Here is a 268,723-nt window from a genome sequence, read left to right on the forward strand (position 1 = left end):
CCCTATCCCCCACCAAGGAGCTGGTCATTAGTTCTTTTTAAAAAATGAGTGAATTTTCTAGACATCCCTGAAAAATCTGTGCCATATTGTTTATAGCCTTGAGGTTTCTGTGTCACAAGCAATGCGTCAACTATTAAAGCACCTCATGAAGTTGGTTCTTGTTGTGGATATGCTTTCCTTGCACGGTCAGACTGAGCATGGAAATCCCCTGAAATAGACTTTCCTTCCCTGAAATGTAGGCTTTCCTCCTCAGCCCATTTGTGGAGTTAAAGCCACTCAAGAGCAACCCCCTCGAGGCAAACCAGGCAGTAACTATGGGCTTATTCCCAGGGAAAGTAGATTCAGAAACCAACCTTTAAAGGCCATCGGGATTTGAGATGGGATAGACTAACCAAGATGAATTCAACTAGTACTTAACTACCCACAGAAATGTGTGTGCTGCTGAGTTACCTGGTGTGTGGCATACCCTTCTTAAAGAAACTTGTCCTCGTGTTGTTTTCATTTCAAAGAGAGATGTGCTTATGGCTGACGGACAAGATATTGTCTTTGGAGAGATGTCATTCTTAGAGTCATGGTTTTCTGGCTCAGGGTCAGGTTTTGATCCATTTGTTTCTCTCTTTGAAAGAGCATGACAAAAAGAGAGGGCAGCCAGGGCAAGCATACACATTTTAAAATATATTCCAAAGCATTTTTATGCTATTCATTAGTATGGGGTGCTTCACCCACATTTCACAGGTGGTATCTGGCTTTACCGAGAGTGTTCTGTCAGATTATAGCTATATTGTCATTTGCTGGGCACTTCACATCTTGAAATTAGGCTGAGTGGCCTATAATCCTCTCACGTCATACCTAGTAACCTTCTTTGGCAGTCAGGTAACACACTTGTTTTCTGTGTGTTTGCTAAAGGTTTTGAGATTGCTTTGTACTATTTTAAACAATGGTATCTTGATATTCTTTAGACTTTGTTCCAGTGCTTGGTGCAATTCATGCTGCATTTAATCAGTGGTGCCTGCAAGATCATCTTTGTTCCTTTACAATGTAAGTTAATTCCCAATAACAATACTTAAAATAATAGCTCACTTGCAAACTCAGAAAAGAACAATCTCTTTGAAAAAATCAGGATAAGTGAGAACGAACAGAAGTTTACTTCTTGATTTACAAATGGACAAATAAAATTTGATGTATAATTACTTATTTAATCTCTAACTGAATGTAGACACTAATTTTCTAGTGAGAGTATATTCATGTTAATAGAAAAGTTAAAAAATATATTACAGATGTTTAGGAATTTGTTGATTGACCAGTGTTGTTCTTTTAACCAGTGGCTCAAAAGTAATGACATAATAAGCATGTTGCACAGCATTACATATGTAGGACTTTTAACACTGGCTGAGGAGAGCTTAAAGTGGAGAAGGAAGATGTTGTTCTTGCCTTCTGACTGACAGTAGGCTCTACTGCAGATAATTCGAGGACTTCCACAAATACTATTGGTATGGTCTTAATGGGAAGCTACACTGAAGCAGAAATTCAATTCAGTTTGGATTTATATTGTATTTTCTCTCCCTTCTGGACATGAATACTGGAATCTGGCACCATCCGAGAGGACAAACTGTCTGAAGGACTCCAGATGGATGTATAGGGATCAAACAGATAAAATATAGGTTGCAGAAACAATTCACTAAAAATTAGTTATTTGAACTACAGCCACGTCAAGCCTTTCCCCTTCTTATAGGCAACCATAAATCCATGAAGATTAAACTATCCTTCCCTTCTCAAGTTTTGCCAAGAAGTTACACAAAACTTCCTGATCAGCATTTTTCTTGATGCTTTTTGCAAATCTTGGTGTTATAACTCATTTTTATTTAAGCCTGGAATAGTGCCAGAAGAGTTGTATCTCAGTCATTTCAGGAAGCAATTTCTGACACTTGCCCAGTCCAAAAGGAAATAAAACTTCAAAAAAAATTTATTTGCAATGTCCAGATATCTCCTTGGGACTGCAGTCTTTGCAAAGGAGAGTACAGAGGCTGCTTCCTCCGGGTGCCTCCAGGAGGACACACCACCAGGGAAGGGGTGGAGCTGAGGTGGCACTGTCACCCCCAGCATTAACCCAGGTGTGGCTGGCCTTCAAGGGAGGGAATAAGGCTTTACTAAAGATAGTGAAGTCCAGCTTCTGCTCTGCTCCTCTGCACCTCCGCTTGAATCCTTTGATACCCTTAAAATCAAAGGAAACTGATGAAAAGTCTGCCTAGAAGTTTCTAAAACCCTAATTGCACATAGAGTACTGAGAGCTGGGAATGCCCCTGGTATAATCTTTTCTGATTCAATACAGCTGCAATCAGAGGTTGCTGGTACCTGGAGGAAGGGCAGTGGGTGCAGTACAGCACACGCTCATGCATCTCAGTGAGCTGTGTGACCACAATACAACAGCACGGTGTGTTTGGGATACACCCTTGGAAACAGAGTGTGGAAAAGGCTCTTCTTTGTTGAGGAGTCCTAGGCAAGCAGCTCTGCAGATTTTTGTAGGTAACATTTTCTAGCTCTTACGTTTTATGACTGATGCTTAGGCACAGTAGAAGCGGCCAGGGTGTGAAAAGAACAAACAGTTCAATGTCAAGAGCAAATCATGTGGCTGCGAGTCAGCCTGCTTGCTTGCCGCACTCTAAGTGCAGCCAGGCTACGGCTGGAAATTCCCACTCGGGACATAAAATTAGAAGCTGTTTTGCACTGAATATAGTGGAGGTGTGGAGGGGGACAGCCACCCACTACAGCAAGGAAACCCTCATGTTCTTGAGAGAGTTTCAAGAAGGTGGAAAATCAGATTTTGTGGTGAAGGTGAAATGGCAAAGGTACCTGGAGACTTCAGTGCAGTCCATCAGAGATCTGGAGGCAGATAGTGACCAAGCCACCCCGCTGTGCTGCCCACGCCTGCCTCCAGGCTTCCTCTGGCAGCAGCCCTATCCCATCCGTCAGCCGGGTCCCACTGCCTGTGCCTGCTGCCCCCAGGCAGCCACCGGTGCACAGAGGCTGCTCACAGCAGGGCTGGGAACTTGCTGCCAAAGCCTGTTTTACACAGCCACATTCTGGCAGAAGAAAGTCAAAGAGCTTTAGGGATGTTTATTTTTGCTTCTTCTTGCTTATTTTTGGCAAAGGTATAAGCTGCACTGGCTTTAGCAGAGGACTGATGAAATGTAGCCTCCCCTTCTTGACGTTATGCTGTTCTCAGGGCAGCAGGACTCAGTTCTGCTTTCTCTCCCTGTTTAACAGTTAATGATCTGGAAAAAAAAACAAGGGGTAAGGTGACATTGGCAGCGCTGCAGTTCCCAGGGGAGATGGGCTCTCTGCTGGAGCTTGTGCCCTCTCTGGCTGTCGGGGGCCGGTAAGTAAAATAAAGCTGCTGGTGCTCCCAAGTAGCAGCCACTTCTCATCACATCTTTTATCCTTGAGACTGGGATGGGAAGGCAATACTGGGAACTGCAGAATATCTTCTTTGAAAGCTGTTCTGAACAAGGTTTGACTTAATTTACCATTCTGGACTTTCAGAAGGTATATCATTTTCTCTCAGAAAATGCATGTTCAAGAGATATAAACAGCCAGCTGCTGTTCTAAAATTGTCACCTCATCATAACTGCTCAGGTATCAAGAATGTCAGCAGTACAGCAGGTCGATGAGGGCAAGGGACTTTACCTCCCACCCTGGATAAAACCACCATGATCACAGTAATGCTATTCTGATTCTCTAGTTTATAGCAGAGAAAAGAATCAGAGGTGATAAGAAAGCATATTTCAGTTTTATACTCTCAAAAATGTTTCAAGTACATTCATATTTTTCAGTTGGGAGAATTGCTGGAAGATTAAAAGTTTTATTTCTTCCATGAATCCAAGTAAATGTGGAGCATTGATTTAAAAATAAATAAGCATTGATTCCTTTAGTCACTGTCACTTTAACACTCACAGTGGCAGTACTGCTTGAGAAGGTGAACAATGTACTTTGCTGGCTTTTAAGTCACACAGCAGAGAAGAAAAAGCTCTTCCTGCTCAAATTCTTGATGGTACACTGCAAAATGATATGATAATTACATCATGTTGAGCACACCTTCACAAAGTCAGCAGCTCAGTTTTGCTTAGCTTGCAGCATGCCATGGGCATTTAGGGATGCTTTTCCATTTGCTGGTGAGATGGAATCTTTTACACATCAATGTGGCTTTGGGACTGTAGTCTGGAGCTAATCAGGAGGGAGATATCTGCATGGTATTTTCTGTTAGACCTTCTCCTTCTGCTCCTTCACATGTGTCAATACTAGTATTTCAGGTTTGGTATGAGTCTCTTTGGTTATCCATTTGTTTCTGAGAAGAGTTCTACTTCATTTTTTTACAGAAGGATGATTAAGAAATGCAGTCTCCAGGCTTCAAAAACATAAAAATGTTGTTGTTTCAGGTGCTTCACTTCAGAAAGGTGAAACCACAGCAATTCAGACTTCTCGATTTCCCTGTGTCCCATCATGTGAGACACCTTGAGTCAAGTTATTTGATCTGGAAGGGCAAAACACTTGCACAACTGGTCACTTGTGGGAGGATGAGATGAGGAGGCCCAGGCTTTAGGAAAGAAACTGTCCTCTCTGAGCTGGCTGTGGAGGAGGCAGGGAGTAACTGTTGCTTAAAACGCAGCTCCAAAATGCAGGAACTTGTTCTAGTTTCACCTTTCATGCTCCTTAGGACGTGCCTACAGAGCACAGCCTATTCTGCTATGACCTGTCAGGTAGATAAAGTGGTACAAGCTCATTAAAGTGGGTACAGTATAAAGAAAGCAAGGTTTGTAAAGAAAAGGAGTAGCCCTTGTTACAGCAACCAGTGTACTGGAAAATAAATAGAGAAGATTTCAGGTACTTGGGCCTTTTTCCAGATTGTCTGCTCCTTACACAACCACAGGTACAAACATGGTTACTACAACACTCTAGATGTGCTGTAGTTACATAGCTGTTCCCTGTTGGAAAAGGAAATACACAGGTAACGAGCCCTGCAGTGGGTGGTTGTATTAAAAAAAATCCCAAACCCCTAAAAAACCTCAACCAAATGAAAAAGCCCCACAAGCAAAAAACCCCCAAAGTAAACCACTTTAACTAAACCAACTGAACGCTTCCCAGCTCACTTCAGCTTTAAATCAGGATTTAGAGTAAAGCTTATCCTGCCACCTATTACCAAAATACGACTCTGCAAACAAGTCCAAGTTTTCCACATCTACTTCTGCAGAGCAGAAAAAAGCATAAGCTTTCCCATTGTACTATAAAGCTGGTAATTCCTTTTGCTGACCAGTCAAGTTACACAAGACATGTACACCTGGATGCTTGGTGATAACTGGGATCTGAAGGTTCTGTCAGTGCTCTTGGCTGCAATGACATGAGGTCAGGGCAGGCTGGAAAGTCCAAGTAATCACTCTGAAAATTGATGAGTTCCATCCAGTTGTGAATAATATGTCCATATATTTGTTTTCCTGATGCTTCTTGTATATTCAGTGTTTTATACAGTGTCTGGATTTCATGCTACCTAGAATGTCCATATTGCCAGTTCATTGACATGCCATAGGAATTACAAGGGACGAACCTGGAAGGATTTTGACCACTGGCTAGAATGTTACTGGCATTCAGAGAGGAATATGTTTTAGTAACACAATTATTTGTGAAACAGCTGAAAAACCTCATTATCCAACTGATTGTCTGCAGCTTGATGATGAAGGAGCCCATTGAAATGCGCGAGGTGATTTGTGCTTTGCAAACACCATTGATTTAGTCTGGCTGCCAAATTTGGGAATTAATGCTGTAGCGATTTGTGCATGTTTCATGTTTTCATAGCCGTCAATCTGGAGATGTAGATCCGAAATCAAAAACAAGCCCTTGAATTTGGGAGGACTGGGGGGGAATACAGAACTCCACGGAGCAATGATGAAAGACTAAAATGCTAGATGCCATTCAGCCGTGCTTGTTAAGGCAGACTCTACCTTTGTTCTCGGAGGCTATTTTTTAGACTTTTAAAAAATTTATTTCTTTTACTTTCTTCCAACAGACTGGCAAGGAAATATTTCAGAACTACAATAGCCTTGCAGTGGTATTGACTTTGAATTGAATCTCGTTTCTCTATGCATTTGAAATAACAAGGAGGCCATTAACTATGAGGTTTGTATTGGGCTAAGAAAACTGACTAAGAAGTGGTTACAGAGAATGAAAAAAACATCTCCTAAGCAAGAGAATGCTTCAGATGTTGAGGAAGTCTTGGCTTTTAAAGTGGCTGAATAGACAATAGTTCTTTTAGGACACTCAACTGAAATGTTGCTTATTTGATCTGCAAGAAGATGGAAGATATCTCAGCACAAAATGCTGAGCCGTTAGGAGATTTGGATAAGGAAGGAATAATTTCTGTTCTGAGAGTAAGGGAATACTGCAGCTGAGATTTTTATTCTACGAAGATATATAAAGGGCTAGCAGCAGAACGTTGTGGTACTGCATTGGCAAGATGACAAGATTTGAAAGTGGCAGATTTTAAATAAATAGGTGGAAATGCAATTACTTAAAATAAATTAGGTTTTGTCTCTTTTTATTTCCTATTTTTCTCACTTTCTTTCATTATTGCTGTTAAGAACTAATTACACTACGATTTATATTGCAATCTGTAAGAATAATTGGTCTTGTTTTAAAGCACATCCTATAAAAGGACCATCTTACAAGGCATTGACAGGAGAATGCTAAATCCATTCTTGTTTGGTGTGCAATATATCTCTGATAAGACACAGTACTGATTTCAAGAATGAGTTTCTGTGGTTTTGATTACTTATGCAGAATAACATCCTGCTGAAATTTGGGATCATACTAGAAATCAAAGACAGGACTGCATCCTTAATGCCTGGGTTTATGTGGAATAAAACAACTTCAACCTTTAACTGCCCTTTAATATTTTTAATATAACATTTCCTATAAGAGAATGAAAGTTAAGAGTGAGGATATGGATACACACAAAAAATTGCTTTTGCTTTAAAGGTTAATTTCCCTCTACCTTCCTCTTGAGCACAAAAACTACTCATGGAGCAAGATTTTGGGTTTGTTTAAAAGGGGGGAGGGGTAGGCAAAGCAGCTCATGGTCAAGTATTAACCAGAGTAATGTCAGAAACTACTTATCCACGCTGAAGAGAGGCTGTAGGCATAAATTTGTTTAATGTCCCCTGCCTTTGGCTGCAGGGCAGAAGGGAGGTTCCTCATCTTGGAGAGTTTCTGGTGAGCAGGCAGCCCCTGAGCAGGCTGAGAAAACTCTGCAGCTTCTACCTCTGTGAGAAAAGGCCTGAAAACAAATGAGCACCCATTTAACTCCAAGCAATGCCATGGTGGATAAAACCAACTTACAGGCTCAAGGATATGATGGGAAATAATTTCGCTGCTTGAGCCAATGTGAGGGTCCTAGATAATAAACAGAGAAACTGGAGTTTCTCATTTATGAATGCAAATTCAATAGAGCTGGCATTGCTGGAACTTGGTGGGAATTTTCTGGTGATTGAAATCTTTAAATCACAGGTAAAAATCTCTTAAGAAAGGTTTAGTGGACAGGAGGGGATAACAAATGGTGCACTAAGACCAAAAATAACCAAAGGATATGAATATTTTACTAGTGACAAATAACAAAGAAATTATCTCATAGACTGATTTTCCATCAGTGAAAAGTGCAAAAGGGAGCAGGAGCTTGTGAGAGAAAAAAACCCCTACTTTTTATGAGGAACAGGTGACTGGCTCTTTCAGTTACTCTCTATAATTTATAGGAGGAAAAGGAAAATTGTGGGTTTTGTGGGAGACATTAATCCAAATGCCATATGCTGGCAACCTCATGCTGCCAGCACTGAAACATCTTCAGAATCACTAAATAACATTCTTAATTTTGTTTCTTAAAAATGATTGCTTCAGATATCAAGAAAACTGCAGATTTTGCCTCAGCAGAGGAGGAGAAGCAGAGTAGTAAAAATTAGTGGTACAATAAATATTCATAACAAATATTCATTCAAAAAATGTTCATAACTCGATTATATTTGTTCAAGGAAAACAAAATGCAAATTAGTAGTTTTAGCTGATACAATTTCATGAAGTGTAAAACAATTCTCAGCTAAGTCATTTGGGGGAAAAAATGTAAATTGTAACTGTAAAACGTCTAAGAATATTTTCCAGGCTGCCTAATAAGGGTACATTTGTTTCAAGAAAAACAACAACATCCTGGCTGAAAGGGAACTGTTAAAACAATAACACTCCTCTCTGTGAATATAAAACAGGAATGGGGAAGCTGAGAGTAACAAATACAGGACATAAATTTCTAACTGGAAAAGCTGATACATCTCTTTTCATAGGATAAGATACTAATTACATGGAATAAGGTAAGATATTAAACACTTAAGCCCAAGGCTTTCCTAAGAAAAAAAAATCCACCTTCTCTTCTCAGCCCAGCTCTGCTCCTGGTCACCTACTGATGCTGTTAGCAAAAGAAAATCTTTGTCACTAACAGCAGAGAAAGGACTTAGAGATATTTATAGATACAAAACAGAGACATCATAGCTATCTCATATGACTATATATCTTCTCTCTGGTAATAAATTGGGAGCTTGCTAAATGGAAGCTAAACACTTGAAAATGTGTAGCTTTCCTCCAGGAAACGTAGTGGACTGAGAGGCTGTTGGGGTGAGTGTTGTCGTGGCCACCAGAGAAGCCTTGAGGAAGGAGGGGAGGAAAACTACACAGCTCAGAGCCATTAGGATTTCAGTGGGCACTCCCAACCACGAGTCTGTTGGATCTTAGTCACAGGAAAAATAGCAGAGAGCTTGATGGGGGACTGAACTGATAACAATTTGAAAACAATATAATGGGTGTCAACAGATTGATGGAAAGCATTTTCCTATCAAACTTGAGAGGTTTGTAATGTTGTTTTAAGAGGTGGCTGATATATATTATAATGTTGCCACTGTATATTTAGAGTTGTAGAATAATTTTTTTTTTCTTGGATGGTATTTGACACTTGTATAGAAATTGGGAGTGTTACAAAAGCAGTATAGGACACTAACATAAGTAAAGCCTCCTCCAGGAGAATAGTAATAAAAATTATTTACTTCAAGTGCAGTCTCTGAGTACTGGCCTTTTCTTTGTAATGTTTCATCAAACTCCTGGAAGGCAATCTCCACCCTGAGGGCTGACCAAGCTTTCTGAAGTAGTGACATGAACAGAGAGGTAAGTCACTACTGAAAAGGGTCAGTTTGAAAATTATGCCTTTGGTGTCCCTGTGCAGCTGGTCTTCCTCAGTTAGGCAGAGAAAACAAGACCTTCCCAGCTACCAGTAAAGACTAATATATTGAAAATAGAAAAAATATATCAGATGTTTTAAAAGTGGCATATGGGTAGGGGCTTGACAATATTAGCCTTGTAGAGACAGATCTCTCCAAGGACTATTCATGAATAATGAAAATCATTTTCAGGTCTCATCTTTGGAGAGTCCATAATTTTTCAGAACTATTTCTTGCCAATGTTCTTTAGTGGTAATTATAGAAAAAGGTTAGTGCTTGCAGTAGATCTTAGAAAAAAAGACTTAAAAATTGAATAGATCAATAGAATAATTAAGTGGTATTTTGTCTTCTTGTGCCCCACCCATACACTGTCCTAATACTTAAGGCAATTTCTGGCTGTAAGAACTGCAGCTTGAGATGAGCTAAATACTCATGTATTTAATAAGATAGAAGAGTGTTCCAAAATGGCTTTAAGGTATTAATTCAACAGCACACTCACTCTGGTTATACTAGACCACATGGAAATCTGATGTCTGTTTAGTGAGTTTGCTCATGAGAGTCAGACCCAATGGTTTAGAAAATGTCTATGCTTTCAGAGTAAAGAATGCCAGGAGAAGGAAATATAGGACAAGTCTATAGGGAAGAGTACTCATTACTACATTCACTGATGTCTCTTCTTAATAACAGCATGACCAGTCCATTTACACCAAGCAGAATGAGTTCTGAAAGGTTTTCTCCACCATCTCAGGTCTATCAATGAACTCCGTATTTGTTGGCCAAATTCAATGGGAAATCTTGGGTTTGAATGGAACAAATGAAATGGCAATGAAGAGTAAGAGTCAGAAATGCTCTACATGAAAAGTGCTAAGGATGTATAGAGAAAAGCAATAGTTCCTCTATGCCATAGCTTGTCTTAGGAACTCCCTTTTAAAGAAGAAAGGCAAATAATTATCTTCTTTATTTTCAGTTATGTTGCTAGTTCAGTGCAAGTTCATCTGAAGTCTGTTTTTCACCAGGTTCAAAGTATGTTAGATCTAGTCCTTATCCTTCTGTGCTCCAATTTACTCTTGCTGCGGCAATGAAACTGGAGCAACATACCTCCCCTTCATCAGGCTGTTTGTAAATGTAACTGTATTTGAAGAACAAATACATTAGATTATTTTGCTGACTTGCATGCTAAAACTATTTCCTCCTTTGGTATTCTATGTGTCTCCCCCCATCTTTTGAGGCATGCTACAAATTCCTCACCACCATTCTTCCCTCCTTGGCATGTACTCAAAAAGGCGAATTTGATTTTAGAGAAAAACATGCTGTGTGGGAGAAATACACTTGGCACCTGCAATGTCTCAGTATATATTTTGGGTACAAAAAAGGAGTAATTTCCTTTAAGAGTAGTAGTGTGTTTCACCAAGTTCCTCCCCCAAGGGAGATACCTGGAGGTATAATCTCCTCTCCCTTTGGCTGAAGATCAGGACAGCCTCTTTGCTTGCTCTGTGAGGGAGTCTTTCTTGGCAGGATGTGCTATGGTCCTGCTGGGCTCCCCTCAGGTGAGATGATCTTGTGGCATAGATGTGCAGCACTGTTGGCTACAGGACAGAGTGAATGGCTTTTTGGCTTTGTAAGTGATTCTGTCAGACAGATACTTTAAGTCACAAATCAAAGAGTCATGAGCAGAGCTGGGTTTTTGTCCTACCCTGATAATGTTTAGGCATGTTCTCCATGGCAAGCCTTGGGATATGTTATCTCTCTGATTGCACAGTCAGTGTTTCACACAGCCCTTGGGGCTTTTATAAGTTCCTCACACTCTTCATGTGCATGCTGTTATGGTGCTCTGAGAACCTTGTGATTAAGATTCAGGAGTGGGATGCAGAATGAAGAAACATGAATTCTTCCCAAGTCCTTGGAAGCCAACACTTCTGGAGAGGCATCAGGTCTGCCTTCAAATATTCCCAAAGACAGCCTTTGCCCTGGTGTACTCGGCCATCCTCTCAGGGACAGCTTTTCCCCTAAATATCTTCTCTGACATGTGTAACCAAGCAGGTGGAGTCCAGCACTCTCCCACCTTCACTTGTCTGAAGCAGGCAAGCTGGTGTCCACAGGAGCAGGCAGATTGGCTCAGAGATGATGCTTCTTTCTGGAGGGCCTTTTGAGGTATTTTGTGCTCTCTCTGGGCCAGGCTGTATTGACAAAGTCCACACCATCAGCATGATTGTGAAGCACAGGGGGCAGACACAAATACAACCCTAAATGGAAGAAGACCTGGGATAAAGCATAGCTTACAGCTCAGTTCAACAATGCGGACATCCCTCTGCCTGTCACATTTCTGACTGAGGCTGCAATTGATGATTTTGTTGCTTGTCTGTTTAAATACTGTGAAGTTAGATGTTTAATTCTATAAAAGAAATGACATAGTTTTACATGCTGAAAAAAAAAAAAAAGAAAAAAAAAAGAAAAAAAAGCACTGCACAAACTTTGTGACACAAATTTCCCATGGCTTTTCTGCCAAAGTTATATGACTACAATATCCTTTTAAAGTAGTATCATATTCCCTGTCTAAGTGATGCCATTTTCCTTCGTGGCTTATCCTGTTCACTCCTCTGGGGGGTAAGTATTAATTTTCATCACAAAACAAAATTCTATGCTTTGTGTATTAAAAGAAAGTAACGTAATGGTCCCTCCTTCCAACTCCAGTTGCAGTGACCATCTGGAGACCTCCCCATTCAACTTTGGATGAACTTCAGTTGAAGTATGAGAGCCACTTTGGCTCCATACAAGCTGTTCCAAGCCTCATTGTTGCTATTAGCAGTTTGTCTTAGTGACAAGGCTGCATTTTGCCTATTGAAGGTTCAGTTTTAGTGATTCAGCGTGTTTCCATTGTCCACAATTGAGAGTAGATCATTCAGGCTCTTATGTTTCCAGTGCTGTGGATACAATAGCTTATTATCCTGGGGTGGCTTTTTTGTTGGGAGTTTTATTGGGGTTTTGGATAAATGCATAATAGATGCAAGCTCTTTTCAGGGGCAAGTTCTTTTCTTGATACCCATGCACAGTGTTTATTGCAATGGGACTCTATGTGATTTTAGCCTTCAAAGCAAGCCAGTCATGAAATAGAGTGAGGGCTGTAACCCCAAGTTTTTGTTGAGAAAGGCTGCAGCTCCTCAGCCTGTATCTAGCTTTGTCAATAGGTGATTTCATCTACATGTCAGAGCACAGGTGAGACTTACAGAGGCCACACAGGAGAAGCTGGATTTTATTGTCCTCTAAGTCCATTGGCAGCAGTGGCTTGGAAAATGATTGCAATGAGGGTAAAGTTATGGTGATAAGGAAGTTACTTGAAGGACACATTCTTTGTTTCTGATGACATGAAGCTGGGAATTACAGTCAAAACAGTGGAGAGTTGGACTCTTACAGGAAAAACTGGAAAACTCAGATAATCTGAGTAGCAGTGATGAGAAGGAGTGCAAGGTCACGAGCCTAGAGGCTTAATAATGAGCTCCCAGCTCATATGGGAATTGGTTATTCACTGACAGCAATGGGAGCAGAGAAAGCCCCGAGTGCACTGGTTAATCATAAATTGGCTCTGAGCTATGCTGTGGTGTATCGTGGCTGAGTAAAGGACTAATGTGATTCCAGAGTGTTCTGGAGCAGTATTTTTCAGGAGTAGCAGGGAAATATTAATGCTGTTATGCTCATAAACCTGCACCTGGAATTGCCTTTACAATACTTGGCACCTGTGTTGGACGACATGGATTCAGCTGGAGCAGGTGCAGCAAATGGCTACAGGGATTAGCACAGGGCACTCTAATATATAGGAGTAAACTGTTCTAGCAGAATAAAGGCTAAGGAAGAATGTAACTGTGCTCTATAAATACAAGAACAAATTAAACACATCAAGTGAGAAGGCATGTTTAAACAAAAAAAACCAATATTGCCTTAAGTAAAGAGGTGTGTGTGGCTTGGCTGTGATTTAAGTTTCTAAACAAAAGGTTCTTGAATATTAATAGGAGAAAGAAACCAAAAATACTTGTTAGATTTTAATAATGGAGATGACTATGAAGTTGTTATCTAAATAGAGAAATCAAGCCCACATGGTCCCTTTTGCAGTGTGTTCCTAGCCTTCCTGAAGTACATTGTTAATAACATGTTTTGATCTTTGTTAAACATGTATTTGGTGTGTCTGTGTCAGATATTGTATTTGACAGAGTAGCACCAACCTTAGCACTAAAAACTGGTGTATGCAAGTCTTAAATACTCTGGTCTTGGACTAAATCAAGCTGCCTCTCTGTTCAGAGAGGTACAATTTGTAAAAGGTACTCACCTTTGAAGATTTCAACTTAGGAACATGAAGTTAGGCCCCCTCCTTCACCAGAATACTTCTGATGAGCTTTGTGGGTCCTTTCCAACTCAGAATATTCTGAGACTGTGTGCTTCCTCATCCCCATGTCCTTTATCTCTTCAGTCTTCCTCTCCCAAGACTGGGCACTTGAATGAGTTATCAGCTTTTATGACACTTGATCCTTTCACTCTTTTGTGTGCTTTCTACCTCCTGATGTTTCTCAGCTTGCCTAGACGATGTTTCTGTGCCTCTCAGTGTCAATTCCCAAGCTTAAACAGCTCCTGGGTGCACAACGAAGTGCCTACTGCTTTTCCTCCATAAACTGCAGTGCAAGAGCTGGTTTCCCCTTTGGGAGTGGTGCTAGCAGCTACAACCCAGCAGTTGTCCCAGGTCATGGTACAGTGGAAGCAGGTGCCCAGTTTCTGCCAGCCAGTACTGACCACCTACTGCCTCTGCTCCTGCTCCCCTGTCTCACACCCTCCTGCAGCAGCCTTTCAGTCTGTCCTCTGCCCTTTCCTCTCCACCATAATGCACCTGAGGATCCTGAAAGGGGCTTCTAGCCCCATTGTGCCTCAGGTGTCTGAACTAGCACACATGGCAGTACCCTGTGCACCATGTATCACTATCAGTGCAGCAAGCCAGGACACACAAATCCTTTCACCACTGCTTGTCACACACAGTGACATACAAGAACAGCCTCTTCAGCTGAAAAAGATTAAATTTCCAGCTCTTTGAAGTCCATTTCATCACATATTGTGCTGCAGACTTGGCTTGTGACCCTACAGCACTTTCACCTTACTGTGTGGGTATCGGACCATAGCCCAGGCTGTAAAATGGCACAGAACGTGGCAAAGTGCCCTGGCTGCATTCCTGCTGCTTTCCCAGAGTGTGCTGCACCCCTGAGCTAAAGACACCTTCTACTGCTGTTCAACAGCAAATACATGAGGATGCCTCTGCTGAGTGGGAAAAAAACCTTTCTTCTGCTTACAAAGAAAGGTTAGCTTGGAATCGCTTAATAGCATCTGGACATTAGTCAATCAAAGGTGTGGCGAGCTAATTAAGATTGTGGTTTTCATTCGTTGCCTCTCTCTAACATTCCTGTAACTGGATATCTTTTTTATTTGAGAGAATGGAAAAATAACACACTTAGATAAACCTTTTTTGCTCCTCTGGCTTTTTTGCTTTTTTCTGTGCTCTCTCTGATGGCATTGTGGGCATCAATTTAACATGAAGTACGACTGCCATCTAACTCCAGCTGAGATTTTTAGGCATGCTGTGCACACCTCTTTCTCCCTTTTCAGCTGCCCATCTGTATGCAGTGGTACTGCTCTCAGTATTCTGGGAGGCAGAGCAGAGGGGGAGGCCTGTGGGATTCCCCAGGTAGGATACAAAGCCCATTCTCTATTGCAGCTTTCCACAGATTAGTTCCTGGGTGAATCATAAAACTCATGGAGAAATGACTAGCACTTTGGAAGTTATAATGAATTTGTAGTTACTATTTAAGTGCATGATACCTGAAAACTGGATATGCAGGAACAGAGAAGGAGCAGCACTCAGGTTAAATTTTACTTTGAATTTCTCCTTTTTATGAGTGCTCTTAAAGAGGGTGAGGGAAAAACTCGTATGTGGAAACCACATAAAGTGCAGTATCAGATGGCAATTGTATTTAAAAACATCTTATGCAAAAGCTCTTAACCAATTTCATCTCAAAAAAAAGCTTTTCCACTATATAATGTCCTACAGGTTCTCATTATCTGAAGTAAAAACAATTCGCACCAAAAGTCCGATTGCTTGTTTGCTAAAGCTCTAGCTTTTGTTTCTTTCAGGAAACACTGGAATTATCTGGGCTCAATGTGTGCTAAGGTTACACCTACCTCCCACTGTGACTGTGCTGCAATGCCATGAAACTTCCAACTCTTATTATTTCAGGGAATTGTTTTTCAAGACAGCTGTACAAAATGTTTGCATAGGCAGGGGGGTGGGTTTTCCTTTTTTCTTTTGTTGTTTTTTTTTACCTCCAGACCTTCCTGCTCCTTGGAATTCCTGTGCTTCTGTAACAAGAGGTTTTGAGAGTCTAATTATCTGGCATCGCAATTTTTCTGTTTGTTACTCTGGAGCCGTGACTTGGCACTGGGAGCAACTGCACAAAGCTCTACTCACAACCACAATACCTATAGGTAGGCTGGGGTGTTAACCTCCTTTGGGAACTGCTGGGGGCTCCAGAGTCAACGACCAGTTTTTCTAATATGAAGACAACAAAAGTGTCTTAGCTATTCTCCTGCAGTGTAAAGAACCTTGCTTACATCCTCCAGCAGCTTGACTAAACTGATTCCTAAGTTCTTACCTCTGGTTCGATGAAATTCCAGCTTTAGAAAGGGGAGGGCAGAAAGAGCATAAAGGCATATGGTCCCCAAAAATGCAAACCAGCTAGGAGTGGGAAGAGGACAGAAACCGTGTCGGGGCTGCTGTGAATCTGATAGCCTAAAAATTTAAGTATCTAACCAGGAGTTTGTTTTTTAAGTCTCTACAATTGTTAATTCAACTGCTAACATACAGTTATAAATGCAGAATGGGTATCTGGTTGGTTGGCTGGTACCTCTCCTATTGTGTATTTCCCCACACAGTCATTCTACACTCAGGAATCTGCCAGCAGCAGAGTCTGAAGGACCGGTGTCAAAGCAGGTCATCGCTGTGATATTCCGAATGCTCCTTTAGAGAGTTCTGCAGCCTGGAATTGGAGCCCCAGCAGATACAGAGACCCTCCACCTACCCCTCCTCTAACTGTTTGGGAATCATGGAGTAGGGAAACTACAAGAAAACATGCCTTGATCTACTTTTCCCACCAGATCTCTCTTTACATCAAGGAAGTTTTAAGAGGAAGATTGCCAAGCATAAGCAGTGATTTTCTGGTCAGAAGTCAGTCCAGAATTAATTTCCAATGGAAAGCACAGTTCTCAGCTTGTTCTCTTCTGCAACACTCCAAGGTGCTTCATGTCTCTTCAGCTAGGATTTTATCTCAAACTCTGGGCGAAAGACACTGACCTTTACCTTCTCAAACAGCAAGGGGCAGGTCTGGGTTTAGGGTATGCACATCAAAGAGCAGCTATTCTAAGTATATATCCAGGTACAGCAACTTGGATAACCTCACTGAGAGCTCTGGTCAGCAAGCTGCTGTAAGACACACCTGCATGATTACAGCACACCTAAATTACTGAACAAGACATCAGAGAAAATATTTTATTAGGATTTTCAACTCATCATCACCCACTAATAGAAAAAGCAACTTCCCTAAAGACTGTTCTATGGAAAAAGTTAGATAAAGTGAGGCTGCAAATAGGCTGTACCTTGATTTTTAATATTTAAAAATATAATTTAGTGGGGTTTTTAGTTGTGTACCATTTTAATTATGTGGGAAAGGTATTGAAAAAGCTCACTTCGGCATATGGAAAATTCACCAATTCAGCTGCAATTTTTAGAAATAAAGTTTTTCTTTTTTATATGTGTGACAATATAGTATATGACAAGAAGTAGTTCAGGAAGATTCAGATTACGTTTCCATAGGAGATTCCACCACAGTAATTTTCCTCCCTCTACACATTTTACATCTCTGCATGCTGTAGACTATTATTGGATCTGATGCAAAACATCTACAAACTTCATCCTTCACATTTTAACTACCAAAAAATGGAAACTGCAACAGTTCAAACAGGTTAGTAATTGTTTAGTAAGTCTACAAGATGATGGTTTGGAAATTGCTTGAATTACTATGGTGTTGAATGACTGTCCATGAAGGAACAGCTGGCATTATTCTTACGGGGAGTCAGACTGAATAAGATCTCTCAGTATTCAAGTGTTGATTATAAAGACCAGTAACAAAAGAAGAAGAAAATAACTACTCAAGAACTACTACTACACATCTTTCCCCAGAAGGTATCTGTAATTCATAATTCTTACATGAATATAACCAGAGTAATCCATATGATTCCTAAACCCAAAGGTTATTTTCACCTTCTGCACAAGTTAGCTACAAGTACGGAATATTTTTATTTTTTAAAATAAACTAACATTTCCACATCTTGAATTTTTATAAAACAGGGATCTAAATGCAGGTGTGATTTAGCTCTCTCACGATGACCTTAATAAGCATCACATAACAGATGTGTAGATGTGGCATTAGGGATATGACTGAGTGGTGAACTTCTTAGAGCTGGTTGGACTTGATGATCTTAAAAGTCTTTTCTAATCTAAAGGATTCTGCTGTTCTATGTTACTCCCTTGTTTCCTTTTGTATTTAACTCTTGGTGAACAGATCCTTGATACCTTTGTTCCAACAGAGCTTGTCTGGTTGCTGTCATTACAAAAGTCTACACTCCAGAAGGAAACCAAGCCCTGTGGCAGCCATGAAGTTTCCACACAAAAGTTCAGGTCAGTTATTTAATTGGTCAGATACCTTACACACTCTTTGGGGATTAAAAAAATCAGCTTCACAGGCATAGCATACACAATTTCAACTTGGTGTTTTTAGTATCAGTAAGAAATAGCTCTTAATAACATGGTAATGCTTACTTAATGATTCACTTTGCCCTAATTACACTGTAACAAGCTGTTGGGATTCCATCATGCATTACTGCATAATGTCTTCTTAAAACAGATTATTACTTCTGCAAAAGACAATTAACTGTAGAAATTAATTTCTTGACCATCCCCATGGCTTTCTTGCTCTGACTAGCAAGTCCCAGGCTATGAAAAAGAAGCAGATTTCTGATGCTGAAAGACACCATTGTCATGCCTCTTTACTTCTTCTAGTTCAATCACTGGGAATTGGACTTGTTTTTCAAACCATTTGGCTACAGTGAGAAGCTGCTTCTCCTGGAATGAACGTCCAATGAACTGAAGCCCAACTGGCAAGCCTCTCTCTGAAAGAGCTGTAGGAACATTTATGGCTGGCAGTCCTGAAAGAAGAAGAAATACACATGCAAAGACTTACTATTATACCTTAGAGTAATTTTTCTATCAACTCTAAGAGAACAAGAAAAAAACTACGTAGAGAAAAAAGATGGGCTAAAATAATTTGATTCAATGAACTGAATGCTAGATGATCACAAGAAATTAGAGAGATTTAAGATGTCAGCATCCTCAGAAAAAGATAATCAGCTCTCCTTAGACAGAAATCTCTTTCTCTGGAAGAGATTCACCTTACCTGCAGCTTACACTCAGCTCCAAGGTGTCCTATTTTAAAATCTAGTCTTACCTTTTCGAGCATTTAATAAACCCCTGTAAGATTTATGACATGAGGGTGAAATATTTTGATTCTAAAGAGAAGGTGAAATACCTAAAGGGACTGGACATTTTACTAGGACAAAATTACTAGGCAGGGGAAAGCATAGTTCAGTTCCTGCCCCTACTCACCAGCCATGTTTGCAGCCTGTGTCAGGATGTCATCTTGAGCACTGCGGGTCCTGTTGTCCTCTTGGATGAATTCTGTGTATGGTGCTGCATCACTCAGAGTGGTGGGAGTGAGTAAAACATCAACACCACTCCTGAAAACCTTCACAAAGTCATTGGCAATGAGACGTCTCACTTTCTGTGCCTTGACAAAGTACTTCTCATAGTTCCTAGAAAGGAATAGGGACATAAAGGCCTGACACTTTAATTCGCCAAAAAAAACAAAAAAAACCCCAAAAAAAACCAAAACAAAAAAAAAAACAAAAACAAAAACAAAACAAACAAAAAAAAAAAAACAAACAAAAAACAAAAAAAAAAAAAACAAAAAAAAAAAAAAAAAAAAAAAAAAAAACAACAACAAAAAACAAAAAACAAAAAAAACAAAAAAAAAAAACAACACTTTATTTCTTAGTTACTGTGGAAAAGACAAGCCCAGTAACTCTTTTGGATAAAATTTTGACTCACACTGGAAGTTTAGTCACCACACATATGTTTATGCTCTCATAGCAGAGGAGCTGTCAGAGAAGGAAGAGACGAGGGCATGCAGCTGAAGAAAAGTGAAGGGAAAACAAAACCCTCCTTTACAATAATTAACTAAAAATCAAAACAACACTTTTATGACCATTTGGAAACTGAATAGTGTTCTGAATTTCACAGAACCATGACAAATGCTATGTTGGAAGGGACCCATCAATATAATGGAGTCCAACTCCTGGCCCTGTGCAGGACACCTCAAGAACCACACAACGTGCCTGAGAGCACAATTCAGAATGGCTTGGTGCTGTGACCACTTCCCTGGAGAGTCTGTTCTAGTGTTCAACCACCCTCTGGGTGAATGCTGGTGTTTAACCTAATTTCCCTGTAGGGCAGCACAGCAAAGTCTAGAAAATACAGAACTACACTAGGTCTGAAAAACAGAATTAACCATTTAGGATTCAATCTAGCAAGATATTTGAAGCATATGGAAAAAGTCCCATCATCTGTGCAGAATTCCAAATAGATTCCAATAGTATGTGGTTGTACTATACTTTTCTGTAGAATACTATAATAACCTTATCTTTAACCTTTTTTCTCCCCTCATGTAAAAATGTGGTATATGGATTTCTGTCTTTACACAGCTCTGAAGCAAAAACACATTAGTCAACTTTATGTCCGTTGTTCCTTTTAACTTCACATGCAGAACCAGTCAATATGGAATCTTAAATTCAGAGAAGTTCAGTTTCAAAAGTAACTGTCATCTAAACCCTCAGCTATTTGAGAAAGAAGAAAAAAGTTAAGGGAAAGAGAAATGGAGTGGTGTATTACCAACTGCTACACACCAGAATGTTTACAGATAAAACAACTGCAACTGCCTAAACCCCACCTTGTTAGAGTAATCTAACAATTTAAGATTCCAAAAAACAGCGATGAAAATGGTTATAATCAATGAACAGCAAATTCAAGGTAGTAAGTTATATAATGGGAATTAGACCTTTTCCTACAATTGCTTTGGAAATCAACCTAGCCGTTAACTTCTGACAGTACCTAAGAGCCACATCTTCATATCATTTAAATATCTTCAGGGATGGGGAGTTCACCACTTCCTGTGACAGCCTGTTCCAACGCTTGACAACCCTTACCGTGAAGACATTTTTCCTAATACCCAATGTAAATCTCACAGGATGCAACATAAGGCTGTTTCCTCTTCTCCTATCATTCGTAACCTGGGAGAAGACACTGACTCCCAGCTCACCGCAACCTCTTTTCAGGTGGTTAAAGTGAGAGTGATAAGGTCTCTCCTTTTGTCCAGGCTAAACATCCCCATCTCCTTCAGCCACTCCTCCTAAGACTTGTGCTCCAGACCCTTCATCACCTCTGTTGTGCTTTTCTGGACACACTCTGGGCCCAAAACTTAACACAGGATTCAAGGCGTGGCCTCACCAGTGCCAGTACAGGGGGACAATCCCTGCCCTGCTCCTGCTGGCCACACTGTTGCTGATACAGGCCAGGATGCCGCTGGCCTTCCTGGCCACCGGGGCACAGCTGGATCATGTTCTGTTGACCAGCACCCCCAGGTCCTTTTCCCCTGGGCAGCTTTCCAGCCACTCTGCCCCAGCCTGTGGTGCTGCCTGGGGTTGTTGTGACACAAGGGCAGGACCTGGCCCTGTAGAACCTCATACAATCAATCGTCCTCAGCTCAGCCTGCCCAGATCCCTCTGCAGAGCCTTCCTGCCCTCCTGTAGATCAACACTACCACTGAAATTGGGGCTATCTGCAAACTTGCTGAGGAAGGACTCGATCCCCTTGTCCATGTTGTCTCTAAAGACGTTAAACTTCTTGAATGATCACCTAGTCATTTTAAAATTCTGAAAAGTAAGACAAAAATAAGCTGTAAAAAGCAACATTTGCAGGAGACACACATGGGTTCTCTCTATCACTTATTTTAAGAATTCTTTCTGAACCCTGTGCTCTGTTCTTCCAGAGTAATTTACTGTGGAACAGGAACACAACTCTCCTGCTCCATCCCAGTGGAAGCTGGCTGTGTATTCCTTTGCAGAAGAATTAACTATGCCGATTTTGAAGCAGCCTTAGGAAAGCTGATCTGGACAGTTGTAAGCAGAGGGAGCACACTTGGCAGGAATATCGGCATTCCATAAAAGCTGGTTGCTACAGACTGACTGATAACATTCCTGTCTCTGAGAGCAATTAGAAGTCACATCTGATGAATACTCTTGCTGACAGAGCTCTTTCAAAGCAAGTGCACTACAAAGACTGATTACATGCCTAATATTTTTGTTAGTATCGGAACAAATTCAGACAGAGAAAAACAGCACTTTTACTAACATAAATTAGGACTGCTGGGTAAGGATTGAAAACTAAAAATGTAAAATTGATCCATGCACAGCTTCTCTATGTGAGTTGGATAAAATCCTGGCTTCTGTAAGGGCTTCAGTTCAGTGCTTCTGCCAGTGCTTCTCTTTCCCTGTACATTGAGGCAGAGAGCTGCAGTTAATTTAATTGCTGTCGTCTCTTTCTCTAGAAGACCTTGCTACAATGTACCAGCATTTTTTTCTATGCAGTTTTAATGAGATTAACAGCTATAGAACTTCTAACACTAGGACAGTAATGACTTCAGTATGATTTCAATGTCATACCATAGGGTAGATTTCTGCCTAATTTTACTAATGGATGCCAATAATGCTCTGGTAGGGGAAAAAATACCACTAACTTGTTTTACTTATTTAATTTAGGAGGCTCACTGGTAAGACTCAGGGAAAACATTTTCATTCATTATTAACAGTTCACTAGGTATTATAGAGCTAGAGCAATAATAAAAATACAAACAGCTACTAGTGAAAGGGCAATTTCATGTTCATGTCATGACGAACAACTAATCACCATTTGCTCAAAAATTCATTAACCTGGTAAAGCTGAATTTCAAGATGTTCTGCTTACTGTTTCAACAAGAAGTAGTTTCCTGAGAGAATCCTTCCTCTTACAACATCATTGAAGCCTTCTCGCCGTGTTGCAGCATACATACTTTCCGTGGAATCCTTCATGTCAGAACGATGGCCTGGAAAGAAAAGGCATTCTGAGTAATAATGCTTCTTGTAATCCTTAAGATCTAATAACGTCATACTAGTACAATAGGTCACTGTTTACTGTAGTCTGACATGCTACTATTCTGGAAAAACAACAAAACACATTCCTGTTTTATTATGGAAATACTAAACTAGATTCTGAGCCCAGACCTTATATGCCTAGTAATGGAAGATATAATGTATTTACACATTTTTATCTGCACAAGGTTTTAACTATATTCCATCTTGAAGAAATAACATCAAGCATCCAACCACGAAAAGAAAAGCTACGAAAACAAACACTTTTACATGGCATCCAGCAACATTTCTACTGTCTGAGAGAAAGTTTTTTTCAAAGGCCTTACCATATTCCAGTCCATCAAATCTGGCCATATTTGATGCCACTTCTGCTGTGCATAGCACATGGTAGCAGACAATTGAGTAACGAGTGTGTGGTAAGCTCACTTCAACCACTTTAGCACCTGCATTCTTGAACAGGTCAGCAGCCTTTGACCAGAGAGCCAGAATTTCACTAGACAGCCCTGGTGCATGATATTCCTTAGAGGAAAAACAAGAGGAGTTATTTTACACACTGGTTTACTTCTAAGAGCAACCAAAACACAAACACTCCTTGCTAAAAATACACTGAAACCATTATCTTACCACTATATGGTTTAAAGTGCTTATTACAGCTTTTTGCATCTACTAAATCCAATACAATCAAGGAGTATTAAATTAACAGGATTCAGTCTTCTTAAGACCATTACATTAATCTCAGTAGGATCAACATATGTATCACAGCTCATGGAATTCCAGCAGTTTGTTCTGAAGGTGTAGTTGGCCAGTTACCTCCTTATTTATCTATTAAGACTGTACTGCACTGCTCTGCAGTCATGGGTAGAAATTCTTCAGGTCTAAATCCTAAAACTAAGGCTGCTGCAAGAAGGAAAGATAAAAAGAAATGGCCACAGCGTTATTAGCGGCAACTGGTACACGCTGGTGAAACAAATAGAACCACCCACCAAAGAAGAACTACAATCAAGGGGTTGGGAGAAGACACAGATTACCTACATTTCTATTTCACAGCCAAATTATTGGTATTCTATTAAAATTCCCTATTTTTGAAGATACTTGCTTTAGTTCTAACCCATAATATCAGGGTCATAATACTGTCTGATTTCTGAGTAGCTAGGACCATGTTTAATGTATGCATGTATCTACTTAGAATAACCTGTAGCACTAGAAAAAAATGTCCAAAGGATTGAAAAAATTAACCAATATCACCATTGTAGATTTATCAAGATTAAAACAGTATGCAGCTGATCAATTTTCTAGGTATGTAATTTTCCATTTCAGATTGTGAATAATTGATCAGTGGACGTCTCTGCTTACCAAATTAAAACTTTTGGTATGCCTGTTCTAGCTTAGGTTCCAATACTGAGAATCCAATTAATAAATGTTATTTACATTGTCTCTTTGAAGGAAGAGCCTTTATTAAATTAAAAATAGGCTGAAGTCCCAAACTGTGTTCCTAAATTTCAAGTACTCTTATAGCTACAAACATGATTGAATTACACACATCAGATGCCAAATTACAGATGTCTTTCAGATCTTACTAGAACTCTGCAAATCACAGCTCCTTGTGCCATTCAATCGCCTTTAAAATTCTGCTCTATATTAACACAGTGCCATTAAGGCAAGTATCTCAAAGCTCTGCACAAACCAGTACCAAGCTCAATGTGTGGGAAGGTACCAAGAGCAACTTGGTTGAGGTTACAGAGTGCACTAATGAAAGAGCAACAGAGAGAACCAAGAACTGAAGCTCCCCATTTCTCCTGAAGTTCCTGACAGTGCTCCCCACCATGATGACAACACGTTTGAGATATTGCATTAGTGTGTGCTTACTCCAAATTGCCTGGACAGGTAACAGAACACACACATCCTGCTCTTTTCCAGAAGCTGTTTTTACGGTCTTCACTGTTTCAAATCACAGGAGACTGGGAAGTGGTAGGCAAGACAGAAGTATTTTTTTGTTATGTGTCTTTTATTTGCTCTTCCTGTCCATAACTGTTAACGGAATTTAAATGTTACCTTTGGAATTCCTATTGAAAGCTTGCTGACATCAGTCAAATTAGGTAGTTCAAAAGGCTTAAAGTCATCCTGAATTGTGGTAGAGTCCTTAGGATCATGTCCAGCAAGTGAACCTGAAACATGACACAACACATGAAGACCAGGAAAATGTACACTGGTTAGTCAGAATTCAGTTTGCTTTGCGGAAATGTTGTAAACAGAGATGTATGACATAGTAATACCTAACAAAACTGCTGCATCATCCACACATCTGGTGAGGATTCCTGGCACGTCCATGGAGTTCACTAGAGGAATGAGACCATGGCGAGAGATCAGTCCATATGTTGGCTTTAAACCTACAACACCACAGTGAGCAGCAGGGTTTCGGGTAGATCCTCCTGTGTCTGACCCTAAGGCTCTATGGTTTCAAAAGGATCATCATTAGTAAGATAATTCAAAACATTTCCAAATCATAAGAATGTGTGGCTTTAAGATGCATGGATTTAAAACTCTGTGAATTCTTTGAGATCAGAAGTCATAATCACACAGCCTAAATTCCAGTCTGTTCTATGTCTATTTTTCATTTGTTCTCTAAATTTTCTTAGGATCTCTAAATTTGCCATCAGGAGAGTCCAGCTTTCTTCACAAAGCAGAGGCAGATAGGTAGAATTCAGACCACCTGAAAATGGCCCCGAATATCTTCTTCTGCCTTCTTTGTCCCAATACTGCGGTCTGTTCCAATACTATGAACTCCAACTGATACATCTCATGTGATTTAAGGAACAATTTTCAACATTGGTATCTTATTTATTGGGTAGCCAATGCACCATGAATCAGCATTTTTCGGGATGAAAATGAAGAGTGACACTTCTTGCCCCTAACAAGAGGGCATACTTTAGAAAGATGTTTTTCCTGTGCCCAAATCTACAAAGACTGAACAAAACTCTCAGTTTACAGTATCTTAGGTACAATTTAAACACAGCATATTATGATGATGATGAATTCCTTTTTTCTTATTCACAGGTGAAACCTTCTTCTTTCTAAATTGAAATTTTTATTTCAAAAATTGTATTGAAATGAAACATGCTATTCTCTTGTTTTTAATAAATTTAACTCAAGCAGCATTAACAAGAAAAAGCAGTTTTCATTCAAATCTTTGCCAAAACCAATTTAAACTTTAGAAACAGGTATCATTTTTATTGAAGTGAGTATATGGCTTTTCCCATAGCCATTTGTTTCTGAAATGGCTGAACCAATTCAACTGACTTTTCTGAAGTGGAATTTTTTTCAAAGCCTTTGTGTTGATGTAAAACATCCTCAATTTTATAGCATTTTTGGACATCCAAATCTCAAATTGAAAATGTAAAGATTGGAAGCATTCCTGGTGCTTGAAAGACACTAATAGGATGGATATACAATAGGTTATATGCAATTAAATAGCTGGACAATTCTCCGTGATCTGACAAAGTGCTGTGCAGTGCAAAATGGAAGTCCAGCAACATAAGAAAAGGTGCCAGACCCTCTCAGGGTCAGCCCTTTCTGGCTCAAGATGAGGACCAGCAGTCCTTAGGAATGCATGGAGTTCAATTTCAACAGTATTAAAATGCTGAATAGGTTACATCCCAGTAAAGGGTAAGGAGATGAAGAGATATATAATTTTAAAAAGTAATTTAAGAAGTTGTTAAAATATTCTTGCTAATGTTGATTACAACAAAATAGATGCTTGTAATGTAGTCTGTACAAGGATAAAGTAACTGAAGAGCATTTTTAAACACCTTCCAATTAAAAGCACAACTGAAATAATCTTCTATAAAACGTGCTCCAACATGTAGCTCTAAAACTTGTATAAAAATTTAAGGTGTAAAAGTTTGTGATCAGCTTTAACAATCAGATGGAGAAGACAGTACAGACAACTGATTTGCTAAATATATTCTGCTATTCCATACAGTTAATAATTACTATTAAAAAAAAATCACCTTGTTTAAATTCCTTTAGGAAAAAACTCCAAACAACCATAAACACACACTTGCCTAAAAAAAAGCCCCAACACTAAAACTGTCTTCTAACTTAAAAAGAAGGAAGTCTGTAAGTATCTATGCAGTAAGTACTCTGTACTCTTTTGTTAAATAAGGGATCTGAAAGCTTTTATGTCCCAAATTCCATATACTATTACATAACTATGTTATAAAAACAAAGGAGTGGAGGAAACATTATTATACTGTTACAAATTAAGGGATCTCTTAATATCCTGAATTACATTTTCAGTGTGTATTTGTGTAATGCAATTAGCGAGGAAGAGGATGTATCGCAAACTCTGTTAAACTTTTTAAGAGATTATGTGGGAATAAGGGTAAAACTGTCACTCCTTTACCACCATCATAATTTCATTTCACACAGTGCAAAGTGGTCATACCACTGAATGAGTGGTCATACCACCAAAGCGGTCATACCACTGAAATGAGTAAATCTAAATCTGCCCGCATGGATTACTTCTGGCTTCATGACATGCTGCGAATAACCTGGGGATGCTGAAATAAATTTTTGCATGCCAGTGCCAATAACCCTCCTACTTCATACAAGCTTATGAGAAAATTATAAAATTAAAACATTCCAGCAGATTTTGAGACATTTAGGGAAAGTAAAAGCCTCTTACGCAAAACAGGTGAAAGATGACACAGCAGCCGCACTGCCTCCTGAGCTGCCTCCTGTTATTACCCAGTCAGACTCTTCTTCAGAATGGGATTTTGGGACAGACTTTTCCTTGTACTGTTTTGAGTAACTCCAAGGATTTCTGACTGGTCCAAATACTCCGTCCGTACTCCCAGATCTAAGATAGTCAGGACAAATGCAGACAGAAGTGACAAGTGACACACTGTATTCACCAATGTAATTTTTAAAAGCCAATTCCTCACCATCCTTGCAAATTTAATTTCAACTCAAGAAGACTGGTGTAAGTAAATCCTTATGCAGTCAACTTCTACAACATTACATAAAACTGTAAAATTTATAGCTGTTCATCAGTTTCTGACACCGATTCTGAACTGGTGCCTCTTTCTAACCTCTGTTACCACCACTGAAACAAACAGAGTCACAAAGACACAAAACTGATTTAAGCTATGTAAAAGTACAGGAGCACATCTCTTTCAAAACCAAGGTACTCTGTTTTTCCAGCACTGCATTTGATGCAAGATCACACCTGTGAAGAAAAACATGATGCTAGAGGTGGAGAAAAAGCTCCACAATACCAGGAACACCCATTTATCTGAAATGCCACACTATTATTCACCCTGTAGCCCGCTGCAGAGGCCACAGTTCACTGGTTCAGAATGCCAGACTGGCATCTCAGAAACTGGTTTCAGTCAGCTTATGTCACCTAAATGTGAGCTGCCACCCACAAGCAGGGGCAGGGCATACTTTCCTCTTCCTCAGGCCCTCTAGCCCACGCTGCCCCTGACTCCAAGGTGCCAGTGTTACCAGCTAAATCATCGGACAGAACAGGCAGCTGACAGCAGTTGAAAATCAACCTTATTGAGACATCATTACTTTAGAGCTGGATCTGCTCCTTGATCAAGAGATCATGCAAGCACACAGACCAGAATGAGACGCAAGTATTGGGATAAACTCTTTAGGAGAATCCTGTGCTTTAATGAACTTAGACCAGCTCTAATACTGCATTATCAGGTTTTTCCAAAGCTTTTTGCCTGCTCTTCCTCTGAGGAATACCTTTTTTACACAAAAATTACTTCATTCAAAACAATACTGTTGAAGCATTTTCACCCCATCCATGTGAATTTCCAGTCAAACCTTGGACTTTGGTTTAAGTATAATAAAACCAAAACATAGCATTTACTGTTTTTCACAGGTAACTAAAGTCCCAGAGATTCCCTTCCAAACCTAGTAATTCCCATCCCTAAACAGGAACTGTTTGCTGTCCTCTGCTACACCTTGGCTGCCTTCACAGATTTGTGGAAGAATCAATTTGTAGGAGCATTTTTCCATGTGCTCCTGACAAAAAGTCACCAACATTAGCTTAGGCAAATTAAAAGCTTTGCTCTTGATTACCCTGTGTGCAGCAAGTAAGGGAGTACCCATATAAATTACCCCAGTGACCTACTGGCAGAGGCAGTCACTGCCATTGGGGGCATGATAACAATTACCTAAGGGCAAAAAGCCACCAGCAAGGAGAGAGGAAAAGGCAGCAATTAACTGTATTGTAACCAATTCTATTAACACACTACTGAATCTACAAGAAGGCCACTTGTCCTTGGCCTTCTGCAAAAGCTAGACCACTTCCTGCTTCTCAAGCACAGCTACATTTGAACATTATGTTCACAAAACTCAGCGTCTGTATCATTTACACAACATGATAAATGTTCATGCAGTTCTGTGTACCCTTCCAGTAAGTATTCATTATTGTCTCACCTCACAGAAACAGGAGTTAAGGATTAGAGGTAGACTGGAACAGATGCTGTGTATGCTATTTTATGTAAAATCAACACATCAAAAATAATAAACATCACTCACCCCATTGCAAATTCATCTAGGTTTGTTTTACCTAAAAGCACAGCTCCATGATCCAGTAATTTCTGAACTACTGTAGCATTGTAAGGAGAAATATAACCTGAAAACAATCAGAACAATTAAGAGCAATAGGTGAGATACAAATTATTTTTACAAGTAGCTACTCTGAACATTTTGAAGTTGTCATTACCACTCAGGCCTTACATAACCTAGGATGAGAACTATGACAGTGGCACAAGACCTCAGGTAGTGACCAATTCACCTTGTGAATGATGACAGAGGCTTCTCCACTCCCACTTTCATCAGGAACAAGGACATCACTCCTTCATTGCAATCAATCACAAGAGGTTTGAGAATGTGCTAAGGAAAAGCATCTCAGGTAATATAACAATTTTTACAATCGTGATGTAATATTTTGTTTCTTCTGCTATTAAAAAAACCCAATCAAATTAGAGGTCTGCTAATTTATTTCTGCTATCTTCCACAAGGATTAATATAAAGTTTTACTTTGTGCAGAATAAAACAGATATAACAAATGTTTCCTACTTTTGCTTTTACTATAAAAACATTACAATGCCTTGAAAACGTTCTAGACTTGTTAATAGAAACAATGAGTTTAAGAAGTTTTTAAAACATGCCTTAAAAGCATTATAGAACGTGACTGTACGTTGTGATTGTTGACGTCTACCTTTCCTACAGCCATATGAAAAATCTATTCAAGGCAACAATTATAAACAGAGCAGCAACAACAAGATAGGACTGTCTTTGGATTTCACTAGGCAGAACAGTATTGACTGCTCTCCTCTAGATCTAAAAGCCATGTGAAGGAAAATGCGAATTTTGGAACCATTTTATTGTAGTATATGCGTTTTTATTATAACTGCTGTTAAATGCAGACAAATATAAATAAAGAGATAATGTTCTTAGAAAGAGAAAAAAGATCCATCTGTAATACCAGATGAACTTGGCTAGTGAAATTGGATAAATGTATTTCCCCAAATGACTCCAGCTCATTTTTTGAAAATACTTGGATTTCTAGGGAACTCCAATCCAAAAACCCTCAAAAGAGCAAAAGATCTGATTTTACGTTAAAAACTTTACTGTACCTTTTAGCATATTTGATGCACATGTTGTCTCAATGCCAGCTGTATTAAAGTTGTCTTTTACAGCAATAGGAATTCCATCTAGAATGCCCAGTGGCTGACCTGCATTAGGAATGATTGTGAAACAGCAAAGATTAAAACAGAGTGTTATATATATATTTAATGGTCTCTTCAATTACTGTTTTACATGTCCCTTTGGGTGGTTTTTGGAAGTAAGATTGCTTTCCACTTAGCATTTGATGGTTGTCTGTTCCATTTTCAAGAACCATCTTCCATTCCAACTCAAGCATTGAGCACTCTGCCCAAATCAGACCTGTCCTCAGAGAGCAGAGCTCGGTGAACATGTCTAACCCCTCCAGACAGGCAGCTGCTTTCATCTAGGCTGGCTATCCCAAAGGAGTGCACACCCCTTCCAATGTGACCACACAGTGCTTATTTCAGCCATAGGTGCTGCTAAATCCACTCCACCACTAGCTGGGAGCCACAAACTCTGCCTACCTGACATACACACTAGATATGACCTGAATAATTACTGAAGCAGAGAAAATTCTTCCCAAGTAATTGATTATCCAGCATCAAAAAACCCCAAACCAACAAATAACACAAAAAAACCTAAAAGGCCTACATCAGGAAGGAAAACAACCTGGCTGACAATTTTATTAAGCTGCCAGGGGACAAGTGTCACCCAGGAAGGAAAACACATACTCTATTAGACGAAAATTTATCTTTCCTGCCTTTCTTGAAACACAGGAAAATGAGGATGGCCCTCTTCTAAATGCTGCAGATAACAGGACTGAAAGCTGTTCTGTTCTTCAATTAATAACTGCAATTAGTGAAACTGCTTTAATTTGCTTTCTTAATTAAAAACTCGACAGGCTGTGCCAGCTGTTTACCTATTCCAGTCTGGAGTCCTGTGAATGACCCCTGCATTTGCCTATTCATGGTCCCTGTTGGCGGCACATTCCAAAGTAGCTGCTGAGGGAAAGAAGCAGACACCAATAGCAAGTGCCGTCCAAGAGTCATAGAGCCTATTTAACCTGCAGTGCCTCGTTTGGTCCAGGTTTTCCCTCTGATTTTTGGACTAAATATTCTCCTGAGTGCCAAGTGTACATCCAGGAAATCTCAATCGTGAGCCTCATCCCCCAGCAGTCAAACAAGCCAAGACACCCCCTTTAAAAAGTAAAGATGCTTCGTCTAAACACGGACGGCTCCTCCACAGCAGCTTTTAAAGGACTAGCATTACTTACAAACCAAATACCTCTTTTATATCTTTCCTCTGATTCTTCAGCCTGCTTCAAAGCGGTCTCCTCCGCCACGGTAATGTACGCGTTCAGAAACTTGGTGCTTTTGATGAGGGCCAGGCATCGCTGGCAGAGCTCCGTAGGAGTGACCCGTCCTTCCTTCAACGCCGCCGACACCTGAGAGCAAAGCCCGTCCTTCAGGGCAGTGGGGTGACAGAGGCCGCGCCGGGGCGGTGCGGGAGGACAGCGCCATTCCCGCTGAGGGAAGGAGCCCACGGGAAGCGCTCTCCCGGGCCGGCCTGGGGACCCCGGTCACCTTGCGAGCCCGCCCCGCTCCTCGGGACCCGCAGCCCGCTCCTGGGCAGGCGGACAGACCGCACTCACCTGTCGGAGCGAGGCGCGCAGCATGGCTCTCTCTGCCCGCCGCCGAATCCTCACGCCCGCCGAGCGCTCCACGCGCTTCCCCCGGCGCAGCGGCCGCGCGCCGCCATCTTGCCGCAACACCCCGCGGCTCCATTGGCAGGGCGGCCAAGAAGGCGGCCGCCCATTGGCTGCGGGGGCCGCCGGGGCTGAGCGCCGAGGCCGCGGGAGCGCCCCGGCCCCATCCCGGTCTTTATCCCGGTCCTGGTCCTTATCCCGATCGCCATCCCGCGGCTCGACCAGGCTGCCCCGGCCCCGGCCATGCTGTCGCGGGGAGCGGCGGGCGGGCGGGCGCTGCGCTGGGCGAGCGGGCGGGCACCGGCCCGGGGGCTCCGCGCCTCTCCGCGGGCGCAGGTGGCCATGCCCAGCTGGGTCATAGACCGGTACGGCAGCAACGACGTGCTGCGCTTCACCCGGGACATGGTGTTCCCCGTCATACACTTCCCGAACGAGGTCATCATTAAGGTTCACGCTGCGAGCCTGAACCCCATCGACCTCAGCATGAGAAGTAAGTGCCGAGCCCGAGCAGCCGCGGGATGGCGGGGGCTGTGCCGGGGCTGCGGCCCGAGCCGTGCCAGGGCAGACACTGCCGTGACAGGGTCCGGGGCTGCCTCAACACACCCGTGTCCCCGAGCCCTGTGCAAAACCGCCGCCTCTTGGAAACTTGAGTGTTTCCAGGTTCTCAGGGAAGAACGATACAAAAAGGTTTTTTTCCCAAGTTATTACAAAAAGCCACTGACGAGAGAGAGTGCGTGTGTGTTGCGAGGATGAGCTTTTCACTGAGGGATTGTGGTGCTAATCTCTTGACCGAGAGACAAGCAGCAGCATTCCCCTAAGTGATGCTGGATTTTCCCGTGTCCGTGAGGTGAATGGGGCTGGAGCTCCAAGTGGCTGCCAAGTCGGCACGTGCCACCCAAAGCAAACCGTGTTGTTCATCCTGCCCATCCTGAATTGGCATCTGGGGACGTGCTGTCATCCCGCCAGGAAATCTGTCTCTTTCACTGCCTGGCTCTTTGTATTTGACGTATTTAATAATTTTTTTTCCCTAGTTTCTGCGTTTGAAACAAGAAGGAAGTTGTGGTAGTAGAATACCTTATACTTCCTGTGTAGGATAGCTTGCATATCAAATCAAATTCAGTAGAACAAGCAAATATATCTGCAGGAAGCCCGCTGACAGAGCTGTAATCTGTGTTTCGGGTCTCTAATAAATGAATTTTAAAAAATCTTTGAAAATAGTTGGGGGCTTGGTGGTGGGGCATTTCCTATCCGAGGATTCCTGTTAAGACACTTTCTATCATGATAGCGCCCCTAGGCAGACGTGTCCAAACACTTGAATGGGCATACATGCCCAAATGCAGGCTGGTTTTAGGCTGAGCACTGTTACTAGATGGGTAATTCTGAGACTTTACAGCATTTGTCTGTTGCTTATTGAATAGAAGTCCAGGTTATTAATCTTAAGAGATATGCCTTATTATTTGTTACACTTGCTCTTTATTTCTAAAAATCTGTAAAAGTATGAAATACTGCAGATTTTTTGCATGGTTCAGTTGTAACAGAAATGAGTCATGTTATGTATAGACAATGCTTTGTAACTGGAATTGCACAATTAATAAATGAACACTCTGTGTGGTGTGTTGTGGTTGATTCCATGTTTTGCAGGTGGTTATGGTGCAACCGCGTTAAATATGAAGCGGGATCCCCTGAAACTCAAAGCTGGCGAGACTGAATTTCCTCTGACACTTGGTCGAGATGTCTCTGGTGTTGTTATGGAATGTGGACTGGGTGTGTCTTATTTCAAACCTGGAGATGAGGTGATACCAGCAATCTCTCTCTTTTTTTTTTCTTTCTTTTTTTTTTTTTTTTTTTCTTTTTCCGAAAGGTATAGTTAAAATATACTATGAGATGTTCAGAATTCATTCTCCTCTAAATTATTTTTTTAATGCTGTTCCATTCTTGATGAGGCCTGTGGCAGTAAATTCCTAGAATGCTTTCTTTCCTTCATTTTTTCTCTGAAAAACATGGTTTTTCAGATACTTGCTTCTGCAAGTTAATTTCCCTTCTGGGTTTTAGTTTTGGTCCATTTCAGCAGTAGCAAGAATGGAATTTGTTTGTTTATAAGTGCACACTGAAAGTGCTGTTTTGTTTTTAATTGAAGGTAGAATTCTAACGAGAAGGGATTTGTTTTTATTTTTCTTGAGCTACTTGGAGTAGGAACTTTGGCTTAACCCAAAGAAGCCCCTCATGGGTGCCCACACAAATTCTGATACTGTTTGCTTTCACCTTCACCACTTGCTTTCACATTTCACCAGTTTTAGCAAATCCTGATTCTGCACTATCCTCACCCCTCTAATCTGGGCTTTTCTGGCATGGGAGTAGTTGGGCGGGGGGCGGGGGGGGGGGATGTCAAAAATTATGTCTTATACACAACGTAATAGTACAATTTATTTACATAGCCCTCCAGTCCTTCATTTAGTCAGTTTTGTGATTGTTTTTGGTGTAAAATAAGCTAAAACTGGTTTCTGATATACAGTGAAGGCATTCCGTGAATTAGAAAAAAGATTTCTTTAACAAAGGGAACTTCTGTGTACATACAATTGTGTGCAAAGTTACAAAAATGGATAGTTGTTTTCTGTTTGGTTTTAGGTGTGGGCAGCAATTCCCCCGTGGAAACAAGGCACTTTGTCAGAGTTCGTGGTAGCTAGTGGAAACGAGGTAAACTTTCAAAATTGTGGCTAACAAAACCTCAAAATTGTAAAGACTGGCATTTTTCTTCTTCAGTATCTATCTTTATTTCTTAGTGCTTGGATTGATTTGTACTCCAGCTACTTTTGAAGATGGCTGAAAATGTGCAGTATGCAATCTGCAATTCAGTAAAGCTTTTTCAAATATTTCAGTGTCACATAGGAGCTGCTGTGTTACTTAGATATGATTTTATTTCAGGTATCTTTTAAGCCAAAGTGTCTCAGTCACACAGAAGCTGCTGCCTTACCATATGTTGGTCTCACTGCGTGGTCTGCAATTAACCAAGTGGGAGGACTGAACCAAAGTAATTGTAGTGGGAAAAGGTAAGTAAACAGTTCTGGTGCTAAAACTAAAGTTCTTCATTTTTATATTGATGAGCTGCTTCTAAGAGACGTTCAGCAGTAAAAAAGGTTGTTATGGCATGACATTCGTAAAGATCAGCTGTCTGAGGGTGATGGATTTTGCCTACACAGCTGCTGAGAGAGGCTTCTTTAGAGGAAGGCTCAGATGAGGTCTCTCTATAGAGGTAAAAAATACCCAGAGCAGTTGTGGATGCCCACACATCCAGAAGTGGAAATATTTAAGGTAGGATTGGGTGGAGCTCTGGGCAACCTGCTCCAGTGAAGGGTGTCCCTGTCCACAGTAGGGCATTTAGAACTAGATGATCTTTGAGGTCCCATCCAACCCAGGCTGTTCTATGATTCTAGCATAATCCAATGTAAATAAAATCTATAGGCTATATAGAGAATTAGAGGATGTTATCTCCAGAGATTTATGAAGACTTTGCCTTTCTGCCTGTTAAGATAGTTGGCCAAACATAATATCATCTCAGGTATACTGGCAACTCATGAAAAACTCTCTCAGGGACAGAGATGTGGTTCACTCACTTCTTGCATGCATGGGCCATTTAGAACAGACTGGTTTTCCAACTTTTTGGAGAAAAATGCACAGGTGACTGACTCTTATTTGACCTGCAGGCCAGAACTTTGATGGGGTCAGGAATGCAGACAAGAAAAGGAAAATGTGCAAGAGGAGCAGCCAATCAAATAGAAAAATTGATTTTGTTTATCAGTCTGTTAATCTAACAATGGCAGATGAGGAAAAATGCAGTGAAAGATTGGAGCAAATACCATTTTTCTCCTGATAATTGAAATTTTCAGTGATTGTGACCTTTGGATGTTGGAGTAAATAGATAGCGAGATCTTCAGAATGGGAATAAGGGCAAAAGTAAAACTATGGCAGTTGAAAAATAGTAGTTAAAATTACTATGCTGCATCCCAGGTTTAGGTCATAAAGTAATTATTGGGTAGCAGGAGTCTGGATGCTTGACCTTATCTTGGCTGATACTTTGTAATGCAACACATTGCAAAGGACACTAGATCTACTGAAATTCTTCACCCACATCTCTAGAAGATGATTGAGTGGGTGGTTGTTCATGTGTCACAGTGAACTTCAGCATAAAAATATTGAGTAATTGTTTTTTTTAAAGATAAACAATGTTTTGAGAAAAAGAAGTTGCAAAATTTAAAAGAGTTTCAGAGACGTCATTAAAATTAATTTCTAGCTAGTAATAAAATTCCAGATAAGATCACCTTTTTATTTTTCAGTATTTAGAATTTTTATTATCTTCACTTTCACATGTAATGTGAATAATAATGTAAATAGAATTAACCAAAAGATCCATTAGCCTTATTTAAATTGTCTTTCCAATCTTCAGATAAGTGTTTAAATTGTTAACAGTAAAATTCAAACTGCATTAGTAATGAGTCTTTACATTTAGTATTTACTTTCATGTTCCAAATAAAATTTTAATTACTCTGTCAGCAAAAAACTCATTTTAATGTATTTAAAAATTTTACGTGTCCTATCCATAAATTTTGAACTGTAAAACCAGCAACAAATGACTTACGTGATCGTACCTTTTTTCCCCTGAAATATTACTTGTAGGAAAGTGTTTAAAATGCATTGAAGGAGCTGTGCAAAATTATATTCCATGAACTCTCAGGGCAATAATTTAAAAATACAAGAATTTATACAGTGTTTCCTAATTTCTTTAAGTCATACATTTGGTTAGAAGTTACCTACATATGTGATTTTATGTCAGTCTTTTTGTCTCCTGTAGTTGTATGTAAATAGCTATGTAGAAGGGTGTATGTGCACACAAAAATGTCTTATTTTGGCAGAGCAGCTGTATTCCTTGATGAAAGCTACTTCACTGGTGCTTTAATGCATTAAGACATCTTAAAAGCAGTGAGATTTTTCCATTGGTGTGTATTGTTCTCTTTGCCTCTTTTAAGGCGTTAGCGTGGGCTAACCAGAAATACTTGCTGTTAGTGCAGTGTCTGGCTGTACAGTGATCTGTCAGATTATCTGCTCCATCTGCACATACTTTCACAGGTTACGTTTTTACAAGTTTCCTGAAGTGTGCTCTCATTGTTTGGGAACCTTCCTGCAATTCCAGTCGTTTTTCCATAGCTTTTATTCTATACCGCTCTAATTAATGTCAATATTCTCATAGAAGCTTATATGTTCTTGCTATCCTAAATGTTAAAAATGACTCTGTTGTGTTGAAGCTCTCTGTGGATATGTGGAGCTTCTCCTATATGCCACTGACCTCTTTCAGTAGAAAGGGGATGTTCGTTCAACAGTGATTGTTAAATATCGCTTTTTATCTTCACAAAATGCATGACAAAAACAAACCTGACAGTTTGAGAAGTTATTCAAAGTGCTAACATTGCTATTAAGTAAAAGTCTTTATGTAAATACAGAGGCAGTATCTTAGATGTTCATGTGTGCTGGGTTCTTTTAATGTAAGCTACCAAATGTACACTCCTGGTTTATATGGTGAAATTTTGAATGATATAATACCCCAAGAAAATATTTTTTTCAATGTCTGTGTGTTATTTCATCATTTTATCTGTTGAGAAGTACAAATTGAGTGTAGGTTGTAAAACTTCTTGATAGGGTAAACACTGCTTGATCCAGGAATAAATTTCTTAAGGACGTTTTGTTGGCACAATCAAACGAAATATAATTTTATATCCAAATAAAGTTGATATATTTAGTCAATAAATACATTAATTTTATAGCTATATAAAATTGATGCAGTTATTCAATTTTTATCTTGCATGTAACTCAGTCTCTGAAACTTTTTAATTGTTTATAATTCGGAGAAAATATTAGTCCTTGATCTGTACACCCACTCCCCACCCTCTGTGTGTTCTGGTGGGGGACACAAGCAACTGAAATAGGTCCTGCCTCTCTGATGGTTGTTTCTGACCACACCATAGTTCCAGGCAGGCCCAAGGGAGATGGACTAAACTTCCAAATCTCATGATGTGCTTATCTGGAGAGATCTGCTCCCTATGATCATTTGAGCTGCTGGAGCCCCGTGGGGGGCTTGGTGAATGTTGTCCCTCTGTCAGAAGGGAGGAAAGCCTGGGGTACAAATGTTCTTTTTGTTCTTTTGAAAGAATTGGATCTCTGTCCAGGTTGGAGGATTTGTTAGTTTGTTCCCTGGTACTTGTATATTAGTTTACTCCTGAGCTCACCCTTGCAGTGAAAACCAGTAGTTTCTATGATGTGTTTTCTCCTGGCCGTGTTTTCCTGAGGCAGTGCAAAACAAAACTGTTCCTGCTTTGGCACTTGCCCCCATCTGTCATTCAGTACTGTCCTAACAGGTCCTGCATCTTCAAACACTCCCCCTCTTACCTGTGTGTCTTGCTTTTGTCGGTGCTGTAACAATGCTGAGCTGCTGCACATGGATCTCCTGTGCAGATGTAGTTTGTCTCAGAAACAAAGAGCTTTCTTGAAGTCACAATGTGTGGAGAGAGTTCTAATAATTGGAAGGCATGGTAGAAAATAGCCCATGTAAGATAGGAACAAACCAAATCTGGAAAGTTTTTTTACCTGAAGGAATCTTGAGGGCTTTTATTGAAGGAAAAAAAAAAAAAGTCCTAGCCAAACTGCTCCCCAAACTGAAAATGTTACCTAAATCCTTTTAGCAAATTGTACATTTTAAGATGACAGCTTTCCCCCAAATATGTAGCAGAAGAAATGCCCTTTAACTAAGGAGTGAAATTGTAAAGGCGGTTTGAAAGGGTTTTTTTGAAAGGATTTCATTTTGACTGTCCTTTTTAAGGATAAAAATGGGTTTAACCCAATATCTTGAGTGTAGTATTCCAGAGCCTTTTCAAGTATACTAAAGTCAAAATATGCATGTTGCTCTGGGCATCTGTCGTTAGAAGCCTGGTTCTGAGGATAAGTACATTTTGGCAGATTTAAAAGCTGCAGGCTTTGTGGTATTGTGGTTTCATATTCTTAATCTGAATTTTGCAGCTTGGATCAGTGAGATGGGAGGGAACAGGATCTGATCACTTACAAAAGGAGCATTTTAAAAAGGATAGTGTGACCAAAGCCAAGTCTCTAAAGCTACTTCAGAGAACTTTTGTAAACTGAGACTCCAGATTGTATACTACAGTTTTGTACTGTAAAAAGCTATTTCCTTCAACACCTTTTACTGTGAGATTTAAAGCAGGAATTTCACCAGCTTCTGAAGATTCTGTGATTTTTCTGGCGAACAGAAGCTCCGAGAAACATGATGTTCCCCAGACCTATGCCAGAACTTCATCTTGGATCTTCTTTTTGTCCTAGAATTAGCAAATGGATCCAAAGTCAAAGCACTGTTTGCAACTTGAGCTGGAAGGTTTTCTTACTAATTCACTTTCTGATGTTTAGTTATTTAATAAAATATTTGGATGAAAATTTTGAACAGTGATTAGACTTCTAGCAGTAAGGTCCTCACACAAGTAAACTTGTATTAATTTTTTTTAAATTTAGGGCTATCAGTTAAAATGAACTCGCAATTGCTAATAATTTGGCAGTATACTCTGTCATTTTCTTGCTTGTGTGCCAGTTTCCACAAGCTGGCATTTACAAGGTCTTGTTGAGATGTACTGGAAGGAACTAGAAAAATTCTACTGCTTTTTTTCTTAAGAAAAAGACACCTATCTTAATTTAATAGAAGTTAGAATTGTAAATGGTGGCGATACTTCATTGTATTTTTTGTCTTTTAGATAAACATTATGCAATATGGGAAAATTATGTTCTATATGTTCTGCAGTTCACAGTCTCCTTAAATAATGTGATACTAAACTACTTTTTCTCTTAGATAAGAACGATTTGTGTAAAATGTTGGTGAATAGGATATTTTTCTTTAGAAGATATGACAGTGGAGTCTGGGAGACAGAAAAGACTCTTAATTGATTTTGTCCCAAACTAAACAATTATGTTTGGGAAAGTGAGGAGAGATGCAGGATTTTTGAATGGTATAAACGCTATACTACCTGACAGCTCCACTGCCTGCATTTAGTGGAAAGCACATATGAGGAAGTCTCTTCGGCTGTGCTGAGATAATGGTTTTGGCACAGGACACATGATCAGTAATGTTAAGTCACATTTTTGGCTATCTGAGCAGTTAACCAGTCTTGAATAACATTGTATAACAAAGCCAACTTTTTGCTAAAAATAATTCAACATCAGAGATTTGTAAGAAACATTGGAATACATAGTTACTCCAGAGTTTATTAAAAGAACTATTAAATATATTTTAATTTTCTCTTACAGAATATTAATATTAGGAGCTTCAGGAGGAGTTGGTACATTTGCTGTACAGGTAATATTATCCAGCATGCCCAGGATGAATCTTCAAGCATTTCAGTATGAAAAAAAGCCAGAAGGGAACTGAGAGAAGGAATAGAGAAATAGCAAGCTACTGATCAGTCTGTCTGATCGAGATGATTGATATTTCCAAAAGTAAAGTATTTTCAGATTTGTTGCTTTCCATTTATTATGTTGTATTATTTTAAAATAGGAAGCAGGAACTTTCAGAGAACGGAGTTGTGTGTAAGATTGCATTTCACAATTTGGGAGCAGAAAGTCTCTGATTGGTGTAACTTGAAATATATAGCCTATTGTTGTCTTTCATTCAGCTCTGCACTCTAAATATGAACAGAACTTAGTGTATGAGTAGGAAAACTGATGGAGAACATCACCTACCACAACTGCTGTAGTTGGTCAAATGATGTGAGAGGCCATCAGGCTTTTGTGTGCAGTAAAGCACAGAGGCTTAGATTTACATTCCCTCACTGTCTTTGCCCTGCTGCCCTTTTGTCTGTCTGTTCCAGTAGCTGTAAACTTTTGAAAGTCAACATGCTCTTCTGTTGATTCATTAGTTGTGGAACATCTTTTTTCATGCTCTCAGTTAATTTGAGGGTTTTGATTCGCATTAGTGTCATCTCATGCTGAAACATCTTTCTCTCAAGATTATAAAAAATTACAGAATTTGGGTGATTGCATCACCATGTTACTAGGCCATAAGCACAGTGGTTTTGAAGAGGTTTGCAGCAGACTTTTTCATGGTACACTTATTTGGCTGATCCATGATAAAGCAGGTGACTTTCAGTATGAAAGGCTGACCAATTGATTGATCCGATTTTAACGTATCAATCCTGGATAAACTACATAAATTAATCTGGAATCAAGGTAAAAAGTGTTACTGTGAATGAAAAAATGAGATGCAAAAAGAGATAAATAATGAGCAAAAATCCTTTACTTTGTTATAGCTTTTGGAGTAGAAGATAACCTGATACTGTCGCTGTGGTAAATCAGAGATTACATCCTTCTTTTTCTGTTACTAATACTTAACCTATTTGCAGTAATATGAAATATTTAAAGAGCATGTTTAATAATATTTAATAGTACATCTGGTGCCAGTTTGGTAGATTGGCAACTCTGACAGTACCTCTTGGTGTACGTTTAGCTGGTAGATTCAGATGGCAAACTGAGAGCCTTGTTTTTTGTGAGACCTGGTATCTTTCAGTGGCATTAAAAATCCACCACACTCTTTCCTTCACACCAACTCCTCCTTCCCCGCAACCACCTTAAATATTGATAAATTCTAGCCATTTTTTTTGTCTGTGGGATTTGTGACAAATTATCCTGCATTGGAACAGTCTCCTCACTCCCTATTAAAGGTGCTAATTTGTTATATAAATATAATGAGACTTTGGTTTTTTCAGTTGTTCTCAATATTTCACTAAGTTTTAATCTTTGGACTTCTTTTTTTTATATACTTGTTTTTAGCTAATGAAGGCCTGGGATGCTCATGTGACAGCAGTTTGTTCTCATGATGCCAGCACACTGGTGAAAAAGCTTGGAGCAGATGATGTGATTGATTATAAATCTGGAAATCTGGAAGAGCAGCTTAAGACATTACCCTTGTGAGTGTTTGTGTTGCTTAGACCTTCTGCCCTTTGATTGCTTGACTCCATCAGAACTCCTTAAATTTTTCCCCGTTTCTAAAGCATTATTTTGTAAAGCAGAGTCACCTTTTTGAATGCAGTTTGTGAGTATGCTCAGCACAGATTTCATTGTAAGACTAAATCCATTAATTGGGAGACAAGCTCACTTCCATGTGCTTCTCTTCAATGACTGTGATATGAACAGTTTTGTAGCTTCCATCCAAGCATTTTGGAGAATATACAATGGATGAATAAATTGAAATAAGTCTCTGAAATCCTGAGTGAAGCTGGTAAATATAAAATTGATCTTGTAGAGGAAAGAACTATATAATGAAGAAACAGTGACTTGCCACTGTGCAACTCAACTGGGAGTAAATTTCTCTTCTGTAACATTGGATACAGCTGCCTCTGAAAAACAATCACATTTATCTTGTCACAGCAGCTATGTTTAAAGTAGCCTGGGATTTTTCTCTAGAATGGAAGTATTTCTGGCTTTTGTAATCTTTCCATCTGTTTAAACGTAGTCTACTGTGACTTGTATTTGAATATGGTATTTACACTGCTCTTTTTAGCTAGATGGAGATAACTTTCTGGGTGGGAAAATGGAAGCTGCTCGATCTGTGGGAGAATTTTACTGGTAACTGTGCTAAGAAGCCATGTGCCCTTTAACTGGAGTGTGATTGTCAGCAGGCTTGAGGGCAGTTGTGAGGGCAGTGATACTGTCTGTACAGCAGGATAGACTTTGCAGTTGGTGCAAAATTTGCCTTTGTGCAACACTTCAAATGCTAAACACCCATTCTAGCAAGTGACCCCTTTCTAAGAGACATCAACAACAGTGTCCTAGGGTGCAGTTTAATGATGCAACTAGGCTGCTCAGTCAGCTCTACTGAGTGGGATGTTCCTACTTCCCTCCACTTTGCAGTTGTACTGACTCTTCAGAACCCACAGTCTTTCCAGGAGCATTAGTTTTCATGATCTTCTCTTGTTGGCAGCTGTTACATTAACTGAACTTTAAACATGAAATCACACCCTTGGAAGACAGGCAGGAAAACTGTCATTCCACTGAGATAAGTACTTTTCTATTTAATTTGCATAAAGTATTTTCCCTCATATTTGTAATTATTTAGATTAGAGATATGTGTATATACATATCAGTTGCAATCTGGAGATTGCTGGAAATTTACAGATGAAAATGAGAATGAGTTGTGCATTTAATAGCACAGGTGCATAGCTCTCTATTGCCCTATTCAGCCTTTACAGGCTCACATGCTGGTGTAATGAGAAGGAACACTGAAGCTGTGGCTTTTTACCGGAGGCTGCATATATCCATTCTATGGGGAGAAGGTTTTAGATCCTTTGCATTGTTAGGTTCAATGTTAAATAGGTAGATGTGAAGAAAAGAGCTGTCAGGAGAGGTAAAATGGCCCCCTAAATAAAAAAGGAGGTAAAAAAAATCTTGGAGAAGTGAAGCTGAGGACTGGGTCACAGAAAAGATGTGAGGAAATAAGTATTGGTAGAATAATTTGTTTATGTAATTTTAGCCGCTGGAACTGACTTTTGTGTACAGCAACATGAGTATGAGTACAGCATGTACAAGAGCTGTTCCTGGTTGAGGGCATGAGTCCAGACTAGTTTTTACATGTACATACCCTATTGTTCAGTGCTAGACCTCAAGACTGTTCCAGTAGTCTCTGTGGGAGGGCTGAAGAGATAGAGCTCTAGAAGGCTTTAAGCAAGTACAGAATGTAGTTGTGCATCTAAGTTTGCCTTTTGGAGTTTAAGTGTACTTTTTAAATAGCCTGTGTCTGCTGCACAGTGAATGGGCAATAACCTGTAAATTTAAATCCCATTGTACATTAAGATGGGACTTCGCTGAAGTCTTGGAATTTTCTTGCTGCTGTCTTGCAGGCTGATTATTTTTGCATTGTAGTGACATGTAAAAATGTGAACTATAGCTGATTTCTGCTATTAATTAGCTTAATTATGGTGAAATTATTTTTCCTGTATCATGATTTTAAACCTGTTCTTTATTTGCCTGCAAGGTTTGATTTTATCCTAGATAATGTTGGTGGATCCACTGAGAAATGGGCACTAGATCTCTTGAAGAAATGGTCAGGAGCAACGTATGTTACCTTAGTGACACCTTTCCTGATCAATATGGACAAACTTGGAGTGGCTGATGGCATGTTGCAAACAGGAGTCACTGTTGGTTCCAAAACTCTAAAGGTATTTGACAAAATATTTCATATTTTGTAGTACTTTAGTGACTATTTCTGTGGCTTGGATATCAGTCACAGAGCTCATAGTGAGGCAGCTGTTGCATTGTCCTCATATGTTGTTAACTATACTATTCTTTCTTTCTTTCTTGCACTGAAAAGAAATGTGTTGGGTTGGTGCTGCTGGGTGTATATAGTGGTTTGGGGAGCTTTGAAGTTTGATACCTTATTGTGCTTTCCATTGTGGCCTTTTCCATATGGCCTCCCTAGTGAGTCCTGCTGACAGCCAGGGTTTCATAGTAAACACAGCAAATCCCTGCCTCACTGAAGTGAGGGCAGTTTTGTTACTTGCTTTAGGCCAGTCAGGCTTTCTCTCAAAACATTGTTCCATGACTGATTCTCTTTATCCTGTTCCAGCACCAGAGAGTAGTAAGTGTGGTTGAGGGTGGCTAGAAAGTCTTTCATCTCTTTCACATTCGTGTGTCTGGATGGTGATACTGATTTTTCTAGTTTACATAAGTGGATCTTAAAACATTCTGCCAGTGGCCAGACCAGTGGGGCTTTTTAGAACTTTTCTTTTTCTTTCCTATGCTTGTGTACTTGCTCTCCAAATGAATGCTTTTGAGGCAGTTGCTATGGTATTCCTGCAAAGGTTTGGCTGAATGGGATTTTTAGTCCTGCAGCAGTATTTTCACAAGAAAGCCAAAAGACAAAATGAAAAGACAAAAAGAAATAATGTAATGTTATTTCTCAGTGTGCATGTTTCCATGATGAAGAGGATTCTATGCCGTATATAAAAATGATCTCTCTTTGGCAAATGATGGCTTTTATTCTTGTAATGACTTATTCAGAGGAGATGTTCTTGACTTGTGTGTGTGAGACATTCCCAAAATGCTCTTCATATGAGCTGCCATCTGTTGTTGGACAGTGATGACTTTGGCAGATATTATGGTGGAAAATTAAGTCACTGATACTGAAGTGGAGGGTTCTAAATGTCCCAGTGCTGGGTTTATTTCCCCCCTTTTCTGAGTGTACATGAACACATAACACCATTTCTCTCTTATGTAACAAATAATGCTATTTCTAGTTGCAGAGACAAGGTAATTGTTTCTCTCTACTAGCTGACTTGTGCAATTGGACACAAAAGTCACCCTGATCCTATTGTGGTAACACAACATCCTGGTCTGTACATTTAATCCACATGCTTAGGTGCCATTTTTTTCAGACACTAGCATATAATTTCCATGTCTTTTCCTTAAGTTACTTCTTCAGAGATTTTGTCATTAATTTTAGTTCCCATTTCAGTTTGCTCTCATGATATTTTAACAGATTTGTGATCTTTCTTGCAGCATCTCCTTAAAGGAGTCCATTATCGGTGGGCATTTTTTATGCCGAGTGGCCCCAGTTTGGATGAAATAGCAGAACTGGTTGATTCTGGAAAGGTATGTCAGAAATAGTTACTTGGATGTTTGTGCTGAAAGAGATGTTGCTTCAAAAATAGTGAAGTTGACTATTGGTAAATAAAACGTTACGAGAGTCATGGTAAGGAAAACTAGTTAAAAATCAACTTGTTCCAGTTTCTAACTTCTGCCTTTTACATGGAATTTAGGAGTTCATAATGTTTAAGATTGTTCTACCTTCTCCCTCTTGAGCATACATTTTAAAAAACACAAAGCTTACGAAGTTACAAGAAGTAATGTCCAGTGATTGTTTATTTTTGCCAGTGGGAATCATTTAATATGAACTCTATGAAAACTGTGTTTTAAGAGGTCTCACTCGCTTCATTTGGGCAGAATAAACACGGCTGTGTATCTACATATGCAAAATTGCTTAGCCTGGATGGTTGGGCGTCCTGCCCATAGTGTGTGCAGGAGTAGAATATTCTGGTTATTACATGTAATAGATGGTCTCCATTGGCAGAGTGGTGACAAGAATCTTGTGTTTCGTTATTTCAGTGCTGCAGAGTATGATGTTGGTGCTAATTCAGCACAGGAACTTGAAATAATGTGAGCATTCATAAACTTCAGGAGAATCTTAGTGGACTTGGGGGGGAAAAGCCAAGATAGGTTACAGTCTGCTTTTGTGATCTTTTCAGGTTTATGAGCTTGTTACAAAATATATTGTGGGAGTGAACAGTTGATTTCCTATATTTTGGATTGTGTGGTGATATAGGCCCCAGCAGTGTCCTCTTTTGGAATTTTGGCAGTATGAAATTATCCAAGAGCAGAGAATATGGACAACTGCTGCTAATCTTTGTGTGTGGTAGATAAGCAGAAGAGTAAACAGTCTGTCATGATTGTTGGTAATTCTAGTATGTGAACTGCCATCTTGTGCTCAAAATTTGTGCTTATCAGTAAAATTTAGATCTCTCAAAGTCTGAGCATTGATCCCCCTTTTTTGGTATGCAATATGATCCAGAGTTTGGAAAAGAGTAAATAAACTGCTGTTGTACTGAAGAGCTGGTTGCTTCTGTTTTGCCACTTCATTGCTGCTGATAAGACTAAAAAGTTCTCTGCTTTGCATTATGTCCAGTGCTATAGGCATGATACTGTGGTCAAGAAAGAAGCTGTAAAGGTCCTCATCCAGTGATTTTATTCAGTCACACTGCTAAATTATAAGTGTCTAAGAAAAAGAAATGCCCTTGTCTTTGTTCTTATCATTTGTCCTGTTCTCAGCCAGTTGCAATTTGTTTTGTGTTCTGCTTCTACCTTGTATGCAAAACAAATGCAGAATATGCTCATGAAAGCCTCTTGGGAAACAGCTGTTTATGCAATAGAGATAGGGCTTAATCAGTGTTCTTTGCTTAATAACCTGGACAGGTGAATTGCAATGCCACTTAAAATGTACGTCATACATACATGAATGTCCTGATGTACTTCTGGTTGTAAGATGATCATGAGGACAAAGATGTTTGCTTGGTCTTTTATTCTCTGCAAAAACAGGTCCTCACGTCAGACTGTTTGTCTGCAGAGTCATTATTCTAGCAGCATTTTACTCTATTTTGTGCAATGTTGTAAACATCTGAGCTGTCATCAGGGTTTTATAAGATTCAGTTGTGTTCCATTTAGACAGATATTAATAAGACTATGACCTTTCTTGTTTAGACACAAGAGTTCTCCTAAAAGGACAGACCATCCATTCAGAAGAGTAGGTGTTTGTGAAAAAAGGCAGGAGAGATTCACTGGAGAAATTGTACCACAATTTCCTATAAGTAAGTGAAAATAATTGTTTATATTTGGATAGGAAAGAATAAAGGAGAAATAAAAAAATCATGAAGCAATGAAGTGTATCAAGAAGCTTGGGGAAGCCAGCAAATTGAGCTTGTGTAGTTGAACTTGTTACCTCTGAGTGAGTATTTTTGAGTAACACAGGGGTTTTTTCAATTTTAGTCTTTTCTGTTAAAGACATCTTATTTTTGTGATTGTATGAAGTGAGTAAGAGAGCAATTAGAAAGCTCCTGAAAATGAGAGGCTTTTTTTCAGGAATAAATGATATGGAGGGATTAAGTGTAAAAAATTAAAAAGAGATGATGGTTTAAAGAGATGTTACAGTAAGTGAAGCATTGAAGAGCGTACCTCCGAAACATTTACAGATCATTTTGATTTGACAGTGTTTCTCCTTACAGTCCTTCTGCAGCAACAGAGATTTATTTCTGATGGGTTCATCATCTTCCTTTGTGAAAGCAAAAGAATTCTCAATCCTTCAGTGAATGAAGAATAAGCAATTTTGTTTAAAGTTATTTGGTTTTCACCTGGATGGTCTTTGCAGCAAGAAATGGAGATTTGCAAAATGTCAGCTCTTGAGGAGGAGGAGTTCTTTTAACAGCCATTTTTTAATGGGGAAGCAAAGAAGAGGATTTGATGAGTTGGTAGTACAAGGAAAGAGAATAATTCTCCTTGTGTAATTTACCTGGACATCAGTCAGTTCTGGGAACTGGAAAACCATTTTCACTTTGTGAGCTGTTTTCTCTGCCTTGCAGCTGGGCATCTCACAAAGAGACTGTTGCAAGACTGAGGGGCTGGGAGGCTGCTGCAACAGTTGTGGCCATGGAGAAAACCCAGTATTTCCTTGACAAATTTTGAGACACTGGCTAATTTCTAAACTGCTGGAGAATTGCTGTTGTGGTTTGAATTGCAGCAGTTAATTTTTACCCAGTAAGAACTGGTTTAATGTGAGCTCCACCAAATGAGTTGACAAAGCCCATGTCAGAAGTTGCTGTAGCTCTTTTCATGGTAGAATGTTCCTGGTGAATTACAATTCTCATCTAAAGACAACTGAAATCGAGAGAACCTTTAATTCAGGACACAGATGTGCTGGCACACTGTTCAGTGAAGCATCATCACTGAAAGGCTCATTAGAAATTAATTTGATGTATTTGTGGTCAGTGTTGTGGATTTAACATTGACAATTTTGGGTTTTGCTGCCTGCTCACCATTTTCCTCTTAAGGAGGTGTCATATAGTCCTTGCTGAAAATAGGCCAAATTCATATAAGTACTTAAGATGGTAGAAGCCTACCTGAGCAGTTACTGTGCATTTATAAGGCCTGGTGGAGGAAAGCAGGCTCAGAAGACTCCTTAGTGTCATAAGCAGGAGCACTGAATGTGTTGTGTGTTCCTGCAGGACCATAATAGGATGTGGGTTAACATGCAGCCCAACAGAAATGTGACATTTTAATTTTAATTCCATGCTATTTAAATGCAGTACAAGTGTGTGTGCAGTGTTTCTGGTGACTTAAAATTCTTCCCTTCAGAGCAGTGTTGCATCAGATGGGCTGATGGGTGAAAGTTGTTTTTGCAGAAGGAAGGCTAAAGGGCAAACAGAGTCTCCAATAATGGAATGAATACATCATTCTCTCTGAGGTTTGCTTTTTAGATAGATGTTCCAGCACAGGAAGAACAACTGCATGCCTATATTAATGTAATTTGTGAGTAGTGTTGATTATGCATTTTGCTGAAGGCACTAGTTGCTTTGGACTTAGCGCCTGCTGTTATGGTTTAGAGGGCAGGATGCTGACTCTTCTTTGGCCCTGCCACTGTCTTCTCCTGCAATGCTGAACAAATCACATAACCTTTTGCTACTGTAATTTCTTGGTCTACTAATGAGGGCTAATGCCCTTTATTCACCTTTGGTGATTTGCTCTGAGACACCTTGTTAAAATGAGGAATTGAACTGTTTTCTTTACCTGGTCTTTCCAATTCAGGAAGTAAATAACACAAATGGATATGGCCATCCACTTTGACATGTCTGAGACTTGTTTGGATGGCCCTGATTTAAGATGGCTTACACCTAGGGCTAATGTAGGTCATCACAGCTTCTGGACTCTGTATCCTAACCTGTGTGTATTGATTTGCTTCCAATTCATCTTGTTACAGTTCTGCAAATAACTTTTTCCCTGGCCCTTATTGCGCTATTGTTGCATTTCTCTCAGCTGTATGAATGTAACACTGAGTCCTTGAATGCTCTCCAAACATGGCATCTATACATGTGGCATTTTCTACAGTAATTCCAGACTTCATGGCTGTGCTAAGGCATCCTAAGATACCTGAGAATTCGTCCTTGCATGGTGCCTGCTTTAAAAAGGCACGAGGGTGCCTAAGTATAGGGGTTTCTACACTTAAATGTCTCAATTAACTAGATCAGTCCTTCCCACTCACTTTAGTCAGTCACACTTGTTCCAATGACCATCTTTTCTTCATGCTAAATTGCAAAGCTTGCACCTTTTTTTTTTTTTTTTTTCCTTTTAATTTTGTGTTTTTCTGTTGCAATGCATTTACTTGCCAGGTTGGTTGGCTAGAGCACAGAGATGTTGACCAAGGAGGGGTTGCCAAAAGCTCTGTTCAGCCCTTTCTCTTCCAGAAAGAAGCTCTATCTGCATTTTGTCACAGCCACCAAAAAAAAAAAGCCACTGTGATTTTTATTAAATCATACCTGCTCCTGTTCATCCAGGACATGGTAGCTTGCTTATGCTCTTGATGAAAGTGCTGTGTAGTTACATCAGTGTCCGTGAAGGGCACTAATGGAAATTTTGCATACTGTGAGGAAATAGAGTTTCAATATGTAAATTCACTTACACCACAATGAGGTCAGGAAAAAAATTCATCATCATCTACCAGGCATTTAATCAGATGTGTTCCCTTAACCTGATGTAATTGTAAATTGTGTAGAAAGTCAGTCCTGGTGTTTTGAGCTCTAGCCTCATGGTGTAGGAGGGAATCGTGCCTTGTGCAGGGGTAAAGTGAGTTTAGCAAAGTAAACTGTGAGTTTAGTTTGCTGAGACTCTGAGACTTGGAAGATGTGGATCATGCAAGACTAATCTTCTAATCTCTATATATGATATGCTTTCATATGTAAATATGTATTTATATTTAACTGTACCAAAGTTGGTTTTGTCTTATGTATATGGTGGCATTGACTCAGATTGCTTTAATTACCAGCGTAAATATCAGGACAACTACCAAGAATGTGCCTTACCAGGGATTCCAGAAGAGATTAATTGCGCCTTCCTTTAGTTAACAGTTTTTCAGCATGGTCCAGTACATAACTAAACCCAGGATCTTCCTTATTTCTACTGGTTTAAGCTTGGGCTAGGCTTAAATCAGTTCTGGGCTTGTCCCTGCTCTTTGTTGTGTTCTGTAGAAGCTGTTCTGCTAGGGCTAGGGCTAAACAAGTGAGTTTTTGAAGCCTCTTCTACACTCTGAACTGTACCCTGATAGCCTGCTTAACTGGGATTTGTCTGCTAGCATTTTAATAATTGTACATTATACCCATGAGTTCCTGTGGGCTGCTGTTAAGAGATTTGATATGAAAGAACATACTTTGGCTTAATAACCAAACAAATAAGACCTGATAATGCAGTTGTTGGTAAGATGGCTGTGAGATTAGACCCTGGGACACTTGCCTTCCATTCCCATATCTTAACCACTGCAGCAACATTTTTGTTATCGGTGTATTGTTGGATCAGTTTTACTTCTGTTAGGTATTCTGTTAGGTATATCAAGTACCTGATGTCCTTTAATGTGCTCATGGATGAAAGTGCATATTCTCTGAAATACAAGTTAATAAAAAAACACAGCAAGGAAAGTTTTTTACAAAACATTCAAAGATGGGGCTCTGAGGACTCTGGTCTAGTAGAAGGTGTCCCTGCCTATGGCAGGAGGAGTTGGACTCAATGGCTTTTAAAGGTCCTTTCCAACCCAAACCATCCAACGATTCTGTGCTGGTGCTGTGCAGTTGCAAAGCTACCTGTACAAGATGTGACCAGAGCCAGTTGTTGCAGAAGGTAAGAACTTCAATCTTTGTCTTCTAGGCTGACTCTAGAACTTGCTGTTGGCAAGCTATTTGAGGCTCAGCACACATTGTTCCATGCCATTTTAAGGGGAAGAGAGAATGAAGAAAGGAGTGACATTAAGATCCAAGGAGCATGGAACATGAGTACAGCAGGGAAGATGCTCAGCTAAAGTAGGAGTGTCCCAAAACATCATCTTTTTTCTCCATGGGATGACAATAAAGTAACAAATGGATAACCAATTGTTTAGTTTCAGAATAAGAACTGTTCTTTTTAATGATTTCTCTTCACGATTGTTGTCGACATTGATGAGAGACTCACTAAAGGCCAAAGGAGACTATCAAGCTCTGCATTTGTGCTCATGGACAGCATTCAGGCCCAGTGGTAATTTCTGGAGGAAAACAGCCTTTGTCTTTAAACTGAGCTAGTCAAAACAGCAGGCAGGTCTTTTCCATTATAACAAGCCTTCAGGAGGATTTTGGTGTCTAGTGGATCACATCCAAGCTTTTGTCCTGTGCATGTGCAAGTTCCATTCCTGGAGGGTGGTGTATGGGAGCCTGAGTAGCCTCGCCAAGGCATAGGAAGGGGATGTGCTGTGGGAGGCAGCAGCTGGGAGGGAGGCACTCTCCCAAGCAAGGCTGCCCGGCAGCTCCGACACGGTCATCCTTTGTAGACTTGGAAGAGAGCCAGTGCACTGTCACTGTCCTTTGAGCGAGGGCACACTTTTGTCCTTCTGCGCTCTGAACTAGGCTTGCGCTCAGTTCGTCGGTCTCCTGAGAATTTCAAGGCTCTCGCTCTCCCTCCAGTGGCAGGAAAAAGCTCCACATTTACTGGAGTGACTTTTTGGTACCATGAGGGTCAAAGCCGACTCCATTTCTTTCATGTTTTCTCAGTTGTCCCCTCCTGATAAACTAAAACTGTGTTCTTGCTACCGCAGAAAGTGGGACCTCCAATAGTAAGCCAGAATTTGCAGGAGTGTGTTCCTCCTGATCAGTCAACTCCTGCCAGTGCTGTTCACTGCTTACTGCATTCAGAGCTGGAGTGGCTGGGACACCACCTCTGTGCTGTACGGAGGATAGCCTTAATCAGCATCAGCAATTACTCTTTTTATTTTTCCAAACACATGAGTTCATTTCAAGAGACCTGAGATTCATTTCTATAGTATGTCCTGCATTGGAGAGAATGAAGAGGAAGAAAATACCTTTCAGGCCCAATCTGTTTTCAGATAAACATTTCAATGTGGGTATGTGTAGTCCTTTCTCTCCCAGACTTTAGTTTAATCCCTTTTCCCTGAACAAATAGGTGTCCTCTGGCAAGGAACTGATGCGTGGCTGTAAATAGGCAGTGTTTTTATTATCCAGTTAATCTCCATTTATTATCACACATTCAACAAACAGCAGACGCTCCCCTACTTGTTTGTCTGTTCACAGGAAGAAATTTTATCTTAGTCAGTGGATTATGGTAAAGGCTGAGTGAATCACTGTGCTGCAACACGGTCAGCCCTTTCAGGGTTATTCAAACAATGGGGCTGTCCAGCCAGCCAGATAAAATGTTTAATGCTCTAGATTGCCAGGATCATCAATTCGGTATTCATGTCTCTCTATAGCACTGCCTAAAGCCAGCATTTAAATGAAGCTAGAGGTTACATCAATGTAGCACATGAGCTTTGAGCGTGTGGTGGCTGCAATGCTCACGGTGTTTTGAACTGTGAGGCTGAATTCAGGGCTCTTCTGAATCACTGTGTCACCACTTTTCAAATGCAATGCTTTGAATTCTACCCAACAGGCTGAGGATGTAACATACCTCACTCTCTTAGGATTATAAGGTGCAGCCAACAGTAAGAGACTACAGAGGGTTAGCAGAACACTGAAGTGACTTGTTCATGTTTTCTCAGTTGCTGCATGTGTCTGAAATTAACTTCTGCCTTTCCTTGGAATCCCTTGCACTTCACATCCCCTGTGCTGATGCTCTGCTTTCTTCCCTGAATACTTTTCCTCTCCTCCTAGCCTTGTCAGGGTCATGCACCAGCAGGCTGGATTTCTGTATCTTTTTTCCCTCTTAATTGAAGCACAGCTTTGTACACAACTGCCACTAACAATAAGTACTGTAAAAGTGCTTGGCTCAACAAGGTTCCTGAACTGTTTTCCCAAGCATCTGCTATGAAAGCAAGGGTTGGTCTTCCTCAAAACAATCAGTACTGATCAGCAGCACGTTCCTCCTGCTGATGGTCACTGCAGCTGCAGCTGCACTCAGATGCTCACTTTACCCCAAACGTTGTCTAATTCAGTGTTTTTGCTGTCTTGAGTCCACATCCATGACTTTTCTGATGTCCAAGACAACATTTCCATTCTGTGCTGAATGCTGACCAGACATGAGTTTGTCTTGAACATGATAATTTATACCCAACATTTCTTCCACAGTTGGGGTATCTTTGTGGCTCCTCTGCTGCATGTTGCTACTGACTTTGCTAGAGGTTGGTTTACAGATATTGTCCAGGCAGAACAAGGGAAATAAATTACTAAGCTTTGTACCTTGCTGAATGGCAACTTTGAGGCACTTGGTGACTATATTTATTTGCACAGTTGCTCTCGAAGTGATTTGTCTTCAAATTCTGATGTGTTCTTTGGAGGGGGTTCATTTATTCCTTATTTCCTGCCATGTGAAGCTTCACACTATGCCTAAGCTTGACAAAATAAAAAGGAAAATCTAGTGATATTAGGTGATACGGTGGTGCAAATTAGAGTACTGATGTCTTGGATTACTGTTACCATACAAGCAAAGCCAGTAGTTATTTAAATGCAAGGAGTGGATGTCAAGGTAAGGCGCAGTGTATAAATGAAGAGTAAATTAGGAGATCTAAGAAAAGGACCTCCTTGAACATGGATTACCTATCAAAGAGCATTTGTTATGCTCTTGGGGAGGGTGCTGGGTGGTCAGCACTGCTGCTAGGAAAGTGTGTGTGTGTGTGTGTGTGTGTGTGTGTGTGTGTGTGTGAAAACCTTTCCTTGGTAGTGCTGCACACGCACCTTCTAAGCAGCACATCTGAAAGCAAAACCCTTTGTCTCGTGGTAAAAGCAAGGCAGCTTTCTGAAAGACAGCACCATTCCAAAGCTGGCACATGGTGTCCTTATTGCTGCTGTATTCCTTTTCTATCCAGCACGATGCACGTCCTGCCAGCACAGAGAAATTACCAGTTCTGGCTTATTCAACAATAGAGGGTACATGCTCACTCTTTAAGGAAAACGCTGTTTTCCTTATAGGAAGATATTTTTTCCCACACAAGTGAAAAGGATCTTCTTCTAGCACTGTAAACAGTGTGTTTGGATCTTTGGTACTTCAGATCTTCATCACTGCAAGTGCTAGCTGTAGATTCAGCCACTGGTCATGTTTTCCTCTGATAAGAGGATTAGGATCAGTGCATCAGTGCAAGGGCATGCACTGGGCTAGTGTTACAGGATCCAAGGTAAAGGACCAACCTCAGGGTAGGCAGCTCTTTGGTAGGAGGTGTGGGACATACTTTTGTAGGAAAGTCTTATTTTGGCATTTGGAATGCTGACTCAGAACTTGCCAGCAGAAAAGAACCTCTTCCCTTGGACCAGCAGTGACAAATATTTTTCAGAAGAGCTGAAATCTCTTCTGCTTCTGTTGGTACACTATGACAGCTAAAAAAAATGCTTGCAAGGGTTTCAGGCTCCTTAGTTCATAATGGGAAGAGCGAATAAGTAGTTTCACTGTTGTTGTTAGAAATGAGTCTAAAACGATCCAGAAGGCCACTCTACAAAATTAATGTCAAAATAGCAGTTGATGCAGGCTGGGCTTAATAATGATTTATGCCTCCTGGAATACACAATGGCCAAGTTTTCAAGTGTAGTTAAATGATTCAGCAACAAACATTGGTGGACTGTTTTTTTGTACTTCATTTGTGGTCTTTTAACAGTACTGAGCCATGTAATGATGCAGACAGGCATCAGATTTACAAGTATCTTTAAAATATCTGACATGGTGAGAATTCCTGAGTTTAACAAGAAAACCAGTAGAGAAATATGAGGGGAAAAAATGTTCTTTCTGTCAGCATAATACAGTGGACAACAAAAAGTTAAACCCCAGTGTCTGTTCTTGAAAGGATGTAGAAGTTGGAGCTTTACATGGTGACATTAGTGGTGGAGGTCCCAGGTAAGGGCTCTAAACTGTGCTAGTAGAGGTGTTTCAAACTCAGGCAAAGAGCAACAGAAAGCCACCTTCTGGATGCAGAGGTATGCCTGAAAGATTTTAAAAGCTTGTGGCTTTTAACATGGCAATTTCTGTCCTAAATACCTTAAAGAAACTTCCCCCCTTTCTTCATACAGTTTTGAAGTGCGAGGGTGACACATGACTTTATTCCTAACATAGTGACGTTTTTTCTTTATTCTGTAGATTCAACCAGTTATTGATGAAGTCTTCTCATTTTCTGAAGTTCCAAAGGCTTTTCTGAAATTGGAAGGAGGACATGCACGTGGAAAAACAGTGATCAATGTAATTAGTAGACAATAAAGTATCTCTAATCATTATTCTACCTGCAGTCAGTCCTTGAATGTGAATTGGTATGTAGCAAGTGTTTTTTCTTTAAAGGCTCACACAGGATGCATAACTTATAAATCTTGTTTTGGAAAAGCCTCTGATTCCTTCATAGACTCCTGTTAATAAGCAGACAAGACATACTCATGTCCCTTAGGCATTTCTATTTGAAAACCATGTTAAAAATGTAGTTGTGACTTTTGCAGAACACTCCTCATTGTTAGGATAAGAGGAACAGTCTGCAGCATTTTCCTTTTTTATATCTTGGAGCTTTTATTTTTCAGATGTAAGTCCTGAAATGGTGAGGCACATTCTTATCTACTTGTCTATATGAAACCTGTGCTGTTTTCCTTTGGCTCTCCTAGTCATATTTACCTTCACTAATATAGATTATTACTCAAGCTATTTCATTCTCAGAACTAAATGGTCACATCACTGTCTCAAGACTGATACTTAGATCTTGTTACGGCAACTCTCTCATGACATAGTTAATCTAAATGGAAGCAGGGACAAAATCAATCTGTAACTGATAATTATTCTAAATGCCCAACTCCTGGCCCAGACTCAGCTGACTGCATTGTTTATGAAGGTAGGATAGACACAATTTTGTGTCCCTGTTCCTGCTGTGTCTCATCAGTGCTGCTGAAGCACTGGAGGATGTGTTTGTGTCTGGTGGGCTGTTTTTCAACTTCCCATTTTGCCAGAGATGGGGTAACTTCTCCTGCAATTATGCAGGTGGATTGAAGGAAACTGGCAACCTCTTAAGTGAGAGCTGTCCATTTACTGCAGTGCAGCTGTGGTGGTGCACAAACCATGTCATGCAACGCTTCCACCAGGGAACAGAAGTGGCATCTGTGTGCATGGCGGCCCCGTGCACAAATGCACTGAACACGTACTTGTGCAGAAGAATCACCCATTCCTCAGAGACTGCAGCTGTTCCACACCATGTACTCACTCCTCAGGGGCTGGCTGTCGCAGAGGAATTTTGGACAGAGATGGGCAAAAGATGAAAGCAAAACTGAACATAAAATGTCACCCTTCTACCTTTAAAAATAATTACAATAAAAAGTTACCTAACTTAAATTTATTTGTAAAATGCTATATAATATATAGCAAGAGCACATCAGTATGACAAAGTACCACTGTTTGGAACCAGTAACAACATATTTTCTATTAAAGACTAAAAGCAGCACATTTCAGAGCAACAAAACTTCAGTGCGCCTTTACAAAAGGAAGAAAATCAGTAAGGCACTTCCTCGAAGGTGCTAATAGTAAAAGCACCAGTATCCTTTGAGGCAATACAACAGTAATGAAAACGTTAATTTTAAACAGACTTACTATGCAAGACAAAGGCCTGGATGCTCCTTAGAGCAGCTTATAGTAACACTGGTCTAAGCCAGAACAAAGCACAGCAGCATAGTACCAGAGTTTGTATTTTATCATTTTGCCAACATTATTAAGGAAAACTAACATGACCAGGTTCAAAGCAGGGCAGCAGACGGACCTCCTGCAGTCATCAGAACATCCTACTTGTCACAAGCTTGTTACTAAACCAGTAAAACTTAATTGGAATGGGCATAGCCCTTGTGGCTGGGCACCTATCCAGGCTTGGCTGTGCCCCTTCCTGGAGGAATCTGACACTTCTGTCCAACAGGGAGCCAGGATCCCACCACAAACATTGCTCTCCAACATCTCCAGAAATACTGGGGAGCTGGGCACCCTCCACGGTAAGCCCAACAGGCAGTGGCTGGAAAACTCAGGAACCACAGCACTTATAGGCTGTTGCAGTCATCTTTAGTAATACTTTCCCTAAGAATTCTTGTTTCCTATACAATTTCAGAGTTCAGTAACACTCTACTTACTGAAACGGTTTTAAAAGTTACATGTGTCTTGGCAAAGAAGAAAAATACCCACAACTCAAGAAGTTAGGCAGCCTAGAAAATGGGCAAATTCTTCACATTCAATGTACCCGTTTAACCTGGCCCTCTCTTTTTCTAACAAAATATCTGCTACTTTACACTCTATACATGAGGAAATCTAGAATTTTTTCTTAATTTAGGACTTACTATATGAGCATACTAACTATACTTGAAGCCACATGTTAAAACGTCTTTGGATGTGCTGTAATAGCAGCCTTTACATTTTCAGTAAACATAAGTTTGTTCCAGTGAACCAAATATATTAATTTCCCATAGTGAATATTTCTCTATACTACAGCCCATAGGTCCAAGTTGTATACCCACATACACACTGCATTCCTGTCCTTTATAAAATAAGTTACTGATTATTCTGGTTAACTACTCACTGACATGATTGTAACTCTGTGGGGTCTCTCCCATATTCAGTTGTTCCCTTCTAGCCTGAGGCATACTCCCACTCTCTATCCAACACTGAATTGTAAGGATTTAAAAACAAAAAACAAACAAGAAAAAACAAAAAAAGGTTTTGAAATACTCCAGCTTTCATAGGGAAAATAATATTGGAGAGGGAGGAGAAATCATTCTGTTGCTTGTTCTTTTTAAAATTGTGAAGAAAAGACAAAACTCTCATCATTCATCCTGTATCCTTCAGAGATGGCAGTGCCAATTCCAGTGTCCAGAATAGTGGCCAATTTAAACATCATCCTCTCTTCATTGGGTTTATACAACCAGCGGTTCCCAACACTGCGTTAACTTTTCTTCATTGACTGTGTTGACAACAACATGGTCACAATCATACTGTGTGCCTCCTGTAGAGAGAAATGTCAGAGGGGAGGTTATCTTTGAAATAAGAGACAAATACTCTAGGTTTCAGAAAAGCTCTAGTAAGGGCTGGTGTAGACAGTTTCTCTTTGACCCATGGCTCTGAGAAGGCAAATGTATTTTCATCACTGCCTGCTTCTGGAATTTATTTTTGAAACACTTCTTGAATTAACTGGGATGAGTCTGCCTTATTCTCTCCACCCCTTTAGCAATTCAGTTTCTTAGCTTTTTTAGCCTGGATGAATAAGGAAAGAAACACTGCAGTACAAGCAGGTGCAGCTCCTCGAAGACTGTCACTTCTCAAAAGTCATGCTTGACTATTCAGTTTTCCTGAAACAGTTGTCAATTGTCACTTGGCTCTAAAAATTAAGATGTTTAGATGATGAAGTAAGTCCTGCTGCTAAAAGACAATACACACGTGACCATGTCAGGGACAAGGTCTGGCACACATTTACTCCTTGCCATTATCCTTTATTTTGACCAGATGAATCACAAGTCATCATGCACAATGTACCACCCAAAGTTCAGCTGTTTCCACTGGCAGCTGAACATACCTGAATGCAAAATAGAAACATTTCTTAGAAGAGTTTAATCTACTTATGCAATGCAATGCCAAACATGTTCTCATAGAAGAGCACCATTAATATTCTGACTTAAGAAACTGGGAAGCAAAGACACATTTGACTGGAGCTGAAAGTCAGAATTTATTTTTTTCCCTCAGATCTAGTATGTACTGCAGAAATGTAGGACGTGCATTTCTTGTAGTACAACACACCTGCAAAGCAGGTGGTATTCCCACTGGGAGTAGCCATCTTTGCCAACCATTTATACAAAGCACCAGGACACTCCCACAGACACTGTCTTTTTGTTCTGCACCCCAGTTGCCTCACCCTCCCTGACTGAGCAAAAGCCTGGCAGCTGAAAGCTTATGATGAGTGTAACATACTGAGCTATGTAGCTTACATTATTTTTTGAAGCTCCGTTATCACTGTGAGTGCAAACTTTGTTTTTAAGTGGTGTCTGATAGAATGCAAACATATTAAAATGGGCAAAGGTGGGATTTTTTTTTCAGTGGATAGAGAGACTATTTACTTTGATATAGCATAGTACTCTGAACAAGGCTTTATGCTATGCCCGTTTATCCACAAGGTGGCATTGGCAATTGCACAGTTATGCAACTGCATTAATTTGCTGAGGAATTCTTTAACTGGACAATTTGTGGTCCAGAATGGATCAGCAGAGTTGGCAGAAACAGGCAATTTTCCTACTAGGCCTTCTCAAATAAAAGCTAAATCTATCTACTGTTTTGTATTTACTGTACAGATTTACTCTGTTTTAAAGCTAAGAGTGCATTTGTACTTCCACCACTGGACCTATCCATTGTAAAGTTCTTCAGAATACATAATTGCTTTTAACATGATGAACTGAAGAAAAGGCAATGCAGTAGTATTTCTCCTTGTTTGGTGCAACTTAGAATGGACTTTAGAAAAAGGTACGCAGTCATGGTGATTAAAGATTCTCCTTGATCTGGAGTGGTTTTGCCAAGTTTGTAATTAAAGAGAATTTGTGACTATTCCTGCCACAGTTGTATTATGATCAGACATCAGATAACCCCGATGGCTCAGTGCCAATAGTCCTGCCCGGCTAAGGCGGGTGATTGTGCCACTCTGCTCTGTGCTCCCTTGAGTGAGCAGCCTCACCTCAAGTTCTGTGTGTATTTTTGAGCACCACAATATAAGAAAGATATAAAGCTATTAGAGGGCATCCAGAGGAGGGCAACACAGATGGTGAAGGGTCTTGAAGGGAAGCTGTATGAGGAGTGGCTGAGGTCTGTTCAGCCTGGAGGAGACTGAGGGGAGATCTCACTGCAGCCTACAACTTCCTCATGAGGGGAAGAAGGGTAGACACTGATCTCTTCTCTGTGGTGACCAGTGACAGGACCTGAGGGAATGGCACAAAGCAGGGAGTTTTAGGTTGGATATTAGGAAAAGGTTCTTCCCACAGAGGGTGTTTGAACACTGGGAAAGGCTCCTATGGAAAGTGGTCACAGCACCAAGCCTGACAGAGTCCAAGAAGCTTTTGGACAATGCCCTCGGGCTCATGGTGTGACTGTTGGGGTGTCCTATGCAGGGCCTAAAGTTGGGCTTTGATGATCCTTATAGGTACCTTGCAGCTCAGGATGTTCTGTGATTCTAAGGGTTCAGTCCTGTTTAGTTCTAAAGTGCTGACTGTGCTGTTTTTCTGATTGGTTTGGGTTTTTTTGGGGGTAGTGGTGATTGTAATTGAAATAACTAATGTCATAGCATCAATTAAAAATCAATTTTAAAACAGTTTAAAATTAATAGAACAGCTATAGAAAATGTTTACTCCCTTCACCCAAAAAAAGCAATTGTGTAAGAACATTTGATTATGCTAATTCTGCTAATCATTCAATTTGTTAGTTTTTTAGACCTATGAAGCTCTGAAAACAAAGTTCAGAAACAGTATTTACACAAATCAAATTACTATGACAAAAGTGACTCCAAAATATACATCAAGTGCTCACAGACCCCAGGCTGCTATGGCAGAATTTCATGCTTGCCATATAGGCATAGCCATTAATAAACAAAAGAACTCCACCTTTTTGCATCTAATCACATCACTATACAAGCCTGCCTTTGCTTTCCTAATATCCTTTGGCTATTGCATCTACAACTACTATTTAAGAAAATTTACACTTGTAGAAATTAAAGTTAATGAGAAGTTAGGTTCTTGCTTCACCATTTTAAATAATCATATTCACATTGCCCAAAAATTAACTGAGGCTATCTACAGTGAGTGGACACTAAGAATACAAGATAAGCAAGTACTGTGAGTTACTAAATTGTATGTAGGAGAAATGAAATGAAGTCTTAGGGCCTGTATAATTCAGGAGGTCAAACTAGCTGATCGGGTCTTTTTTGCTTCTAGATTAAAGCAACTAAAGCAGCATCCTTAATTTATAGGGACGTTTAGTGTGTATCCCACTGCAAATACCATGTAATTAAGACCCAATGTAATGAGATAGCATTTGCTTACCTTTGATATCTAAAACCAGCTTGGGTTTCATCTTGCTGTAAATTCTGCCATCGGGACTAATATGCCAATATTGTTTGTCTTCATTCCGCTCAAATGACAGACCGAGTTTAGAGCCAGGAGTTATAAGATTTCCAACAATTGTCAAGCAGCAATCCTCTGCCATCTGTGTCATCAGAAAGGCAACAGCAATTATTCAAAATGGCCTTACTTCTACTGTCCACTGTTTGTTTTTGTCAAATAGGAGAGATAACATCAGGTGAGAACAGAATTTAGGAATTACTTTCCCTCAAGGAATCTATTTTTTGCCCCAAACTCATCTTTCTTTTGTTCCTGTTTCTGCTGACACTTTCCGCTACATGGGAACATTAAAATAACTGTGCTGTATCAGATCAAAAAGAACAATTACCACCTGTCTCTAGCAGTGGCCAATAACTGAAGATTACATTGATACCATGGAAGACTACATTGACTGTACTCATATATGCAGTATGTTCTGGTTATCTCTTCCAGGCTACAGCAATTGCCAGCCCAGAGACTCTTCCATGCATCCTGGTATCTTTATTGCTCATTTTCTGTCCCATGTGTGAGTTTATTAGTCACTACCCACCAAGATCCGTGTAATCCTTTTATGTGAACACCGTTGTGTATTGTAACCCTTCCATACTGTGGCAAGCAGTTCCAAATCATAACTACCACTATTTAAAAATATATATAAATTAAAAATAATTTGATAGGCGACTAGTTTTATTTGATGCTCTCCTCATCCCTTGATTATTTTAAATGATGTGTTGGCCATGCTATGTTTTTAGAGACTTTTCAAGCACATCATCCCTCAAAGTGTACCCTTTCTGGGCTAAAAAGTCTTTGCTATTTTGTCTCTATCTTGCATGGAGGCTCTCCATTTCCTCTGAACTTTATTTTTTTCCCCACTCATTTCTAGTTTTGCAGTAACCTTTTCATATATAGGACATATCAAGTCCTGCACAGTATCAAGTGCATGAATTTCACAGGATATCACAGTAATATTTGCTTCTTTGTTCAACACTCTTTCTAGTCACTTGTATTACTTGATTCCAAACATCTGCAAATGTCTTCTTGGTTTAAAAAAAAAACAAGCTGGCAAAAACTAAGCTTATTTCAAAAGAGATTCAGGCTGTATTACTAAGTAGCAGTTAATTTTTCTAGATAAACAGTGATTTTCAGTAGATCATCATAAACTGCATCTTTTAACTACTGAATGCATGTCTGCAGCAGACTGAACACTCATCTGTCATTATTAAAATTAATTATTTTTACAAGTACTTTTGAAAGCACTATTTCTTGAAAAAGTCGTACTTCTGATCACAGTCTAGAATTAAAGAAAGTTGATTTAGTTGTGAAATTCTCACTTGTATCAGAAGCGTTCTTTAGTGGAACTAGGAAAACTCCGAGCTTAGATATTAGATCTACTAGAACCACAGAACTTCACTCATCTCCATGAAACTCACAAAGAGTAAGGAGACCTGCATTTATGTCTGTTTCTGAAAAAAGAGCAGAATGACTTCCATATCTCGCTTTCTGGTTATCCGACATACTTAAAACAGCCCTTCCTTGAAAACCCCAGGCACAGCTCAAGTTCACATCTCAGCCACTGAGATGACCCAAGATTATAGGAAGATGCAGGTTCTTCCAGTGACCTATGTCTGCCTCTGTGCAGCTAACTACCCACCCAGGAGCTCAGTTTTCTTTATAGTAAGTGATAACCCCCAACTTTTGGGTTGTGCAAAATGGATTTACTGCCATTCACCAGAAAGAGCTTTCTAAGAGGTAAGTCACTCAAGATCAATGTTGCCAGCTTACACTCTGCACTAAGCTACCTGATTGCTATACAGCACAAGCTGTGTATTTTCTGTGCACAGAAAAATTGCTTTATGAGATACAGAAAAAGGGGCAAAAACCAAAAGCATTTATCCATAGCCATATAATACCACACTGTCTCAATATGAAAACATTCAGTGGCCTGTTTGAGAAGCACCATCAAAAGAGAAGTCTTTTGTATGTCATATTAAAGCTTTTAGCTTACTTTGCATCATTTTGCTGTCTGCATAAATCCCTTTTACAATTGCATGTGTCCTGTAAACATGTCCGAACAATGCCTTAGCTTATTAACAGTAAGATTCTTCCCTCCAGCATAAATGACATAGTTATAAATGGCTCCTTTGAAGTTATACAATCCTATAGAAGAAGTTCACATGATTCTTTGCAGTCAAGCTGTTGAACAGTATTAAAGTAACTTAATTTTCTTTTGGCTGGCATCCCTACCTAAGACTGTTCATGCTTAGACATTATATGAACTGTGCATACTTCTGCTCACCTCAATGACAATTTGCACATGTTTTATGGACTGTGAGAAAAAAGTAAGGCTTCGTTTGAAAACTTGTACAGAGGAAAGGAAAAAGGATGGATTTGACAAATACAGGGATAACCAGAAAACAAACAAAAAACCCCCCAACAAAATAAAAACAAAAAACCATCCCACCCCTAAATGGCTCAAAGGAGTGGGATTTTATCTTCAAACTTGCCTAAATGCAGAAGAAGATGTTGTCCTAGGGTGACTTTAGGATGTTTGTATTCCTAATTGTCGATTTACTCCCAAATTTGCCCTAAACCAGTACAAATACCAGGCTACATTACACTAACTGTCCCACTGCAAGGTATGCATAGTTCATAATATTATCTGGAAGAGTCTGTACTTTAAAGGTCTCCTCTGCTTTGATACTTTTGCAATACTTTCTCTCAAAATCTCAATTACAACAACAAAGTATCATACAACTAGTTTGTGTCACCTGAAAATGCTAGAGTTGATTAATACAGAACAAAACCCACAAAAACCAACTCCCTACAGAAAGATTACATTATAGTTGAAACAGATTAAACCTATAAAATAAATTAAGATGCTGCAGTAGGAATTAAATCCATAAAGCCCTACTACTGGAGAGGAAAAGAGAAAATGCACATTGAACCCAAACCTTACCCGACACCGTATGAATCCATCTTGATAAACCCAGATTTGATCATCTGAGTCTGTGTCTTCTGCAACCTGTATTCTGAGAAGATTCAGATTATCTAGGTTTCCATCAGCTGACATGAATTTTCCTGTTTCCTTGTTTCGAAGCCTGAAGTACACACGTTTCTGCACAAAACAAAAGAACCCTTTAACCACAGTCTCAGCAGAGAACACATACTGCTCTGAGTTAACTTCAGAGCTGTCACTTTTAGTGCTGAACTCCAAACATCCCTCTTTCTTTCTGAAAGCTTAACTTTTTTATTTAAGAATTTAATTCAGAAGCCCATAAACATCTGGACAAAACAAGCTGTGAGAACTCACCACTCTGCATGGAGAGTTTTAGGCTTTCCTATGCACTGAAATTAGCATACAGTGGAAAGCTACAATTTTTTAATTCAGAGCAGAACTAACTTCCCTCTGGCAATTCCTTCTGTAGATGCCCTTAGCTTTCATTAAGGGTGCACTTGTGTGGCCTATTACACGTGAACACTTCTGTTCAGACAAGCTCTCAGCAGGGCAGTCAAAATGCATTATTCCTAATTCTGCTTAAGGCTATACAAAGACAAAGCTATGACAGCAAGCAAATGCAGTTGGTTACAGGTACAAGTAACTTATGAATTAGAAAAAGCTGTTTCTCCAATGAAATATGGCTCAGCAAGAACCTCAGATGGTAAAGCTCCCAGGGCTGCTGCACCACTGGACAAGATCATATGGTCTTTATTTAGAGAACAAAAAGCATGACAAGAATAAATTTTGCATTAGATTCACAAATTATCCTGCCAAATAATACGCAGGGAAGAACTTCCCCTCTAAAATCAACACAAAATCACTACTAACTGAAGTACCTTTTTTTTAACCAATTTTCTTGTTGTTCAACAAATAATGCAGGTAGTAGAGACAGCAGGCCAGCAACCAGTCTGGGTGCCAGTTATGAAACAACTTAAAATCATTTATATATAGCAGTTACAGCCATTATTTATTAATCCTTAATTAATCCTTACATGCTGTCTTCTGTACTTTGGTTTAAAGGATGCTTAATGAACAGTTTAAGCAGTGTAACTGCAAAGCCATGTAGCATATTCAAACAGCTTTTATTACATGCAAAACTCTGGAGGGATTTCTTTACACAATTGCCAATGCTGAAGTTTGTCACATGCCTGTGACAAGGCTGCTTTCAACTGCATAATATCTCCCCAACCCCAATGCAAGATATAAATTAGCGCTTGATGAGCTCATGTCAAAGCCCACTCACCTGCAGTAAAGGTCTCAGAGAACCTATCTGACAAAAGCCACTGGCTTTATACCAGTCTGGAATTTCTTTTGGTGTTAACAACATCTGACGTCCCCTGTAATTACTGTGTTCATAAATTATCCATCTATGAGGAGAAAAAATAAGACAATGTTTTAACTGCCAAATTCTGCTTTGGAATCAATAAATGTTTTTAAGAGAAATCTGTCCCACAACGTAGTAGTGTTTAGCTTTGGAAAGCCAATGTTACAAAGACCTTCTTTGTAACAGACTTTAAAAAATAATAACATCCTGATTTAGATCAGCCACACTGAGATGAGTACACAGGAATTCAAATTTTAGAATCCTATTATTTAAAAATTACAAGCTGAATGAAGCAAAGCATTTTCTTGGGAGAACCCAACTTTTAAATATCTTTTGTTTTCAAGAGGCACTGACTCCTCAAGGACCTAGATCTATATGCTGTAAATGCTACATTGCTGCAGGTGTAGAACCAGCTGGTTTGTGTATCTGAATTTGGACAGGCCTGGTTCACTGGAGAAAGTATTACACTAATATGAATGCAGAAACACACACTACTATGGATGCAGACTGGAACAAGCAAATACTGGAAACTGCAACAGGGTGAAGTTCTCTTGGGTATTTTGATAGAGGTTTCATTTTATAACATCTCTCTTCTTTCCAAATACCTGCAAGGGGGTGGGGAAGAGACAGAGCAAGAGTGCACATAGGAAAAATTTGTTGAGCATTCCCTAACATGCATCCAACTACCCTTAAAATCATACATTGAGTATAATTTGTTGGAACCCAACTTCTGATTCTCCCTTATTGGCACAGCCAGTGAATTATGTCTGGGCTTCAAAATAGGCTGCCATACAGTGCAATTTCTAGAGTTTTCTCACAGTGATGTGCTGGGACTGTCCAGTAGCCATGGAGGTTTGAGTAAATGAACACTCAATATGCCTTGTTTTCAGGTTATCTCCTTCCTCTGATTGATTTGTCATCAGACTTCTCCATCCAGAAGCATACTCACTTTAAATTTGTTGCTTTTTCACTGCCTAATACACATCAATCCCCAGGTATGAAATTAAAATAATTATAAATGGAGGTCTGATAGCAAAGGAAGGAAAAGGAAGAGATGAAACCCTCTCCAATAACGAGGCAGCAGGGGCAAGGAAATTGTAAACCCTGTATTTTGACACATTTCAGCAGCTGATACTGCTATAATGAAATCAGAATTTTCATTATTTCTAGCAATCCATAAAAACCCCCCATGTATATACATTGGACAGGAAACACACACAATTCACAATTCCATTACCTGGATCATGATATTGGCAAAGAAGTAGCTTGATGTTTGACTTCATGTTATGGAAAGTGAGAATCAACTATATTGTGGTTATGGTGAAAGCTCCTGAAACCTGGGGAGGCTCCAGAATACTAACGTGCCTTTTCTTAGAATCTTTGTTTCAAAGTTCAGTTCAATGTGCTACGGAAACCCTTTGAGCAGCTTATCCAAATGGGAAAATGGTTTGCTCTACAGATTTGCTAATTAGCTATCCACTTGAGGGCAGTCTTAAGCTACCCAACAGCATCCCTCTAGCAGACACCTTTGGAAATAAACATCTTCAAAAGAACACATTTAAATGCAAAGCAACATGAATCTATCATTAAAAACAAAAAAAACCCCAAACTACAAAACCCAGCAAAACTGGGGGCAAGTATCTTAGAGGTAGAGGTTAACAGGGGAAAAACCAAAAAGAGAATTTAACAGATCTGCTGGAATCCTAGAATATAGGACAGTAGTTTTAAAAATGCTTCAAAACAGCTTTTAAACTTCATCACAGACTACTTTTTACATGATCTTCAAGGATACATTGAGAGACCACAACTGCTTAAAAACAGCTGCCAAATCTAACTGCTAGATTCTCATCCAAGTCCTGAAGTAAAAGGGACTATTACTACTAACACCAAAAGAGGTGAGATCATGGTTTGATTGTACCTCTGTGTCCACAGCAGAGGTTAAAGGATGACCATGAAGACTTATTAAAAAACATTTTGAACTTACGACATAGATCACAATCCAATATTTATTTTTTTTACGACTGAGACCTAAACCAAGAGCACAGAAGTTGGTTTTAAGGATGCTATCCAAGCTGATTTTTATAACATGACATAAGAGAAGACATGAGTTTCCTTGAGAGCTTTATTCAAATTCATTTCATCTCCTAGCACAGGACATGAGTCAGTGATAACATATTGTTGAGACAGGATATGAAAAAGCTCTGTAAGATGAAATAGCATTAATGCACTACACATGGTATGATATTCTAATTTTACATTCTGTTGTTCCATTACACCTGTAAAGTTGAGTAAGTACTTCATTCTAAAGAATCAAAAGTGATTTTAAACTTACATGCCACCAAGGACTTGAACTGAAGCTATTCGAGGATTGTATCCCAGGAACTGAAGATTTAAGATTTCTGTACTGAATTCGATTTTCTTTCCTTGGAAGCCCGTCTTTTCAAAAAGAGCTATGCAGGGCTCAGACAGCTCCTGCAAAAGGAAGATAAGTGCTTTTATAGGATGTTGGAACTCCAGATGGTGACTGTGAAGATCAGTACCCCTTTTATATCAGAGGTTTCTTCTTGATTGTCTAAGATCAAAAACCCTGAATGTTTCTGCTCTTCAATTCTCTACTTCAACTTGAAAAGTCATAAAAAACCCTTATACAAAATACACAAGAGATCTTCTTGCATGGAATGTAGAACTTCCTTATCTTCAGGCACAAAGACCTCTGTGGCTGATTCTTGCACAATACCTTAAGTATATTTTAGAATACATTTTAATCAATGCCATATCTTTCTTCCATTGCGCTAATCCCCACTCGTGGGAATTTTCATACAAAGAGCTGAATAGACAGTAAGATAATATTGATTTTTACAGCTTCAAATGATGACAACCTTGTCAGCACTGCTTATCACTTACTGCATTAATTTTTAACTTTTACAGTAGGTTACAGCAATTTCAATCTTTGACTAGACAAAAGACTCAAGATTCATACTACTGAGCTAAAATTCATGACAAGTGAAAACTGTAACATTGGAATCCTCCAAATTGCTGTGGGGAGATGATTCTTCTCTGTCAAAATGCTTCTAGTGTCAGAGGGATTCTGCCCACATATGAAGCTCTCTGCAACACTGAATCCAATTTGAATGTCTTCTAGAAAAGGAACCTTGGACTCTTTTTTGTGGGGCAAGGCATCTGTGGTGGACTGAAAATAACCTGTCATAATGAAGGCCTTCCTGTGGAAGTTGGGAGGTAGGGTTTGAAATTCCCCAGGGTAAAGTCAATTAAGCCTAAGTGTCCTGGTGTTACAGTGTACACTCATAGACAGAAATGACACTGCCACTCCCTTTCTCACAAATCTTCCAGCCAGCGACTGCATAAAACCAATGCTGCAGCCAGAAGAGCTCCTTCCTTCTGGCATGTGTTCAGTGCACTCACACATCAACTGGATTGGGAACACCTGACATGACGCAAAGTCTCGACAGACTCCCATCCAGCCTCAGGCATGGAAACAGGCCCTCCAAGGCACAGCTGGCTCCAGGCATGTGTGGCAGCTCATATATGCATGCTTCCATGTGAATTTATTAGGCAAGACCTCCCGTCTACCAATTTCTAAACTATGCTTAAATTCCTCTTTAATCTTCCTTTAGATGTTTACGGGCTCAGATTACAGCGTTGCACGAGTGTCACCATTACCTGTGCAGCAGTCCAGCTTGTCACACAGCAGCTGGGCTGTGCTTCCTGATGGCACACATGCTGCTGGGCTGTGGAAAATGCCAGAAGAGGCCTTTTCACTTTACTCCAAAATCAGAGTATGCTCAGCCCCACCATGAAAGGCAACACCAATTAGATTTTCATGCATCACCATGGGTACAGAGCCCAACAGGACCACTCACACTGTGATGATGTCCCAGTGCCTCTGAACTCTAAGCCATTTTACAAACTGGCACCTGTCCTCTAAGACATGCAATTTCTCAGGTAACAGCCTTTCAGCATCATGAAATGCTTTAGAAATAATCTTCTTTCAAAGAAAACAAACAGAAAAGGAAATCCTCCAATTGTCTGCCTCACCTGACACTGGGCATTTTTTTTTGATTCAGCAGCAACATTGTATATAAACAGTGAGAAATGCAAGGTCAGCTCATGAATTTTCTGTCAGTACTTCCCATGTACTGCACTGTACCAAGCTGGTGTTCCTGCATATCTACATTTAGTTATTACACAGAGCTTCTGATTAAAAAGTAATTTCAGATGACTGTTCAAGTATAAATCACATTCACAGCTGTTTTTTATAATATGCTCAGGAAGAAGAACATGTGTCAAATTCAAGGAGAAATGCTATTTTCTATCTGCAGCACAACCATGTGGAGCATGCAAAGAAAGCACAACCAAGATATAGTGGAATCTAACCTCCAAAACCCTTGAGCTTATAAACAGCCCTTAATATAGTTTCATAAGTTCCCTGATTCAAAAAAGCCCTTTTAGCTTTCACTTACAAAAGTATCAAATATCCTTTTAATTTCCTTTTTTTATGGTCCCTTATAAAATGATCCCTCCAAACGGGAGTTTAACTAGATAAATGCAGTAACATGACAGTAAAATAGTAAAGGTGCTTCTTATGTAGAAATGTAATGAAAAATCCTGAGGAAAGCTATAGAAATGGCAGATGGTGGGAATTAAGGAGTTAAGACTGGCACTGCCAAAATAAGTCTGACGGGTGAAACCAAGAGCTAAATAATAAGGTTCAAACTTTTGGAAAATCATGAAAAAAACCAAACAATATAAGTAGTTAGACAGAAGTCATCATTCTTTCTATTCTGGTTTGCTAATGAACTAATGAGCAAAGTGACCCATTCTCCTCCTCTTCACAGCTAGGGAGCCTCTGAAGAAGGAAGCAGCAGCAGCACATGATTTGCAGACAGATGCAGTTCTGTGCTGCTGCCTGAAGTGTGATAAAATATAGGGCTAGAACAAGTTTCACAAGTGTAAAGCACTTAAAGAAGCACAGAACTGGCATTTCTGTTTTAACACAATAGTCTTTGTCACAAATAGTAAATCTTTTAAAAGTAAGCTGATCTCTCCAGCTTGAAACAAGCATTTTAAGCCCAGGAACTACTGACATGTACAGAAAAACTTATTTTAATTCATGGTGATTACACACCAAGCTTGGCTAGAAAGAATTCTATTGTTTTTAGTAGGATCTATCTACTAGACAGCCAAAGAGTTCAGAAGGCAGACATACTTGCTGCAGTTGTTTGTTTACGGAGTACATCGGAATTCTCCAGAGTCATGAAAGAGGATGACACATTTTAGCTTTCCTTCATCAACTGCTACACCACTGACAGGTTACCAAAATTACAGTGGAGTGCAATAAAGTTACCAAATTCAAAGAAGAGATTTAATTGTGAACTCCTCCTTTTTTAAAATGAGTACTATCTCCTCATGTTGCCGTAAGTTCCTGGAATCTTGACCAAATTACTTTGATCTTAAAAGATACTTGCAGATTCCGTAAGTGATCCATCATAATGATTGGTTATAAGCTTGAGCAAACTCATTCCTGGCCACTGATGAGTTACAAGATATGTAAATGTTGTTTAGTTTGTATCCACCACACACAACAACGCTGCCTGATTTTGCTAAATAGCATTGGGTGTTGCTTTACCTTATCTAGCAGGGTGCATTATTTTGTGATTAACTCAAATTCCATTGTCCTGATGATAACAGCAGTGTCTTATAATTACATGTATTTCATGCAAAGTTGGTTAATTAAGCCTGCTTTTTAAATATGCATCAAAAACAAGGTCCAAGGTACAGATATTTCTTCACACTGTTCCACCACTTTCTCAACCCATTCTAAGTTGTCTCTCATACCGGGCAATAGACTTGACTCTTTACAGAAGTTCTTTTATAAGTTGTTATTAAGAACAGGCATCCCAGGCAGTTGCTTCTGTAACATCTTCTCCTTTACAAAACAGCACAGAAGCCAAGAAAACCTGACTAACTGTAGCTAGGACATTTAACTGCTATTGCACATAAAAAAAATCCAAACCCAAACAAACAAACAACTCCCACCTCAAACCCTCTTCTGTTGCATGTGTGCCCTAGAATTTTTACTGTTGCAAAAAATGGGGAGTCATCACTGTCCTTATCTTTACAATATTTCTAATAGGTTTTACTTACAATATTTATGATCTGTAAAGATTTTAAAACTGTTTGGGTTGAACAACCCATTGCTGTCAGATTGGGATAGATTCCTTCTTCCAACACATACTGGTTACCGGCAAATTCCTCCTGGTCATACACTATGCAGCTGCAGAAAAAAGGAGAAGAAGTTTCCTCTTAAGACATATGTGCTAGTAAAATGCAGATGCATTATTTATAATGTTTTGTCCTGAAAGATTGATGTGTAAATGGCAAAGCATTGTTCTCTGTAAGTCCCCATATATGAAACCACCTCGTGTTAGAAAGCTGGTTGCTTTTCTAAAACTTCTACCATTTTAGTAATTTTGCAGTATTCATTCAATATAACTTACCTGCCATCTAAAATTTTTGAAGACTTCACAGCAAATGAATCAATACATCTTGTGTTTTTTTCAAATATTTGGCAGTTACCCTTGAATTCAGGCTCTGAAAATAACTGGACCTTTAAAAAGTTATAAACATATTTAGGAAGTTTATTATTCTACCTTCAGTTACATCTCTACCATTAATTCTATAATTAGATAAAAAAATACTCAAAACATCCAGACTTCCTTGGTTACCTATGTTTGTCACCTCTTCAGTGTTACAATCCTTGCTCAAGAAAGCAAGGTAACAATTCCAAAAATTACTTCTGGCTGTAAACCACATAGTGACATACAAAATAATTAGAACAACACCAGCAAGTCTAACTCCTTGCTCTATCTGCTGTGTAAGATGTTTAAATTCCCACAGAATGACCAGAGTAGGCACATATTTATTAAAGAGTTATAAAAAGTTTTCTTTTATATTATCAATTGCTTAATCTCCAAAATGCATACACTTCACAGTAAATGAAAACTCTCTGCCTATCAGAACACTAATGGTGCATAATCCTGGCAAAGGACTCAGACAGCATGCCAGGAAGCATGGTATATATTCCCAGGGTAGATGGGCTTTATGAGCGCATTACAGCTATAGACAGCCTCATGTTGGTTCTGTGTCTGCTCAAAGGATTAGAGAGGATACATCCCCCAGAGTCTTTTGCCCTTATTATTAAAAAGAAAAAAAAAATTCTAAACAGCAAACTTGCTAATTTGGCTAGAGGATAATTAGCCATGATCACACAGAAGTCATTCACATTACAACATGCCTACCAGCTTTATTCATTCTTAATAGAGATAGGAGTGTGGGCAGGTACAGCATTCTCCAAAGAGGAACACGCTGACGATGGATGCAGCCTGTCAAAACCACTTCTTTGTTTCCTTAGGATAAGGTCTTCCTTAGGATAGGGTCTTAATAGGCACATAATGTAAAGATGCAAATAATTTTTCATGCACACAGCTGAAAATAAGCAGCCTTGAGATTTTTATTCCCTATAGTTTATGCATTATCCCTAATGCAGGAGATTCCAGTGAAGCGTGCTTCTAATCAGGAGTAGCAAACCAGGACAGCTAAGAATTGTCTCTTTAGTTTTTAGGGCTGTGATATACTCACCACTTTGACTGAAATAAAAATAAAAATAACTTTGTACAGGGACAAACCTGAAAAGGTTCAGAATTAAGAAGCATGAATAAAGCTGCCCATTAGCCTCACTGTCAAACTACACATTAGTACTTGCAGAAAGGAGACAATGCAATGTAGAAATATATTAACTCACTGAACAGACAAGTTCTCCCTGCCATTTCCTTCCCTTATGTTATTGACAAAGATGGCATTAACTTTTAAGCACAAGTCAGCAGTATTTGTGAGTGAACAACTCCCTTCAAGTGCAACCACCACTAGCAAAACTCTTAACCAAAGAAACACGTTCGAAAGAAATTAAGTCAGTTGTATCAAGAACATCTCTGTTTGTAGAGCCCTCAACTCAGTAAGAGACTGCAAGTCCTGCACCTCTGCATAGAGGGCTGTGGGCTCCAGCTCCTAAGAACAATCACTGATACCCCAAAACACCTCACTTGCTGAACCAAGACATTGCCAGTGCCCTAAGGAAGTTCTGATGCAATTGTGTATTTAATCCCACCTTCCTAGTGTCTTAATGTGCCTCACTCAAGAGGTTTGTAAAGTAGCCTTCCTCCACCAGCAGTTCTCACTCCTTGTCTGACTAGTTAGCCATCTATGCAAATACCTGAGTGTTCCAGTGGACAAAGAGCCACTTCTTTATTTACATGTTACAGACACTACACACTATGTTTCATGTGCTTAAAGAAGTATCTTACCTTGACTTTACCCCTTTCGCTTCCAACAATATCCTGTAAAAGTTTTGAGGGGGAAAAAGGGAAAAAATATTTTTAACAGTGATAAAATAACATACAAAATTTACTATTAATTATTGTTTAAATAATGTAAATAAACTGAATTTGATAGAAAAAGTAGAGTTCCAAATACTCCCAAGCAACTTGCAAAACAAGTATAAAATTAGCTCCTTACCATAACAATGGGTTGAACTGAAGATATTTTGCAATTTTTTCCTCCCCACGCCTCAATGCTGGGATACAGCCCTTTAGCCAGTATATACTGCTCTCCTGTAAACTCAGCATTCTCATAAGCCACCCATCTAAAAGAGAAAGAGGAGGAGAGTGGTTGGTAGAAGTCACACTACTTTTCCAAAATACAGATGTGTATATTCATTACTGTCATAATGTAAGTACAAATAAAAAGTTTCTGAAGTGCCAAATTGTGATGTTGTTAAAACCCTAAACAAACCAGTGCATCTGATAGCGCAAATCCCATGCAGATTTTACTACCTTCTTGCACTATGTTGATACAAATCAGAGTGAATTAGCTAAAGCAAGCCACAAGTTCAGACACATCATCTGCCACATATCCTAAAAGTTATCTCCAGTAAGAATATTTCAAAATATTTTACAATTCTAATCACTGTACCAAGGTCAAGTTCTCTTTAAAAAAAAAAAAAAAACAAAAAAAAACACCACAAACCAAACACACCAGAGAGAGATCAGAATATAGCTTTTTCAAAAAAACTAACTTTCAGAGTAATCTGGGTAGTAAATGTAGTAATACTGCCTTTTAATGTTGCCTGTAGCTATGGCTCAGTTGTTTTTAAGGAAATACACACCCCAACATGATGTTGAGCTGCAACAACAGGCATATATGCTAAGCAGAGGAGACTGATCCCTGCTAGGAATCAGAGAGAGCAAGCAGAATATCCTTAAAAGTTAAGCATTAAAACCACCACAAATTTGACCAGATCAATGTATTTAAATGCAAAGCTGTTATTGTAACTACTCAGTTGGATCTCATGCTTGACTTAGGCCACAAACTCAGGTCTGCATCAAGTCTTCTGTCCCAGTCAGAATAATACGCCTCTTTAAAAGATTTTCAACTTTTGAGATGATACACACTTGAAGTATTGGAAAAGCAACCAAATCATTTCATACACCTCTCTGATGTCCAATTACTCTTGCAGTACTTTAGGCCCAATCTTAAATACGTGCTAGCAGTTAGTCTTGCTAAGCATAGTCTACTACATTCAATAAATCTTCTGTTACAGTGTTCTTCTAGCCCTGGTTCCATACTGGAAGTCCAAACAGAGCACTTCCTGCATCTATGCTACCTTTGATTTTGTGATAAGCTGCAGAACTTGTCTTGCCTTTCACTGCTATACTTCCCAAACTTTTCCGTATTTATGCTCTGACTTTTTTTCCTGTTTGGTTGTTTTTTGAGTGCCCATATGAGAACAGACCACAGCAGCACCAGCATTTAGTTCATTATATCTATGCAAGAATCAGGACATCTTGCTGATTCTACAAGAAAAACTTCTACTCAGAGTCAACCAGCTTTTACTTTTAGCCACTGTGGCACATAACAACTGTATGCTAGGTTATGCCAAAATCCACTTTCAGTAGGCTCAGAAACTTACTGAGTTTCTACATGAACAAAAATTTCATATCATAAAGCAGTAAAATGATTCAGATCTTAAAACTTGCAAGGGAAGACACCTTTCAACATCAAAATTTCCCATTAATTTTCTATGTGTCTTGATCAGTTGGATCCTACTAAGCTGCAGTTTTATTCCAAGTACAAATGCCAGAGTCTCTGCAGATAGAAGAAGTGGGATAATCTCAAACTGAAACAAAAGTGCATCAACATGTATGTGCCAAGAGTATGAACTTTGTTTTACTTGTCCATGGCAAACACTCAAACAGTGATTCACATTTATCACTATTCACATCTCTTGGTTTGCCTCAGATATAATCAATTATTCCAACTTGTTACGTACTAATTACTTACAGCATATTTCAAGGCCCATTTCAAAATCACCTCAGAGTAATTAATCAAAGAGACATTGGTATGTACAATAAATTGAGCAGAGAATTCAAATGTCTCAGGTGTGTCTATACCTGTACACCACATATACCAAAAGCAGTGAAATGAGGTTTCTTTCAGCAGGCATTCATTAGATTTTTCAATGCACAAATGCCAGGATACAGCTGTAGTGCATGGTAGTTTTACTTGATTCAGATCTATGGAAACTGGTGTTTCTGATATAAAGTAAACTGTAAGACACATCAGCAACCTCCTGAGAATCCCTGGATAGCAGTTGTTTAGTTTCCCCCATCTGAAAACAAGCCTGAATGCAGAAGTAATCAACGAATCTCACTTGCACATGTTTACATTTAAATAATGGGATTTAAATAATTAAGTGCCACTTTTCCATGCAAGTCAGCCCATGCAGTTAGACAGTTCCTAGAGTCAGGGCTTAATGGTGAAATACTTGTGCTTCTCCACTTCATTCAGAAGCCCATATAAGCTGCTGAAAGTAATAATAACATCATCAAGGACAGGCAGCTGAATTCAGTACCAGCTAAACCTGTCAAACCTCAAGATTATCCCTAGGAAGGAGCACTGCCTTAATCCAACTTCTGACTTAACAGAAAGGCCTGGAGAGCAAGACATTGTCTGCACAGCTGAGCAAGAGAGCCACATTCCAGCTGCCAGGCACAACAAAAACTGAAGTGCTGCTTTGCAGCATGGCAGCAACCATCCTGCCCCACAGGGAGCAAGCTCTCCCAGCACAACAGATTTTGTAACCCGTAGACGTACAAACTGCTTTAGTGAGGCTGAGCAACAGCTCCATCCCAGGGTGCTGGAGACCTTTACTCCTGGGCACCATCCATGCCCCTGAAACCAGAAATAGCACAAAGTTTTGATTATATATTGTTAGTACTATTACACAGAGAATCTTTCTCCAAAAAAGAATGACATATAGGAAGTGCAGCTCCAACAGGGTCTGAAAGTACAGCCAAGAAAATAATCCAGACACGGGCAACTCATCAAAAATCACATTTGCCCTCAGTTAGCTCAGGACTCACCTTGTCTAACTTTAGGAGGGAGGTCAGAAAGTTAACTGGCACTTGCAGATTTGTACCATAATTAACAGATAAGATGAGGTAATAAAATTCTATTTATAGGAAAGTGAGAAAATGGGTGCATCGTGCTCCTTTGTGACTGTGATTCTTAGTATGCCAGGGACCTGCAAGATTCAATTTTGTGACTCCTTGAAAGGATTTTTTTCTGAATATCAGTTCAGATATATAGAGAAGTTAAACCTTTGTTTAAAGTGTTCTCCAATGGGGTAACCAGGGGTACTTGTCCTTTTCACCTCCCAGCTGTACCTTTTGTCTCCAGTTTTACTCATGTTACCTCCCTGAGTGCATCCAGGTTAAATTTACTACCTTCTGGTTTCTGTATATGACCCACTCATGACCTAATTATTTCCTTAATATCACTCACTATCCATAAGTACTCTAGAAGCAACCCAATCTACGTTGTGGATTAATTACTTGAAAACTAGGGGAAAACCAGGCTGATAACATGACCACAATAAACAGATGACTACATAAAATAAACAAACCTGGGAAAATTCTTCCAGCTAGTTCAAAAGAAATCAACTAAAAGACAAGAGCTTCTTCCGGAGTTCTGGCAAAAGTTTGGTGTGTTTATGGATAAAGAAAAGGCACATTTCAAACATGCAGTTCCTGTGATTTTGATCACTATTAAATAAAAGCTTCAAGAAGGTTTTAAGCAGAAGGGAAATCAAAATGGTACAACACTTGATTTTAGTACTTGCTGGAACTTGTAAAGGGTGTTACCTGTTGCTAGTAAATAGTTTCATTTTCTGCCACTTCAAATTCTGCCAGTTTGGAAGTAAAGCTCAAACACTACTTAAAAGAAGAAAGGCCCCTCCTATTTTCAGGCAGTCTGGATTGCTTTCTTCCACTCTAACAGCAGAAAAATAATTTTTGAATTTTATGTTTGGCCAGTTCCAAAAAATGCTCAAGGGCAAAGCATTTTCATTTTTAAAGAAGTATTTTTCGTTTTTCAAGAAGTCAATCCTCATCTCCCTTAGGACATATTTTTCAGGATGTCTTTACAATGGATTTAGGAAAGACATGAAAATATGGCTTGGAAACATGTTTAGAAACATTTAGAAGTTTTAATGCAGCTAGGGCTAAACTACCCCAAAATGGAATAGTCACTCCCCAAATGCAGAGTTGGGCTGTATCGAGCAATACAGTTTAGAGCTGCAGTTGAGCTCAGAACTTGTTCAGAAGTATCTGTGCACTGCAGTGTCAGGCCTTCTTTTCTTTGATATACCCTTTAAATTACAGAGCAATCAAATTAATTATGTGGGAAATACAGATCATCTGTTATCTTACTGCTCTGCTTACCTCAGATACCTGTAGTTAATAAATTGCAATGAAAGGTTGAGGGCTTCTTACATTTTTGACTTATTTCAATTAAGCATTTTCAATATGATGCCAGGAAGGTTACTTTGAAATATTATGGCAAGCTTTTATTGAATCTGTCACAGTTCACTATGTCATCAGCTGCATTACAGTCTAAACAGCTCAGGAAATTGCTCAATGGATTATTCATGGCTCTATGACAGATTCCTTGGAAGGAAAGATATAAAAAAATCTTCTACCTGAACAGACTGTTAACACTTCAAATAAGCACTGTATTGCCAAACATGACTTCACACAGATCATTCAAACTTTCTGACACATAAACATATAGTAAGATCACCACAAACCCCCCAAACACTCACCACCTCTCTGGAAACAGAGGGGTTGTACAAGACCCTTAAGAGCTGAGTGCTAACCACCTGTTATGAGCAATACATCTGAATTTTTTTAAAGCTTATTGCTACAAATTACATCTTTTGGAGTCTACAAAGTGAGATTACAGGAGCAGTAGTAGAGTCTGTGGGACAAGTTTTGTTCATAAAGACTTCCAGCCATCTTTGCCATTAGAGTACTAAAGTCACTCTTAATTACTAGAATACTCAAACTCACGTATGATTCCTATCTCAGATGCAACAGACACATTTACTAGAACAACTACATCAAGGGCATGACAGGTAACCCACAATTTGTTTCCCAGCCTTCAGAGGCGACTCTTTCCCATTAATCTCTCTTGCATATTACAGAAGACAAAAAAGCACAGCAGTTTCAAAGGTCATCAGGCAGAAAAAACTCCTGCTGTCACACCATATTCATATACAAATTAAAAGCATTCCTCTGGAATGCACCGAGCTTGATTCTGCAACCTTTATCCAGACAAAACTTGCAGAGATATAGCACAGATAACACACAGAAGGATTTAGGGTGTGGCAGGGTAAGGCAGAGCTTCCAGCAAGTCACCTGCATGCATACCAGGCAGGGAGACAAACTGTACATCTCGTGCTTTTTTGGCTCTGCTACTTTAGTTAATTTTGTGTGTTTGCAGCCATGATTGCTAATACTTGTCTGCATTTCCAAAATACTTTGACATGGTCTGCAAGGCTGTGAAACTCAATCTGCTGTTGATGGACTTGACTAATCAAACAGCAAAGTCTATCAGCTGATCAACTGCATGTGATAGCACTCGTGGCACTAAGAGTTGGTTTGTTAATGGCCACAGCTAATACAGACTTTTGGGAGCCATATGTTAAAAAAAAATGCAAACAAACAATAAAAAACAGCACCACAGCACTAAACCACTGTTAACCTATAGGATTCACTGCAAAAGCAATGTTAATTTTCAGAACAGTTACTCTCCCTAGTATCAGAAGGTATTAGTGAGCATAGTAAAAATTACCTCTATTGAAAACACAAGTGAGAGAAAGGAATCTACCTCTGGTCAAATGCAAGAAGCCTGGAAATTAGCTTCAAAACTGGAAATTATTTCCATAACAATTCTGCTGTTGAAATGCTTCAAACAAATACAGCCACAAGAACAAGCTATTTCTTCCTCTCTTGATGAAATCTCATCTCATTCCGTACTTTGTGTATCAGAAAGTCAATGCTTCCTGAGACCACCTTATCTTATTGTAAGAAGAGAGATGATTTACTCTACATATTCACCAAAACTTTACTTTTCACATTCTGTGGTCAAGGGCAGAAAATTCTATCTGAAGACTCCACATAGAAGTCAGAGTCCTGAAAGACATCTGCAACTATCAATTTCTATAAAGACCAGCATATCCAAAATGAAAGAGTGAATAAAAATATCACTTACACGCCACTTAGCACATTTATAGACTGTGTCCTCAGCCCATATCCAGTCTCTTTCAAATCAGAAATGATACCCAGCACGTTGATATTGGAACCCTTTGATCCAAAATCTTTTTCACTGTACATTATCATATGGGAACTTGTGAAGTCCTGTTAAAACAAAGAGAAGCACCATAAGGAAAGTGCCACATGACATTTCAGGGCACTCAGGAGATGCCTACTACGTGTCCTTGTAACTTACACCAACAATTGGTCGCAGGGATTGCACCTCCTCATCGTAGCCACCCCAGTCTGTCCAATCCCGATACGCTCCTTCTTCCAGCAAGTACTGATGGCCTTCGAACCCAGCCTTCTCGTAAGCAACCCAACTGAACAACAACAACAACAGAGTCTGCATGTGAAAATGGACAAGTGCCACTCCATGTTTTCATGAAGCAGATACAGGTATGAGATAATTATTCTTTTGCTGTGAATATTTTCAACTTTGTGTATGCTTCAACCCAGAAATTACAAAAACCAAATAAACGTGGACTGGATTTGTCCACTGCAACTTCCAGCCTATGGAGTTACTACTTCAGTTATAAATACTGCTTTTCCACACTTACACTCCACCCAGTACTTTCATGGATCCCACTGATGTAAGTGGAAGTCTTGTCTTGTCTTCTGATTCCTTCTCATCAAGCATAAAGATCTCTGATTCTATTTCCACATGTCTTCCTTCAAACAAAGGCTTCTCATAAACAATTACCTGGAGTAGAAATGAGGTAAAAGAAAAATTGCAGGAAGGATGATGAATTCTGACAACAACAGTTTCTTTTGCATGGGCATATACAGGGAGAATGATAAAAAAATGGCAAAATGATGAAACCAACTACTGGGATCTCTCTCTCCTCTACAAGAGGCCTTTCCACTAGAGATGCAACATGAGAGCTTGAGCATTCATTACCCATCTGCATTATTTGGACTGCTGTTAATACTGTCATATATGCATGTGATAGATGCAGAAATGTGACAGAAGTTGCATTTTCACGGTGTGGTCACGTACAAAAGGACAACCCAGTAATCCATCAGTAGTTGGTATCCAATCAAAGCATACTTATCTACCCATGTGTAGTTCATGTGCTTAAAATAGCTTTGGACAATCAATACACACTGACGTTTACCTTTGGCTCCCCACTGAATTCAACTTTGCGACCACCCTGTTAAAATAAAAATAAAAATAAAAAATTAAGCTGTTCATGAGACAACTTATAGATGTCTCTAAGAGTCATTGATTCTTTACAAAAAGGCAGGACTAAAGTGAAATATTCCTTAAAGAGTGCAAGTGAAAATGAAAAGCAGATTAATGGCAGAGATGGATGGCAGAGTAATCAAATGTTGTAAGTTCAAGAATTTTATAGACTAAAAATTTTGGGTTTTTAAACAAGTAAGATTTTTGTAAGTCTTGAAAAATCTAGCCATCTTAATACATTATTTATAACACATAAACATAGGTTTTTTAACTGGTAAGTAATAACAGTAGTTTACCATTTTCAAGGGTCTCATGGACCTGATGTAGGCTTCCTTCTTCTCCCAGAATAATAAATTAGGATATTCACCAGGCTCCAACATTAAAGGAACTCCCTGGAAACCAGGTTCTTCATAAAGAAGCCATCTAAAAGTAGTGGGAGTGGAGGAACAAAAGCAAGACATAAAACCCCAGAACATTTCTGAACAGTAAAGAACAAAACAATATACTTACTTTAGGAACAAGATCATTATATTGTTAACAAAACTTTGTTTCTTTACCACCAAAACTGCCAGCTACAAGCTGGCATACTGATAAACTTCTGTGCTCCAAAGCAACCACTAATAGCACATGCCTTTTGTTTGACCAAACCCAAAAACCCAAATCAAAACAGTGAACAGTAAGAATTTGACTCTGCTTTATCTGAAAACAACCATATTTAGCCTGAAATATCAAGATTTAAGGTTATTCTGTTATTTTTAAAAATGTTTTTAAAGTGCAGAACCTATTTAAAAGAACTTTTAAAATCCCTACTAAACCTTACTTGTATTTGATGCAAAATCTGCTCAATAATAAAATTCTAACCTTATGTTGTTTACTAATACATAGAAAAACCTGAGAACTCCTTAGAAATCTTCCTCATGGTTTGTGTCTGCTAATAATAAATCTACTTCGAGAGATGTAACTTTGAGAATTCTTGATAGGGGCAGCAAAAGTAGATTTTCAAAGCTTTTTAAAAAAAAATCTTAGCCAGTCATCACTTGCTGGAAACAAAGAATCATACCGCTGATCTCTGCATAAGAATGTCAGAATATTTCTTCAATTTAAATGTGCTGATCTCAAGAGAAGTGCAGTGTGGAGAAGTATCAAACACACAAACAGCAACACTTTTTGCAGCCAACCCTTTAATTGTGTAAGAACCATAATGTATAAATCTGGTGATATCAAAGAGATTAAAATAATCCATCACTCTTTCACGCATTAAAGAGAGAGTCCAAGCTAATATAAACTGGCACAAACTGGTATAGTTTCATTGCAAACACATGGCTCTAAGACACAAGCAAGGTGCTTTAGTTTTATTACTGTCTGTGGCTAATGTTTGATATATTGTGTGCCCTGTATTTGCACCACTCAGTAAGCCCTTGGCTTGTGGCTGGTCACGTGTGGTATTTTCAAGGGTTCAGTACTGGGGTAAATTCTGCCTAATACCTTAATATCAATGATTTGGATGAGGGGATTTGAGTGCTCCCTCAGCTGTTTTGCAGATGACAAGAAGTTGAGTGGGAGTGTTGATCTGCTGAAGGGTAAGAAAACTCTACAGAGGGAACTGGATCAATGGGCTGATCAATGGGACAAGGTTCAACACAGGAAAGTGCCAGGTTACAACATCCCCAAGCAGTGCTCCAGGACTGGGAAAAGTGACTAAAAAGCTGCTTGGCAGAAAAAGACCTGGTGGTGCTGGTCAGCAGCAGTTACACATAAGCCAGTGTGTGCCCAGGTGGCCAAGAAGGCCAATGGCATCCTGGCCTGTATCAGCAACAGTGTGGCCAGCAGGAGCAGGGCAGGGATTGTCCCCCTGTACTCAGCACTGATGATGCCACACCTCAGAGCCTATGTTTCAGGATCAGTTTTGGGCCCCTCACTACACAAAGGACATTGAGAGGCTGGATCATGTCTAGAAGAGGACAGTGGAGCTGGTGAAAGGTCTGGAGCACAAGTCTAACAAGAGTGGCTGAGGGCACTGGAAGTGTTTAGTCTGGAAAGAATGAGACTCCAGGGAGACCTCATTGCTCTTTACAAGTGCCTTGAAAGGAGGTTGTAGCCAGGTAGTGGCTGGACAAGAGGAAGTGGCCTCAAGCTGCACCTCTGGAGGTTAAGACTGGATATTAGGAAAAAATCATTCACTGAAAGAGTTGTCAATCACTGGAACAGGCTGCTCAGGGGAGTGGCGGAGTCACAATCCCTGTAGGTATTTAAATTATGTGCGGAGGTGGTGTTTAGGGATATGGTTTAGGTGGTGGACTTGGCAGTGTTGGGTTAATGGTTGGACTGGATGGTCTTATACGGCCTTTTCCAGCCTAAAGGATTCTATGACTAACTTCATTGCAAGAGCTGACACACATGGAAGAACAACGAGAGAGTACAGTCAGAAGATAAAGGTGCATTGACTCATTTTTGTTGGCAGCTTTTAACAAACAGCAATTAAGCATGAACACTGGGAAACTTTAAGATGATACAACCACACCCACATGGCAAGGTGACTCAGAATCAGAGCCTCCCTCACCTGCCAATACAGTGAACTATGTCATGCCTATAAATTAGAGGCAAAAAAACCCCTAACCCTGCAACATGCAAAAAAGCAGCAGCCATCTGCTGAATTTCTCATGGAAGCAACCTTTTTCTATCTAATGAACAGAAAAGAAAGACAGTTGAAAAATAATATATTTCACTTCCTAGTGAAAATATTAGTCTGCTTTCCTTCAGGGATACAAATGCAAGAGAGATATATTAAGACAGCAAGAGTTAACATGGATTTAGCGAAACACTACTGTAACACTAATGCAAAATAAAGACAGCTCAGATGTGCACAGGCTCTGTCTCCTTTAAAAAAAAATTGGTAATTTTACTGGTCACAGATAGCTTTTAAGTAAGACAGAAATAAAATGGAGACAAAAATGAAGTGAATTAACAACCAACCTCAAATAACATATCTGATATCATTACTCTTGCGAGACATGTAATTTGGATTGAGGTTGCAGTCCACCAGAAATAACTTCCTGTCAGAGAACCAACTACTTGGACATCTTCAAACTTGCCTATATATATATATCAAAATGCTTCATATTTTTTTTACACAAATCAAGGTGTAAATATTTACTCAGATAAAATACCCTTCACCTAACAATGAAAATGTCCATATATCATGTGGTAGGTTTGAAATATCTTTACAGTGGTACGTAACACCTGCCTTAGCTGGGCAGTTTTTGATAGTTAGGCTATTTGCAACAAGGCAAGTGCTATCAGTGCCCAAACATAAGAGCTAATTACCAAGGTCTGTACACCCTGTAAGAAGTTCTGCAGAATGATTGGAAATGGCTCTAGTCTCACTTTTTCTGAAATACTCCAGTCTCGTTTTTTCTTTGCATACTTTTCCCAGTACTACTTCGAAGCATGTTTTCCATAACAATATACATGTTTGTTTATTAAGCCATGAAAACAAATATTGGTACAGCACCTGGATTGCTCCTTAGAGATCTCCTTTTTCATAAAATCATTTCTCTTGGTTCACAATATTACCCTCCTAACTCAGATGGTCAGATATTTTCAGGTGACGTAACATATTTGTATTAAACATCACCATAAAATCCCAGATCAAAATGCACTGTGAAATGCAAGAATGTCAAATATGGACTCTCTAAAGCACTAAGTCTTAGTTTATAACAGAAGGACTTCAAAATTTTTTTTCTTTTAGTAGGATGATTTTAAGTTTAGAAGAAAGCAAGTGGGAAATGTGGTCTTATTATAGCAGTTCATTCCCCACCCTCACTTATGGTAAGTTTGCCTGAACAAGAAAAAGCAAGAGAGGCAAATTCTTATTCCTCGGCTACAAATACGCACGGGTTATTCAGTATTTACTACACACAAGCAAGAAAAAAATCTAGCTCTAACAAAACATTCTAGGTCAGACTCCCCAAGAGTGAAGCATTGCAGTGATGTACTAACACTACTGTCAACAAATACTGCCAAAATATAGGACTAGAATAAATACAGCCTGCTCGCAAGTCTGACAGGTGTAACCAATGGCTTAAACCAAATTCCTTTAATTGCACTACACATTCATACAGAGCTACATACTTACATGCCCCAATGCACTTTAATAGAACAAGTCTTCTGAGTGGTTCCAAACACCCCTGTTTCTTCAGTGTCATCAAAAAAGGAAGTCACGATTCCTAACCCTTCAGGCTCTGTATACAAATCAATTCGGGAAACCCTATAATCCTGAAAAACGAAGATCCCCATAATCACTTGATCTGTGCTGTGAGTTCTGTAATTACTGTACATAACTAAATCAGTTTTGAAACACTGTTTATTTTAAATTGTTTTCCCCCTTGTCAATTACTACTGTTATTAGATGCCTATAATAAAAGTATAGCAAAACCAGTTTGCCTGTGTCTGTTTGAACCAAGACAGTCAGTCAGTCAATCTCTAATCAGCATTTACATTGTTTACTTTCTGCCATCTAGGCAGGAATGCATCTTCTTTCATCAGTTAACATCTCCTCTAGCAAATTAAATCCCAAGATAACACCAAACAAGCCATCCTTGAAGAGAACTGCAACTTAAACAAGAATTGTAGTTACAAGCAATATATATTCCTCCTTTTTCCTTTCCTAGTCAAATAACTTTATACCTTGTGCTTGTTTTGGCAACCTGCAACTGTAACTGCTTAATGGTAGGTTAAAAGTGCATGTAGAAAGGCTGTTCCATCACGTGTGAAACTCTCTGGTAAGTTTGCCAGGCAAACCAAAGTTTGGTGTTCGACACCAAGTACTGAAGTTTGTATTGAGCGCAAATTTGGTTTGTATTGGGAAAAAACCCGAAAAAGCCATATTTTGAAAATAACTAATTATTGATGGTTTTCTGGGATGCTTTTCCTGAGACTGACCAGACTACAAAGCATATGCTGCATGTAGCATTTTGGTGGCTATCCTAATAAAACCCACCAAGCTCTGTTCCTACCCTATCCTTCCTCTTGATGTTACCACAATCCCCATTGCACAAAAGCCCCTACGTGCATTTTGTGATTAAACCTGAAATTCAACATGGAAGATTGTTTCATGCACTTGTAGCTCATATTACACTTGTGTCCTAATAAACCAATCACGCTCTATCAGTATAAAACATCACTATACATTAAGATTTATTTTTAAAAATTACTTATATTACTTGCCTTAACAACATGTCTTATTGAACCAATCACTGCAGGGTTTTGAGACTTGCAGTCACTTTGCTCTTCAGAAGTACCTGCACCCCAAATATCTGTGAGTTCCAACTCTCCTTCTTCCAATGGAATAGAGGGGCCTTCAAAATTTGGTTTCTCATAGAGTATCCAGCTTAAAATAAATTTTAGAAAAGCTAATTTTTATGGTGCTTTTTCAAATGTGATTTGCAAAAAACATGTTCCCACTTAAAAAACTTTTCATACACAGTACTGTTTCCAAACCCTCGCCATTTCCCCAATACACCTTATTCACCCAACACTGCTGATGCAAGCCCATTTTCAGTCTCTGTGATACCTTTAAAAACAATGATAAAAACAAAGATGTCTACTGCTGAATTGTACTTTCCCAAAAAAACCTCATCCACCTTTTAAAATTGATAATTTACAGCAGCAAAGACTATTGTCTCTGAATATCAGACTTCGTATGAGATACTAATCAGAACCAATTTGTACATCAGAAAACAATGACACTGCAGACTGCTGCATCATGTATAAACAGACAAGTTGCTTGGATCCTGTGAACAACAGCCTGGAGTTCAACAGGAGCTGGTGTAGATGTGCCAGAGGATGGTAAGACTGCTCAGAAGACAAGAACAACTTCATTTTTAATGGCAGACAGGAATATATAACTAAATAAGAACTTTTTCCATCTGCAAATACAAACCCTTCACTCAGGCTCTCAAAGGAAGGAGGAAAAACCCCAAACCCAGTCCCTCTAGACCACGCGGGAAAAGACAACCTGGTTTACAAAGATCAAAAGGGTTTTGTTCCAGTTTTCTGAAGCTAAACAGCAATCAGTTTGCTTCCCAGTACCTCCTACTGCAGCTAGCCCTTGTGTCTGCACCTTACTATCAGATAATGACTTTTGAGAACCTGCTATTTGACTGCATTATAGCCTGGCCACAGCATAACTTGCCATGCTAACCACGCTACTAATGGCCCTACTGTTGATGCTATGAATAAAGTAGGAGATGAACTTGTTTTGAATTACTCTTGGGCAATATAGCTTTTAGAGCAAAATCCCTCCTTCTGTCAGAGAAACAGTCAATTATCTCTACAGCACCATCTTATTCCTTTGGTCAGGAAATAATCATGTAAGACCTGGCTTTAAACTTACTTGCTAGCCTTATAGGCCAATCCAAATACTATGCAAGAATCCCTAATGACGAGAGGAGTTGAAGGGCAAAATAGCTGGACAGAATCTGTCATTTCATCCCACACCTATGCCTGGTGAAATCTCGCACCCTGTCAGATGGTAACACTCACTCAATTAGTCAGCAAAATAGGTTTTCCAGCTCAGAGCTTCCTGTTGTGGAGGTAAAATGCCCTATTTCTTGCTCACAGCTGTCCATGCTACATTGCCACTTACAAGGCAGACTTACTGTGAAGGACATGCCAGTTCTGTTTCAAAACATTTTTGAGTAAAAATCTTTACACAAAGAGTAAAAATTGATCTCTTACCATCCTCTGATGACTTTAACTAAAATTGTTGGTGACAGAACCCAAGAACTGCAATCTGGAACATCATGGAAAACTTCAATGCCAGCTTTCTGACAGTCTGAGTCACAGTATATCATCAGCTGTGTTAAAAAAAACACAACAAAACAGAAAAACACACCAGTAACATATAGATCTATCTTCCTAAGCTTTAAATATAGAAAGGAACAGTAAAACTATTAATATTGATCTTACCTTGCCAGGTCTGGGATTGATTTTACTTTGTCCATTTCTTGGAAGTGTCTAATAGACAGTGAGAAGAGAAGAATCACAAAAAAAACCAAAAAAAAAAAACCCATAAAATCAAAAACATTTTCAGTAAAGATACTTGGCTATAAAAAAATGGGCTAGTAGAACAAAATAAAAACTAGTCTGAATAATAAAAACTAGTAATCTTTCAACTATGCCTACTTACCTCTTCAATCTCTACTTCCCCTTGCAGAGCACCATCTTTGTCACAAGTGTATAAATTTATATACTTTTATAAACTGTGAATTATCATCTTGCTGAAGTCGATTAACCTCAGATTTGAAATGCTTTTAAATTGTCCTGATCAGCTTCCTATATATTCAAGGAGTTCAGTAGGAAGAGGCTACTTTAAAAGCTGCCACTGATAAAGTACATGCTGTACAATGATAAAGATGAGTTTATATGTCTAAAGATGTCAAGCCATAAAGCATGATGTATTTTGAAGGAATAGATGAAAATACTGAGGATGCATGATGATACATGTATGAGCTAACCAGCATAATCAATTTTGTGATGAACACCTTGTAACAGGTTTTTTCAAAGAGCATGAGACTGTGTACTAAGTGACAAACTAAAAATATTCAGAACAAATAAAACACACTGAGGTATACAAAATCTAAAACAATGCTCAAGTCAGCAATAAATTGTATGATATAGAATATACAGCAAAATTGTGGTTACATCATGTCATCTTCAAACAAACAAAGCAAGCATTGAAATTATGTCTTTGGTTTCCTAGCAAGGACAGGAGTGCTCATTCAGGGACAGGGTCCTGCTCTTCTAGGAATTATTCATACAAACAAAAAGACCAAAACAGATCCTGCCCCTAAATAGGTAACCAGCAACACGTGCAAGGAATTAAAGAGAACACAGCAGTTAACATGCAGAGCAAGCAGTGGTCGCAAAACAGTTCTTAACCACCACCAGGTTTTTGTAGGCATCATCAAGGCATGTGGAAGCACGACTGGTTTTTTAGCCTGCGCTTCAATTCCAGTTACAACTTGTTCTGTGTTTTGAGGAATGCCAAAGTCATTGTTTCGGGCTGCCCTTATTCTTTCCTTCACATTACCCACTTGCCATTGCATCATCATTTTCTTAGTCAGTGGAAGATGCACAGCAGGTACACCTCACAGAAACATTTTTGATTCTTAACTTGAGGAAAACAATTCAGTCAGCAACAGTGCCACAGAAATCCAGAAACCCTTTAAAGCCTAAAGGGATTCTCTCGAGTGCAGTCTTAGGTATGTACACACTCCACTGCTATTCAGGCCTCCACACTCCACTGCAAAATTAAAACCCACTCAAGAACAACAGTTTAAGTAGCAAAAAACCAAACTAAGAAGTACTAGACATTTAGCTTTAAATTCGAGGTTTCAAATCCAAGCAGGACCATCAGAGTAAGAAAGCCTCTCTAACTGGTAACATAAATCTACACTACTGTAAACAACTCCTCTAACCTTCATCTCCACTCTAATTAAGAAAACTTCCCGTAAGAGAAGAATCTACATTCTCAAAACTGCAAGGTACCATGGTATCATGTCTCCTGCAAGGTGACAAAGAAAGGAGCTAATTTTACTACCTCACTCCTTTTACAGAACAGTAGATAACCATTAGCTTCAGAAAGTATTTCTCTAACTTCTTACATGCTGCTTCCATTCTACAGGTCACATTCATGTGGCTATTAAACTTTAAAAAATATATTTCTCCCCATGATTCTTAGATTTCCTGACTATAGTTTTCCTCTCAGGTCACAATAAGGGCTTACATTAACAGAAACAGCAAATACTACAGGACATAGGTTCATCATTTTAAAAACAGAAATTACAAACCTATTCCATATTAAAGTTGCTTTGAGGGGAAAACATAGATCAGTCTTCAGTCATGAAGAACAGACGCTTGTAATCAAACCAAGGGACAGCCCTTCACTGTAGCAGCACTTTCAATAATCACTACTATGAAGTTCTTAAAGTATTCTTAAAGAATATATATTTTTCTGCTAATGTAAGAGAATACAACAGAGGGCTAAAATAAAAAAATTGCTCTGTTGCTTAATTAACTGTACAATGACTGAATGTCTTGTTGGAAGAGAAGAGATTACTTCAACAGAAGTCTTCTGAAGTTCACAGAAAGCATTCTACTAGTTTGCAATAAAAAAATAACGTTAGCGTAAGATTTGTTTCAATATAACACAAAGTCGAGTATGAAGACATAGTAAAAAAATGCTTTCCATTCATATTTGCAAAAAGTCTCAAAATAAAGACCCCTTAATTGTGTTGATAGATGTCACCTCATTTTCATTTTCAGATAAAACTGGTACCATATCTAAGTTCACCTCAATATATTTGTAATCTATATATATCCCAAAGAGGGGGAAACAAAACAATTTATGCACATTGTCTATCAAAAACATAAAAGCTGGATAACTTTGCAGGCAGCTTTTTAAAAACACAGTACTTACATCCACATCTAATAAACCAGGGGGGACATTTGATTCATATCTGCTTGTCCCTAACCAGCTCGAAAAATTTTTCTCAGGGTTGCCATAGTTGGACATTTGCAAACTTAGTTCTTTTTTTGCACTATCAGCTTGCAGGTACTTCTCCACAAAACTTGGAAACTTCATATCTGAAAGAGACTGAATTGCAAAATCAAAGTTAACAGTCATTCAGCAGGTAAACAAACATTGTTTCATTTCCTGAATGATCTTTATTACCTCAGATTTTTGAGGCATGATGAATGGCCCAGAAACATCCTGTTGTAAAGGAGGCATCCCTGAGGAGTCAGTTGCAAAAGCTGTTGTGTTATTTACTGAAGTGACAGAAGGGTTAAAAAACTTTTCTTTAGAAGACAGCAAGCTTGAGAAGAGGGAGCTTTTTTCAAGCCGTGATCTCTTAATTTCACCATCTGTACAATCAATGTTCTCTTTTCCATTTATTTCATGAGTAAAGGCAGGTTCCTCTCTACACGACTGCAGAGCTTTGAATATGATACTTTGCTCTGTCGATGCACGCTTGGGCCTGACTCTGGCTATTGTTTCCAGGCTTTGCATTTTCATTTGTTGTGCTGGTAACAGATCCTGTGTTTTTTCCCTCCTCAGCCCCAAACCAAAAGTAAATATACTAGGATCAAATACTTTCTCTAAGTTGTCTTCATGAATGGGAGGCATTGCAAAGTGGGGTGCTGGAGACTTTGGAAGCTTTGACCTTTTCTTCTTCTGGGGTAAACAAACTGAGCTGTCTAAGTTTTTTATTGTTTCAGCAAACTTCTTCATGTCAGATGGGGAATCAAAAATGCTGTCGTCTTCAGCAGATCCGTTACAGGTTTTGCCTGGGCTCTTTTGTGTATTGGTGTTGTCGTCTGATTCCAATATACTGTCTTGATTGCTGTCATCACACTGCAGTGCTGCAAAATTCAAATCTCCTGGCTTTACCTTTTTATCTCCATTTTCCATCATCTTAAATTCTGATCTGGAAACCTGATGAGAAGGTAGAGGATATTTATCATTGTTGCAAGGTGATAAAGCCTCTGTGTTTGGTAGCACTTTTTCTTCATTTCTGTGGAATTCTGAGCTTGTGTAATTTCTCTGGTAGAAAGGATCTTGAGCATTTTCACTTTTAACAGGTGAGTGCAAAGACAGTTTAAAAGGTGAACTTTCTTTCCTTGCTGTGGTTAATTCTGCTTCTGGTTGCTTCAGAGAGACACTACCAGTGTCACTTTTGCTGCTTTGGTTAAAAAGGGATATGGCAGCTTTTACTTTAAGTTCTGTTGTCTTCCCAATATCCTCATAAGGGGCAAAGCTCTCTTCATTTTTGCCTTTTAACTCTGCAGTGCTTTCTTTCTCCAGTGTGCCATTCTCAAATAACTTCTGGCGACTGCTTTGCCTATTTAATGTTTTATCAGGCTGTTCATTTTCTTTAGGTTGTTTTCCAAATTTCAGCTTTGCTCTGCCAACGAATGTGTTTGGTACAGCACTATTTTTTGAAGCAGGGATGTCAGCAGGCCTCTGGCTCTGGTTAGCGCATTTGTTTTCAAACAAGGAAATTTTGTTGGCAATGTTGCTGTTAGTTTTATTAACTGGTTTTTCAACAGTGTCCTGCTCATTTTCTAAACTCTCTTGATTAGTTTTAAAATTCAGCTCTATGCTCTTCGGTTTGGCTGGACTACAGGAGGCAAAGTGACACAAAGTGATATCTTTAATTAATCTTGAACAGGCTTGTAACAATTTTCAAAACAATAAAATGCAGAATTATAAACCACAGACTTAGTTTAGATTTTGATATCTCAAAAGGAATCAACTAAAGAGGAATAACTATATGGATTAAAAATAAGACTAAATAAGGAGTATATATTTCAAACATGTACTTAGCTCTTTAAGGTTAGTAAAACAAACACAGTAGCCTACAGCATCTGCAACTGAGGCAGAGAACTCAACTATTATAACTGACAGACATTAAAATTTAGTAGTGAATAGGCAGAATAAATTATAAACATGCAATTCCCTACAGAGTTTAGAAAACAAATCCCAATTCATTAAGGTGATAATGAGTTGGTTAACATTTGTGTATTCTCTCCAATGAGTTTTGAAGACATCTGCCCAGACTCTTTGCAAGCCTTTACACCTACACTGCAGAAGGAACCTCAAACTGAGCAAAAGAACTCTTCCACTCTCATGAGTGCTTGCAGAAAATGTCAGCTATCCCCAAGCACTGCATCACCACCTTGGCTAAGCAAACACCACTAGTGAGAACTGTTCCACTTCCTTCAGGTAAACTTAGCTAACAATTTAAATTGTGTAAACTAAGTCTAATAATTTTGCAAGAATTGAATTTGGAAACAGAAATCTTTTCTATCAGAGTGGACAGAGAGGCATATACAAGTACATGCATACAGTACTCCTATGCTATGGCAGAAGGCTGATGATGCACAGCTGAGTGTTTCAAGCTCTTTTCTCTGAATACCTACAACCAGGAAAAATTACTTGTCCATGTAAATTGCTACTGCATACTGTACAGTATGAACAGCTGTGAAGATGCAAGACAGATGGCTTCAAAATTTATCAGTCAGATCTAAGGAGTGTCAAGGAGCCCACCATTCCCTCAAAGACAGTCCTGTTCTCCAAAGAGGAATCTGGGGACACTCAGCCGTAGGAGGACAGGTAGAAACTGCCCTACATGAAAACTGACAAAAGCGGGAGATAAAAAGAAAACAGCTTGCAGCAATCTCCAGGGTCCCAAATGCTCTACCAATCAATGGATGATTTAGGTATTTAAGTGTTTTCTTCTTTTTTTTTTTAACCTACATAAACTGTGTTCACTAAGTTCTCAGGCAGCTCTTTAGCCCAAGAAAGAGGTGTGAGATACAGGAACAATCCAAAAAGTGAGATCCTTTCTCCTCTTCCTCAAGTGATCCAACACAAGTAAGAAATTAAATCCTTCTAATGCAAGACTCTCCATTGTACAAGCTTTATTTCTTGGGAATACCATGAGAAACAAACTTACTGAAATAACAGGAGGATTCAAAAGTAGTTACCTATGAATCTATATAGAGAGCAACTGTTAAAAATCATAGAATCACAGACTATTAAGAGGCTGCAATGGATCTTAAAAGACCATCTAGTCCCAACTCCCCTACTATGGGCAGGGACACCTCCCACTAGACCAGGTTGCTCAAAGCCTTATCCAGCTTGGCTTTGAACACTGCCAGGGTTGGGGCATCCTCAACCTCCCCAGGCAACCTTCTGTAGTCTCACCACCTCACAGTAAAAAGTTTCTTCCTAAAATCTAACATAAATTTCCTGTCTCTCAGTTTGTACCCAGTACTCCTTGTCCTATCACTACAGTTCCTGGCAAAGAGTGCCTTTTAAGCTTCCCTATAGACCACTCCCCTTCAGATACTGGAAGGTTTTTTGAAGTCTCCATGCAACTTTCTCTTCTCTGAGAAGCCCCAACTCCCCCAGCCTGTCTCCATACCAAAGGTGCTCCAGTCCTCTTATCAACCTTGTGGCCTCCATGTCCTTCTTATCATCATGCCATTTCAGAGAAGACTTCCTAACACTGCCCCCTGCAACTACCAGCCTACTCAAGCTGGTTCACAATTGGAAGGCTCTTATGCATGATCAATAAAAGAGGAAATAGCAAACTTAAAATCCTCTGGCAATACTTTGGATAAGTGCTAATAAAACACACTTGGAAAACTTACGGAAAAACAGAAAAACAAAATGTTCCCGAAAGAGGGAAGGTATGAAGGGAACCATCATACAGCAAAAATTAAATATATAAAGGCACTACTCCTCATCTGAACTACAACTGTTTTTCCCTAAACTTTTAAAAGTTAAATTATTCTATGAATTTTCTCTTTGTAAAGCAAATATGAGTTGCAAGGGACCTCTAAAGATCAGCTAGCCCAAGTCCCTACCCAAAACAGGGACAGCTTCAGAGTCAGATCAAGTTCCTGAAGGCTTTGTCTGACCAAGTTTTGAATAACTTCAAGGGTCAAGATTTTACCTTCCTAGTGAAGCACTGCAGCAGGGCAGCCACTGTTGGTGTAAATTATTTTTGCCTTATCCTATTAAAACTTGACTATTACAACTTGCAGCTGTGGCTGTTGTCCCTTCACTCCACGGCTCAGGGATAAATCTGGCTCTGCCTTCTCTACAGATAGTGAGAGATGACTGAGGTCTACCTGTATCCTTCTCGTCTCTCAGTTGAGGAAACCAAGCTGCTTCAGCTTCTTCTCATAGATTATTTTCTCCAGAGCCACCACCTTCTTTAATGGCTCACTCATTCCCATTTGGGAACATCTCTCTTAGATCAGAAGAGAGTTGGAAGGGGAGGAAGGGCTACAACTCAACAGAGTGACCCAGATGTAGATTCATGAGCACCAAGTATCTTGTCTTTTGACCTGCTGGCTATGCTCCTGCCTATGGAGCACAGTACAGGCTTAGCCTTCACCTGGCACAATGATGCACTACTGACACGTGCTGAATTTCCTGCTCACCAGGACCTTTCATATCCTTTTCTGATCAGAAAAAAAAATGTACTTTTCTTTTACCTTTACATTCAAGAGGTAACACTAATGGCCCAATTATCTTAACAAATTCATTCCCATACCACCCTTTTGTCAGCCTGTTGCACTACTACATGCATTTATTTCAACATAACACGTACCTTCCCCATAAAATCTGTGTCTCTCTGTATGCCCTGACACAAGCAAGTTTAATGGCTAACAGTGACACTTATCAGCCACACTTAAAACCTATTTTAAATTAAAAGCTCACCCCTCAAAGGTATAGTTTCAAGCTTTGCAAATTTATGCCGAAACAACCACTTCAACACTTTCTGCAGTACTTCTGCACAGCAGCAGCAGCCAAACAGCTGAGTCCAAAGAGCACGAGAAAGCTCAGCCCTGCATCTCTACTCACTACAGCTGGCCTCCTCTAATCTTTTCTTTACACATTTTTCCACACTAAGAAACACTGATTTTAAATACAGACAAAAGATGCACTTTATTGCAAGAACTGAGTTTCTAAGCTTGTTTAAAGAGATGTTGTTTGAGTATCCTTTAAGTGTCTCATCTCGTATGGGGGAAAAAGACACAACAGTACAAATGCTTTCTTACAAACAGTCCACTGTGGCTGATTCTTACTACCCATTCCTGATCTGCAATGCCAGGAACAAGCAGGCACAAGACAAATACCAATGTCCTTTTCTTTGGCTACACCTTGCAGCTAAACTGTGGAAGCAAGCAGTCAAACCTCTCCCAACAGGCAAAAATGGAAGGTGAGCCACACGTCAAGAATGCAACTGGTGTCAAAAAACCACTGATGCCAAAATTCCAGATTAAGGTGAACAAAGAAAAAGGCATGTGAAAAGAAAAGAATTCAGCAAGTGTTCTTAAATGTAAAGGCAACTATGAAACCATGTCTGAACATAAAGTATGACAACTAAAGCCAAGTTTTCCGCTAAGCCCATCAAAGTAACTACTGCCTAAGGTTTTATTTGCCAATTAAGATTTACCATCAACCTCATTTTAGTCTCAAATCTGATAGGTTTCCCTTTCAAAAGCTAGAAGCAAAGTATCCTGTGACTTTCAAATTACCCAGTACACAGACATAAATGGAGAAAAGAGAGAAAAATGCTATCTTTATTTACAGGAAACCTGCATTTCTGTAAGTGACTGGAGAAACTGACCTGTTTTGAAATTGTTTCTAAAGAAACTTGATTCCCAGAATTGGCACAATGTCATTAGTAAGCGTCATCTTACTGAGAGTCATGCATTTTTAAGGGAGAACTACTTGTATTATATAAAATCCATATTACAAGGGGCCAAGGAATCTCTAAGTAAATAGGTATTTTTCAACCAGAAAGGAATTCATGTGAACTATCTAACAATAGCTTCTTAACCTTTGAAAATGAAAAAGTTACCTGTTCAAGGCTATAACTAGAGAACAAAAATACACCGCCTTCTAGTAATGGCACCTTTTTTCCTTTTCCATTTTACAGCACTTAATCCACATCCAGGTTTAGAGTTCATATGTTCTAATGAATTACTACATAAATTATACTAGATCACCTGAGCATGTAACTCTGGCTAAAGAAATGCAGCTCCCAGATGCATCAGAAACCTTGCAGGCAACATGGCAGTCCCCACCCAGGGCTAAAGTTCCTGTAGCAGCAGATAAGGCCAAGACACAGTGTCACACACCCCACAAAATGGGATGAAATAGAACAGGCTGTTTATTAACTAAAATTTGGTCTTTCAGACAGAACACTTGTCTTTTACTTTACGAGTACAATAAAAGATAATCCACTGTACAGCAAGCCCAAGAGATACCCGGGAAAAAATGAAATCCAGCTATGCAGGTGTTTTTAACTTCACCCTCACTAATGACAGTGACACATAGAAGAAAATACGAAAGCTACCTCTCCTTTGAAGTTGAGAAGACACAAACTTAAGAGTTTAAGATCTGTCATCCATACTGCCAGATGGCAAAGCATCACCAAGTCCAAAAATGCCACAGTTTAACTTTCAGTACTAAGCTTTTCATGCTTAAGTTACAAATTAACAACCTAGATGTAGAGTAATACAAATTGTGCAAAGGAAATTGCTCCTGTGCTTCTCAGATGTGGGAAGCATAACTGGGAACAGAGGTGTCTCAAACCACCTCGTTGAACTTCCACATCCCTCTACCACAAGGACAATTATGAACGCCCAATGTACCTCAGGTAGACCTACAGGATCCAGTGTACCCCAATATCTACAACTGAACATGCCAGAACAGGGAGTGCAACAGCACACAATACACAGCTGTGACAACCAAACAACAGAAATGAATAATACAAACAAATCGGTCCCTGTGGATGAGAATACAATAGTATCCAAGTAATCAATCACTGATCTCATACTAGTGATAGCAGGGAACTTTATAAATACAGCCACTTCTTTATAAGCCTAAGGAAAGCTCTGATCACCTGTTTGACAGAGTTTCTTCAAGTAAAATCAAAATCTGGAAACTAATATATGCATAATTCTCCAAATACCTGATGTTATTCACATGCATCAAAATTTAAATGATTTATCCTGCACCTATTTAAGAAAGCAATCGCATGTATTCAAATCTCTGGAGTGTGATCTATCATACAATTTGAACAATCAAGTCCTTCATTTCATCCTATATTTCTTAGCAGAACTTAGGCTGTCTCATAAAAAACTTGAAACACATTTCTTATTCAAAGATTTTCACACACAAAATCTTCAATTACATTCGGTTACAGAGAGAAAAATCACATTAAGGTCAATGACAGATGAATTAATCTGATCCACAACGATGATGACTGAGCAGTTTTTATATACGTTAAATAATTCCATATAATGGAATTGACAAAGACATTCCCTATCCATTTAAAAAATTAAAAACCTGATTATTTTTCTAATACATATAGACTACACTGGTTGTTAAGTGGTAGCTTTAATTATGAGGGGTTTTTTTTAAAGCCAGTTCTTAACTGAAAACAATTTAAACAGATAACAGATGCACAGCTAGTATTTCCATAGAATTCTAAACACAGATACAAGCAAAATTACAGCTACAAAGACAAGGTAAACTAGTTTGTTACTTACAGGCTAATCTTTGTCGTGACTGTTCTGGAAGCATCTAAACTCTTCAGCTTTGAGGTGTCTAAATCAGAATTTGTCTGTCTCTCAGCTGACAGACACAGGTCTCCATTTTTAATCCCATCAGTATGCAAGAAAGCTCTTCCATCTGGACCATTACCATGCTTTACTGCCTTGGTATCATTTCTGCCTTCAGTGAACACCAAGGCATTGTCTTCTGTCTTAGCAGCCAAAGAAGCTTTGGGAGACTCCAAACTGTCTTCCCCAAAAGCCACAGGTATAGCTCCCTTTTCCACTGAAGTTCTTTTTGTTACTGGGTTACTCTCTGGTGATGCTAAAGGTTGCCTTTTTGAAGAGTAATCTTTCACCTGACCCTTCAAACCAGTAGGGGAAACGGGTACAGAATCCGACTGATTCTTTTTATATGACCTTCTCCTCGCAGAGGTTGTGTTTGAGATCTGCTGCTTGCCCTTGTCAGATTCAGCTTTAGATGCCCCTTTGTGAGCAGATCCAACTTTTAGGTCCTGATTACTTGAGGAAGAGGAATTTCTTTCAGGAGTCTGTTGAAGAGACCTCACTTTTCGTTCAGAGTTTATTATCTTGTCTGAAAACACCTCAGAATGGGCATCATCCTCAAAAACAGATTCTTCTTTTGTAGTATTCTCAGTCTGGTTTCTCTCTCCATTTGGAATGTCACTAGATGATTGAGACTTTCTCCGTTTTCCAGATCTTTTACTAGCAGATTTTTTATCCATTGTGTCCAAATCACTACAATTTTCTTCTGATTTAAGAGTCAGGGGTTCATTAAGGAGTTCTTCTGTTTTTCTTAGATAGATATCAACTGTTAACACTCTAGCAGAATATGCGTGTTCACTCGCTGCAGATTCCAACTCGTATGGCAAATCCTTTGGTTTTGCATGCCCAGGCTCCTCTGACACCCACGTGTTCACAAGCTGCTTGTGACTTAAGATACTCTTCTCCAAGTCTTCACTAGACAAACTTCTCAAGCTCTGTATGAAATCTGGAGTTGTGGAATTATTTATATCTGTGACAGATTCTTTCTCCAATCCCAGTGTTTCCACATTCAGGTTGCTCTCACAGAAAGAGTTTTTAATGGTTTCACTGCTGCCGCTCCAATCTGCTGACCACTCACTGTCAGAAGAGACTCCCCTACTACTCCATTCTGAGATTGTGTCGTGATACAGCGGTCTTACTTCCCCACTGAAGTTATATTCCTGTGCCTCAGAGAGGGCACTTATGTTTCTCACTTGTTTCTGTACTTGAGGAGCTTCGTGTCCTTCTTTGAAGTGCCTACAGTACACTGCCTGCGCCCCGTGAGGAGAACCCGACCTCTCACCCTTATGATGTGAAGTGTGTTCTAGTGAACTTTTGACATTTTTCCTCTTCCCTGTACCAAACAAATTTCCAAGTCTTTCCAAAACAGGTTTCTTTTTATTTTCTTCTCTGGAAGAATCCGGAAGGTGTGAGGTGGACTACAAAAGCAAACAAACAAATATTTGGTTAATGTCAAAATTGTTTCTATAGTACATCTGTTTGTTTTAGGATCACCTATAAATTAAAAGGACACTGAATAGAAACAAAAGAGTTTACTGAACAATACCACAATACCAGCTCTCAAAAAAAGAACAACATATCCCTTGAAAAACAATTAGGACTCCATGATGCTTCTGTATGTTTTTACCTGTTTTTGTTTACAAGCGTGCTCATCTTGCCTTATAATGGCAGCTTGATACGTCCCAAATCTCAAACCTTTGCACAATTAGTTAATGCCACCCAAAGCGTTACAGAAAAGCATCCAGGGTCAAAATTGACAAAGACCCTCATCAAAAATTTCCTTACAAAAACAAGAGTGAGAAGTTTAACTTTCTCTCCATACTGGCTGAGTCAGTGTTCACACTTGAGCAGGCAGAGAACAGTTTCAAAGGTGTAAGTTATCTTACAATACATACATTTCCCATTAATGAAGTTCAGTCAACACTTGGCTTGTGTTTTGGGCTAAAAAACCCCCAGAATAAAAAAGCTACTGCATCACTCAGTGAGCATTACTGGGTCAAACACTGCCCTGGATTACTCTTGGTGAAGTTCTGCCTTACAACTTCTAATTAACATGGTAAACAGGAAACACGCAACAGCATCGCCGAGTACACATGCATATTTGCATTTTAATACATTAGCCCTTTTTTACATGCCGGTACGATGAATACTTGTTTTGAGACGTCTATTTCAAAACACCGCGAGTATTTTCTACCCCGGCGCAGGAGACCTCTCGAGGAGAGCGGGTTCCCTCGGCAGCACGGACCCTGCTCCGGCAGTTTCCAATTCATTCCTTGCCGCAGACACCCATTTCGCCTGCCAGTGCCCAGCGCGCTGCCGGGGCCCGGCGTCCCCCCGGCGCCCAGGGCGGGCCGGCGCTGCAGCCCCCGCGCCCCCCGATCCCTTTCCCGCAGTGGGGCTGCGGAGAACCGGCCCGGCACCGCCTCCCCGGAGGAGTCACGGCCCCCGTCCCGCGCGTTACCGGGAGGGTGAAGCCGCCCGAGGTGCCGCTGTCCTCCCCCGTCCCGGAACGGGATAAAGCAGGAGGAAGGTGCCGAGGCGGGCTCTACCGCATCCTCGCCTCACTGCCCACCGCGCCGAGCGCCCCGCACTCACCGGGCCGGGCTGGGCTGGGCTGGGCCGGGCTCGGCGGCCCCCGCTGGAAGGCTCCTCACTCAGCCGCCGCTACCCGCGCTGCTGCCCCGGCGCCGGCCGTCTGTGCGCTCCGCCTCGGCCCGCCCCGAGCCGCCGCCCCGCCGCGGGCAGCGCTCTGCCCGGCCGGGCCGCCCAGGGAGGGAGGGAGGGGAGGTGGCAGCGCCGGACCGGCCCCCAGCGAGGGCCGCGGGGCAGCGGGAAGCGCGGGCGCCCCCGGCCACGGGCGAGGCCGTCGTGGGGGCGGCGGGCGCGAGTGGGCGCCGCGCCCCGTACGTGCCCCGGCAGCCCGCGCTGCGGCCGCCGCCTTGTTATTGAGGGCAAAACGCCGCCCCGGGCAAAACCGACGCCCTTTGATGTTGAGGGAAAAGCAGCGAGGGCTGGAGGAGGGCGGTTCGCGCCGCCGCCGCCCCGGCGAGGTGCAGTGCGGGCTGCCCGGCGGGAGCCCGGCCGGGACAGGGGCAGCGCACGGCAGGGACCCGGCTCGTCCCCGCACGGCTCGACGGCTGAGGGGCGTGGGGAGCGGCCGTGACCCCGCCGCCCCCCGCTCGGAGGCGCCAGGAGCGGGCGTGACTTTCCCCCGAGCCCGGGAGGTGTGCGGGGCCGGCACCGCCCGGGGGGGCTCAGAGCCCTGCGGGGAGATGAACCCGCATCTTCCACCGCGCCCCGGCCGGCGAGGCCGGCTGCCGTCTGTGCCTGCCCCGCCGGGCCCCGCGGGCCGGGGACAGGCTGGAAGGGGCCGGGGACAGGCTGGAAGGGGCCGGGGCTCCCCCGGCCGGACCGGCGTGAGAACGACTCCGCGGCCGAATGGTGCCGGCGCCCTTCCCGGGCGCTCAATTAGTATTTAATGCTTAATGAATGTTCAACTAGTCCTCTTCTAATTAACGCTTAATGGCTTATATGAAGTGGAACAGCTTCAACAGGAAGGACCACGCAAGGCTCACCCCGGAGCGTCCGAGGGCCCGGCGCGGGGGCGAGGGGGACACCAGGTCAACCCGCCTGCAGCTGCCGCGGTGCCCGGCCTGCGGTGTGTCTGGCCCCTTGGCTATTGAAGAAAATAACGACCTTTTTTTATGGAGTCACTTCCTCCCCCAGCTGGGAAAGTGTTAAGTTAGTTATTTTTTCTTAATCAACAGCCTACACAGAGTTGGCTCAGGAGCCACGCAGAACCTGCCTTAATGCCATTGGATGTGCAGCAGCAAGGCTTGCCAAAGCAAAGGCAAAGTACCAAAACCCATGAAAAACACAGCCTAAACTGGGCAAGAAGTAGAGTTGACTTACATTGCAACCTAACAGAAATCCGTGGAACCCTTGTCTTCGCCCATCTCCCTTAACCAATGTCACTCAGCTGATAAGCAGCTGTACCACCAACCAAGACCTGTGTCCCCACACAGTGATCCTCCACCAGTGGCCTGCAAATAGGCAAGTCTATGGTCATTACCTTAAGATCAAGTTTTTGTATTGTTGGGGTTTAGGTTTTATTAGACAATGAAATAATTTACAAATGAGAAAGCTGATGCCTATCTTTTCCCCCTCCCTTTGAGGACTTTTTTCAACCAGTTGAACCAAAACAATTAAGTAAAGAACAATATTAAGAGCTGCATTAAGTACACACAGCTCAGACAAGTAAAGTGTTTTAGTGATAACAAAATCAACTATAAATTTCCCTATCAGATGCAAGAACCATGAATAATGCAGCCCAATTATTAATTTCTTATTCTATGTATGTATTGCCAGTACTAACTAATTATAGGGAAAGGATAAGATGACAATAATGAACATTGCTAGCTAAAATAAGCAAAAATATAAAATTTTTACACTTAATGCAAGCCCATAAGGAATGATACTGATTTCTCTGAAAATTCATAGTAACTGCAAGTGTGAGGAGGATGATTATATTGCTCATGATAAAAACTGTTGGAATACCAAAACAGGGGAAATTTAACTTTATTATGGTGTCAACCAGCATATTAATATTTGGATGGAAAGAGCTGTCAGTCTTCTAAAGTAGTTGGGACTACATTATCAACCTGACCGTCACTATTACACTTGCTGTCAAGTTTTTAGTTTGCAAGATTACGCATGGAAAAATTAGTTATTTGAACTGAGGATCTGGATTTCTCTCTTCCCAGCCACTGATTTTCATAAAGTCCATGGGAACTTAATTATCACTGAGACGTCTCCCTCTTTCAAATGTAGTTTAAACTATAACCAACAAGTTCAAAAGGTGTTGAATGGAAGTGAGGAGGGACAGCCAGCCAGTCCAGCCACATAAGCCTTGTTTCCTCAGGGAACAAGGCTAAAGATTTTTCCTTGATCCTGAAATAGCTGCCCTATGTAAACTGTTTTAAAGTAATTTCTTCATACAAAGTACCTTAATTATATACAGGTCTTTCAAAACACATAAAAGACCAGGTACTTGCCCTGAAGAGCTTGTATTTTAAGTCAGATAAATGTAGGTGAGCCAGTACTGCCACTGCAAGAGGGCACAGAGACCGAGCTTCTCAAGGGACTCCCAAGTGGGACCCAGCCTGCCAGCGCACAGCACAAGAATGCTTGACTTCCAGGGCACTGCGCGGAGATGTTTGATTTCAGAAGGCAAGAAGTAGCCTTGCTCTGCAGATCGAGCTTCTTCAATGTGCTTACGCTGAAGCATTCCTACTCTTAAAACATTAGCTGCTTGAGAAATACCTGATCAAAGGCATTGGCAACTGAAAAATCTAGAGGACCTGCCTATCCATTCCTTGGGCAGTGTGGAGGAAGCCATTTCAAGCACTCTGCATGAACCTTGAAAGCCGTGTTCTAATCTGGAAGCAAAATGCCGCTGCCTTCTTAACCAAGAAATGTAAATCTTGTTTGTATTTATATTCATACCTGTTCATGCTAGCATTAAAATATTTCCTCTGTTTCTGGCTGGGTTTTTTTTTCTCATTAGCTAATGTAAGTTGCCAGAGCCAAACCCCTAATTTAACCATGCAATTAAACATGTGCTTTGCTGGTCTCCAGTGAAAAGAGAATATAAGCTACTATGATCTGTTGAATCAAAACTTCAGGATGTGTCTTGAGGGATCAGTTGGATGTTATTTTCTTAGATGAGTTCACCTCAGTCAGCTGAACCTAAATGAAAACACTTCTTAGAGCACACATTAGAGAAAAAAGCAGTATTTTTACTCGTCATTAGAAAACTTTGTGGTAACTAATAGATGGTAATACCTAGTGTGGACAGTTCTTTAATTTAAACATTTATTTTCCAGCATATGTTCATCTTCAGAGGGAAAAAAAAGCAACAAAGCATTTAGTGAAGAGTAAATTCAAGCTTTTTCATTCATTAGAGGGTCATAAATAACTGGATTGCAAGTAACATAGAAAGTTCTGAGACCCTTCTATCTTCAATAATTCTGATAGTGCAGGACCCTTACAAATTCATGCTGGAAAGCCAGTATTATCAAGTATCTTTAAATCATACTATTTTAATTCACCCAACCATGAGAAACAGAAAGCCTTGAAGTTCTAGCAGTCACATGACATCCTAAAAAGTGCTTTATCCAAAAACATTTAAATAAATAAACTATTACTCTTCAGGCTTTGACATTCTGCAGAGACTGACACTCAAATATCCCACACTAACAGTGCCGGGCTTTGTGAGGCTGAAAATTGCTCTGGAGTACTACTGGCTCAACGTGCTGTGAAAATATTAGTAGAAAAACTGGAAGGAACAATGTACAAATCAAAGCTGAGAGAGAGAAAAGTCTGAGAAGCACAAGACCCACTCGAGTCCTCCAGGGAGAAGTTTTCATACCACTCTCCTACAGGTGAGTGCCACAGCTACTGGCAGAGAGAGAGGAGTGAGTTGCAGATAGAACTAAAGGCTTGGTGCTTATGTTCTTCTTTTAAAAGCACGGGGGAAAAATATACTTAACAAAACATTTGACCTGAGTCAATTATTGTTATGATTCACTGAGAAAAATGCAGTTAAGTTTAATTTAACTTGTATTTTAAGTTAACCTAAATGATCTCTAAACTTAACTAGTTTAACCGATCTTGCTGTCAATCAAATGGATTTGAATTACTTCAATTCACTATACTTGTTGTTCACTGTTTATGCTGACAAAGACATGAAGGGGGGTTGCTATTAGGAAAATATGTCTTATATTATTTTAACTCCCAAACTGTCTTCTTCTGAATACCAAGAGTTTAGTATATACTCTTTAAACTTTTTTAGTATTACTTTTAAGTATACTAGAAGTATTTTAGTATACTTTAAGTATACTAAAATACATACCTATAAGTATATATGTTCCAGGTTGACAGTGGCCTCTTCAGAGCTAGAGACAAAAACACACTTTAAATTTAACAAGTCCACTCTAGCATGGAATTCACTCCCTGCCTCTTCCAGCTCTCTGCCTGCTAATGCAGATAGAGGATATAAACAGCAATTACTGGATTTTAAACAATGTCATCTTTACCTGAGCAATTTGTGCAGAGAATGCATTGATTTAGATTTAGGAACTTACCTGAATAAGCAAGGGGCTTGCTAATAAGCTAATAAGCAAGAAGTGAGACTTGAGCAGAGCAAAGTGAAACAAACGTAAGTTTTCTTAATAATCATATTTTTACACATACTGTACTTTCTAGTAAGGATATTTTAGTGACACATTTCATATCTTCAAGAGAACAGGACCTGTCTGCTTCCAATTTACCTTTTCACTGTAAAAGTAAATTTTTAGTTCAAATGTACATTGAAAATTGACTATTTTGCAACAGCATATAGATTAATGAGACTAACAAGCCTGCATGTTTAATGGATTTTTTAGAAAGGAAATAATCAGCTCAAGAATTGTAGATGTATACATAAAATATTTTATCCCATATTATTTCTTAGGTGACAAACAGTGAGATTTAGATATTGAATGTATTAGAAAAGAACAGCAAAACTGAAAGGAACAAATCACACAAAATCAAATGAATGGAAATCTTTCAAAAAAGCTCAGGAAAGACAAAGAAGCATTGATAAAATGAAACAGATCCTTACATGAGTATTTAGGAGAGGAGGGAGATAAATAAGAACAGGCATGTCAGAAAAGGCATGTCTGCTCCCATCTCCTCTTCCCCAGAGCTAGTTATTTCCATAAACTAAAATCCTTCCCCCCTCCCCTTCTGTCAAGAGGAGCATCTGTCAGTTAAAAAACGCTCCATAAAACTAATGGAGATCAGTTGATTTTATGATTTAAAACAAACCCCTGTGTATTAACATGAAGATTTCTGGTGGGGCTCAAGAAGGGAATAAAAGAGAGTGTTGTTTGCCTTACCATGATGATGATAATTCTTTCTGCTGTTTACAGAAGAATAAACAAACTATCGTGTGTGAGATGCAGTCCTGTGCCACTAACCAAACCCTTTTTCTTAGCAATCCTCCCACGCTTTAACCCCTTCTTTCTTCTGACAGCACTCACATAAAAAACAAGCAAAAAAAAAAGGAAGTAATATCTGACTTGAGCCTTTCCAACTGATAAGTCATTTGGCAGACAAATTAGAACTATGGAAGGGGCTCAATTAGAGGATAGAGAAAGAACTGCAGAAGGGTGGCAGCAAGTCCTTCAGTAAGCAGCTCTACAGAAGCAGAGAACATGTTGCAAAGAACTACAAAGTTAGTGTTGGGCAAACGCCTTACGTGTATTAATTAACGTGCAATAGCAGAGAGCAGATATGCAACAGCAGGAGAAAATATACCACACACGTTGGTTCTCACAAACCTGGTTACTGTTTTCTGATCCAAATTAGGGATGGCCAAAGAAAAAAAAATCACCTGTGCCTTTATGCAGAGCCTGATCTATATTGGTATCCTTGGTTCTTCACCTTCCTAAGTTGGTGTATTAAATCTGTATTTTTCAATTTGGTGGTAAAATGGTACTAAAAAAGGGCTTGAAAAAGCAGAAAATAACTAGCACCAAAAGCAGGAGCAGGGATTATTCGACAACAAATAACTGAGAGAATATTTAAACTCTCTTGAACCTGAAAGACATCCAGAAAAATAATTATATGCAAAAAAATAGAATTAACATAAATGATTGCACTTGCAACTCTTCATGTTTCAGTACAAGAGAAAGTGAGGAAGTTTGATATGAGTTAGCCTCACATCTTTGCTCTCAGGATTTTGAATTTTGCTGCTGGGTCAGAGCTTTATCATTAGATAATCTTGATGTAAAGACCTAAGACCTCAAAACTACCTCTTTCAAAGTAAAGAATGAAAATAAACATATGTATGCTTTGTTCTAAGAGATAGAAACTTGAAAGCATTTTTTCTGTTAAGCCATAAAGGATAAATGGCAAAAGCATTTTGGAGAGGAAGACAGTGGCTTGGAGTTACTTTTAAGTCCCCCCTAATCAGAAGCCACAACTAACAAATGTAAACCCTTTCCTTTTTTCATTTCTGAATGCAATTCACAATGATAAAGAATCTATTACATAAGTGGTTCTGATTTAGCAGGTCTCTTTCTTCTACTCTTGTGGGTCTCTCTTCTGTTTTGTGAGAGCATAGTATCCTGTCACTAACTCTAAATGGTATATACTGGTTAGTATAGATTTATCATAAATTGTCTAATTTGAGATCTACAGCTTACTGCAACACTTACTCCTTTTAAGTGAAGTATTTGTGTATAGTTACCAGAGACAAGAAATAAGATTATTTTTCTGCAAACCTAAGAGTATCTGTACAACAGACTGAGCAATCAGTCTCTGGAAATCAGCTCTTTCTCAAGCACCATCAATCTTCATCTCTTCCCTATTTTCAAACAAAATTGTTGCTGTCAATAGGAGCTCAGCAGTCTGGAAAGTCTTTGGCACTTGAAAAAGACTTGCAGCATTACATTAAATAATTAGAGGGCAAAAAGGAAATAATCCCACAGAGTCACATATCAGTCTTTGCCAAACAAGGCACTGATGTGGCTACTCTGTGCTGGTTAACTGAGCTGGCTTTTCCTGGGCATCTCTACATGACACTGCAGGTGGCCTCACCTTGAGTCCTGCATACACTTTTGGGTGCCACAATGTAACAAGGATATTAAGCTGTTAGAAAGCTTCCAAAGGAAGGTTACAAAGATGGTGAAGGATCTTGAGGAGAAGCCATATGAGGAGTGGCTGAGGTTGCTTGGCTTGTTCAGCCTGGAGGAGACTGAGGGCAGACCCCATTGCAGTCTGCAACTTCCTCGTGAGGAGAAGAAGAGGGGTAGACACTGATCTCTTCTCTCTGGTGACCAGTGACAGGGCCTGAGGGAATGGTTGGAGATGTGTCAGGGGAGGTTTAGGTTTGGTATCAGGAAAAGCTTCTTCACCCAGAGGATGGCTGGGCACAGGAACAGGGAAGTGGTCACAGCACCAGTCTGACTGAGTTTCAAGAAGTGTTGGGACGACACTCTTGGGCACAAGGTGGGACTATGGGGTGTCCTGTGCAGGGCCAGGAGTTGGACTTTGCCCTTCCAACTCAGGATAGTCTATGATTTTATGTAGCTCAAGAGTAAGGCAGAATTTCTAATACACTCCTGTGCCCAGTGTTTCTTTTTATCTGGCTCGAAGTGGTCAGCAGAGGAAGGTTATATATTGTTGCACAGTACTAGGTAGGAAACCATTAGGTAGGAACTCCATTAGGTCTCACCTGCAGTTTTAATTCAGTCTAGGGAACAGATGCCCAGGAGTTAGTTAAACTAACTAAAGCACCTAAGTGTCCTTCAGCATCTCTAGCTCTAGATACCTAAAAGTAACTCGTTATGTAACTTGAAATTTATAAAACTGGCAATCTTTTCTTGGGTAGCAGATAGTATGAATCTATAAATGGAAAACTAAAAGCATTTTGCTAGCAACACAGGGACTTTCCCAGGTCAGGCTATCACAGGACAAGAGGCAGAAAGCCATCCTTGTGAGCACTGTGTTACTAAGGTGAGGCTGTTAAGGTGTGAAAGAATAAAGACAGTAAATGAACTGCAAATTGGACTGCTAATTTGATCAAAGCCAAATTTCATAAACAACAAAGTGAACTACATGTTTAACATGCTGGCTTTGGAAAGCTGATGTGATCGTCCTGTGACAGAAAAAAATTACTGTATGGTTCTGACTCTGCAAACCATTTAGCAGATAAAAAATGACAATATTTAATCAAACTGTATTTAAATATAAAATTAATGTAGTCTCTCTTCTCCACAGAAGCTCTCATTAAACAGATTTAAATCATCTGATGTAAATCCTATTACACAATATACCAGAGTATCATTTGGTACCTTTCAACTGAAATGTGTCTCAAGTCTGCTCTCCAATATCAAGGTGCCCAACATAGCAGCTGTACTGGAAAATTTAAGTGTGATAGCCTGTGGGCTTCAAATAGCCCTTTTATGAAATGTATAAAGTGTTTACATTTCTTGATAACTTCTTTGATGTACAGATTTTCCATCATGTACAAATGAAGAGTTTTAAGTACAAGGAACTATTATTACTAAAATACCTTAGCCTGACTTCATAAACATTGGCTGGATACCTCATCTTACATCCGAATTACAGTATTATAACTTAGTGTTTATTCCAAATAACAGTGTTCACCTAAGGGTTCCAGAATTCACTAAAATTATTTCTTATAATAATTATTGCAGAGAACTGCCTCAATATTGGTTAGAATAAACTTTATAAAACCAGTATGAAGAAAATGGGAATGATTCCAAAACCACTGGTTCCCTACAGTGTTGTGGGCAAAAATATAAATCAAATTAAATAATCCTTCAAACTATTTGCTTATAATCCCACAATTACTTCCATATCGCAATATTCTCCATTAAGCAAGAGAAACTTCTAAGAGGAAATGTTCTCATGAAATGCATTTTTATTCTTAGGTTTGTTTATTTTAGGCTCCAAACAGAACTAATTAATGCAGAAAGCATTATAATAGACAATATGTCTGTCTAGAAAACAGACACATTATTACTTCTGAAGAAAAAAGGGAGATACATGTTTTCCTGCTATTACAGATGAATTACTACAGTCATGCTGCATTATACTACTGTGCACTCAAACTGCTAAATGTTACATACCAAAGAGATACAACTACAATAGCATTTAAATCATACTACTATTATTGGTGGATAATTGGATGAAATTCTAATTCCTACTTGGTATTAAAAAAACCCACATCATTGCCTCTAAAAATATATTTTGTTGATTAACAATAATGCAAGAGAGAATTAGATCAAACAGGATAAAATTGTACAGTTCAGAAATACCCAGATTTCCAGGAAATATCAAGAAATACACAGTTATCAATTCTGCACTTGAATTCCTCAAGTTGTCAGTTTGAATATAGACCAATCTAACATACTCTACAACTGGCTTTGGTGTTTGTGGCTTAGAACAATGGATTTGACAATGGTACTTTTAAAGTTAACCCTTAAAAGCATCATGACTAACCACAGTTTCAGCTACAACAGTTCTAGTGTTGGGTTCAAACTATTTTAGATACTTTCTAAATAAATTCTAGCAAAACCACTCCATTAGCAACTCCTGGAGTCCCTTTTGCATAAACTCCATCCATTATTTGTTGGTGCTTTGGAATGCAGAAGGGAGGTGGTTGTCAAACCATTAAAGCCTGGTAGACAGCAAGCGTTTCCTGTATGCAGAAGACAGGCATGAGTCTTCTCTCCTGTTCCTAATCTACCGCTTCCCTCCCACGCCTTCTTGGCACCTGTTCGGAAAGCCTGGGAATACAGTTCTCTCCTACTCTGTATGGTTTTTCTATAGCTACTACCCTTTTCCTCTGCAGGTGACTCCATCATCTTTCTCTTCTGCAGCTCAGGCTTTCCCAGCTGGCCACACGGTGAACCTGACAAGGCTCTTCAGTTTTCCAGTTGCGCACAAAGCTCTGAACAGCAGCCAGCCACAAGCAGGGGGAGCTTCTCTTTTGCTTGGCAGACACTTGGGAAAAAACCCTCACAAACTGTCTACACACTCCTGTGTTTGGAAAGTGAGAGTCTTTTTCATGTCCAAGAGTCAGAAATTTATCTAATAAAAACTGTCTGACACACCAGATAAAAAACATACCCTTGGTGTTTCCAGAAGCAAACCCATCAAAACTCCCCCAGAGAAGAGGGAGGGGAAATATCCAGAATTATCTCTGATGAGCCTTTTAAAATCACAAATTTCTCCAGAGGAAATACAAAAAAACTAATCAGATCTTGATGTTCTTTTTATCTGAACTCTGGTTGCTAAACATTTATGGTGTAGTTTGTCTGATTTTTCAAACTTTTCATAAGCTAAACTTTTAAATCTCTATTTTCCTCTGAGACAATTATTTCCCAGCAAAAATATCCTAGAAAGGAAATCGGTAAAAAAAAAAAAAAAAAAAAAAAAAAAAAAAAAAAAAAAAAAAAAAAAAAAAGGGGAGGAGAATTGCAAAGATAGGAGAGGAAAAGAAGATAAATATTCATTTGCACGTCATAAGATATGACTCAGAGGAAATTATGATGTCAAAGTTCCATCATAAAAAAGCAAAGTTAGTAGTAGAAAACATTACACTCTATTTAAATCTTTAGATACTATTTGTAACCACAAACTGTAACAAACTGAAAACTTACCTGGTGAATGTTACCCACTTTGATTTTGAAAATTATATGAACAAGACTAGTTTGTAGGAATGGTAGATTTCTTTTACAATCTCTAAATCTTATTCAAACAGTAGTTTAGGCAGTTTGCTTTTTTAAGTGGATCATGCTTTGCTTTTGCAGATCTTGACCAATGGAAGGTCGAGCGCTTGTTTTAAAGAAGTAAATGAAGAAGCATTCCAGTTTATTCACTCTAATTCAGTTCTTGAGACAATAAAACTAGAAAGATGAAGTTTTTCATGACTACCATCTTCAAACCCATTATTACACTGCAGCTGGCAATGCAATAAATTACACATATATGTATGTATATACACATTCCTAATTGTCATATTCATTATATAGCTTAAAAAGTGGCAAAAGCCTGGTCAGGAGGAATGGACTATTAGCAAAAGCTTTGTGTTGCAACCTCCTCAGATCTGAGGGTGCCCAGGTGTACTGTGAGACACCTGGTCACGTAGCATGGCAAAATGGAAAGAGGGCCACACCCAAGGAGAGAGCAGAGCTGGCTGCCAAGGTCCTGAAAACCATTCCAACATATTGCACAAGTGTGGAAACAGTACAAGAAAAGCATTCTGCAGTACAGCTCTCCACACTGCACAGAAGCCCAGCGTGGAGGTCAGAAAAAAAGCCCTGGTGATTCAAAGAGCAATTTCACAGGACTGTACTCACCAAGGTAAAGAGAAGGGAGGAGTAATACCCTTGGGAAGAAAGCAGTAAAGTGCCGGGTGTCATTCTAAGGAAAAGTTACATACTAGCATAAGTAACACCTGTGAAATGTTGAAATGCTATGTAGCTGCATGTTTGGCACGATGATACACAGAGGTGGGGCAGATAAAGGATGGTCACTGATAATACCAGACTGCCTGGTGCACACTCCCATGTCACCATTACCAGAGTCATTATGTACCGTCAATGCTTGATCATTGATGACAGACCTCCTAAATAATTTGCAATGCATGAACCCTTCATTGCCTTCCCTGGGCAATACCACACTGAGTATGTGGCTGTCCACATTATCTCACTGGTGCAAAGCACAGACGTGTGCTGGTTTGATAGACCTTTTATTTTGTCCCTGCTTGGGAGACTGTGGTTAATTCAGCAGCCCAGCCTTGAAGACCTCGGCACTATCACATTCCATGACCACTGCTCACATGATTTTAGGCCATCATTAATCTAATTTCTCTAAAAGAAACACATTTTCATCACTGCTTTCACTAAATTTGTTTATAATATTACATGGAGCATGCAATAACTCAGATGAAATTCAAGTCCAAACAGAGCTGAATATGAATACTATTCAGGATTCAGATCCAATGTAGAGTTGAACATAAACTTTTTATACTTCACCTGCATCAATGTGAATGTATTGAATTGCTCAGAAGGAGAGTTATCCAAGTGACAGCTGTCTGAAGTTGCCAGCCAAGAATAAACACATGCACGTTGTCTGACACAAGTTCAAGTTTGTTCGGATGTTTTTAACTGTATGTATAAAACCCCAACAATCTCCTCAATAAACTTTGTGAGTACTTGAAAGATGTCTCTCAGATTAAGAATTTACTGGTATCCCTGCCTTCAAATATATTTTAAAGGGGTGAAGGGAGCCTTCTTGACTCAGTACATCCACTGCCATCTTGAATGCCAAAGTATTAGACTACAACACATATTCCTCCTGCACTAATATTCCAGGACCTATGTTCCTTCTATGAAAATGATACCTAACTCCATGCCATCTTCCCTCCCATGCTTTTGCCCTTTTCTAAGCCCCATGTCTGTTGTCAGATGTGGTCTTGTACACCTACAATCAACCACAGCTTAGATTGTCTCCTATTAATCTCACCAAAAAGCAGCAGAAATATAAGAGAAAAGGATGTTCCAAGGTCTCTCTGAACCAGCCACAAGAAAGGCACATAACCTAATCTAGATGTTATTTTTAGGAAATAAGAGAGTTGGTGCCTCAAGTAATGTTGGAAACAGCAAAATGAAAACCTTTGTAAGTTAATACTGAAATGAATTTGTGGTTCAAATGGGGATAAGAGGAATAATAAGCTGGGAATATGGAAAAAAAATTAACCGACAAGGAAATTGCCATGATGCCATCAGTCTAGTCAGCAGCACAGTATTTTATTAAGCAGAGAAGTAATTTTGTTGAGCAATACTCAGAGAGGTTTTGTCATGGATAGCTGAGAACCTCTCTTGTGCTGTAATTAGCCATAGATTTCCAGACTTTTCGGAAGTCAAAAGGATGAGCATGTCTTCAGTGGGCTAAAGCCAAATCACAATAATCAGATAGTTTTATAGTGGATGTGATGCCCAAGCTTTTTGACATTGGGACTTCTCAGAATTTTGGTTCTCTGCCTGCACAGTAAGTATGGCACTGCATGTATAACTAGTTGCTTGATTCTTCTGTCTTCACTATTAGCACATATGGCTGAATTGAGGACACCTGTTATCTTCTTCTGTTAAAGAATCATATCTTTGTATCCAGAACATTTCTGCTACAGTGTTATGAATGCTTGCTGTGTCCTGGGAAACCTGGGCTGAATGACGTTTGACCAAAGGTTCCTATCATTATGGATACTCTAAACTAAGGAATCCTTAATTCTGTTGTGTGTATCAGACAGATCAATCATGTTAGAAAGGCAATTCTACTATGAATCACTTACACTTTTAGGGATGCAAACATCAGAATTTTAGTTCTTTAAGCAGAGACATAAAATAAACCTGACTTACAGCAGAATCCTATAAAAGCACAAACCTTTTATCATGTAACTGAAAGCATTTAAGTGACAGCAACTGTTTATTTAGTATTCTGAACACTCCTACTTCCATTTTTGGGTTAGCTTTCTTTCCTATATGCTGTGAATTTAACCTATAAATAACTAATTGTTCTTGCTTTGGGGTTTTACCTTTCTTTTGTGCCATCTTTTTGATCTCTCCTCTCTAGTATCCCTCTTGTCCCCTCTTCCTACCTCCTATCGAGTCCTTAACAGAGAACAGACACAGGTAAAGCAATGGATGTGCAATTATCACAGCCCAAAAGCAAATGGGTTTGATGTACACATATTCATACCACATTTCTCTTTATCTTTTTCCGCAAAAAGAGACACGTTATCTAGTTTCTATCAGCACAATAAGCCTTACCAATGCTGACTTACAACTACAGCTGGCTGCCCAAGTGTCCTGATTCAGCATTCCTACAGGTACAATAGCACTAGTGCACTATTAAAAGTAAATTGCTACTTCTATATTTTTAAATGTTAATGTTGAGACAGGTCTATGCTAAAGGACAGTACCGTATGTTATTAAAACCAAAAGAATTAACAAAAGCTTAGTTCAGTCCTCCACTCTTACTCAGTGCAGTTCTTTAGGAAGAGCTCACCTACATGTGGGTTCTTGCTAGCAGGTGGTATTACACAAAGACTATCTGGACATGCTGGGGTTAATTTTGTTTTGTTTCCATGATCCTGAGCACCCCTTTCAGTTAAATATGCTTATGGTAGTCAACACCACCATTATGTCTCTGTAGAACTTGCTCTTAAATATTCTCTCTGCAGAAAAAGCTTTGATAGAAGTTATATTCAAATCATTCCCCCTGTGCTTTGTGGGTTTTAAGATTTGCCATGCCATTTCAGTTTACTGGTTTAAGACACTTTTCATCAAACGTTGTGGACAAGTAATTTAATATACAGTGGCTTCTTGGAACACAAGTGTTTGTGGGAGACATCGCTGTGACTTAAATTATCAGCATTTAAATTCTGTCCCAGTTCTACATTTCCTGGCTTCCATAATGATTTCAGTACTCTCTAAACTCTGTTGTTTTCTTAATGTTTATGGTGATGTTGTGTTTTTAATTATGAATTGCATATTTATCAACTAAATAAATCTGAAAAAATACTTATGTATTAAATATCTCATACTATTGCAAAACAGAGCATGACTCAGAGCTAAACATCTTAAAAATGTCTAAAAGTTCAAGGGACAGAGCAAATTAAATATTTGTTAGGTGTATAAATGTTTTGTCAACCCTATAAGAAGTGCTGGTATGGCCAGGGCAAAATGAAGCATTCTTTTTCCCTTCCCACATTTCTCCACCCTACTCAACTGGTTTGGTTTGAGAATTTGATTACTTCTCCCCTATGAATTTCAAGGTAAAGACTTCAGTGTTCTTCTTCTATTAACACCACTTTCTTGCCCAAATCACATCATGGTTGCAGCCAAAGAATAGGAATAGATTGTGTTGAAAGGATAAAAGGAAAAAAAAAACCTGACTTAGTTAAACCAGTATAGCATTCTCATGTTTTCCTATACATTTTAAACCATAATAATGTGATGGTCAGCACAACAGCATCCTATTTAAAGCCATACAGACAATGAATAATGTAGCTGCTCTGAATGTCGTAAAAGAATTCTCATGTGATCCATGCTTCACCACATCTGTTCTTTTTCCATTCTATGTACTGTTTTCTTCAACTGATATAAATACATCAGGACAGCAATCCCAAAGCCATGGTTTATGATTAAAATCCCCCCAAAATCCTTCAGTTCATATCTATATTTACATATACACCCATACATACATATATATCTGCATATGATTATAAATAAAAATGTAAATAAAATTACTATACTTATTTTAGCTTATAAAATATTTATTACTGTATTTTTTATTTGATTTAAATAAATGAAATGTATTTATTCAGATGTCCCATAAATTAGTGAACCAGAGGCACATCAGATGTAGCTAACTCTCATAAACCTGTCTATATCAGGAACTTAAAAGTTATTCTTTAAATTTAAAACATGGGAAGTCATTCTCTCCTCTGTAGGGATGATAATGGAGAGCAACATGATTAAATGCCTTAGCAGAGTGAGCACAAATATGAGTAACTGAAAAGGGAGTAAGTGAATGCCAGCTTTATGTAGAGATTTTCAAGGGATTTTGAATCTGTGTCTTATTAGCAAGGGGGAATTCCTAGTAGAAAAAAACAAAAAGGAAGAAAAGAAAGAAAAAAGTAAAGGAAAATGATTCAGCTGCTTAAGCCTGGGAAGGAGGTGGAAAGTTGACATTATTTCAGGGAAATAAGTTACACTTGGGGAAGGATGGTGTCTGGAACCACCACTTGGTAGCAAATGACTCGTCTGCACTGAACCACACTCTCAGTGAGGTGTAAAACCACCCTGAGTGACCCTTGCCATATTTCCCACACAAGGAATAAAAGTAATTTTACAAGGTAAGGAATGCAACAGTTATACCAAAGAAGAGAAAAAGAAGGAAAAAAAAAATAAAAGAAAATAAAAAGTTGAGCATAAGTGCTCTGCATATTAGGCAGATAGAAACTCTGGCAAGAATCCAGACATGCAGCACAGCACTGAGCAGGCTTTTTTCCTGTCTTCTTCCAGGTAATACAATAAAAATTTGTCCTGCTGCAACATTTAACGAGCTGGAAAGACATAACCTATTCCAAACAGCTGAGGGAGGACCTATCTAGATTGTAAAACAAAACAAATCCAAGGAGAAACCCAGCCCCCTGCCTCACCTAGGCCCCTCTTAGATGACTGCCTTCCTATAACACCCCTTCACCTCAAAAGAAAAAGATGCTTCAGTGTCATACAATTTCCCCTCCTTTTCTCCCTTCAGTCTTTGCACAAGGCAGATTTGTGCTCTCCTGAAATTGTGGGGGTTTTTCTCCTTTGAGAAAACCAAACCAGCAAATATTTTCAGCCCCTGTGTGACTCATTTTGTAGGACTTTGGCTACCAGGTTTTGTTTAGCTTTCTGATTCCAAGCTGGAGAAAAAGGCCTTCTCTTCTTTTGGTCTCAGTCTGGGAGGAGATTGGTTAACCACTGAAAGGCCTTATCTATTAAAAAATTGGGGTGAACCTTAAGGCAACCACTTGTTATCCTCTAGACAGGTTCCTCTCAACTATCCATGAACGGATAATTTTGTTGTCTGTTACTTTGGAAAGTGACTCATCCATTTTTTCACTTACTTGGTATGGAAGTTTATTAACTGACAGTATAAAATGCTTTGTTTGTACCATTTAATCATCACTCTTGAAGGTAATCTAGTAACCCCATGGATCTCAAACAGACTTTAGATTTTGTTATTTTTTGAGACAATAAACCACTGTAAGAAGAAGCAGTATGATGAGCTAGGCTGAATGTCTTGCTAACATTTCTCTGAGCAAGGCAGACAGAAATTAAAGAAGCAGATGAGGAATCCTAACATGAAAATATCTTAGACCTTGATGAACTATCATCTTGAAAGATGAGTTAAAAGAGCATGAGGAATTAGGGATCTGCATATCTGCTGTCTCAGGAATATGGCAAAGGCAGTGATAGAATAAACTCATTTAATCCAGTAATTTGACACAGAATCAAAATGGGCTTCCACAGCCACGCCTGGGTGCTACAAGTACTCCACCCGGTTTCCTTCGATGAATATTCATGTCATAGAACTGAATCTTTGTGTGAAAGGCAGTGGCTGTGTTCAGGTAGCAAGTAGGTGTGAGAACTCTTATCTAGATGGGGAATCCTGAGAAACCTTTAGACAGGTTACAAATCTGAAAATATGACTAATCAACACCTCAATATAAGAGCAGAGACAGCATTACAGCACACAGATGCAATTTAGGAAAAAAAAATGTTGAAGCTTAAGTATCTTGCACGGAATTTAAAGTCTAGATTTTTGTAATCATTAGTCCTAATGCACAGGAAATATATAAATAATGAAGCATTAAGAACTCTATTTTCATTCCCTCATTTTACTATCAGCAGAAGCCAATCTAAATTTGAAATTGTTCTCTAGGGGAAGAAATGCCTTTCAGTGTAACTATACAGAAACCTATCAGCTTAACACCTGTTCGTCTTTATCTACATAATTGAAGGTCATTTGAGTTTGCCATAGCACAGTTAGGACCCCTTCACCCTTGGTATCAGTATTTTGTTACTGCTGAAGCTGCATGACTGCAAAATACACATTTTATCTGAGATTTGGTTCTCAAATTGAATTATTATTTATCCAAAGAGAATGAAATTAATCAATCATTCAGGAAGTTGTTTCTACATTCACAGTGAGAACACTGGCCACATTATTTTACTAATAAGTCTAAAATACATAAAAAACAGATAATAAAATCCTGGCCACAGCTATCTACTTCATGCAGTGTAGGCTATATGACAGCTCAAGCAATCCTCAGTGTGAATCCATACAGACATTCTAAACATAAACAGGAATCTAAGAAAGCTATTTTCTCTTCACTTGCAAACAAACTCAAGGATACCAAATGCTCCTGTTTAGCTTTAACTAGCAAAACTGGAAAATGTAACCAGTGATGTAATGCATTATTCGGGAAAAGGAACAAGCTGAGTTTTAGAATCTAGAAATAGTGTATCTTGTGGATCTGACATCTAGAAATTATTTGTCAGGGCTTTTTAATATTTAATAATGAGTTATCAAATGTCTATCTGCCAAAATACCAAAAGAGAAACAGCTAATCTTTGATTCCATTAAACAAATGTTTTGCACATTAGATAGCACAGGACTAGAAAAGTCAAGAATCACGCAGAATCACAGAATATTCTGAGTTAGAAGGAACCCACAAGGACTATCAAGTCCAACTTTTAAGTGAATAGCCTATAAGGAGATCAAACCCCAAAATGAAACATATACTCAAATTTGTATGATTTTTAATTTCTCATAGATCCAGTTACCTCCAGTGACTTAATAAACGTACACAATTTGTATTTTGATAAGAGCACTCTGAAATCTCTCTTTCACTGTTATATAACTGACATTTTCGGTTGTTCCAATCAGAAGCTTACAATAAACAAAATTATAGATTCCAGATGGCCTTGCAAAGGGAAAGAAAATGGAAATCTGTACAGAACCAGAAGTACATCTGAATCAACGTCAGAAGTATTTGATGAGGAAGAAATATTGTTATAGAAGGATGCCTGTCTTTTCCTAAGAAAATGATGTAGTGAAAGGAAGTATTTTTGCCTTAAAATCTGGGCAACACAACATTTACTCATTAAGTAATACTACCAAGCGAGTGATCTTACACATTTTTTAATATACTGCTGTTTTACCATCACTACTTATGGAAGTCACACAAAAACAAAGAGAAGCAAATTTGCACTGTACCTCAAGAACAGTTACTGTGAAGTACAGGAAGAGGCAAGATGAAGATTTGTTAAACAATCCTGGAAGAAGATGAAAAGGGAAAACCAGGGTATACTATGATAGCATTTTATTATAGACTAGCTTTTTGGGTGGAGAGAAGTCATGTTTTTTGATCATGCAAGGGAAGCATCCAAAAGGACAGAACCTGATGGCTTTAATTACTTCTGGAAATTAATTTTTTTCTGTCGGAAAAAAAAAATACAAGAAGGAGACAGTCCAGCAAGTTCTTGGAATATGCTAGGGACAGCTTTTTCTTTAGAAGGTAAAGAAAACCATTAAGGGAGTGGCTGTTTTAGATCTTCTGCTGACTAGTAGAGTATGAACTGGCTGAGAGTGAAGGCAATCTAGGCGAAAGGGAACTCCATCACTCGACCATAATCACTACCATAAAAAAGGAAAGAAGCAAAATCAAATTACTTTTTCTTCCCCAGAAAACAAAACCAAAATTTCATGAGCTCCAGAGACTCCAGAGATAAGCAAGGTTTTGTAGGAAGACTGTTTAATTAATGAAAGAATGTAGGAGAGCTTGTCTTAGTCATTGCTGGAGTCAGTTCTTAATTACCCAAGGTAAAGGGAATAATATGAATTAGGCAAAAACAGAGGATAAAACAAATTAGTCTGGGTACATTATTCTGCAAGACTCTACTCAGTACATTTACCTTTGAAAGGCTTATGATCAGATTTCCATAGAAAGAACAGCAACAGAGAGGAGCCTGATGCAAACAGCTCTGCTGTTTGTTTTCTAATGCACAGTTTTCCACCACTCTCCCACAAGAAATGCTGAGGGAAGGCAGGGCTTCCTTAAATCCCAATCCCCATAAACCATCTGTCATTGGCAGGTGACTGTGTTATTACACGCATTAGGAGATTATCCCAATACAAAAGAAAATGCTGAATTCACACACACACATACATACCCCGGGCAATTTCCTTGATTTTTATGATTTATCTAACAATCAGACTTTTGTGTTATATATCGAAGTATAAAATTATGTGCCTAGTCTCACTCACTTTCAGAAGCTTCATTTAAAAGGTTGTAAATGTTATTAGCAGAAATGGATTGATTCCAAGTTAGAGAAATGACACCCCAACAATTTAATTTAGCTGTAAGTATGAACAAATTATTCCAAAAGAAGAACTAAGTGCTAACTCAGAGCTTTCTAAGCAACAGCTAAACCCTCCCATTCTTTCCACTGAAAAATATCAAGCATCTACTTGTTTTTCTAGAAGTCCTTGCAAGAAGCTAATATACAAGACAGCAATAGGGTGAAGAGCAATTTTTTCTATTGGAAAGGCAATGTCCCAGCTAGCTCTAGTACAATGGAATGTCATCCCAACACAGTAATGTGCCATTCTGCTGTTCTGTGAAGAACTAAGATCTTTTTGCAGGATGTTTCAACAGCATCAATAGAACTAAGATTCTGAATGAGACCAAAGGGGTATTTGGGGTATGTGTTATTTGTGTATTCAGCTAAAGACCAATGAGTCTTTTGCAAATGCAGAAATTAGTAGATGAAATTTGCTGGCTTGAAAAGACTGAAAAATAAATGTGCTTGTTTTAAAGACAGAATATTTTAAGCCTTCATCAAATATATTCATATGAATATTAGTTCCACAACCAAGAAGAAAGCAACTTTTTCAATTACTGGCCTGCTGAGTACTTTTGTTAATGTGGAAAAATAGTATTTCTCTCTCCATGGAAAGATTACAATAAAGACAAGAATGGCATTGCACAACTTTGTCTGCAATCTGAAATTAAGTTCTCACATTAGAACAGGAGTGATTAGCATTTTCCCTAGCTTGCTTCCATACAGTAATACTGCTGCCAAGCAAATGAGTAACACTGCATGAGCTAAATGAACACTACAAACAAACACACAGCCATTCCTCCTTCTCTGGGAAAAAAAAAACTTAGAAAAAACAGAACGGGTTAAGTAAGGAACTGTAGAAACGTAGGTGCTGCTCCTTTATTATTTTGGCTTACATATTTTTTATGAACAAAAGGAAAAAGCCATATGGTTTGTGGGAGCATGTGGAAGATCTCCTCGAGCCATTTTCTTTTTTGTCTCTTCATGCCAGCTATAGTCATTACGTACCTTCCTTATTTCCGTACCTGTTATTAATTTAAAAATTTTCCAGTACTTCAAACACAGGTCTTTTAAAGGAAGATTACCATTATATAAACACACATATTTAGTTTTCTCCTACCTTTCTGAGTGCTGCTGGTAACGAGGCAGTAGACATTGATATCGCTGGGAGAGCGTAAGAGTGGGGGCAGACTACTGATGGTGTTTGGTTCTCCTGGACAGTGCAGCAGCGTCTGCCTGATACATCATAGTACCTGCAAGGAGAGGAAACACTGTTCAGTTCATGCATCTTAGCAAAAAAAAGCCCAAGTGAGTATTTGCTGTATTTCTGACAAAACACTAGGATATTTTCTCCTGTTGCAGTGCTTCCAGGACTCTGGTACTTCCAAAGTTTACTTCTTTATTTTAGCTAAAGTACTTGCTCCTCTTCTTAGACATTAATTCATCCCACCTGCTTTAGCTCTCTGAAACTAGCCTGTCAGCTTTTTCCTGATAATAAAACAACCAAAATCCAAATACAATACTCAGCAGCATAACCACATCAGAGCCACAAGGCAAAAAAAATTAGTCTTATCTCCTGTCCCTCCACCTCTTCAGAGACAGCAGATTACAACATTTGGGGTTTATAGTTCCACATTACATCACATGTTCCCTTCACTTTCCTTCTGGGAACCATCTCAGTAAAGAATCACTGGAATTTTCAGAACAGATCACTTATTGGGAAGAGGCTGTCACAATAAAAATGTATACAGTCTTTAAAGTAATATATTCATTTTAAGCAAGTCAGTCCTAAAACTTAAGGAACCTAATTTTGCTTACATTTATTCTGCAGTGTCAGTTTTCAAATTCTGAATCCAAAGAATGTCAAAAAGTTCACTTAGTCTCTTCTCAAGAGAAAAATAAAATAGTGAAAACTGACCAAGTTACAAAATCTCTTCCATCTCACTCTCTGAAAAATCAAAGTAGCAAGAATCCAGAATTCTCTGAAGTTATAGATTTAATAAGGTTGATAAACTTACAGTTTATATAATTTTGTCCTTTAAATGATACAACAATTGGTTAAAATTCAGCTTTTAAAAAATGGTATGTATTTTGATATTTTTATTTCAAAATCTGACTGAATTTTTCATAGGATCATAAGACAATTCAGATTGGAAGGGTCTCTAGGAGGTCTCTGGTCCAACGTCCTGCCTGAAGCAGGGTCAGCTATGGGAACACATCAGGTTGTTCAGGGCTTTACCCAACCAACTCTTGAAAATATGCAAGGGCAGAGGCATCACAACCTCTCTGGACAACAGTGAAAATGTTTTCTCTTACATCTAATCTGAATCGCTCTTTTATCAACTTTTTGCTGTTGTCTTGTCTTCCCACCATGTACTACTGTGAGAAGTCTGGGTTCGTCTCCATCGCCACCCAAAGCTGCCTCCTCTCCAAAACTGAGCAAGCCCCAGCTCTCCATCCTCTCTTAACAGGGAACCTCACAGGCAACCACCATACTGGTGGCCATCCAGTGAACTCACCCCAGTTTGAAACACTGAGAGATCTCTAGGTGGAAAAAATATCCTCATCAAATATTTTGCTTTTACAGGAAAAAAAAGTCTCAAAATGTCTTGGTTTGTTTTGTCCTTAAAATATGCATATTATCCATTTTGGCTGGAACAAAACTACCTTTTTCCCACAGGCTCCTTTTCCAGACTCATCATATTGTCCCAAATCCAGCTCTGTTTGTACAGCTTTATTTGCAAATTCAGTTTTATAACTGACTTTCATATAGAGTTTTCAAAGAGTGAATAAGTGAGCAGAAAAGCCTCAGGCATACTTATAAAGTTGTTCAGTTTATTGCATAATTGTGGTGAAAATGTTTTGACTTTTTAACACATATCCCAATAAGCAAGTGCAATTATTTTGTTTATTTACCTATTTCTAAGGAAGAAACTGCATCACTCTTAATAGCTGGTTACTTTCCCCAGGACATAGCTGACTTTGAGCTGTCCATCTTGATTTTCATGTTCTGCCTCCACCGATAGAGCTTGCTTTTGGGGTGGCTCCACACATATTGCATGTGAGAGAATCCAAAAGTCACATGAAAAAGCTGCTCAGGTAGTGCTGGATGGAAGATCCTGTGGCACCCTACCCTCTCTACTGCTGCAGGGAGTTACAGTAGGCTGGGGACTGTCAACTCCCTGACTCAGAGCAATGGAACAAGTGACATGATATGGGCAGAAGACCAGGAAGGTGTTTGGGTGAAGTCTGGATAAGAAGTCAGGGTGAGGAGGAGGAAAATAATGGCACACCAAGGGAAATGGATGGAAGAGCTGTTAACTGTTGAGGTGACACTGACACTCTGCAAAAGGCCATCATTCGCCATGGTGCTGCTGGGCTGATGACAAGCATCTGCACCCCAAGTGATACACAACGAACATGTATCAGAAAATAACACATCATTGATCCCAAATGCCAAAAGGAAGCTAGAAGAAGCTCTGGAAGCAAACATTTTCTAGGTAGGAAGACAGGATATTTCACAGGATATCCTTTGTCCTGCTGCAGAAGGGGGCTGTGCTGGTCCCCAGGCAAGCCAGCAACATCTACCCGGGAGGCACCTGCTGGCTCCCTTCCAGCAATGAAGGCTGGTCCTCCTTGGGGACATCCTCACACCTTTCCCCACATGCCCACTCCTGCTGGCCATCAGTCCCTGAGACATCATTAGGCCTCAGGGCACTGGCATGTCCACGGTGTGGTAGCCAGAAAGCTGCTGCTTTCAGAATATAGTGAAGCAGCACTCATTCTTTCAGGCACCTTTTTTTTAAAGGACACAATTTCACACCAAAAACTGGAGCTGACAGAAGCAGCCTGGGAGGTTTCAACCCAAAGATGTTTCACTGGAAAACAGCCAGCTCCAGATTTCCAAACAGGTGAGAAAAGGTACTCTGAATTTCCTCACAGTTTGAGGTCTATCCTCCCAACAATCTGCTGACGAGGTGAGCTCACCAGAGCCTCCAAGTTTTCCTTTATGGCACCGGGCAGTTTTCCAGGGAAACACTGCAGTACGCTTCCTGCCTGAGGGCATGGGCACGCACACAAGCTCCTGAGGGCAAGACAGGGTGTGAAGGCACAGGGCTGCACCACTTCTGCCTCAACTGCCCAGCCAAATTCTCTTTCCAGCACAGATGCAGAGCAGCTCACCCCAATGCATGGCAGAGAAACTCACTGTGGGGCAGGCGGGAGGACAGTCACCATAGAGAAATTGAGGCACTGTCAACCCACACCCTTGCTTTTCTCACCCAGGCGTGTTTGTGTAACCATACCCACTTGCTCAGAGCCCAGAGGCTCCAGGGGGAGAAGGCACTTGCAACACGCTGAGCATGTTATGAAACCCTCCCAGACATTTTGCTCAGCAGTAACTACAACAGCCCCATGTTACCCATGCTGTTTCCAGCACAAATCCAAACCATACCCCATACCTGCTATCATGAAGAAAATTAACGGTGTGCCAGCCAAAACCAGCACACATATTTTCATAGAGCTATTAGTTACAGAAATAACTAATTTTACAGTGAAGTAAAGGAAGAGCAAGAAGGAGGCCTTGGAAACTATCAAGCTTTTGGAGGAAGCATGAAAAGGAGGAAGGAGAAGTTCTGTAGGTAGGTACCTCTTCTCTTTACCTGATTTACAGTAGAACTACTGACTGAAAAGGAAACCATCAGATGGGAACTGACTTGGCCTTTATGCTACAGGCCACACAGTTTGGCCCCATCACTCTTACCTGTCCATGTCTTAATTCTTAGTAGCAACACAATGTTATCTTATTAATTCTCTTAACATACTGACTTGAAATATGACAGTTACAAATTACTTTGAAGAGAACTAGCCTGTAGACAAAAATATATAAAGACAATGTAGGACCAACGAGCAAACAACTCACTAACAAAAAGAAAAGAGTGCGTTGCCATATATTTTAATCTAACAGTGCTTACAAAACTAGCATCCTTATAAATTTTAGACATGGCTTCCCTCATAATCCATCATATTCAGCCCTGAGATCCATCTCCCATCTGCTGTTTTTCAGAACAGTCTTCAGTTTGCAATGAGTAGATAGTTCTTGCCTATTAATTCCCACTTTTCAATCAACACAGTATGAGATCATTTTTTTAAGAGAGAGCATGCATGAGCAAGAGCAACTTGATTACAACAGAAAGATATTTTGTTTGTTTATTCAGATTCTCTACCCCGTCTCCCCCCTCCCACATCACATCAGAACTAGAATTTTTCCCTGGGAGCAGCAGATACCAATCTGATCAGCCAAATGACTGACTAAAGATTTACTGCAAAACACAGAACAATATGAAGAGCAGTAAGAGACTTTTCTCTGGCTCATTCACCACCTCAGTGCTCATAACTATGATAGATGCACCTATGCTGACAAATAATTTACCTCCCTGGTTCATTCCCTGGTCCTGGTGCCCTTGTCAGCCGTACCACGCATGCATCGCCGTGTGCTTGGACTCTCTTCTGAAGGAGACCGACTACTTCTCTCCGTGGAAAAGCCAAGGCACAGCTCTGTGGAGGGACTGCCCTGAGGATGTCACAGCAAGGATGGGACTAGACCAATAGAGGCTCCTGCCCTCCACCATCCTAACCAGCCTCTTGTCCTCAGATAGCCTCTGTGTGCCCCACACCCCCCAGCATGCAGCATACTTTTGGCATAATGCTATGAAAACACCAGTCTTGCAGGCAGCAAAGCAACCTTCACATTACTTCAGACACTTTGAACTGAAGCCACAAAAATATAATTACGATCTTAGAGCCATGGGGGCATCAGACCTGGGTCAAATGTTAGGCAGCACAAACACAAACAGTTCACTCCAGAGGCGAAAGAGGTGTGGATACATCTATAAGGATCACTCCTTCAGGCAGATCCTTTAGCAGTGCAGACTATTTTAAACATGGGTTTTTTAATTGTGCATTATTTGAGTTGCTGTCGTTACCGCCTTAATATATTTTGAGCATTTCAAATAGTCTGCTCTGGGCTGAAGTTTTCCATACTGCTTGTTATTCTTTCTCTCATCTTTTCCACAGAACCAGTATGTGGACTCCCTGAACAGTGCAGCAAGCTACCTACCACATTTGTATCACCTCTTCCCACTACTTCAGCAGTCCCATTTCTGTGTCCCTGGTTATAGAAGAGAAGAGCCAACTTCAGCTCTTATACAAAGTGGTTGCTACACTGGGACACCTCTTGTGCACACCCACCTACTCACACAGAGTTTCAAGGGGTGGAAATCTGGAGCAGACACACAGGACTTTGAAGTGATGTATGCGTGGGGGACATGTACTGCAAGTTCTTCTGTTGTAGGAGTGACTGGATATGTGTGTGTGATTTTTATAGGGAAACTGAGCATTTCAAACTTCTCCCAGACCTTGGAACTGATGAATGGCTCTGAGCTCCTCCTTGGGTATGGCACTGAGAAGTGGTGGGGAAGCACACACCCTCTTGTGCCAGCACCCTGCCATCTAATGGCCAGGCTTCAGATTCACAGGTTATTCAAGTTTTACTTTTCTGCCTCCACCATTCTAGATCCTAGAGATAGAAAAGTCTGTTTAAACTACCTTAGGTTACATCTTGTCAGCACAGAAGTATTCCTACTGGCTTACTTCGAGGTGTTTTGTCATACATGTTAATAATAGAGTTAATACCTCACCTAAAAGTACCCTTTGTTATAGTTACTCCACTCTGCCTTACTAATTCAGCCTAAATAATTCCTTCCTTTGTTTCGCAAATTCACACCATTTAAATACTTGCAGGCTTCAGCTGTATCTCTCACTCACAACCATTATTTAGCATCATCGTCCCTTTTGTAAAGGAATTCCCATGCTCTTCTCTCTGTTTCCTTCTGACAAGACCTCTCCAGCAAAGATGTGTCCAGAGCTGGACACAATGTCCCTGTTCGACTCACACAAAAAACCACGACGAGCAGGTCTGCTGCCTCGTTGCTTTGTTCCACGATACATTTGTTCACACAAAGACTGCACAGAGCTTTTCTGAGCCACTCTAATACCACAAACTTGTTGTACTTGTTGTCCACTTCCATTCCTACATATATTTGTTTTTTCTTTGTACCGTCTTCCCAGTGCAATATATTAATTTCAGGTTATTAAATGTATTTGTTTGCATTTGGCAGTTTGTTGAAGCTCTGAGCAATTGCCCATGAGATGAAATGGCTCCAAGCTTCTGTCTTTCCTGCACTTCAAACAGCATGCAGCTGGAAATTCTACAGTCATTAGGCCTTCAAAACATGTTTTTCTGAGTGCTAACACACAGCGCTGCTCTGCAGCCAAATCTTTAATACAGTGAATCCAAGCAGCTTCTGGTTTCTTGTTCCAAGTGATCTTCTTCCACTTTACAAAATCAAAAAGCCCCTGTGGCATAGAAATTACTGCAATTATTAATTATGTTTAAAGTTAACTTCTTTATCATCTCTATTAACTAGGAAAAAAAAAACCCAATAAAGACATTTCAGAAAGATGGATTATAAAATCCAACAAGAAAACTGAATTATAAAGTTATCTACTAGATAATCTGGAAATTTAGTGAACAATGAAGTTAGCTGCCCAGAAACCCCGCCATTATATAACTAGTTAAAATATTAATGAATAGTAGCATAGAGCTTGATCTATACCAGACTTGTGCCAGATGCTCATAACCCTTTTACTGTTTTGACTCCTGATGTTCTCAGGAATTAACTGTAATAGACTTAATTTTGTATCATGTTAAGTATCTTTGTATCTTAAGTATCTTCGTATCTTAAGTATCTTCACAGCAACTCACTTTTTCCCTTTTTATATCTACAAATGAGGTTATTATCATTCTAACATATTAACGTTACTAAGAGGAGATGCATCATAAATTTCAGTTAATGCCTACCACAAACAATCACTTCTCTCTAGTTGTATTTCTAGCCGTTATCTGCATAAGAAAAATCACAATCTAACAACAAACAAAAATTTGGTTTGGTACAAAATAACCAGAACCTGTATTGATACGCTTTCTAAAACCTTATTTCAAAGGAGGAATACATTTTGTTGTTTCATCACTTGAAGACTATTCAAATTACTGAAGCTCTTTTTTAATTCTTTAATTTGAAGACCAATAACATCAGTTACTGCGTTTTGTGAAACTGAACTCCCTGTGCTGATAGTCATGCTTAAAAAAATCCCAAAACTTAGTACAATATTAATATAAGAAGTACTCCTTTAAGCATTTTTTCCCTCTTTTTAAAAATTCATCAGAAAAGCTCATTATTATCATCCAGCCACTGGGTGGCACCTCTACATAGGTGCCAGATGTGCCCCAACAAATCCATGATGCCTTCAATAATCACTCCATACCGTGGGAGCACAGCCAAGTGTTGACATTACATCAGCCTCATGTACACAGCCATGTTTAGGAGATAGCTAAAGTTACTAAAAATTTGCTTTGTAAAATATTCCTGGAATTTTCTGCTGTAATTTTTCAACTCCTAACTTCTGGGAAAAATGAATCTGTATAGAGAAACCTGTCAGGGGAAACCTGATTCCTTGAATATGTGTAAGCATGGGCAACTTTTGATAGCATATGAGATTGTTTTGACAGATGTACCAGAGCAAATATATAATGAACTTTGTTGCTTTGTAGTAATATAAAACAAATCATGTCTAATATTACAGTAGTATCCAGCAAGCCCAAGCAAAGTTAAATTCCATTTTTGGTGGGCAACGGACTAATAAGATGCTTGCCCCTAGGTCAATTGTAACTACTCTGCACTGGACTATCACAATGAGTGAAAAGCTCATCTTGATATTTATACTCTGGCCTGGCTTTAAAGCATTGTATAAACAATAATCATCACACTGAGTTACCTAACACAGGTAATATCTCATTTTATATAGCAAGAAGCTCAAAGAACCAGATGAAGCTGTTTGACTGAGGAGACAAAAAGCCAGCATCACTCATTTCTTTAAACACATGATGCTTGTCTTCCTTTGTTCATATTGACTCACCATGACTTGAGGAACAGAAACATCCCATTACTGCATCATTTTCCTGCTTTCTGTAGCTACACTGGGAGATACAGAACGGTGTTTACAAATCCTGGGACATGAAAATGCTTTTGAACATACAGACTCACACTTGCAGCATTTCCCCACCTGCTCTTTTATGTGAGTTTTAGCATTTTAGTTCAAAGTGATAGTTGAAAAAAAGTCAGCAAAGTTTGTGCTCTTAAGAGTTTGTTGTGAGCATCTAGTAATCTGCTTTGGACTAAAGTTCCATGTCAGTGGAAACAAAGTGGAACTTAGAATAAGTCCAATTCATCTGGACAATTCTAAATACAGTGCAATTCCAGCAACAAGTAGGAAAGTCTTTAATTCTTGGGAAGAACGTTTCTGCCCACAAGAAGGGATAAAACAGGTTTGCATACAGCAAAATAAGCCTCTCAAGTTCCCACTGTCCACAGGCAGGAAAGGCCGTGCAGGGTGGGTACAGAGGCAGCAGGGAGGGAGGGATGCACTGTTACACACACCTGAGTGCCAGGTCTTGTGCTGGGGACACCACTTGTCACATGGAAATGAATGACCACAGCTCCAGCTGCAGCTGGGCACCGCAGCTCACAGGAACGTCCCGTCCAGCACAAGGTCCCAGAAGATTACATGGTCTTTCAGCAGCCTCATGCTCTCCCCTACTCCAGCCTCTCCTGCACCAATTGGGCCAGTGAGGACACCCTGTGCAGGTCCCTAAGCCCAGCATGAGGGTGAGCCCCTGACAGCACAGCCTGAGAGTGAAGAAAGGGCCAAATGAATGAGATGCAACCAGGACTTGTGTGGTTTGGCTGGTGCTGCATAAACTCATCCATTTATCTACGCATTGAAATCTTCATAAACCACACCCTACAATTTCAGCAAAGGAACTCACCTAAAATGAGTTGATTTCATGAGCTAAATTAGCCCACTGTCTAGAACAAAGACAAGCATCTAGTGTGGTACCAGCCATTCCACATTTGCATCAATTATGCTGAGCCCAACTGAAACTCAGACTTTTGACAACAAGGCACTGAGCCACCTTTTGCCCACAAAGTAACAGAGAGGCTTACATTCAATGGAGATTTGTGATTACAAATTGCATTAATGTAGATTTATTATGTCACTTCTGAATATCAACATCCTAAATACCTAGATAACCTACAGTTACAAACATGCTGCAGAAAAAAGTGATTTTTTTTTAAGTGGTACTAGAAAGGCACCAATTAAGAATGTAGACTTAGCTTTGTAAATTCAGCTTTGAAAACTGGCCATTAAAATTTTACTGAGTTTTAAGAATAAAGGAAGAACAATTTACTAAAATGATTAAACAACTTCTTTTTGATGTCAGGAATGGAAAACTGAATTGAAATGACAAATTCAGTAAGAAGTAGCTGGAAAACATAGAGTTATATTTAGATAAGTCAGTTTGGGTAATATGAGGTGTTTTGTTGCTTCCAGACTTAATAATGGACTTTATAATTTCAGGCTTTAAGTAATTATAACTTTATTGCAAAAGTTATCACTATGGATTTTCCCATTTGCCTGAAAACACACATCTGCAGAGATTTTAATACAAATCCTAGATTAATTACTTTCATTTAAATTCCATGTATATTTCAATATGGAGTATCTGAGTGAAGCATCATTTCTTCTGAGATGACAATACTGAATCACAATTTATGAGAGTGTTTAATGGGCCAGGTCCATGACTCTCATGTATTACAGCAAACAACCTTCATCTTTTATGTGTATATACAGTTACATTTATGAAAACAATTTTAAAATGCTTTAACACAGACATCTTTTTAGATACAACTTGTAAAAATCTATTCTCATACTTCATATGGCTTTTCTAGTCATGTGTCCAGCAGAAGAAGTAGTTCAGGGAAATCTTGAAAAGTATTAGATCTTCCAACAAGATAAGAATAAAACTTACAGCAATTGCAGTCACAGATGCATCATAGAAAGTGATTTTTGTCACAAATTCTAGCACAGCACCAATGTAAGATACTATTTCACAGCACATTCCACAGCCCTACACATTATCATCAGAGGTCTTTGCTCTCACACTCCTTTAAATGCCATTAATACAGTCATTTAAATTTTCAAAAATTACACATCAAAATAAACTCATGGATGTGGATGGGTTTTCTACATACCTCCAGAGAGGTCAGGCTTTCTGCCAGCTCAAACAGACATCACACCATGGATTTACACTAAGAAGTGCTTCTTTGAAGTCATATTGGCTTCTGCAGAAGGACTAGCTTACCGAGTAAATAGCAGCAGAATTCAGGATTCCTTCTGGATACAAGCTCACTGAAGGCAGCCTACCTGCATCTCTGCATCTTTACAGAGCCAGAAGACCATGGGCTTCACCTTCAGAGTTCGTTTTGCTTCACCTTTTGAGGAATGAGTTGTCTCCTGACAGTATTTTTGCCTCTTGTCAAATCCATTTACCACTCTCCTGTTTCACCTTCTTCTCTTTTCCATAGCTACCAAAAGTGATCTTGCAGCCAGTGAGAGAAGAAAAAAGAAATGATGCAAAAATCAGAAGAGGGGGGGGAAATGAAAATGGGAGGCTCCTGGGAAAGGAGGTGCAGACAAACTAGGGAGAATATTTTTTTAACTGGGACACTGACAACCCAGTTAATTTTGTGTAAGGCTTTGTTATTTAAAATGATGAGCATTTTGTTACAATTCAGTACACTTACTTAATGTTGCCTCCACTCTGTTCATTAACAGCTCACTTCTGGATTACTAATCTACAAGGCCTTCAACTATTGGTTTTGAACAGCTCATCTTCCAGCCTCAGTGCTTGATCATCCTAGAATGCTTAGGTACCTCCCGAGCTGGAAACACCTTCATGTTAATTATATTAAATGTCTGAGCTGGAGCCTGCCAAGCAGTTCTGAACACAGTAAACCAGGCACAGACTTTGTGATGAGTAAAAACAATGTGCTCCTATAATGGAATCATTACATGCAAGGAAAAATCCTCAGAAAAAAACCTAAAAAAGGTCTTAACTTTGAGGAAGCTGGTTACAGCAAACTATTTCTATCTCTGGCACTGATCTGTGGCCACACCTCTAAAAAAGAAATAAGTTTATCTTGTCTCTTAGATTTAACAAACAGACAGAGCAGAGGTGGATAATCTCAATGCACATGCACTTCTTCATGAAAACAAGTTTGATTTGTCCACCACAAGCATTAACTTTCAGTCACACCTACTCTTCTGTTTGGGTCAAGTCTATAATTAATGAAAGCTCCCTCTCCATGTGACAAGCAAATTTTTATATCATCCCCCTTATCTTTGATTAAAGATGCCATCTATAAAAGTATAAGATTACTGTGGCAGTGTTTGAAGCTGATTTAAGAATAAAAACTTGAGAGAGTGAACTCGCTCCTAATAGCCTGCAGCTACAGCATCGCATATTCTTATGTGTGCCTGACCTGGTCTGTACCGAGCAGGAGTCGCTTCCATGGTGTTCTCTGAAGGAAGGAATTTTCATTGCAGTAAATGCCATGCTTCAGCTCTTTGTCATCCAGAAATGAATTGTTTCAGTGCAGCACTCAGTGACAAATCGCATTGTTCACGTGTGTGTGGATACTATCTAAGGGATTCTGATGCTTTACGGGCTCTCAGTGTGCAACCTGCTAAAAGCTTCATGTTTTAAAATGTCCACGTCACCATTTAAAAACAAACAAAACCCCAAAAGCTCCACATACAAAGTTTTCTGGTGTTCTTTTGGAGCCAAAGGTGTTTGTACCATCCCAGTATCTTGAGCAGCTCACTCTGGCTCTGGGTCTTACGCAAGGCAGTAATTGGCAGTTGAGTACAAAAAGTAATTAAGTAAACATCTCGAATCACAAAAAATAATTCTACTACCATTTCAATTGCATTTTAATTTTAAAACAGTTCACACAGTAAACTTTATCCTAAAGCATCATGTGGTAGAAATGTATTATGAGCCTTGGACTTTTCACATGAAATGCAAGTCCTTCCAGAGCCAGTTCAAAGACTGACTTAAGTCATCTAGGATGTCCTATTTACAATAGCTGACTACAGAGTCATCTGCCTGCAACTCTGTAGTTACCTGCTAAAACCTTCTATTTTAATTTCTGCATTTGCCTACTTTCAACCCTCTGAGGGCTAGAACCAGTTTAACAAGCCATTTATCTCATCATTTGTGACCCAGATGGGGCAACTCATTCACAAGGGACAAGAAATCAGAATCTCCCACAGATAAAGCCTCAGGATCTGGGGGCAAAACATTTTTAATAACAGTTTGAGACAGCAAAGTATTTTGTCTTGGTGATTTTTTCAAAGTATAATGTAAACCCCTCTTTTCTTAACAATATTCCTGCAGCTAAAGGAGCCACAAATTCCTGTCCAAAACCCTAAGTAATCTCCAAAAGGGAGCATGAGTAAACAACTGAGGTAATCAATGCTCTCTTACTAGAAACAGTTATGCAAGGGAAAAGAAAGGGAAAGGCAAGGGAAAAGTTGTAGTGTTTTCACCGTATTACATACACAGTGAAACAAGGGACAATTTCAAAATCTTTGAACCCAGTCTCCATACCCAGACCTTCAAGCATTCTAAAAGCCTCCTCTAGGCTGCTGTATGCAGTAAATGCACACTTGAAGATGCAGTCAACCTGTCAGCAGACCTCTAGGACTGCAAAGTTCCTTCCTGCAAAGACACAGACCCTGAAATCTCTGTCAACAGATACTCATTAACCATAATGCAGAACTGTACTTTTTCTGTCTTCAAATGAGATAATACCGAGTTCAAGAAGTCAAGGAACAGGAAGAGGTAACTAAGATGACAAATAATTCCTAAATACTTGATGCTTATTTTTGAGATAGATAATTTCATTAGTTTAAACGTTATAAAATAGCAAATGATAGATGCAAAAATAAAATGGCATGCTTTTGCAGAAGCATCATAAAGAAATTAACTTCCTGAAAGACCTCAGCTGATCTGTTTGCATCAGAAGGCAGCACTGTAGCCTGGTCCGTAAGTCCATTAATGATAAATCTTTAACATAAAATAAATGAAACACACCATTTCCTATTCATGTTTCCATTAATTAATAGAAAAAAAAAAGCCCAAAAAACAGGAGCTACAGAAACAAGAGGACACTGAAGTCTTGGTTTCCCTAAGGAGAACTAGTTCAACATCATTTTATTAACTCACCCTCTCATTAATTAAAACATGTAATAACATTTTTAGGAACTTCAGAACAACAATGGCTGTACCTGGAAGCAAGACCCCATATCCTTCTCAGGCAATGGTCTATGAGGTAAGTTCAGTTGTTCAAAATAACTTACGCAAGTATTCCCAATACTCCTCTTCCTTAAGGATGTGTCAGAAGAGTAATAAAAATGGATGCAATCAACATGAGCTTTACTAATTTCATCACAAAAATCTAGAATTCAACCTGTATTTTACATACCCATCTCATTATAGGTGTGAAACCAGCTCATTCATTAAAAGTTTATTTTCATACCACATAAGTCTGTATAATATAAGTATTACCCCAAATCTGTTTTTGTCCTCCCAGTATTGATCAGAACTCACAAAACAGGTTAAAATGAGATGTCAGTCTCCTAAAATTTCCAGCTAAGCTATGACCAAATGCCTCCCTTTGTTAATTGGCAAAAAACCCAAATTAATAAAAGCAGTTGTGGTAGAAAATAAAAAAATGGAAATCCTCTAGAAGATAAATAGAAGAAGGGGCAAACCAAACTGCTTATGTTATACTCCTCTTTTCTTTTGCTTGATGCTATGTCCTTAGTCATTGTTTTTTAATGCTCCACTAGGGAAATACTCAAATAGTTGGCTCAAAGGTAAGTTTTGCTATAGAAACTTTGGCAGGCAGTTAGTAAACTATTTTTGTTAAAAGGCTCTTCTCACCCCTAGTAAAAAGGCACACTGTTTTCATTGAAGAAAAGCCTCAGTGCCCCCTTGACTTTGTAAGCCACACGCAGCAGCAGTTCTGCACTGCACTCTGTACACAGGGACAAGAAAGCAGAGTTGCCCTTGAAAGTCTGGGCAGACTGAACCACAGACTGCAACACCAGAAGATGCAAGAGGACTGGAGGGCTCTGTTTTACAGCTAACTTTTTGAACTAGAACTGGCTGTCCTCCTCAACCCTCACCTTCATTATTAAATTGTGATTTGGGCTAGATTAAAGGACGGTAGAGCAGCATAAAAAGAAGGGTGCAAAACTAACCAAAATAAATACATTTGGGACAGATTATTGAGCAGATGTAAATAATGAGACTGTTCCAGCATATGAGACATAAAGAAATTAGAGTTGAAGAAGTAAAACACTTCTGAAAGTATAAGAGATGAAGGAGTGTGAGGACTTCTTCAACAATTAACAGAAGAAGGACTCCTCAAGCCATTTTTTAAATCATGCATTTCTTCTTCTTGGAGGAAATTGTCCTAGGGTGACTTTATGATGTTTGTATCCCCAATCATCTACAGAAATGGAAAGAAGTTTCAGGAAAAATTAATTTGTATAAACATTAAAAAATTGTCTGCAGTGATTCAAGCTTTTGCAATTTGTTGTTTTCTGTCGCAGTTGTTCTATGTAGGCGCCATGTAAAAATTCAAACTCAAATATTAACACAATGTAATCAACAGGTAAACTGCATTAAAGTCCCCCTCCCCCCCCCCCCAAAAAAAAAAAAAAAAAAAAAAAAAAAAAAAAAAAAAAAGTGAAATCTAGTACTATTTGCACTGCAATTGTGCTGAGAATCTTTTGAGTCTCATTGTGGTAAGCACTGCACCAAACACTGAGTATGTCCAGTAAGAGGGAAGGAAGGAGACACAATTACACTGAAATGTCTGCAATTATCCTAACAATTTCAGCTCAGTAGCTGCTTCATCAGATTTCTCACCACCAAGACCCAGCATCTGCCAGGGAAAATTGGTGGCAGGAGGTACCAGCACCACATAACAGCTGGTGTGAATGCCAAAGCCACTGAGAGGACATGAGCACACTCCTGGGAGTCATCCGAGATGGACACAACATCTGCACCTCTATGGTCTTCCAAATCAAGATCACGGGAAAATAGTGACAGTCACATAAACTTGGCATTTCTACTAACCTCCGAGGTAACAGTGTGATATCACTGATGTATCAGCGATAACAATTCACTACTACCTCAGTTATGCAGGACAGCAGAGAATGTCACATTGCGGTAAGATATGATCAGCAATTTGTTGGACATGGATTCATCTCCAAATTCATGCTTACATGGATTAAGAAATACAAACAGGGAAGTTCAACAACAAGTATTCAAAAATAAAGCCTACAAGGAAGAAAGAAAACTTATACAATAAAAAGTTAGACAGTGAAATAAGGTTAGATGTGCAAATCGGTATTTCATTTAAATATTAAAAAGACACTATTTACTTTATTTTATAAACAAAGTGGGGAAAATTTTTCTCTAATTATGTGATAACGCACACTGGGCAATAACAGCTTTCCTGTCTTTCCTAGGCAATATTATTAAGCTCTGAAGTCTAGGATTTGTTTTCCCTTGCTCTAAGCTTACTAACTACAAATGTTTTAATTGGTAAAAATTATCCAGGACTTTTCCAAAACTAAGCTGCAGCTCTGACTTCATGTGCACCCCAGGCAGTTCATTTCAAGAGCTTTCAAAATACAAAGCAATTTTTAAATTTCTTTTAAAAAAGATCAGCCTTACAGTTCCTATATTAATTTGGTGATTCCTACATTAGAGATCCTGTGTGGGTTTTAAATATATATAAACAAATATTGTTCATCAGCTTTATATAAGAAAATATTAATTTTTTTGGCAACCTGGATTATTTCGTAGTGACTTTTCTGATCTTCCAAGTCACAGCTGGTTTTTGCTTTCCTTTGTCTTCCAGACTATGTACATGCATAAAACTCACCACATGTTTAACTATCAAGGCTCTTCCACCAATTTTTCTGACCACAAGGCAATATAACAAATATTTCAGTGAATTACAAATCATTAACTATGAATAAGCACCTAAGGGTGTGCACTGGGTCTGGCTGGAATGGAGTTAATTTTCTTCACAACATCTCATAATATGCTCTCTTTTACATCAAAACAGACAAAAAAACCCCACATCAAAGTTTCTCAACAGTGCTTGTACAGCATCAAGGTTTTATCAATTTCTCATTCATTCTCCTCAGCCAAGTGGGCTGGGAGGGAACAGCTGACCCAAACTGATCAAAGGGAAGGCTCCACAGCATGTAACATCATGCTCAGCAATAAAAACTGTTTTTGTGATGGGGGATGTTTTTCCAAAGTAGCTGCTGCTCAGACACTGGCTGGACACTGGTCTGCTGGTGGAATTATTGAGGGACTGTGCATCAGTTGAGATTGGTTTTCTTCTCCTTTGCTTATTAAGATACCCTTGTCTTGACCCATGAGTTTTTCTTGCTTTTGGTCTCCCAATTCTTTTCCCCATCCCACTGATGGGGAGGAATGAGCAAAGTGGGTGGGCGCTTAATCACTGGCCAAGGTCAACCCATCACCAAGTAAAACCCTTTTCATGGGGCTGGGATTTGGATTCCTCCACAATAAGATGTCCTCAGGAGATTACATATGTTCCAAGGCCTATTTATGAAATTCATACCATTTTTTGGTTACCATGCAAAAATGTACACTGCTCTGATTTTACTTTCCTATGCCATCACGTTGGACTATTTATTTCACTTAAAGCAAAAATGTTTTAATTCAATCCTGTGTGACTGTTCTAAACAAAAACAAAAAACCCAAACAAACAAACAAAAAACCAAACAAAAACCAACCAACCAAACAAAAAACCCCACCAGAGTTAAATCAGTACTGGCCATAAATACACTCCAGTAGAAGCATATATACTTGATGAGCTTTTTGTGGCAGTACCTATGCATTTGATATTCTTCATATGTAGCTTAATGCTCTTTGCATTGAGGTCATAAAGGACAAAACACACCCAAAATTTCCATTTTTTCATGAGCATGTGATCCCAGGCTGCCATATGTATAAATCAAGTGGTTGCAGAAGGTGCTTGTGCACTACATATCATCAGGAAAGCTAAGTAACACATTAAAAAAATCCCATTCTTCTAGTTGTGGTTGTCCACAGGCACACACATGAATAATAATAACAAAGGAATAATCAGTTAACTCAGAAGTGGGAAGGAAAGGAAGACTTCATGGAGTGTTTTGCTGAATATACCACAAATTCAGGTGGCCTCAGAAAATGTGTAGTATTTCATGAATGTGGAACTGTAAAACTGTCCTTTGGACTTCTTAAATAAGATAAATACAGTTTCTGACCATGCTAGAGTGCTATTTCCCCAGCAGCCTAGGTCAGTTGAACAAACCCATCACCCAGAGGACACTTCTTTATAGGCACAGAGCTTGCTCCCAAGGCTGTCTGGTGGACTACCAACAATACTTGACAGGCTGTTTGATGTGGTGGCATCATGCCAGTCCATCACATCTTAGACCTTAACTCTGAAATCTTCAGTGGAGTGCTCATCTATAATCATTTCATCTTGAAGGATGAGCTGGAGACACAATCTCCAACACCTGTGAACTCAATTACTGTCTTCCAAACATTTTCTTGCCATGGGGACTGCTCCTGGGTAGATGTGGCGCAGAAGAGTCTCTAATTGGGCCACCCTTCCCCCCCACAAATGCCTTGAATCTCTAGACCATCTCAGAAACCATCTTTTCCTTCCAGAACCGACTCATATTCCCAAAGACTGAGAATATTTACACCCAAACACATCCTCCTAAATTCCTGTGAATGGTGAGGAGTCATAGAGAAAGGCAACACCCTTCCTCTGCACAGAGGTAGCTTTGGGGCCAAAGGCAGCAGGGTCATGACAGGAACTGAATGGCATCAGCAACACCATTTCAAGTTGTGGAGCATTAGTCAGTGTTGCCTGCTGCTCACATACCCTGGATTCTCTGCCAAATATAACCTGGCATTCTGGCTTGTGCCAGCAATGGTACTGAACACCACAGTGATAATAAGGATTACATAACAAGATACCACAGGGAGGGTAGTGCCAAAATTGTTTCCCTATTGTCTCTTGATTGTGATTTGACCCTGGGAGAGATGCAGAAGGCACTGGCAGTGCCACAGCACCTGTTCTTCCCCCTGGCACTTTGGAAGCAGGTCACCAACATTCAAAGCTGCATGAGCACCAGTGGAAAATATTCCTGTTGGCAATTTTGGGAGGTGCTCACTACTCCTCCAGATGCCCCCTGTGACTGCCTCGTTTGTTCATGTGCCCTTCTTCAGCTTTGTGAAGTTGGTGACAAAGGACCTAAACAAATGCACCCCAGCTTTTTAGAAGTATTGGAAACTAAAGTTAAAAACTCCACAAGAAGAAGAAACTTGCACTCGGGCTGAGGAGTGTTTGAAACATGGGAAGAAATCTGGCCCTTTGTTCCTCTGATAGGAAGCACAAGTGGCAAGAGCAAATCTGTGGATGGTTGTGCATATTGCTAGATTAGAAAGTCCTTGTGTTTGAGCACAGTAACCGCACACACATGTATCCCTGAACACAAATGAGGACCACTGCTCAAAAGCAAAACAGACTATTTAGAATACACATGCAGAGAAAAAGGTTCTGCCAAACCCCTCTTCTGAGGAGCTGTTATGGTAGTTATTTCTCTATTTTTGACCAAGCTCTAACACCTCCCGTAAAAACATGACACTGAAGTTCAGAAGAGGGCATACTCAAAAGACTCTCCAATTTTTCACATTCACAGGCTAAAATTACAAGGAAGAGAGGCAAGTGAGGGCAACCCAGGGAAGATATAAAATATATAAATCAAGTAAGTCTGTCCACATTTCAGTATCCAGTTAGACAGTATTTATTGTCACGACCTTACTCTCAATAGCCTTTATTTCACAGTTGTTTCCCCTGACACTCCTAATGTGACTAGAGAGGTAAAGGCAACTGCATGGGCTCTTCCCACAAACTGAGTACAAAGCCACTTGGAAGAGGGATTCAGAAGTCTTTTCACAAGTAAGAATGACTCAAACACTAGATGGACTATTATGCACATTGAGGGAAAAAAAAAAAAAAAAAAAAAAAAAAAAAAAAAAAAAAAAAAAAGCACCAGCTAGCAAAATCTCCCCTTGGAGAAGCACCCTGATTTCTTTTGAGTGTAAAAAAAAGGAAGCAGGTGTATCTCACATACATCATGGCCTGCTGCTGCCAACACCTGGCTGCTCACACTTGCTTAATTAGATGACATAAACACTTATTTTGTCATCAGCTGCAAAATTTATTTATAATCATCTGCACATGTAATGGACATCCAGCTAGTAAGAGAGCTCAGTCAGTAAATCAAAATGCACATGTTAGAATGAAAACAATTATTATGTCTTGTATATAAAATTATTTCATATTTTTAAAATCTATATAAAATCTACTCTACACACCTAGGCTGCAATACAGCCTGCATATCAGTGAGTTCTCTGGAAGTAAATAAAAATGTATTTCAGAATTATGAGAGAAACAGATGAGATGGTGGGATAGTCTGGGGAATAATGTGTCTCCAAAAAGAACCGAGGGAACAGCATATTGGAAAAAATGTAAATAGTAATGAGAGAGAAACCCTTCTGTTGCGGTTGCAGAGTCTCGACCAGGAAATGAATGGTAAACTCTTGTCAACTCCTACTTCATGTGAAACAAAGTCAGAACCGATACATCTCACTGTGGGAGGAAATGAATACATAATAGCACATTGCTTTGGCAGCTGTTCCACCGTAATGACAGGAGAGTTCCACTTCAACTGGAAAAGTCTATCCAGTCGAATACTGGGTGAGAAAGAACTCTACGGAACATAATAAAGAACAGTGGGAATAGAAGATTTCTGGACTTTGATGAGCCTTAACCAATAATCAAAATGTGGAGTCTTTAGAGCATAAAGGACTTGCTTTACGCTGGATGCAGGAGAAGCACTATTGCAGAAAACAAGCAGGGAGGGAGAAAGCACTGTTTAGAAGAATTACACAAGGAAATATGCCAAAGGTTGTCAAGTAACTCAGATCTAACTTAGAAGAGATTAGACATGTCCAAACAGGTATACAGAGCTTTTTTTTTTTTTTTCTTTTAAAACCAAGCAAAGTCAAGCAAAACTAAACTGTAGAGTATGGCAAGTTAATCACAACAGCAGTGATATTAAGGGATCACCCTGATTATATTTAGCAAAATCATAAAAAAATAATTAAAACAATTCCAAGGAAAACAAGTGACAAATAAACCTTTGAAGGCAAATCAGATAAAGTAAACAGGCATCCAACAGTGAGAAGTGATTAAAATACCTTTCCAACAGTAATTAAATATCTCTCATGGCCTAACTGTATTTTGTACTTTTAGAAGAAACTTGACAGAATATTAAAACATCAATACTCATCACAAAAATCTTGATTACATCAGGCAACACTACAATGTCATCAAAAATACTCTTCTCAATATTTGAACTTGCTAGAGCACATGTAGACATAGAAATTGAGAATTTAAAGTTGCCAAGTTTTTGTTGGACACTTCCTGTTCAGTTCCTCCCCGGCAGCCAAAGCAAGCACCCCTGGAACAAGCAATCCTCCCTCGAATACCTCTGGGTGAGCCCTGAACTATTATTACTGCCTCCAATGCTGCCCCACTGGTTTGGCAGCTAGTGGGACATTCTTCTAGTGCCAGCAGCCTGCCAGCAGCTCCTGCCAGGCTCACACACAGCTTCTAAGCACTGTACTCTGCAGTGGGGAGAAATGAGCTATAAGCCCATTAAATCTAGGTTCGTTTAGGATGCAGAGGATTCATAAAAATACTGAGGACTAAAACACTACACTGTTTCATAATGTTTATACTTGAGGTCTCTTTTTGATAATGTTTTTGTATTAAAGTCTCCCTACTACACAGTGGTTAGTACTTACAGGGGGGAAAAAAGGGACTTTTCACATAACAAGACAGACTAGTTTACCATCTGACTAGATTTACTTCTGACAAAAACTTAAATTATGAAGTATATGCTGATTTTCTAATTTTTTATTTCTTTATAAGATATTTCTAGCACCCTGGCACACATGTATAAGTTTTATGGCATAAGACCCCTATTTGTTTTAAACTTCAGTTTATAAAAATTAAAGCATCTTCTAAACCATCCTTTGGTCCAAAGATAGTATGTTTGCGCTAAAAAATACTTGTTGAAAGTCAAGATGAGAAGTTCATTATCTTAACAGAAAAAGCTGCATTTAGGCCTCAGAAATTTTTTTGTTAATTTTTTTTTTTGTTTGGTTTATTAAGTATAATGAACGACTAGACAGTACTCTACTGTTGTAACTCTACTCATTTTTGTCCTTTCGTATTAAATTACAATGAAGACGTGAGGTCTCTCCCACAGATTCTAGCTTACTCATAAATTTAATTCATATGGGACACTGAAAACCCTGTGTTGAAATGATTAGCTCCACCTTAACTCAAAGGCTGTATAGTAAAGTTTTCTACTCATCCCAAGAGAGGAAGATATCATCTAGATCTTATTGAAGAACTGGTTAGTTCAATTACCAGTCGCTCCAAGCCACAGATACGTGGCCTAAGATAGTGCTAACAATGAGACAGACTCATATGAGTAATAGTTCAGCTCTGCCTGCCTTTGGATTTCTATTCTTCCATCAGACAGGTCAGAAACCTCCATAATTCAGGTTTGTTAGAACTTTAAATACAAGCATTTTCCTGAAAACATCAGGAAATTTCACCCTAAATACAGAAGAGCCCTGGCTACACCCCACTTGTGACAGGAAACGTGACAGGAATGGCCATTGAGATGTTCATCAGGAACCAGAGAGTCCACTTCATATGAGCACACTTATTACCTGCAGGACTGTCACTTATATTGTATTTAAAATACTCCCCTGTGGAATGTTCATAGGCCTCTCAGCCTCTTTTTTAATTCTTCACCTCACACACACCCATTAAATTACACAAGGACTAAGAAGCCTGATAAGTTCCGCTCTGAAATTGCAAATGATATGTACTCATTCAGAGCTTTTGAAAGATGCCAACTTTATTTTGGTCTTTTGTGCTGTTATTTACTATTTGCATAGGCAAAATCAGACTCTATTATTCTAGACATTTGATAAACACACAACCCAAGCCACCACAGCCTGGGAGAGATTACTCAGTAAACCAACAACACAGACAAAAGGTGTGAGAAAAGATTTCTTACTGCCTAAACTGAAAACAGTCAAGGGTACCTCCCACTGAATAAGTTAAGGAATCCAGCCACAAATCAGAAGAATCTCACAAAGTTAACTCAGAATACATCTACAAGGTGGGGTGAGGCAGACGTCTGTGCTCAATGTGTCCAAGTCCAGATCTGCCAGCTAAAAAGCAGCTGTGGTTTACAAGCCATGTCACTGTGTTAGTTGGGTGCTGTGTCTGCACATTCATCCTCCCAGGCTGACTGAGTTTATTATCAGTGCCGTGAAAAACAATCCATCAGCCCAATCAATCAATCAATCAATCAATCTGCCCCTCTGCAGAAGGTGACTGTATTAAGCTGTTTTTAATAATGGTAGACAAACCCAGCTATGTTGCTTCCAAATAGAAAGTACCTCACTCCCAGACAACTTTAATCCAGGGAGGTGAGACCCCACCTGCAATGCTGCATCCAGCTCTGGGGTCTCCAGCATAGGAATGACCTATGGACTGTTTGAGCAAGTCCAGAGAAGGGACACCAAGCTGATGAGGAGGATGGAGCACCTCTCCTCTGAGGAAAGGCTGAGAGAATTTGGATTGTTTAGCCTGGAAAAAAGAAGGCTTCAGAGTGATCTAATTGCAGCCTGCCAGACTCAACAATTTTTTCCTCGTCACCAAGTGCACAAATCTTCAAAGAGAAGGAACATAACCTTTCCATTTCCAATAGAGAGAATATAAGATCAATATCTTATAATTTCCATGCCTATTTTCTCCCCTACTCCTTCAGCTTTTGCACATAGCTAAAGGAGGTCACAAAGATGCTTCAACAGGGAACAACAGGGAAGCTCCAGCACATATCTACAGGTGTTTTCCCTGTACCACAGAGAATGAATTATTTGTCCTTTTTATATACTCTAAAACAGTATAACTATGGGTGAATCATCAAAACACTCTCCTTGAAGACAGAGATGGCACTATAATGCTATAGAATCTTATTAATAATCATATGGTTTTATTTTATGCCAAATGTGTTTATACTATACCAAAATCCTAAATATACATTTTGTCACCAGGATTACTGGTTACGCACTAAATAATTCTTAAGTGGCACAGGATTCCCAGCCAAAGTAGGAAAATGTGTCAGGACTGATAATCACAGAGCACCTCCCTGGCTGTTATGGAATGTCCACCATGAAATCACACTGGTGGTTTTCAAGGAATTAAAATTATGGAAACCAAATCAAACAGACCAGTAAAACCTTCTAAAAGTCAAAGAAGAAGAAACCATAGGCACTGCCCCAGAAATCCACAGGTTCACAGTGACACTTGGAATTACCTTGCACCTCTCAGTGCCACCTTAGTCTTCGTATTATTTTACAATCAAACATTATCAGCAGCATGCCCTTGTGACAGTGGGGGCTACCTATACATCTCCTGTACATGAAAAGTGTACAAAATTATGTGAGCACAGAGAAGGACTACCAAGATGCTTATATGCTGGGATATGAGCTACAAGAAATACCTGGAAGTGTAGAAACTGGCTGCTTAACAGGAGTCTCTCTTTGGAGGTGCACAGGGAAAGACTGAGAGGCGAGGGGTACAAGTTGCAGCATGAGAAATGCTGCTAGCCTTCTACCAGGAGAAAAAAGAAAACCTCCTCATTTCTTAAAATGCAGCCTCTTCTTACAAGTCCACTGATTTTAGAGGTTCTCTCCCACCTTCCTAGTATTAATTAGAAGTCATCCACATGAGCCCTGAGAGACTGCATTGTGGCACCTGCTCCTGGCCATAAAGAAGGAACAAATGGTTTCCACTAGGCCATGCAACTTCAATGTTTTCTGCTCAGATGTTTATAGTCTGTGAACTTGGGCACTGATCCTTCTGGATTTGAATGGCATCGGACACTATTCCTGACCTACAGCCTTGCCTAAACAGCAGCATCACAGATGTGGCACCAGCAACAGTTCAAACTACTCTAGAGACAATAAAAAAGTAGCTTACAAAGAAAAAAGACCAACTATAAAAAAGCTGGTTAAAGGATGCACAGGGGCCCCTCTGTCTGCCCATATTTCTTAGAGTACTTATGGAGTGATTAAACTGTACAAGGAGCACTGTAATAAGGTATCCTTACTAAAGTTTTTATATTTTCTTTTGTCAAAATGTTGGAGACTGTGAAACCTTCTTAAGAAAAGTTTTTTGATATTTGATCTTTGCATACTTTCAAGTCTAATCAACAGGAAAGGAGATTTAATCTGAAACAGAGAGCAGCCCACAAGCTCTAAGTCATGTCCAGGTGTTAGAAAGACAAATTACTGGTTGGTGGAATTGCCTTGTTAACCTTTAGGGCCTGACAGGTGTCAGTGAGCCCACACCTAGAGGGAGGTTAACAAAGCTGGGGAGAAGGATGTGCCACTGACAGCAGACACAAAGAATGCACAATTTATGGGCCACAAGGACAGTGGGCAGAATCCCCAAGAAAAGGAAGAAACTTACAAACCTTACCCAGCAACTGTGCAGAATCAGCTCTGACTGGGTAAAAGGTAATTCTGCTGGGGGAGATCCCGACACAGATCATTGACCCAAAAACCCATTGGCCCAAAAGAAAAGAAACACCACGGCAGTGATCAGCATGAGAAGTGAGAGAATCCTTAACCACTAGAAGATAGAACACTAATTAATACAAGAACTATAAAACTTGTAGCCCATTAATTAAGGCTTCTGTTTGCTAAAATGTATAGTGAAACATTTTGGTAGTGCTGGCTTTGTGGGTTTGACACCTAGCACCCCTTTCTGCACAGAACTGTAAATAAATCAAATACCTTGACTATGTGTGTGGATTGGCCCCTTGCACACAGAGTAAAAGAACCTATTTTGGGACAACAAAAATAGTTGTGCTTCTGGCATTGGGCTCTACCTGAAACTCAGGATTTGGGTAATTCATCAAACAAGTCTGGTTTACAAATTTTTCATAGCTCAGGACATTTTTAAATTTTAGTTTGGTTGACTTTATAACTGTGAAGTCTAAATGAATATAGGATTCAGGTACCAAAAAGAAATTTTATCCAACTAATATTTTTTTAAATTTTTATTTAATAATTTCCAAGTACAGTTCCAGAATAATACAGAAGATGGCATCTTATTTTCTTTAAATAAATACTGTGATTTTTGCTTTTTTTTTTTCAGAGAGCACTAAAGGAGGCCAATCTCTTATACTGATCAGTCCTTGCCTCTCTTTCCCTTCTTGTCTCGAGGGAGCACTGAATGATGAAATATTTGATGACAGATTGTGTGAGCTCATAGAATGTGGCTGCATGAACAAGCACATGTGTGAAGATAAGAAGTACAGTGGAAAGTTTGTTGGTGTGACAAACACAGGAATTGTATATACAAAGACACACTGCTATCAGATACATTACCCACATGCAAACCACTGATGCCTTCTGTCTGTTTTGAAAGCTGAAAAAGGGAGTTTTTCTTTTTCCCTTGCACAGGAACCTCTGGTGACAGAACAGGTCTTCAGGTTTTTATTCTATTTTTAAATGCAAGCTGCTAGAGGAAGAACTGCCCAGTATTAACAGTTCCCCATCTTTCCTATCACAAGATTATATTTCCAGCAGAATTTAACTTTCCTAAGCATTTCTATTTTGGCCATAGGTGTAGTAGTGTTCTCTCACCTTTCTCCTGCTTCCCCTGTTCTCTTTCTCAAGCCATCCGGGAAAGGTTTGTTTCCCATGCTTTTCTCAGCCGTCCGAAGAAAATGCAGAAGTAGGGATCAATCCCAGTTCACTAAAGAAACTTGGAAAGTCTTAACCACAATGAAATGAATAACAGAATACACTAACAGAAATTATGCAAAAATGAGTCTCTCAAACCAGACTGCTTGTGAACAAAGAAGGTGCCTTAAAGCTGCACATGAAAAACTAGAACATAGTTTTTGAAGCTCACAGCCCTTTGACTTTGCACCGTAGCATCTCCTACATGGACGTATCAGCCTACAGACTCCCCTATATTGGGTAACATTGATGGAATTCAGATGCCCAAATTTAGATGTTGAAGATGTCACCTGCAGGCAGCTTTTAAAGTCAACGAGAAAAAACTTGCACTTCTAAGATGCGATTCATTTAGCCTGGTTTAGACACTCACCTTCAAGTGAGATGCATTGCACAGCAGACATGACTATTTGCCCTCCTTGATTATAAAGTAAAGAACTATTTCAGATGCAGATATCTGAAATTAGAGGATATGGATGTCATCTTGTATACGAAGCAAATGAAACTAATTGTATTGACATACTACTTCCTATCTACAAATGTCCCGCCTCTTCCCTGAGATCACCACAGGTACAATAAAGTATCACTCTTTGTTCCATGCAAGCAGGAACTACTAGAGTGTGAAGCATAAACTGCATGATATAAATCTTGAGAGGATGGAAAGGGAGGGAAAGATGGGACAGACTTGTAGGAGCAAGGACCAAGACAAGGAGAAAAGGAAGAGACAAAAGATAGATGTGTTGAGAAAGAGTAGAGACTGAAAACTGCTGTTTTCTCATTCAGACAAGTGGTACTCACTGAACGGGCATGCATTCAGCATTTAACATTGTTTTTAGCACTCCATACATTACTAAATGTCAACTGTACGTACATGCATTCAATAAGAATGTGCACCTTCCTGGGTGGTTTCTACAATGGTGTTTTATAATAGTGATTTCCCAAAACACCTTTCCATTTTTATTTGTCACTATTTCCAGGTGTGGATCTGACACACTGAAACCAGAGGTGCCAAGACTGGCATCTAGTTTGAGTAGGATAGAACCTGCTTTTTCACAACAGTCCTTGTTTTAACTGGCATTTAAATATTCAGTACAGAACTCCCATCACCTGAATGGAACTCAGCACTACTATGGATCAGATTCACCTGAATACAGTAAGGTACACCACCTCTTCAAATAAACATCCAACAGAGCCAGAAGCACCAAAACATAAGGAAAAAATCCTTGACTGTGAATGGCATGAGTCCCCTAACTCGGTCCTTTATTTTTTAAGGTTTTTTTTTCTCTAATTTAAGTGAAAAAGCATGAGCAAAGAAAGTCAGCAATTCTTGTGCAGCACGGCAGTTAGGAATGAGGTGCCACTCTTCTCTACCAGGATCTACCTTTCACACCCTGACATCCAAGCAGGTTGACCAGGAAGGCACCAGCAGTCTTACTGGTTCATATTTTTCAGACTGTCATTTGATTTTGAAAAGGACAAAATGAAAAAGAGAGTGTTCTTCACCCTAGTGTTTACACATTAGCCACCAAACCCATGAAATCAGCAACACAGAAGCAGCAGCTGATGTTAAATACATGCAGGAGAGACAAACTACTACTTTCATGGCATAGATGTCATTACATTTTCACAGGACAGTATTTTTTACTTCTTAAAAATGCAAAAAAGAGCAAATTGATGTTTTAGCGTGTCATCCCTCTTATTTTAGTATTTTTCTAGAGAAATATTTTTTTCTAAGGACCTTTCCTCATTAGGTCACATTTAGGTCAAATAAGGTAGAGAAAAAAAACTCAGAAAAAAAAGTTCTGCTTAATTCTTTGATCATGATATCTTAAAATGTCTTCACTCCTCTATATATATTTTAAAAAAATACTAAGTCTTTATTCCTAATGTGTAATGCTTACATTACAGATTACCAAGAATTATACATGAAACTGAATGACCCTTTTCCATTCCCACCTCCCACTAAATGCAACTAGGAACACTTGCAGAAATCCATATTCTGTCTTACAAAAGAACATAGGTGAATTTTTCCTTTTTCTTTTTTTCAACCAGGCAATGCACAAATGTGAAGCTACCCATATAAAGTACATTGAATTGAGAGTTCATACTTTACAAAACATCAAACCATATAATAGTCTTCTACATTTTATTCTTGTCAATCAATTGAGCTACTAATGGTCTGTATTATTACACACATTGTTTTTCACAGGATGAAGCATTCGTTTTTCATCTTTTTCCAAAATATGAGGTTACATGTGGGCTGTGAAGCATAGCTCCTTCACCTCTTCTAACACAGAAGTCACAAACAGGTAACTTAGAGTAAGAACATGCAAGTAGGGAAGAGATACAGGAGCTTGGTCTCACTGACGCTTTCTGCACTAAAAACATGTTTGTTCACATTCAACATATCTTGTGGATGTGCATGTTCCCTCCCAAGATAAGGTATAATTCCACAGTCTAACTTTACTTGGATGCAGCCTAATGCTGTTTCTCTTTCCTTATTTTTATGCTATTACCAAACTCTCAATAATTTTTATTTCTTTGCCAAATCGCTGTAGAATAACTGTTACACAGGTTTCTTCACCTTCACATGTTGATGAAGGTGAGCTGAATTCATTTCATCAGGGGAGAGGAAAGTAATAAAAACAAGGGGTGTTGCTGGTGGTAGTGTTTCTAACATGCTCAGTATCAAATATCTGTGTTTCTTGAAACCAAGGAAGTAATAACCAGCAAAATACCCTCCTTTTTCATGGCGATTACACTGACATATCTTGAGCAAGAATATAGCTACCGTCATTTATATGGTAGCCAACTCATAACTGGACCAAGTAACTTGTCTGGTCTTGACCATGAAATACAAAAAGTTCCAGATTCATAGGGTAGCATATATTTTGAGAAACACTGCTAAACAAACACACCCCAAAGATAAACAGGTTTTTAGGTCCTCCTGCAGTCAACTTCCTGCTACAAAGTTCAATTCCAAGCCATCCTCTTAATTTTTAAAGTTGCCATTGGGTGGAGATCATTCAGTGTCCAAACCATGACAGCTTTATAAGGACTTGACCTCCAAGGGAGCAAGTAAAAATTGGTTTCACAATATGATTCAGTTACCTATATCATGGTGATAACTGTAATTCTTTTTCTTTTTTTTTTTTTTTTTTTTTTTCTTTCAGTGCACCTTCTTCTGTTTAGAGGATCAAACTTGTAGCTGTTATCTGAGGGAAAGAGATTCTACAAGATTTTAGTGGAAAAAGTAATCAGAGGAGTTCATCTGGCTGCCCTGATACCCATGAATGCAGGCAGTACAACATAAATTCCATAGAGACGGGAGAATGGACTCTTGTAACTTTAAGTTTAAGGGAGCTGGGATGCTTGTTTGGCTTTTATTGCAAGATTTTTTTTATATCCTGCTGGGTACTGCCCTTCCAGATAAATAACTAACAGCAAGGATAAGTATTGGCTACCTGGAAAACAACACAATACAAACGAAACAGCTGCTGATGAGATAGTGTTTAAACTGGACTACCATACAAATAGGTGTCTTCAAACTGACAGCTGTCATGCTCGCCATGTGCCAAACCATAGCTAAAGCCATGGCCACTAATTAGGCATCTCGTATCTTCAAAGTCATCCCTATTAACAGGACGCTCTATCTGTCCTACACAGTATTCTTGAGACCAAGCATTACAGCCTACCATGCAGATAATAAAAATAAAATACTTCAAACCATGTCTTTTGATAAGCGCTATCATAATCTTCAACATATTTTAAGAAACGCATTTATTGATTTTGTCTCTAAACTAAAAGCTTAGTTCATTCCATTTTTTTTTTTTTAAGACAAGGGTGGTAGAAAGCTACACAAACAAGAGAAGTTTGTGCTCTCTGAAGATGACCAAGTACAGGAAAAGATGTTGACATACATGTGTATTTTCATGTGCTGAAGCACAAACCCAGCCTGTCATCAATAGCAGAAGGATTGGTTCCCTGACCAAAGCCCAAAACCCCCAGTGTTTTGTAACAGGACTTACAGCCCTGTCCTTTCAAGAGACTTGCAATTATTAGATTTCTCTTGTAATTTATGCACAGAACTCAAAAACAAACTTATGCAGTAAAAACATCCTGGTATCTGGAAGAAAAAGGAACCCACACCTAGACTAAAGACCTAGGCGACCATTCATCTGCCCACATCTAGATATTCTATTCAGTTTTGGGCCCCTCAATACAAAACATACTGATAAAAAGAGCACAGAGTCCCAAGATATCGAGGGGCTGGAGATTTTGCCCTGAGGAGTGGCTGGGCAAGCAGGTTCAGCCCAGGGAAGAGACAACCACAGAGAGAACCCATTGCCTGCCTGTCAGTATGCATGAGAGGGTCACCAAGAGCCACGGGGCTCTTCAGTAGTGCATGGCAGACACAGCACAAGCTATGAATTGAAATATGTTCCAGCTTTCTACCAGAAGAAACTATTTCACACAAGGCACTAATAACACAGCTTGGCCAAAGTTGTTGTGCCCTCTCTCTTCCTGGAAGATTTCAAAACTTTAGTGGACAGTCCTGAGCAACTGGGATCTAAACCCAGGGTCAGCTTTGTTTGGGGCTCCTTTCCACCCTGAGCTACATAAACTGTGATCCCCTCCTGTTTTATCTGGTCCTTGGAAGGCAAAAGAGGGATCTGCTCCTGTCTGAGGTCACCTGCAATATTGCCTTGATCTTGGCCACTCAATAACATTCTGACATACATCATTTCCTGCTTTAAAAGTTCTGAAAAGCAGATTTCATTTTCTCTTTCCTAAAAATATGTACACATAAGGGTTTTTTTTTTCCTTTTATAGAAGAGGTTGGTGTTTAAAGCCTTCAAATAATACATTTCAATACCAAACACAAACATCATTAGACTATACTTTAGTCAAGTCCTAACTTCTACATGATGTCTGTTTTTCAGCAAGTACTAACATTTTCATACAGAACCACCTTCTGAAACTTAGATTTCTCAGTTTCAACCAAACATCTGAGATCAGTAGCTTACAACTTTTTTTTTTTTTTTTTTTTTTACATGTAGACAGCACTGACAGCTTCTCGCTGCCCGGCTTATGATGTTCAGATCTGAGCAGTATTAACCAAACCCTTTCCTGATGTAGCCTCAAATTCACCATATGCTACTGTGAATTGACCTTCACGTCAGAGGTTTCAATGCTCGGCAACCCCACGGTCCCACTGAGGTTCCTTGTGCGGTGGCCACAGGCTCTGAACAGCCCTCGGGGAATGCCTGTGTCCCCAGGAAGGCAGCATCACTAGATACTTATTACTCTTGGGAGACTTAGAATCACATTGGGGAGCACCAGGTATGGGGAGCACTGTAGCAGAGTGTTATCAAGCCCTTCTCTTTCATCTTCCTCCTCTACTAGGTCCAGAAAGAGCGAGGACAGAACAAGCCCACTGCTGCAGAAGAGCAAAAGCCGCTCGCACACGCCGGCCGCCCTTAGAGGCTGGTTAGGGCAGGAAGCCTCCCCCTGCTCCGGGCACCCCGGGGCTGACTGTTACTCATTCACACGGGCGCTGCTGTTTGTCAACACGGCTCGGGCGCCGCTCCGCCAGCAGGCTGCGGCCAACGCGGGACGGGACGGGACGGGAAGGCGGCTGCGGGACACGCTCTTCCCTCCTCGTCACCAAACCCCCGGTGTCCAGCCGTGCCCGGCCCGCCGGTGCCCCCCACCCCGCCGCCCGCCCGCCCGCCCGGGTGTGGCGCTTACCGCGGGCCCGGGGACTCGAGGGGCGAGGCGGGCGGCGGGGTCCAGGCGGGCGCGCCCTCCCGGGGATGCTGCTCCTTCTTCTTGGGGCGCCAGTGGGGGAACGCGGGGCGCCGCTTGGGCGCGGCGGCGGCGGAGGGGCGGCGGCGGGGAGCGGCGGCCGCCCCCTCGGGCTCCGAGTCCTCGGACTCGCTGCGGCCGAAGAGGCGCTGGAAGCGGCCGCGCCGCGCCATGCCGGGCTCCGCGGGGCCGTGCGCGCCCAGCTCCCGCCGGCAGCGGCAGCGCGGGGAGTGCGGCGCTCTCGGGCTCTCCGCGGGCATGGACGGGGCGGCGGTGGCAGCCGCCCGCCCCGGTGTATGCGTTTAATAAGGCGATTCCCTCCCTCCTTCCCTCCCTCCCTGCCCACCGCCGGCCGCGTCGGTCCCTCCCCGCGGAGCGAGCCGCGCCGCGCCGCGGCAGGCGGGATCCCCGCCGCTCACAGGAAGGGAGCGGCCCACGTGTGAGCCGTGCCCAGGGTGCGCATTAGGGGCCATTATCTTGTTGTTGTTTTCTGCCAAGCCTGAGGTGTGCCCCGCGCCCCGGACACCCGTGCGAGGCGCGGGGAAAGGCTGCGCATCCTCCCGCGGCCGCCCCCCAGCCCCTCCTCGTTTAAGGCGAAAAACACGAATAAAGAAAGTCAGCTGTACAGCGGAGGGGTTCGGGAGCCAGCACAGCCCAAACCTTGCAGCGCTGTTTTTTGTCTCGGTGCCCGCCACATTAATTAATTAACTGCTTATCCCTGTCCCTGGGAATAAATTGGCTGTGACCTCCCTGCCGGCTCGTTATCCCGCTGGGGAGGACGAGGAAGGCATTCCGCAGGGAGGCAGAGCCGCTCCCGCGGGAAGGCTCAGGGACACGGATGTTATAATTCTCTGCTAAATTTCTAAGATAACATAATAAAAGTGTTAGAAGTTTCTATTCTGGGAAAACTTTAAGTCCTGCGTTATGCAATCATCATAATCAGCCAATAACTGACAAACACTGCACGAGGGGATGGATATAAATTAATGATGGTTTTTTATGGCAGGAGGAAAAGGATGTGAGCAAGGCAGGAGAACACAAAATACACAGGAGTTGGCTGAGCAGCTGAGTCTTACCTATGCTACTGTTTTATCCCAAGCAATATGTAGACTTCTTTGGGGGGCAGATTCAGTTCTTTTGACTTGACTAATTTATTTGGTTAGTGATTAGCTAAACAGACTAACCTGAAAAGAACGTTATTTTTCCCAAAATTAAGTATGTGTCATGCCAAAACTGGGCAGAACTGGAAAGAAAGATAGTTGTACTCTAAGGAACTGCATAAGGGGTTGAGGAAAAAAGTCAATTTCAGTAAAGCAAGCTACATAAGCATGAAGTTTTTAGAATTCAAAACACTTGAGATGGGAGGGGACCTCTGAAGGTTGTCTAGTGCAGCCCCCTGCTCAGAGTCAACAAGAGCAGGCTATTCAGGAGCATATCCATTTGGATTTTAATTATTTCCAAGGACAGAGACAGGAGACCTGATGGCAGGTGGATGCCTTCCTTGACAGATGGATAGGAACAAAGCAGAAAGTCCTGTCTGCTATATCTGGATTGGACATTGAGTAGACACTGTAAAGATTCAAATAGCTATACCTCTTCTCTTACTTTAGTCTAAAATTATTCCTTTCTATTTCCTTGACTAGAGAACCACAACTGACATAACCATGAAATTTTCTAACATTCACCATTGAAGAAACCAGATAAATACATTACTAAGTCTGTGTGCTACATTTCCATTTAGGTGTCGGTTATAATTGGGATTGTGCTGTGCCAGAGCAAAGGTAAATTAATTGGTGTTTGTGAACCACTTCACCTAAACAGCACTGGAGAGAAAGGAGTCCTGACCACTGCAGTCGTGATGTGTCTTCTCCCTGCCACTCCACCCATTAGATACCCTGAATTGATGGCAGACCAGGCAGATGAGGGTATGTTCAGCAGACCTGTGCTACTTCACTCCACACCAGGTGTGTTTGGCCTGAAAACATACAGTTTAAATGACATAAGAGAGAAAAGGGAGAAATGCAAGACACATGTTTTTTCAAATCCTCTTAGATTATTTTGGCAGGGTCTGAATTAGCATTAGTACCATAGAGTACCTAGAAAATGTGCAGAGTTCCATATCTCTCTGGAGAGACACATATAAGAAATGTGCATTCCACATAAGCCTTGAGGTATCCAGCATTTGTGCTTCAGTGCTAATATATCCTAAAAAATCCTGATACACAAAATTAAGTGAAGGGGTTTGGTTGCTTTGGTTGTTTTTCAAACTTTGGGCAAAATTAAAGTCTGGTTGTTACGTATGGCAGTGTCAGAACAATGTGTGATTTTGATCCAAATAGATCTGTTGAGGCCCTGTACTTTTAGTTGTACCTGTCTTATGTAGAAGGTTTGGATTCTTAAGTCAGGAAAGGCATTTTTAAGGTCATTAGTTAAGATAGACATTCATAAAAATTAGCCAGTCATTCGGGAAACCTTAAATGATGGCCATGTTTATGTCAGCAGCCAGTTTATGTCAGTTTAATCCAGGCACATGCAACAGAACAAGTCAGTCTAGCTTTATCTGAACCAACACAATTTTGCAACAGTTCATAGTACTTCATACCTTAGAAAGGTATTATGCAACAAATTATCCTTCTCCTGCTTGGTATCATTCCACCACGGTGAAAAAGAAGATGATTGAGTATCTAGATTAGACTTTGCCATACTCAATAGTCTTGCTTGGCTGCAAACTGTATGTGAGATATTAAAAAGAACCAAAAAATCCCCTAAACCCAAAACATGCTTATATTGGAGTTACAAAGATAATCTGATAAATACAGACTCAAAATTTTTGAGGTTGTTATTAAAATCAGCTAACATAGAGATTAAGGTAATACTGTTTATTCAGATAATTGATTCTCCCTTTTTATTGTTACAAAACAGAAACAATCTCTGTTCTAATATAAAACTATTTCAATATATGGCACAATAGCTCTAAAACAAACAAACAAACAAACAAACAAACAAACAAACAAACCAAGCTCCAATCTAAAGCCCATACACAAATTACAGGAAAATAGGAGTGGATTATCATCAACTTTGTTATCAAATATTTTTCTTCTTTTCCTATACAACATTTCCTTCAGAAATGTTGCATACATGCAAACATTTGAGATTCAGGTAATTCACTGTCAGAATATATGAAGACTGTTTTGGATTTACACATTTTGGAGTTGCTGGTAAAAGAGCAGTAAAGTACACAGGGGCCAAAATCCTCCCTGTGTCACACATAAAACATGTAGGTCCGAAATGATGTTCCTGAAATCCCACATTCATTTGACACCTAACCCTGTGGGCACTTAAATTCCAGGGTTGCCTCCCTGTTTGTCTTGAAAGTGCCCCAGGTACTTCGGGATTCACTTCCACACATGCTCAGAGTTGCCTCAGTCTTCACAGGACTGAGAGTCAGGTGCCTGCTTTTTGCCTAAGCCTGACAAGGAGCTAAAAACTAGGTATTGCTTGGCCTGAATCTCTGCTGGGACTTCCTGTGCTTGCGTATTTGGATCTTATTTAACTCCTGCAGTAACAGCAGGCTCCATACAAAATGCCATATTAGTTTCCATTGTTTTCCAGAAGTTCCAGGTATGGTGTAGAAATTGTGATAGAAATAGTAGCCTTAATTTGGTAATATCCTACCTACAAGGATACGTTCTATCTCACATATCACTACTTTTTTGTTTGTTTTCTGGCCCAACAAGAGACTAGAGGTTCTGTGGCCCCACCTGAAAAGAGGAATGAGTCCCATTCCATATCTTGAAAAAAGGAATAAATTAATGACCTCAGTAAATTATCAGACATGGCGGGATGTGAGTGATCACCCCTGGGGTTTAAAGACAGACTGGAAAATGCAACTAAATATTAGGACCAGGAAAAGCCAAGGCTAGGAACTAAATTAGTTCAGGAACATGGCAGCCAGAATTGTAGCAAGAGCAATATGTAGGAAGCCAGGGAAGCAAAGAGATCCTTAAAACAAATAGCAGGGCAAACCCCTTAAAGGTAAGCAATTCCATGTCACAGGGACAGACTTTTGGAAAAATGGCAATAGCTTGACTGAGAGTAGGACTAAGAAATCTGGAAGCAAGAGAGAGTGATGTGAGCTTCAACCAAGAAGTAAATTTGGAAGCCAAGCATTTCTGAGATTGCCTTATGTACCTGGTTGGTGGAGAAAAACATCAGTCAGGCTCAAAGGGCAATCATTACTGGCATGCCACTTGCCATGATTTACCTTGGCCTGTCTGGCGGCCGCATGGCTGGATTGCCTGGGGGGACACACAGGGGAGCACATAGGCACTGGAGCTCAAGGAGATGGAAGCACCTCAGGCTCTGAGGACATTTTGGAGTGGGGGTGAATTTACATAATCTCATGCTCTGAATTTGATCTTGTACACACTCTGTGATTACTTCAGGCAGTAATTTAGATTTACGTGTTGGATGCTTTTGGTCTTATTTTAAGTTGCCTGGTTCCCATCATTGTTCAGTTTGGGATATTTGGTATTTAGGTTCACCTGTGAGCTATTACCTCTCTTAAAAGCATGTAATGCCCATCTCTTAGGTGCTAGTTATTGATCAGATAAGTCAAAAACGGATGTGACTTACCAGGGCCAAGATTTAACCTTCACTTTTCTTATAGCTTTAGCTTAATTTGTAACCCACTTATTCATGATTAGTTCTGCTAAACCCTTTGCTACTCTAAGATTTTTATTCTGTAAACTGAGTATTCCACAGCACATAGGTTTGTAATGGGAAATCAGCATGTTTAATTAATCAATTCAATATTAGCATGGTTTCTTATTATTATTTTTTTTTTGCTGTAGAATGCCAAAAACTTATCTGAACTTTTGAGTTGCTTATATATTCACATAGATGAAAAGTGTCATATAGACCTCCCTGCTACCCACACACCTCCTGTCAGCTACTAAAAGAAGAGTCCTACAATCCATCTTTAGGTCTTTAAAGAATCTTTTGCATTAGAATCCTACAGCTCAAGGGAAGGAAACAAAGTAAGTCATGTGTACAATCCATGGGGTTGTAAAACTTCAGTGCTCACCCATTAGAAGTGTCTCACAGCATGTCAAGGTATGGCATGTGGTTATTGACTTTAACACGGAATTTTATAGTGCTAACCAGAGCCATGGTAGGTTTTATTAACATACAAGTGAACTACTTCTGCATCAGTTACTACCTCCACATAATACTCCCATCGTGATGCTAACAGTGAGAGTGCCCTGTTTGGTTTCAATGCCAGCTAGGTTCAGCCCATAAGTCCAGGCAGATAGCCAAATAGATTTCAGTTATGAAATGTTCAGGAGTTCCCAGTTGAATATTCCTCTTATTCTTGCTAATACATCCATGTCAGTAGTTTTCATTCCTTCTCCAGTCAGTTCAGAGGGGAAAGAAAAATCTTACAGAAAAAATATTTTTTTCAGGGCTTTTCTTCTCTATTGCCTGCCAAGTGCTTTTCTCATTCTGTTAATAAGTATCCAATGTCACTTTAATGATAACTATCTTTCACTGAAGTGCAGTGTCAGTACAAAGCCAAGATAACACCTACAAATCACTTTATTCTTGCTCTAAGTATCCAAGTATTTTGTTCTTTTGCCCACCTGTAAAAGATGAATATTTCCTCTGTGCATTTTTCAGCTTACAGTTTCTTGAAAGCTTTCAGTCTTTGGACTTACCAGTTTGCATAAAGAGTTAAAATAAAGACTTTGAGCCTGGTCTCAATCTGAGCAGTAATATCTGTAAAACACTTCATGTGTGCTATGTCAAGGTTGATTCAGTATGGTGTTTATTTTGCATCTGAAGTTTTTCAATCAGTATTTTTTTCCCTCCTTAAAGCTATAAGAGGGGAAGATAAAATGGCTGTGAGAAAACAGGCTATATAACTAGTCTGGAAAAAACGATGTGGATGCTACTCAGAGGAGAGAACATTCCACATTTTGGCTACCTTTTTTTCTTTCCCATCTAAGTGGGAGAGTAGGAGGGAGGTGGGACATGCTGCCTGTCATGGGAGCAGAATGCCACTGATTGGCACCATCATTGATGCCACTGGGTGCATCAGGGGCTCCAGCCTCTCCTTTGATTAAAAGGAAAAGAAAAAGTATGTGAATTTTAACACTCAATTCTCCTGTAGTCGCAATTTTAAGGTGTACTAGTAAGACCATAAATTAATTCAATTAGAAAAAACACCACAAATTAACATAACAATGAGGCATTAGGATTATAATACTGGTAAATTGTTCATTTACTGCTTAATATCAATATGTGCTTATGTTTTCCTGAGTAGATATAGCTTGACTGAAGTGTATATATTTTCAGACTAATATTTTATGGCTTTGTTTCTCTTGCTTTCCAGTTTTTCACTGGTTAGTTTGTATAGTACTGCTACACTTTCATGCTTCTTTCATTGGCCAAAAACAAAGCTATAGGTCATGTCCTCTGGTCTAAATTTTTTTTTATTATTATCTAGGTTGAAAATAATTTGTCACCTTAAATAATAATTTTTAATTTGTTTGACTAAATCAGCAATGCCATTCTATTCTATTTTCATCATATTCTCATGAAGATCTATCAGCCAGCATGGCTTAAGTTAGGATGGATCTTTCTTTTTTTAATTTTTAAGAAGGAAGGCAGAAACTACCAGGAAATTTAAAACTAATTATTTCATAGACATTCTAGGTATATTACTAAATCAATAGCCCTGAAAACTAGATACATAATTACCAGTTATGTATTATTGCTCATTCTGACTAACAAATGAGCTAGGAAATGGACAAGCATGAGGGAAGGGAGGTCCCTCTATCTTCAGCAATTTACAGTCTAGAGCCAATGTGCTAAAGAATGAAATGTAAGCACAGATGATTAAATTGCTATGGGATATGACCATCTTGTGACAAATCCAACAGCTATCCAGTCTTCTGTAACCTAGTTAGATGCTAAAGAATCTGCAATTAAATATTAGGCTAACCAAATGTAATTAAAAGCATAACTGTTCTTATGTATCTGCAGATAATACAGGACCATTACTAGGAAATTGAAACTGTCTGTTCATAGTTATGTGTACCAGTCACTTCTTCCTCCTGTACATTACACAGGGTCTATAATACAGATCCTGTGAACGCCATCAGCCTCTGTGCAGCCATCAGCTCTCTCCTCTTTCCAGATGAATATAAACCTTGCACTGTCCCATGAAAAGTTATCCAAAGAGGAGGTGTTGAAATGGCCTGATGAAACAAACCTGTAAGTTATTGTAAGTCCTGGGGAGGAGAAGCACAAAGTAGTAGAACTATTCATCAGCATTTGCTTTTCCCAGGATAATCAGCTGTGATTACAGAGAATAAAGATGTAATATCTAAAACAAACACAAAGACTGACTGTGAGAATGTGGGTCAGTGGATTTCTACCATTAATAAACAATAATTAGGGAGTTATCTCTCAGCTGTTCCACAAAAAGATAGATGAAGGAGAATGCGTAAGCTAAGCTAAGTCTTTATAAACATGCCCTTCCCAATAAGTTATCAAGGAAATTACATTATTATGTGCTCAGGAAAAAAGGACAAACAGAAAGAGTAAGAATAATCAATATGAGATGAAACAAGGAATTGACTTCCTTAAACTTGTCTAATAAGATTATTCTTATTTAAAAGAGTTCCTTCTCTGGGGGCCAGAGTGCCCACCTGCAGGTCAGACCTGCTGTCAGAAAGCTGATTGCTTGTTCTGGGCCCTGGTGCAGTACACCACAGAAGGACCAACAGTGTCTTTGGATTATTGCTATCTGTTACTGCCTTTTCACTATTACTGTGTACTTACCCATCTGGACACAAGAGTTGCTGCCAGAAGAGAACTTGAACAGATCAAAGGCAACTGTTTGTACTCTGAGCTGTGGTAAAGAGCCAAGGTGGTGTTCCCCTTTGACCCTACCAGTTAAAGACATGGGCTTAATAGGAGAGGATGTATTATGCAGATCAAAGCTAGTGTAGCTGGTATCACAGGGAGAGCATTTGGCTCCTATGTCCATGGATTATTTTCTGGGAGTAAAGACTGGTGGGAAGTGATGGCACCAGCATAAGAAAGAAAGGCAAGAGCACCTTTCCCAATATTCTTGCTGTTGAGAAAGATTTCTAAGCAGGTTCATCAAAGTATGTAGATCAAAGCCTAAAAAGAAGTGGGAAAACAGGTTCAATTTAAGATGCTAAGGGAAGCAAGGAAGGTACATACTTCAGGAGAGTGGACTTTAGTTTGATCAAAGAATAGGTCAGCAGGAATCTTTGGGGAGCCAAGAAAGAAAAAAAAAGAGTTGGTCTTCAAATCAAATCTCCTTGAAGCCCTAGAATTGTGATTGCACAAGAAGATGGGCAGATGCAGTGGGAAGCCAGATTGGCTGAAGAGAAAAGTTCTAGCTGAGCTCAGATATAGAAAGGAGGTTACCAGGAAATCTAGCAGCATCACTCAGGCATTCAGGAGTCCAATTAGGAAAGCCACACAGCTGGGGTCAAAACCACCAAGGAAGACAGATGATAACAAGAAGAGCTTCTACAGATAAGCAGCCCTGAAAGAAAGGTGGAGAAAAATGTAAACTCGCTAAATAGCGCAGGCAAGATGCAAAGGATGTAGTGACAAATTGCATAGAAAAGACTGGAGTACTGAATGCCTTGATTGCCTTGTTTTTTATTGCCAAGGTCAGGTCTCTGAGTCTAGCAGCAAATTGTGAGGACTGAGGCACTACTCATCCTACAGGAAGATCAAATTAGGAATAATTTAAGTATTTCTGGACATAGGACCAGGCAAGATGCATCCACAGAAGTTGAGACAGCCAATGTGTTTATGAGGCTCTTCTTTGTCATCTTTGAAAGGCTGTGCCAATTGGGGGAACTCCCCAAATGCTGGGAAAAGACAAGTATCATATCAGTATTTTTAAAAAGTCAAGAAGGAAGGTCTACATCACGGTCAGCTCCTGGGAAAATGAAGGGACAAGTCCTCCACATTTTAGACACATGAAGGACAGAACAATGACTGGGATTAGCCAGCAGAAATTTATCAAAGTTGTATCATCCTTGACCAATCTGATTGCCTTCTATGATGAAATGGCTGGCTCTGTGGATGAAAGGAGAGTAAAAGATGTAGCTTATCTGAAGCAAGACTTTCAACACTGTCTTTTGTAGTGTACTGGTAGCTAAACCAGAGGACATGTGGACTGGATGAGTACATTGCAATGATAGTGAAAAACTGGCTGGACTGCTGGGATCAGAGAGCAGTGGTTAATAATTCAATGTGTATTGGGTTTTTGTGGCAAGGTTTTGGTAGCAGGGGGTCTACAGTGTTCTTCTATGGGAACATGCTGTAAACTTCCCCCATGTCCTACAAAGCCAACACCAGCCAGCTCCAAGATGGACCCACCACTGGCCAAGACCAAGCCCATCAGCAATGGTGATAACAGATTTAAGAAGGGGAAAAAAAACCACTGCAAAAAGAGCAGCAGAGAGAGGAGTCAGAATACATGGAAACAACAGCCCTGCAGATACCAAGGTCAGTGGAGAAGAAGGGGGAAGAGGTGCTCCAGGTGCCAGAGCAGAGATTCCCCCACAGCCCCTGATGCAGACCATGGTGAGGCAGCTGTGCCCCTGGAGATGTGCAGCAGCCCATGGAGATCCATGGTGGAACAGATATCCCCACCTGCAGCCTGTGGAGGAGCCTATGCCAGGAGAGATTGTGGCCCTTTGGTAAGCCTACATTGGAGCAGGGTCCTGCAAGGCCTGTGGTCCCATGGAGAGAAATCCATGCTGGAGCAGGAAGACTGGCAGGACTTGTTACCCTGTAGCAGAACCATGCTGAAGTAACCTGTTCCTGAAGGACTGCACCCCATGGAAGGGACCCACACAGGAGCAATGCATGGTAACTAGTGAGTGATCTCTTCCTGTCCTTATGTTGACCCATGAGGCTTTCTTTACATTCTCTCTCCTTTGTCCAGCTGAGCAGGGGAGTGATAGGGTGGCTTTAGTGGGAACCTGGCAGCCAGCCACAGTCAACCCATCACAAAGCCATGTAACCCATTTATCATTGAACTGGACAAGGTGCTGGAACACACATTTGTTTGGGTTTTGGGTGATACAAACTGGGCAGGGTGCAGTGATTGATATGTTGGAGGCCTGAGCTGTTATTCACAGGAATCTCAGCAAACAAGAGGATGCAAGAATCATGGAGTTCAAGAGATGCAAATGCAAACTCCTGTGTGGGCAAGGAAATCAAACATACACGGGGCTACATTAGACACTGTGTGGCCAGCAGATGAAAGGAAGTGATTTCCAACAACCCTCCACTCCTTCAGCACTGATGAGGCCACTGGTAATTATACTTCTAATGGAATGAGATAGACTTTAGGATTTTTACTTTTTTTCACCATCAACTCGAACACCCATTCTCCTATTTTACGTGCATGATATTCATACTTTTTTTCCCTGAGAAATCAGTGACTTAATAGTTAAGTCATATAATAAATGTTGTACAAATACAACCAAGAGGAAAAGAAAAGCATAAAAGCTTGCATCCAATATTGATTTTAAATTAACTAAAAGGTCTTTGTAAAATTAAATCTCCATAACACACTTTACTAGTGGAGGAACAAAGATATATCAGAGTCAGAACTGGATTTATTGACATCTTAGTACTACAAAATTATCAAAGTGAATTTGGAATCACTGAGAAAAATTCTTTCCCTGGGTAAAACAACTGAAGGTTATCCAGCCATATGAAACCCCCTGTTTGTCTGCAATAGAGAAATCCTGTGTTTTATTTCAAATCAGCACTATTTCTTTTCAGAAATCTATAGAAAAAACTGTAGTCTATGTCAAATGTAGTAAGACAAGTGTGTTTACTGAGAATAGGAAATTACTTGATGACTTGGATGGGCAGGGAATATGGGCTGCTGTCTCTGTGTCACACTTGGCGCTGTGTTTATCCATGAACCCATATGATATTTGGTACTTTATTACAAGAGTAAGTCAAGTTTCATAATACAGCCATTAGACTGGGTTGTAATGAGTCTAACTCAGATGCTTGGAATTATACAGTGTAACACAGAAAAGGAATGAAGTCCTTATTGAAATGATTTTAATATAGATCTGTACAGCAAGAAGTCTTCTTACTGAGCTATAAAAGATTACTTATCGACAAACAGCATTTAATTCTGGTTTCAGTTTTGGGAGTTCCCAAATGCTGGGTGACACATGCGTGCTTAGTGTCTTCTCGTACTGAGGGCTGGACTGCCCATGTCTCAGCAGCTGACATTTCAATGGTATTAACAAGGTAGGTTATTAACAAGGTTATTGGTGAAACCTCTTCTTGCCTAAAAGTAAACAACCTAAAGGCTGTTCCCATTGCCAAACAGCACAGGATTATTATATTATCTTCCTTCTACTTTTGTGTTACTTTCTGGATGTGCTGTGATTCAGCACTAAGTTAATGCTGATCTTTGGTCATAAATGGCTAAATTTATGTATCAAACATAGATGGAGCCAAACCTGTCCCATAGTGAGACTGTACTGACAAAGCCACTAACCTTTTTGTCAGTATTCCCAAAAGAAAAAACAGATGTGTTGGGAATCAGCATCCTACCACCTTTTGAATTCCCCTCTATGATAAGAGAAAATACTTGGCAGAAAAAGTATTACTTAATTAACATGCAGAGAGGTAAAAATATAGCAAAGTGAACAATGGGCTGTTGGCATTGTCAATATATTAAAAAAGAAAGCTTATGATCTGATCTACGTTCGTAAGAAATCTCCACATGTACATACTGTGAAAATTTTAAAAGGGATATTTCCCTTTCTCCTCACTAAGACCAAAATGTCTTCATGAGTCTACGACAAAATAGCAAAACCAAGAAAATTTGTTCAAGGTAAATAATAAGCAGCAGACCTAGAACTAGGATTTCCTAATGTCCAGTCACTTGGTTTAGCAATAAAAGATTTTTTTCATAGTCTGAAATATGACTTAGGAATTTTAAGTTAGGACTAAAATAGTAAATGTTGGTTGGAACTATATTATCTTTGAGGTCCCTTTCCAGTGCAAATCATTTTGTGATTCTATGAAATCAGCAAAGTAAAAAATAGTTAAAAACTGTGAGGGAAAGCTAGGACAGTTGTCAGCACACCTCAGTTATTTAGACAAGAAAGAGTTTAAAACTAGTCTAGAGTATTTCCAAATATATTCACTGTTACAGAAGACTAATAATAATAGGTGAGAAAAGCATGAAAGGAGAATTACATCCTAATAAGAATGATTATTTTTTTTTGCTTGCTTCCACAAACTTATAAATTAAAATTGTATCTGGAAAACAGTAAGTGCTATCTTGTAATATTTCCAGGAAGTGCTATCTTGTAATATTTCCAGGAAGTTCTCAGATGAATGAATCAGCTTCTCATGTAATTAATCAAATTAACTCTTCACCGGGAGTAGGCATCAATGAATTATTTACCTAGATATAAATAGCAGCTTTATGAGTTTCATTTGAGTCTTACTCACTGTTGCATGTTAAAAGGTGTACATTAATGATTCTCACAACTGTGTTTCATTTACACACTGAAAAGACAATATCTAGAAGATTATAGTACGATTTGCTTTCTATTGAAAACTTAGGGAAGGGAAGGGAAATCAGCAATAGTGATTGCTGATCAGTTGTTAATGAAACAACACAGGAACAGGTAAAGTTTCACGTATCTCTGTGTTTTGCCAATGATTTAATGGAGTCTGGATTTACAGAAGAGGAGCCAGGACTGAATAAATGGAATCTTTTGTCTACCCTGCAAGGCTATGTGTTATACATCCATGTATGTATAACTTACATAAATATTTCCATTATATACTTACAAACTATCCTTACTTTGTGGTATGTGTAGGTGACACAAAATACCAGCTCTATGAAAGCACCATTAAATTCATTCCATCTGATCAAAGCAATGGATATCAGTAAAACCTCTTCTAGAAAAATACAGAGAGAAATAGAATTTCATGTTTTATTTCAGGAAACTTTTCAGCAATCAAATGCTGGCATGATATGCCTTTACCAATAGGTTTTATCTTTGTAGTTACTTTGGGAAGGGGTGTTGGCCTATATGTCCGGGAAGAACTCCAGAGGTCCCTTCTGACATAAATAATACACTGATTCTGCTTACAAATCTTCATCTGCGCTACCATTACACAAAAACATAACTGCCCACAAATATGTAAACCATCTGCTCCATTTCTCTTATTTTTACTAGAATTAATGCATCTTTAATTATAATCTTGTTCTTTACAAGCATCTTTACATTCCATATGTACTCAGTAACAGGTATTTTGATTCAGCTGCCATTAGGCAATGACTCACTGCGTGTTGTCTGATGATGACGTTTAAAATGAGGGAATACTGCTCGAGGATCTTTGGAATTGGAAATATGTTTGAGGAGCTCTTTCCCTTCCAATTTAGACGAGTCACTTGTGCCTAGTGATGGTACAACTTAAAGCATTAGATAGCAATGTGACAAACAATATATCAAAGAGGTAATTCCCTTTTTGTTGTATTTATTTTGATATTACATTCTGGCAATTATTTTTAATGTTTGGATTTGGATTCTTTATTTGTAGTCATAATAGCAGAATGTAGTCATAATGGCATTCACTTCAGGTTCAGCTTCTTTGTTCAGTAGCACATCATATTTTGTGTTTATCTACAACCAACTTTGTCTCAGTAGCAGAGCCTCATTCACCAACAGAACTATTGCCTTTAAGATCTCACATGGACAATGTGTCTTGCTGTATCTGTGTCTGGTAACTGCACCAGCATGATGTTTAAATAGGAAGGTAATTTAAATAGTAAGTTATCTCACTTTATGACTTGATTCAGTTTTATTCTCTACCTGATTTCTTGTATCTAGATCCAGCAAAAGACTTGGGTGCTCAATGCAGTCCAGTTTTCAGCCTATGAAGTGGAATCCATATGCCTGAGTCAGGTGTCTGTGTTCCTTACATTACACACAAGAGAAAAATGCAAAAATAAATTAATCTGCTTGGTAGTGGTCATAAGTAATCAACAGAATGCTGACTGCACGGTCTAGCTGGCCAATGTTGTGCTTCAAGAACTGTAGTGGGGGTTAAGTAAGACCTCAGGAGGTGAGCACAGGCAGCATCAAGGAGCCACATCCTAACAGTATCCCTGACAATAGCTTGGAGACTCCTGCCTGCCTGTGAGAAAATAAAGGACCTGGCATTACCTTTAGTGATGTTGCTACAATGATCAGTCAAACCCTTCAGCCTACAGATGCTACCAAACCCACTCTTTCCTACAGGAGAGCTCTGAGGAGTTCATAGGAGGAAAGGGCAAAGACCAATCCTCCTCGATTTCCTGTAGGGATGTCCATATGTGCAAGCTTTCTGAAACCTTGCAAATCTTGTAATAAATAAAAACATTTGTATAGTTGTTTGGTGTTGGTTTTATTTGTTTGTTTTTGTCTGTTTGGTCAGGGTTTTCTGTTTGTTTATTTGTTTTTCTAGTGGTGCTGGCATCTCACAGCAGCTCTACTGGCCAGTGCACCCTCCTGAGACTGGTTTCAGCAGACCTGTAACAGCATTAAGGGGGTTCCTTGCAGAAACACACAGAGAAGCCTTTAGTAAATGTGCAGTGCTTATGGGTTGGATGTCTCTGTAATTGTGGGATTAGTTCTGTGCATGTCTCCTGCCATTCCAGCTCTGCAAAACAATCATTTCCACACCATCCACACTAATTACAACTGAGTGCACAGACAATACTTCTGGAGGAACTTCTCCCACCATCGTGCCCAACACATGCAAGGTGAGTGTAGTTGCCCACATTCAGGAGTGTAAGGGAACAAGTCCCTTCAGAGCATAAAGCAATATGTGCTCTGTGCCTTCTTTCCCTGTCCTTGGGGTAGGCCACACTAAATACTAAGTTCTTCTCCAGGTTTACAGCCGTTTGCCTCCTTTTTAAATCAATGGGTCACAGAAAACTTCAGAGAGAAGGCAAGGAAAGCTTCCTTGTGTATGTCCCAAATCACAAAAGTGTCAATGCTTAACTTTTGGTTATAGAGCACTAGCAAAAGAGATTTTTTTTTTAACCAGGCCTCATGTTTGGAATATTGTTCTACCAAAAAGAGGTCATCACTATGATCTTATTTAAACTGGGAAAAAAATTAAAATGAGCCTTTCCGACTTTTCTAATCCTTCAGATGACTGAAAAAATACTAGAGTTGTGCAAATCCCACTGCTGGCTCAGCAACACACAAACTTATTAAAATGCCACTCTTTGGGTAAACCCCGCCGAAAGCCTATAATAATTGCAGTTTAGTTCCCGAACTCCTGAGGACTCCTTCGGCAGCCGTGGCCACTGCATGACATCTGGTGGCCACAAGGCAGCACGGCCAGAACGTGGCACTACTGAAACTGCCGCCCGTGTAGCCGCCAAAACACACGGTGTCAGCTCATCCCAACGTGCCTCAACACCCGCTCCGAGATGTTCGCTGCGGTTGTAGCCTTGCCACGGAACAACTCGGCTTTGACAACTGCTAATGTGTAGCACAATAGGATACATATCTTCCTTGGGAGTTAGGATGTTCCCTCCCACCAGTGTTGATCTTCCCCTGCACTCCTGCAGTTGTAGGATATCGAGATGGGGATTTGCAGAGCGACAGAATTGTAGGAGACTTTCTTTGAAGTGCAGAGGTGGAATTCACTGTGAACTTGCACCTACTGAGCCGATAAAAACCAATCCAGAACGATGCCTCGGTATGCAAGAGATGTCATTGGCAGCAACAGGTACTCCTTGTCCTCCTGTGATCATGGTATAAAATCACACAATTACAGAATATGGAGGGTTGGAAGGGATCTTAAATATTATCTAGTCCCAATCTGCCCTGCCATGGGCAAGGACACCTCCCACTGGACTAAGTTGGTCAAGGCCTTATCCAGCCTGGCTTTGAACACTGCCAGGGTTGGGGTACCCACAACCTCCCTGAGCAGCCTATTCTAGAGCCTCCGTACCCTCACAGTAAGGAATCTCTTCCTAATACCTTAACTAAATTTCGCATCTGTCAGTTTGTGCCCATTCCTCCTTGTCCTGTCACTACAGTTCCTGACACAGAGTGCCTTTCTGGCTTCCCAGCAGGCCCCTTCAGACACTGGAAGGTTGCCATGAGGTCTCCACACAACGTCCTCCTCTCCGGGCTGTTCAGCCCCACCTTTCTCAGCTTGTCTTTGTAGAGGAGGGGCTCCAGTCCTCGTATCGACTTTATGGCCTCCTCTGGACTTGATTCATCTATCACGGTGGGTAAGATCTACTACAGAAAAAGTCACAGAATATTCTGAGTTGGAAGGGACCACCGAGTCCAATTCCTGGCCCTGCACAGACACGATGTGCCTGAAAGCATTGTCCAGACGTTTCTTAAACTCTGTGAGGCTTGGTGCTATGATTACTTCCTTGGGGAAGTAGGAAGAAGAACCATCGGGTAAGAGAAAACAGAGCGATTAAGTGCTCAAGATCCTCAAACGCGCGGTCGGCCCATCGGCTGAGCGACCTCGCCGATGCCTCAGGAGCGGGCCCACGGGCGGGCCCAGTACAGCTGCAGCCCTGCGACTCTCCAACAGCGCTCCCGGAGCGGCCCGGCACGGGCTCCACGCCCGGCTGCGGGACCGACTGGACCGACTGCCGGCTCCAGCGCTGCCCACCGGGCCGGGGCCCGCCCCGCCGCTTCCGGCTTCCGGCTTCCGGCGCCGGCGGGGGCGGGCGCGCGGGCCGGGCGGAAGCCCCGCGGCGGGCGGCGCGTGCGCGGGGGCGTGGCCGCGGCGGGGGCGGGGCCGCCGCTCAGTTCCTGCCCCGCGCGCGCGGGCGGTGTCGCCGGTCGCGACAGAGGTAACGGCCCGGCCCGGCCCGCGGCCCCGGGAGCCGCCACAGCCCCGCCACCACAGCCCCGCCACCACAGCCCGGGACACCGCGCCTGCCGCTGCCGCGCTCCCGGGCCGGCCCGGCCCCGTGGGGCGGGAGCGCCGCTGATTCACCTCGGGCGGCTGCCGGCAGTGACGGGGGCAGGGAGGTGGACAGACAGACAGACAGACAGACAGACGGACAGGTAGACAGAGCCCGCGGGGCCTGGCCCGGCCTCGGCCGCCCCCGGGTCTCAGCGCGGCGCTGGGCGATGCTGGGGCCCGTCGTGCGGCCTCGGTGACCCCCGGGCCGGTCCCCGCCGCAGAGCCCGGCTGGTCTCGGTGTTCCCGCCCGCCCCTCCGCGGACACGGACACGGCTCTGCCCCGGCCCCGGGGCCTCTCGTGGGGCGGGAGCTGCCGGCGGTAACGGGAAAGGACCTCTTGGCTCTGCGGCTGGGGCGGGATGCAGCCTTAGGGAATGCTCATTTATGTTTCACTCCTTATCCACCATGTGTTTGTAGTTGGGAACTTAATTCATCCCATTCTTTGTACCAAGTGATGCATTTAATGCTCCAGTGACAGCGTTGGGTTAGCCTGCAGGAACGTAGTTATGGGAGAACCTTTAACAAGATGTATTTTATTTGCAGTCGTGCTGACTTTTTTTTTTTTTTTTTTTTTTTTTTTTTTTTTTTTTTTTTTTGGGGTGAAATGGGTTTCATTTGTAGCTGAAGAAGCAAATTGATCTACATGTGCTTCACTGTCCATTGGAAGAATGACAGATGATAAAGATGTACTTCGAGATGTGTGGTTTGGGCGAATACCGACCTGTTTCACTCTGTATCAGGATGAGATAACTGAAAGGGAAGCTGAGCCCTACTATGTGAGTATGACAGAGGTAGTTACAAATAGTCCAAGGCCATGGTTATGTTTGTCTCCTTCATTCTCATCACATGTATACTGCATGTTCTTAAAAAACCCCACTTCTTTTCTTCTTATTCCTGGTAGCTTCTGAAAGTAAACATATACCCATGCTGTGTGACTTTATCTTTCTTCACAGCAAATGGAAAACTAAAGGCTTGTTTTACCAGTGAGAGAAACTTATCACAAATAATTAAGATCTTTGAAAAAAATTCTTAAAAAGTCAGCGAGTGAGTAGGTAAATGAGGAGGCTGGCTATGAGTTTGTATGTTCTTGGATAATGAACAGTCAAAGGGAGAGAACTTCTATTAATGCAGAAATAATTTAGTCAGACTTATGAAATCCTAAACATTAAAGTTGGTCACCCCTGTAACATAAACTCCTAATGAACACTGGCTCTGTGCATGACTTCTGCTCATTTTCTTTTCTTTAAAGTCCAGCAGCCATGAGAGATCTAGCTCAGAAATAAGAAAAGCAACTATAATGGCTAAACAGAATACTGCCTGAACAGGATTGCTAGCGGATGATGATAGGTGCATTTGAGTTTTAACATGCCTTCTATAATGATGTATTTATTTATTTATAGTGTTCTCATCAGTTTTCATTCTTTCAGCACCTAATAGACTTGCAATTGAGAAAAAATGTTAGCTGATTCAGTGAAATGCAAATTTGAAATGCAGCAAGTATATGGGAGGGAAATCTTGGACTTTTAATTTTTATGGGATTCTGAAATTCTAAAGTCTTATCCCATTCCACATTGGATAGAACTTTTTTTTTCTGTGTTCAGTAGCATCCTTGTGTCATCAGTTTCTCATTTGCATGTGTTGTTTTGAAACCTAATAAACTATTAGGGCTTTTTGTTCAGCAATAATAGTGCTCACCTTTGTATATCTTAGTTTCATCACTGGTAAAAGATAGGCACTTTACTTCATATTTGTTGACCTGTTGCCAAATGCATCTAAGCTACCTAAAAGTCTCAGACTTTAAATTATACATATGAGTTAAAATATGTTTGTATACTTTGTGTAAGAGCTACTTGAAAGGTATGAGTTTAAGTTTAGAGGTGTACAGCCTTGATCTGTTTAACATTGGCACGAAAGCCATGTTATCCTTGTGGTGTGGCCAGCTTTCTAAGTTAAGGAAATGGTTTTAAGGTAGTAGGATTTCTTTTATTTATTCCATGTAAAGTGTGCACAAAAATCTTCAATGCTTAATTCTTTCTTTCTGCAAAATGTGGTTACTCACGGATGACAGTTCTAAAATTTTAGCTTCTGAATTTTTGTGTTCACGTTAGAGGTGGTAATGCAGCTTTGTGTGTTTGGAGGGACCAAGAATTCATAGTAGTAAAAAACAGAATAGCAGTTGAGGTTTTAAGTCATGGTATATCTCTGATAGTTTCAGAGTGTTTGCATTAATGGTTTTGTTCAGATCTGGAGTGCATATGAAATAAGTCCTCATCCTTTCCACTTCCTGTGCCCAGGTTGGCATCACAGGGCAGTCAGCCCCTGGGCCAAATCATTTTCACGTGAAGCTGAAGCAGCAGATGGGCTTCAGCTGCTAATTTGGTGTACGGGAGCAAACTTGAGCTAAATCAAAGTAAAAGAACATCAAAACACCTAAAATTATGGGTAAAGTAGAAAAGTGTATGTAGTTAACATTTACAGCCCTTAACAGCAGCTCTTCAGCTTTACATGTCTCCTCTTAATTGTTAGTATAGATCGAAGCTCTGTATTCCAGACTGTCTTTCGTAGATGGAAAGACTGCATGGGAAGGAAGTACTGGAAGAAAATTAAGTTGAGAGAGGATACAGGATTCTACTCTGAGGAATTTGCTTTATAAAGAAGAAAGATGGCATAGACTTGGAGGGTGAGAGGTTAGAAAAACAACCCAGAGTCTGTGGGATGGATTTTGGATTTTGGTTTTTGTGAGTGGTGTGACAGGAGAGCCCTGTCTGTCAGGTGGGTTAGTGCAGCACAGGAGTTGAAGCATGTGTATATCACCTTCTGGCACTGCACAGGGGTAGGGCAAGTAATTTAAAATTACTTGTCTATCTTTTGAAAAGAGTGGTGATGTAAAGACTGGGCAGCTCTGGTAAAACACTGTCCTGTGTCTTAATATAGTCATGTAGGGTGGCTTTCTGCAGTTATGCTAGAAATATTGTTTGGAGTGTTTAATGCAGATGCTTGTGTTTTGGGTGGCAGTGTATTTAGGAACAGTTTGCTTGAACTACTTTTGTTGCTGATTGATCTGATTTTTCTCTTATCCTAAAATTGTTATGCATTTTATTTTTAAATTATGTACCGTTTACCTCTTGTTGCAAGTAACAGTTAAAAAGAAAAGAATGAAAGAAGTGTACAGGAAGCAGAGACTCATTGGCTGAGACTTGTCAGATACATAAAGAACAAAATTAGAGCAGGATGCAGTCTTTGAATGATGCTCTGCCCAAGAGACTGGTCTTTATCAGGACCACTCTTTAGCTTGCTTTGTGTCGAAAGTATTTTGTAAAGATACCTGTAGGAGAGAGCAACATGAAGCCATTCCACGTTAAGATGTTTTGTTTCATCTCCCTTAACACTTTAGTGATCAGACCAGTCCAGTTCTTGTTAAATCTGTAATTTTTCTGTTTTGGTGCTTTGCATGTAAAAATACTGCATGGTCTGCAACAAAACCTGTGGATATGCCTGGAGAGGTACTCTTTACACAGTGTTATATTGCAAGCATATACTCAGGCATTAGGAGTTCTTTGTATTTAATTTAATCTCCTGGTTAATAGGAAAACATTCCTGGCTATTGTGACTAAATACTGTAGCAATACATAATATTCAAAAGGAAGGTGTTGCTGTTTGTGTAATTTTTGGGATGACATTTAGGGATGGTTGTGAGGATTTATTCTGCTTGGTGATGTATTTGGACATTTACTTTTCTTAATTTAATGAAGAGAACTCATTTTATTTGTTATCTTTCAGTGGGTGAGGAAGGGATATTTAGAGGGGTAATAAGGTGAAAATGTGTTTAAACTGCTCTTAAGGATCTCACTTAACAGATTTAGTATACTTGTAAATCTAAGATAATTAAAGCTAGAAAAGTGGTAGAATTGGATCCTTTAATTTCTCCTATGGAAGGGGATAACAATATTAAGGTAAACGAACTGGAGGGACCCAACAAAGAATTCAGTAGGTTCTACAAATTCTCAGCATCCCTGAAAAACAGGTCATTCCTGTTAACCTGATTAACTGTTGGGTTTTGTACTGTTGTACAGTTTCTGTTGAGACCTTTTGGGAGTGCTGGCCATGTTCTGTTAAATTCAGTTGAATGCTGTTTGGTTATTTCTGTGCTCTCTAATTGTCTTGAAGTAGAAACTGGGTTGTTCTTTCACAATATAAACAGAAGTAGAATATTTTACAGAGGAAGTTATGCAGTTTAAAGGGTTATGTGAAACACTTGCAATTAATAATGCTTTAAAATATTTATCAATTCCAACATGGCTGTGCTACATGCAACATGCTGAAAGTTGGCTTTTGTAAGACTCCTAGAAAGTCTCATCAGAGTACACAAGCATTAAATTAACTGTACCTATCATGCAGAAGTAACATGAAATTATTACCAAAAATATGTGGGTTTGATTGGTATAGTCTGGACTGTATTGTCTCAAGAACAATCAGTGAAGATACGTGGAATTAGGTAAATAAAGGATAAGCTTATGTTGTCATTCAAGTCATTAAAATACCGAACAATTCTTACTTGAACATGTACATTACTTCATTGAGTTTTATTTGCCTTTTAAAAATGAAGGCTATGTTTTGATTACATTGCTCCTATGAAGCAAGGTAGAAATAGTGTGATGATGGTAATAAAAGCAGCAGTTGGAAAAAGAAAACCATATGGTACATGAAAATGGAGTGTTAACTGATATGATGACTGTGATAGTGGTGAGAGTTGGCCTTATGTAATTTTATAAAATTGTAAAATTTAGCTGTGTCACAGATGTAACCTAATGCAGCATTATCAAAAAGATGAATTCCAGGAACTTAATGTACTCTCCATATTTCTTTATGAATTGGGTATTTACAAATTGTAGTATCATGACCAAAATATTATCTGATTTATATATCCAAGTGTGGTCTAATTGTTGGAGAAATTCTGGAAGAATGTTGTGTCAGAGATCAAGCTTTTTGTCAGGCAAAATATATCCTTATATGATTTGGGATGTCTATACTGCAGACATGGACTTAGGGCCTGGCATTATTCATATACTATAAAGAAAATACTTTAAGAAACAACACTGGTTATGAGGAACACTGGAAAACAAATGTTTCTCTAAACATACAAATTATAACCTATATATACCTTAGACCCATTACAGGATGGATACTATTAATTTAAAATGTCTGCTCTAAAGTGATTGATATTTTACAGGGAGGTTAATATTTACTCAGTGAGATACTGAAAAGCATTGTTTGTTAATGCTAATGGATTGATTTATCTCTAGTAAATGTGCCACACAGTCATCAGTCAATTCACTGATTGATACAGAGTGCTTAACCACTCCTGTCCATAGGGCTTAAAAAAAAAAAAAAAGACAGTAGGGAAGATGTTGCAAATAAAAATAGCACAATGTTCTGATTTGGATAGGATACACTTGAGAAAAGAAGATAGTATATGACAGAGCTGTAAGAATGTGTCTTGATTCAACTCACATTTACAGTTTTCTTTCTCTTTTTAGTTGCTGGGTGGAGGTTAAATAGTGGAAGAATAGTAGTCTTGACTAATAGGTTGAACTGACAAACCCAGTGCAAAGAAAATGGAAATTGCTAGCTATTGGAAGTACAAAACACTTGGAAACCAAATCCTTAAGCATCTAGTTTTTGTTGGGTTTTTTTCCTGATGTAGGAATTTCCATTTTGAAACTCAAACACAGTTGCTCATTCTTTTCAATAAGAAGTTAGAATCTCTTCTTATGTGTTCATATGAAAAAGATTTAAAACATCATTATTTAAATACAGAAAAGCAGAAATTGAAGTCCACTGTTCTCCCCCCAACCCCACTGAAAGAATCAAAAGCTTAATTTTTTACTTGGTGTTAATATATTGGATACTGGTATTCTGCATCTTCTGAGTACATAATTTTATAACCTTTCATTGACCATTAAAAAGTAAACTGTCTAAAAGACCTCTTACTTTAAAAAGGGGAAGAAGAGAATGCTAACTGAATTTTGGTTATGAAAATGCATTCTTGTTACAGTTTTTTTATTAGGTTTTTGTATTTTATTTACGCTTAAAGCTTCTATATTTTTTTCTTCAGTTGCTTTTGCCAAGGATAAGCTACTTGACACTGGTAACAGACAAAGTGAAGAAACACTTCCAGAAAGTTATGAGACAAGAGGAAGTTAGTGAAATATGGTTTGAATATGAAGGTACACCACTGAAATGGTGAGTTTATTGAACTTTGTACTCTATGCAGTTTGTCATGTAGAGAGTTCCCAGTTCAGCACAATGTCAGTAGTTTTCCTAAAGTAATCACTCTCTTGGCTTTCAAAGATGGCAAGAGAGGAAGACCGTAAGAAATACATGTTTTTGGGGAAAAAGAAAAGAAGGTTTAACATTGAACTTTTTTTTATATTCTGCCTGATTTTTACTGTATGCATAAGACAGAGGTGTTGTGCTGCTCTCACTGGTTTTGTTCTTGTTCAGAATGCTTGTGGTTTTGGCTTTACCACTGCTTGCAGCAGAATTGCCAAATCTTCCTTTCATATTCCACCTTCCTAGAAGATGTCTAGTAACACAGATAGGAAGTAGTATTTCTAGAGTCTGAATGCAAACAGCTTATATGCATGATGGTAATAAAACAGGAGTAGCCTTCACTCTTCACTGGTGTGATATGTGCTTGCCCTGTAAAAATCTAATATTGATCTGCAAGCATTTGTTGAATTCAATTAGTTCAAGTTTACTGAACTAATGGCTGTTGATTCTGTTTTTTTATTTTGTCCTGTTGTCTATTAAAACTATCTTCTTTTGGGTTTTTAGTTTGTTGGGTTTTTTTGTGGGAGGTTAGGGACTTGGAGTCATACTGTTTTATTTAATTATTTTTCATAAATACTTTTCATCAGGTTTTCTACTTCTGCTGTTAAAGAGTTTTAAAGAAAATATTTTGAGAGCTGTAGTGTTTGCTAGTTCTGTGTAGATAGTATCAGCCCTTCAGAAGGTATATAGTATTTTGAATGGTGAAGAGATTTTTATCTCTTTTTATTTCTTGTATCATCATAGGAAAGAAAAGTGATTTTTTTTAATCTTATTGAACTTGGATTGTCTTGTGATTAGCAAGCATCATATCATGGAGGCCCTGTAGATTTGGTGATGCAGTAGGTCTGTTCTGGTCTATTCTTTCTTTGAGACCCAACCTAGTGTAAAGCTTGAAAATATGTAAATAGAAACCCTTAAAAATGATCCCTTTAAACTTTTACTATAACTGACTGGCAAAACAAGCTTTAGACAAATAAATAAATTATCTTGAATTTAACAAGAAGTGGTGCCTTATGTGGCATAGTAATGTTGAGTCATGGATACTACCTAAATAAACAGCAAGGTACCACATTTATCCTAGTGTGTTCATAATCCCAGGTAAATATTGGAAGAAAACTAGTTTTCACTGAAGTTGTAACAAAGGAAAGAGAGGCTTTGTACTTCAACCAAAAGTAGATCTGTATTTTCTGTAAGTTTTCAAATACCATGATGTTTAAACTCAAATAAAAAAAAATAACTGTACAATATAGGTCTAGAATAAAAATGTAGCTTGTGATTCTAAAATTAAATGAAGAGTTATTAAATTCGCTGAACGTAAAAATGAAAATAAATAGTGTAATGATGATCTGCTAATTAAGGCTCTCATCTTTCAGAAAAACTAAGCCTATTCTGCCAGGAACAGCTCCCCTGATTTTGGTGGAACTGCTATTCTAAGGAAAGTGCTATTTGTAAACCAGTATTTTAGGAGAATGGTAATCCCCTAAAGAGCCAAAGCTTCTTCTGGGGGAAGACTCAAACATCAGAATTGAGAATTAGATTGAGCTAGTGGTTGGTAGAGAGAGAATAGTGGGCATTAACATTTAATCTTTTTAGCTATGACTTGTGCATTCAGAATCAAATAGAACTTGTTTATAATATTGTTTATTCTAATTATTTATTTTGCCCTTATTGCTTACAGTCTGTGCAGTTTTATACCTAGTTGAGATGAAGTTTTTATCTGTTCAGATGCAGCTCTTCCATTTTCCAGTGAGATTTTGGAGGCAGTCTGAAATATAGTTTCAGCTTCAGGCTCTGCAGTGCATGGGTCAAGTTCTTAAAGGAGAGTTGATGCTCACTAGGCCTGGACTTACATGGGACTGGGTTCTTTGTCCTGCTGAGAGTGTTGGGACAGGGGAAGATGGATTCTTTGCCTGCAGGAGGTGTGTGCTGGGGTCTGTGTCACCGAGGTAAGGAGTTTTGGGAAGAGATTATCGGACTGTGCAGCATTAGAGACTACAGAAGGAAATGGATCAAACCTCAGATCATCCTGCAGCTATGAGAGACTAAACCTACAGCCACACTGAAGGAGATGCAGGCAAAGGCTGTGGTTACTGGATTAGGAAACAGTCTTGTAACACTTGGAAGAGCTGGAAGTTTTTGACTTCTTGCAACAGAAAGAGTGTTCCTTCTACACTTGCAGTTTTCTTAGTACAGCACAGGTTCAGTGCTCTGGCTGTAGGTGAAGGACTGAAAGTGTTGTCCAGTTATGCATCTGATATGGCTGAACCTGAACTGTGTAGGAGCACCAGGAGGAAATGAAAAATTTGGTCAAAAGTCTGTATTCTGCTTACTGTCTTTTCTCCAGGACTTTTAACTCTGCCATTTTATGGTCAGTGCAGCTGAAGCTGCCACTGATTATCACAACTCTTTTGTCTTAATGGATAAGTAACGTATTCAGCTTTGGGTTATCTCTGGTTCATCCAGTGTCTGTATCAAGAAATCTTGACTACTTATGTCCTGCTGTGTTGCTTTTCCAGCAGATGTGAGAGATTAACAGGAACCAGGATCTGTATTGTAGACACTTAGCGAGTTGTTTAAAGAAGACTATTTATTTTCTCACCTGGATTGCATGATCTGTTGCCCTTACTAGTCCCTCCTCTGTTCCTGAACCACAAGAGCTCAACCAACCTGTTGTCTGTCCAATTAAGTTTCATACATCTAAGTTGCTCCCTGACATGGAAGACAACCCTCTGTCCTCATCTGCCCTGCCTGCCTTTACTAAACAGCTTATGTCTGTCCTTCCACAGCAGTATTCCAATTGTGCAAGCTGTCTCACTGTACCTCAGGTACAGTGCCCAACACTCCCAGTAATGTCATAGCATGTGCAGCTCTAGTTTTCCCAGGTTGTTTCCCAAGCTATGTGCCCTATGTAGGTACTTGTGATGGGCTTTCTTCTACCTTCTTTTATCACTTTGACATCTCCCTTGTAGCTGTCACCTTTCACCACTTGCTATCCACCCAATGATTTCTATTTATGTGTGGGTTGCTATTTACACTTCTGTTGTATATGGTCTAAAGCTCTCACCAGGTCGGGCAACCTTAAAGCAAAATATATTTTCTCTGACTTGGGTAGATTCCATCTCTCCCTAGCTGTCCGTTATCTCTAAAGAGTATCCTATGTCTGTAAAAGCCAAGTAAGTTATTGTTGCACCAGCTGCATAACCAGCTCCCGACCTGCAGTCCCCTCTCTGAACCTGTCTCCTTTAATGGCAAAATTGTGGCGATGCCTCCTTGCCCCTAGAACTTGTAGAGTCACTTTTGATACTCTCAGGGGTTCTGTTGCAGCACTTAAAATTTATGCCCATGTGGATAAACAGTAAGGACTAATAAGCCAAGCAGAGGGCAACTTAGCCAGTGTGCAACTTTTTAACAAGCAGCAAACCTCTGCAGGTTAACAAATAAAGTTGGCAGATGAGGCTCCCCTGCAGGATGGAGTCTCCTAGTGCTGTAATTGCTTTCTCTGGCTGTGGGTGTGCTGTTCAAACAGCTCTGATGCTTCCTCAGAACTTCCAATCTCTTGTCTCTGAAGCACTGCCAGTGGTTGGAGAAGGCCTGTTCTCTCTTGGTCAGAGGTTAAGGAAACTTTTCTGTCTGTCCATCTGGGGGCTGCTCTGGCAGTCACACACTGGGACCAGCTGAGCTGGGGCCGAGGCCCCTTTGCAGCAGGCGGCTCCAGGGAGCTGGTGGGTGCCTCACTTGACTCCCTGCCCACAGTCAGACAAGGTTTCCTTACCCACTCAACCCTCTATTTCCCATAGCAGAGCCTCAGGCATCTGGATCCTTAAAAGACCTTAGTCATGGTGTAACAACAGAACAACAGCTTGAACTGGTGCCCCTGAGCAGGGACCCCAAACCAAGGAACCTCTGAGCTTTTATACCCTCACAATCTGTGTGGGATAATGTGGGGCTTTTTCCTCTGTGTCATTGGCTCCTGCTGTGTCCCTGAGTGTCCAGTCACCTGGCAGGGCCACAGGTCCCTGTGCCCTTTTCTGTGCTAAGGGTCAGCACCAGTTTTGGCCTCCTGCTTGGGGATCCCATCACCCAGAGCTCAACATGCAGCTCCCTCTGCAGCTGTGCACTGAGCTACTGGCACTGAACAGATTCCTCAACACCAGAGTTCACACAACTCTGGTCATCCCCATCCTGTGAGTCCCCGCTGACCCCTCCAATGACTGCTGACACTTTCTCTCCAGATTCTCATCTCTGTGAGATCTTGGTGAAGATGCCATTAATGTCTATATCTTCCCTGTTGCTGTGCAGCCTCCTGACTTCATACAGCTCCTTAGCTTGGTGACATACCTCCTCACGAATGTGCACCTCCTCTAGGCAAGGATATTTCCTCTACTTGCTCCAACTCTCAGGAGAGGTCCCAAGCTCTCCTGGCAGCTTGAAACCTGGAGAGCTGCAGCCTTTCTCAGGAGCCCTTCCTGAGTGGTGCCACTGTGTGCTGGAGTAGTTTCTTCAGCAGATGCTAGAGGATGACACCTGCAGCTTGTTTCCATCCTGTCTGAGCACTTGCACATGGCTTTCAGTAGAGTTTTTGTCCCTTTTGTGTGGGTTAGGTTCTAGCCCTGGTAATTGTATCGGTGGCTCTCTAGTACCAACTGGATGGATGCTTGACCCTTCCTGTTCATAAATTAACAGAAGACAAAAGGTCAAAGCACCATTTAATCAGGGATCTATTAACTCTGCAAAGCACAGGGATTTTACTGAAGAAATTTGATTACATGAACTTCACTTTGTAATCTTAACTGATTAGAAAATACAGATGTAGGCCAAGACCTGATGCAGGAGTTTTTGTATGGTTTTTTGGTTGTGGTTTTATTTTTCTTAGTTATCTGTTTTGTTGTATAAGCTGGAAATAACTGGAAGTCATAGTTCATGTTGAAAAATTGTATTTGTTTAATTATCAAATACAATTTTTGTTACTTAACTCACTTGGAAAAACACTCTTTCATGGAACTCTTGCTGAATCCCTGTTAAGGGTTTAGGCCATGATTGGCAGTTAGTAGTAAAAATCTTCATGGAATAAACTTGAGCATTAGTAGTGAATCAGGATAAATCTGGATACGCATCCAGATATTCTCAGGTAAGCTCAGGAACTGTAGTAATATTTTGGGTTTTATTTTCCTGTTGTTGTGAATTTGTCTTAGCTTTGGGGTGGCTCACCCGTAGAGGGTGCTAAAGCACTGTTGTGTGAGAGTTTCACCGATGTGGAAAATGGCTTGGCACAGGTGCTGTTACAGCCACACTCTCGGTTAGTACTCTTGGGACTTTCAGAACTTATGTACGTGCTTGGGTCTGGGACCTGTGACCAGTCCCATTTAATTCAGTGAAACTGCTGACTTTACAGTTCAGCATGTGTTTCTCTCTTTGTAGAATGAAAAGCTAGTAATGCTCTTTAGGTTGCGATTTTTGAAAGATGGGAGAATGGGTCTTGGTATGCTGAATGCAAAAAAAAAAAAAATTATCAAGAACCTTTCCAATATTTATGTGTGAGAAAACTGAACAAAAAGCTTTTTTTACAATGCCTGTGGAGGTTTTGTGTGTGTGATGCATGTTCCATGTACTGCTGGGGGCTGTATATTCTAATGAATTTAAAGGAGAGAAAGCTATGAGATGGAAGTGAATACTTGTCAGAGGCAAGCTTTTTTTGTGTAACTCCTTTAATCTAGAATACCATTGAAAAACAAAACTCCAATTAATCTTTTCCTCCCCTTTCATTCTTCTTAATTTGATAGTAAAGATACAGAGTTGATCGTGGTCTATTGTCTTTCAGCCATTTTACAGGTGCTTAATTTTTTCACTCTTCTACTTATTCTCTGCATTGATATATCAGATGTCAGAAGGAAAGGGTGTTAAGGGTCATTGTGGTATGAACCCAGGACACTCAAGCACCTGAAAGCATGTGTGCTTTTCTGTCAGACCTGCTATTCCTGGTCTGATGCTTTTTACCAAAAATACTGTTTTGGAAGGTTCCGCAAAGCAGCTGTAGGCCACTTAAGGCTGTTGCAAAAGTAGCAGTGTTTTGTGGGCACAGCTTGGAGACCACTAGTTTAGATATTGAACATGTACATTCCAGACTTGATTCTGCCTATCAGTCATCTAAACTTGCCTGTTTAACTTTTCTAAGTAAGCAATAATGAATGCTAATTGTGGGAGTCAAACAGCTATTTTGTGTGTGTGTATAAATGCAGGTATGTTAACTGTGATACATAGAATTAAATGCATGGCTTCTATATTAAATTAATATCTTGCAATTTTCAGGCATTACCCAATTGGTTTACTCTTTGATCTCCATGCATCAAATACAGCCCTTCCTTGGAGCATCACGGTACATTTCAAGGTAAATTGATAAAGACCCTTTTTTAAGAACAAGTGAGCATGAGATTGCATGATATTTGGAAGCTAGGAAAAGGTTCCATAACTCTTTTATAAAGCATATGAATGGTGTGATTTGAAAGGGAGAATACCCATTGTTCAGGAAGCATTTAAAGGTTACTGTAAACCTGCAGCTATTTTCTGTGAGATTATGTGTGCTTTTACTAGACTTTCCGCAAAAAAATATTCTATTATAATCTCAAAATACAAAATTGTGTTTCAAATTATGGGGCTTATGATAGAAAAACTTTCTATAGTCTTTTTTATTTAATTGGCTTGAGTTGACGAATATTGGTAAGATTAAGAAGTGCTTGTCCTTTTAGGCAAATATGAGCATGGATACGAGATGCTGTAGAAATCTTTGAAGTCAGGGAATGTTGTTGTACTTAATGTTGATCCATTTTAGGGAACTGAGTGAAATGAGTTTGGTCTTGTGACAGCTTAGTCACAGGAGAGGCATTATTTTGATTATGCATTGTAAACCCATTAGGTATGACTTAATAGCACTACTGATCTTTGCTCAGAATGGAACTTGAACAGGGTTAGCTTTGGTGCAGGCTTCTTGTATGCTCTGAAATGCACTGAGACAGTAATTCCAGGTGTGTTTTGAAGTCAGAAGCACAATTACAAATCATAATATTTAACTTTGAAATGTTAATTTCTCCATTGTAAGGGAGACAGTTCAGTAGGAAAACTGATCTGAAGGACAGCACTACATTAATAGGCTTGACTGTAGTGCATGAGAGATTTGAGGGAAATGAAAAGCCTATTGGGAAGTACTTGAACATTGAATGTTTTCATTGAGACAATTCTCAAAGGTGTGTTAGAAAAGCTTTTTCCATCAGTAATTGATTCTTTTTGGAAGTGTACACTGAAACCATACATTTTATGATGTGTATTTCTACATGTTGAAACTTCTAAAATGACTGACTTAATGGATCTGAAGCTGGGGATGTTTTTGAAACCATTGTAATTGCTACACTTGTCTGATAAATGTCAGAGACTTGGGATGAGGAAACTTCCAGAATGTTCTGAAGAAAATGTAGGGCGTCTAGTTTCATAAATCATGGTTTAATTGTTATGTTCTAGGAGCTCTGGGATATTAACAGTGGCCATGTGGGGATGTTGCCATCACAAAGTAGAGGTATCTTGAGTATTAAGTTGCAGCACCACAGTGCTTTTTAATCAGCCATATAAATGTCACTTTAATGTCCTTTTGTTAATGCTTGCCAAAAGATGAGCTACTTTTAGTTTTTCTCAAAGGTGTACATTAAAGATCAGCAAAAATAATTAACTGCTATGGTAATTTTATTTTAAAAGTTGATGTAATTTAGTAATGCAATACTGTGGAGTTAGCACCTGCATAATCTCTCTCTTCCTATTTTGATGTAATCTGAAAGTTTATTTAAATAAAACCCCTCTGAATCCTTAAGTCAAAACATAACTGAAAGATATCAGAGTATGTCAAAATATTCAAGAGGTTTTCATGTGTTGCAGTTCCTTACAGCTGAGTAGTTCAGGTGTGGGATTTTTGACTAGAGTATTCTTTTCATTTCTGTGTAGTTATTCTTCAAAGAGTCATAGTTTTTATTTGGCTTAATTAAACAGTGTTAGATTTTATGGGATTTAACTTTTGTTGTCGTAGCTGTCTCCTTTCCTCTACCAATGCATGCAGTCAACAACAGATACATCAAACATCTGTAAAAAGTGTTTTTCAACTTCTTCTTAAAGGTCCATCTCCCCCTATCAGGTTTCTTTGTTTGAAGTTAAAAACATGGAAAAGGTTTATTTCTGTTCAGCAGAAGTTTTCAAGCTGATAGATATTTGTAATTGTTCTCCTGTGTTATGTACACAGACCAAATCATAAACGCCCTTAGTTTTTGCAGTGAAGAAACAGTTTGTTAATTTGTACTTCGGGTATGCAATAGAATTATGTGCATTGTATCTTGTAAAGTTGCAAAACAGTTGCATTAAATAGTTGTAGAAGGATGAGTCTGAACAGCATACTGGGGTCTGAGAATCATGAGGGGCTGTAGCCTGAGAAGTTGCTTTTGTTATCCAGGTGTGGCTTTATGGGAAGGAGGGAAATTCTATCCCTTCCTGTTAAAATAATCTCACCTTACTCTGCAGCCTGTTAACCACTGTTCATGTTCTCAGTGTGGTAACCGCCTCTCCAGATTTTGGGCAGTAGATAAGAAGTGGTGAACTGCTCTGGAAATAGTAGCACTACTGGAGGACAGGAAATAGTGTGTGCCAGGGGAAATGCTGAGGTTCTGCTGAAGCCATTGTCTGCTGGTGCCTGCCTCTCCACCCATGACCTGATGTACAGAAGGAGAGACAGTATCTGTCCTTGTGTGACAGTCATCACCTTTGTGGTTTTTTAGGTGAAGATTGGGTTGGGTGGAATGGAAAGGAAGTACTTTTCCACGTAGCATATGGACAAATTGTGGAACTGCCACGAGATATTGTGGAAGCCAGAAGTATTAATGCGTTTTTTCTGAAATCAATCTACTTAAAGAAATGACTACTGATGGTAACTAAACACAAATACATAGATGCACCCCCTGCCACTGGATACATTCCTATGCCCTATTTTCTGTAACTGTAGTCTAATGTAGACTGTCACAGGACAAGCAGATGTTTTGTGAACTAGAACTGAGAGATAAATATGGGTGGAATGGAGTTATGAAACCAGACTGTTGGAATTGCCTATGATGTTTTTGGTGCAATTTTATGTGAGAGGTCATTTAGTACTGTTGTCTGTACAGATGATAGCTATTTCTTTATGGCCAGTTCATACTGCAAGGGTCTACTGGTATGTGAAAATAATAAGAAGAACTCCTTGAGCTTACTGAGAAAATCAGAGTCAACTCTTAGTAACTGTTCTTTCAAAGATGCAGGACATGGAGGGTGTAAGACACCACCAATAAGAATACTTGCATTAAAGCTACTTATCTGTTAATACATCTCCTAGTTGTATAGTTAGAAGTGGCTATGAGTTTCTTCACAATTGTCCCTTTCTTCAGAGAACTGAATAAAGTTATTTATGATTGATCAGTATTTCTTCAGGTAGAAAGAAGGCAATTAGAATTTTTTTTTTAAATGCAAGCACATGTGATCTATGTTTAAGTATAAAACTTATTTTATGCCCTGATTGATAAATCAGTGGGGATGCCATGTGTTCTGTTGGTAGTCTCATGTAGGTGAAACTTTCATATGCTTCCTGCAGATGTGCAGTGTTTTTTTTCTAAGTTGTCACTTTCATGTTTAGGTTTTTCAGCTTCTACTCACAGTATTTCATAGAAATGCGCCAGTATTTTTCCTACTAAAGAAAGGTATACACAGCACTGAGATTCAGAAGTGTTTTCCAGTCTCTCTCAGTGTTACTCTTTAGAAGCTGGGAAAATTAATCATGCCACACCTAGTTCTACTGTGTCTAGGTTCTTTGCACTAGCTTAACTAGCTTTGACCAATTTTAAATAGATCTTTGCTGTTCTGCAGACTACACTGTATATGATTTCTGGAACTCATCCTCAGGGAGTGACATTAGCTGCAATTTGAAATTCATTGGAAGAAAGTCAGCAGGAAACTGTCTACCTGTTGAAAGAGAAGAATGTCCAAAAAAGGACTCCACAGTACAATATTTAGACATGTGTAGCAAAACAGTTGTAACAAAACTGTTGTTTTCATAACCTTAGCTGAAACATCAGGTTTTAACTATGAAAGTTGGTTTCTAGGTTCTTATATTACTTGGTATTAAGTATGTACCACTGTTTCTTCCTTTGTTTTGAAGGATGCCGGTATCTCACTTTGAATTCTTGCATGTAAAGAATTGTTTTGATCCTAAAGTATGCTATTTCTGTTTATTTGTTTCTTCTGGATTGGTTACGAGACTTTACAATTTTATTTGAGCGAGTAAATTGAACTTCTGAAAGTATTTTACAGGCCTATGCAGATGTCAATTGGCAAGTAACAGTCCCAATAATCTTTTCCTAGTAATCTTGGGCCCAATTATGCTGAGATACTCAGCCTTGTAGGGTAGAAGAGGAGCAAGGTCTGCCTCAGAAGAACTTTCCTTATTGTTCTGTCTTCCTTAATGTCTTTATACTTGGCCATTTGCATATGAGAAACTAGATTTATCTCTGTCCTTAGATTTCTAGTCAGCTTAATATACACTAGTCCTAACAACAGCACTCCCTTTTGCAAATTCAACACCAAACCATGTAAACTTTAGTAGAAAAGATATTAGCAGTCTTTTCTTTATGCCCCTGTTTTGGGAAAATACTCATCCTTTTGATCCACTGTTTCCAGTGTTTGGGTACTCCCTGTCATAAGTAGGAAACACTATATGAAATTCCATTATTTAATTTCCAACTCTTCTCAGTAACCTAATGAGGAGAGAATATCACTGTTAGCCTCAGAATTTCTTTCAGGTAAGGCAATCCCCAGCTCCCTTTTTGATATTTTGGGTTTCTATATTTTGAGGCAGTCTTCACTGTTTTTCTTGGGGTTATGTGGGAGCGTGAAGTTAGAGTTTTTCCAGCATTACATTGCTCCTACTGCAACATGTTAACTTTCTTGTAAAAGCCTTAGAAAAATATCCCATTATATGTACTTGTATTTCCAAAATGGTTTTGACAGTCCCTCATGAAAGTTTTTTAGAGTGCCAGTTTGTATTGGGTTAAGAGGAAAGGGCCTCTGGTGGAATAGCATGAGAATTCAAGTATAAAAATGTGGCGAGCCTTTGTTAGGAAGGGGAATGCTGGTGATGCCACCACTCTGGTTTGGCTCTGAGGTTTGCTCCATTCAGCATGGTCATAAGCAACTGTGAAAATTAATAAGGAAGCAATAAAAGTGGGTTTTAAAACTTCTGAAAACTAAAGGCACTGGATTTGTGATAGCGAATGCTTGTGTTATTATGAAATGGCAAGTGATTGATAAAATATCATAGAGAGCCAATATAAATTAGGTGCTTGTCACTTACTTCTCATCATTTTCTCTTGTTTGTTGTCTGAGATGGAATATCTGCTTGAAAACATGTTAAAATTCTGGTTTTACAGAAAGTTGTTGAGCTTTTATTTTTCCTGAAACATTTTCATGCAACCTGTTTCTTGTCAGCAGAGTGAGAGAATAGTTCTTACATTCTTCTGTAAGTAGAAGATTCCAGTGTGTTTCTTTTGCATAAATATATGCCCATTTAAAATTATCATTTATTCTTCATCATACAAGGTATGTGATGCATTTATTTTTCTTGATCTGCCATTTCTCTTCGTAGAATTTTCCAGAAAAGGATCTTCTACACTGCCATTCTAAGGATGTGATTGAAGCTCATTTTATGGCTTGTATAAAAGAAGCAGATGCTTTAAAGCACAAAAGTCAAGTCATCAATGAAATGCAAAAAAAGGATCATAAGCAACTGTGGATGGGATTACAGAACGGTAAATATAACACGTCAAGTATTAATTATATTCAGGTCAAACAAGCTAATAAATAATTTCTTCAAATTTCAGTTATTACACAAAATATAAAATGTCATGCTGCAGAATTTTTGTCAAGTGTCAAGGAAAGCATTGGTGGTTTTGGTGGTTTTTTGTTTCTTTTAAACTAAAGTCATCATTTTGCTGATAATGCAAATGTGCCTTGAGTTATTCAAGGAATTAGATTGGGTTGAGACTCTTTTAACAAACCAAAATTAGCAACAAACCAAAATAGATAGATAAATATTGTCTAGTGTACTTTTGTGCAAATGATGGTCTTTATTTGGGAGACACCTGAGGTGTAAGTGTTCAGTATTAGCTATCTTGGACTGTACATAAGAGATTTTCTCCTCTAGTTAATACCTATGGGTCATCACTGGTAAACAATACAGGTAAATTGTACAAAAAGTTGTCCAGTAGATTTAGTAATTTTACTTTTCTCTCTGCCATTTTTTAAAATTGCTTTATGGCTTTCACAAGGACTTCTGCATAAATAAGTATTGACTTGAAAAACTCAGCAAAATTACTCAAAACGAGATCTTTAATTAGTGTTCTTACTTTGCACAGATGGTATGAATCAATATTACAGTGCAAAATAAAATCTTTGTTTTTAGCATCTTCCGTATTAAGGTTTGTAGGTTTGTAAGTTGAAAAGCTTTTGTAAATATTTCAGAAACTGCTCTCTGGAATGAGTGATCATGCACTTTCATTGTATTTTCCTCATCTACTGAAGCTGTCATTTATATTATCCCTAGTAAATTTATTTTATGAAAGCATTTTAGTGTAAGCCTGAAGGTGTTTGTTCTATGTTCAGAGACAAAATACTGGACACTTAGAAATAACATCTTCCCATATGTATATAGGAAAAATTAAATGAAACAGAGGAACCTTAGAATGCAAGAGTTGAACCATGCTTTTGGTTTAGACAAGAAGGTTCCAGGTTAGTTTTGGTTTAATGTATGTTTTTAGTGAGTGTGTGGCTTTTTTTTTTTCATTGTTATTTAATGGCACTGCCTTTCACATTAAAGGTACTCCAGTGATAATTTTGAAGATGAATGGTTATTAAAAACTCTGCTTTCTATTTTTTGTTTAACTGGTGGAGAATTAGAAATAGAGGTATTATCTTAATTTACCATTTGAGTGGTAAGGTCTTGAGGAAGGCTGTGCATAACCTGCAAAAATTATCAAGTAAGAAATTACACTTTATCTGGTTTGATTCCAAGTACTGCTTCAGAGATTCTGTATTGCATAGGTAATAGTCAGCAAACTGACTGATACTGTGTTTAGTTTTGTGAATTAACAGTAAATAAGAGTTCTGGTCCACTGAAAGCCAAAATCTGTATAAAAAATAGATGTTCCCCTAAAGCTTTTATCATTATAAGTCAATTTAAGCAGAAATTCTAATAATTCTGTGGAAAAAAAAGTATTTTGCTGTAATAGTATTTGTCTTTCATGCAGATAAGTTCAAGAAGCAAAAAGCTGTGCCAGCATAATTTTGTTTTCTATTTCAAAAATTACTACCTTTAAAAAGAAATTCTGTCACTTCATCCCAGTACTCAGGTGTTTCCAGCAGTGCACTTTATGTGCTCTTTTATTAATGCTTTTTAAAATTAATACTAAAAGACCTCTAATATGAGTTACATGATGAGTATAGAGTTTTACAATATGACTTGAGTAATGACAGAAGAATTGACTAAATGATGAAACAGTACTAGTTAAAGTTCTTTTAACCGAAAGTTATAGAATCTTGTTTCTTAATATTTAAGGTAAGAGGACAGATAAACAGCATGCTTTTTTTCATACTAATCTTAGGCTTTATCTTTTAGTTGATTGTTTGTCTAAGAATATCTTCAGTTAAAAAGAAAGCAGAATTTTTCTGTTTTGTTCTATAATGTTAAGAACAGAGGTTGCCTAGCAGAGTTGATTTCAAGGTTTCACTGTACTTAATGAGAAATTGCACCTGTGGAATCTGACACCTGAATGAGAAGTTTAAGCAATCTTTTGAATACTTTCAAATGCTAATTTTAATTTCTCAACTCTTCATAAAAGAGAAACAAGAAAAGCTTGTGAAACCAAGAAAACTCTTTTTAAGCATGTTGTATCTTTCAATATGTTTTTATAGGCTTTCATTTGAGATGTAATAATTGTAAACCACTTTGTGAAACAGAGTGAATGACCACAAAAAAGAAAAGAAAGTAGCATTTGTGATAACTGCTTTGTAAGTAAAGATACATCTGCAGACTGTTTTTTCTGTGCAACTTCAAACAATTTTCTTCAGTTCTTAATTACAGGAAGTGTTATTTGTTTAATGAGTGATAGCATTACTTAGAAGACATGTCCTGAATTTACATTTGTGAAAAAAAAAACCTATCCAGTCTTGGTTGTTTGGAGAAATATTAACTATCAAGTTATTTGTAATTTGGTATAAATGTTTCTCCTGAGAAGCAGCTACTTGAACAGGTAACATGTGAAACTTACCAGTTGCTTGTAGATGACTTTTAAGAGAAGAGCTGTAATAGTGAATTTGTGGGAAAATCTTGTGCTGGTAACAGCTGGTGGTTATTCATATCAACCTTTACAACCCTCCTCCCACTATTTCTGGTTTTATGTTAATCTGATACCAAATCAGGAAAGAAAACATATTCTTCTATTTTATGCTGTGGTTTTTCTTGCCCTTCGCAGAAAATTTTTGATTTATAAACCAGATATTTCTTAGGTAGAACTCTTCTTTGGGACAGGTATATTTTTGACCAGTCGTGGTTGTCTGTCTGTGGTAGATAAGTGGTAAAAACAGACTATGTGGCTATACTGACCTTTGTTCCTTTGTATGTATTGCTAAAATTCTTTGGTCAGAGTTTATGGAAAATGTTACTACTGTTTTTGCTTTAGTAGAGTTATGGCCATTTTTATCATGGATGAAAAAGATTTTCGAGTGGGTGGCTTTTTGTCTTCTTGCCTTTTGTGTGGAAAAATAAAGGATTTCAGCGTTGGAACTCTAAGACTATGAACGTACTGATGACTCAGGATCAAACGAATGAAATCCCAACTGTTTCCAGGGGGAGAGCTGTATTTTTTGCACAGTTCAAAGAATTAATATCTATAACTTAAGTATATAAGGGTTCTGATAAATGAAGGGATTTAGATTCAGCACATCTGCTTTTTATCAGTTGTGGACTAACAGAAGCAACTGTACCCTGGAATTTTCACAGGCATCATTTATAACCAGTGAAGACTAGACTTGGTATTTCTGATACATGAGTGGGAGAAATAAACAATAAAAAGTTGTAACTATTTTAAGGTTTCCTTTATATATTATAAAATATAATGAAGTCATTATTTTACTGAAAATCTTATGGAAAAAGAATGTAATGTTCATTCATGCTGTAGGGCTTACCAAAAGTATTGAATTGCTCTTTTTAGAGGAGAAAAATCTCGCAAGCATTCAGAATATACAATATTTTCTTTTAATGCATCTGATCTCTTTCTTGCCTTACTGACAGAATCAAGCCTGTGTTGTCTTGCACTTAGTTCCAAAATTTATCTAAACTATCCTTGGGTTTTTGAGAGGCAAAAGTTGTGTTTCTTCTCAGTCATCATATTTCTGTTTAGAAATGTTCGAGCTGCAAAAAGAGGAAGTGTCTTACAACTTTTCTTGTGCTGTGTACACTTGACCCACTCAGGTTTGATGGGTGTGTTTCTCCTCTTTCATAAAGAACTAGTGGAGGCAATGCTGTCCTTTACCTCATGGTGAGCATGCTTTAGTAGCTTTAAAACAAATCTCTGTGATCTCAGCTCATCATTTGAAATTTGCTTAGAAAATCTTCTGGCGTTTATCAGGAGAATGAATAAAAAGCTACTAGTTTTTAAGTCACAAAGCTACCTTGTTTACTTCTTCCCTGTATTGCTATCAAAATGAGGAGTTCTTTCCATGGTCAATCTTTGGAAGTTTGGTTAACTATGGAGAAAAATTAAATAATTCATTTGAACTTTGAAAATTAGTGTATTGGTTAAAAGTGATTTTAAAAACCCAGTCGTTACCTTCCTGGGCCATTAGTTAAAATTTTCCCAGTAAGGCAAATAATAATTTGCCTTGTCATTAACATTAGTACCTGCTTATTCTGGAGTTAAGCTAGCATGGCACACACAAGACATCGGTGTTGCTGATACCATGGAGCTGAGGGAATGCAATTTAGACTGATTCAGATAGCCCTGCACAAAGTCAGCCCAGTGCTGGTTTGGTGTTGAGCAGGGTCTGGCTTCGAGCAGGCTGTACCTGCAGAATGAATCAGCTGCATCAGAGCAGGCCTTCCTGGGGATGTTTTTTGGTTTTTTTTTCCATAGCAGTGGGTTTTGTTTGGGGTTTGGTTAGCTGTGGTGGTTTTTCTGGTAATGGATTGTGACCTAGACCTCAATGTTAGTTCTGCAGTGTTTATGGGGTTGTTACCCTTACTGCACAAATGACTAAGCCAACGCTCCACTCATATGGGTGCAGTATTGAGAGTCTGAACTGTCATCACCCTGAAACTGCTTTTGGCTTTGTTACTCCTCTGTTCTGGCCTGGTGTCTTACTTGAATAGCTGTCCTTTGCTGTGGCACAAAGATGGGGAATTGATGGCAGTGTGCATTTCCCTGTTGGCTTTCTCTTCTCTGCTCTCAAATGGGAAGGCAGGGCAGGTCTGCTCTGTCTGAGGCCAGTGAGAACCTGTGGGTCTCAAAGGAGGGCATGAACTGTATGAAGGCAGAGAAGGAAGGAAAGCAAAAGGTAACACAGCATACACAATCCTACTGAAGTTTCTGCTATGAGAGGAGGTTGCCTAAAAATGAGGTAGAGATAGTGTTTCTGACGTTTTCACCCTCTTGTATTAGCTGGCCATGTGCCTGATGAAAGCCATTACATTCTGAAGGAGCAAACTTCAAGGCCTCTTTTTGCTGCCTTTTGCTTTTCTTCCTCCCCTCGCTCTCAAAATAAGTAATTTCCTGAAAGAAATTACTCTAATTACTCTAAAATTTAGAGTAAACTATCTCTAAAAAAACAGACTTCACTTTTAAATTTAACTATCTTTAGTTGTTCAGGATTTCTTGTTTTGCAATTTGAAATGCTTCTAACTTACTTTCTGCTAGTAAACTCGTGAATTTATTAATATGCAGTAATATAAAGCTTCTTTAACTTTTAAGAAAAACTTTATTTTAGGAAAATCATAGTACAGGGAAAGCGAAGTGGCTTAGAAAGTTACATGTTTTCATATATATAGAGAGAACATAATTAGGATGAAGAAATCAAAATTCCAAGGCTATCCTAGACATGGAGCAGAGAGCTGGAGGATGGATAAAATTGTCAGGAAAAGTCAGGAAAAGTCCTTTTCCCTCTGACTTACTTAGGAAAGTCTGTAATAAGCCCTGCTGTTAATTCCTATCCAACCTTTGGGGTATGTTTCAAAAATGGCTGATACTTGTTTGTCATCAGAGCTTTCCTTTTAATTTAAGTGACAGGACTTCTGAGATCACCTGCTTTTTTTTTTTTTTTTACTATAGAGAAAGCTTAAATTTTGTAGGATATATACATTTTCTTATTTGAATAAAAGAAAGAAAGTATTCCATCTTGATGACTTTGTTTGCCTAAACCTTTTCCAGGTAAACTGATGACCTAGAAATGAAGGGAGGTGATGTTAAGGAAACAATGTACTTTAAAGTACTTAAAGTGAAACTTCTTGTTTGTGGGTACCTTAAGTAAATTAAAAGAATGTTGGTAATGTATGTGTCCCTTGTGTATACTATAAGAAAATGAGGAAAATGCCTTTTTGATCTGATAGTTAATCTGAAGAATGACATGCTGCTTTCTTGTACAGTCTTCAAAATGTCCTCTTAAATTGAATGTTGTTACTTTGCTACCTGTGACATGAAGAATACTTTCATGTTTCTGTGGCTTCAGCTACATTAAGTCAAAACTGTTCTAAGGCCCTGTCTCTCCATATCTGATAGTGACTCATATATGAAGATAATCTGAAAAGTTCAGTTAATTTGTATTCCCTTTTCAGTGGTGGGATTTGTATTATATACCATGGTCTTTCAAAATGCCCAAGTAAACTACATGTTTAATGGCAAGAATTTAACTGTGGCATTGTGTAAAAAGGAAGACAAAAATAATTATCTTAATGGTGCCATACCAGTATTTCAAGCTGTGCTCTCAAAAAGGCTGTCACTAACTGTGATAGTTGTTGAGAGTCAGATATGTACCAAAGTGTTCCTGAAGTCCTTGATCAGTGTTTTTAGAACAAGAATATGAACAGTGAATTTAGGTGAACTAAGTAATTTAGAGACAAGTATTTAAATAGCTGGGAAATTATAGGAATCAGCTGTAAATAATGTTTCTGAAGAGCACAAGTATTGGTTTTAAAGTGTTCAAAATATTTATTTCATCAATAAAAGCTCCTTCATGCTTGAGGCATACCACACAAGAACTTAACTTTTTATAAAATTGGTTAGAAATACCAGTGAAGAGAATTATGTATGCATGCAGAGTCTTAGTCTTCCTGGGAACAATATGGAAGTAGTGTTTATACTAAATGTTGAGAAGACTTCTTTTTGGCTACAGCAGTTAATAGCGACACTTGTTAAAACATAAGTCTGTAGAAAATATGCTTTTTTTCAAGTTTAGGAAATAGACTTTGTATCCTTGACTTTCAGCTGCAGCTCTCTGTACCCTACGGTTTGATTATATGTATGTGAGAGATTAACCCTTAGTGAGTTTGTCTGTGACTGAAAGGAAAAGTTGGTGGGAGCAGTTGATGGGTTGGAGGGCAGATGTGCCTTTGGAGGGGTCGTGACGGGCTGGAGCCTCCCTGAGCTAACACACTCAAGTCCTGCACCAGGGACAGGAAAAAGCCCATACATCATGGCAGTGTAGGAACTGACTTGGGAAGCAGCTTTCTGGAAGGGGGTTATGGTGAACAAGAAGCTGAGCTGAAAGCCTGTTGTGTGATGTTGCATAAATAAAGATGACTAGGGAGCTGCTCAAGCCCTTGTGCCCCCACTTGGCTCAGCCCTTGTAAAGCTGTACTGGGAGTGCCGTGTCCTCTTGGGACCCCAGGGCAAAAGGAATGTGGGCAAACAGAAAATAATCCAGCAGAGCGCTGGTAACATTCTTACGGGCTGGAGCATAATGCTATATTAGAGAGTGGGGGAACTGCCTTGTTTAGTCTGAAGATGAGGAAGCTGAAGGTGGATTTAATACCAGCTTTATCTGAAAGGAAGGCCCCTAGAGGAGATGGAGTCTCCCCTAGCAGTGGAGCTGGGCAATTACCAAAAAGCAGTTAGAGCAGCAGGAAGTCTGATGGGGAAGGGAGGGTGGGGTGGGCTGGGAGAGTGAAAGTGACTGAGTGGAAACCCACAGTCAAAGCTCACTGGGCAAGGCCTTGAGCAAACTGATTTAAGTTTGTGTAGGCAGCTCTTTTGGGGCAGGGTGAGGAGCTGTTATTCCAAAGCTTGACCTCCAAAGGCACTTCTAAACTAAAGTTTTTTTGTCATTCTTGTACATCTTGTGCAGCAGTCTTTGGTCTCTTAGTGCTAGGTATGACACTGGTACTTCCATGGTTCTTCCACTGATAGTGCTAGGTATCTGCCAGGTACTTCCAGGGTTCATATGGTTGTTAGACAGTGAACCACTGAGAATGGACAAGTTTTGTGTTTTTTAAGTTCAGTATGGAATGTTAGTTGTGTGCAAGCTGCGAGTTGGTATTGCTTGCATAGAGCTACAGATACAATTTAATTTCAAGCTTTCTGTTTAATTTATTCCAATAAATGGTTTTAAGAAGAAACTGTGAATAGTCCAGACAAAATTGTGCATATGTGCTACCCCAAGGGCTACACCAGTTTGTTCACTTATTTGACTTTCTAAAAAGATGCTGAAATACAAGAGCCATGAATTAGTATTTCCTTTCTGAATTTCAAGTTTTTCCCTTGTTTTTGTATCAATTATTTCTGTTTTATAAATCCTCTTGGCAGCCTTCTTGAAATATGTCCAGTCCTAGAGTCTGATAATTTCTGATAGCAGTTCTATCATTATCAAATATAGAAACAAAATAATTCCTTGCTATTATGATATTTTTGTTGATAAAGGTTAAAGATTAGGGTGGGGTTTTTTAGTTCTTTTGCCTTCTATACTGCAGTGGGAACTTAATTTTAACTGTTTATATGCTCTTACCAGGTTTTTTCATTGCAAGGTATTTGTAGGTGTATTTTTCCATTCTGTGATAATTGCCCAGATTGTTTGTGTATGCAGATCTAAAGCTATGCTACAGTGAAATGCATATGTTGATGCTGAGTACTTGAGCAGTGCCCTTTACCCTCTCAGTGATCCATCCTGTTGTAGCCTCATGTGGGTGAAGGAGATGTGTCTAACTTCGAGATCCATGTGAAATTTCAAGTTGTTTGAAGCATGACAGCACTTGAGTTTCAGAAAATGACTGTAAGAGGCTAGTATGAGTGAAACTAATTTTTCTGGTTGCCTGAAGAACATTTCAGGCTGAGACCCAGGGGTGAAACGGAGCCCAACCTTTTAGCCCTCAGCTTGGACTAATCGTTAGTTAACACTGCTCAATAGTAAGAGGTTCAGGAGTTCCTGTCTGTTAACAATAAAGTATGATGAGATTACCAAGAACTTTTTAACATAACGAGGTACAAATTTGGATTAATGTCAATGACTGTTAAAGGATCTCCAGTCTAGTTTAATGGAGGAAACAACAATATCTAGTGTTTACCTGTGCCAGTAATTTTTTCAACAGTTTTAATGGGTACTTTAAAGGCATGAATAATTTTACTGATAGGTTTCTGAACCCTACATGCATAGTGGCATACTGTGTTTGTAAATTTATATTTGAGTTTACTTTGTTGCTTAATGAATTTGTGTACTGAGATTATTGTCATGAGTGACATTAGGTCTTTGTAGTTTTGCTCACTCATACTTTTTCTAAATATGTAAATAGATTATTTTCAAAGCTCTCCTTAGATTCTGTGCATCTCTGTAGTATTGAAGGCTAATGTCTGTCTGGCATTTGGGCATTCAGTGACTGCATTTCTAAGCAATTAATAGTTATAAATATTAGCGACTTGACTGAGATTTCTCTATTACTTTGTTATTAACTTTCTGATCTTTGACATAAAATACATAGAGAAGTTTTTATGTTTTATTTTAGGCAAATTTATGTAACAATCATAATTTCTTGTTTAAGAAATATGATTAGTGGAGTCATATGAAACTTATACTGTCACTAATCTCACTTCTGTTCATATCTCATTGTCATTACTTTAAATATTGTTATTCAGATAGGGACATCTGCCTTTTGCAAGTACTGTTTTTTGCTAATACAGAAACTCTAACACTTCAAGCAAGCACTTTCTTAAAAACAGATGGACTGTGAAAAACAAAAGGAATCAGATTTGACTGTTACGGTGGTTTAGATGTCATGCAGACTGCCTAAGCTTTTTACGAGGGAGGGAGACAAATGTGTAAAGTGCTTTTGCTGATGGGTAGAGAACTGTTCCTTGTTTACTGGCTTGATGAAAACTCAGTTTTGTTTTGATTGTTAAATTTCCGGCCAGCACCTTCTGTCTTTGTCCTGTCTAGCCAATAAACTAATTAGGCCTTAATAGCTCATTGTACCACTAATAGCTTCCTTGAGACTTTGCAAAAATAGGGGATACATAACAACGTACAACATATGTAAGAACAAGAGAAGGAAGAATCCTTTCACTTAGGTTTTTAAGGAGATTGGGGTGGATATTTATCAGTGATTTTGTTTGTTTATTTTAAGCTTTAAGTCTTCAGGATTCTGAGAAAAGCAGTCACATTTGGATTTCATACTTTTGGAGGTTTAGGATTCTGGCAATCAGCCAGTGCTCTGCTAATAAAAGCTCTTACCAGGTCATATATATCAGTATGCAAATGGGATAATTTTTTTTTTCTCCTGCTTGCTTTAAAAATTTGTCTTAGTTTTCTTACACACAACTCTGTTTCCTCTGGTGAAAATACTGTATCCCTGGAAAGATGTTTGGAGGATGGCAATATAAGATTGTGAGGGGGAATTTGTTCAGAGGTCTTTAGACAGGGCTGTACACAATGGAGATCTTAAGATATTTGACTCCATTATGTCTAGCTAAAATTCCTGGGGTATCAGGTGAATTGACAGAACAATGCTTGATTACAAAATGCAACAAGTTCATAATTCAGTTGTTGCAGATTTATTGCTGTTATATTTGGAAACTACAGAAACTATTAGAACTTTGAACAAAATATTGTCTTAAGCACTGCCTAAGTGCTCAGAGAATAATCCGAGAGGCATAAATTTTTAAATTTAACTGCCTTAAATAAGATTACCTGGTTTCTGGCATGTTTTGTGGGAGGTGAGGAAGTGGGAATGAAGAGCAGAAGTGAGTTAACTGCATGTTACCACTGTTTAACTTTTTTTTGTCTTCCAGAGCCTCCCTTGTTTGCCATATTTGCATGTCACAAGGGTCAATATACTCAATCTTCTGACATATGTCTTTTATTTGTTCATAATTTTTTTTTCTCCTGAACCATAAGATGTGTTCCTCATTTCTGGTGAATTTTGAGAACAGTAGACTGTTCACCCAATTTTCCTAATTACTGTAATATGAGCATTAAATAAATTAATCAAATTAATGTTTGTTTTATTTTTGTACAAGTAGGATGTCTCCAAATATGGTGATTCCTTATTTGAGTCTGCTGAAGCTCACTAGCTTAAGTAGGTCTGGGTTGTTTTGTTTTGTGTATCACCATGACAGTTTTCTCAAGTGAATTAGAAGTGGTAATTGAGGTATAAATCTATCAGAGCTTACTGTGGAATACCTGTTCAGACATCTGTAGTGAAAGCTGCAAGCCATTCTGAGTGCTGCCTCCAAGGATAAAGGAAGCATGCTAAATCTTCACCTTCCCTCTGAAGGAGTTCCTTGAGGAGGAGGCAGTCATGACGTTTTAAGACTAAACCTGTCACTGGGATTCCCAAATGTGGGACTGTTTGATTGCAGTCTGCTCCAGGGTTGTCACTGTCATCACTCCCAGCCCAGTGAATGATGGGGTTACAACTCTTCGTCCAGGCAGCTCCTCATGCCGGGCAGGTGCCTGCCTGGTGCTGCTGGCTGTAGCTCAGGTAAGTGCCTGTCAAGAGGCACTTGCTGCTAATCAGGAAACAAGGGTGTGGAAGTGCTTTCTGAGATAAGTATCAGGAAATGCCTCTACAGCCTACCTGGCAGGAGTTTGTTCACAGTTTCTTGGAAATTCCTGCATTGTGTTGCATTCAGTCAGGGAAAGCAATGTATTATAAATCCTGCATTATATACTAACCTGTGCCTTTTAGTGCACTGGCAGGCATCTGTGCTGTATCCTGGAGTGAAGCAAATCTCAAACTCATTTTGTGCAAATGCTTTAAGTGTAATCAGCACTTTTGGAAGCAGGAAGAACCTTTGTCCTGTGACTACGTTTCTGAATTTTACCTTTATTCACTGGGGCTGAATTCTGTAACGGGTATACTCAGTAGGAGCCCAGCTTCTTTAGACTTGGCTGAACATTCTGCTGAGGAGGGAAAATTGCAGACTGTGTTCCTTCTGTGGAAACATCTGCTCTGTTTGGTGTCTTGGAGAGTTAGGGCCTATAAGGAAATTGATCCCTTGCTCTTCTTCTTCTAAAGCTGCTTTCTCCAGTAAGGTTAGCAGGAGCTTTATTCATCTTAGCTCTTTGTATTCCTTTCTATCACTTTTGGTGTTAGTTATTTGCTTCATTTGAATAATTGATTTGCATGTATTTGCAAATTAATATTGTCTTTATTACTCTTAGAGCTATGCTGTCATTAGTACATTTTAAATGTAATGAACTATTCAGTTATTGTAATGTCTGAACAGCATGAAATGGTGTGCAGGCTATTTACCCCACTTACTTGAATAATAACAAGAAATGTGCTTCAAGCATAACTTTTATTCTCAGGTTGTGTCATGAATCTGGCGATGTATTTTCTGATCATATCATGGATCATTGCAGATTATTTTAAGATCTACATATCCAAATGTAAACCACTCAAGAAGTGTTATTTCTCCTGCTTTAGTTTCTCTATGCTTTACATGCATTGTTCTGTTATAGCAAGAACAATTAGGTGTTTTTAGCAGACTGTGAGACAGTATGGACCAGTAACAGCAGGAAGTGGAGAAACAGGCACTATTAGTTGAGGTAATGAAATCTATAATTTATAGCCCAATATTTCCTTAACAATGGGAGATAAGATATGAGTTAAAGTTGCTTTCTCTTTCAGTTCAATAAATCACCACACCACTGTTTTTATAAGAGAATGCAGATGACCTACCTTTGGCTTCAGGCTAAATAGGGAAGAGAAATGTGGGAAAAATAAATTCATGCAGGTTAAACTTCTGTAAGAAAAGTTTGCATGTTGTTCCAGCTGTGTCTCATTTACCTCTTTAGGCTGGAAAAAAATGTTACTGATATTGACAGAGTCTAATTTTACCTTCACAGATAAATTCGAGCAGTTTTGGGCAATAAATCGAAAACTCATGGAGTATCCTCCAGAAGATAATGGATTTCGATACATCCCATTTAGAATTTATCAGGTAGGAGACAATAAAATAAAATCAGTCTTCCACTGAGGTTTTATATATTGTAATTTGTTTTCAGAATTATAAGTTTCCTTTTCTAGCATTATGGCAAGACTGCATGCTCATCTTTGCTGGACCCTTGAGTTGTGTGGATCAGCAGACAAAACAGACTGTATTTATTCTAATAGGTAATTTTTAATAGATAATCTAATATTCTAATAACATTTATTATGTTGCAAGTGTGTAATACTTGAGAATGTGCTACGGCTGGTATAGATGATGTTTGTCTGTTCTTTTTAAAATAAACAGTCCAACAACCTAATTGTTATTAAAAATAGCTATTAATTATAGCTATAATACTGTATTATAGCTATATATAGAGCTATAGCAAATATAGTGAATACTGTAGATGCAAAATGCCCTGTGAAAAGTCTAAGCCAAACACTTTAGGAGCAACACTTTTCCTTCAACCACTGTATGGGCTTCTTTTCTTGTAAGGCATTTTAAGGTGGAAGTAATGGCTTAGATCTTGCATCTAGTTCTTCCGTTTGTCTTCTGATTGTATACTTGCATCCCAAAACTAGCTTTGAATGTGCGCTTTTTTCCTGTTTTAATAGACCAGCATTTTATTTTTCTCAGCATTTTGTTTGGACACATATTCCTTGGAATCCTCACAGTTTTTCTTATCCTAAGGCCATCTCCTTAGTTTTTATAGCATTAAGGTCACAATGAAATTTGGAATTATGTATGGTTAAAAGCTTATACAAAAATTTTTATAGCTTCCCTGTGAATTAAATAGTTGTGCTCTGTTGGAATGTTTTAATCTATTTAAGTTTTGCACCAATAGCTATGAAAAGAAAGTCCTTTATTCGTAGTACTGAATATTCTGATACTACTTTATAACAGGTTATAATGACCATAGAAGCCTATATAGTCTTTCAGTGGGATTGGAGTAGCTTTTAATGTTAGATGTAAGACATTTACTGTCATAATGAAACCTTAGATTGAGAACGGAAGTCAGTTATTTTGTCAGACATCACAGCAGATGGCGAAGTTTGTATAAGAATCAAAAAGTATGTATCAGGAAAAGTAGTACTCACAGCATTTGTTTGGTTGGTGACTAAGTTATTTGCTTGTTTTCTGATAGATGTGGGGGTTTTTAAAAGTCTTTTCATAGAAATCACGTAAATAGGTTTGCAAAAAAGAGGTTTTGCTCTCTGAATAGGTTGCAGATCTTTAGGGCCCGAGGGGAGATTTCTATGATACCACATGATTTCAAGCTAAAAAAGCTTTTTAAAAATAAATAAATAAAATCTATTGCTTGATTCCCATTACTTTTTAGATTGGAAACCCTTATTTGCTATAGTTTAAATCCAGACTAATCTAACTAAGAGTTGAGGACCAAACACAAATAAAGATGATGCTGAGACAAGCTTTGAGAAGGTTGGTATATATTATTTTCAGCAATGCTGCTCTTAGCTTTTCTAAATATTTCCAGTCTTTTTAAAAATGTGGGTGCAGATGTCTCTAGCTTTTTTGTTTGATTTGTTATTGTGTGTACTGATTACTGCTCTGTGTTTAAAGGAATTTTCAGAAAGCCTTAGGAAGGGTGGGATTATAATTTAATTCCGAAAAAGGAGTTAGTGACAAACTTGAATACGGAAAAATAACTGATTCTGAAGTGTTCTTCAGATGTATTTAACCCCCACCCTGAATGCGTTTAATTTCCATTAGTGCTGGTAGAAGTCTGCTTGGCATTCTAATTGATTGCTTGTGTATCCCTACATAAACACCTGATTGAACCTGCGTTTGTGTTGCAGTGGGTATTTATTCCCTTTGTGTCTTCACACAGTGTTCTAGATACTTAGGGATGTGCAAGTGGATGGCAGGAAATGATGAGGCATTGCCTTCAATGGGAAGAGTTCCTCCTTGTATTCTCCATACCTTCTATTTATGTCAAATTATTAGAAGGAAATTTTGTGAAGGGAACTTTCTACATTGTTTTTTGTCAGTATGAGGTAGATAGTTTTTATTCCTTAAAAAAATTGTACTAGATTATGATACCAAGTAAGAAAAATCAGTCTTAGGTGCAATTAAGTATGAATTGGCAATGTTGCTGCAGAAAAAAATGCATTCAATAAAGTGATTTGATAGATTCTTTCACTGAAGAATTCATTATTTTAAAAACTCAAAAAGTCTTTCAGTTGTAAAGTTTGTCTATTAAAATGTGTTTCTAAAGAATAATATGAATCATACCTCTTCTGGTGACCAAATCTGATGGAGTGTGTGGGAGAAAGAAATGGCAAAAATATGAACAGCATACTTGGGTAAGTCAGAACTAAACTAACCACAGGTAATTTTAAAAACCCTTGTCCACCTCTTCTTTTAAGTATAGCAGCTTAGATTGGACCAGAATCCTGGCATCTAAAGTAGATGATGTAAAAAAGGTTGAGAATCACTAAGGATCAACTCATTTGCAATTTTAAAAGTTAACTAAGATATCTTGGAGATTTTATTGCCAGCTGTCTGTCATATTCTGTTAGCTGTGTCGTATGGAACTTGAACCAGATAAACCTTTAAATAGGTGGAAACTTTTTCTACCAGAGACAGTTTAAAAATAGTATTATATTTTTGTGATGCTTTTAATTCAATATGTCAAAAAAGAAGTTCCCCATTTCATCACTTCAGAGGTGTAAGCTGCCTTGTCTTCAACTGACAGGTGCACAAAAGCTTTTTTGCCTTTTAATCTGATAGTACTGTAGAATTGAGTGCTTTTTGCACTTGTTCTTTAATGGCAAGAAAGAAAATAATAGTAATGTTTTGAGTATATTTTGAATTCAGGTGTTGCTTTTCATGTCCAGCACTAGAGCTAGTTTGACTTGTGGAATTTCCCCCTGTGTTTTTAAGACCAGCTGATGTTTCACTGTCTAATTGAATAAACTGGCTGATAGATGGCAGGAAGTTTTAATCAGTCTTTGGCTCCAGGCACTGTGACAGGGCGTATTAGTCAGGAGAGGAGTCTCTACGTGCTTATAGAGACTGCTCTGATGAACTGCTGCCTGCTGTGGGAGCATTCTGTGTCTCAGTTGTTGTGCACTTAGTTTGTACTCGTTCCCCAGTTTTTATTTCTTGCTTTCTCCCCATGTCATGCTCACTCACTTCATCATGCTTTTCTCTGGAGTCTGCCCTCTGAGTGTATGGGATTTAAAGCTGTATATTGTATTTCATTCTTGAGATGAAAATTACAAAAGTATTGGAAAGTGGATGAAAACTCTTCATACCAAGTTCTCCTGAGTGTTTTTAGAGTTGCAATTGCTTGAGACAGGCTGGCTGTTTTGTGTTTGCCATCCTGAAAAGGGATGATCTGGGATTGTTTGCATTTTCCTTTATTTGGTACTGAATGAACATTTCCATTGCTTCCATTTTCTAAGGGTTTTGATTATTTTGTTAATTTTATTGCTTATAATTACATAGTAAGCCTTAACTTTTAACAGGTTTTCCTGTCATAAGTCCCTTAAGATGTTAACATTAAGTTGTAAAGTCACAAATTGTTAGGCTATTTATCTTCCTTTATCTCCTCTCTCCATACATAATAATACATCAGTTAAATTCAACACTTTGCTCTTTATGTCAAAACTGCAGTATTGAGGTGTCTAAGTAGACATAAATGTTTACCATGACCTGTCCTCTAAAAGTGGGAGTGAAATATTTTGAGACATTATTAATATCTGTCTCAATAAATGAGTCAGAAGCTCAAGCATGGCCATTTCCAAGCAATTGAAGACTGTTTCATCCATATTTCCACATTAATTGTCAGAGCTTGGATAAGCAATTGCAAAACCCATTTCAAGTACGCAAATCAACACCACAGTTCGACCCATGTTATGACAACTATTAAAAAAACTGATCAAAACAGATTGTTTGGAGAAATACTAGGTCTACCTGTAGAGTTTTTAAGTAATAATACATCTACCTATTTATGCTAATAGATTATTAATTTTGTTGTTGTTGTTGAAAAGTTTCCATTGCATTTCAAGTCTGAATTTGTCTGACTTGAGTTCCTAGATTCTGTTTTTGCCTACCCCACTTTAAAGTCACGTGACTTTCTGACCTCCCATATTCACTTACGGATCTGTAGCAGGAGTTTTCTTTGGTAAAGCTGAATCAATTGAATCCTTTAAACCTCTCGTCATGAGACTTTCTTATCAGTACTGAAGTTGGTTTTTAGTCATCTTTTCAAACACTAGCTGATAGTTTGATAATCCTCAAGATTAATTTTGAGGTTAGGAGACATAAAGGGCAAAAGAAGAGTTTGTTTATAGGGTATTAAATCAAAAACGCTTCCAGCACTGGGAGAATACAGATGAAGTTAGGTGCTGCTTGAAACTTCAGATCCAAAAAATGTTATGAAAGAAGTTGCAATGCAATAACTCGACAAGCAAAAGAACTAGAAAATGTGCTGTCGACCTGAAGAGGGCAACACAACACAGCAAGTTTAAGCATTTTGTTGGCTAGTGTACAATGCCCTTGAACAGATCTGTGTGCAATACCTTATTTTTCTTATTTATTGAAAATGACACTTTCATAAAGGACCTGCTGAAAATAGACAATAAATAGACAATTTGTTTCTTAAAATCTTCCTTTTACAGGGAAGAAGTTTGAGTGAGTAGGAAGATCATGTTGGAATGGTGATCTGTGTAACAGATCTGGGCTCAGTTGAATTTCTGTGCTGAAGAGAAAACAAATGGACTCTGAGTTATTCTAATAATCAGTTGGTTGTTCAGTACTAAAGAATCAGTAGCACACTTTCACCAGTTTTAAATTACTTTGAAATCAAAGCTTTAGGAATAAGAAAGTTTAAAAGCTTTGTTAAGTAAATACTTTTCTTAGTGTCTCATGATTGGGGGGGGAAAAAGAATGAAACACTTCTATCAAGTATTGCACGGGGGCGGCATGATCCTTAAATACTTGTTTTCTGAACTGGGTTGTTTTGTTCTGTGCTGAAAGTAATAGCAATTTAACTAGTTCTCACCTTGAGTTGAAGGTCACTGTCACCACAGTTTCACCAGAGGTTCCATAATTGCATAAGCTTTTCTTACGTATCCAGTGCACAGTGAAATGAGCTGGCTCAAACTAGTACTGCTAAAGATGACTTTTTAAACATATGCTACAATAAGGAGTGCTCATGCAGCTCTCTTGAAAGACTTTGGGAACTCATGTGCAAGATCAGCCTTGTGCCTTTAAGAATCTTGGTACAGGATGGGAGCTGTCAATCAGAATTTCAGAGAAACTATAAACTATATTTGTTGTCAAAATGTGACTAAGGTTTCCTTAAATATGCCCAAGTTGTCTGTAAAACTGTCAATCTGCCTTGTTCAAAGGTATTGTAAAAGTTTCACAGTGCTCAGGGAAGGAGATGCAGGGGAGATAGAGCTGTAAAACCTCGATTTGAGTTGATTCTCTGCTGTGGTTGAGCTGTTACCAAGCTGGATGGTTTTAAGCAAGTTCAGGCTTGTCACTAGGAGCTACGGTAATTTTTCCGGGCTGAGTGTAGATGCAGCTTGTACACAATGAATAAAATAGTTTTACTTGTATGAGAAACAGTTTGTTGAGGTTCTGAGTTACATTTTACTTGTATGAGAAACAGTTTGTTGAGGTTCTGAGTTACATTATACCTAGTTTAAAAAAATTCGGGCATATACTGCATTCTGCATATTAGGGGGAAAATTAGTACTATTTTTTAAAAAAATTATTCTTTTATCTTGCAATACTTAAGTTATTTGTAAATCTCAGAAGAATATAACTATATGAAAAACCAGTAGAATCATACTAGTTACTAAATTAACTTTGTTTACGGATTTTTTTAAAGTCAAAGTGTATCTTGAATTACAATGAAATAATGAACACTTGGTGTGGAGAAAAAAAGTCCATTGCCAATTTGAACATACCTTAATCTCTTACCTCTTATGCACCCCCTAATTACAGATTGGTAGTAACTTTTAAACCAATTGGTAAAACTCTTCAATTGTTCTGTTTTCTTTGAATTGTCTTATGATAATGGAGTTGAGTGTAAATAGGTTTGGGTAAGTCTTCATGCTACAAGTTTGAATTTAAACCATGATGTCTGTTTGAATTCGTGGCTCCCTAAACTGCTTCTTTAAGGTGGTACTCTTGTAGATTTATTTATCATCCTAAATTTGTTAGAAAAGTTAGTGTATGTATGCAATTTTTTAAAAATTGCACTTTTAACCTCAACCTTGAATCTTTATTCTTAAGAATACCAATACATTGAGAAGCTGTGATGAAGACAGTGACTGAAGCAGTAATTTGATTATTGGGTCTGTGTACAGTTACTCACAGATCTTATAATTTAAATGCAGTGCTCCTTAATATATTGCTGCCTTTCCTCTGATCATTAAAGCTGATCACTTTATTTTTTCATTTCATTTGCTTTAGTCAACACAAACTGATTTGCTACTTTCATCACATACTCTGTAATGTGGGCAGGTTCTTGTGTTGTGGCAAAAGGGACTTTTCCTATCTGAAGCTTACTGTGGAGCTGTGTTCTGCAGAGATTGGCTCTTATACTCTAATGTAGTAGCAAAACTTTAAAAAAAATAGTTGGTGAGCTAGTTTCATCAGAAAAAGGGAAAGCTGATAGGAAATTTTTTCTTCAGAGGAATGTGGAATGTCAACTTCAACAGTTATTTCTGGGGCTGTGCAGCATGTGCGCTACCTACAGAACTAAGCCTAGGTAGCCTATGATGCTGATGCAAAACTCTGCAGAGATGAAAGCCACAGCCAGTACCTGTTTTGACTTATCAATATTAGCATTCCACCTTTATTTATTTTTAAATAAAGTAGGTGAATAAAGCAGGTTAACTTTAACACAGAATTGAGGATTAGAAAATATAGAAAGTGTTCTGTTTTTGGGAAAGTACGAAGATGTCTATTTGCACTTTCCAGAAGACTGAAAGCAAATTTTCTACAGGTAAATGTAAAATGGAACAAACCTATGAGGAAATAGGATATGACACCATACTTTAGAAATACAATACGAATTAGCAAACAAATTTTTGAAATTTTGCTGTCCTTGATTATAGGAGCTCCTTCTAGTTAATCATTACTGTAGAAAACTACAGAGAATTATTGGATTTAATGGTTTGAAGTAGCTTGAAAGTGATTTATGAAGTATTGTATTCTTCACTGCTCTTAAGCAAGCAATGTAGTGTTTGCTTTTGTAGATGTAAATCCATTTCTAAAGTTGTTTGCTTGATAGGTAGTCAGTACTCAATTGCTCAATTGTTAAGTGAGCCTTAGGTCTGCATGTGCACATAAGACACTGCAGCTGTGAAGAGCACTATTGCTTTGTTATCCCTGACTCTTCAGATATCTTGATATTTTACCAGTTACAAATACGAATTCTTTCCTGAGAAGGAAATTTAATACTTCAAGGCCATGCTTTTATTGTAGGTGTGTTTGTCTTCTCAGGGCTCAACAAAACTGCCTCTTGAACCTGTTTTTTGTATTTAGTCTCTGCTATTTCTGGCTGTGTGATGGTTGCCTGCTGTCTGCTCCGTGTCTCAAGTGTTGATTCTTCTGTTCGTAGGATCTGTCCAATTCACCTGACATTAAATAATGCAAATCCAGTTGTTCAGAAAATACAGTGCTACTTTCCCTGCACAAGAAAATTTGATAGATAATTTGAAAGACCAGGCAATAGCCAAAATGTGGTTCAGCCATGCTTGTTAGGCATTTTGAATGGTACTTCTTCAGCTTCTTGTATGGAATTGGAACTTTTGGCAATACATACTCTTATTAAAAATGACACACAAGGTATAAGGGGACTTTCGCAGTGGGACCTATGACAGGGAAAGTAAGTTGTATCCTGGGCTGCTGTAGGATGAGGTTGTCAGCAGCTTGAGTCTCTCCAGTCTATTCAACACTGGTGCAACCACACCTGGAATCCAGTTTTGGGCTTTCCCAGTTTGAGAGACATGGAGCTATGGGATGAGAGTACAGTAAAGGACCACTGAGATGATTAAGAAACTAGTGAATCCAACATGAGGGGAGAAAAAAGGCTGCGGGAGCTGGGACTATTCAGTCTAGAGAAGAAAAGATTTGCATGTATAAAATCAATGTGTATAAATATCTGTCTGAACATCAGAAAATATTTTGAGTGCAAAATCAATGTCAACAGCATGATGCATCTTTACAAACAGTTACAGAAACGGGAGCAGTGTCTTCTACTCTGAAGTGTCATAATGTACTCAGCCCAATAATTTTTTGATGTTTGTTAAGGGATGCTTTCTAACTACACATATCTTTTTCAGATAAGTAGAACATATGGTAGGACTTTATGGTTCTAATTACTCATTTTGTTTTTTACGTAAAGTTTTTTCAAAAAGATTGTAAGGACACATTCTCTGCCAGTTTAAATAATATGGAGAAGGGTGATATCTTAAATGGTTCTTTAATCTTTTTAAGGATGAGCAAGTAATTGCCCTCAACAATGAAAGGGAGAATTAACTGAAATAGTTGCCATATTTCTCTGTAGGTTTATAATAATGCTGAACTATTGATAGTTGTATACAAATTTAGGATAGAACTGCAGTTGCTTCGTAAGTGTGCTCTGTGCAATGAAAAACATCAAGGAAGACACAAGTTGTTGTCCATGAATGATTAGGAGAATAGTCCTTAACCATTCATGATCGAAAATGGTTCAATATTATCGTCTAGACATAAGTGTAATAAGCCCTACTACATAAAATTTTAACCTTATTCCAGATGTGTTTATAATTCTAGTTGTGGCTTTAATTTAACTACAGTCTTGGCTAAGATACTAGATAATTTTGGCATTATTACTTGCATCAATTCTTGACATAATACTTGCCACATGTTATGGGGGCCATTTTTAAGGTCTGTTAAAGCTTCCACCAAGAAAACACATAGTATAATTTATCTTGCTTTTAAACCAGTGATCATTAATGTTCAACACCACCTAAAGGTTCTTCAGTTTGTGTAATACTGTTAGGAGTGCTTTCAAGAATAACAGAATTTTCACTTTACTTGATGTTGTGATTCCTTGACATGTATGATTGATACTATGATTACCTCCCCATCTAAGGAGTTTTATAGAGGTATCATTATAGAGGAACACGTTTACCATGACCATATTAAATTATATGTGCATGCATTCATAAAATTATCTTCAGCTTCAATCTAGTGATAAATTTCTGCACTACTAATTTAGGTGACTGGAGTTAATGTAATTAAGTGTATAAAGTGGACCCTGTTTGTTGAATCTTTTTTTGTTGTCGTTGTTTCAAGCCTCTTAAAAATATTAGGGAGTGTAAAATTCCTGTCCATCATGATTAAGACCTTCAATTTCACGAGGAAACCAGAGTCCTTTTTACAACATAATTGCAGAAATTCTGGTGCAAACTCAAAAATAGTTGAAAGCATTAAATTTTTTCCATAGATTAAACTCAGGTGTATACGTTGTAATTTTTACAGCCACTGAAAATGTCTAATTTATTATAGAAATTTAAAATGTAGTATGGGAAAAGCAGGCAATTTGATTTAACACATTTGTTGATTTTATGAGTCCTTCAACCCACAGCACATCCTGTCTGTGTCTCAATTTTTGTGGTAGTTCTGGGTAGGTGTATTGAGAATGTGTGTTCTCCTCCTTTTTGTTTTGTGGGTTTTAGTTACGTGTCAGATACACAAAAGCATTATTTGCTTCTTCTATTTAAAAAAAAAATAGTTCCGTTTTATATTGAGTTTATTGAGTTGTACCTTTTTCTCTGAACAGTAATGTGATGCTGCAGGTAAGCAGTTCAAAATTTTGAACTCTAACAAAAGCAGTGCCAGCCTTATTCAAAGCACACAAAATCATAACTAGAGCATCTATTTGATCGACTTTGCAGAGATGAAAATAATACTAGAAATAGTTTGGTGGGTTTTTTGGGGCTTTTTTGGAGTGTTGTTCTGGTCCTAACATCTTAAAGAGTAATTGAAATAGAAGAATTATCAAAGGTATAGAATAAAGCAGTGGACTGTCTGGGAGAAGGCCTCCATTGCTTGGAAAATTTGAAGAAGAGGAGCAATGATGACAGGATAAAGGCATATCACGTTGTCGTGTTTTATGCCTCTTGTAATAGAAGCTCAAAAAATATTATTAAGGTTTGAAAGGTGACAGATTTCAAATAGATAAAACAAGATCATTTTTGTCTGTACTTTAGCTTGTTGAGCTGAAAATCACCTTTAGGAAAGAGATTAAAGGTTTTCTTAAAGTTTTTTTCATGAGGAAAGAAGCAAAGCAAGAAAAAAACATCAATTCCCACCTGGAAACATTGTTGTACCTTCTCCACAATTACATACTCAATGAGTCTGGTCTAATGTTAAGAAAAAAGAAGTCAAAGATACCCATCTTGAAATTACAGCAAAACCCCAGCATTTCAGCACCAGTGAAAGAAGAGTATTTCAGATGGGGATTTGCAGTATCTTGCTTTTTAACAGCCATGGTGTTGTGATGATTCTGTGACTGCAGCAACTCATCAGCTTTTCAGTTAGTCACTTTTACATTGTGCATCGAGATCCTTAATTGAAAACATTTCTACAAAGTAGAAGACATCTAAAATGCATGGAAAAATATTTTTTAGCAAATATTTGCATTTATTTTCAGGGGCTAGTTACTTTTCCTGTTCTTTTTTTGTATAAAATAACTTGCATTGTTATGCAAACTCTTGTTACTTCTAAAGCTTCTTGGTTGAGTTTAAATGAGTTTAAACAAAATGTAATTTTTAATGTAAAGTTGGTCATTACAAAGCAGCACAGACTGAATTTGACAAGTTACTGAAAATATGATGGAATATGTAGAGAAGTATCAACTTCTGTTGTTTAAAGGTTGCCAGCTTAGCCACGTGTGGGGATTGTTAGAAATTCTTTTTTAACTTTGTCGGTTCAGTATGTATGGTAACTTTTATTTGTTTGGATATTGAGGAGCAGCTGAGTGTTTAGGCAGAAAATCCAAATACCTTCCTCTTGATGAAAATACTGGTAACTGTGATTTTTCCAGATTTAAACCCAGTGGTTTGTGGGTTATGTTTTTCATTTTAAGATGCATCCTGTATAAAATATCGACTAATTAAATTGTGGATTTCATGCAGTGTTTGATGTGTTGATTCTGAAAAGGACCAGGCAAGCTGACAACTCCTTTTTTTTTTTTTTTTTTTTTTTTTTTTTTTTTTTTTTTTTTTTTTTTTTTCCAGGATGATAGGGAAGAAATTTGTATTTGTTAGCATAGTATGTAACTATATAGCTTGTCTGTGATCCTGTGAGGCTTTGCACTGCCTTAAAGGGCCTCTTAAAACTTGCCCTCACCTGTAACTCTTCTCAATGCCAGTATACCTGAATAGGTAACTTTAATCTTTCTCACTGTGGTGCAGTTTCTTTTCACCCTCATGCTCCTGTCATTGTTGTCATTGTTTAAACTTTCTTTTAAAGAGAGTAGAGTCTTCATTTGTTCTGCAAATCATGAGATTTATGGTGTTACATACTAATAGAGGAAAATGAGAAATTGCTGTTGCAGTTAAGTCTGACTTTCTAGAAAATATGTTAGTTCAGAGATGAAGATTTGCTTTCATATAAATTCAATTATTTGATACTATATTGTGGATATGATCGGTGTAAAATGCCCTGCAATTTTTAGGCTGAATGATTGTCCTCATATGTTCATATACTTAAAGGCGTCTTCTCTGTAGAGATTGCAGGATACAGCAGGTGAAAGTCAATCTGTAATTGCCAAAGGCATCCAGAATCTTGAACAGCTCACAGCTACATGGAGGCTACACTGTAAAATAAAGTAATTTAAGAAGTGCAACATTCTTTGGAAACTATGATCATTTTAGTGAGCAAAATTATAGATATTGTGTGATTATTTGCTTTAGATCTGGTGTAGATTATTTAAACTCATTATCAGTTATGCAGTGATATCTTTATGGATTAGATTACAGGTAGTACTTTCTCATGATTGATTAAGCAAATATTGTCCAAAATGCAACATTACATAAGCAGCAAATTCATAGTGGCTGTTCCTTCCTGTCTTGTTGTAGTAAATAGAATCATAGAACAGTTTGAGCTGGAAGGGAGCTTTCAAAGGCCATCGAGTCCGACCCACCTGCCGTGGGCAGGGACATCTTGCACTAAACCATCCTCCATCCAGCCTGGCCAGGACACTTGCAGGGATGGCAATACTAGAGTAGAAAATTGCAGTCAGGTTGGTCTTACATTACTACACTTGGAAAAGGGTGATAGCAAGATTTTTCTAAAACTTACATTACTACACTTGGAAAAGGGTGATAGCAAGATTTTTCTAAAACTACGCTCCTGTATGACTAAGATACTTTGAAAACTTGGCCTGTAAATATTGTGGAATGTAGGATGGGACTTTTCATTCTTTTAATGCGTAAAGCATCTGCTGCATGTGAGGGAAGAAATGTGTAAGCATCTTGGGGTAATAGTCTGCCTGTAGGATTAGATTTGTGAACCAGTCTTTGTATAAACAACATGCAGTTACTTTTATCATTTTAACATTGATGAAGACCAGTGATTTTTATTTACTTTACCACATCTGTGTTGCTTAACACTTAAAATGCAAAATTGAATTCATTTTCTATAATGTTTCATGATAACAGCTAAGGATATTGTTTGCAGCAGTCAGCAACTATGTGGGAGACTTGAGAAAATACAACTTTGGCTTTTCCCTCTTGGCATTAAATTATTGTAGCTAGGGAAAAAATTGGTTTTAATTTATTAATAAGTAATGAGAAGCTGCAGTACACACTTGGGAAATTCTTATCTTAAAAGTCTGTTGGTGATAACGACCTTTCCCTGTGTACTTCTGTTTGTTTCCACTTTTGCTACTTCAGTCATTAAGTACTTGGGAGTTATGACTGGACTTCTGTGAATATCAGATTATTTTTAAAAACTAAACTTGGTACAAAATTGTTTTGACTAAAACAATGTTTCAGGGGTTTGTCTTTTAGTGTTTTGCATGTACATTTCTTCATCATAATGTGCCAGAGTTCACTTCTCAATTGTGGGCCTGTTTGAGGTGGATGGCTCCTGCTGGCTGTGTGCCTCCTGTCATATTTCAAATGTTCAGGTATTTCATTAGTACTCACAATATCTTCATATTGCTACCCTGAGAAGATAGAGAGTTGACTAGAGCAGCTCAGAAGCTACCTCTGATCAGTCTTCATAAGAAAAACTGGGAAAAGACTATTTTTCCATATTTGAATACTATTAGCAAGAAGTAACAAGTAGCTGTGTGTCAACAGTCCTGCACTGCACTACCCTGGAATTACTTCTGAGTTAGGGTACTGCTCTTAGGCAAAGACTCCCTGCCTGCCTGTGAGTGACAGTTGCATTGTTCTTAATTTGTTTGAGTGATTGTTTTTTCCCCATAAATCCCCAATGAGAGATAACATACCTCTTGATGTTTAGTTGTTTCTATTTTTTAATTACCATAGTAGGATGGGAGACATTTTCTGAGAGGTAGGAAACTAAGTTTGAAAGGGCAAAGGCCTGTATTGCTTGTTCCAATTAAGATAATATGTGATGAAAGTCTCATTTGCTGGAGCCCAGTCACCCACAATGCAGGGTGCATCAGCTGCTTTTGTGAATTAGTTGCTTGCAGAAAATTGTCAGCAACAATTTGGAGCTAGATTAAAATGTTTGGATTGGTCGGATATGAGAGTTTTAACTTCTGTGGCTCAGGTGCTGAGTTTGGGTGGAGATGTCAGTTTATCAGGAAAAAAACCTTTGCCTGTCTTTTTAGTGTCAGGTTCTTGCTGGCCCTGGCGCTGCTTTTACAGATACCCAAAGAGAGCTACCTTAACATAACCACAGTTCTTAAATAAGTGCTAAAGATCTGCTAGAATTAAATCCGGCCAGGGACACCAGGGGCAACAAGAGGAACTTCTAGAGGAATATCAGGGATAAAGGAAGACTAGAAAAATTGTGAGCCCTCTCCAGGAGAAATAGGAGACCTGTTTACCCAGAATGTGGAGGTATTCAGTGTCTTTCTTGCCTCAGTCTCCACCAGCAAATATTCCAGCCAGACTATCCAAGTCCCAGAAGGGAAAAGGCAGGGACTGGGAGAATAAAGAACTGCCCACTCTAGAAGGTCAGATCCAAGAACAGCTAAGGAACCTGAAGGTGCACAAGTCTATGGGACTGGATGAGAGACATCCCCACAGCTCCTGAGGAAAATGGCACATGAAGTGCTAAGCCACCATCCATCATATTAGAGAAGTTGTGGCAGTCCAGTGAAGTTCCTGCTGAAATGTAACCCTGTTTTCTAAAAAGGGAAATAAGGAAGACCCAGGGAGCTGCAGGCAGTCCATCTTATCTTGGTGCTCAACAGAGGTCATGGAGCAAATTGTCTTGGAAACTATGTTCATGCATATGGCGAAAAAGGAGTTCTGCCTGATCAGTCTGGAGAAGAGAATGCTCCAGAAAGACCTTCCAGTATCTAAAGGTGGCCTACAAGAAAGCTGGAGAGGGACTTTTTACAAGGACATGTGATGCTAGAACAAGAGGAATGGCTTTAAAAGGAGTGATGCATAGTTGAAATCGTTCTGGATTCCTTTGCATAGCTGCAGCAGAAGTGGGCCATATATGTTCTTTACATATGACCAATTCCTTAAGTAGGTAGGAGATTCTAGGTTGCCTGTCAAAGCACAACACTTCTTTTTCTAAGTTGGTAGTGGTTCTTGCAGCTGAAGTAGTTTGAAAATTTCAATATAAAATCTACTGAGAAAAAAGCACCTGTTGAGGTGGAGGGGTACGGTATTACTTTGTCTTGGCAAAATATATAGGGATATGTTGAACTCTTAAGTTTGTGCTCACTGCTTTTTTTTTTTAATTTATTTATTTATTTATTTGGGATATATTAAAATATTTTTTTATTAAAGCAGATTATTCCCATAACAGAAGATTTGGGGCTTTAAAAAAAAATAACACTCTTGTATCCATGACACTATCTATAAATTATCTTCACAGTTTTTCTGGAGAGACAGCTTACTTGTAATTGGTAATAAACAAAAACTTCCTGCATTTCATAATATGAATGAAATGCAAGGTGCGGGGCAGGGGGAATGTGGAAATGCCAGATGTTTCTTCTGCTGCAACCTTTAGTTCTGTCCTATTGTGTACTTGTTTCAAGTGCTAATACTGCATATTTGCATGGTCCTTAAATTGTTTGGTTTGATTTATTATTTTTTTTTATTAAAACAGGCAACAACAGAGAGACCTTTTATACAGAAACTATTTCGACCAATTGCTTCAGGAGGACAGTTGCATACTTTAGGAGACCTGCTAAAAGATGTGTGTCCTAGTGCTATCACCCCTGAAGGTACTGCAGAAATAAGTTTTTGTCCAATAAGATAAATCTTTTTCTGTTGATTTATTGGGGTTTTGTTGGTGGTTTGTTGTTGTTGTTGTTGTTGTTGTTGTGTGTGTGTGTATTTGTTGTTTGTTGTTTTGGGGTTTTTTTAATATGAGTATTTTGGAGGTGTAGGACTAAATGTCAGTACCAAATTTCATTCATTCCTGGCTCTTCAGTGTGCCTTGCATCACGTGCATGGTTTCAAGAGGGTAAGACTGAATCCTTAGTCACTCCTGAAAAATTAATCTCTAGAAGTTCTATTCTAAAAGTCCTGTACTCTTTTACTGTTATGATGCTGATAGTAAAAGTATTCACATTATTTTCTGTATTTAAAAAAAAAAAAATAAAAAAAATCTGAAAATGTCAGCAGATTTTATTACCTATAATTTTGTATTCTAACAACTTTTTAGGTGTAAAATTTCAAAACTGATAGAAATTGAAGATGTTTTCAGAATGTTTTTTTCTGTTCTTGAAGTCCAGCCTTTTAAGATGTACCAGTAAGAGATTTTTACAAGTATATGACAGTTTATGTATGATTACAAATTAGTATTGTGTGACCAATTAATGTAGCATTTTATTTCATACAATAAATAGCATTTGCTAATCAGTAATTATTCAGGAAACAGGCTTTTTTGGATGTAATTTTAGTCTCAAAGCTTCTGATTATTGAAACTGTGATACGTGTTTCGGGGGAATAAATGTAACAGTTATGTACTCTGCAAATTAAGATAAAAATTATTTAATGCAAAAGGTTTTTAATTTGTTCTCGTTGTTGTCTTACCAGTACCTGTAAATGAGGAACTTATGAGAAATGTGTGGTACTCTAGAGAAGATCTTGGCACAGAATTTACTGATGTAGAATCAGCATTTTTTGACAGTGGAGCACTGAATTGGAAATCAATATAAAATTCTGTAAGATTTTGTTGTACACAGAAGTTGCTTGATTCAAAATTAAACAGTTGTCATGGATTTCTCCCAGTATCAGGATCTTAGAAATTCGCTGGAATATCAAAGTACGTTTTTACTCTTGTTTAAGACTTATTAACACATGAGAACAATTTCCAAAAGTAACAGAAGTAAAGAAAAATATGGAATATTACAAACCATGTGTCCATTTTTCATAAAGCTATTTTAAATTTTGGAGCACCATTTTAAGTAATGCTTTCCACCAACTGTCCAAAAGATAAAGGAAGGTACCAATAGATACATGAGTGTTAGCAGCAGGGAGTTTAACCATCTTTAAGTACTTAATTGTCAGTATCATACAGACCCTACTGAAAAGGGACAGAGTGTATGGAAAAAAATCAGTGAGAAGGATGGATGCATTTTAACTTGAAAGGCAGTTGAGCACAAATGAAAGAAACTCGAAAGCATTTATGCACAAGTTATTCCAGGGTTTAAGGGATGATAATTTTTATGTAGATTTGCCAAAGCTGCAGATGGTGAATGTGGTAGTTAACTGCTGTTATTGAAAGTGTGTATTGTAATACAATTCTGAGTACCAGTGATGATGCTTCCCATCAGTAGGCCCTCTTTTCAGAGGTTGCCAAAATCACCAACCTTTGACAGCAAAACAGAAATTTGCTGTGCTATGCTTTGCTTTTGTTAAATGCAAAAAATAATTACATTTACTTGGACAAAAAAAAAGTTGGAAGTAGAGTAACTAAAGCAGGTTCTATACTTAACACATACGAGGAGGGATGTGAAATTTGGTGGGTTTTGGAGTGTTGGAATATGCTTGTCTGTTTCTGTATACATCTGCTTAAATTTGGCCCTATTTTTACTGAGAAACTTGTGAAATTAAGAGTTTAGTAGATGTGGTCCCTCACATGGGTGTGAGTTATGCAGAACTTGGCAGATTTTCTTCTGTAACACACCTTTATATTGTAGTGTTCTTCAGTTGTTCCTCTTGTATTGTGAGTGTTCTGCCCTTCTGGTATGCTGAAAAGCTAGGGGAGCTGTCTGAGTTAAATGCAGAAAGTAATGTGGGCTCCTGAGGAGATGTGAGGGTAGACTGATACACAGAGCCAGTGGAGGGGTGGGGGGATGAGAGTTTGAACAAGTAATTTGGAAGAAAATGACAGATCTGGGAATCATTAAATGTGATGGGGAGAGTGACTATAAACAATGTATCATAATGAAAGAGACTGGGGCAAAAGCCAAAACTTGAAATAATAAATGTGAACACCTGGACAGAGTGGGGTAGGAGATGATAAAAGGATGAGGGAGAAAAAGAAGCATATTGCTTGTGGAGCATGCACAAAGATTGTGCAAAGCATCTGTGAAACAGTGGTGAGTAGATATCCTGCTGGCCAAGTGATTCTGAGAAGCAAGTGGAATCAGAAGTTGAAAAGAAGGGTAGCTTGTGCTGGCAGAATGACAAGCTGCAGGTGAAGAGGTGGAGGTGGGGATTGTCAGATAAAAGACTGAGGAAAACCTGTTCAGGGTTTGCTGTACTGCAGACAGGAAGACAAAGCAGAAATTTAGGTGTGGCAACATGGAAAGAAAAAAAGGAAGAAGCAGAATTAGAATAAAACAGGGATGGGAGAGAAAGGTTCAGGCATAAGGGAAGCTGACCTGAAAAGATGGATGCCCATGACACCAGTGATTCTTACTGCTAAGGATCCATGGACAGAGAAGGACAGTGCTGGTTTAGGCTTGACTGCTACAGGTCATCATACTCTGATTATTCCATATAGCCAATAAGTGAATTTGATTATTGTCTCGCTTGACTAAATCCATTTATTCATTATTCAAATGTAATGTTCACTATATTGAATGTCCATGCTCTAATACAGCTTTGAGCCATTAAAAAACCAACTAACTCACCAGACTGCTTAGTGCCACTTTTGAGTTTTACCTGTAGAAATGTTAGCAGCCATGATGAGGAAAAGCATTACCCTTTTCTGTCAAGTAGACCAAACTCCCGAGATACAGAACCACAGCACAACTGTGCTACTGAAGTCTCCATGAAACCCATTCAGTAAAATAATTTTCTCTCTGATGCTGGATTACTGAGAATTCAACAAGCTTCCTCTGTCAACAGATGTTCCATCAGTTCAAAGTACAGAGGAGATAGGGTATAGGAGAGTTTAATTTGCATGTTTTGGAAACCTGGGATACTACACCTGAAGGTTTTACTTCCAAAGGAGTTGTCTTCATTTGAAGTTGAATACTTGAAGTTTAGAAGGTGTCAGAGGTGTAGACTGGCTGTACAATCATAATTTCCTTGCACACTTAACATTCAGCTTATAATCACTCTCTGCCTCTCATCTCTCTTTATCTTCTGTGAGATTATTGTCTTTGTGCCCAGGCTGGGCATGTTTTAGTGTCAGGTGTGTATAGTGAAAAATCACAGTCCTGATTCTTGAAAAGATAAATCAAGAATGAACCTGCTTCAGGAAGTATTATAATTTAGGCAGCTGAATACTGGCTTTGGGAACAGAATTTACTTCTTTTTTTCCCTGGAGAATTCATTCATTTGTGATCACAGGTAAGCTGATTATTACAAATCCACTCATTTTATAGAGAGGAGCATCAGAAAAATCCAGTGATCAGCATAAGTGTTCTGCTGAGCAGTTAACTTGCTTGTACTTGGAATCAGTGAGAGCTCTGGGCCTTTGAGTGTGCAAACCCCAGGCACTTTCTGAAGTTTAGGCCTGTCATAACTATTCTTCTGTCCCACCCTCCAAAAAAATTAGTATTTCCGGCTATGGTATCTCTGACTTCAATTTGTTATCTCTAGACTGATAATAATTCAGGAAGCTCTTGTTAAATTTTTTTTCTGGAGGAGAAATAGATCGTAGTCAGACATTAAAAATTGTCTTCTTTGGGACAATTTGCTCTTTTACTTAGTATCTTATATTTACTTGTAAATGTGTATGTTTTCTCTTAATCTACACTTTATTCTGGTGGAGGCATTAAAATAATATTTTATCAAAACAATACATTATCAAAGGTTTATTAGAAAATAATTAAAAACTTTTTTACATCTGGTTTTTCAGACTATTCAGTTATCAAAGTTTAGATTTACTTTATTTTTCTGAACAAAATAGTACCTCACCAAAGATATACTTAAAGGTATAATAGATACTGGAGAAGCAAGTTTTTTTTATTTTTTTACTCTTCTTTTCAAAGCCATTTTTCAGAGCTGTATTTAAACCTTCCTCTTTAGTGAATTGATTCACTGGTGACATTAACTGCATCTTTTCTTCAGTGCAACACAATCAATATGAGTGTCTGTTTTTCTCCATCTGCTGACTTTTTTCCCCCCTTTTCCTCTATGGTTTTCTCTTTTCCAATGACTTTTCATTCAACTGGACGCTTCACGGTAATTGTGGTGGTTGCTTGTCTGTGGTGACATCCGTAGCTGAGCTTTGTGCCGTGGGAACACAGAGAATATATGGTTTTCAGACTCAGCATTTGTAGCTGTATATTGAGCTGTTCCTGCTGCCAGATTCTTAGGGACCACCACAAGAAGAGGGAGGGAAGGGTTTCAAGAACCACCCACAGTGTATATATGCCTTTGCTTTAGGAAGCATGGATATAATTAAGTCTTCCTTTTAACTGTGCTGAGAAATAGATTTCAATGAAAAAATGTATTTATATATATGTGTGGATTGAATATATGCATTGATTACCAACTGTTGAAAACATGGCGTAAAGAGCACTGTCAAAAGAACAGGTTTAGTAATGACATTAAAAAATTGATAATGGAAATAGTCTTTGTAAAATGCCGTGTCAATATTATTTTGGACTGTTATAGACTGTGGGTAACTGTTTAGAATACTGCATTTTATTTAAATTAGCTTATGAAACTATTTATTCAAGGCTTTTATTGTTTGTTGAAGTGCTGTAAAAAAAGAAAACTTAAACTGTTATTATCCCAACCCGTACTTTTCTCTCTCTCCTCAAACTGGTCCTTTATTCAATTATATATATATATTTAAAAATAATAAAATATAAATGTGTACTTTTGTTCTTCTGCATAATGAATTTTGTAAAGTTCTCACCTTTCTGAGTTGCTGAATAGTTTCATCTGCATAAGCTGTTAATCAGAGAAAAACTGGTGGACAAAAGACTTTTTGTTACAGGTGTGGTTATACCAAAAGCAAAGAGTGGCTTCTGTTTAGAGTCCATCCTCTAACTCTTCAGATTGCAAGGAGTGTTGGCTTTATCTTCTCGTATCCTCAATCACTGCAGCGATGTTGGAGCAGAGTGTACAGTAGTTGAGAACCCATTTGTCAAAATGTGTATCAAGCATTTCATATATTAGTGGTAATATATGGTCAGAAAGTGTAAAGAAAAGCAGTGTAATTAGAACAACCACTGAGAAGCCAATGTAGCTCTTAAAACTATTGGCAGTTACATTAATTATCTTGACTGTAAAGGATACTCTGTTTTTCTAAAGCAACAATGAGAATGACTCTCTTCATTAGTAGCAAACACAGAATCATAGAATGGGTTGGGTTGGAAGGGATCTTAAAGTTCATATAGTTCCAACCCTGCTGCCCTGGGCAGGGGCACCTCCCACTATCCCAGGTTGCTCAAGGCCCCATCCAACCTGGCCTTGAGCATTCCCAGGGATGGGGCACCCACAAATTCTCTGCACAACCTGTGCCACTGTCTCGCCACCTGCCAAGTAAGGAATTTATTCCTAATATCTAATTTAAACCTGTCCTCTTTCAGTTTAAAGCCATTTCCCTTTTTCCTATCACTTCATGCCTTGTAAAAAGTCCCTCTCTAGCTCTCTTGTAGGCCTGCTTTAGGTACTGGAAACAGCTTTAAGAATAATAAAATGTTCAGAGAACCTTTAAGGAAGATGCACTTATTTCTCCTCCTGCAGTACTGTGCAATACTTTCTTCCAGGCTAGGTTAGAACTGATCTAATATAGGCCTCTCTGATTTTGTGTCTGAATAAGTGTTTAGACAGCAAATGTGTTAAATCATGTTTTCTCATTAGCTGAATAGTTTTTCTTTTTGGTTCCTATTTAGCTGCTTCATAGGCAGTGGTTGTGGTTATGTGGCAACAGAAACAGTAAGACCAGGTCACCACCTTCCATTGAACATTGATACATTTCATTTGTTTCAGTTATTTTCTTTGTCCTGGTCTTCCTGTGTTGACATGAAGTTTGAGAAGCAGTGAAGTCCTTCTTGTCATGTTTAATAAATATTAAAATCAGTATTTTCAAACTAATCCAATAATCACTTCCTCTGTGTAGTAGTCTGCTGTAGTCTTTCTTTAAGGCATGTTATATTTTTGTATTTAGTTATTAAACTGTATTTTATCAGTTACACAGCAGTTCATAAATTAAAGTCACCTCATCTGAAATTTTACTATGGATAAACCTATATTGTGTGTTAGTATATTTTTTATTTACTCTATTTCCATAATTATTGTTTAATTCAGTTTGTCTAAAGGTTGCATACAATTGAAATCAAATTTGGGAGTTGTGTAGTTATATAGATATACTTAGCTTGCTATTCATGGACTACTCTTCCTGACAATCTAGAGTTTTTGGAAATCCTTCCTAGAAGATGGGCAATTTCATTTCAGTTTTCAGTCTTTTAAGGTAAAACATTGCAAGTTCTGTGCTTTGAACATAGTAAACTGTGTTTCGTTCTCAGTTGTGATTATCCTCTGTTGGAGGAGTGTATGTGTACTTGTTTTTTATGTTTGCTTCTCCCTAGTTGTTCATACTTAAATCTGAAGCAAGCTGGTCAGTGTGTCATTATATTTGATCCTGTTGGCAGCATCAGGGAAGAAGGGTACTTATTTTTCAGTTCTCTTTTCAACGTGCATTGACCTATCTTATTTTCTGTCATGTCAATATCTCTTCTTTTTCCTGCTCATATTCCTTCATCATATCTATTCTAGTAAGAGCTCTTGCTGTCCTTTGTTACTCTTCTAGTATCTGCTTTTGCATCCTCTAAAACTAACTCTCCTTTGACTAAGTTTACCATAATTTATATAACTAATTTTGCAGATTTTCAGACCTTAGCTGATTTCCTAACAGGAATAAATCTAGTTCTCTGAGGCAGTAATTACCACTTTGATGTTAGTTTTTTCTTTTTGCTTTCTATCTTTTTGTCCAGTGGTATTCTATTAGCTAGACTTAGGCTTCAGTTTTCCTAGAGTTTACCAGTAAATTTTTGTATCATTGGATATGAAAATCTTAAAATATTTTGACACCTAGGGACTGTGCCTCTCTTATCAGTATTCTTCCATTTCCCAGTTTCTCTTGATTTTTCATTTGTCCTTCAGAATGACCAATGTCCTGGTTAGTTACTTATGGAAGTCAGAATAAAGTTGTCCAGTGTTGCCCTTCTCATTCACCATTTTACACTCTTGAAATTGTACATATATCCTTTCCAGCCAATAGTCCAAAATCCTATGGCTTTGCTTCTCATAGACTGTGCATTATGTAGCTTTGAATCTAAGCTCATGATAGATGACTTTTTAAATTTAATATGAAACACCAATTCATGAGTGTTTAGAATCAGGGTTAGAATCAGATTATTCTGATTATTCATGCTGCAGCCTCTAAACTCATTGTCTGGTCTCTTTTCTTATGCTTGTGGATGCCACTTGCACAGACAAAAGTTGATTCTTTAATTGGACAGTTCTTGTGTGGTAAAGTGCAATTGTTTGCAATAGTTCCAGTTCCAGAAAATTAGGCAGTCATTTAAATAACTTCAAAGTTATTGCTGTTTATGTGAAGATTTAGTGGGTTATACAGGAACAGGATAAGATAAAGCTTGATATTGGTGGTGTTCTTCTTAGACTATGTTGCTGTAGTTTCTATGCAGGTAAGGAAGAGAGGATGTTAAGACCATGTTGTTGCCTGCAACTCTAGCAAAAGGTCACATACCTGATATGATAGAACACATTACTTACAGGTATTCTTCCTCAAACTGATGGATAACAAAATTATCCATCCCTGAAGGAGATAATCCCATGGCCACTCTCCCCTACTGTCTAAAGTTTTGTGTTTTACTAAGATTAGGTGGATTAGGCCACCTGCTTACAGCAACAGGGTTGTTTATGACGGATAATAAAATTAAATGTTATCTATCTGTTGCTTCAAGGAACTCATGCTGTGTTTCCCTATGATTTTCTGTGTCTGGTGATAGCGTTCCTGTTGCCAATTAAGGGGGCTTTGTTTCCAGAAATATTATCAGTTCTGAATGTCAGTGTTCATCAAATTGGAAAAAAAAAAAAAAGTGAATCATTCACAACTATTGGAAAAAATATTTTGTTTAGTGCACATTTATGAAGTTCCTGTAAATGAACATCCTAATATTGTGAACAGTTCATTTAGAAATAGTGACTCATCTTATTAGGAGAAAGGGAGGAACACAGTATGATCTTACATAGCTACAAAGCGACAACTGCAAGGGGAAACAGTGTTGAATTCAACAGAATGCTTTGAAGAGGCAAAGGGTTAAAATGATAGAAAACAGAGTTCTGGGGACGGAAAGATTTTTCCTCTTCCACACAAGAAATTTAAGACATTGGGCATAATGCAAAGATAAAAACTGTGTAATGTAGAAGAAAGCAGTTTTCTTGCACTGCTATCATGTCTAAACAATTCTGGATACAATTTTATTTTGCTAGTGTTGTTGAAGTCTTCATAAAACTTGTTTTGATTTTTGTCTCATGCTTCCTTGAAGGCTCAAATGGTAAACATTTGGACATAATGACGCAAACAGTAGGCTATCAATCATTCCCAGTTTTCACAGCATTGTTGTTCATTCAGAAAAGCTGCGTGAACTGACCTCTTTCTAAAGCAGTGTCATTAGTTCTTTCAGAAATAAAACAAGGATCAAAAAGACTTTCAGGATTTTTCTCTTAAGACTTGCTGTACTGAATGATTTTGTAAAATTAGGGATCAACTGTTTTCAATTAACTCTCAGCTTTTTTTAATGTATAATGTATGAGAGACTACATATTAATTGTATTTGTTCTCCCTCAGTTTTTTAAGCATTGACTTCCAGTAAATTAGTTAAACAGAAAATTGAATTTAGATTAGATTTGCCATGTAGATTCCTAATTTTGATACAAATGAAAAATTGTGCAACAGAAGGAGGTAAATTTATGCAGTGTGAATGTCTTTGGATAGACATGAAATATGACTGGGCTTGCTCTGCCTGTGGTCAGAATTAGCTTGACTTGGGGCTTACTGTGGGAATTGGAGCAGCACAGCACCATCCCACTCCTTGCTGCTCCTGTGGTTAGCAAACTGAGGAAGTCTTTGCTCCCCATGTCTAACTAGTAAGTCTGATTGCATGTGCTTTCTGCAGACTGCTCTCTGCTTTTCAGTGCCATGGAGGTGCAGTGTTGAAATACTTTCCCAGGCCTCCTAAATTTAAAAATATAACAAGCCCTGGGCAGTTTTAGGCACTTGATTAGCCACTCTTTGATCCCACATGGCTATGAGAGTATTGTGAAAGGTTAAAGGTCTTGTAGAGTGTGGGAGTACTAAAAGATGGTTAAAAGCTTGCTAGTGATACGAATTCTAGTCCACCGTCTCCTCTTTTGTGGAGGAGACACATCATCTTGCAGGCCACAGCCAACCTTCAGACCACTGCTTAAGCTATTCCGCCCTCCTTGCGTCCTTGACTCAGTGGTGCTTTCCGTATTGGAGGTCATCCTGTACTTCTCCTTTCTGGTGTGAGTCATTATTTGTGCCTGTTATCTTTTCCTAACTAGGACATCTGCTTGGATTATCCTTCTGCATCTGACTTTCATTTTACTGCCGACTTTTTACTTTTGGTTTTTTGGGGTTTTTTTACACCCACAAACACCTACCTGCCTAGGTTGCCTTTTTTTAAGTTGAAGTGGAAACAGATTTTTTTCTGTGCTACAACTGCATACCTTTTGATTTAGTAGTCCTTTTTGATCAAAAGGGGTGGAAGTCCAGAGGTTGGCTTGAGATTATGGAATTAATAGTCATGACTACAGAATTAATTAATATAGAATTAATTTGCCATCGCCACACGGAAAGGTGCAAATAATCTGAGTATAATGTGGCAGCTGTGCTTCTTGTTAGCCATCTTCATTTCTAAACAAATTTTTTACATAATCAGAGAGGGCTTCTGTTGTGTGCAGAATGTTCTTGCTCACTTGCTCCTGAAAGGAAACATAGTATGTGGGGCTGCTTGTGATCTTTCTGTATACAATTTCTTGGGAAACGCTGAACATGGCTTGGTTTTAAGGATTTCTCTAACTTTACCTCAATCGACTCTGCAAAGATTATCCATTTGGTAGCTTATGAGTGCTTTGCTCCTTTCCTGTTGGCAAATGGGATGAAATTTTGTAAGTCTAAACACCAAGATTCTGCACCTAGGACAGAGTAGCGCAGAGCATGGATATAAACTGGGAGAGGACTGGCTGGAGAGCAGGCCTGCAGAAAAGGGTCTGGGGGTGCTGGCCAGTGCAGACCCAGTATGAGGCAGCTGTGTGTCCTGACAGCCAAGAGAGCAAACTACATCCTGGGGTGCATCAAACACAGCACAAACAATCCAAAGAGGTGATTATCCCACTGTATTCAGCATCGGTGCAGCTTCACCTGGAGTGCTGTGTGCTATTCTGAGTCCCACAGTGTAAGGGTGTTAAGGTACTTAACTGCCTCCAGAGGAGAGCAACAAAGCTGGTGGTGGGCTGGAAGGCATGTCCTGTGAGGAGTAGCTTCCTGAGGAAGGGGAAAGGGAGGTATTAAGTTCTTCCCCGAGTATCTGGTGATAGGACACATGGGAATAGCTCAAAGCTGCACTGGGGAGGTTTAGACTGGACCTTATGAAGCATTTCTTTACCATGAGTGTGGTCAAACACTAGAACAGCTTCTTAGAGAGGTGGTTGATGCTCCAAGCCTGTCAGTGTTCAAGGAGCATTTGCACAATGCCCTTAATAACATATTCTAACTTTTGGCCGGCCCTAGATTTCTCAGGCAGTTGAATGAAATGATCGTTGTAGGTCCCTTCCAACTGCAATAGTCTATTCTAGGGTACTCTTTCCTCTTGCATCCAGCAACTTTGCTAACATGTCAAAAGTGATGTGCTGTTTCTTTGTGATTTAGAAGTGGTTTCTGGGCATGCACAGGCATGCACATTCAGAATGGTAGACTGTAGGAAGAGGTACAGCAAATAGTGAAATAATCCTGTTTCTCGGACAAGCCTTTGGAAATTTGTTCAGCTTCAGCTATATTTGTTCTGCCGGCCACCCAATAAGTTTTATTAGTATCAGACTCCAGACTATTCTCTTTAAATTAGTCAAAAGGCCAATGACTTTATTCAGGCACAACAAAGTTTAAGTCTATCATTAACAGCAGTAGTATGAAAAGGAGAAAGTAAAATACTCCACAGGAGGATTCTGTTTGAAAATCCCAAGCCAGCATTTCTAAAATTCTCTCCAGAAGAGAGGTGGAGTTTTTCATCCTAGGATACTCTGCTCTTCCTGGGAACATCAGTGTCCTACCACCCGTTTCCTGACTGAGTGCTATGTAGATTTGGAAATCTAGACAGTTAAGAAAAGATTGTGGAAAATTACTGACAGAAAACCTGCCTGATTTCCAGTCTCTACTATGTACGTGAGTTTTAGAAGGACTGTTGGGATCAAAGCATCATGACAAAATGGTTTGGTTGTGTTGAATTTTCAGTTTTAAAATGAGCATTTTTTGTGTTTTAGGAGTAGACCTCAGGTTCCTTATGCACTGTACATGTTGCAGTGTGTTCCCACAGAATTTATCACTTAGATAAAAGATGAGTGAAGAAAGACAAAAAAGGAGAAATTAAGAGACACAGAGGGGTGATGTGGCTTGTACCTGGTCACACTGAGGTCAGTAGCAGAGTTAAGAATTGGATTTTTGAGTTGGGATTTAAGTCAGTCTGTCTTACTCCAGAGGCCACAGAGGTCACTCAGTATGAGTGAGTCATCAAAAACGTCACAGAAGTAAACCCAAACCGAGCCTTCTTTCTTGTTTCTTGTATATCCTTGCTCACAGAAATAAGCATGTCAGCAACAGGTGAAGTACAGAGATTTACAGGATATTTCTTACGGTTAGTTTCACAGAGGATGTGACAATGCCTTTTGTGCTGTAATTGGTGCAAGAGTAACTCGAGATTTGGGTCTACCACAGCTTTCAGGAGACTGTAATAACCTCTGTGAAGGTCCACAGTGTGAAGTTCTCAACCAGGACACTGCAGCACACAAACAGATTTAAATGATATGGTCTCAGTGTTTTTATTTGTACTAGTAAACAAAAGTGGGCTAGAACATGTGTTGTTTGTGCTTTATGACTATTAGCAGTTCTCAGGCATAATTTTGGTCAAGGCATGTTAATACTCTCCCAGAAAATTTGAGCAGGGTTCATGGATTAACTGTCTGGGGTCTATTCTCAATAGGCAGTAGAGAGGGGCGGATAATTTAGCTGAATGGGCATATGAGCTGTTCTCTGGAATTTGTCCTGAAGTTCAAGGAGTGGGTTCTGGCCCATTTTTTGAATTATGTCTATACCTTTAAATTAGGCATATGTACTGTGTATTTGGGGGTTGGCTGAGTAAAATAATTCCCATCTTCCTTGCATCTCTCGTGCAGTCTGGTTCTATTTTGCCTTGATGCATATAGGTATAACCTGATTTTTGCAGGAAATAAACTTCTTACAGGGTTGGAAAAAACAGAACCTGCAAAACTAAAGGACCTACAAAAATAGCTAGAAGAAAAATAGCCATTTTGCCAGTAATGTAAAGGAGATAATCCACTATGTGTCCTAGTCTCTTCTCTAAGGATTCAGCAGCACTTGCTAACAGTAGTTGTCTCCTGATTGAATACCCCATTTTAATCAGAGATTTTAATAACTTCAAAATCAGTGGATAAACAGTGGATAACTTTATATTTTACTTTACACCTGTAGCCATTTGGAGAATATCTGTTAAAAAATAGAGGTAAAACTTTTCCTTATGTCAAAGCCAAAGTCTTGTGCAGTGGTTTGGCTTGTGCACAGAGATGCTGCAGTCAGTGAAGATTTGAATGCACTTGGGCTCCTTGTCCTTTTTCCAGATGGTACCATCACTACATTTACAACGGCAAAATGCACCAGATCTCTACACTTTGGCAAACTTCACTAGGTCCAATATCTTTGTGCAAGCTGTCACCAGCCATTTAAGCCAAGAAGCCACATGTATGAACCAGACACACAAATGGATGCCCTTCTGACACTTGTGATGTTGGGCATCAGTATCCTCAGATGGAGAGATGGTTGCAAAGCCAGTTCTCTTTAGTGCTGTCAGCTAATGCAGTCAAATTTGTGGTAATTAATTTCAGAACTGTGTGTATTTGTCTACATAGCTAATGCTTCCTAGTAATCTTGCTAACTAATTAATGATACTAACATAGCAAATTTTGTTTGCAAATGCTGTATGTTTGTGTTGTAAGCTTTATGGATCTATTTTTCTACTATAAAGTGAAAAAATATTTTCTGAACTCTAAATTAAAAATATTTAGGTTATGAGTCAAACTCTCATTAAAAATAAAAATGATATTATAGTTTTGTCAGCTTTGCAGCTAACTGCCTTAATATTTTGGAATGGAAAAGCTAAAAAGAGCTTTTGATGAAAACTTACTTCCAGTTTTAATTCTGACCAGGTAGCTATTTTGAGGAGGAGTTGTTACTTTTTTTAGTGTTCAGTGTAAAGAGTCCTGCAGGTATTCCATTACTGCTTTCACTACTCTTTCCTGTATTTTTCAATGCTAGATTTCTTTAATTTTACTGTGGTAGAGATCTCTAAATACTTTAGTCTACTAGCTGTTCAAAAGAACCTACAATATATGTACAAAAAATGGTATTTCATGTGTGCAAACTCTACAGCCTCCTCATTACAGAATTTATTCAACGAGTAAGGGCCCGGAAGAAGCTAATGTAAGTATTTTAGCAAGGGTTTGTATTTCTCTGATAAACAGCACTCCCCTTCTGTTTGTGATCACAGGATGAAAGCTCTCTAAGCTTGTATATGTACATTTTTACTGCTACATCATGTAGTGTGCTCTTAAGATTGAGATCTCATTCCCCAGGAAGCATTTCTGTCTAAGATTAATTGCCCTTTTAAAATCAGTGTTTGATGTATTCCTTTGGCTATATCCTGACTCACTTTAACCCTCTTTGACCTGACCCCACTGACTATTACTGCCATGGCTGGAGCAGAAATCCTTCAGCCTGATGTATGCAGTACAGACTTGAGCCTGTGGTTTTTCACATCGATGGATTCAATTAGCTGAGTTTTTACTGATCAGCTTAGCAGAGGTTGAAGAATTTGTCAGACACGGACCAAAACTGTCCATACGTGGGGTACAACTGAATAGCTTATCTCAATTTTCACTTGTAGTTTGCTTGTGAAGTAGTTTACTTCATTAAATAACGTAATAATACTCCTAGAAGTAGCATTTTTAAAAAGGAAAAAAACAGTTTCTTTTTCTCTAGTTAAATAGGGAAGGCACAAAACATGAAATAACAGCCATTAAGCCTTCAATCTGTATGTGTCACTTATCACTCTTCAGCTAAATGGTTTTAAATGGTAATTATGTCCCAATGTCCACTTTTGAATTTGATGTATTAAACTGGGCAGATAAACTATCAATTAGCATTATGGCTTGAAAACAAGTGAACGTGCTGGTCTCTTCTCTACTGAGAGTGATTTTTCAGAAAGAGTAATTCTTCTTTGCTTTGCTAGGAATAGGTCATCATTTGATTAGCTGAAAAGTTATTTATAAAAGATGGACGGCCATTAGGATCACAGAATATTTGCAGGCATTATGTGAATTATAGTAACTTGAAAATGAAGTAAACTTGAGGTTGAAAGTTCAAGAATGCCATTAAAAACCTTTAAAAGTGTATGAATGTGCATATGCTTGGGGGATATATAATATGATTGCATAGAGAATTTGTTATTTAATTGTTTGGCATAATAGTATTTTGAAAACAATGACATTATAAAAGTTCTCACAAACCATTAGTAACAAGGTCTTTTACAGTGAATTGATTTGCTTTAGATCATATTTTGTAGAGATAACTCTATCAAATGTGAAATTTTTGTTTGTTTGTTTGTTTTTGGGGTGGTTTGTTGGGGTGGTTTTTTTGTTTGTTTGTTTTTTTGGGTTTTTGTTTTTTGTTTTTTTTGTTTTTTTTTTTTTTTTTCACCAAGAATCACATTAATCATGTTTAGCTCCCTAGCTGCTTAGAGAGAGAGAGCCCTAATTTCTGAAGGTCAGTTGTACACTGTTTGGAGGGAAGGGCAACCTCAAATCTAATTAAGGGCATAGTGCATAAAAGGGTTAGCTTATTGTAAGTCAAGATGCCTGCTGTTCAAAAAAGCTACACAACTCTTAAAGGTGATTTAGCTCTCCTTCAACACTGGAAAACATATCATAGATGAGTTGGCCTCAATTTGTCACATATTCAAGTGTTTATCTTTTAATGCACGCGTTGCCTGTTCTGTTGTGTACTTACTTGTTACATGGAACAGCAGCACAATTTACATTGAACTTTGTTGCTTTGTTCATATGTGAATGGCCAAACTTAATGCATGGAAGAAAATCATTTTATAAGCCTCAACTGCTAACCCCAGTCTTCTATAAACTACCACAAGTTTATTGCTAATTCAAAGATGAGACTATGACACTGATGCTAAGGAAGAAAGGTTATAAGAATATTCCCTGAGAGTTTAGTCTTACCTTTTTTTATTCTGCCTGAAGCTAGATGTTTGATGGGAAGTATCTTCGGCCTTGTAAGGTCTTCTAAAGCCCTTTAAAGACTAAGACGTCAGATTTTTAAGAAAAATATTTTAGAGTTCTGTCATAAATTGGTTTGGGACTTACTCCAAGAACCCCATTCAAAAAACTTCTATGAAATATACAATAATAAAATAATAATTAAAAAGCAGCAACAGCCAAGTTCAGTTAAGTAAAGCTTAACCCATTTTCACCCTCTATCTGCTTTTCCATTGAGTTGCATGAACTCTTTTACAGAAGGAAAAGTTCCCTTGTCTTACATGGTGTTACTGTAAGTGTTAACTGTTTCAGGGAATTGTTAAAAACGTCTGCTCAGGCTTAATCTGCTTAGTGGTGTTTCAGGCCAAATTCACTGTCTCTAAAATCTTTTTCAGTGGACTAGAAAAAAGGTTTTCTAGTTCTTTTACATGCTTTCTGGCTCCTGTGAGATTAGAAGTGTAAGCCAAGTTCTCATACACTGCTCCAAAGCATTGTAAATGTTTACTTGTGGTCATTACTTTAATCTGCTTTTTTTGCTACGTTTCAGAAATATGGCCATCTAACCTGAAGATAGAGGTAAAAGATGACAGGAAATAACAAGAAAGAAAAATTGAATGGAAAAGAAAATTATGAATGGGGCGATGCCAAATATTTGATTTCATCTCAGTATTTACTGATATTTAATGTAGATGATGGTAATATCGCATATGATAATATTGCACTTCTCTTTTGAGGATAGAGAAGGCTGGACTGTGCCTGGGATAATCCAAGGAATCTAATCATGTAAGAACTGTGACAAAGTTTTGTCCTTCCTATTAAGTCACAGATGTCTAAATTCAAGTTGAGATGTTTATACCACAAGAAGATCATGAAGATACCAGCCAACTGGCCTGTGTCAAAACCATGTAGAGAAGTAGAGCAATAGTTAAAGCTAAATTAGTGGATATGGATATCAGTCCATATTTATATCTTGCGTGGAACTGGGCTTTTGTAGTCAAGTACTCTGCAAGAAGAGAGTTCACTGAAGTTGGTACCGATCTAGTTCTATCATAGCATTTTGGACAAGTAGCTCTTATGAGGGGCTCTGGTAAGATGACATGAAGGTGCTGTAGGGGTTAAATTGAAATATGTAATATTAGTGACAAAACACTCCAGGATCTAGAGACTGATGTTTCTAACTCTTTATTTTGGAGAAGAATTTAAAAAATCAGCTTAATGAGTTAGAAAAGATAGGTTGAACAGTCTTGTTCTGTTATCTGTAGGTTGTTCAATAAAGTATTAAAAATTAACATTCCTTCTAAAAGAGATTTTAAAACAAAATACAAAGTTGTAGCTTTTATTTACCATACCCCAAACTGAAACCAGACATTCAGGAAAACGATGACCTTCAGTTTGAGCAATTGAACTCATGTTGCTACCAATGGTTAAAATGAGTGATATTGTCTTGTTGCTGACAGTTCACTAAATCGGTGTCATGGTTGGTTTATATTTACATTGGGCACTCAGAGTCTATCCAGGAACTCTAATTCTTATTCTCCAGATCACATCTTGTGTTTGGAGCAATTCTTATTTCAGACATGGAATCATTTTGAGAAGGAAATTTGTACTGAATAACACACTGACCTTGTATTTCTGTATGTGAGTTCTTCACCTTAAGTTAGCTTCAGTGGCTTTCCCCAGTGCTAGTGAGATACGTAGGCAGGAAGGAAAAGTCCTGTGCTTTCGTGTCAAATATCAGCATCTAAAATTTTTGAGGTCAGAGGAACCTTTTGTTGTGGCTAGGCTATTGTAGAGTTGGCTTTGCAGAACTCTTTGTGTGTTTTTGCTCTTGGTCAGAGGATACTGAACAGTGTATCAGCTGATGTGATCCAGTATACCATCTGTGTGTCTCCTTAAACTGATCATCATTCCAACTTAGGGGAGAGGAAGAGAATAAGGATTTTGGTAGTTTGTGTGGTTGAAGCGAGGTTAAAAGCATGTTAAGATTGCTATGGAAAATGAGTCATTTCTAGGAGTAAAACCTACTGCTATGTCAAAGCAGGGTCATTTTTGCACAAGGTGGAGTTCACGGAATGGCTGAAATAGGCCAGTGTGAAGCTTCTGAAAGCTCATAAGATTTTATTCCTAGTTAAAAAATTCTAAATTCTAACTAAAAAAACCCTGCTCAATTGAACACATTGTAAACTTAGACCTTGAAGCTATAGTTTCTTAGGTATGAAATACTTGGGTTTAGTAAAGAGAACATGTTCGCTCTCCGAAGTACTTGTGCTGGGTTCTTTCGAAGAGCAGATCATTTGGTCATGAGGTTTGACCAAAATCAACTTTTTATGCACTTACCTTGAAATTACATAGGTATTGAGCTCTTGTTAGTGCTCAGCTGATTAAGTAAAATTTGTTCAGTATGTAAATTTATTTTTCTGTTTGATCCTTTTATATTGAGATTGTCATTACTGTGGAATCAGAACACCTATTTCTGTACCTTGATCATTATTACACATACAGATGCCAGAAACTGACTGCAGATGTTCCAGTTAGATTGCAGTTCGTGAATAGAAAAGCCTTTAATAATACGTGTTAGTTTCTAATACTTTTTTTTAAGGTACTGAAGAAAAGTAAAGCATGAATATTTAATTTATACATGGGTTTGATTCATTCTGTAGCTATGGTTGCTCACTGAGCAGAGAAATTTTTTGTTATGAATTATAAAACATGGTATCTGCCTGTAGTAAGTACTACAAAAGTGATGTGAAGATGTTCACAAATACTCCTTAGCCTAAATTTTATTTTTTTTTGCATTTTATGAACATGTGGGTTTTTTTGTAGCACACACACAATCAAAATAATTGTGAAGCTTGTTTTGTTGTAAATGGTATCCTGTCTTTGTCGATTTTAATATTGGACATTGAAGTTGTTTGGCCAGGTTACTATTAAACGAGGTAGATGCTCTTTGTCAAGTTTCAGGGCTAACAAATGAAACCATAGCTGACTTTATTGAGGTTTGAGGGTTTTTAGAGATGCTACCTTTTTGAATGTGCAAAAAGTGAAGTACGTTCATCAAATGTTTGTTTCTTTTCTGCTACCAGTGCTGAAGTCACTGGTAGAGGATTTCTTTAGACTGTGAGACTTGTTTGAGGCTGTCTTGTCTGTGCATCCTAGACTATCCAACCTGAGGTGCCCAGAGAGGGGAAGAATAACTTCAGCCACTGCCCAGTGCTTTCCTACCATTAGTAACTTGGTTACAAATTGGAACACAGTCTTTGAATTTGCTTGCTAGTATAGAATAGTCTTTTGTAAATAGTCTTTTGTTTCACGTGTGATCCTTGGTGCCAGACCAGAAGCGTAGCTTCCAAGAAGGAAATTTTCACTTTTGCTTACTGAAGATTTAGCCTTGCCCAGCTTTGGCTTTAGGCTTTCAAAATTGGGTCAGCAATATCTTTCAGTAACAAACTTAGTGGCTGCACACTGCATTACTCACATGAACCACTTTACTGAAAGCTATATTTCTGTAAGTAATTTCCTAAGAGATCCTACAGAGGTAGATTAAAATCTTTCCAGTGAAGGTATTGGTGTGTCTCTTCAGATTCTGAGATGTCTGAGGCACCAGGTGCTAAACACACACTGTTCTGCCAGATAATCTGAGGAGCAGAAGAAATGGGAAGGAAAGTAGCCACACCACAGTCACAAAAAGAAAATTCTTCTCCCTATAATGCTGTTCCAAGATGAGTTTTCCTAAAATATGGTATAGCCTATTGTCAGGAATACCTTTAGTATGTATCATCTTCTCCAGAGCATATGATATATTCTGAAGATAAGCAACCAAATGTCTGTGGCCCACTTCACAGCTGGAAAAGCTGGCATCTAGTTATGTAACACTATTAAAATGCTGCTACTGCATGAAACCTGGTTGTGTTTACTCCTTATACATTTTAGTGTCCTTACAGGAAATGCATTGTTTGCTGCTAAGTACCAGGTTCTGTTTGCCTTTTTAGGCTTGTAAAGCCAGTATTATAAGTGATGCTGTCCCCGACTACAGGCAGATTATAGGGCTTGCTATGCAGAGAACTTGCATACTGAGGATTCTAATTGAGTACTCCAGGGGCACTTTTGCTAAAGCCTGAATATCTTGTATTGTCTATCGTTAAGGGATTTAAGCCTGCTAAATTGTCCTGACAGGTGATTGCTTGAGGCCACAAATCAGAAGGGAGGTATTTCATCCCGCTAAAGAATTTTAAGTGGTACATCACAGTTGTAGTCTGGCTAGAGGAGCTGATCTTGTGTAGGTGAAAGGGAGCATGTCACTGCAGCACTGCTGAGCATTGAGGTGCTAATCTGGGTAAAAACTGGCTGAAATAAGTACCTGAGACAGAGGCAGTGCCTTCTCACTATTCTGCTCTCAGGCACTTGAATATGTCTCAAAATTAAACCAATCTTTTATCTCCAGTTCTTTCTTTTAAATAATAACTCAGTAGATGCATCAGTGGTTATGTGCAACAATCTGAATTGATGCTGAATAAGCTAATTTTCCCAATACTGAGTAGTTTCCTTTGCAAGCAACAACTTATATAGCTGAAGGAAAAAGAAAAACTTACTGTGTGATACCATGATGTTGCACATCTTCCCACCTTCTCTGAAGTCCACAGATTTTCTTGTTTGCTCTTCTACTGTGTCTTGCTGATTCTGGATATTGAGGGGTTTTAAAGGAAGCTGGGGATTAGCAGCAGTGAATATTGTAGTTAGGGCATTCCCCTTAAAGAAGAGAGAGTGGACTCAAGCTGCCTCAGGTTGAGGAGGGCTTTGAGCCACTCTCTCAAGGACTCCCTTGAGATGCAACAGGCCACTCTCTCTTGCTTCCTTCCAGCAGATGCCTGTCTGCAAAAGAGAGTCCTTAGCCAATATTTTCTTGTAGTGGTTTCCTCATCAGGAGCACGGAGCCACCTTATCAGTGACAGAAAAGCAGATCTCTTCTTAAGCCCTTCAGTCCAAGGGTTCTTGTTTTTCTCCATTTTCTGTACAGAGCTGGAAAGCTCTTCTGACTTTACATGGTATGATTAATTAGCCTGGATCTGGTCAACACTTTAAGTGTTGCAGATTTGAGTTAAGTGAGCTGAATGTCTCAAAAATGTCTTAGTACATAACATATAAGCATGGTTATCTGCGTTCACTGGAGATAGAATATTGTTAAGTTTTACCAAAAAGCTTTATCATCTGTGCTTAGAGCTTGCCTGTAATAACTTGAGGGGGTTATAGTACCTTCTCTATTGATGCAGCTCCACAACGAAAGTGGGAAAAAAAAATACTTAATCTTGGGACAGCCATTCTGATACGTGACTTAATTAGTTTTCATGGGATTTTGGGTTTTTTTGCAAACGCCAAAACAGTGTTTGTTACTTGTGCATCACTTCAGTAATATAGAAACGCTCTTAAGCAGCACTATGAAAACTTACAAAACATATATTGCTGTGCTTTTATTTTTCTTGTATTTCCACTTCATCTTACTCCCAAGAGTAATTTGCAGCAAAGCAAAAACAAAACAAAACAAAAAAAAAGAAAAAAAAAAAACCCACACCAAAAAAAATCTTAGGTCATGTGATAAATAACATGTAACTGAGTTCTGACAGGATCTTAAGAAGACAAAAGAAGTTGGTGAGGTTACTGGAAAATTAGAACTTAGTAGTTTTGAGGAAATCCTGTTTTTTTTTCACTACATTATTGAACATTGTAGAATGGGTATTGACAGTAATGATATTATCAGGTCTGGACGCTGTGCACTGCAGATGAGCAGAGTTATTTGCCCTAATTTTCACAGGCATTAACCAGTGATATAGAGTGGCATTCCTGTTTGTAATTAGGTGGATTAAATTTTGTACCACTAATTTAAATATATGTTGTGTTTAGCGACTTGTACACTTTTTGTCAGTTTAAAAAGGCTTCTTGTGGGGTGGGGAAGAAGAGGACAGCGGTTGGTGTGTCAAGATGCAGCTAAAATCATGGAAGGAAAAATATTTTGTAAATCTGTTAATCTATTGTATCTCTGAAACAGGTGGATGAAGTTTTCATGATAGCTAGCAAATCATTCAGGACTCAAATCACAGTGGAAATGGATAAGAATTAGACAGCTGTTGACAAAACAAGAATACTCTTCACTAATTTTTTGAGTGTTTGGTGTTGACAACTACTTGCTACAAAAAGTAGAGAAGAGTCTATATGAGAGAGACTCTGTGATTTGTAATCAGATGTGTGACGGGAAAACTTGAAAGTTGAGGAAAGTTTGGGTAAATGTGCCTTAAGTGAGAGTTTATGGTTCCTAGTAACAAAAGAAGAGAAGAATGTTGAAGTAAAAACAATGGATTTTGTGAAAGAAGGTTGTAGTAAATACAGAATTGGGAGATAAGATCTCTTCAGTCAAGCCTCAAGGGGAAAAGGAATTAAGGAGAAGTGATGCTTTGTCAGAGATAATACTAAAGCACAAACAATGCTAATGCAGAGATTTAGATTTTAATTAAACTGTAAATTCTTCATTGACCTCTGAGGCTTTCTCAGTTTGCCAAGGAACAGAATGAAAGACTTGTATGAGAAAGGGACAAAGCTGGATAAGGAACAAGGAATGGAGACACCAAGATTACCTGCATTTCATTTTTAAGCAAGAGTAGGCATATGCACACACATATGAAAATATTATGTTGCACGGTAATGGAAGAGCCAAAAAAAAGTTCATCATTTATAAGCCTTTTGTCCAGTGGCAAGAAAATTATACTGGGGTTCTAAAGCTTTTAATCTTATTTTTTGGCTAATAAGAGTCAGATGCATTCTGTCACCTGGTTTTATGCAGATTAATTTTCTGAAAATTAAATACTACTATGAAACATTTTTAAAAGTCACTAACACTAGTTTAAGGAATACCATAGGTACGTTTTCATTTTAAAGTGTTAAATACATAGTTCTGGAGGCTACTTAAAAATATTTAGGTAACTCCTAAGAAGAAAGAAAACTGGTTTTGTAAATGAATGAATGCACCACCACAACTGGGTTTCTTTTGGAGTTTATTCTCTTGGCAATCTGACTGGTATCAGCCAGTCAGCCATTTATTTCAGCCCAATAAATACCTGTTTTGGCTAGAAATACTAGAAGTTGGTTTTTAAATTATGTGATTTGTTCTTCAGGCTTGTCTGCAATAAAACCAGAAACCAGCAACTGTTTATGCTTTAGTGTGATAATGTGTGCATTATGTATTTAGAGAATCAAGACTTTGTACAGAATTTATTATATGTAGGTAACAAGTAACAAAAGTATAATGCTTTATTTTAGGCAAACACAACTGTCTCCTCTTGCAGGAAGAATTATTACTAGCGTAAAGTCAACTACATGTTAAAGGATGACTTTTTTGCCAGCATAATTTAGCTGTGTGGGCATAGATTGCTGGTTATACTACAAACTTCTTCAGGCAGCTGTCAAATCATTTTGGCTACCAAACAAACCTGATTTTATCTGTGTTATAAAATAGAAATTACACTACAACTGGGGCTGCTGAAAGAAAGAACCAGTAATGGTACCTACACTTCTAGATTCTGCTCTCTTCTATGCAGCTCTTGGTGAGGATGGTGGTTTGTTCTGTAATAAAGACACTGGAGGGGACATAAAATGCCAATTAGTGAATGCAGTAATATTTTTGAGTGGATTTCACTGTGGTAGGTCCATGTGAGAATGCCATAGTATAGAATAAAATGAGTGAAAGGTCACTGCCTACTTTTTGCCCCCTAACCATTATTTGAAGCATATTTCATATGCTCTTCTCATCCCTTGTTTCTGAAATAAATTTTCATTTTTTTGTTGTTTTAGTTCATGTTATGACTGTTATGTCAGTTGCTTTAGCTGGTTCCCATCATTTGAATCAAAGGATCAAAGTACTTGCATCCTCCGGGACAAGTATAAATAAAAAGAATTTAAATATTCTTAGAAAATACTCTTGTTATACTGGGAATCATTTGCTAACTTAGCTTTTCCAAGAAATGAAACTAAGTGAGAAAAAGACAATGCCAACTCTGCCTTCAGAGTAACTCCAAAATATTGCTAGTCATTTATGCAAATTATTCTTAGCAAAACAGAATTACTTCAGGAATGCTACATGTATTATATTACACAAAGTCCAGCTCTTTTAGGAGATCACAGTATTAAGAATATGACTTAGCAGTATGTTTTAGGAAGCACAACATTTTAAGCATGATCTGTGTAAAATTCATATGCCTTACAGCTGGGTGAGGTGGATGTGCCTTAACTGGGTTGACAACAAGCTGAAATCACTGTAGGGTTAAGAAAAACCCACTTGTAATTAGTAAAGAAGAGTGACACTTTCATTAAGTTTCACTTAATTCCAGTTTTTTCTTGGAATTAATTTTAACTCAAAGTTTCTGTTTTAGATGATACAAATCTCAACTTTCTCCATGCTGATACTTCCTACTTTTAGTTCTGTTACATGTTGAACTCTGTAACACCAATTAAATCTACCGTAAATTAAGTATGAGTAAATGTTTAATCTTTCTGTGAACTTTGAATGGCATACTAGTGGTTTCTCTTTTTCTTTGAATTAGATGGAGAGCAGAAGACTCAAGTGATGATTCATGGAATTGAGCCAATGCTGGAAACACCCATTCAGTGGCTAAGCGAACATATGAGCTATCCAGATAATTTTCTCCACATTAGTATCATTCCCCGACCTACTGATTGAAACTCAGCTATATTCCTATGAGGATCGTTCTCAAGCTGGAATTCTAAGGGCACGTCAACTTCTTGCTTCTGTCAGTCTTGACAGAGGCAGCCTGACCAGAAAAAAAGAAACCAACAAAAAGCCGAAACAAAACAAGAAGTCCTCACTGCTGTAAGCCAAACAGGAAGAGAGATCCTATCATCAGATAAGGGCAATTGGGCTGATCTTATTTTGCATCACTGCTGCGTTTGTTCACTGCTGTAATTAAATCAGTTGCGATATGAAAGAATTTACAGGACTTCTACAAGTCTGCTGTTTTCTTGTAAAATATAATGAAACTGAAACTGTCAGCCGAAGAGCAAATGGAAATATGCCACTTGATTGTATTTCTGATTAACAAATAAACAGGGCTGTTTCCTAAAGAGGTAGTGTTTCAGCTTTGAGGGTGGAAACATTGGTTTAATTTTCTAGAAAGTTAGACACTGAGAGATTTGGTTACCAATAGCTTTTTGTAAAAGATCAAATTACTGTAAATCCATCTTTCCTTAATGAGAAGTTCATGTTTACAGTATATGTATTGGTATGCAAATGATCTTTTAACTTTGATAACAAGCAGTGAGAGATTTTAAAGTAAGCCCGTGAGCATGTTTTGTCAGTTAAAAACATGCACAACTTAATAATTACAAATACTTTTGATTTGTATGCTGTCACTGAATACTCCACTGTGTTTATTCAAACCAGTTTTCATAGACTAGCAACGATGTAGGATAATTTGTCTCAGGATTCATCATGGCATTTCTTTGTGCTCATCTAATTTTTTATTTCTTTAAGAATATATTTTCTTAATTTACTTTTAAAAGTCGGGTTTTTTTTAAAGCTACATGGATGTTGCAAACAGGGTTGTATCCTGCTGTTTATCCCCATAGACTAGGAAACAGTTAAATCATAGAACGATGAACAGATTGCTTTTTAATGATTTTGAATTTTGGAAAGCTGAGGCTTTTCCAAGCTAATACTTTCTTACATCTGTGGTCCCTGAGCAATCAGTCCACAATTTGGAAGCTTCTAATCTCATTGCACAGATTTTTTTCTTAGTGTAGCAGATGTATTTTTAGATTATTGGATCATTTTGGTTTCTAAATGTTTGTTACCATTGCAGATGCTACTCAAACTCTACCAGTTTTTTTTTTTTTTGTGTGTTACACTAAATTCATCAAACTCTATTGCATTGTCTGCAGTTTGTGGCACAAAACTATGTTTATAGTAGACATATTATCCAATCTGTCAAATATTATCCAATATAGAGAAAGCATGACATTTTTCTTTCAAAAATAGTGGCTGTTGAAGCTCCTACTCACAGTCTTGGCTTGTAAATGTCCCAGTGCTGTTCCCATTTGTTTCCATGCTCCCTTTATGGTAGGATACTTACCTGTATCTGAAAAAGAAGAAAATGAAAATCAATCAAATGAACAAAAACCTCTTTCTGAAGCAAGAGGGGAAGGATCTCCATGGGTGAGGATAGAGTTGGGGCTGAGAAGAGCCCTGAGGGCAGAAAAAGTCCTAGACAGATTAGATACTGTTTTAAATGTTAATGAGGAAATAGCATTAAGGAAATGGAAGGGTAAAGGTACTAATGACACAAAACTATGCTGTATTCTGCAGGACATGAAGAATTTTTAAAACAAACCAAACCATGCTGGTCTGTGTTTATGCAAAATTGAAATATAATATTCTTATGGTGGGATGATTTGGTTGAGTTATTCTAATTTCCAGTTCTGTTTGGAATTTTTGTTACAGTGTTGGATTGGCATTTATAAACTTCCTTAGGCACTCATATCTAAATATTTTGGAGATTTTCAAAGTCCTGCCAATGGATAAAGCAAATATTTTGTAGAGTATTCATATTTTTAAAAAATCTTTTGTAGGGATAATTTTTCCATTAATCAGGATAAGAGGCAATACATTTCAAAGAGTGTAGAGATTGTGTTTCCTTTGTTTTAAGGTAATCTGGAATGAGTCACTGGCTATTTTAATATATTCTACACCAGCATTTTAAGTATACAGCTCTTCTCATGGCCTGAATTTGCCGGTAAATCCAACTTTAAGGCCTAGCATGGAACAAAGAAATAGCTTGGCTTTAAAACATACTCTTTCCTCTTACTTTATTTAAACTTTATTAAAAAATAAAACAAAGTTTGAGTCTGTCTTTATTTCCAGCTAAATAAGGATCTTTTTCATGGAATGACAAGAGTATTTAACTAATACTTAATGAGTAGGAACTTCTTAGAAGAGGTTCTTAGAATCACATATAGAATGGGTTCTGAATTAAAGCAGGTAGATATCTATTCTGTGTTAAAATATCTGGTTTTGAAATAGGCATGGTGACATTTTGAAATGTCACACTAAACCTGAGTAATATCTCTTGAGAGAGAGGTTCAGAAGACATTCAGAACTGGATTTCAGATTTCTGTACTTTCAAGTTACACTATCAAATTAGTTTGTGGAAGATGAGTTTAAAATGGGAGAGGTGTTTTCTCTCCTTCCCTTGGCTTTCGTCTCTCTACGATTCAAGTAATTAAGTTCTTTTAAATGTGAAATGAGACACCAGTTTCTCTGAACAATAGGTTGAAGAACACAAGAGCATACAAACCAGCTATGTGAAGAGTTTGGTGTATGTCAGGTTTTTCTATGTATGAAATAACTAGCATTATATGGACTTTAAAGGTGTTTTCATAGCATTTATATGTACAAAAAGCACTTAGGGTAGAAAGAGAGGCAGTCAAACACCATGTTGGGGTTGGAGGATCTTGACTGCAATTGAAACTGCCCAAATGTGTCCGATATTAAAATAGCACTTTCCACTGAAGATGTTCAAAGCCTTAATCCTTGCATAACTTCACTAATCTAGGTCAATAATAGAATAAATATGTTGTGGAAACAAATCTGTGATCTAGCTGCTAATACTCATTGTACTCTGAGCTCTCACCATAACATGTTGGAAAGGGTAAAGCCCATTTGCGATGCAGTTTGCTTGCATCTGTTGGAATTTGGACAATTGCTTGCTAGATTTTTGTCAAGTTGACAAAATCTACAACACAAGTTGCTAGTGTTTTGCAAGTTGACAAGCACTTCTTAGAAACCTCTGGAAACTTGGTTCTTTTTCAAAGAAAATATGACTGTAGTGGGGGGAAAAAACAATCAATAGTGCTGTTCACTAAACCTGTCCCTTCAATGGCTGCCTTACAGTGAGAGACACATGGAGAGAGTGCACGAGTGAGAGCTGGTGATGCCTTACTTTGTACAGATATGTATATAATTTCTCCATGTGTATGTTGTTACTTCGTGTCCTAGCTGACAAAAGAAACCAGACAACCTGTTATTCTTTCTGAATAACAGGTGAGTTATTCTGAGTGCTAGACAGAGGCGCTCAAGTATTTTTATTACAACAAAATTAAAGATCAGGATGGAAACTATCTGGCTGAAACTTGCACCTTACATGCTTTTCTGACTATAATTAAAATAATCTGCACTTCAGAGGTTTGATTTCCATCAGTCATATGTACACACACCCTCACAGGATTTTTTCCACAGCTCAAAATGAGGAAAATAGGCTGGTTTCCCTTCATTTTAAAGTTTACTTGAGACTGTACAAGGCAAACAGGAGAAGGGGATCAGGCCATGGGGGTGGGCCTAAAGCCCTGAAATCGTGGCATGACACAGGAAGTCACACAGTTTCTTCACCATTTCCAAGCGACCATTTTATCATATGAATCCTGACCCTTGCAGATTCTTCTTTAATTTGCAGCTTCTCTTTATTTAGCTGTCGCTTGACCTCAGCTGAGTAGTGATGAGGCTGTGCCTGCCCCTGGCTCCAGAGCTCCTGTCTCTCCCTGCAGGATTACCATTGATGCCCTGTATGTGACTAAAATGCCCATCTCTGGGGCCCTCCCTGATGCTTCTCGCACAGCTCCTCCTTCACCATCAGATGAGTTCATTTCTGCTGGCTTTTACCACAAACTGGGTGGCACTGAAGGAAAATAGTGAGAGAACGGTGCAGAGGAGGAGAGAGGGAAACGAGAGGAATTAAAAAACAGTGAAGGTGGGGCTTGAGAGAAAATACTTTGTGGGGAGTGAAATGACAGGGCCGGATTCTTGATCTTGCCCAGGTTTCTCATTCACTCATCACCTTACAGCTCCCACCACGTGCTTTCGTTTCCATCCTTTCCATGAATACAGTGCAATGGCTGTCACCTGCAGGACAAAGTGTCTGGCGCCTCTGGTGTTGCCTGGAGTGAGCAGTGCACTGAGTGTGTATTTAACTTTGATGGTTTAGCACATTGCTGAAGGAGGCCTTTATTTACAGGAATTGTTTCAGAGCTTCCTCCTCTGCAGCAGATCCTCAGCCTGGGCTTCATGTGCGGAGTCAGAATGGGGAAGGCCTGCTGCAGAAAACATCCTGCACAGGCACCACAGGTCACTGTTCCAATACACTGTATGTTGGAAAACTGAGCCATGGGAATGGATGGATGGATGGATGGATGGATGGATGAGTCACTAGAGGACCTTTCTTTCCTGCAAATTACTGTTTCATGTCTCTGAAGTTTTACTTCATGCTGGTCTGAATGTTTCATATAGTACAGCAGAACACATTTTCAATGTGGGTGATAAATACCAAACCCAGTTTTGGTCACAAGCCTTCTCTGTTTCATTTTCCAGTCAAAATAAAATTCCATTAATGGGGTTTAGTTGTAGAACAAGATGTCAATATTTGTAATGAGTGTGTAAAGGCAGTAGAAAGAGGATGTGTCCGTTGTAATCATCAGCATTTCTGCACCCTACATCTCAACACCTTTCAATATGAGGATACACAAGGACTTCTGCTGAGGCATGATTTTGCTGAACCACCCAGGCAGTTTCTCTGCCAGTTTGGGAGGTCTGTTCCCCTATGGAAACTCTCCAGTTTTGGTTTATTGTATTTAAATTTATACTTGATGGCTGTTGAGAAAATGACTGGAAGAATAGCCATAATAGCAATGGGGGAAAAAAATAAAACACCCCCCCCCAAAAAAAAAAACACAAAAAAAACCCAAAAAAAAACAAAACAAAACAAAAAAAAAAACCAAACACCACACCAAAACAAAAACAACCAACCAAACAAACAAAAAACCAACCCAAAACAAAACAAACCTAACCCAAAAGAGCAAAGCTTAATTTACTGCTCAAGTGGAATGTTGTTCAGTGTGAAATCATGATGTCAGTTTTCAGTGAAATTAGTGATGTCCTATTTCTGGTTGTGCATTCAGTTATTTCAGTGGTAAGAGGGAACAATCCTAATGGGTCAGCTTACAATTGCCTTGAAATATATATAGTGTGTTTTAAATTAATATGCCAGTAACAAGAACTACTTGTTTTTTATTCTTTCTCTTGCTGAAACTTTAATACATTCAAGGGTTCTGGTGCAATTGGCTTCCTCAGGGAAGTGCAGCAGGAATTGTGTCCCTTCTGGCCTCTATAGATCACACTGGGATCCGTGTCTTTTGGAGGTACACAGAAAAATAGTTCTCTGCAACTTACATATTTACACTCTTCCCTCACTCCTTCCCCAAACTAGATGCCAAAATTTTCCATCATGCAACCCTCTCTTTTGTTGTTGTTGCATGCATTGGACAACAAACCAGGCAAACTATAGCTACTGAGCATAATGATAATGATCTTCAACTGTCATTTGAGGAGTCTCTGAAATTTAGGTCTTTCAAGTTTCTGAACCACACTTCTAATATTGACTTGTTCTGGGGTAGCCACACAAGCTTCCAACAAGATAATACAAGGTGTAAATCAAATTCTCTTTAAAAATTGTCATTCATGTAAAATGGAAGTATCCCTGCCCTTCATTCAGGCTGTTTTTGCTGTTTCTGTGTATCCAGCTTTCTGGATACTTTCAAAAAGCAAATCTCACCGAGGTGGACAATGCCTGTTGCACAATTCCCTTGCCTGCACCCAGCTCAGCCCTTGCTTGTGTCACTGCAGGCAATTAACAGTGCTCAAAACCACAGCAGCACCTATTCCAAAATGCCATTTGATGGTATTGGGACATGAGCATTACAGAAAAAAAATTGTTTATATTTTAAAGGGAGTTTATTCTACAGCATTAGAAAATGCTGAAGGAATAAAAGACATTGAGTATGTAGCATCAACAAGATCTTTGCTGCAAGTTATGATCTGGATGGGATAAAAATGCTTCCTCAGTATAATATATGCTTGAAATGAACTGTAATATATTTATGTATTCTGCTTTGATCCTAATGCGGTGTGGGGCACTATGCTGAAATGAATGTGGATACCATCAATAATGGAGAAGATCCTTAACACCTTAATGTATGGGTATGTGCCGCAGTTGCCACATCATAAACAAGGGCGTAAGCTTTTCAGAGCTGCCCCAAGATAGGGAACTTTTTACCTCCTCTTGTCCCAGGGTAAACAGGTTGCTAGTGTTTCTGAGAGCAGTGGAGTGCTTTCTCTGGCACTGGCCAGGGAGGGATGAATAATTACTGTGGATTTCCCAGATGTGCTGTAGGCACAATTCCTATTGACCCGATAGGAACGAAACTGAGTGTTCATCTTTAACTGCAGGATTTATGTTCAGTGATTTTGTTGTCAGAGGGCTTCAGGGATTTGAAGTAACCTTATGCATGGGATTGTTTTGTTGACTAGCCCTGATGCTAATTCTTTGAAGAAAATCAGACACTAACATTTTTATGAAATTTCACTGTGGAGTGAGATAAGATTAAGTGTAAATGGTGTGGCTGGAAGCTTCTTGAGAAATACTTAGGTTTATTTTGCAGTGTCACATAGGATCACAGGAAAAAGCGAACATTCCTGCCTGTGCTGTCTCTGCTGAGGGTTTTGGTGGATCACTGTTTACCTGAGGCAGTCAAGTAGCCCTCTGCCATTCAGATCATGTAGTAAGGGTATTGTTCTGGTGGAAAAATCTCCTTGCCCAAGATGAGGGCTGAACTAAACCTAAGTTTGGTTCTTCTGAATTCTGACAATAATTTCACTGAGCACAAGCCACATTCTTGCTGCTCAGCAAATTTGTAGCTTTTTCTGGATTTATTGCCTTGCAGAGATAAAGCCTGCTGTTGGTTCTGAAAAGCTCCTACCTTAATAACTGAAGAACACTTTTAAAGTTTTTCAAACTAGAGGGAGAAGCTGGAGCTAGGAGGAGCTAGAAGCAAACTCCCATGATGTACCAGAAAGAGAGAAAACTCAAATCTTGCTCTGTTCATCACTTCGCAAGCTTCTTGATGCAGCATAAATGAAAGTTTTCTCAATAAGGTGTGTGGGGTTCACACAGGGAAGAGAACTGAGAGTGTTACTGCTGCTTATGTTGAGGTCAGTACTTTTGGCTTTGCAAGCAGAGCTTATCAGCCTCTGCTATGAATCTGCTGTCCTTCCTCTGCATGGATGTGGACATTCAGCTTCCAGGAGAACTGCCATTTCAGTTTTACTGGCGAAGGAATTGGTAGAAGCTCGGGTATAAAAGATGTTGTCTAAAAGGTTACTTATGGCAGAGGATCCTTCTCAGAGCTGTGTTTAATCCTGCCGTGGATGAGGTGCTGGTCAGAACTGGGGTTGTGTTGAACAAGTCTGTCAGTAATACCTGTGCGATGGCTTGGACCTCAGAAGGGACAGATGCTATCATGCTTTGCAGTGCAAACTTTGAAGAGTGTGTGACCCTGAATTTGCAAGATGGCGGAGTTTGGTAAATGATGCACAGCCTGTATGGTTTTTTTATGGAACATCTCTTTCATGGCATGGTACACCATTAACATGAGGAGCAGTGTTTTATTTATCTCAGCTGATGTTCCTCTGAAACTGCTTGGTGGGTAATTTTAATGACTGTGTGTCATGGGTTAGGAATTAGATTCCACAATTTAGTGTTCCCACTGAAACCGTTCCAAACCGTGCTCTGCTTGCTCACTTCCCCCTCCCCCTGCCATGGGATGGAGAGGAAAATGGGAGGTACAAAAGGTAAAAATCATGGGCTGAGGTGAGAACAGTTCACTGGAAACAGCAATCAGATGAAAAAAACGACAGTAAGGGCAGCAATATTAATGTCAGAGGGCACAGGAAAGGCGAATGATTCACACACGGAGACCCCCTGACAACACCCAGCTGCTCCCTCCACCACACCACACTGATCCAGAAGGGAGCTCTTCCTCTGTCCCAGAAAATGGTGAGGGGGTACAGAATAACCTCCAGGTCCTGTCCATGCCCCCTCCTGGCTACGGCAAAAATTAACCCTGTCCTGGCAGGAACCAGGCTGATGTGGAATGGAAATCACTGCACTGGCAGGTACAATAGCCGCTCACCTTTATTTGCTTACAAATGCCCCAAGCAATCACATGTGACACCTTCCTGCAAATGAGGGAAGTCCCGCTTGGCGCTCAAGTCGCTGAGGAAGAAAACTTTTATATTGTAACATTAAAGGCAGACACTTTGTTTTAATCACTTGCCAAAACAGCTGAAAACAATTATTAATTAATAGGAAACATTAACTTTTAACTTTGCAAGCTCTCCAAAGAAGTGTCTGTGACAACTTGCATCTGGATTTATGGATAATTTGGATACCGTGAAAATGGGCGTTGTACTGCAAAGGTCGACTGCTTTAAATTCATTTTAAGTGTACACATAGTGCTCTTAAAATTAATATGTTTATAAACCTAAATTGGTTCAGTTGGATGCCTTTTGTTCTCTTTGTGGCTTCATTTGAAGCAGCAACAAAAAGCTGTGCTTGTTTGTGTGTTTAACCAAAATGTTAAAGTAATCCACCAAAAGCATACAAATATTTTTTGAATAATAGAGGCGCCCCTTTCACAGTGTCTTTGGTATTTAGCACTATGGTTTGGTGAGTAGAAGGCAATTTCTTCACATCTCATAAATAAAAAATTAAAAATCTTTTGTTTGGCTTGTTTAATTTGACCCAAGACAGTGCAGCACCCTCAGTTTTTCTTGTCTGCTTTGATAAAGCTGATGTTAGTATGTATGGTTGGCAGGAGGTGGCATTCCCAGTATTTTAGATTCTGGATCCTACTTTCCCTTCTGAAAAATACCGTGCCTGACAAATACAGCTCCCAGGAAATGAGAAAGACAGGATGAAAATTGCAGTCTGAGACAGAGGTCCTGTTTGATCTGACTAGGGATGTGGCTGTTTGGGGATTCATCATGCAGATCTACTGCTTTTGCCTCTTTTGTCCAAAAGAAGAAAAAATTCCTTGGACTGGCAGAAACACAATATCAAAAATATTTCAGCAAGATCAGACCACAAGGGTTAGTTTTAACCTTAACTGAGGATCTTGAGATATCCCAATTATTTTAGCAGTGCAAGAGTGGCTCCTTAGCTTGTTTGTTTCTAGCCAGTCCACTTCCCAGTTATTGAGCAATTCATGGGCAATCATAGGATCTTAGGTACTGCGGATTCTTCATCAATTAAAATATTGTTTCTAGCAATGTGAGAACTTTGCTTTTTTACATTTGCTCCTAAGACTCTTCTCTTTAAAAAAGGTGTGTTTTCATCCCTTATTTAAAATTCTGCCAGGTCTTGCTAAGCCAGCAACTCGCTCTTTGCCCGGTAATTCAATCTGAGTTTATCTTCTGTGCATGGGACTGAGTCTTAATGCTGAGAATTGTCTGGTTTCAGTCGTCAGTGACTGGGAATCATCTTAGTTATCCTTGTTTTGATCAAGGCACAACACACGTGGCTACTCACCAACCTGTGGAAGGCAGATAGGCCTATGTAGTCCTATATTTATAGTTAAGAAGAAAATTGTTATGCAGTTCAAAGGTTAAATTGTGCCTTCAGATAATAATGCTTTGCTTTTCTTAGAATGCTTCACACAAGTCTCATAAAGAAATAGAATTTGTTCTCATTTTATCAAACAGTTCAGACTTCAGTGGCTACTGAAATGATGCCTACAGCTCATTACCCTTTCCCTTCTCTTCCCCACCCAGTACAGTGCTCCTGTTAGAAAGGAGGGGTTGCAATGGTGCAGACATATGGATGCAGCAGCTTGTGTCAGATGTATAGGAATGAAAGGCAGTGCAGCTGCATCGAGGGTGTGACATCTCTGCTCTGGTTGATAGTGTCAATAATCTCAAAAATAGTGATCACGTGAGTACCTGAGGATTTTATGGGCTGAACTATGGCAGTTGCTCTGCTTCAATTTATGTTTGTACCTGCTTACACATTTATCCTGAAATTACTTTTTACAAACAGTATCTGTTTGCGTAAAGAACTTCATAATCTCAAAGCAGTTATCTTTCTTCAGACAGATAATTGGGTTATTACCAGCTTTTTCTCAAAAGAAGGGGAAAATTTGACTAGTCTAATACTTCTCAAAGGCAGACTGAAAGGAAAAAAAGTTATTTCTGCAGTGGGTTGGGCATTTTCTATACTTCTGTTCTCTACCAGCTGTTGCTGATACCCTCTCTGTCTGGAGACTTGCACTAAACATTCACCCTATGAAGCATGGGCTAACAGTGAACTGCACTTGTGGCATTTCCACAGCATTGTGACCAATCACAAATGAAAGCAGTAGGTTGCTTCTGGTTACTCACTGGTATATTAGATTTCTGGTAGCAGTACCATTTTCAGGTTTGTAGGTTGTGTGCAGCAGATGGAAATAATTACTTTCAGTGTGCTCTGGGGTATTGCTAACTGAGCAAGAAAGACAGTGTGGCTTCCCTCTTCCACCACCCAGAGTTTAGGATATGCCTAGTTGGAGTGCTGCAAAGATTGGGATTGATTCCTGAGTTTCATTTTGGCGGTTTTCATTATTTCCACAGAAGTAGTTGGGGCATAAATGTAAATTCCAAGTGTCAGTTTCCAGGGAAGGTGTGAATCTGATCTACAATGACTCTTATTGAGAATGAATTTAGAGCAGTCTTGCTTTTAATGCTTGGTTTTTGCATGGGCTGTGGTGATTCAGGGTTTGTTGAGACCTGTGAGATTCTCTTATGCCAGCCAGCATTGGTTTGTGCATTTTAAGCAATATCCTTTCCAAAGCCCCCAGTGCTGAATCTCGGGTACAACTCCCATGTAGCAGAAACTTCTCTGAGCTCTTGAGTTTCCTAAACACAGTCTGGGACTGCAGGACTCTCTGATATTTCTGCATGACAGAAGTTTTTTGGATTTAGTCTGTTTGTCTCCATCTCTTTGTATCTGCCAGCTCTGCAAAAATAATGAGATGTTAAAAAATTAAAATTAAAAAATAAAACATTATTTGATATGTCAGCTTCAGAGGACAACTGCTGATTCCAGTACACCTCTGTGTGCTGTCCTGGTTTTGATTGCTTTTTCCTGTTACTGTGGTAGAATGAAGTCTGTGTTCTCCTCAGTGTTATCCTATGCTTACAGGACATGGGAACCAGCAGGTTTCCATGTGTAGAAATCCAGCATTAAACAAGCAATTTGGTAATCTTTTGCAGTTGTCCAGAGGGTAAAATGTATTGTGCTACCACAGAGCAGCCCCCAGAGAACCCTTTATATGGACGAGTGTTTCTTTTCACTTGGTTGTCTTGCTCAAGATACAAAAGTACTCCCCAAGCCTCTTTCATGGCTTTCATCTGTATCTATGGAGCATTTTGCAAATGAAAGTTGGGAGGTTTGCCATCCTTGTAAACAATATTGCAAACCCCAAATCCAGAACAGAGAAATGCCTCCCTGTCCACAGAGATGAAACTCAACAGATGCTGAATTTTGCAGTTTTTTGATGTTTCACAGCATAAAAGCTGTAGTATGAACATTGAGGAAAAGCCTTTTTCTCACCAAAACTCTCAAGTAATCTTAAAAGTGAAGCAAATCTGCTCCCTCTGTCCTGAAAAGGAGAGGAGGCAGGGATGTGCAGAAATGAATGAGAAGGTTTGGTTTAACTGGTCTTTTTTCTCCCATAAGATTATGGAGATAATCTTCTCCCATAAGATTATTATTTGTTGCAGTCTGTTATTGAGGTACCAATATTTGTTCTATTTTTAAAACAAAGAAATGTTGATTTGATGAAAATTGACAGAAAAGAGTGCAGGAAGCTGCTGATGTGAAAAATTTTCACATCCATGCCAAGACAACATTTTTTTATCAAGCTTTTTTCTTTAAGGTGTCACTTTGCAAGGTTGCATGCTGATGATAATGTTCTGCTGCTACAGCTGGAGGAAATGAGACTGATGAAAATTTTCTGTGTGAAAACCTGCAGAAGTTGACTTCAAAGAGAGAAATGTCCTTGAAACATGAATGCAGCAGAGATGTTACGCAGGGATATTTCAGCTACCAGGAATATGAACTGTTGTGAGCATCTCCCCTCTCAGATTTGCGTATATGGAGATGCACTGATTCAAAACAGAAGGATTTTGATAAGCAGATATCAGCTTCAGTCAGAGCTGAGTAAAGAGGAAAAAAAAGGTAGGTCATATTCAAAACAACGGAAACTCACCAGCTTAATTACTATGAATGGTCCTACTCTTCAGTCAGTGGAGATGGAAAAGTTCTTTATTAAATGTTATTGGTACACATGAAACTGCAGTCTTCAAGCCTATGCCAGCTGCTTCTGAAATCACAACAGAGGACACTGCATGGCCATGTCTTTTCCTGAAATCGTGTGGTTTTACAAGTGAAACTTAATTGGGTCAAATGAAAAGGTCTGGATTTGATCAATGAGTATATGGTTTGTCAGCTTCTGTTGCTGTTCTGCCTTGTCAGTTGAGAAATACCAAAAACTTTGGGCAAGATGAATTAGTGAAAGTAATGCAATACCTTTGATAATGTAACTTTCGTGATGGGTAAAGGATGGCTCAACATCAATTACACATGATAAGTAATAAGAGTAAGCTAAAATTATAGCCTGACAGTGCTTAGGAGGGGACTTGGAGGACGTGTGTAATACATTTGCTTCCTTCCAAAACTTGTTGGACTAGGAGCCTGACTACAGGAAAATCACTGTAATTTAGCTTTTGCTGGCAGTATCAGCAGTGGAATCTAGGGCATAAATACATTGCTTTATGTATATCTTAGCCCAGATCTAACACGGGAGCAGGTGAATATGGGAAAGCTTGCGCTGTTGTTGCTTCTCCTTTTTTTAAACAGCAACAGGGACAGCTCGGTTGTGCTTGGTTGTGCTGCAAAATAGACATGCACTTAAAAACATTACCTTTATTTCATCCCAAATATCTTATTGAAGGGAGAGATGAGGCCAGGTTTTACCCAGTCCAAAACAGAGACCCTCAGCCAGACAGCAGGACTGCTCTCAAGCAGCCATGGAGGAGGCAGATAGGGAAACTCATAGTTCAGGTCTTCAGGTTTGGCACAGGAAGGCAGCTCCCATTGTACTCAGCCCCTGTCCAGGATGAAAGCATTGATCACAGCCAACCTGACTGTCCACATGCCTCACATGTGACAGAAACATATTTATTTCCTTCGTCTTGGTCCCCGGGAAACATCTGACACAGCTCATGAGCTTTGATTTGTGTGTCTGGGGAACAATTTGTTTCTTATGGTAGTCAGAGACTACAGACAAGAAGAACTGTGGGGTCTTGGGTTTAAATTTTGGAAGAGTAGGGTAGCCAAGCTTTATACTTGCATTGAATGCATTCAGTTCCAGCTCCTGTGAGCTAAGGAAGCACTTGTGGTGACATGTTTTGCCAAATTAATTAACAGAAGCAGACTCAGCCAGCCCCAAGTGTGTCACTGGCCACTTTGGTGGCCCTTTTTGCCACACTTGTAAGAAACCCAGGAACTGCTGCAATCTGGAGAGAGAAACTTTTGATCTTGTGCCAGCATGCACCTGTTAACAGGGCTTTGTTGAGGTCTCTGACCTCCAAACATAGATAAGCTGCTCTTGTGGGTTAGGAGATTTGAAGCTGCCGGGCTGAAATCCAGCCTGTTACATACAACCCAAGCTCTTTACCTTTTCGTTGGTTAAGAGGTACTTGAACTATTTGGCAGGGAGCCAATGAGGTCTGCTGGGTCTGCCATGGGGCAAGGAGTTATGTGAAAAGACCCAGTTTCTAATTAATCCAGGCCTTTGTAACTCTCTAAATAGCTTGCCCAAAGTCACACCAATGCAGGGTCACCCTTGTCTTCTGAGTGTGAGACGGGGCAAATGAGGCCTCTGATTCTGCTGAACACTGAACTGCAGTACAGATCACTAAAATTTTGACCTTATCAGGGGAAAAGTTCTAGAAATTATCCATGTGATTATATCTTGAGGGGTGGAAGGCAGAGCAGAGCTGACTGACTGATGTTTCTCTCTTGAGCTGGAGTTCAGCATTGCCCCATGATCTCTGCTGAGGCTGTTTTTTGAATAAAATAGAACTCTGCATGGAGTTCTTCTTGGTGTGGCTTCTGTTTACAGGAGATGAGAATGAAGGAGAATTCATAACCAAAGAGTAGCCTATTTTTTTTCTTCTTTCTGCATTTCCGGTGGTAAGTACAGGATGCAGGGAAATTGTTTTGCTACACCAGTCTGGAAGTGTTACTGTAGCTTTGACCGAGATTGCAGGAGATGGTCCTTGCTGCCAGGTGTGCCTTAGCTTTACTAACCTGTGTGATTATTTCTGCTTTTGGTTCTGCTATTTCTGTGTGATTATTTCTGCCTTTGGTTCATGACAAGTATCTCTCAGAGGTAATCTGTAGTCTCCTGCACTGAAGTACATCACGTGTGAAAAAGTGTTGATGTGGTAGCTCTATGACAGAGGTTTTTGGTGTATCAGGGCCATGGTGAGCACCCCTTTTCAGTAACTGTGATGGGGTGTGCTAGGAAAAGGCCTGTTTGATACGTCTGCAGTCAACTGATCAAAGCTGTGAGGAGCAGCACAGCACTGGCAGTGCTGACTCCTCTGCTGCTGGTTGTGACTGAAATGGTGATTATCTGCAATAAATAATCCAAACCCTGGATATGCCTACCTGTTGCTTTATCAATTCACCCTCATATGGGTTTTCAGATCCCTCAAATTTTACTTGCTCAAAGAAAATTAATTAAAAAAACCAGGCTGATAACAGGAAGTTTATTCTTTTCATTAATATAGTCTCTGTAAATAAAGTGTGTTTGTTAATATGGTATAAATTGAGCTGACATAAAAGATCTAAGAAATAGAACTCCTGCCTGAGTCCTGTGTGGTGTATATTTAATGAATTTTCACTTAATTATCCATTAATATGTATTAATAAAATAAACATGGCAATTGAACAGTACAGTACTAAAATACTGTTCTGAAAGAAAACCACATTAAGTAAACTAAAACAACTGCATTTCTTACTAATTTACACAATGCATTTAATTTAAAAAGAGAATTTATAGTATTTGAAATATCCTACCACATACTGAAACTTTTAGTGTAAACTGCCACTTTCTGACTATCACATATTGAAATACTTGTGGTGCGTAGTGAAATTTATGTTACATTGTGTAAAATATATAGTGAAACCGAACTGATGTATAATGAGACACACATGTGCCTGCAATGACTTATCAGTTCCATTATTTTCTAACTAACATTATTTTAATGATCAAGTTTTTCTGGGTCAGAGGAAGAAAATGGTGAAGACTGGGACTGATACTACAATGGAGAGTGTAGACCCAAACTTGTACACTAACCTAATGAAACTGAGTTATCCTTTGTCCCTTTCCCAGATAAATTCTAAATGTAATGTCTACTAATGGTTACAACATGTCTCTCTTTTTCTGCCAAAGCTTCATTAGGAACATCAACATCACCCCGGCAAGGGAAATACCACCAGCCACAAGTGGAGAGGCCGGGTGCCCAGTTCTCAGCAGTTTTTACCAGAATGGGGTTGCAGCACCAGAGACCCTGGTGAGGTATGTGGGGCCTTGGAGGAGCACCCTAGCACAGGTTAGGTCATTCAGACCCATTCAGGTTTTGTGGGAGGGGGTAAGTTCCAGACCTGACCTCTTTCATCTACCAGTGTTCCAGACCTCCTGTGAAAGCTCAGGACGGATGGGCAGCATTGCTGTGACCTGCAAAACATCTTTCCATGCTGCTTATACTTGTTTTTTTCTTTCCTAAATTAGGTCCTGACTAGGCAGCCAAGCATCCCTGGCGGGCAGGGCAGGCAGGCTGGCCGCTGGGTGTGCCCTGCTGCCGGCAGAGGAGGGCTGTGGCAGCCGGTCCAGCAGCTGCTGGCCTCCTGCTGACCTGGGGTGCTCCTCTGCAGTTTGCAATTCGCAGTTGCTCTCCAGCTTCAGCAGTGGCTTGGGTTGAGGATGGTGACTGCTGGGCTGGCTGGCTGGCTTGGGAGGTGCTTTTATCCTGGGTAACTGTGATCTTTGCCGGTCCCAGCTGGTACAAGGCTGCAGGATCTCTCCACCTCTCCACACTCTTGCCCAGGATTTGCTGCTTGGACCACAAGCAAACTGCTATTTCTGAGAACTTGCCAAAAAAGAAACTGAGGTCCTAATGCTGCTCAACCAAAAGAGTAGGAAATAAACCACAAGTCTCATACCTCCTTGCCAGTCCTATTCCAAGCTCCATCAGAGAGTTTTCTTTTATGGGTTATTTTTTACCTGGTTTTGCAACCGTGCCAAGATGACCAAAGCATTTAACACTCAGAAAGCGATAACCACCGTGAAGTTCCCTCTTTCTGATCTGCCTTAATAACACTCAAGTCAAAGTGTGTTTATCCCATCCTTGTATTGGACTATAAGCCTTTTGCTAAACCAAAACAAGCTAAGCCATACTGAAATTGAAAGACCTTCCTACTTCATGGCTGTTGTGCAATCAATGCTCATCAAGGATGGTTAAAGGCACAAGACAAAACACACCCTGCATTTGAGGGTAAGGTGTATTAACCTTTCCACTTGGAATGCCTAATTGCTCAAATATTGCCAACATTGTTCAAACTGCCAGATATGTTAGGGAACAGGCAGAACTGGAGGGACAACTCTATATGAGGGGTATGACAAATTTATTGGGTAAATTGTATGGGAGTGCTTAACCCTTCTCTCTGTTCTGTTTTTTGTAAGGACAGTTGCCAAGTAGAGTTGGTCATGACTAATTCATGTGAGGAAACAGCACGGAGAAGTTAAACAGCAACAACCAGTTTAATTTCACTTGTTACCAGTAAGGCCTAACTTAAGTTTCAAAAGGAGATGAAAGGTAAATTTGCCATTTGCTCTCTATGTTTTAAAAGCTGCAAGACAGCTTGAAGAGTGACATACTCTGGATTACTAATCCTACCTCTCTCACCTCTGTCCTTAGAGCAGAGGGAGAAGACAAACACAATTTAATTTCTGTGCATACTAGGACAAAAATTCTCCAAAGCATAGATTTTGTGTTTTTTCTACCCCATTCCTAGCTTTTAAAAATCACTCTAGAGGTATGTTAGTTATCCCTGAAGCAGAGCAGAGCACACATATGTGTCAGTGCCAAAACTGACCAAGATGATACAGGAACATTTTCTTGAGGGAGAAGAAGGAAACATATCCTAAGTATCTGAGCATCAACTCTAGCAAACAACGCATCAGGTGTGAATATTTCACAGGTGGTACAACCAATCACCAGCTACCTGTCTTTTGGTTTATCTTCTTATCTCCCTTGAATCAGAGTACAACAATGGTGACAGTGAGTGGATGAAGTACTGTGTATTTGGACAACATTGTCAGCAGGGAGACAGAAACCTTTCATAAAGCTTGGAGGAAAATTCAGAGGATAATCCCAGGATAATAGATTTTTAATCCTTGGTTGTTTCCTTGTATGATACAAGCTAATGAATGTCACCCACTCCTTTGAACCTTTCTGTAACTTCCTTGAGATAGGCCATTTCCTTTTGAAAGATGTTCAATCCAAACTGAAACATTTACCAATTCCTTCATCCCTGTTTGCTAAAACAGAATAGAGCAAAACAAGAATCTTTTCAAAGGCAGTATATGGAATTGTTATCCCTTTGAGCAAACTATGGTAAGGCAAGCACATGGCTGAGCTTTTGTAAAATCAGGTTGAAACACAATTCTCTTTATTTAAAATGCTTCTGAAGAAGCCAGTCCTGATTTAGATGTCCACTACATGAGTTGTAGTTGAAGACCATCTGAAATGAGGCTGATGGGCAGATCTGCCCTCTGCTGAGCTGGGTGGATCTCTGTGAAGAGGCTGAAGGCAGATGGCTCTTGCATACATTAGCAGCTTAGCAATTTTCTCAGCATCTATGAAAAAGCTGGGGGTGATCACTTGCCAGTAAAAGGGACACTTTGCTGACATGGACCCAGCTGCCTGTATCCAGTCATGGAGATGTCAGTGTCCTAACAAGAGCACCAGCTCCATATCACTGGATTTTCAGCTGCAAGGGAAAGTATTAGCAAAGGAAGATGTGTCAAAATAAGGAAAACCCTAAAAAAAGAGAGTAATTTGGTAATATCAACCCAGCAAAATACTGAAGGGGAGCTTTGGCAGGGTGGCAACAGGCTTCCAAGGAGCCAGAAAGCATCGTGGATGTTACAGTTTGTCAAGTCATGGGTGAAATTTCATGCCTCAGAGTAAATGAGATGAGAAACTCTGGACCTTTCAATATGGGAGAGCTAAATCTATCAAAATAGTTTCACTTTGCATCTACAGACTGTGAAAAGATGTTCTTCCTTTTTTTTTCTTTTTCTCTCTCTTAGTATTTTATCTCACCCTTGCCCTTTGTTGCGTGGGTCCCCTCACTTATTAGGCACCTTGTTTTCCAAAGAAAGGTGGTGTTTCACTTCACCAGAAATCCTCCTTCTGGGAAGACTGAAGAAGCTGGTGGCCACAAACTTGCAGCACTGGCAGGGATCCAGGAGCCCCAGGGATGCTCACATAGAAGGCAGGTGGACAGGGATGGGCACAGGGAAGGGGAGAATGAGAAAGGTAACAGAGATAGAAAGGAAGAATGGATGGTTCACCACCCTCTTGTTCCAGTCTGCATCATGGGTGACAGACTTCTCCTGGCAGTAGTGCCATGGCTAGCAGAGCTGATTGATTGATATATGGAAAGTGCCAGTCCTGCTGTCCTGTGCAGCCATACTATGGGACAGCCACAGAATGGACAAATCTTGCCAGTGCATGTGCTTTCCAAAGCCTCAGAGTTTGCCCAGGCAGCCAGTGAGAACAGCACTGAGGCAGCAATCTCAGGCCCTCAGAGGATGAGAAAAGCTGGAATTAAGGTTCAGTTGGTCCTTCATGGTCATGCATAATGATGTGGCCTTTACAGGAAATGTATTACCTTTGCCCTTGGCCTTTGGAATTGGAAACCAAAGGAGGCTTTGGAAGTGGTCTCTTGAAAGAGGAGGGATAGATGGAGGGGCTGGCATGGCCAGAGGCTGGAGTGCTGCCTAAGGGTAATGTTTTCCATTGGCTGTTACCCAAGGAGTTGTGGATTGCATGGAGCAAGTCACTCAACCTGAGTTTTCAAAGGTCATGTTATCTCTTGTTTGTGCTTGGTTTGAAGGTGTTCAAGATTCCCAGTTGACCCCTGAGGTTAAGATAAGCTAAAGTCAAATAACATGTGGGATAAACTGCCCTGAAATTCTGGGCACTCAAAGAGAGTTTTTGACCTGAAACTCCTGTATTTTGTTTATTTTTCAGTCCAGCCTAGGGATACCACCTCCCTCTCCCACATGGATGCTGACTGACACAGGTGGAGCCTTCAGCCACCTTCCCAATGGGCCCACTGAAAGCACTCAGGAGCAAATGGCCTCAGCTGGAGAGTGGGGCAGGTGCACAAAGGCCAGAGCCATGTAGCTGGAAAGGAAGATGGGGTGAGAGGGATGGCATCCCTCCCCTATCCCACGCAGGATGAGCATTTCCCACCTTGTGCACTGAGCAAGGTACAAGTCCTGTGAGAAAACCAGTGTGTGATCCTCCAAGCAAGGGCTGCTCCTGAAGCTATGTGTGGACAAGGTTAATTAATTCTGTCTCTTCATAAGTTGGTTTTTTTTGGTGCTTGACATTTGAACCTTGCTTGCAGTGTGGTAATGCAAGGAAAGAGGTGAGTGTATGTGAGTGAGTGAAAGTGGTGTTAACATTTTGATCAGAACAAGGTTTCCATTAGATGCAGACACATGTCCAACCTGGTACCTGTTTGTTTCCAAGCGATGCAAAGGCCCACTCAGTGCAGCACAGTTCTGGGGGCCCAGGCTTTTAATAGCATGTAATATTAATTTCTGGCAACAGATGAGAGTTAATACATTGTGTTTAAATCTGGGATGAGTTGTTGACCAGCTGTGGTCTGTGTGCAGAGATACCAAATGCTTTTCTTTGGATAATGTCAGTTCCAGCCTGCAAACCACATGTAGCTCAGAGGCAGGACTGAAGACCAGCAAAAATAACCCATTTAATCTTATGGAGCCATGTCTCTTCTGCAGAGCATTTGGTGCAATTGTCGTTTAATGATTTAAGCATTTCAAAATGTTCTGGGTGAGATGGCTCTTTTTTCAGTGCAGTATGTCAGTCAGCACTGGTGGGAGGTTTCTGCCCTTCTGTCTGCACCAGAGAGGTAAACTAGGTAAGCAGAGGCACGAATTATTTGCATGAAGCTGAGGTGGCAAATGTGTTATCTCAACAGCGGAAAAGGAAATGGTTCTCTATAGATTATTAGTTACTGAAAAAGCAAAGGCATGTCTTCTGTTGCCACCACACCACTGGTCTGACTGTTGAGTAGATATGGATCAATATATCCCCTTCTTCCTCAACCCTCTTGCTCTTCACATTTTCACTTAGGCTGAGGTGAAGAGGTTTCACTTTAATTTATGTCATTCTTGTATTGCCAAATGGCATGCCATCGCAACTGATCCGGGTGTGATCTGACTCTCTGTTTTGTGCTCTCACATGCAATCCCCTCGTGGGAAAATGCTCAGAGAAAATGGAAATTTAAGCTGTGCACCTAGCCACTGTGGTTTTTTGGGTTTTTAATAGTGCTTCGTTTGTAAGGTCCTTCAGGCAGAGAGAATTTGCGTTGAGTTCAGGATAGTCATAGCCCATAAGTGAGGATTTCTAAATATTATGATATTGCAGATAGTACTGTGAGCAACTTGTTCTCTCTATGAACAACAAACTACATGCAGTTACAGATACACAATCTCAAAACAAGGTACAAATATTAGTCCTACACCACAGCCTGAACAAGTCTTGTACCTATTCTACAAATGAGTTGGGTGCTGTATGGGAAGGTCAACTGACTTGTTCCAGACCTCACTGCTAGTTAGTGGAGGTACCAAAACCAGAACACAGCCATCTTAACTCCAGGGTCCTTGTCTTTATTGCTTAGCTCTGGCCTTGAAGTACTGAAGTTTTTAGATTAAAAATAAAAACTTTGTCTTTAAATCTCCATTGTTAGATAAGCTTGATCTTGGATATATTCCCTGTGTAGATACTCATCACTGCCTTAGTGTTTAGATTGATCTAAAATAATTGCACCAAAAATTAATTTCTAGAAAATGTAGTAAGTTGGGCATCAACTGGTATTTTCACACTTAAACACCCTGAATCTGGGATAAATGAGAACCTGTATCTGGGTTCATCTCTTGATATATTTTTGAAGTCAGACTCACATAGAGTTGAGGCATTTCCTTGCAGCTAATGAATGCAGAGGGAGATAATGGGCAAGAGACCAGTGGCAAAGAACTGAGATTTAGCATGTTCAGGTCTAACAAGGCACTTAGAGTGTTTTGCAGGGGTGTGTGCTGCTTCAGGAAATAGGTTTAATGGTCAGGGAGGGCCCTTATTTTCCAGCCTCCTCATTTTGGATGAGTAGCTAACATTTTGAAGGAAATTGGAGAGCACTCTGCCTCCATTAAGGATTGTCCCCTCTGCCTCTCTGTTGGGTGCTCACTGGCAGGATAAGGATAATCCTGCCCTACACAGCAGAAGGGCCTGAGCCATGTTGCCCATGCCCAGCAGATCTTGATCCACTTGCACCTGCAGCCACTGTTCCACCTCATCTCCTGGGCTGCTTTTTGAGGTCAAGCAAGACCAACAACACTGCAGCAAACAACACAGTCATTCCTGAGTATTGATCTGGAGGGGATTACAAACTCAAGGAGATCTGAGGGAGGAAGGAAATCTGCACATAGTTGCTATGTAAGTCAAAACTTCATCTTAGAAATACTCATGTATTTTATGAAAAAGTCTCCCAGTGGTTTGTGGCCTATGGCTCCCAAGGAGGGCAATAGCAACCAGGGTATCCCCCAGGAGCTATGCTGAACTCCCAAATGGCTCCTCTCAATCACAGCCCATGTAGGGACAGCAGGATAGCCAGTATGGACATTGGTATGTAGTCTAAAAGCTGTGTGTTAATAGCAAACACATGTAAAGATAGCAATGCTCATCTGGAAATCAACTGCACAGCTGGGCACAGGGGTTACTGTTGAGACCACAAGCCTTTGGAGCCAAACTAGAGCTGCTTCCCAAGGGCCATGGATGCACTTGCCCTGCCCTTCCCTTGCTGCCATCTCTAATCATGGGCACAATTTTGTCAGGGGCTTGTGGCCAGTCTTGCTCAGGGTCAGCCCTGGGAAGGATGGGGATGGGCAAGCACTTCCTGCAGCTGCCCAGTTTGTAGCTGCCAGGCTGGGCCCCCAGTACTGGGGCATCAGTGCAAGGCAACAGGGCTAAAGCAAGATTTTAGGGCAAAAGGGATCTTTTGCCCAAGATCCCAGCCCTGGGATCTTGGCTCTGCTAGCTGGGGTCCTCAGGGTGGCAGCAAGGTTGTGGCTCTCGAGATGGTTTATTGCCCTGCTTGATTGGGTTGTGAGGGTTTTGGCAGATTGGGATGCTCTGCTGATAAAAGCCCTCTGGTTGTCACCTCTCTCGTTTCTCTGTGCTTAAAGTGTATTTTCTCAGTTTGCAGTGTCAGGGGGCTGGGTGCACTGTGAAGCAATTTGGATTCTGCATTGATAAGGCGAGTGCAAACTGTCCCCACAGCTCTCGAGAGCAGAATCAAACTGAAACTTACCACTCAGAGTAGAAAGCACATAACACCCACAGCTACAGACGTGCACGAATTACTGCAATATAGGTTAGAAAAGGAGCCCTGTTCTGCACCCTCTGGTCTCATTAAAAACATGCACACAACACCAAATCTTCACAGAATGACTACAAGCACCAGTGCGTGTTCCCTCCTAAACACCCAACTTACTTGTAACGGCTTATTAAAAAGGCAAATTTTCACTTTTCATGTATTCTTGTTCCCCTGAGCACCTGGTTGCAGTTTCTACAAAATTTTTAAGTTCTGTTTTTTTCATGACTGGTTGAGAGTAAAGTGAGAGCTCTCTGGGACACCACCCAGCCCGGTTAACTGGGTCCCCACATAGGGATGTGGCTCCAGCATGGCCAAAAGAAAGCAAACTTCCCCCTCTTAGTAAAGCATTTCTGCAAGGGGCTTTAAGGCTGACAAGAAGAGCAGATCAGGCCTATATACAGAACTTGTCCCTTAAAAACAAAAGGTCATCTGAATGCACAAGGTAGACTAAGAAGGTGAAGGTGAGGGAAAAGATGTTTCCTCAGGTTCACAGAGGGACAGTTCTCACACAGAAAATTTTGCCATAGGAAGGCTGTAGGGAGACTGGGAACTATAATATCCAAGAAATCACATTTAAATGCAGCCTGCCACACTCCTCTTCCTGCCCAAAAGCTGACCACTGCATTGCTCATTTAAGTTAGGATTTAGTGTGTAAAACTTAACTGGTAAAGGCAGGAGTGTTGGGTCTCCCTAACCCCAAGACTGGTATCACATTGTGACAGCTGTCCTCAGCACAGGTGAGCTGGGAAAGAGGTTTTCAGCCTCTGATTTTGCTTTGTGTGGTTTCAATATTGCAGGAATCACTTCTCTTCCCAGCGCAGTGTGGCCACTTTGGGGCAGGAATGCTGTAAGGAATCTCACTCGGTCCTTGGATAAGGAAATGATCAAGGACTTGCTTATTCACAATTAATGGAGAAAAAGAGCTGAAAGCCTTTATTAATCATTGCACAATAAGGAAGTCATACTGGTTTTGCTCCCTTCAATGGAGCTATTTGGTCACACCTACCTAAGTGGTTTGGCATCCCAACCATCCCTCTGCGCGAAGCCGGGGAGGAGGAAGGAAGGGCCACTGCACCCAAATGTCACCAAGGTACCTGACTGACAGCTCACAGGGAAGAGAGAGCTCTGAGTGTCCATCTCCCTTTCCTGAAGGGCCAGGCATCTCTTTTTAGAGATCTCTGCCCAGAGCACACCCCAGTGCTGCCTGCCCCATGCTTTGGGCACAGGTTTCTGCCCCAAGCCCTGGTGCCAGAAAAAGAGCAGAAATTCATGCAAGCCCTGTGCCAGTGTTCCCCCCTGCCAGCTGCAGGCATCCCTGCCAGGGAGGGTTGGCTCTTGGGGGTGTGTCCCCCAAACCCAGTCACTGCAGATCCTTGCCCCACTGCTGGGCTTCTGCTCCCTTGTTTACCTACTGTGGCAGCCAGTCTGTGTAACGCCCAGCTCCAGAAAGTAGTTTGTGGCTAGATGGGATGGCTGACAGGTGCCTCTGAAGGGCCAGGAGACAGATGTTCAGTCTCCAGGCTTTGGCTGGCCCTGGAAAAGGGTGCTGAGGTGATGTCTCAGGGGCCTTTCCAAGGTGAGCTTGTGCAGGCTGAAGTTTGTAGAGCTGAACAACTTGAGCCAGCAGAGCCTGTGCTGCCTGGATGTGGAAAGCATCATCCCAGGCAAACCTGGGCTAGGTTTTCCTGTTTAGAGAATCACTGAACCAGTGCCAAGCTGCAAGCTCTCATGGTGGAACTAAGGAGACTTTGGCTTTGAAGCAGAAGGCAATGTCTGTTCGCACACACCTCCAAGCAGATACCTGACCCTCCCTCTATTATGGGACAAGAATACAACTTTGCATCAGAAGTCAGCACTTGGGCAACAGGGTCTCAATGAGGCTTGGTGGCCCCTCTCCCATTTGGCTGCCACAGTGAATTGCTGGGAAATGTTCCCCAATCTCTTAAAAATGAATGAAAGCAGAGTCATGCAGCTTGTTGGAAACTCTGTCATTGATAGCAGTTGGTACAAAGGTGGCCTCGACTGGTGTGCAAATATGCACTTCACCAGCTCTTCCATGTGCTTCTCATGAGAATGGGAAAGGCAGCAGCCATGTTGGTTGCAGGAAGGGTCTATTTCAGCATCTCATGAAAAATTAAACATTTGTGATTTTGGGAAGTGCAACATCTTGGACAAAAGCTCTTGGTTTTCTGCTGTTCAGGGGAGACTGTGCTGAAGTTGCCAAAATGTTAACTTGTGCCCCCACATCCCAGGCCAAGCAGCTGCCTTTTCCCTGCCAGCCTACCCCAACCCCTCACAGAGGAGGGAAACCTCCCTCCCAGTGCCAGGGCGGCTGCTTTGATGCTGTCAGTGAGTTTTTCTTTAGCCACCATGACAGGCTGTGTTTTGCAGATACCTGCCCCATGACAGGCACATTCCTCAGCCGCACCACATCCACTCAGCTCTGGCTCATGCAGTAATTAGGCAAGTGTTTCCTGGCTGCCTTTAATTACAGCCACAACTATTTCCCTCACTCTAATGTAACACCTCTGAATGACAGCAAAGGTTTTGGGTTGCATCCCACACGGTCCCAGCACGTGTCAAGACGTGGCTGTGCACTGGCAGCCACCAATTTGAACCCAAAGGGCTCATACCCCCTCAGTGAGTCACATTTTTCATTTTCGACCTCAAGGCCATAATTGCCCACACTGGGAATTAGCGGTGTCTCCCCAGTACCCGGCCGAGAAGCACTGGGCTTTATAAACCAGCCAGAAGGGCAGGATCCTCCCTAAATCTGTGCTTGAGTCTATCTCGGCTGTAATTTGCCCTGTCCTGTGGCAAAGCAGCTCAGCTGGCAAGGCCGCATTGCCCAACACGTTCAGCCCCTCAACATTTTCACAGTGACGGCAGCAAGACGGGCACGGGCCCTGCCCGCCCACGGGCAGCCAGCGGCTCTGCGCTGGGGCACACACACTCGCCTTTTGTGGCAGCTCCCATATCGATGAGCTTTTCCCCCTGCCCCTTGCTAACACTGCTGTGGTTATGTGACCTGGTGGTGGTGGTGTTGCCATGAATCCCGCCGTGCTGCTGCTTGGAGCACAC

At 39.3% G+C, this 268,723-nt stretch overlaps 4 protein-coding genes across 7 annotated transcripts; 2 read left to right on the plus strand and 2 right to left on the minus strand.

The window, feature by feature from the left end:
• Nucleotides 1-18,053: 18,053 nt before the first annotated feature.
• On the minus strand, nucleotides 18,054-32,050 carry QRSL1 (glutaminyl-tRNA amidotransferase subunit QRSL1). Of its 3 annotated transcripts, XM_083856611.1 has the most exons (11): nucleotides 31,954-32,050; nucleotides 31,587-31,746; nucleotides 30,332-30,430; nucleotides 29,229-29,325; nucleotides 27,358-27,531; nucleotides 24,947-25,122; nucleotides 24,726-24,838; nucleotides 23,000-23,192; nucleotides 22,510-22,627; nucleotides 19,039-19,244; nucleotides 18,054-18,581 (listed from the first exon to the last, which is right to left on the minus strand). In XM_083856611.1, exons 1-11 carry the CDS (start codon nucleotides 31,975-31,977, stop codon nucleotides 18,370-18,372), a joined length of 1,572 nt encoding a protein of 523 aa, XP_083712737.1. In that variant the 5' UTR covers nucleotides 31,978-32,050; the 3' UTR covers nucleotides 18,054-18,369. The 3 variants fall into 3 exon arrangements, with proteins under 3 accessions (XP_083712737.1, XP_083712739.1, XP_083712738.1); XM_083856613.1 differs by lacking the exon at nucleotides 31,954-32,050 and having other exon boundaries at nucleotides 31,576-31,667; XM_083856612.1 differs by lacking the exons at nucleotides 31,587-31,746; nucleotides 31,954-32,050 and adding an exon at nucleotides 31,222-31,293.
• Nucleotides 32,051-32,250: 200 nt separating this feature from the next.
• Nucleotides 32,251-56,127, plus strand: RTN4IP1 (reticulon 4 interacting protein 1; the record flags this gene model as incomplete). Of its 2 annotated transcripts, XR_014589723.1 has the most annotated exons (10): nucleotides 32,310-32,497; nucleotides 33,649-33,800; nucleotides 34,633-34,701; nucleotides 34,930-35,054; nucleotides 40,357-40,405; nucleotides 41,875-42,011; nucleotides 44,075-44,258; nucleotides 45,598-45,690; nucleotides 47,353-47,459; nucleotides 55,948-56,059. XR_014589723.1 is itself a non-coding variant. In XM_083858270.1 (9 exons), 9 exons carry the CDS (start codon nucleotides 32,251-32,253, stop codon nucleotides 56,062-56,064), a joined length of 1,173 nt encoding a protein of 390 aa, XP_083714396.1. In that variant the 3' UTR covers nucleotides 56,065-56,127. The 2 variants fall into 2 exon arrangements, 1 of the variants encoding a protein (XP_083714396.1); XM_083858270.1 differs by lacking the exon at nucleotides 47,353-47,459 and having other exon boundaries at nucleotides 32,251-32,497; nucleotides 55,948-56,127.
• A 1,098-nt stretch (nucleotides 56,128-57,225) lies between these two features.
• CRYBG1 (crystallin beta-gamma domain containing 1) lies at nucleotides 57,226-123,131 on the minus strand. Its single transcript, XM_083856606.1, has 22 exons — nucleotides 123,053-123,131; nucleotides 99,323-100,809; nucleotides 91,917-93,363; nucleotides 91,662-91,838; nucleotides 89,150-89,197; nucleotides 88,919-89,037; nucleotides 87,407-87,569; nucleotides 86,316-86,455; nucleotides 82,477-82,603; nucleotides 82,113-82,148; nucleotides 81,555-81,697; nucleotides 81,191-81,317; nucleotides 80,954-81,099; nucleotides 74,858-74,984; nucleotides 74,647-74,679; nucleotides 72,784-72,893; nucleotides 72,431-72,560; nucleotides 68,598-68,737; nucleotides 66,185-66,308; nucleotides 64,900-65,058; nucleotides 61,887-62,049; nucleotides 57,226-58,816 (listed from the first exon to the last, which is right to left on the minus strand). The coding sequence occupies exons 1-22, from the start codon at nucleotides 123,086-123,088 to the stop codon at nucleotides 58,728-58,730; spliced, it is 5,271 nt and encodes a 1,756-aa protein (XP_083712732.1). The 5' UTR covers nucleotides 123,089-123,131; the 3' UTR covers nucleotides 57,226-58,727.
• Nucleotides 123,132-171,653: 48,522 nt separating this feature from the next.
• On the plus strand, nucleotides 171,654-244,794 carry ATG5 (autophagy related 5). Its single transcript, XM_083856017.1, has 8 exons — nucleotides 171,654-171,722; nucleotides 172,460-172,614; nucleotides 177,954-178,081; nucleotides 184,478-184,556; nucleotides 189,867-190,029; nucleotides 202,604-202,698; nucleotides 217,990-218,107; nucleotides 242,486-244,794. Exons 2-8 carry the CDS (start codon nucleotides 172,507-172,509, stop codon nucleotides 242,620-242,622), a joined length of 828 nt encoding a protein of 275 aa, XP_083712143.1. The 5' UTR covers nucleotides 171,654-171,722; nucleotides 172,460-172,506; the 3' UTR covers nucleotides 242,623-244,794.
• Nucleotides 244,795-268,723: the final 23,929 nt, after the last annotated feature.

The sequence above is a fragment of the Zosterops lateralis genome (genome assembly GCF_965231275.1).
Source record: "Zosterops lateralis genome assembly, chromosome: 3".
NCBI lineage: Eukaryota > Metazoa > Chordata > Aves > Passeriformes > Zosteropidae > Zosterops > Zosterops lateralis.

Bases quoted from the DNA above. Each gene is read 5' to 3' on its own strand.
- CRYBG1 (XM_083856606.1), bottom strand. From the start codon at position 123,088: ATGTCTACTGCCTCGTTACCAGCAGCACTCAGAAAG. The intron at 87,570-88,918 runs GTAAGAGATCAA...ATTTATTTTAAG, and splicing joins GTTAAAGTCATCAGAGGATG to CTGGATACTCTATGAGAAAC. The intron at 68,738-72,430 runs GTAAGTAAAACC...TTCCTTTTGCAG, and splicing joins CTTTACAGATCATAAATATT to GAGCTGTCTGAGCCCTGCAT.
- ATG5 (XM_083856017.1), top strand. From the start codon at position 172,507: ATGACAGATGATAAAGATGTACTTCGAGATGTGTGGTTTGGGCGAATA. The intron at 190,030-202,603 runs GTAAATATAACA...TTACCTTCACAG, and splicing joins GTGGATGGGATTACAGAACG to ATAAATTCGAGCAGTTTTGG. The intron at 218,108-242,485 runs GTACTGCAGAAA...TCTTTGAATTAG, and splicing joins TAGTGCTATCACCCCTGAAG to ATGGAGAGCAGAAGACTCAA.
- QRSL1 (XM_083856611.1), bottom strand. From the start codon at position 31,977: ATGCTGCGCGCCTCGCTCCGACAG. The intron at 31,747-31,953 runs GTGAGTGCGGTC...CTTTGCTCTCAG, and splicing joins TGCGCGCCTCGCTCCGACAG to GTGTCGGCGGCGTTGAAGGA. The intron at 22,628-22,999 runs GTAAGGCCTTTG...TTTTCTTTCCAG, and splicing joins ATTTGATGGACTGGAATATG to GCCATCGTTCTGACATGAAG.